The 288,358-nt window shown below is 40.6% G+C and overlaps 2 protein-coding genes across 7 annotated transcripts; one reads left to right on the forward strand and one right to left on the reverse strand.

Annotated features, from left to right (window-relative positions):
• Positions 1-12,234: 12,234 nt before the first annotated feature.
• On the reverse strand, positions 12,235-179,185 carry ASNS (asparagine synthetase (glutamine-hydrolyzing)). Of its 4 annotated transcripts, XM_049893304.1 has the most exons (15): positions 179,014-179,185; positions 178,309-178,375; positions 137,872-137,944; positions 134,362-134,500; positions 28,620-28,891; positions 24,439-24,676; positions 20,010-20,195; positions 19,647-19,748; positions 18,145-18,272; positions 16,533-16,659; positions 15,147-15,253; positions 14,530-14,630; positions 13,242-13,323; positions 12,997-13,152; positions 12,235-12,575 (listed from the first exon to the last, which is right to left on the reverse strand). In XM_049893304.1, exons 5-15 carry the CDS (start codon positions 28,866-28,868, stop codon positions 12,366-12,368), a joined length of 1,686 nt encoding a protein of 561 aa, XP_049749261.1. In that variant the 5' UTR covers positions 28,869-28,891; positions 134,362-134,500; positions 137,872-137,944; positions 178,309-178,375; positions 179,014-179,185; the 3' UTR covers positions 12,235-12,365. The 4 variants fall into 4 exon arrangements, with proteins under 4 accessions (XP_049749261.1, XP_049749262.1, XP_049749263.1 ...); XM_049893305.1 differs by lacking the exons at positions 178,309-178,375; positions 179,014-179,185 and adding an exon at positions 138,094-138,112; XM_049893306.1 differs by lacking the exons at positions 178,309-178,375; positions 179,014-179,185 and having other exon boundaries at positions 137,861-137,876.
• A 295-nt stretch (positions 179,186-179,480) lies between these two features.
• On the forward strand, positions 179,481-210,661 carry C1GALT1 (core 1 synthase, glycoprotein-N-acetylgalactosamine 3-beta-galactosyltransferase 1). 3 transcript variants are annotated; one of them, XM_049893322.1, is made up of 5 exons: positions 179,481-179,732; positions 180,007-180,305; positions 187,251-187,487; positions 190,304-190,971; positions 205,642-210,661. In XM_049893322.1, exons 3-5 carry the CDS (start codon positions 187,268-187,270, stop codon positions 205,831-205,833), a joined length of 1,080 nt encoding a protein of 359 aa, XP_049749279.1. In that variant the 5' UTR covers positions 179,481-179,732; positions 180,007-180,305; positions 187,251-187,267; the 3' UTR covers positions 205,834-210,661. The 3 variants fall into 3 exon arrangements, with proteins under 3 accessions (XP_049749279.1, XP_049749277.1, XP_049749276.1); XM_049893320.1 differs by having other exon boundaries at positions 179,481-180,305; XM_049893319.1 differs by lacking the exon at positions 180,007-180,305.
• The last annotated feature ends 77,697 nt before the right edge of the window (positions 210,662-288,358 follow it).

Genomic DNA, 288,358 nt, shown 5'->3' on the forward strand with positions numbered 1-288,358 from the left:
TATATGTGTATAATTATACATATGTAATTCCAAACCAAAGTCCACTGCTATTGGGTTGATTCCAACTCATAGCAGCCCTATAGGGCAGAGTGGAACTGCCCCATAGGGTTTCTAAGGCTGTCATCTTTCTTCTGCAGACCAACTGCTAGGTTCACGCTGCCAAGCTCTCAGTTCACAGTTGAATGCTTTAACCACTGTGCCAACAGGGCTCGCTCGCTCACGCTCTCTCTCTCTCTATGTATATATACTCCTGGGTGGTACAAACGGTTAAGTACTTAACTACTAACCAAAAGGTTAGTGGTTCAAATCCACCCAGAAGAAGAGCTTTGGAAGAAAGTCCTGGCAGTCTGCTTCCAAAAGGTCAAAGCCTTGAAAACTCTATGGAACAATCCTATTTTTTTTTTTTTAATTATTGTATTTTATATGATGGTTTACAGAACAAACTAGCTTCTCATTAAACAATTAATACACAAACTGTTTTGTGACATTGCTTCCCTGTTACCAGCTTTCCTGTTCCCTCTTGCCTTCCAGTCCTTGCCCCTAGGCTTGCGTGCCCCTTTAGTCTTGTTTTGTTTTACGGGCCTGTCTAATCTATGGAAGAAAGGTGAACCTCAGGAGTGACTTCATTACTGAGCAAAAAAGTGTCCAGGGCCATACTCTCAGGGATTCTCCAGCCTCTGTCAGTCCAGTAAGTCTGGTCTTTTTTTCTGAGGTAGAATTTTGTTCTACATTTTTCTCCAGCTCTGTCCGGGACCCTCTATAGTGATCTCTGTCAGAGCAGACAGTGGTGGTAGCTGGGCACCATCTAGTTGTGCTGGACTCAGTCTGGTAGAGGCCATGGTACTTGTGGTCCATTAGTCCTTTGGACTAATCTTTCCCTTGTATCTTTGGTTTTCTTCATTCTCCCTTGCTCCCGAAGGGGTGAGACCAGTGGAGTATCTTAAATGGCCGCTCACAAGCTTTTAAGACCCCAGACGCTACTCACAAAAGTAGAATGTAGAACATTTTCTTTATAAAATGTGTTATGCCAATTGATGTACATGTTCTCCAAGACCATGATCCCCGCAGCCCTCAGCAAGGTATTTCAGTCCCTCAGAGAGTTTGGATGTGTCTATGAAGCTTTCATGACCTTGCCTTGGACAAGTTGTGCTGGCTTCCCCAGTAACGTGTACTGTCTTACCCTTCACGAAGGTTACCACTTATCTGTTGGTCTATTTAGTGATTTTTCATCCCCAGCCCTCCCCTCCCTTGTAACCATCAAAGATTGTTTCTTTTTGTGTGTAAACATTTTCATGAGTTTTTATAGTAGTGGTCTCATGCAGTATTTGTCCTTTTGTGGTTGACTTTTTTTTTATTTCTCTCAGCATAATGCCCTCCAGATTCATCCATGTTGTGAGATGTTTCTCAGATTCATCATTGCTCTTTATCATTATGTAGTACTCCATTGTATATACCTTAGTTTGTTTAACCATTCATCTGTTGATGGTCATCTAGGTTGTTTCCATCTTTTTGCTACTGTGAACAATGCTGCAATGAACATGGGCGTGCATATGTCTATTCTTATGACTGCTCTTGTTTCTCTAGGATATATTCCCAAGAGTGAGATTGCTGGATCAAATGGTACTTTTATTTCTAGCTTTCTAAGGAAGCGCCGTATCGTTTTCCAGAATGGTTGTATCATTTTATATTCCCATCAGCAATGCATAGGAGTTCTGATCTCCCCTCAGCCTCTCCAACATTAGTTTTTTGGTTTTTTTGATCCATGCCAGTAATGTTGGGGTAAGATGGTATCTCATCATGGTTTTGGTTTGCATTTCTCTAATGGCTAGTGATCGCAAGCATTTCCTCACTTGTCTGCTAGTGGAGTGGCCCTATTTTGCACACATGGGTCCCTATGAGTTGGCATTGACTCAGCGGCAACTAACAGCAACTGTAACAAAACACCACAAAGCAGGTGGCGTTAAAGAACAGAAATTTATTGTCTCAGCATTCTGGAGGCTAGAGATCCAAATCATGGTATTGGCTATCTTGTTTCTTTCTGAGAACTCTGAGAGAGAAGCTGTTCCATGCCTCCCTCCTTTCTTCTGTGGCTCCCAATAATCCTTGGCATTCCTTGGCTTGTAGATGTATCTTCACATGGCATCTTCCCCCTGTGTATCTCTGTGTCTGTTCTCCCTCCCCTATGGGACACCGCCCAGAGGGGGTTAGGACCCACCATATGTTAACCTAACTGATAACATCTCAAATGCTATTTCCAAACAAGGTCACATTCACAGGTACAGGGGTTAGGACCTCAACGTATCTATTTGGGGACACACAATTCATCCATAACTGCTCAACTTTCTGCTGGTTTAGAATAAACTGAGATGAGTCAGGTCTAGGTAAAGAGATCATGAAAAAGAGAAATAAAAATAGATTTGGGGTTGTTTACATCCCTTCTTACCTTCCATAGTATGAGGGACCTCACCTTAATGGTATAAGGCCACACTTCATGCAGGTATGTTTAGAATGGTGGATCAAATGGGGATAGAAGTTTCAGAAAAAGATGTAACTAAGCTTGTACAGGCCTACACAATGGTCGTTTGCTATTAGCAAGTCAAAACTGCTCACAAATTACCCATAGCAAACTATGGAGGTTTCTTTGCAGGTATTTACGCTCATGAAATGAACATGTCAAACTAGGGAAGAATATTCTTATGTTCTCTGAGGAAAGGTAAACAAAAAAGTTTTGACACCTTAGACCCCTTCAATGAAGAGACAGAGATATAAATAAATCAATCAACCAGTGGGGCAGCAGGGGAGGGAGGGGGAGGAACATGTTTTTTCTCCAGGTTAGTTTAAAATAGTTTCTCCCTATTCAGTTTGAAATATGCATAAAATCCCTCAAGAGAAAAAAATGTGTCATGACTGCCACCTTGTGGTTTTATGTATTATATTATTAGCTCTCAGAAATCAACCAAATATTTTATATTGCTACGACCAATGTCTACAACACACTAACAATTTATGAATGTCATGGATTGAATTGTGTCCTCCAAAATATCTGTCAGCTTGGCTAGGCTGTGATTCCCAGTATTGTGCGATTGTCCACCATTTTGTCTTCTGATGTAATTTTCCCGTGTGTTGTAAATTGTCTTTATGATGCTAACGAAATGGGATTATTGGTAGTTTTTTTTTATGTTGATGAGGCAGGACTCAATCTACAAGATTAGGTTGTGTTTTAAGCCAATCTCTTTTGAGATACAAAAGAGATAAGTGAGCAGAGAGACGGGGGGCCTCATACAACCAAGAAAGATGTACTGGGAGCATAACACATCCTTTGGACCCAGGGTCCCTGCACTGAGATGCTCCTAGACCAGGGGAATATTGACGACAAGAACCTTCCCCCAGAACCAACAGAGAGAAAGCCTTCCCCTGTAGCTGGCACCCTGAATTCAGACTTCAGCCTCCTAGACTGTGAGAGGATAACTCCTTTTTGTTAAAGCCATCCACTTGTGGTATTTCTGTTATAGCAGCGCTAGATAACTAAGACAATGAGTATGGCTTTTTTTTTTTTTTTTAGTATTATTAAAAATTTTCCAAGTCACAAAGAGGACTATGAATAAATTTCTTGGCACCTACTTACTGGCTAGGTAGGACCTTAAATCAGGTAGGATTTATATGAGTGATGTGTGTATAACAATGTTAATTACAAATTTAAAAATTGAAGAAAAAAGAAATTATGTTCTGCTTAAATTAGAAGACCTGCTAAATAAATTATGAACTACCCATAAAACGGAAGATATACTCCCATTAAAAATATGGAATTATAGAAAAATTATAAAATATTTTTCCATGTACTTAATTATATTCTCTAAACATATTCAAGGTCTTACTTTGGCTCTCATGGACTTGTTCTAATTTTCTTCAGTTTCTACTTGAACCTGCATATGAGCAATTGATGGTCTGTTCTGCAGTCGGCCTGGGCCTTGTTCCGACTGATGGTATTGAGTTTTTCTATCTCTTTCCACAGATGTAGTTAATTTGATTCCTGTGTATTCTATCTGGTGAGGTCCATGTGTACAGTTGCTCTTTATGCTAGTGAAAAAAGCTGTTTGCAATGAGCAAGTCATAGGTCTTGCAAAATTCTATCATGCGATCTCCAGCATCATTTCTATCACCAAGGCCATATTTTCCAACTACCGATCCTTCTTCTTTGTTTCCAACTTTCAAATTCCAATCACCAGTAATTATCAATTCGTTCCGTTTGATTAATTTCAGACTACAGAAGTTTGTAAAAATCTTCAATTTCTTCATCTTTGGCTTTAGTGTTGGTGCATAAATTTGAATAATAATCATATTAACTGGTCTTACTTGTAGGTGTATAGATACCCTATCACTAACAGTGTTGAACTTCAGGATAGATCTTGAAATGTTATTTTTGACAATGAATGCAATGGCATTCCTCTTCAAGTTGTCATTCTTTGCATAGTAAACCATACAATTGTCTGTTTCAAAATGGCCAATACCAGCCATTTCAGCTCACTAATGCCTGAGATACTGGTGTTTATCCATTCCATCTCATTTTTGATGATTTCCAAGTTTCCTAGATTCATACTTAGTACGTTTCATATTTAGATTATTAATGGATGTTTGCAGCTGTTTCATCTCAGTTTGAGTCATGCCACATCAGCAAATGAAGGTCCTTAAGTCTTGATTCCACCCACATCATTAAGGTCGACTCTACTTTGAGGAGGCAGCTCTCCCCCAGTCGTGTTTTGAGTGCCTTCCAACCTGGAGGGCTCATCTTGGCACTGTATCAGACAATGTTCCACTGCTACTTATAAGGTTTTCACTGGCTAGTTCTTTTCGTAAGTAGACTGCCGGGCCCTTCTTATTCTTCCTTAATCTGGAAGCTCAGCTGAATCTTATCTGCCATGAGTGCCCCTGCTGGCATTTGAATACTGGTGGCATAATTTCCAGCATCACAGCAACACACAAGCCCCACAGTACAACAAACTGACAGACACATGGGGGCTGAAAGCAGAGAATACCAGAAAGATGTTTACCTGTGTTTTATGGACTGTGTAAAGGCATTCAACTGTGTGGGTCATAACAAATTATGGATTACATTGCAAAGAATGGGAATTCCAGAACACTTAATCATGCTTGTAAGAAACCTGTACACAGATCAAGGGGCAGTCATTTGAACAGGACAAGGGGATACTGTGTGGTTTAATGTCAGGAAAGGTGTGCGTTAGGGTTGTACCCTTTCACCATACCAATTCAATCTGTATGCTGAGCAATAATCCGAGAAGCTGGACTCTATGAAGAACGGGGCATCAAGAAAGGAGGAAGATGCATTAAACAACCTGCGTTATGCAGATGACACAACTTTGCTTGCTGAACATCAAGAGGACATGAAGCACTTACTGATGAATATCAAAGACCACACAGCCTTCAGTATGGATTACACCTCAACATAAAGAAAACTAAAATCCTCACAACTGGACTAATAAGCAACAACATGATAAATGGAGAAAAGACTGAAGTTGTCACGGATTTTATTTTACTTGGATCCACAATCAACACCCATGGAAGCAGCAGTCAAGAAATCAAAAGATGCATTGCATTGGACAAATTTGCTGCAAAAGATCTCCTTAAAGTGTTGAAAAGCAAAGATGTCACCTTGAAGACTAAGGTGCACCTGACCCAAGCCATGATGTTTTCAATCCCCTCATATGCATGCAAAAGCTGGATGATGAATAAGGAAGATCAAAGAATTGACACCTTTGAATTGTGGTGTTGGTGAAGAATACTGAATATACTATGGACTGCCAAAAGAATGAACAAATCTGTCTTGGAAGAAGTACAACCAGAATGCTCCTTAGAAGCAAGGATGGTGAGACTACATCTCACATAATTTGGATATGTTATCAGGAGGGATCAGTCCCTGGAGAAGGATGTCACACTTGGTAGAGGGTCAATGAAGAAGAGGAAGGTCCTTAACAAGGTGGACTGACACAGTGGCTGCAACAATGGGCTCAAGCATTAAGGACTGTGAAGATGGAGCAGGACTGGGCAGTGTTTCGTTCTGTTGCACATGGGGGTCGCTCTGAGTCAGAACCAACTCGATAGCACATAGCAATGACAACCATATTCCAAATATATACTCTCCCTTTGAGAAGTAACACAGAGAAGGAGTGTGGGATGAAGAACTCAGTTTGGCCCGTTGACTCTGGTTTCTGATAATAACCTGAGCCATTAAGATGCCTTTGTTTTTCAAAATAGCCAGGTATCTAGGGGCTGGCTACACAGGCCCATACTCAGCAAACTAACCTAAGGAAGGGAGGGGAAGCATGATGCAGTCATGCACATTCATTGGTTAGATGGTCATAACTATGCATTAAGGCCCATGCCGCTTCTTGGAAACCCTATGGGGCAGTTCTACTCTGTCCTATAGGGTTGCTATGAGTCAGAATTGACTACAAAGGGTTTGGTTTTGGTTTTGGTTTTGGTTTTGGTTTTGGTTTTGGTTTTGGTTGGGTGATGCAAACAGTTAACATGCTTGGCTGCTAACCGAAAGGATGGAGGTTTGAGTTCGCCCGGAGGCACCTTGGGAGAAAGCCCTGGAGATCCACTTTGAAAAAATCAGCTATTGAAAATGCCATGGAGCATGGTTCTACTCTAATACACATCAGGTTGCCATGAGTTGGAAAGGAATGGATGGCAACTTTTTTCTTTTTTTAATTAGTTATTAGCTTTGTAACCTTGGGTTATGATCATTAAGTTTGTGCATCAACTTGGCTGGGCCATGATTCCCAGTGGTTTGGCGGCTATGATGTAGTTTGGCAGTCATATAATGATGTAATCACCTCCATAATGAGATTTGATATAATGTAATCACCTCCATGATGGGATTTGCTGTGAGTAGCCGATCAGTTAAAAGAGAGATTCCTTGGGGGTGTGGCCTGCATCCAATATAGGTGGACTTTCTGGCAAGAGTCTCAGACTTTCGCTCACTCTGGATCCTGCAGCTAACTCCTGTTTATCTGACCTCTGGTTCTTAGGACTTGAACTAGCAGCTTACCTGCCAACCTTGGGATTCATCAGCCTCCGGAGCCTATGAGCCAGAGGCCCGTTGTCTGACCTGCCAATCTTGAGTTAGCCAGCCCCTGCAGCTGCATGAGTCAGGAGAAGCCGCCAGCCTGATCCACAGATTTGGGACTTTCTAGCCTCTACAACCATGTGAGCCATTCCTTAATCTCTCTCTCTCTATACATACAGGTAGATAGATATAGATATACAGATAAGAGAGAGACAGAGATGCTTCACTTTAGAAAACCCAGCCTAAGACAGCTATGCAACATAATACCTCTGTGTTTTGGTTTCTTCATTAATAAGGTAATCTCAAGCACACACCTCCCAGGACTGCTGTGAATATTTGATTTTAGCTCTTAGAACAGTCTTTGACACACAGTAAGTGATCAATAAATGTACAATCTTATTCTGTGTAACCAAGATTACTATGGTCTGATTCAACATTAGCTTTATTGCTAGAAATCAACCCTCCCCTTCAAAGTGTTGTTTCTCCCCATGCTCGAACTTTGACTCCCCCGGCCCTTTTTGTTCTTGCCTCCTTCTGCCAGCACAGACGTCTGGGCTGCTACCCTGGAGGAACTATTTTTTTCTGGAGACCCAAGGTGGCCTAACTGGCCAGCAAGATGTCAAAATTGCTATAGACTAGGGTTTGCTGAAAGGAACCCTGATGGCTCAATGGTTAAGCACTTGACTGCTAACTGAAAGGTTGGTGGTTCGAACCCACCCAGGGACTCCACAGGTGAAAAAGACCTGACAATCTGCTCCTGTAAAGGTTACAACCTAGGAAATCCTATGGGGCAGTTATACCCTGTCATATAGGGTTAATTATGAGTTGGAACTGACCCAACAATGCATAAAAACAAAGGGCTTGCTGTCTCCCATTCCAACATTTCCTGAATGGGAGTATGTGTTTTGTTGTTATCATTGCAGTTATTCTATTCCTGTTCTACCAGTTATTCTTCCTGTTATTCGAGGAGCTGATAACACATCAGTTGTTGTTGTTAGTTGTCCTTGATTCCAACTCATGGCCACCCCCATGTGTGCCAGAGTAGAACTGTGCTCCACAGGGTTTTCAATTGCTGATTTTTCAGATCTCCCGGGCGCTTTCTTTTGAGGCCCCTCTGGGTGGACTCAAACTGCCAACCTTTCCATTAGCAGCTGAACATGTTAACCATTTGCACCACCCAGAGACTATTACATCCCCCAGAGACCCTAAACTCTAGGCTTATGGTCATGACAGAATGAAATTCTTGCCAAGTCACAGGAGATTGTTGTTGTTAGGGGCCGTTGACTTGGATCTGACTCATAGCGACCCTATGTTCAACAGAACCAAACACTGCCTGGTCCTGCACCATCCTCACAATCGTTGCTATGCTTAAGCCCATTGTTGCAGCCACTGTGCCAATCCATCCCCAGTTGTATTTTGAGTGCCTTCCAACCTGAGGGGCTCATCTTCCAGCACTGTATCAACAATGTTCCACTGCTATTCATAAGATTTTCACTGGCTAATTCTTTTCAGAAGTAGGCTACTTCTTCCTAGGGTTCTTCTTCCTACTCTTAGTCTGGAAGGAAGCTCAACCGAAACCTGTCTGCCATGGGTGGACCCTGCTGGTATTTCAGTATCGGTGGCATAGCTTCCAGTATCACAGTAACACACAGCCCCCACAGTATGACAAACTGAGACGTGTGGGAGTACCCTTGAGAAGTGGGTAAGTATATTTTTTGTGTAGGAAAGAGAGTAAGTTGAGTATTTGGTGACTGGAGGGTGGGCTTTAGGTGTCCTTAGTCCTGTTCTCCAAATATTTCATTTTACTTTTTGGTATATGCCCCCTGGAAGTTAGGTTTGGACACATGACTTGATTTGGCCAATGAAATGTGAGCAAGTGACATGTCACTTCAGGGTGGAAGCTCAAAGTGGTACATGACTTATCACTTTCTCCATCCCCCACCTTGCTAATCATTAAAGTACATGTTGAGATTGTGCCATCAGCCTGGATCCCAGGGCGGTTATAACTCCCTCAACAATGAGCAGAGCCCACCATAGACCAAGGCAAATTAATAGTTTGAGCAAGAAATAACTTTTCTTGTGCTAAAGCACTGAAATTTTGAGATCGTTTTCTCAACCTAGACTCTTCCATTACAGAAAATGATTAGCTTCACTGTGATTACCTGGTCTCCCTGTTTTTGTCCCAACTCAGGCTGAGAGAGGAGACCCTTCTCCCTTAGTTCTGCAATTCACAGCAGAGGTCACACTGTAATTTCATGTGAAAGAATACAAAGGCTCTAGAGCCCATCTGTCTGGCTATCACATGGTACTCTACCACTTAACCAACCAATTAGCTGAATGACCTAGAGCAAATTACTTTACCTCTGTTTTACTTTCCTCATCTGTAAAATGGGGGAATAATGTTTATCGTTCAAGTTGTTATGCCTGTATAAGACACCACCCCAAAACCTAAAGGCATCAAACAACCATTTACTATGCTCACAGAGTCTGAATCAGGAATTTGGACACAGCATAGCAGGGATGGCTTATCTCTGCACCCCATGACTTAAGACTCAGCTGGAAGACTCAAAGGCTGGGGGTTGGCAGTGAGTTTGGTTTTTTGGTTATCATACTCACACACCTGGTGGTTGATGTTAGCTGTTGACTGAGACTGTCACTCCTAGGCTGTGTGTAAGGCAGTCTGGGCTGCCTTATAACATGTGTCAGAGAGAGAGAGAAAGCAGAAGTACTGTCACCTCATATGACCTAACCTCAGAAGCCATGCAGCCTTGCTTACACTGCATCTGCTAGTCCAGGCAGTCAAACGCCTGAGCACCTAAACAGAGGAGTAGCAAGAATCTAAAGTATGAGACACCAGAAATACTGGTACAGAAAGTATAATTTGTCATACCACCTCACAGTGGTGTTAAGAACTTACAGAGTTAACACAAAAAAGTACTCAGAACAGTGTTCTCAGACATGTGCTTGGCATTAGTAATTTACCCACTGCAGGGGTTTAGAAGCCTACTTCCTCATGACCAGTTTCATTCCACAGGGACCCACAGGCTCTGGCTTAGTTCCTTTTTAGGTTTTCCTCATTAAGGGTTAAGGAGGCCTTACATTAACCAAGATAGTCTACTTATATATCTACAATTGTGTCTTTACAGCAAGAGAGCTACAAGAAAAATCTTAGGAAAAAAAAACAAAGTTCAAAGGCAGTGGTAGGGTTTTAAGTGATTTTTATTTTCAGTTTTTCAATGGAAGTGTATCATCTTGTTAAAAACTAAGTACCTTCTTTAGAGTAAATATTGAGGCAATAAACCTCTAGAGGGTAGGTCATCTACTAGGGTGCTCAGAGGAGGCTGAGAAAGCAGAAGAGATCAGCTAATAATCTCCTAGTTTATAGCTAAAGAACCTGGACTGCCTGTTGTTAGTGGTGCTATTTGGATTAGATACCAAAAGCCTCCTTGCACTGAACTACCAACATCAGAATGATTAAGGAAAACAGGCTTGTGCAATATGTAAACTGTCGAGTAATGCGTACATGACCCAGTGGATAGCATTTCTTCAAGCCTTTTACTATTTCAATTACAAAAGAGAAAGGGAACAAACCTTACACTGTGTGCCAGGGACCCGATGTCAGATTCTGTGTATAGCTTAAATTTGGCAAGTTGCTTCAGTTATGATTCACCTGCAGAGTTTGCCGCTATAAAATGAGTTTAACTAAGTACAGGTTTCCCCCACTATCTGAAAGTAGAGCATTCCCATGAAACATTTCGTATGCCAAAATGGCATAAATCGAAGCAGCAATTACCATTAATTTATAAGGGAAAATTTTTTGAGCATCCCCAGGCTCCAAAAATAATCTACCAAATCATACCAAATAACACATAAAACCCTTATGAGCTCTCTTAGGCTTTTCACATACCTTAAGACACATCTTGCTAACAGATGCACAAATTAATCGAGATAAAGCACAGATAACCCAGACACAGTTCAAAGCTATGGCAGCTAGATGCTGAGAGTAGTTCTCAGGGCAGGAGCTTGGTGACGCCACTGCTCGGGGTGTTTGCTGCCTCTTTAACAGATTAGTGCAAAACAAATGCTGAACGCTCCTTCAGCTTTCTGCCTTTTTTCGTAAGAACAAAAATCCTCTTCAGATTTCTTTCAGTTAGTGAAAACAGGTACTAATGTAGGTCTTTCGTAAAAGCAAAGCGGCGTAAGGCGAACTTTGGAAAGCAAGGCATACTTGTATCTCTACTATAAAACATCTGGGTGATCCCACAGTCACTAAAGTTAAAAACCTGGGGACAACCTTAAAAACTGGTATTTTGTGGTTTACACTATACCTTAAATTTTGTAATGCACTCTGTGTAACCATTATCAACCAAAGTTTTCCAAGTTTCCAAAGCATTCTTGGTGCTACTTAGCTTGGGTGGGTGAGGCTCTAACATCAACAGATAAGAAGCCTAGAACCAAATGGTGCTAGGTTTAAGTTTAGTACCTACAGACACAAGATTATCATTGAGTCATCTAATATTAATGACTTTCTCAGCTTCCTTGAAGACATTAAATTGTAGATGAAGGTCTATAGCTCAAAAAACCCCATCTTCCAACTTACCAGCTCAATTCCCATCTACTCATGCTTCTCATCAGGCTGTCTTAGATTTACCTGTATACCAACCAGCAGCTCCTCTTCAAAATTCCCAATAGCTACGCTCACCTTTAAATGTATCCCAAATTGTTGTCCCTAAACAACCAGTGAGCATTCAAATGAAAATCTTCTGTTAGTTAAATGTTTCCTTGTTAAGCTTCCTCTTTCCCTAACTAGGTTCAGAATGCTTTTTCCTTTTATCAGAAATGCTTGGTATTGGTTGTTCCTCTAGAACAGGGGTCAGAAATCTATGGCCAAATTCCACAGTCATGAGTGACCACACTGAGATAAGAGTGGAAAGAGGCCACATCTGCATGAGGCCCAAATGTCTTCTAAAGCAGCCCTGCCAGTAGCATCCTGGTGAATTCTTGCAAACATCACACTGCTTTCCCCTTTCCAAGTTCACCTTCCACCTTATTATAATACAGCAAAAGCTGCTCAGTTTCTAGCCACCACTCATGACAAGACTATGAGAATATAAATGACTACAGCAATGTTTTAGATTTAAGTTAAGACTTTTATTTATTTTTTACCCCCAAGTAAACCAGGGTGACTGACCCTCATTGCTCCCTGTACGCAGCACCAGTCACCCTACCCCTAAGAAGAAGAAGAAATATTTTCTTTAACTCTACCGCTGAAGAGTGCCTAAGCTTTGGCAGCTGACTTGTAATGGGTCAGCGTGCGAGCAGAAGGGTCAGTGGCGTTGATCCACTTGGGCATCCAGTAATGGGTCAGCCAGTTAGCCCGGCCTGGGTAGTGGCGTTCAAAGATTTGGCGGTAGTAATAACCTTCTTTAGTTTTAGGAGTATTGAAGGGAAACTTCTCTGAGGCAGTTGCCATCATTGTATCATCAACCTGGAAGAGTAAGAGGGTAAGAACAATATACTACTTGCAAGAGACTCTTTGAATCACACATCACTTAGAAAATGTCAAAATACCCATAATTTACATTAGCTGTAGTGACTTTTTAAGAAACACTGACATGCATATTACTAATACTGGTGGCTCTGATCAGCTGGTACCTACCTACTAGGTACCCAAATGTGTTAAATGAAGGTCAGTGATGATTGGTAAGTCTCCTTTCTTTCTCTCTTTCAGTTCTAGGTGCTACTTTATAATCTTTCATGCTACGTAATTCATATAGAAGTAGTACTGCTTGCAGGGACTGCAAACCTCTTCTACTGACAAACTTTCAAACCCAATTCAAAATGAAGAGTGATTACAACTCTCCATCCAAATCTTCCTATGCCTGAACATATTTTAAAAGGTGATATACCTGATGTTCAACATAGTCCTGTAAAATCCTAAACCAGGAATTCTTCACTGAGGTTATTCCATCACTGAAGGCTTCTTTCGGTCGCCAGAGAATCTCTTTAGGTATCAGGTTAGAGTCCTCAAATGTCTCTCTCAGGAGATGCTTTTCTATCCCATGCTGATGTGAAAACAAAAGGCACATCAATAGAGGTTACAAATAAAACCTTAGACCAACCAGCAGTTTTCATCTGGAATTACTTTACCTACCTTTGGAATCCTCATTTCTGGTGGCAGAGACAAGTAATAGGAAGAAAATCGATGATCCAGGAACGGGACTCTCAGTTCAAGACTTAAAGCAGAAAGAAGAAAATCTAAATCAAAATGGGTATGTAGTGACTGTCAGTTTATATTTTGATTGAGTTTCCTCAAAATTCAACCAGATTTAAGTAAAGATTATAACGTCATCATTTTTACAACCCTCCTAACTTGTCACCCCCCTACGCTAGGGTTGAACGAACGTAAAATCTTCATTCAGAAGAGCAATACCAACACGCTGAGGGAAGGAGGAGTTTTAGTCTATTACTTTTACCTTCCCTTCAATGAACAGCTAAACAAGTATCTTCCAAAGCAGAAATCATCAAGAACCGTGAGCAACCTGATCATTAACAATGTACCTTGCCTGGACTTTTCTGACTCAAAGTTTTTTCCCAGGTGAGGCCCACTCTTGTCCTATGGATAACTGTAAGGACAATCAGTGTTCGTCATTACTAACTCATGAATAATTTACAGACAACATGCACTGTAAACCAACATCCTACAGTGTTTCACCAAACGCAGCACCACCCGTCTCCTGAATTCTGGTTCAGTCCCTAACCTCATATTTGATGACTTCCTAATCCACCATATTTTATTACGCAAATAACACACGCCTTCTATGTTTGTTTGCCAACAGCAACATGTAAAAAATTGGCATAGCAGTTTTTAAATGGTTGGCAAACAAACACAGAATGTGTGCATTATTTGCATAAAATACAGTTAAGTCTGACACAGCAGAAACAACTAAGATATTTAACTTTGGTTGTTTATCATCCACTGTGATAGCTTTAGCCAATGAGAAATGACATCGAAGAAACATGGCTTCAAATAATCTAATCAAATATCTTGCATCTTCACTGCCCTGTCCCCGCAGTCACCACAGCATCATATAGGCATGACAGGTACTCAATACTTGTTCCGTGGAAACACAGAATCTTTACTTCTCTTTAAAAGACTTTAAAAAAATGACTGAAACTGCCTTCCCTGTTAGTTGTTCAGATGTGGGCACTGTATTATCCTTTGAAGATGGAAACTCTGTCTAAACAACCTATAAGAAAATACCTCACCCGCACCATGACAGCACTTTGAATTTAGCCTAATTCTTTTGGAGCAAAGTTAAGAGAAGAGCTCCTTTTTTTCCTGTAAAAGTCAGGTCATATTTTGCCACATACGAAAGCAGAAAAAAAAATCAGCCCTTGAGATTTTTCTGTTACAATCACTTCTCAAAATATTGAGTTACCCATGGGCAGCAGTAGTGCGATCAGCACGGAGAACATCAAATAAATAGAGTTCCTTCAGGAGTCTCTCACTCTCTTCCTCAGCTTTTTCAGCAGAAGGAGCCTATTTTACAAAGAAATAGCTGAAGTTCCAAATACACACAGTTTTGCCTTTGGCACGCAAGACATTTTTTATTTCTCAGTTACACACATTCCAACTCTAAAAGTGGGTAAGGAAAAAAAGCTAAACAAAACAGGAAAGGGAAGAAGGCACTGAATATAGGCAAGCAATGCTTTATAAACATGCCTTCTCTTGCACCAAAACTATTTTAGAACAAATAGGATCAACACACTGTGCAATAGCCATAATTCAAGAGGAGATTACGAAATATCAGAAAGGTAATTCTGATGTTTAACTCATTTTAAAGAATGAAAATTACTGCACACTTAATAAGACTTCTTTCTCCCCAAAAGAAATATAAAGCAGAGACTATCAGATTTCTCCATATATTTCACAAAAGACTCAAAAGAGACTGTTGGACTTAAAGGAAAATCAAAAAATACAATAAAATATAGTTGAATAATTCATACTTTTCTTAATCTAGCAGCAATATCATTCTATTTCAGAATATTTATTTACCTTGTGAAAATATATGTAGCCCTGTGTAAGTTCATCTGAACCTTCTCCAGAGAAGATCACCACACTGTCTGTGTTCTTCCGAATATACTTGGAAATTAAATACATACCTAAAAAAAGGAAGAAATGATTGTTAATGTTAACCCTCCGTCAAAAAATGCCTTTTATTTGGCTTTTGGGGACAACTGCAAGCTTTGCTATTAAATTAGATTTTATATTAATATAGATCCCAAAATAATCTCATACTTACAAACCATTTATACGTATTTAGTCCAAAAGTTGTACTATTGCAATAAAATAACCCAGAACCATTCTATAATTTTATAAGCAGGTTTCAAAATCCAAATGTCTCCAGACCAAGAAGATCACTACTTGAAATTCTGCTAAACTGAACAATCACTCAAATATCTAAGAATCATACCTTTTACACTGGTATTACTACACAAAAATAATAAAAGTTGTAATTTTGGTATTTCAGTCTTTTTTCTGCCACTCCCCATCCACCAAACTCCACATAAAATTGATACAAGTAACTAGGACATGCCTGCTTGGGTTCCTGCAATAAATACATCCCTTTAAACTAGTGTTTCTTCTCAATTACTTTTCATTATTGTCCTGGCTTAAGGAGCCTTTGAGACCCTTCCCTCCCCAGCCATGATATATTAATACTACTGATATATTCTACGTCCGTTTATGTACTGAGGCCCTGTGGAGAGTCACAAACCATTATACGAAGATCTTCTTGCCCTCCAAGAAACAATTTTGGCTCCTTTGGGAGCAATATTACGCTTGTTGAGAATACATGCAATGGGTCCTATCACATTCTGCTTCTCTTAAAAACAGGCATATCTAAGCCAATAGCATGTAAGAGGCTCAACAACATGGTTCAGCCTGATTTGGGGTGTATCTACAATCTCGGTAAGCATCCATGGGGTAAAATTACTACTGTTTGCTGGACAATAAGAGCCACTGATTGATGAGTCCTGTGATGGAATAGCTACCAAAACACATGTAAATGAGTATTCCTAATGGAAAATGCATTATAACATAGAACTATTTTCTCATCTTACTCAGACTATAGCTCATGAAACTTTATAAAGAGAAATTGGGGGAAGGGAGAAGAAATTATCCACTCTTTGAGGTAATATAGTTAGTGAAACCATAAATGTGGAAGTTTAACTATGTACTTACTGGTATTTATTTTTCCCCTCATCCCAAAAGAGATTTGGGGAATTCTTAAATGGTGTTAAACAGTTGGCAACATAGGAATTCACTTGCATTAATTCTTGAAGAGTGTTTTTTAAATTGTTGTTTGAAATAATAATTTCTAAACCCTTATTTTTCTTCCTATTTAAAAAAAAATCTTTTTACTATCATAAAACACCTTACCTACTGAAGCACGAACTGTTGTAATGTCATAAGTTTCCAAGGAAAATATGACTTCATCCAGGGCCTGAATTCCTTCCTCAGAATTAAAGAGGACCTCATGATGTTCACTCCCAATATGATTTGCTACCTGATTATATACGAAACATCCATATACTTGTTATTTAAAGAACCACCCTTTAAATAAAACATGACAGTAGCTCACAAAATCATATAAATTAATAATAAACCAGTTGCCATCAAGTCAGTTCTGACTCATGTCAATCCCACATGTGTCAGAGTACAACTATGCTCCACAGGGTTTTCAACGGCTGATTTTTCAGAGTAGATACCCGGCTCTTCTCCAGAGGCACCTGAGTGGAATCGAACTGTAAACCTTTTGGTTAGCAGTTGAGCACATTAACCATTTGCACCAATCGGGAACTCCCAAATTAAAACAAAAAAGGCAAAATAAGTGGGATTGATTCTCTAGGTCACCACTTATAAGCCCCACCTACCTAGCCAGCTTCCCTTACCTCCTCTAGTCCCTGAACGCCCTCCATTCAGCCACTGACAGTTGGATCTCTCCCATCATATCTTTCCATTCCAAAGGCCTAACAGTCAAGCGGTTCCCAACTAGCTGCCACCCCCACCTAGTTTACCAAACCTACCTCATCTCTTTCTAGTCCAACATGGTCCACCTCTAAAGTTGTTTACTTTCGCATATCCTGAAACACCTGATTTTATAGCCAGGATGTTATTTCCTATATAGAATGGCCCCTCCCCTCATTCTACTTTCTTGACTATTTTGGGTTTTCTCAGCATTGATCAATTTGCTTTGGAACTTGTCTCTAGCTCTTCTTACTCACCCATTCTATGTAAATTCTTCCAGGACAGGAATGAGGTCTTCTTCACAATGAATATGTACAAGGTCCCCTTTGCCTACAGTCTTAAGCATAAAACCCAAAAAACTCATTGCCAGCACTTTGGACTCATGGCACCCCTACAGAACAGAGTAGAACTGCCCTATACGGTTTCCAAGGCTGTAATTTTTATGGAAGCAGACTGCCACAGAGCGGCTGGTGGTTTTGAACTGCCAACCTTTTGGTTAGCAGCCAAATGCTTAACCACTGTGCCACCAGGGCTCCTTACAGCCCTAAGCATAGTGCTTTATAAAAACATAAAAAATAAAAACAGCTGACATTCACTAAGTACTTAATACATGCTAGGCTCTATCCTAAGCACTTTGTATGAATTATATCATTTCCTCCTCAAAACCATCCCATAGTAGATACTATTACACCCATTACGTAAGTGAGGAACCGTGTGGTAGTCAGGATTTGAAACCAGCACTCATACTCCAAAGCCTGCAACCTTAAGGACACTATACGCTTCCTTTCAAAATTACTGTCACAGAGATTTTGTGAGGAACGTATTAGTCATGGTACATAAAAGTATCTAGAGTACAGTGTATTACAAAGCTAATATTCAATAGGTACTTCATTCTAATATATTTAATTTAAGCAATTACCAAAGTCAACACAGCGGTAGAATTATAGTATCAATTATTATTTTGATTTTCAATTCCAATAACAAAACCATGTTAACTACATAAAAGGCAGAGATGGTTTCTTACTTTTCTAGCAGCCTGTAAATCAGGGCTATCTTCCATGCCGATAGCAAATGTCTGGAGAGGGTACTGAACCTGGGCCTCTTTTAGCTGCTTAAGCAGGGTGGCAGCAACCAGGCTGGAATCCAAACCCCCTATGAGCAAAACAACAATTGCATGGTTATAAGATAGGGACAAATAGGATTTACATTCCTGTCAAGCACTGAGATTGTATTTACCATTTCAAATCCCCAAAACTTTAGTAAACTGAAAATAAATTAGAAAGAGAAAAATATAACATATAACTATATCAACCATTTGAATTATTTAAAAATCACTACAGAGAATTCTAAAGAATGCCTATTGGCTCACCGTTACAACAATACTACAGCTACAGTGCAACTCTAATTTCCCAACCAGATGCTTTCAAGTCAGTTCCGACTCATGGCAACCATACATGTGTCAGGGTAGAGATGTGCTTCACAGGACTTTCAAAGGCTGATTTTTCAGGAGTAGATAACCAGGCCTCTCTTCTGAGGTGCCTCGAGGTGGACTCAAACTTCCAACTGTTCGGTTAGTAGCTGGGGGTGTTAACCATTCACACCACCAGGAACTCCAGTGTGCTGTATTACTGTTAACATATTACTATATTAAACACAGAAAATGACCACCACTCATCTGTCAGTTTGTCCCACTGCAGTGGCCTGTGTGTTGCTGTGATGCTGGAAGCTGTGCCACCAGCATTTCAAATACCAGCAGGGTCACCATGGTGCAGAGGTTTCAGCAGAGCTTCCAGACTAAGAAAGACTAGAAAGAAGGGCCTGGTAATCTATTCTGAAAAAACTGGCCAGTGAAAACCCTATGGATAGTAGTGGAGTAACAGCTGATATGGTACCGGAAGATAAGCCCCTCAGGCCGGATGTCACTTTGAGGACTAAGACACACCTGGCCCAAGCCATGGTATTTTCAGTGGCCTCATATGCATGTGAAAGCTGGACAATGAATAAGGAAGACCGAAGAATCAATGCTTTTGAATTACATTACTGGTGAAGAGTATCGAATGGGCTGCCAGAAGAAGAAACAAATCTGTCTTAGAAGAAGTACAGCCAGAATGCTCCTTGGAAGTGAGGATGGTGAGACTTTGTCTCATGTACTTTGGACATCTTATCAGAAGGCACTAGTCCCTAGAGAAGGACATCATGCTTGGTAAAGTAGAGGTTCAGCGAAAAAGAGGAAGTCCCTCAACGAGATGGACTGACACAGTGGACGCAACAATGGGCTCAAACAATTGTGAAGATAGCACAGGACCAGGCAGTGTTTCGTTCTGTTGTACACAGGGTGACTATCAGTCGGAATCAACTCAAGGGCACCTAACAACAACAACAGAAAACAAGTTTTTTCATCCTATAATGAAGCAAAGATTAAATCTTGTAAGAAATATTTTAGTCAAAACCTCAGGGGCAGTCACAAACCATTTAAGTTAAACAAACACACACTAAATATAATTAGGTTTTAAATTTTGACTTCACCTGATAAAAGGCAGCCAATCCTTCTGTCTGTCATCAAACGTTTCTTAATAGCATTGTTAAAAAGGATCCGGAGGTTGCTCTTGACAGTTTCTATCTCAAAACCTACAAACACATAAAGTAAAAGAGACAGATCGAGACAAACCTAGGCTCAATTATTTATTGAAATGAGGTACACAATCTTCTATATCTATCATGAGGGTATCTGCTCAACAGTGGAGCTCACTCAGCAGTGAATGGCCAATTCCCAATCTGTCATCTCCAAGTTAAACAGGAAATAGGTCTTCAAACTTAAATTGTTCAGATGTGGAAAAAAATATTTACTCACTGGGGGTGGGTGAGAGGAATGGGTGTCTGTTGTGTTACCTGGGAATAGTTTCTCCACATTGTCATAGAGGGCATGCAGAGGTTCATCTCTACAGTGATGATATTTGACCATTTCCACGGACGCAACTTTGCCATTGGGCTTTAAATCCAAAACTTCATAGTGTCCCGGAAGAAAAGGCTCCACTTTTAAAAATGAAGTCCCAGAGTGCTTCAAGTTAACAAGACCTACAAATCACATAAATATATTGTTGTTAGTTGCTGTCAAGTCTATTCAATCATAAAGACAACTTTATTCAAATTAGGATAACACTTCACAGTAATGTTCAGCACTAGTTAATGTCCTCCAAATTCCTATTTTCTATTTTAATATAAATACATGTCCATTATATAAGCAAAATAGGAAAAAAATTTAAACACCTCAAACCCTATCATCTACTTACTAGCAGCATCGATACAGTAAAATTACACTGATTTCTAGTAATTCAAAGCAATGTGAAATTCTCCAATATTCAATTTCTTCTCCCTACCTAGAATTTCTGATCAAGAAAATTTATTTTCTATAATATGCAAATGCATATAAGAGAGTTAATGCTAAGATACATTTATGAAGCAAATAGACAGACTTAATGTCATGAAGCCCTGGCAGCCATGTCTTGGTCATCACTGAAGAATTAGCCAGGGGGAAAAATGCAGGTCAGAATTTCAAATTCTCAAGGAATCCAGACTTCTGGAGCCACTGAGGCTGGATGACCGCCTGAAACTTTGGCCTTGAGACAATCTTTATACCTTAAACCTTAAGTCAAAATTATGCCCTGAAGTCTTCTTTAAACCAAATACTTTAGCTTAATTAGTAAAAAATGTCTGCCTTGAGCATTGTGCTCTTTTAAAGAATATATGGGATCAAACTGATAACAGAAACTCCAAAGGTTAGGTAGGATGCTTGGGGGACAGTTAGTTTATGTTAATGGGGAGGAACAATTTGGAAATGGAGGGTGAGAATGGTTACACAACTTGAAGAATGTAATCAATGTTACTAAATTACAGATGTAGAAATTACTGAACTGGCATCTGTTTTGCTGTGTACATTTTTTCAACAATTAAAAAAAAGAGAAACAGCCATGATTACCAGTTCTTTAACAAGCAAAACAATCTACCGCTAGGTACTTTAAAATCAGATATGAAGAAGCCAGACATCAATCCCTTAACTACTTTTTATACACTGTATCTGAGTAAAACATAATTTAAAATTTCTGAATAAATCCTCCCATGGAAAAAGGTGTAACCAAGCTGACGTCACCCTGATCGTTAGTACAAAATCAATGTTTTATTATAAATAGTAAAAACCTATGTACACAGAATACTCATCACAATTTACAATCTACGATTACCTGTTAACCAAGTAATCTACTGTACAGCACTGAATTCAAAGACTAGACAAGGGAGCCAGATCATCGCTAGCTAGTGGACCTCACGTGAGCTCTCAACCCTATTAGGAAGGAGATGGGGAGTCATTAAAAGCCTCTGAGCAGGGAGGACCATGGTCAGATGAGGTTTTATTTTTTTTATATACATTTTTTTTTATTGTACTTTAGATGAAGGTTTACAGAACAAACTAGTTTCTCATTAAACAATACACTTTGCTTTATGACATTGATTAATAACCCCACGACACGTCAACACTCTCCCATCTCAACCTTGGGTTCCCTATTAACAAACTCTCCTGTCCCCTCCTGCCTTCTAATCTTGCCCCTGGGCTTGTGTGCCCCTTTAGTCTTGTTTTGTTTTATGGGCCTGTCCAATCTTTGGCTGAAGGGTGAACCTCAGGAGCGATTTCATTACTGAGCTGAAAGAGTGTCTGAGGGCCATACTCTCAGGGTTTCTCCAGTCTCTGTCAAGGCCAGCAAGTCTGGTCTGTTTTTCTGTCCACTCCAACTTTGTGGAGTGATTTCATCATTCTGTGGAATTCCAGTGGTTCCATCCAACTCTATATAAATCTCTAGTCTCGAAACCACGTCTTCCATGGTCAACTAGAAGGACTATGTGGATTGAAGCAATGTATGACCTCATTCTGCCTTCTTCAAATTATCAGCTGAGCTCACCCCTGGATAATTTCCTAGTTTACTTTTTTTTTTTTAATAATTTTTATTGAGCTTTAAGTGAACGTTTACAAATCAAGTCAGTCTGTCACATATAAGCTTATATACACCCTACTCCATACTCCCACTTACTCTCCCCCTAATGAGTCAGCCCTCCCAGTCTCTCCTTTCGTGACAATTTTGCCAGTTTCTAACCCTCTCTACCCTCCTATCTCCCCTCCAGACAGGAGATGCCAACACAGTCTCAAGTGTCCACCTGATACAAGTAGCTCACTCTTCATCAGCATATTTCTCCTACCTATTGTCCAGTCCCTTTCATGTCTGATGAATTGTCTTTGGGAATGGTTCCTGTGCTGGGCCAACAGAAAGTTTGGGGACCATGATCGCTGGGATTCTTCTAGTCTCAGTCAGACCATTAAGTCTGGTCTTTTTATGAGAATTTGGAGTCTGCATCCCACTGATCTCCTGCTCCCTCAGGGGTCCTCTGTTGTGTACTCCCTGTCAGGGCAGTCATCGGTTGTGGCCGGGCACCATCTAGTTCTTCTGGTCTCAGGATGATGTAAGCCTCTGGTTCATGTGGCCCTTTCTGTCCCTTAGGCTCATAGTTATCGTGTGACCTTGGTGTTCAGATGAGGTTTTGATAGGTTATTCTAAAGCTAGGAGGAACGGAAATTGTTGCAGTACTCTAGATGAGATCATTCGGTCTGGGAAAAGCCAGTATTAAGAAGGACACAGAAACCAAAACAGAGTCAAAAAATTTCAGAGGGTATCTTGGATGTGAGACTGTAACTCCACATGGAGTTATCATCAGGCCCAAAGGGGACACAGGAAGAGTCTGCTTTTCCCTTGTGTTCTTTGCTGGACTTCTCTAACAGTATTTCAGGTAATTGATGTACATTCTTGTTCTCTGTCATCTGCTCACACTAGAAATGCTAAAAATGGTCCAATTCACCTACTAACACCCACACTGTGACTAGTGTCATGAGGACCCTTTTGTGGACCTCATTATCCTTGCTTTCGACAACATCAAGTCTGAAAACTGAGTGAGAAAAGACTTAAGGTAGATTTTAGATATTATTACTGTTTAGGTAAGAGGTAAAAAAAAAATCTCTTTAAAAAAAAAAGAAAGAAAAATATCTCTTTCAAGTTTACTGTTAAAAAAATGCTAAATAAATACTGTTGAAAAAACCTGTTGCCATCGAGTGGATTCCAACTCATAGTGGCATAGTGGTTAAGAGTTACAGCTGCTAACCAAAAGGTCGGCAGTTCGAATCCACCAGATGCTCCTTGGAAACTGTGTATGGGGCAGTTCTACTCTGTCCTATAGGGTCACTATGAGTTGGATAATGAAACAAATACTAGCTTATGTTATAACTGTGGCACAGTCCTACAGCGCAGTTATTGCAGGGCCAACCCTACTATTACAATATGCCAAAGGAAAACTTGAAAATACACATGGGACCAAACCAGATGCAAAGCACATCAACACAACAAAAAGTAAATGACATTAGTATAGATTCATCCTTCATGGATTACAGAATTTATATACTAAAATAAGGAAAATCCAACTCCTTTCTTTTATAATAGCAAAGCTCAGCAATTCCACTACTGGGTATATACCCAAAAGAACTGAAGGCAGGAATACAAACAGATATTTGTACACCAGTATTTACTGTAGCTTTATCCGCAATAGCTAAAAGGAAGCAACAACCCAAATGTCCATCATGGATAAATGGGTAAACAAAATGTGGCATATACATACAACGGATTGTTCGGCCATAAAGAGAAATGAACTTGATACATGCTACGACATGGATGAACCTTGAAAACATACTGAGCGAAGTAAGTCTGACACAAACGGACCAATACTGTAGGATTTCATTTACATTAAATATCTAGAATAGACAAATGCATAGAGACAGTAGGTTAGTGGTTACCACGGGCTAGGAGAAAAGGAAATGGGGAGTTATTACTCAATGGGTACACAGTTTCTGTTTGAGGTGATGAAAATGTTTTGAACGCTAATAGTGGTGATGGTTATATAACATTCTGAGTGATTAATGCTGCTAGAGTGTACACTAGAAAATGGTTAAAATGGGAAATTGCATGTTGTGTATATTTTACCATGGTAGAAAATTGCTGGAAAACAATTTGGCAGATGTATTTGGAACTAAGAATTAATACAAATAATAAAAATTACCTAAACATCTAAAAAAATAAATAAATAAAATAAAGCTCAGAGGATCCAAGACTCATCCAAAGTCACTTGTAAAATTTTGGACTGCCCCCTAAGGGATTTGCAAGTATGATTTAGAAGAAAACACTAAACCAGGACAATAATGACAAAATCTACAGAAAAAGTCTATGATTACCTTTAGCTTCTGAACACACAGCCAGAAATCCATCTTCCGTCATGGCTTTAAACAAAGGTCTGACTCCATAGGTATCTCTGCCCAGGAACACTTTCTTACTGGCAGTATCCAGTAAAATAAAAGCAAACACCCCATCCAGCATACAGACTGTTTGCTCAATTCCGCCTTTGTCATAGAGATGAAGGATTATCTCACCATCCACTCTGGTCTGGTAGCTAAATCCAAACTGGCGTTGCATCTTACAGAAACAGCAGCAAAATAAAATATTAGAATCCTTGTGCATTCACTAATAATTGTTAACTACAAAGTTGCTTCAATACTCCTATGCTCTATAGTCATTTCATACACTTTAGTAATTTAGAAGAACCATGGCATTATCAAAATACAGCCTGTCTGAACTCACTTAGAATTCTGCAAATTCTTTACAACATAAAGCTAAATCTGTGACATTTTTAGTTGCATTCTGATAAACAGATGAAGATACAATGTACCAGAATAAAGTAGAGGGATAGACATGCATATTATACACACACTATTTTAATGTGTATAAATGTATGGAATACATATGTATTTACACGTGTGTACATGTATGTGTGTGTGTGTGTGTTAAGAAAACAGGTTGCCCAGTTTTTTTTTTTTTAGTTGCCATGAGACTAAAAATTATCTTCCCCAACTGTCTAATTTTCAGTTTGGGGATACCGTCAGTTCTGGCTGAGGTTCTACCAGTTCAGCTTCAAAGACCTACCTATGAAGCAAAAGGACAAACATATCTGCCACCCTTCCCTGACTGTCTTTAGTTATCTAGTGCTGCTGTAACAGAAATACCAAAAGTGGATGGTTTTAACAAAGAAATGTATTCTCTCACAGTCTAGTAGGCTACAAGTCCAAACTCAGGGCGTCAGCTTCAGGGTAGGCTTTCTCTCTCTGTTGCCTCTCATTAATCTTCCCTTGGACTAGGAGCTTTCCTACTCAGGGAGTCCGGGTCCAAAGGACACGCTCTGCTCCCAGCATTGCTTTCTTGGTGGTATGAGGCCCCCCTGTCTGGCTGCTTGCTTCTCTCCTTTATATCTCAAAAGAGATTGGCTTAAGACACTATGTAATACTGTAGATCTCATCAATATAACTGCCACCAATCTATCTCGTTACATCATAGTGACAGGATTTCCAACACATAGGAAAATCACAACAGATGACAAAATGGTAGACAATCACATAATACTGGGAATCATGACCCAGCCAAGTTGACAGATATTTTGGGCAGAACACAATTCAATCCATGACATTGACAAATAAATGATTCCATCACAATGATAAGGGACATATGTCCAAAATGCAGCTGCTGGTCCCTAGGCGTTGGCAACAACATCCAGTTCTTCTATGCCAGCAGTGGCATTAAACGTAGTTTGCACTGAGAGACAAACTGACAGTAGTTCTTTCATTAGTCCACCTGTCCCAAAGGAACAGCAAAGAGGCCATCACTGTCACTGCATGCAGAGAGAGGGTATAACTTAAGTTACACCTGAACTCTGTGGCTTGCCATCACCACTGGCAAACTGCGCGGGGTGGAAATCCTTGGTGTGTTCCTTTCTTTGTATTTGTACTCATATTTTTGGCTAACCAGGGAGAGAGAAGACATTAGCATAAACAAATTACAGCGAAAGTCTTAGATACACTTACATATTTAAAACATTTTTTAAAATTTCAAAAGGGCCTTTATGTATATGGATGGCATGTGAACATGCTTCATAATCTAGCTCACTGCACATAATTAGCCTAAAAGCACTCTCAGAACTGTCCGGAAATGGACTCTGGCTGCCTCCAGTGAATACAAAGCCACCTTCTGGTCACATGCTCTGACATAATATCAAGGATGACCCTGTCATGAGCAGGTGGGGTCTGGAAACAGTCTTCTGCTGCCCCATCTTGGCTGAAGTACCTGGAGGGTAAATGACCTAAAGCACTTTGTGTATTAGCAAGCAACAGCTTCCTATTTCTACTCCTATCCCCCCATGCTTCACCACCTCTCTTTGGCCTAGACCTTGCAGATAATTTATGCAAGAGAGGAAAGTGATTAATGATTTCTGTGCATCACGCCCTGCTCTCCCAAAGCCACACCTCAATGCTGCCCTTGGATAAAAAAACCTGCCTTGATGAAGCCTGGAAATCACATTGGCATTAGACTTGTCTGTTGCAGGCAGAAGCCCTCTCTTGGAGGCAGGCTTTATGCAGATTCCTCCTCTCCTTGATCCAACTGCCTCCACTCTCAGCACACCTCTGGCTGTATTTAATTATCAATATTTTACTTTCATTAAAAAAAAGGGGGGGGCTCAGGCATTTCTGTTCCAGAATATTTCACTTAAACCTAAAATACACATTCTACTTTCTAGGTAGATTTCCAGCTGCTCAAACTGCAAAAGCTTAGATGCTTAGTAGAAGCAAAAAATTCCTTTGCTTTTAAAAAATATGACATCTTTTGTCTATTTAGAATAGAAATGTATTGAAGGTATTTAACCTTTTACAGTTTTTAACAAAATCACCAAAAGCAATACAGGCAGCCCCTGGGTTACAAACGTCCATACATACAGCCCAAACCAAACCCCTTAAAGCCTATTATATTAAAAATTCGAGGTACGTACAATGGTTCGTAATAACAAATGGGTGCTACTTTGCTAACATGCATCAAAACATTACTACTACTGCATTATCATGTTAAAGACGTTTTAGTGTATCTGGAAGTGTTTCTTTAATGTTTTTTATGCATAGAAAGGTACACTATATACTATGTGCTAAGACAAACATATGACTAACTGATGTTTGATACAAACTGTACCTAACTGTTCCGATTTACATACAAATTCGACTTAAACACAGACTTAACAGGACTCGTTTGTAATCTGGAGACTGCCTGTAATCTCATTCAAGTCAAAAGTTACTTCCTGTCTGAAAACCAGGCTAACGGTGCCATAATACAATTCAACACTCTCATGTACAGGCTGCCTATATATTCACAGATTCTTACCAAACTCAGTTTCCTAGGGTCAGAAATTCTATCCCTTCCTCCAGTCTTATTCTAAGAGTAAACTCTGACCAGATTAGAAAGCTGTTCCAATTTTAATGTGCTACAAGTCCTTACTTCTTGTACTCCACTGCTGTGGACCACCTTTCTGCCCTTTGGCTATGATTAAGGGAAGCATGCAATAATAATAAATATCTCAGTGGCAGCATTATACAAAAACTACAAATATGATAATCTCCAAGCTATTGAATTCTATCTATACCTGCCTTAAAATCCTCAATAACCCACTGCTCTCAGGATAGTCCAACAGCTTACGCTGGCTTCTAAATCCTGGTTAATCTGATCCTGCCTACTTTTCCAAAGCCTCTCCCTCCTACCTCTCTGTGGCTCATTACCCTAACAACCCCTGGGCTCCTTCCCACCCTGGGGCTTCTTTACATGCTATTCCCTGCCCTGCTAGGAAGTGCTCTTCCCAGGCCTGACAGCTGATCCATGCCCATTAGGTCTCAGTTCAAGTGTCACTTCCTCAAGATGCCCCCTCCGACCACCCTTCCTGAAAGTGGACCTCCCATTTTCATCAGACCCATATTCATTCTTTCAGAACACCTATTTTAAATACCTGCTCCCCTAATAGAATAAGTGGAAACCCTCGTGGCACAGTGGTTAAGCGCTATGGCTGCTAACCAAGAGGTCGGCGGTTCAAATCCGCCAGGCGCTCCCTGGAAACTCTATCAGGCAGTTCTACTCTGTCCTATAGGGTCACTATGAGTCGGAATCAACTCGACAGCAGTGGGTTTGGCAATAGAATAAGCTTCACTGGAGTGCACACCTGCCTGTCTTATTTACCACTGTATCCTCAGCACCTAACACAGCCTTAGCACACAGCCTCTAACTAGTATGTAAATTAATAACACACACGCAGACACAGAACTCTATTAGGAGTCAAAGAACTGGAATCCTAGTTCCCATTTTTATCACCTTTTTTTTTTTTTTAATGTCTAAGACATTTCACCCCTTGGTGCATCAGTGTTCTATCTGTACAATTGGAGCTAAGGAATATATAAAGTGCTCTGAAAAGTAAAAAACATTATAAAAATACATAATATTATAACCAACCAGTTCAAGGTTTAATCACATTCAGGTGTCTTCTGGTCTCATTGTTTACCTCCTTGTGGTTGTAGATTTCACCATTGTAACAGAGCCACAAATAAGGGTATCTCTTCAGTCGAATTGGTTGCATTCCAAACAGCGGATCAACCACCGCTAACCGATGAAATCCAAAGCAGCAGTTGGTGTACCCGTTGACATTTTCAAAACGAAATGCATCTGGTCCCCTGTGTGCAATTTTCATAGCACTCAGACACTGAACAGAGAGGCATTCATCACTGCCAAAGAGGGCCCAAATGCCACACATGGCGGACTGGAGCGATGGGTTCTCTAAGGAGAAAAACAGACCAACCAAATATTCAATATCGATTCCAAGTCTACATTAAATCTGAGTCCAGAAACTTGTGTAAACCACTTAAAATATTGAAATATAACCCGTTTTACTTACAATGAAGAATGGAATTCCAGAACACTTAATGGTGCTCATGCAGCACCTGTACACAGACCAAGAGGCAGTCATTCAAACAGAACAAGGGGATACTGCACAGTTTAACATCAGGAAAGGTGTGCAACAGGGCTGAATCCTTTCAAGATACTTATTCAATCTGTATGTTGAGAATAATTCAAGAAACGACTATATGAAGAACACAGCATCAGGACTGGACGAAGACTCATTAACAGCCTGCATTACGCACAGGAGACAACCTTGCACTGCTCAAAGTGAAGAGAACTTGAAGTACTTACTGACGAAGATCAAAGACCACAGCCTTCAGTATGGATTACACCTCAATATAAAGAAAACAAAAATCCTCACAACTGGACTAAAAAGCAACATCATGATAAACAGAGAAAAGATTGAAGTTGTCAAGGATTTCATTTTACTTAGATCCACAATCAACACCCATGGAAGCAGCTATCAAGAAATCAAACGATATACTTGCATTGGGCAAATGTGCTGCCACAAGGCTTCTTTAAAATGTTCAAACGCTAAGATGTCACTTTGAGGACTAAGGTGCATCCGATCCGAGCAGTGATATTTTCAATCACCTCACACTCATGCAAAAGCTGGACAATGAATAAGGAAAACGAAGGATTTGATGCCTTTGAATTATGGTGGTGGCAAAAAATACTGAATATACCATGGACTGCCAGCAAAACAGAAGCCTTGTGACGCAGTAGTTAAGACTTTGGCACCAACCAAAAGGTCAGCAGTTTGAATCCACCAGCTGCTCCTTGGAAACTCTATGGAGCAGGTCCACTCTGTCCTATAGGGTCACTGTGAGTTGACATCAACTTGGCACCAACAGGTTTGGTTTGGTCTTTGGCCAGAGAACACACAAATCCATCTTGAAGAAGTACAGCCAGAATCCTCTTAGAAGCAAGGATGGTGAGACTTTGTTTTACATACTTTGGACATGTTATCAGGAAGGACCAGTCTCTGGAGAAGGACATCATGGTTGGTAAAGTAGAGGATCATCAAAAAAGAAGACCTTCAATGAGATGGACTGACACAGTGGCTACAACAATGGCCTCAAACATTGCAAACATTGTGAGGATGGTGCAACACTGGGCAATGTTTCATTCTGTTCCACACAGCATCACTATGAGTGGGGAGACAACTTGACAGCACCTAACAACAACTTACAGCAATTTTCCATTAAATTGCAGACACACAGGATTAGATAATCATTTACTTTACTTACAGGCATTCAAAAAAATAGATGACCTTTACATCTAGCCAGTTACAACAGCTTAGCCCCCAGCTAAAGCCTGCATCCCTCCCACCTTAGGATTTAATAGTTGGCTAGACCTGGAAGCACCCAGGTCCCATTCTGTCCCTATATTCTAGGTTTGCTCCCAAGATACAGATACACAAGCAGACTGGCCCCAACCTAGGCATATCAAAGCCCCATTCTCTCCAGCCCCCAGTCTCAAAGGCCCTCAAAGACCCTCCAGATTAATGCAGGCTCCCCTTGAGTCTCTTAACAATTAAATGCCCTCTTTACCTATACTAACTGCAGGTAGAATATAATGGATAGATTATACGTATCGCTAAAAAGTGTAATATTAAGACATACAGCTCCTAAAAGCATTTCACGACTTCTAGCTTACCTCTAAGTGATTTATTTAAATGTGATCCAAGAAATTCTAAAAAGAAAATGCAATTCAAACGATAGCAGATATCCTGGCTTTACAGCAAATCGAACATTTTAGGTTGACAGAAGATACAAAATGTTCGTCATCAAAATGTCCTATATTTTAAGTACTACAACCTCCACCAGACTGAGTCCAGTACTAGGTGGTACCCAGTTATCGCCACTGACTGCTCTGACAGCAATCACAGTAGAGGGTCCCTCTAAGAGCTAGAGAAAAACATAGAACAAAATTCTAACTCCAAAAAAAAAAAAGACCAGACTTACTGGTCTGACAGTGACTGGACAAACCCTGAGAATATGGCCTCTGGACACCCTTTTAGCTCAGTAATGAAGTCACTCCTGAAGTTCACCCTTCAGCCAAAGACTAGATGGGCATACCAGGACGAGACGGCAGTAGGGAATAGGAAAGCTGGTGACAGGGAACCCAAGGTCAAGAAGGGGAAAGTGCTGACATGTTGTGGGGTTGGCAACCAAAGTCACAAAGCAGTATGTATACTAACTGTTTAACGAGAAGCAAGTTTGTTCTGTAAACCTTCATCTAAAGTACAATAAAAAAAAATTTGTTGAATTAAAAAAAAAAAAGTCCTGTGTTTTAGCTGCCATTGAGTCAACTTTCAACTTGTAACAATCCCACATGACAGAGCAGGACTGCCCATACAGTTTTCTAGGTCGTACTCTTCTATGACCAGATCACCAGGTCTTTCTCCCCCGGAGCCAGTGCGTGAGTTTGACCTGCCAACCTTTTGGTTAGCAGCTAAGCACTTAACCACTGCACGACCAGGCTCCTCGAAATGCCCTAGATGAAAAAACGTTTCCAAATATGTCTGTCTCAAAGCTTCCTTGGCCAAAGTTAAAAAAAAAAAAAAAAAAACCCAAACCCATCGCCATCGAGTCAGTCCTGACTCATATGGACATACAAAGCAACAACATCCCTGAAAAACAGCTTGGCTCATCCCTGTAGGCCAGAGAACAAAAGCTAATTACTCCCAAGCTTCAAATTCTCAGCTATGAAATAAATGGCTCTTTTATTTGGATGCTCATAAAGCTATTTTTCCAAAATGTCTGTAACCTGGAAAATAATTATTTTTATATTTAAAAAATGATAATTTGCAGCAAATGCCCAAACTTGGGACAAGAACTCTAAAGAAAAAACATATATTCAAGTTACATTAACCACTTTGAGCAAGCTTGAGCAACCATTCTGAGTGCTTTGACTGTATTATTCATTTGTATCTATATGAATCAACACTTTGCTTAGCCTTTAAATAAGGCCAGATCAAACTAATGGAAAATGGTGTTAACTCAAGCAACTCGGCAATGAACAATCACATGTCCTATGCAGTCCCTTCCATGCACTGGCCAAATAACCTATGATGAAATACTTACTTTGACATTCAGTGGTTAAATTTATCAAGAACTTAAGTGAGATAACTACTAATAAATTATCTAATATTGATTCTATACCAAGTAAAAGTGAGTTGGGAAAGTGCTTTGAAGATTATGTGAGGTCATCGGTGAATCACTTACCCGTTGTTGTTAGGTGCCGTCGGGTCAGCTACAACTCACAGTGACCCTATGTACAAATGATTGCTATGTTTGAGCTTACTGTTGCATTCACTGTGTCAATGCATCTCGTTAAGAGGTCTTCCTCTTTTTCGCTGACCCTCTACTTTACCAACATGATGTACTTCTTCAGGGACTGCTCCCTCCTGATAACATGTCCAAAGTACCTAAGATGAAGTCTCACATTCTTCCTTCTAAGGAGCATTCTGGCTGTACTTCTTCCAAGACAGATCTGTTCATTCTTCCAGCAGTCCATGGTATATACCATATTCTTCGCCGACACCATTATTCAAAGGCATCAATTCTTCAGTCTTCCTTATTCACTGTCCAGCTTTCACATGCACATGAGGTGACTGAAAATACCATGGCTTGGGTCAGGGGCACCTCAGTCCTCAAGGTGACATCTTTGCTTTTTAACACTTTAAAGAGGTCTTTTGCAGCAGATTTGCCTAATGCAATACATTGTTTGATTTCTTGACTGCTGCTTCCATGGGCGTTGATTGTGGAGCCAAGTAAAATGAAATCTTGAACAACTTCAATCTCTTCTCTGTTTATCACAATGTTGCTTATTGGTCCAGTTGTGAGGATTTTTGTTTTCTTTACGTTGAGGTGTAATCCATACTGAAGGCTGTAGTTTTTGATCTTTCTCAGTAAGTACTTCAAATGCTTTTCACTTTCTGCAGATTGTTAATGAGTCTCCCTCCAATCCTGAGGTAGTATTCTTCTTCGCAGAGTCCAGCTTCACAGATTATTTGCTCAGCATACAAACTGAATAAATGTGGTGAAAAGGTACAACCGTGACGCACACCTTTCCCATATGCTGCTTAGTGAGTCCAGTATTAAGCCTGGTTTAGGAACACACACACTAACTGCTATAACTGGAGGAACAAGAGAGGTTGTGACGCACACTTAATTCTTCAGCATGGAAAAGCAACTTATAGCTATAATCTATGAGTTTTATTGGAATCAGTCCTATTGGAGGGCAAAGGTTCTACTTGCAATGCTCTTTTCTACTGCTGTTGTTACCTGTTCCCAGCAATTTTCCATATTTCCTCATAAATTTTTAGAGTTGTGCTGTTTAATAAAAATGTGAGCCACATGTAATTTTAAATATTTTAGTAGCCCTATTAAAATAAGCAAATACAATTAATTTTAAATATATTTTATTTAACACACTATATTCAAAATAGTATCAGCTCAACATGGAATCAATATAAAAAATTATTAACAAAATATTTTACATTGCTTTTCCCTCCTAAATCTTCAAATCCGGGGTGTGTTACATTACAGCACATTTCAGTTCAGACTAGGCTCATTTCAAGTCCTCAACAATCCCATGTGGCTGGAGGCTACCATATTGGACAGCTCTGCTTTAGTACATTTATTTCTATTCAATTTACCAACTATTTGAACTTCACCACGTAACCTTATTTTTACATTAAGATCTCAGTAACCAACTTCCAGAAGGTTTAAGACTTACTTTACTACCAATCATTCTTAGAGATATCAATCAAAAAAGAATTACCAGCGCTTTTACATTATTAATCAAACACTTAGGGCAAGAGACAACAAAGAAATTATGCAGATTGACAGGCCAAAAAAACCCCAAACTTTTCTTTATTCAAAATAGTTGCATCAATATGAGCTAGCCCCCTAGAACTGCTACCCTGTGAGAACTTTTGCCTTTTTCTGCACCCTTCTTGCAGGGTTTGCTCTCGTTGAGTCTTGCAGTCTACAAAGGCGCGCGGCAGGTATGGAGAGGGGCGAGTACAGACACGCGGCACTGACTGACGTCGGAGACCCTCCCTCCTCCAAAAACCAGGACAACCTGACTAGGAAGCCTCGCGATGCTCCAGCGCGCTCTGACCACGTGCGTCCTCGATCTCTCCGTGGCAGGTGGGCCGGACTGCGGAAATTTCCACAGGCTACGACGCAATACCGTAAAAAATAATACTTATAGGGGCCAACCTAGGTCGCACAGCCTCCTCCTCCCCGGAGCGACCCCGCCTCTCGCCGCCTCGGTAACACCCCCGGGAGCGTGGGCTGCCTGCCCTCTCTGCGGGCCTCCCCGCCGCTGATCACTGGTTTCTCGATCCCAGGGGACCACGACTAGGACCTGTCCTCGCCAGCTTGCTCCAGGTGCGCAACAATCGGGAGGCGCCCGCCCCGCCCTCTCCACCCGCCCGGAGCCGCAGCATCCACAAGACACCCCGGGCCGCCCCTGCCCACCCCCGCTGCAGACGCCCGCTGCAGGCCGCAGCACAGTCTCCAAGCCCCCTCTCCGTCCTGCCCCCGGGGCAGCCCGGGACACGCTGGGAGACCTCGCCGTGAGGTGGGAGTCCGACTTACCTGGGCGAGCCGGACCGGATGCGGGTTGCGGACAGAGCACCTGTCCTCCTCCCACTTTATATCCGCCTCCCTCTCGTAAGGCGTGCGGGAAGTTTCATCATGTCTGCCAGTACCAACCAGCGCGCAGCGTCCGGGGCGGAGCGGGGCGGGGCTTGGGCAGGGACTGGATGGTCCCGGGGCGGGGACCGAGGGGGGCGGAGGATAGGAGACCTGGAGGAATTGCTCCTTCTCCAGCCCCCGAAGGGTAAGTATGCCTACTTAAGGATCGCGTCAGAGGTCTGACAGGTGCCCCTTTGCATTTGGGTTACCCTGTCTGCTGTTCTGACAATTAAGGTATTCTGCGCTTGCTTCGTTCATATGAAGTCATCACCAATTTTGTTTGCAGCACCCACTGTGCAGCTGATCTCCCCCATACCCTTAATTGAAAAGGCTTTGGGGCTACACCAGGTCCCCCAAAGGAGCCCTGGTTGCTCAATGGCTAAGCGCTCAGCTACTAACCGAAAGGTCGGTGATTGGAACCCACCAGTCGCTCTGCGGGATAATGACGTTGCAGTCTGCTTTTTTAAAGATTACAGCCTTGGAAACCCTCTGGGGCAGTTCTGCTCTGTACCCCATATGCCGAAGAATACCTGATATGTAGAGGTGGATACACAAATATTTGCTAAATTAATTAATGGTGAGGCAAATGGGGATGGCTTGAAGAGTGGGGTCCCTTTATGAAATACAAGGTAGATTTCATTATGTGCTCTTTCCACCTGCAGGCAGAGCTCAATTTTTCCTTCCTCTGTATTTATACAGTTCAGTGATTTGTATTATATGATGAATCTCCCTCAGAATTCTGGTGTGTTCACTTTCCGCCCAGATTGCGACCTTCTTCGATTGTGTTGACTTCCTCACTCTTTGAATTCCAGGCTTAGCTAATAGAATATCACTAGGTAGTCCATTCAGTTTGATTCTGCCTTACACTTGGTTGTTGACAAATTTCATTTTCAGGGAAGACCTGAGTTGCAGTCCGAATTTTACCACTAACTAGTTATATGACCATAGACAAGTGCTATAATTTCTCCGGGTTTCTATCTAGATGGAGTCCTTCCAGCCCTGAAATTCTAAGTACCAAAGTGACAGGATTTCTTTAGGACCCGGGCAGTCAGGGAGGAGAATTATTATTCCCTGCCCCCCCCACCCCCCCTTCTCTACAATATCAATTTATCTCTTTGTGACTCACAATAACCTTGTGATATGGATATTTTTGCATTAAGCTCAGAAGTGAATTATCCATATTCATACACCTGATATTTGTGGATCCAAGCTGGAAAACCAGATTTGCCTGAATCTGGAAGACATTCTCTTTTCATCACAATCTTCTACCTGTGGAGGGGACTGACAGTAAGAGCTGGGTTGACCTGGAGACACTGGAAGAGCAAGGCCTTGAGTAAAAATATTTTTACTAAACATGAGTAGTTCCCATTTAGGGTTAAATATATTTTATTTCCCAAATTTCGTCCCCATCCCCATATTGGAGCATTATCCTAAAATATTTTTTTCCCTCTTATCTCCATTCAGCCACCGAGAATTTGAAAGGGGTGGGAGGCTGTTGAACTACCAGCACTGCCCTCAAATTTATTATGTAGTTCAGGGAAAGTCTTATCTTCAGAAACAGATGTTTAAGGCCTGATCTTTCTTTATACAATCTAAAGCAAGTTGATACGTGAAGACAAAATGGATCAAAAGCCCCTAAACCTTTGAAGTACAAAGACTACTTTTAGAATCTCAAAAGAGTTCATTTGCTGGATCCACAAATTGACAGCGTTTTTTAGTATCCCTTTGATATAGAAAATATACCACGGTAATTAAAAAAAAAAAAAAAAGATACCATGACTTCATAACACTCTTAAATAAATTTGTGCTTTATTAAGGACACCAGCACCAACATAAGCAGAGAAATAATAAAATAATATGTGCAACACATGCTAAACTCAGACTATAGTCGGTGCTTGGAGAACATACAGGGTTGATATCCCAGTACAAGAGATTCCCAACTAGTTCAGAAATTTCTGAGAATATAAAATATACCAAGAATATTAAGAACAGAGTATGTAGTGGACACTTAGTAGTTAACAGGTACGAGCAAAGATGACAGTTCTGAGGTTCCTTCTTGTCCTAAAGTTTTCAGCATCAAACAGACTTTTATATAGTAAAACCTGTGAGAGCTGAAACTTGATGGGACTGCCTCGATTTTTGGGGTCTTACAAGTTTTCCGCCTTTGACAGGATGCTTACCACTTTTCTGTTGCTCTCTGTTAAGAATCCTATCTTGTCAACAGCCAGTGAGTTCTCCTTCCTTGACAGGTTTTGGCTTTACACAGGTTCTGGCTTTCACAGGTTTTACTGTATATTCTTTCTAATCTTCACAACATTGAAAGAATGTCATTTAACTTCAGAGCAACCTGGAAAGTAGGTCTTCTAGCCACACTTTACAAATGAAAAAATAAGACTCAGAAGTTGAGGGATTTACTCAAACACATGCAGCTTTATAACATTACAAAATTGAATTATAATCTGTATAAAACCAGAGCCCATTTCCCTTACCGTCCTGCCTATGTAGTAGAAGACTGATACTTGATATTTTATTTAACGTAGTTGGTTATGCTGAATATCTTCCATTTGTCCACCCTCCAGAGCCACTCTTCTCTTTCTCCACCTTTGTGCCCTGGCCCCCTTGCCCTCCTCTTCCAGTGAAAGTGTCCAAATGGGAGAGAATTCCAGGATATCCAGGGGATGGGAGGGATTAGTCTCTGAGTAAATATTGATTCCCCTAACCCCTTGGTATTAAGTTCCTCTCCTGAAGGCCATAGCTCCTATCAGCTGACCCCCTCCACACATCCTTCTCTCCAGGTTCCTGTCCCTCCTCCTGCCCTTCAGGCCTAGCCATAGAGTACTGAATCAGCTCCTGTTAAACCCAAATGAAACCTCATTGTTGTGAAGCCTATTCCGACTCATAGTGACCCTAAAGGACAGAGCAGAACTGCCCCATAGCGTTTCCAAGGCTGTAAATCTTTACAGAAGCAGACTTCCACATCTTTCTCCCGCAGAGTGGCTAGTGGGTTTGAACTGCCGACCTTTTGGTTAGCAACCTAGTGCTTAACCACTGCAGCATCAGGGATCCTCAGCCCCTGGTACTTATCTTAAACTCTTCCCACATTTTATAATTGCTGCCCATTAGAGTATGCCATCTGTATTCTGTCAGAACCTACCTGATACATTGGTTTAAGATATAATTGAGGATTCGGTGGATTTAACGAGAATGGAAAATAATTCATTTCCTCTCTTAATTATTAGACACAAACGAAACTAAATTATGTGGATCTATTTTCCCAAATTTCATCCAACCTTTATATTGAAACTTCACCCTAAAATCACCCCAGGAGCATTTAAAATTCTTTGGCCTGACTCTCTGAGGAATCAGAATAAATCCTCCTCCATCAAATAAATCCTTTAAGCTAGTCCTCCATTCCAAAAATGTAATCAACAACACAAGATTGCACTTGTATTAGTTCAGACCTGAGAGCGTTAACTGTGTTGACTTCCTCACTTTTTGAGTTCCAGGCTTAGCTAATGGAATATCACGAGGTAGTCCATTCAGTTTGATTCTGCATTACACTTGGTTGTTGATAAATTTCATTTTCAGGAAAGACCTGAGTGGCAGTCCGAGTTATACCACTAACTAGTTATCTGACCATAGATAAGTGCTATAATTTCTCCAGGTGAATTTCCAGGAGAAATTATAGCACTTATCTATGGTCATATAACCATAGAGTAACCATTTCTTAATTAAAATAAAGCCTTTAAAGTTTTTTTAAACATACCAACTATATTAGCTCTTCTCAATAGTTTTTTTTTTTAATAGGTGGATCCATTTTCCAAAATTAAAAGTAATTAAACAGACAACTACATTGTGGTAGTTATCCTTTGTTATTCATTGTCAAAATTATATACATAATAATAAAAAGCTTCATTGATTTAAAAACACCTTAAAATTTGTATTTTATTCAACTCAATATACATGTGTGAGATTAGTATTTATTGATGAGTAAGACATAAAGACATATAGAAATACTGTAAGGGCATTCAGATTTGCAAACTCTTGCAATAACTCCAAAGCTACCCAGGAGCCTGTGACCCACATGCTAGATAATGCTGAATTAGAGTACCAACTAGTTTACAAGCCCACCCTTTCCCCCACCCAAAAAAGAAAATGCTTCTAGAGTAGGGTTCGTGGTCAACACGTTCCTAAACAGTAGGTGGTTTATCAGCAGCAGTGCCAGCTTTGGATCCCAGAGCCCTTACCCTGAGCCCTAAACTTTACACCTTCCTCTAGCCATGAATGTGCCCATTCAGTGAGGATTTCAGGATGCTGCCTGCATAGGCGGGCCCTCAAGGTGCAGGATAGAGCCAGAGTGGGAAGAAAGCAGCTGGTGTCTCCATTTGAACTCTTGCCCCATTCTACAAATGTTAGATGCAGGCCTTCTCAGCAGCCTTTGACTGTTAGGTCTGTTTCTCCACTATTCGATCTCGTATTTATGATCCTTTTTTATTAGTTATTGAAATGCAGCTTGAAATAGAACTTCTGATCTTCTATACCCCCCTACCTCTCTTCCAATTTCATAAAAATTCTCCCTGATGTCTACATTTAAATCAGCAGGTTAAACAACAGTATGGAAAATTCAAAAGTTCCAAATTCAAGAAATATTAAAAATTGATCATGATGCTACTTCCTTTGTCATCCTGGGATCTGTTACTTAACCTTGCTAAGACAAAAAGGAAAATGTTCACATGGATTGTGTTAACATGGACTCATTTTGTAGAGCCACAGATTTCATAGAACTGGGAACAACTTACTCTTCCAACAAAACATACATTTAGTCCCTAGTATCAAAAGACCAGCAAATTAGCCTGTAGATTAAAAAAAGAAAGAAAGAAAGAAAATCAGTGAAGCTGAAAAAGATATTTAGAGTCTTTGTTCTAAAAGATTAAAAATTTTGGGGGGAAAAACCAATAATCAGAATAATTGTTGCTTTAATGGAGATAAGAATAAAACACAATGAACACACAGAACAACTAAGAAGGATTCAGAGTAGACCTGACAGAGCAAATGTTATCTAAATTATTATTAGGTGCCATCGAGTCATTTCCGACTAGTAGCAACCCTGTGTACAACAGAACAAAACACAGCCTGGTCCTGTGCCATCCTCACAATCACTTTTGCTATGCTTGAGCCCATCGTTGTAGCCACTGTGTCAATCCATCTTGTTGAGTGTCTTCCTCTCTTTCGGTGACCCTCAACTTTAGCAAGCATGATGTCGTTCTCCAGGGACAGGTCCCTCCTGATAACATGTCCAAAATAGGTGAGGCTTAGTTTTGCCATCCTCGCTTCTAAGGAGCATTCTGGCAGTGCTTCTTCCAAGACAGATTTGTTTGTTCTTTTGGCAGTCCATGGTATATTCAATATTCTTCACCAACACCATAATTAAAGACATGGTATTTAGCATAATATATGAGCTGCTGTTTCCTGAGTACCTCCTAACTCCCATGCCATTTGTTTGTTACTTCTACTCCTGGTGCCAACCATCGAAAGTAATAATTATTATTCCCTTTTGACAGTTAAGGAAATAGTGGTTCAAGAAGGTGAATAAATATCGCCAGCACCAAAGCCAGTATGTGACTGAGCCAAGGCTCCAAACCTAGCACAATGAGCTCCCATATCTCCCCCAGAAGTTGCTCAGCAGGCAGACCAGGTAGAGACAGCCCTTCCAAGAAATGGCAGGGAGACATGAAAGGTCCCAGTATGTCCTTGAGCACAACTGCAGCAAGTACATAGGCCAAGCAGGAAAAGCCAATAAAGAGGAAGAAATTCCTTTTTTAGAAGAATAAATGGAGCAGGGTTGAGAGGGCAGCCATAGGAAATGGACAGAACGCAATGCATTTGGAGAGGAAAAACTACCAGGCAGAGGTGAATGAGGTTTTTAGCTGCTGAAAAGCTGCGTTTGGGCTAGAGACCAGACTAAGCCCCTTTTCTTTTTGTGGAAGTTATGATTGGGGCTGACAGCGTAGAAAAATCAAGGTTTAATTTCCTCATTAAACTAATAATACATATTGATTATCTGCCATGTGCTAGGACACGGAGCCTACATTCATGGTGCAGAGGAAACATAAATAAGATACCTAAGTTAAATATATTGTCGTTAATTAAATATATTAAAAAAAAAAAAAAACAGCCAAACCCATTGCCGTTGAGTAGATTCTGACTCAAAGCGACCCTGTAAGACAGAGTAGAACTGCCCCATAGGGTTTCCAAGGAGCAGCTGGTGGATTCGAACTGCCAACCTTTTGCTTAGCAGCCAAGATCTTAACCACTACTTGACCAGGGCTCCAATTAAATATATAGATGATGATATATAGGTGCTATGGAGAAAAACAGCAAAAGGGGGAGAAAAGAAATGTTGGTGGAGGGAGGTAGGATTTCAAATAGAGTGGACTGAAGAAGGCCTCACTGGGAAGGTGATATTAGAATAATGATCATAAGGAGTTTGGAGAGGAAGGAACATTCCAGGTCTCAATTCTGGCCTATCCTAATGCGGCTCACCTTCGCCTCTCAAAACCAGTGCCCTAACACCATAGGAGAGAGAACAGTTCACTCTAGAAGAATCCAAGTATCAGAGACCTTCACCCACACTTTCATTACATCATTGTCCTAGTAAAGGTTATTAGTAATGAAGGCCAATGTGGAGATCCTGACATACGGGAGCCTAACATATGGTAGAGTTCTGCAATCACACTCTAAAATCACTAAGATTGACCCCCCCAAAAAACTGATGGATTTTATTTAGAGCCTGTTTTATATAAGACATTGGGTTAAGCCACATTTTTCAAGGAGTTTAATTTTATTTCCCACTCCTCTCCACCTCTGATCTGCCCTGCACAGTGCTGATGTCCATTTGTGACAGAACACAAGCTCCTGCATGCAATATGAGCTCTTTGAGAATATAAATCCTATGGAACCCACATCTAGCCATGGACAGGCTACATCAACCTGAGGGGATGCTGGAATAATTCAAACTCCCAGACACCACAGTGACCTTCTCAATTAGCCCTACTTTTACCTTCAGTTCATCCTCAAATGTCTCCTGTACTATTTGCTCACCAGCACCAGGCTCCACTATCCAGTCATTATGGATTTTTTTTTTTTTTTTTTGCCCTCATAGACTACTCAGCTATGCATATTCCAAACTCCTGCTAGTGTTTGTCTTCAGTTTGAAAGGTTAATAGCCTCTGTCTAAAGCCCACTGACAGCCGGACAGGGTAAGCTTGTCAGGTATTTTGTTAAATAAGGCAGATCAAGAGATTTGGCAAAACACTGCCAAAAAGAAGGGTTGCTGAGATAATGCCTGTGCCATGGTCAATTTATTGCCCCCGATGGCACAGTGTTTATGTGCTTAGCTGCTAATCAAAAGGTTGGCAGTTTGAACCCACCAGCCACTCTGGGGAGAAAGATGTGGCAGTCTGCTTCTGTAAAGATCACAGCATTGGAAACCCTATGGGGCAGTTCTACTCTGTCCTATAGGGTTGCTATGAATCAGAATCGACTTAACAGCAACAATGAAAGCGCCAATGATATTTTTCTTTGCCCTGCTTAGTGATACTGGAGCTAGACTCTAAGCATTTCTCCTTTGCCAGTAGCACAATGTTATTGTCAGTTCAGGGCACTGGAGAGGCACTGCGGGAAGAAGGGTCTTCTCTTCCTCATTATGGTGTGCATTCCTCTTCTTACTCCTACAGGAAACCTGGTGGTGCTCACCCCTAGTGAGTTTCAGCAGCACCTTTGCAAGCAAAGAAGGATTCTCCCCTAGAGCCTTCTGAAGGAGCGCGGTCCTGCCGGTACCTTGATGTTGGACTGTGGTTTAGGGTAAATTGTTGTGGCAGCCCTGGGAAACTTATACAATTAGTGACTCTCTTTAGCTTGACCCTATCCTTGCTGCCTACCACCAAGACAAGGAGAAGCCAAGGGAGTACCACCCAAATGCCTCTGCAAATTATCATGGCCTCTGTTTCAGATGTGCTCCCTGCCACATTCAACCAAAGGTGTCTCCCCACACCTCCTCCCACCCCCAGACTGCCCAAGTTGGAGTGAAGTACCACTGCCCTGATCATCAGAGAGATTCTCCATCTTCATGGACTATGCACCCAATTAGCCTGCTATTCTCCATTCCAGTGCATGTCCCCACTTTCCAAGGCACCATTCAAAACTGTCCATAGAATTATCCTCTTTCCCAGTGCCCAAACACAAACAAGGTAAATCAGCAGATACTCTTTTGCTATACTCCCTACAAACACTCAGCCTCCACAGAAATTTCCTATAGCAAATTGTTGTCTTCTCCTACCGAACAGCCATTTCCCTAAAAATTATCATTCCTCCCCCTACCAATTCTCAGATTCCACTTCTCCTGGGTTTACTAACACAGTCCAGAGCCAATAACATATGGCATTCAATAAACACTTGCTGACTGAACACCTGGGACCCAGCGAGCTTAGGAACACCAAAAAGGTCGTTCTAGAAACCCTCTGGTGTGTTGCCATCCAGATGGTCCCAACTCATAGTGACCCTATAGGATAGAGTAGAACTGCCCTGTCTTAGTTATCTAGTGCTGCTGTAACAGAAATACCACAAGTGGATGGCTTTGACAAAGAGAAATTTATTCCCTCACAGTTTAGTAGGCTACAAGTCCAAATTCAGGGTCCCAGCTCCAGGGAATGGTTTTCTGTGTCTGTCGGCTCTGGAGGAACACCCTTGTCATCAATCTTCCCCTAGACTAGGAGTTTCTCTGCACAGGAACCCCAGATCCAAAGGACATGTTCTGCTCCCAGAGCTGCTTTCTTGGTGGTATGAGGTCTCCCTGTCTCTCTGCTTGCTTCTCTCTTTTATATCTCAAAAGAGATTGGCTCAAGATACAATCTAACCTTGTAGATTGAGTCAGGCCTCATTAACATAACTGCCTCTAATCCTGTCTCATTAATATCATAGAGGTAGGATTTACAACACATAGGAAAATCACACCAGATGACAACATGGTGGACAATCACACAATACTGGGAATCATGGCTTAGCCAAATTGATACACATATTTTTGGGGGACAAAATTCAATCTATGACATGCCCCATAGGGTTTCCAAGACTGTAATCTTTACATCTTTCTTCCATGGAGCAGCTAGTGGATTCGAACTGCTGACCTTTTAGTTAGCAGCTGAGTGCTTAACCACCGTGCCACCAGAACTTCTACCTCCTACGTCAAGAGGTTTTCTAATGGCTTTCCCACTGGCAGCAGACACATGGTCACAGAGTAGAAGCTGGTTTTGGCCTCCTCTGAGTGGACACCCTAGACATTAGAGTTTCGTTCCAGCAAGCCCTTCCTGACAAGAGGAGAGGTGTCTATGAGGTGAACAAGCAAAAATTCAAGCATGGATGATACTTTCTAACTATCATCCTGTCTCCTGTTCCCGCATCTTGGATTTCCAGGTTCCATACCTGAGGTTTAGACATTCAGACAACTGGCTTTTACTTAATGTTTGGTCAGTTTCTTCGCCTACTGTTACTCTCACAATCTCACAAGCTATGCTTTTGGAGAGAGAATCTAGGCTATGGAATCATACAGATCAAATATAGAATCCTGGCAACATCACCTTCAAGCCATGTGACCTTGAGCAAGTCCCTTCTGAGCCTAGTTCTAACACCTGCCAAATGAAAAAAGAACTTTGCAGGCTACTTGGGAGGATTAGAGAATTAGCAGAGTAGCTGACATACAGTAAAATTCAAAATATGTCAACCATTGTTACTATGGGCCTTACCTTGCTAATCTGGCCTTCAGATGCTGTAGAAAGGAGGTCTTGCCGAACCCTGGGCAGTCTTGCTTGCCCTTTCAGACCTGTAGAGATGAATAGGACAGCCCCAACTACTCCCAAATGTTTCTACAATTCTTCCTTACAGAACCAGGGGTGGAAATAACAAAGGACACTAAAAAATACTAGTTTGAAAAAAATTATTTTCTAAGCTTTTAATTTTATCTGTTTCAAATGTAACTTTCTCCTTTTATATAATATCAGCAAGTGTAATTCAAATGCAACTGCTGTAGTCTTCAAGATCAGACTCATCTGGAGGTCATTTTAAAATCCTAGATTACTGTGCTCTCCTTCCAGAGATTCTCATTCTGTAGGTCAAGGTGGGACATGGTTGTCTGCATCTCATAAAAACTCCCTTAGTGATTCAGATAAGCCAGAGTTGAGAATTACTGATTTATGATTAAAATGTCTGAAAACTGAACAAAGGATATGACCAGAGTAGAAATTGTATGTTAAAAAAAAAAAAAAAAAAAGACAGCTGTTACTTGGTTAAGATGGCAGGATCAGGGTCATTCTCTTCTCTTTATCATTTATATTATTTTCGTTACAATAAATTTTGTGCAATAGATTTAACCACGTGCATCACATTCTTCTGTGGGCTTTCATTCATTTTGCTTTTAGGAAGAAACATCTGTTTAGAGGCCTGAGAACAAGCAAGGGGTAGGAGCAAACTTGGAAGCCATGAGGGGAATAAGGAAAATTATAGTCTCCATGGCACTTTGCTGGCCTTCCTTCACCCAGTTCCACTCAGCAGGGTCCCAAGGCCCAGCCCAGCATCCAGCTGTATACTGATGGAGGAAGGTGAGCAGTGGGGACATGAACTTTCTGGGATGACTGTATGTTATATATTGAATTGTGCCCCTCAAAATATGTGTTGGAATCCTAACCCCTATACCTGTGGAAAGGAGCCCTGGTGGCTCAATGGTTAAGTGTTCAGCTTCTAACCAAGTGGTCAGTAGTTCTAACCCACTAGTCACTCCACAGAAGAATAGACCTACCAATCTGCTCTCATAAAGATTACAGCCTGTCACAGAGGGTAGCTATGAGTCAAAATTGACTGGACAGCACATGACAAACAACAGCATAACTATGGATGTAATCCTGTTTGGGAACAGGATTTTTTGTTATGTTAATGAGGCCATACTGGTGTAAGATATGTCCTAAACCTAATCACTTCTGGGTTCTGAGCAGCAGCATAGACACAGAAAAGCAAACTCAAAGGGGGTGGGGGGGAGGAAGGCGTGGAAGACAGATGTCATGTGAAGATCACCAAAGAGCTGAGAAAGCTGGGGCTACAGAAGGTAAAAGAGACCTGACAGAGACAGAAAGCTTTCCCCTAGAGTCGGTGCCCTGAATTCGAATTTCTAGCCTTCTAAACTATAAGAAAATAAATCTCTATTATTTAAAGCCACCCACTTTTGGTATTTCTGCTATGGTAGCACTAGGAAACTAAGATTCTGTGGCCCTCCAGTTTACCAGAGTGATGTGATATCTGGAAGAGAGAAGGGTACAGAGGGGCAGCAAGGATGCTGTGGGCAGTGCTCAGCTGTCTCAGCTTCCTCTCACACCCATGCCACCTCAAGTCTGCTTGGCTGGCATGTGAGTGCAGACTGGACATGGCCTCATTTCTGAAAGGGCTTGCTACTGCCAGGAATCACCCACCTTAGAGGAGGGGGAGCAGATATCAGGGAGGAAAGGTAATGGAAGGGAGGTATGAAAGCTACATCTATGAGCCAGATAGTAAGAAAGAAATGATTCTGAATAAAAATGACAGAAAGAGTGCCAATGAGTAAGAATGTGTACTCTGTTAAAAGTAAAAGCAAATAGATTTATTGAAGGTTTAAGGCAGTTTGAACCAGGGACACATCTGATCTCACAAAGTGAAACCAAACACTTGAATATGGTGGTATTACAGAGGCATTTTTATGAGGTAAAATGCAACATTCTGATTGGAAGTTGCAAGATTAGGTAAGCAGGAGGCAGGACAACTCAAAGGAGGGGGGCTTTCCAGTGATTGGTTGGAAACATGAGTGTGGGCTCTTTATAGTGATTGGTTGGAAACACAAACGTGGGTTATTTGAATTCGTTAGTTTAAATACATGACTAAGGGGAGTTTTACAGTGTAGACACCAGGTAATTATCTTAAAACATTTCCTGAGGGCTGCTGAGGGATTCCTCATCAGAGTCTTGTGTCAAGACCCTCTCTTAGGAACATTCTTTGCATAGCTTTAGTTTAACCACAGAGAAGAATGTTTCCTTTGTTATGCACTTAAGTCTATCTAAGGGTTCTATGGTTGCAGGGGAAATAAGCAAAAACTAAGATGGAGTCGGGACTCAGACCTTGGCCCATCATTCTGATATGGGTCAGGCACCTCAATTTTGAAATTCTCACACAAGAGTAAGGATAAGAAGGCAGAGAGGGGTGAAGAATTGAGGCTAATAATTGAATCTGCCACAGCTACCGTCCATTGGAAAGCTAACCAGGCAGCATTACCAGGGCAACTGATTTATATAGGTCGTTCTCCCCATAGAGGCCCTGTGCGATAACAGAGGAGATTGGCCTCTGCATTTGCATACATTTGGAATCAAACCTGAATACACAGTCACCAAACATTACACCTCAGTTTCCTCATCCTCAATATAAGAACAAAATAACTATTTTTCAAGTTCATTGGGAGGTTTAAATAAGATAGAGTTGGTCTTGAGATTAATGAATGTCAATTTCTTTTTCTGTGGTGCCATGGGCCTAAATAGCTCACTTCTGTTTGCTGCTTAAAATTCTAAGGCTAGAAAGAGCCTTGTGATGATTAAGGTTGTGTGTCAATTTGGCAGGGGTTTGGCAATTATGTAATGATGTAGTATGGCAGTTGTGTAATGATGTAATTTGGTAGTTTTGTAAAGATGTAGTCATCCTCCATGATGTGATCTGATGTGATCAGCCAATCAGTTGTAAGGGGAGTTTCCTCAGGGGTGTGACCTGCCTCCAATATATACGGATGTCCGGCAAATCTTGTTTACTTGCTCTGGATCCTACATCTGGCTCATCATCATCCGACCTCCGGTTTTTGGGACACGAGCCAGCTGCCTACCATATTGCCTGCAGATCTCAGGATTCTTCAGCCTCCACAGCCCATAAGCCGTCTGACCTGTGGATCTTGGGTTCTTCAGCTCCTGCAGCTACATGAATCAGGAGAAGCCACCAGCCTGACGTGCCTGATCCACGGACTTAGGACTTGCCAGCCTCTACAATCGCTTGAGCCATTTCTTTGAGATAAATCTCTCTCTCTCTATGTGTGTGTGTATATATATATTACGCAGTGTCAAAATATGGTCCATATGGTCACATCACAAAATTCTTTTATAACTGGGAATAGGTTGAGGAGTCTTCCATCCTAGCATTGCCCATCCCTAATGTTGGAAAATTGGTCTGTAATAAAATGCTAATGAGGTATTGAATGGATTGGATAGAGCAAACAAATGAGAATCTTAGTTCTGGATACGGGGGTGGTGCTGCTGTGTACAACGGTGAATGAAAAACACTTCCTTTATCTGAAATTGCTCCTAGAAATTCTTAACTCTGGCCACACGTTAGAATCATCTGGGAAAATCTTTAAAAAATCCTCCATGCCTGGACTTCACCCAGAGTTTCGAATTTTATTGGTCTGGAGTGCAATCCAGGCACTAGATATCAGCACAACCAAACAAATATTATTTAGGATGTGATGATAGATGAAATGGAAATTTTGACCCCCATTTGGCCTGGGGGTCAAAAAGAAGGCTTTAGGAAACCTGCTGAAGGGTGATTCCAACCTACCTCAAACCAAAAACCAAACTGATTGCGGTCAAGTCGCTTACAACTCATGGTGATCCTATAGTAGGACTGTCCTATAGAGTTTCCAAAGCTGTAACCTTTACAGAAGCAGACTGCCACATCTTTCTCCTGCAGAGCAACTGGTGGGTTTGAACTGCTGACCTTTTGCTTAGCAGCTGAGCACTTAACCACTGCACCACTGGGGCTCCTTCCAACCTACCTTAAAAAAAAACCTTACCCATCATTAATTCAGAAAATACCTGTGGAGCAAAATATCTGTTTCAGGATTGTGTTTGACATCATCTGAGAAAAAGAAGAGAAATGAGTCAAACAGTTCAAAATTAAGAGATGGGGAAATAAGACTTGGAGTTAAATAAGAAGAATTGATAATTGCCCCAAAAGAAATATAGACACATACAGAAACTCCCCTACTTTATATGGCAGCAAACCAGGCAACCTCCAAGGAGCAGGAGAGACAAAACCAAAACAAAAAAACCCAGTGCCATCGAGTCGATTCCGACTAGACAGATCTTTGCAAAAATGCTCCTGGTCAGCCAACTTCTCCATTATTCTGAGTTACTCTGTGCTCTGACAGCTGGGCTCAAAGATACAGCTTAAAGGCTTCTCATTCCTCCCCTTATCTTTCTTTCCAGCTTTTGCCTCCTCTGCCAGCCCGCTTTTCTTCTCAGCCTCTAGTTTACAGTAAAGTTGGCCTGGCAGCTACAACAGAGACCCCACCCCATTTGGAAACCTGGCCTGTCCTTGCAAAAATGTGGCAGTATTCCCAATAGCAATGAAATATCAAGACAAGCAATACATGGGAGGGACAGATGGCAGTCTGAGAATAGCTGAGGGCAGCTGCAGCCCCTCTTTCCACCTCTCCCCTACATTTCACCAAACCAGTTGCCGACTTAGGGCTATTCCATGTATGTCACAGTAGAACTATGGTCTATAGGGTTTTCAATGACTGATTTTTTGGAAGTAGATTGCCAGGCCTATCTGCTGAGGTACCTCTGGGTGGACTTGAACCTTCAACCTTTTGTTAACAGTTGAGTGCTTTAACTGTTTTGTACCACTCAGGAACTCCCTATGCATTTCACAGTAATTTAGTAAATGGGAGACATCAGTTCTTCCTGGAATCATGTTTTCACTGTCTCCCACACCTAAATATAGGCGGATGTTTGGCTGAAGAATATGCGGCTAAACTAGGACACAACTGAAAACCAAGCTGAATATCAATTCAACATTATAACTAGATATTATTGTATTTCTTTGACTTCGTCCCCATTTCCATAATGAAACCTAACATAAGGAATGGATACCTTTAAAAGTTCTTTTTAATGAGCTACTAAGAATAAAAATTAAATTATTCTCAGCTTTGTAAAGGTTTTTGGGCTAGTAACCCCAATACGCACCCAGGTGCACACCCAAAACCCTGTTTTATTAATCAATCCAGGTATGACCTTGGCTACAGGGTCCACAACCTTGGAACAACAATGGTTAGTCACATTTATTAAAATGATTAAACTCTAAAATCCCAGAGACAACTTTTAGGAAATGATGATTACCTAAGTCAGTGGTTTTCAAACTTTTTAACTGTGAGAAATCCTCTGTAATATCAAAAAAATTGAAGCACCCCATATGAAAGTAGTTATACTTTTAATATCCCATTGATTGAGAAATTTACGATGAGAAACTACTCTAAACTTAAAAATACTTTGAAATTAATCTGTATTTTATTTATAATAACAGTATTCACATATATCTGAAAACTAATCATATATGTGTGAGACAAATCTAAACAGGAAATGTATTTTAGGCCAACTGTGAATGGCCTTGGATGAATGCTATGGAGATTAGTAGGCAACAGGACTCAAGTAGCCAAGAGACATTTTTAAGCAAACTGGGAGGATCAGATTGATGAAAAAGCTTCTGGCAGCAGTGTGCAGGACTAAAGACTTGTGGTGAGAACAGTTACGGAGATCAATTAGGAGGCAGCAGATGATGTCAGCAACTTGGGCTTGCCGTGACATCTGTGACCTAAGCGCTGCCGGACTTGGAGACCAATTGACAAGGATGATGAAGAAGAAGGAAGCAAAGATGTTTCTAGATGTAGAAGCTAGATGGAACATAGAATCGTGAAACAAAATAAAGAATACAAAAAGAGGAGGTGTTTTTGCTTATTGTTTCTTTTGGGAGGAAGGGAATTGGTGAGAAAGAATTTTGGAAGGCAGTAGACGACTGTTGTTATGATGACAGTTCAGGACTCACATGGACATGGGTTCAAACCCAGGCTCTGCCACTTACTAACTGCTTGAGCTTGGGCAAAATTTTTACCCTTATTGAGTCTGTTCCCTTGTTTGAAAATAGGAATAGTGATACTACATCACAGCATGGATAACATGATATAATATGTATACAGGAGTTAGAGCTGTGGCTAGCACATAGTAATTGCACAATAAGTGTTAAGTGCAATTATTACAATATAGATTTTCAAACCATGAGAAATGGCCAGGAGATGAAGCCAGGTAAATGAAATTGAGAATTTTTCACCTGAGAGACACAAGGAGGAGTATCAAAGCAGGACTCTATGAATGCGAACATTATGGATGCCGAGACCTGGTAGCTGGGTGAGAGGGAAAAGGCAAGAGAACCAGGAGAGGCTGGTGACTTGAAGCCAATGAAGTAAGAGTTGTAAGGGAAGGGCTCACTATCATAACCAATTTCCCTGAGTACTGGGGACCCAAAAACCAAAACCAAACCCATTGCTATCGAGTCAATTCTGACTCATAGTGACCCTATAGGACAGAGTAGAACTGCCCCCATAGGGTTTCCAAGGCTGTAAATCTTTATGGAAGCAGACTGCCATATCTTTCTCCAGTGGAGCAGCTGGTGGGTTTAAACTGCCGACCTTTCTGTTAGCACCCAAGCACTTAGCCACTGCACAATCAGGGCTCCAGTACTGGGGACAGAGACCAAAAATCAATCATTGGATGCGACAGTGAGTTAGTCATCAATATCCTGAACAACATCAGTGTGAAGACAGTGATGAGAGTAGCACAATACGTAAGGGGTACCTTTACATTTATTTTTGAGCTAAGAGAGAGGTTATAATCTAGATTAAAAACAGGAAGAACCAAATTCAAAGCAAGAAATAACCTGCGTTAAGAAAAAGGTAAGGGTGTGGGAGGGTTATTCCACAACCTTTTCTTTCCGTCCCTGTCAAAATCTACTCCATCAATAAATTATTTTAATTAGTAAAGAAAGTCTGCCTTGAGCATTATGCTCTTTTAAAGAACTACCTATATGGGATCAAACTGACAACAGCAACTCAAAAGAGTAATAGGAAATTTACGGGGCAGGGAGTTTGGTAATGGGGGAAGAACAATTCAGGAAAGGCAGGTGAGAATGGTTGTATAACTGAAAGAATGTAATCAATGTCACTGAATTTGTACATGCAGAAATTACTGGTGTATGTTCTGCTGTGTATATTCTCAACAACAACAAAATAAAATAAACAAGTAATAAAATATTTATAAATAATTTTAGCTATCCCAGCAAAATAAATATCAAGTCCATCCACTTTTCTCATCTGTCTCCACTGCTAACACTGGTTCAAATTACCATCATCTCTCTTCTGGACTATCTGTCACTTAATTGGAGCCCTGGTTGTGCAGTAGTTAGGATATTGGCTGCTAATCAAAAGGTTGACAGTTCAAATCCAGCAGCCACTCCTTGGAAACCTTAGTGGGCAGTTCTACTTTGTCCTATAGGGTCAACTTGATGGCACGTAACAACAACAGTCACTTAATTGGTGACCTCCTGAGAACCAATTCTCACTCCTCCTCAGTGATTTCATCTCACTTCTCCTGAGAATCAATTCTTTGTAGAATTATTCAAGTAATCTTTTAAAAGTGTGAATAAGATCATATTCTCCTGCTTCAAACCTTCAGTTACTTCCCGTTGCACTTAAGACACAATTGACACTCCTTACTCTGGGCTCTGAGGCCCAAATGAGCAGACCCCTGACTACCTCTCTGACCTCAGCTTGTTCTACACTCCTCTCAGGCTACCAAAGAGGAACATTTCCGTTCCTCTTGCAAAGTAAACTCATTCCTGTCATAGGCCATTTGCAGTTGCTCTTCCTCCTCTTTGATCATCTCTTTTCTCATGTCTTCAATCCAGGGTTTTAAAAGACTTTTTTCCTCCAGTATTTGAAATGCAGATTGGAAAAAGCAGAATTTCTAATCTTTAATTCTCTGCCCTGTCAGTTGTCTGTCATGATTCACTTAGTGTACTGCCTATTTCTAAACCATAATCCAACAGGTTAAAAAACAGGATGGAGAAAAAGCAACCGACAGAATGGGAGAAAATATTTCAAAATCATTTATCTTATGTTGTTGTTGTTAGGTGCCATCAAGTCAGTTCCCACTCATAGCGACCCTAAGTGCAACAGAAGGAAACGCCTGCAGTCCTGCACTATCCTCACAGTCATGAGTCCATTGTTGCAGCCATCATGTTATTCCATCTTCCTGAGGGTCTTCCTCTTTTTCGCTGACCCTCTGTTTTACCAAGCACGATGTCCTTCTCCTGGGACCGGTCCCTCCTGATAACATGTCCAGAGTGTGTGAGATGCAGTCTCACAATCCTTGCTTCCAAGGAGCATTCCAGCTGTACTTTTTGTAAGACAGATTTGTTCATTCTTTTGGCAGTCCACAGTATATTCAGTATTCTTTGCCAACACCATAATTCAAATGTGTCAATTCTTCTGTCTTCCTTATTCATTGTCCAGCTTTCACATGCATGTGAAGTGATGAAAATACCATGGCTTGGGTCAGGTACACCTTGGTCCTCAAAGTGACATCTTTGCTTTTTAACACTTTAGAGAGGTCTTTTGCAGCAAATTTGCCCAATGTGATGTGTCATTTGATTTCTTGACTGCTGCTTCCATGGGCATTGGTTGTGGATCCAAGTAGAATGAAGTCCCTGACAACTTCAATATTTTCTCCATTTTTTTTTATGATGTTGCTTATTGGTCCAGTTGTAAGGATTTTTGTTTTCTTTATGTTGAGGTGCAATCCCCAGTGAAGGCTTTGATCTTCCTGGGTAAGTGTTTCAAGTCCTCTTCACTTTCAACAAGAAAGGTTGTGTCCTCTACACAACTCAGGCTGTAAATAAACCTTCCTCTAATCCTGATGCTACATTCTTCTTCCTATAGTTCAGTTTCTCGGATTATTTGAAAGGATACAACCTTGACACACACCTTTCCTGACTTTAAACCACCCAGTATCCCCTTGTTATGTTCAAACAACTGCCTCTTAGTTTATGTTCAGGTTCTGCATGAGCACAGTTAAATGTTCTGGGATTCCCATTCTTCACAATGTTAATCATAATTTGTTATGATCCATGTAGTTGAATGCCTTTGCATAGTCAATAAAACACAGGTAAACATCTTTCCAGCCATGATCCATCTGACATCAGCAATAATATTCCTTGGTCTATGTCCTCTTTCGAATTCAGCTTGAATTTCTGGCAGTTCTCTGTCAATATACTGCTACAACCACTTTTGAATGATTTTCAGCATAATTTTACTTGGGTGTGATACTGATGACATTGTTCAATAATTTCCACATTCTGTTGAATCACTTTTCTTTAGAATCTTATAGGGGCTTACTATTCGGAATATGTAAAGTACTCCTACAATTCAACAACAAAAAGACAAACAACCCAAATAAAAAATAGACAAAGGGCCTGAACAGACATTTCTCCAAAGAAGATATGCAGATGGAGAATGAGCACAGGAAAAGATGCTCAACATCATCAGTCATCAGGGAAATGTAAGTCAAAACCACAGTGAGATATCACTCCACAAAATGGAAAGTAACAAATGTTGGCAATGATATGGAGAAACCGGAATCCTTATCCATTGCTGGTGGGTATCTAAATGGTACAGTCGCTATGGAAAACAGTTTGATGTTTTCTCAAAAAGATAAACATAGAATTACCACATGGCCCAACAATTCCGCTCCTGGGGATATACTGAAAAAAATCAAAAGCAGGAACTCAAACAAAAAATTTTTTTTTTTTTATTGCAGCATTATTCACATAGCTAAAGGTGGAAACAACTCAAGGATTCATCAACAGATGAATAAACAAAATATGGCATATCCATACAATGGAATAATGTTCAACCATAAAGACAAATGAAGTTTTGATACATGCTGTGAAATGGATTAACTTTGAAAGCATTAAGCTGAGTGATCGTTAAGCTTTGCCATCCAGTGAGCCACACAAAAGAACAAATTGTATGATCCACTTATATGAAATACCTAGAATAGGCAAGTGCATAAAAACAAAATCAAACTAGTGGTTACCAGAGGCTGGGGGGTAAAGGGAAATGGGAAGCTATTACTTAAGGGGCTCTGGGTTTCTGCTTGGGGCAATTAAACAATTCAGAAATAAATAGTGGTGATGGTTATACAACATTGTAAATATAATTAAAGTTACTGAACTGTATACTTAAAAATGGTTAAAGTGGCAAAATTTTTTTGTTATATATATTTTACAACAATAAAATTTTTAAAAGATTTTTAAAAATTTAATTACAATTACAAAATGGAAGATTCAATAAGAGAATCCTAATTTCCAGATATAGTAATATATTGCCATGCTCGTTTGCTGCATCATTTTAGTCCAGTTAGTACTGTACCTTGTGGTCTTGTTTGTGTAAATTTATAGAGGACTTGTGAACAGAGTCCACTAACAGATGCATTTTGACCTCAAGAAAAATGTCTCTGGAAGCACTGGAAAGGAGAGGCAGGAGACCAGTGAGGAGGCAAGAGATGATGGAGAGAGAAAGGATGGGATAGCCATGGGGATATCCAGGTATTTCCAGTGCAAACTGCAGAATTGGTGCCCACTGGATCAGAGGGTGAGGGATGGGGGAGCAGACTGGAATGACTCTGGTATGCCAGTTAGCAAGTTATAGCCTCTCAGCTCCAAATTTACCCAACTAACCCATTGTTGCCAATTCCGACTCTTAGCAACCCTATAAAAACCCATAAACCCATTGCCTTTAAGTCAATTCTGACTCATAGCAGTACTACAGGACAGAGTAAAATTGCCCCATAAAGTTTCCAAGGAGTGGCTGGTGGATCCAAACTGCCGACTTTTTGGTTAGCAGCTGAGCTCTTAGCCACTGCACCACCAGGGCTCCAGGTTTACCCAAAGCGTTCACTAATATTTTTCCTTTGGTGGCTGGCACAATGTTAAGCTTCCTCAGTAGAGGGTACAGGAGAGATGTTGCAGGAAACAGTTCTGTTTCCAGGTTCTGGCATGCACAAGTGTGCCTGTCTTTTCTCCAGCACCTGACTCAAAGCTTCCCCAGTGCCAGCCCAGCTCCTGTAGTCCTGGTGGCCAGGAGGTTCCCTATTTCCCGCCTCAGAGGGTTTTGTAGCCGCCTCCAGGGAGATACCACCTTGTGAACAGTTTTCCTTGTTAGGTGCCATCAGTTGATTTTGACTCATAGCAACCCCATGTGACAGAGTAGAACTACCTCACAGGATTTTGGGGGCTGTTTTTGTTTTTTTTTTAATCTTTACGGGAGCAGAGTTCCAGATCTTTTTCCTGCAGAGCTGCTGGGTGGGTTCGAACTGCCAATCTTTTGGTTAGCAACCGAGCAGTTAATAAATGTGCCACCAGGGTTCCTTCTTGGCACCCCAGAAGGCTGATTTCTGTCAAGTTTCAGAGGCCAGATTTCTAGCAAGTTCTGCCAACCTGGCAACAGATCAACTTCTCTGTCACCCAGTAAGCCAGTTGTGCCCTCTCCAACAAGTTCTGGATCTCAGCCCTGGGACAGGTGGGGTTTTCCTTGTGCTTTCTATCTCATCCCGAGGGTAGTGGCTCTTCCTTATATCTGCTATTCCTATAGTCTGTAGAATTCTCTTCACTTCTTCCTAGCCAATTTTTTGTTACCCCAATTTCTTTTTATAGTTGTGTCAAACTTTCCCCTTTCTGTGTGCTTTCTTTCTCCTGACTGGACTCAGACTAATACTTCCAGTTTTTAAATTAGTCACAATGGTGATATGAATAAATCTGAAAAATAGAAGGAGAGGAGGAAGTTTGGAGAGAATAATATTAATTCTGTTTTGTACATGTTAAACCCAAGGTTATAGACAGAATTTTAGGACCAGTGAAAACTCTATGGATCACAGTTCTACTCTGACACATATGGGGTCACCATGAGTTAGAATTGACCCAATGGCAACTGTTTAAGGATCACAATACAACAGTCCAGGATTGGTGGAAACAGCAGGGTAAGGATTTTGAGGCAAGAGATTCAAAGGGTATAATAAATCTGTTGATGAAAAGTTAATAAATCTGTATTAGTTTCCCATTGCTGCTTTAACAAATTACAGCAAACTTAGTAGCTTAAAACAACACTTATTATACCATTCTGTTGGTCAGAAGTCCTAAAATCAAGGTATTGACAAGACTGTGTTCCTTCTGGAGGCTCTAGGGAAGAATCCGTTTCCTTGACTTGTCCAGCTTTTAGAGGCCTCCTGCATTTCTTGGCTTTGGTCCCTTCCTCACACCACTCTAATCTATGCTTTGGCCACCACATCTTTTTCTCTTTGACCCTCCTGCCTCCTTTTTATAAAGACTCTTACGATTACATATTGTTACTGCAAATTGTGGATTCGAGCCACCTGCTGTAAAGCCAATACTGAGACAGGAGGAAGTAAGCAGGAAGAGGGCTTTATTGAACACCGGTGTCCCAAATTCTGTCTAACTCTAACGGGCTAGCTGGAGGGTTTTATAGGGAGAAGTTCAGGGTTTAGAGATTTCCAGGATTGTTGATTCTTCTTTGACATGGACATAATGATGAAGTGACCTATTATTGAAGTTTTGCAAATCTCTTCAGGCCATTTTGGAGTCTTGCAAGTGTCCTCAGACCACCCTTGTTTTGGTCACAGGATGGATCTGTGTTTTGTTCAGTTACCTCGGTCTTGTGTGTTTTGGCCCCCTGGGAGAGGAACATAGTTTAATCAACAATAAAAAATTGATTACCTTATTTTTCTTTAAAGGAACAATCGTGGGACAGATTCCAGAGCAAGCGATTACGTTTCAAAGACTAGCTTATACAGTTATACTAAAACATTAGAAAATATATTCTCTCTACTTCGATACTAAAACACTAAAGAAAATATATTTTCTCTACTTTAATATGACCACCCAGATAAATCAGGATAATCTCTCCATCTCAAAATCCTTCACTTATTAACACTTACATGTTTATTCACAGTGACATGTAAGGCAACATATTCACAGGCTCCAGGGATTAGCATGTGGAGATCTCTGGGGGACCATTATTTTGTCTACCACAGGGGGTTTCAGGAATCTCCTCGTGGTGCAATGAACTACTTAATATGGCCTTCCTAGTTGTAGTCTTTGTGACTCACATATACTGATTCAGTGGGACTATGTAAATAAGGTATCCAAAAACCAAATCAAACCTACTGCCGTCGAGTCAATTCCAACTCATAGTGACCCTACAGGACAGAGTAGAACTGCCCCATAGAGTTTCCAAGGAGTGCCTGGCGGATTCGAACTGCTGACCTTTTGGTTAGCAGCCATAGCACTTAACCACTATGCCACCAGAGTTTCCAAATAAGGTATATGGAACCCTAATTAAGAGATTGGTCAGTTTTGCTTAAACTGAATCATCTAGGAGGTGGGAAAGAGGATCTCACCACCACCAAGAAAGAAGAGCCAGGAGTGGATCACATCTTTTGGACCTGGGATCACTGAGCTGAGTAGCTCCTGGGACCAGGAAACTGAGAGAGAGAATGAGAGAGAGCTGTAGCATCAAAGGCAGTGAGAAGCAGCGGCAGAAAAATGGCAGCAGGAGAACAAGGAGACCAGCAGGAGATGCCCCAGCAAACGGAGTGAGAAAGCTGAGCACCTTCGAGCAGAAGGCTTGCTGGCAGAGCAGGTTGCCTCCGGGCACTTGGTGGAGCTAGATTTGCTGACCCAAGAGCTGAGGCTTACTTGTGGAGTGAGGTGCCTTGGGCACTTATCGCAGAGCTAAAAGTACTTTGTAACTCATGCCTGAGCAGGGCAGAGGCTGAGGTGCAAGAGAGAGGCGTGACTACTGAGAAGAGTCTCTCCAAAGAAGCAACCAAAGAACTTCATCCTGAGCATTCCTGCACCTGAATTGTTACCTGTTACTTACCTAAAAAACCTCATAATCTTGAGTGTTATCTGTGAGTTCTGTGTGGCCATTGCAATGAATTATCGAACTCAGCAGAGAAGTACAGAATGCTATGGGAGTGACGGTTGGAGTCAGAATTGGTAAAGATGGCACACAGAAGAGACATGTCTGACCCCGCCTCATAGAAATCAGCCTTGGACTGTTGATCTTGATTCTTCTTCCTCTTTGTGAACTATGTGGAGGTTAGATGACACCTCCCCCACACCATTTTCACTCCTGTAATGAGCAATCAAACTATTTGCCTGAGACTCCTAGAAAAGTAAAATCATGCTAATGAAGACAGTAGAATAGCAAAGTATTGTTAATGTACTCTTGATGGTGTGGTTATGATTCTCAGAATCAAAGCTGAGTATGAGAGTAGGTGGTTTTTAGAATACCTCATCCTAGAGAAAGAAAGGTGATTCAGCAGAATGCAGAAATTATTGAACAATATTATTAATATCACACACAAGTAAAATTTTGCTGAAGATCATTCAAAAGTGGTTGCACCCAGAAATCCCACTCTTCGGAATATACCCTAGAGACAAGAGCATTCACACAAACAGATATATGCACACCCATGTTTATTGCAGCTCTGTTTACAATAGCAAAAAGCTGGAAGCAACCAAGGTGTCCATCAATGGATGAATGGGTAAATAAACTGTGGTATATTCACACAATGGAATACTACGCATCGATAAAGAACAGTGATGAATCTGTGAAACATTTCATAACATGGAGGAACCTGGAAGGCATTATGCTGAGTGAAATTAGTCAGAGGCAAAAGGACAAATATTGTATAAGACCACTATTATAAGATCTTGAGAAATAGTAAAAACTGAGAACACATACTTTTGTGGTTACGAGGGGGGGAGGGAGGGAGGGAGGGAGAGGGTTTTTTATTGATTAATTAGTAGATAAGAACTGCTTTAGGTGAAGGGAAGGACAACACTCAATACTTGGAAGGTCAGCTCAATTGGACTGGACCAAAAGCAAAGAAGTTTCCGGGATAAAATGAATGCTTCAAAGGTCAGCGGAGCAAGGGCGGGGGTCTGGGGACCATGGTTTGAGGGGACTTCTAAGTCAATTGGCAAAATATCCTATTATGAAAACATTCTGCATCCCACTTTGAAGTGTGGCGTCTGGGGTCTTAAATGCTAACAAGCGGCCATCTAAGATGCATCAATTGGTCTCAACCCACCTGGAGCAAAGGAGAATGAAGAACAGCAAGGTCACACGACAACTAAGAGCCCAAGAGACAGAAAGGGCCACATGAACCAGAGACCTACATCATCCTGAGACCAGAAGAACTAGTTGGTGCCCGGCCACAATCGATGACTGCCCTGACAGGGAGCGCAATGGGGAACTCCTGAGGGAGCGGGAGATCAGTGGGATGCAGACCCCAAATTCTCATAAAAAGACCATACTTAATGGTCTGACTGAGACTAGAGGAATCCCGGCAGCCATGGTCCCCAGACCTTCCGTTGGCACAGGACAGGAACCATCCCTGAAGACAACTCATCAGACATGAAAGGGACTGGACAGTGGGTGGGAGAGAGATGCTGATGAAGAGTGAGCTAATTATATCAGGAGGACACTTGAGATTGTGTTGGCATCTCTTGTCTGGAGGCGGAACGGGAGGATAGAGAGAGAGGGAAGCTGGCAAAATTGTCACGAAAGGAGAGACTGAAAGGGCTGACTCATTAGGGGGAGAGCAAGTGGGAGTATGGAGTAAGATGTATGTAAACTTATATGTGACAGACTGATTGGATTTGTAAACGTTCACTTGAAGCTTAATAAAAGTTAATAATAAAAAAAAAAAAAGTGGTTGCAGCATTATAGACAGGGAACTGCCAGATATTCAAGCCAGATTCAGAAGAGGATGTAGAATGAGGGATATCATTGCTGATGTCGGATGGATCTTGGCTGAGAGCAGAGAAAAACAGAAAGATGTTTACCTGTGTTTTATTGACTATGCAAAGGCATCCAACTGTGTGGATTATAACAAATTATGGAAACATTGTGAAGAATGGGAATCCCAGAACGTTTAATTCTGCTCCTGCAGAACCTGTACATAAACCAAGAGGCAGTTTGAACAGAACAAGGGAATACTGGGTGGTTTAAAGTCAGGAAAGGTGTGTGTCAGGGTTGTATCCTTTCACCATGATTATTCAGTCTGTAAGGTGAGCAAATGTATGCTGAGCAAATAATCTGAGAAGCTGGACTACGTGAAGAAGAATGGGGCATGAGGATTGGAGGAAGGCTCATTAATAACCTGTGTTATGCAAATGACACAACCTCCGCTTGCTGAAAGTGAACAGGACTTGAAGCACTTATTGATGAAGATCAAAGACTACAGCCTTCAGTGTGGATTACACCTCGATATAAAGAAAACAAAAATCCTCACAACTGGACCAATAAGCAACATCATGATAAAGGGAGAAAAGATTAAGGTTGTTAAGGATTTCATTTTATTTGGATCTACAATCAGTGCCCATGGAAGCAGCAGTCAAGAAATGAAATGACGTATTGCATTGGGCAAATCTGCTGCAAAAGACCTCTTTAAAGTGTCCAAAAGCAAAGAACTCACTTTGAGAACTAAAGTGCACTTGACCCAAACCATGTCATTTTCATCACCTCATAATGCATGCGAATGTTGGACAATGAAACAGGAAGACTGAAGAAGAATTAACTCCTTTGAATTATGGTGTCGGCAAAGAATATTGAACAAACCATGGACTGCCAGAAGAAGAACAAATCTGTCTTAGAAGTACAGCCAGAATGCTCCTTAGAAGCAAAGGTGGCAAGACTTTGGCTCACGTACTTTGGATATGTTATCAGGAGGGACCAGTCCCTGATAAGATCATGCTTGGTAAAGTAGAAGGTGAGCAAAAAAGAGGAAGACCCTCAAGGATTGATTTACACAGTGGCTGCAACAACAGGCTCAAGCATAACAATGATTGTGAGGATGGTGCAGGACCAGGCAGTGTTTCATTCTGTTGTATATAGGGTCACTATGAGTTGGAACCAACTTGATGGCACCTAACAACAGCTTAGAGCAACTTAGGCAACTAAGATCCAAATATCAAAAGAGTATGTACGATTTATTGAACCCTGGGTGGTGCAAACAATTAATGCACTTGGCTGCTAATCAAAACGTTGGAGGTTCGAGTTCCTGCAGAGGTGCTTTGGAGGAAAGGTCTGGAAATCTATTTCCAAAAAAGCAGCCATTGAAAGCCCCATAGAGCACAATCCTACTCTGTCACACATGGGGTTTCCATGAGTGGGAACTGACTTGACTTCAACTGGGTTTTATTAAACCCTACCTTCCATTATGTGATCTGATATGAGTAGTACATCAGTTGGAAGAGGAGTTTCCTTGGGATTGTGGCCTACATCCAGTATATGAACAGATGTTCTGGCAAACATCTCTCTCTCTCTTTCTCTCCCCTGCAATATTCTCGCCATCTGACTTTGGGTTCTTGGGACATAAGCCTGCAGAGGCCTCCAGCCTACTACCTGACATGCAAATTTTGGGTTCATCAACCCCTGCAACTACATGGGCCAGCAGAGGTCATCAAGCCGTCATCTCACCCATGGATTTGGGACTTGCCAGCTCCCACAAATGTGTGCGCCATTTTCTCACAATTTCGTGAGCCATTTTCTTGAAGTAAATGTCTCTCTTCACTTCACTGGTTTTGCTCCACTAGAGAACCCAGTCTAAGACAGCCTCTATGTTATCATCCTCCCAACCAGTGTCCAAAGCAGAAACAATCTTATGTTTCAATGGAAAACTATTCATTGTGTAGAAGACATTCCTCCAAGTTATTGGATTCCAGCCCTGTTCATTGTCTTTGAGCTCTATAAATTGTAAGTAACTGATAGACACGCAGATTTTGTCCCATCTGGTAGAAGTTCAATTGTCTTCCCTCTCAGCCTATGAAAAAAAAACCTTTTTGCTGCTGTTGGCACTTTTGTTTCAACATTCCTTTACTCTATGTACATTTGTGCTTTTTTGACCTTTCATTTGAACAGGCTATAACATCTGTCTGGCTCTCTATTGAGTTAAATAAATGTGTTCATTTGGATACTTGTATGAGAACCATGATTTTACCTTCTTTTGAGGTTTATCTTTTAACACTAGCAATAACCAAAGTGGGAGAATCAACCAGATGATCTTTTGCTTTACCTGCTACAAATACTGTGCTTCTGTACCTGACTTACCCTCAAATGAAATCTGTCTATAGCTCAGCACCACCCTCCCCACACAAAACAATTTCTTCCCTCCAGGTTACAGGTCCTCTTCTACCAACTCACAGGTCTCTATTCTTCCTAAGTCCACAAATGCCTTATCATCCAGCCACCTCTGGATCACATCCCTCTCAGCATCTCCTCCACTCTTCCTGGATCCATTGATACCCCTGTACTTGGCTTGAAGCCTGGGTTTTGTAGCACTCTTGTTGAAATATGGGTTGGGTGATCTATAACTTATCACCCAATCCAAGGCTTCTGAGAGGGAAAGCAATTACTATTAAAAATCACAAAACTGGAGGAATAAACCAGGTTTTATGTAGAGTTGTTATGAGTCAGAATTGAATTGACAGCAGTGGTTTGGTTTTTTGGTTTTTCTTTTTTTCGTATCTTGAGGAAGAACCTCAATGAGATGGATTGACGCAGTGGCTGCAACAACGGGCTCAAGCATAACAATGATTATGAGGATGGCGTAAGATGGAGCAGTGTTTCGTTCTGTTGTTCATGGCATCTCCATGAGTTGAAGCCAACTAAACAGCATCAACAACATCTTGGGTAACCCGGAATGTATGAATTGGGGGCAGAATTTGTCCTCAGAATCAGATAACAGCTGAGTGTTAGAATCCTGGGTAAGCCACTTGCAAGCTGTGTGATATTGAGCAAGTTGCTTTACTTTATTGAGCTTGGGTTCTTGCTCCTGTCAACTGGAAGTAGAAAAACAATTTCCAGTGCCAGTTGTGAAAATTAGAGAGAGAGGACTAGATACTTAACATAGTGCCTTGCACAAAAGGGTGCTGAGAAAATGGCATCTATTATTACCAATGTGAGACCTGATCAGTTCTTGCCCTTCAGTTCACACCACAGTTGCAGATTAGAGGCCTTGCTCCTGGTCCTACTGGACCCTCAGATGCTTAATTCACCCCTCCAGACCTGTGGCGAGGCATCACACTCTTCCCACCTACCACCTACAGTTTTCTGCAATTCTAACTCAGTGCTGTGTGTAAAATAAGAAAAAATTCTTAGTCTTTTGGAAATTTTTTTTTTCTTACCCATTTCCATTATTTCAGCATTATTCTACAAAACTGTGAAATTCAACTATGTAGATACTGTCAGCACAGAAAATGGTCTTCTAAATCTAAATGCTGCACAAAACGTACTCTATTCCAGGGGTTCTCAACCTTGCCTGCATATCAGAATCTCCTGTGGAGCTTTTTACAAATACTATACAGATGTGCAGTGGTTAAGAGCTACGGCTGCTAACCAAAAGGTCAGGAGTTCGCATCCGCCAGCCACTCCTTGGAAACTCTGTGAGGCAGTTCTACTCTGTCCTATAGGGTTGCTATGAGTCGGAATTGATTAGACAGCAGTGTATTTGGTTTTTTTATATACAGATGCCAGTGCCTGCACTCCGAAAAGATGGTGCTGTGGGTCTGATGTGGGGCCACATCTTTAAAGCTCCCCCGATGATTCCAAATATCAGCCAGGGTGGAAAACCTTAACTTCCTCTCTAAATACAAATACTCAAAATTGTGCAAACACACTTGTGGGGACGATAGCACACGGAAAATGATGTGGTTAATTTGTTAAGATGGTGGATTCCGAAGGAAAACATCTCCTTTAGCATTTCCATTATTGCTGTTATAATATTATTTGTAAAATAAAGAAAATAATGTCAATTGCATTTATCTGTGGGTTCTGAGTCATTTGCTTCTAGAAAGAAACATACAATTAGAAACCTGTGAATAAGGCAAGGGGAAGTGTAAGAGAAGGTTTTAAATAAGAAGGCGAGAAAAAAAAAAAAATTAGTCACTGATGCTCTCTAGGTTCCCTCCATCTTATCCCACTTGACCCAGCTGCACACCATGGGCAAGCATCTCCTTTGTCTGGCTGTCAGCTAGTGTTATGGATATATACTTGCTGGCAGGCCACAGAGGCTGCAGGCTGTCCTCAGCACTTCTCAACCTTTCTGTGTCTGGAAATGTTAACGCAGTATGGTGATTACATCATTTCTTCAAGGTCCTAAACCAAAAAAGCAAAACAAAACAAAAACCCAGCTGCTGTGGAGTCAATTCCAACTTACAGTGACCCCATGTGTAACAGAGTAAGAACTGTGCTCCATAGGGTTTTCAATGGCTGATTTTTCAGAAATAGATCACTAGGCCTTTTTTTCTGAGGTGCCTCTGGGTAGACTTGAACCACCAACCTTTGAGAACCTGAGTATATTAACTGTTTGCATCACTCGGGACTCCTGCAAGTCTCTACCAGGGCTGAAAAACCATCTGGAAGTCTGTTGCTGCCAGGCAAATTCCACCTTAAACTAGAGACTGAGAGCAAGGAGTGGTGGAAGTATGAGTATTAGAGCTAGTTCTGTGAGCCAGGCTGTCAGGAAATAATTATAACTCCGAGTCATGGAAGAAGCATTGGCTGCTGGTCTCTCACATGCATGGAGAATAAGGAGGGAGTGCCTTTTTCTATTATTTGGTGATTACCAGGTTTACCGCTATGCAAATACCCATATATTTTATGGTTGTTTTTTACGTCTCTTTTGAAGAGATGCGTTCATTCAGCAAATATTTACTGAGCCCTTACTGTGTGTTGTGAACTGTTCTCAGCCCTAGGGATACAGCAAAGAACAAAACAGACAAAAATCCCAGCCCTCCTGGAAGTGACATGCTAATGAGGAAATTATCACCTATGGTGGTAATTATTCACCTTATCTCACTGCTCCCCAAATGGTTTGGTAAACTGTCACATTATTTGCCTTCTTTTCCTCTGATCAAATGGAAAACAGAACTGATGAATGGTGAGACCTAAGGAATGGCTAGAATAGTAAGCTGCTTTCATTTGCCTATAACAGATTTAGTAAAGATTTCCCTTTTGTCTACAGGCAAAATTTATTCCTCACTCCCTCTGCATGCTCAATCTTCTAATTCAGTTGTTATTCTAGTTGAATTGAAGCACGTCTGGTTGAGTTGGGATCTTTGTCATGACTAGATTGTTAGCATCTTTTGATAAATAAACTAGCTTAAGTACTACTGCATTCACCAGCATTAAGAAGACTCTCAAATATTTGCTTAGTTTGATTTAATGTCCACTTTTCATCAGTATTTAATTACTAGCCAATCTCCCTATCCATAAACTACAGCTAGGTACGACTCCAGAGCTCAAGTCCTAGTCATACATCTGACTTATGATGTGACCATAAGTAACTTGAGTGACCTCCTAGGGTTTCCACACCTGCCAATTTAGATGATTTGGATCAAGAATGCCCTGACGTTGTTGTTGTTAGGTGCCTTCAAGTCGGGTCCGGCTCAGGGCTACCCTATGTAAAACAGTACAGAAACACTGCCCAGTCCTTCACCATCCTCACAACTATTGTGCTTCAGCCCATTGTTGCAGCCACTGTGTCAGTGAGACAGACAGTTAACTGTGCTGGCTGTACTGGTGGAACAAAAGAGCTGTTAAAAGATTACCATCTAGAAGTTGGGAAAACAGAAACTACATCCTGTCAGCAGGAGATAAGGTTAAAACAACCTGTGAATTACTATCTCCTTTTTTTTTTTTTTCTTAGTGTTTTTCTTGTCCCTTCCCCCTTTTCTTTCCCCCCTTTACAGGCTCCACTTGTGGAGAACAATGTGCGACTGCTGTTTAACCTTTCTTAGCCTGCAAAGATGGCAATGTAGTGCCAAAGATCACCGTGCCTGTGCTATATCCCATAATAAGCGATGCCAAGGGCGGTCAAGAGGACTCCATCTTGAATATCAGCAAGCTCCATCTTGGGTCCCAGATGCGCACACAATGCGCGATCTAATTAATATGCACTGCCATTCTGAGAAATATAAGCCCCTTAAAAGAAACTCACTAAATATTCATTACTCATTATGCCATTGTCTCCAACGAACCCATGTAAGCCCTAGCCTTGCTTCCCTTTTCCCCTACTGACTCCTTTTACTTGACACAAGTAAAATAAACCTGTTAGAGCTGAGCCCAAAATTGTCTCCTCTGTGTCTTCTTACAAGAGAAAGACAAAGTCCCATTGAGTCCGGAGGGCCTCCGTGCCCTTGGCAGTAACATCAGTCCATCTCATTGAGGGACTTCCTCTTTTTTGCTGACCCTCTACTTTACCAAGCATGTTGTCCTTCTCCAGGGACTGGTCCTTCCTGACAACATGTCCAAAGTACGTGATACGAAGTCTCTTCACCCTAGCCTCTAAGGAGCATTCTGGCTATACTTCTTCCAAGACAGATTTGTTTGTTCTTCTGGCAGTCCATGGTATATTCAATATTCTTCTCCGATGCCATAATTCAAAGGCATCAAGTCTTCTTTTGTCTTCCTTATTCATTGTCCAGCTTTTGTAAGCATATAAGGCAATTGAATTTACCATGGCTTGGGTCAGGCATACCTTAGTCCCTAGAGTGACATCTTTGCTTTTTAACACATTAAAGAGTTCCTTTGCAGCAGATTTGCCCAATGCAATATGTCATTCGATTTCTTGACCGCCGCTTCCAAGGACTTTGATTGTGGATCCAAGTAAAATGAAACCCTTGGAGCTCTAGTGGCACAGTGGATAAGAGATTGGCTGTTAACCAAAAGGTCAGCAGTTCAAGCCCACCAGCTGCTCCTTGGAAACCCTATGGGACAGTTGCTTTCTGTCCTATAGGGTCGCTATGAGTTGGAATCAATTTGACGGCAAAGGGTTTTAAGAATGCTCTAAGATTCTGTAAAAATGGCATGTGGGTGACATCTAATCTCCTCTAACTTCACGAGGAGTAAGGCGTCTTAGGGTAAAACCACCACAAAGCTATAGCAAAGCAAGAAGAAAGATTTTATTCAACATATGTTCCAAGAGGCAAAAGTGGGAAATGGACAAGCATGCAGCAGGAGCTATGTCTATCTGAGTCTGAGTAATGTTACAGAATCATCAGTATACACAGACACTACAAATGGGTAAGATTATTAAAAGCTTCACCTTTTCACAGATTAGCTAGAAACTGCTAAATCACCGTGACTTTACATTTTGAATTGTCTTTCCTAATAATCATTGGTAAAAGTTTCAGTAAAGACAGTCAGTCAGAGGGTCTTCATTGGTCCAACAAATTTTACAATTTACTAAATGCTAACAGAAAAATATAAGAATGGAAAATATGTTGGTCTTTTGTGCTCTAAGTATTTATGTGAAAGTTTTCCTAAAAGATGTTTTCCAAGATTGTCCTAGCTATTGCTATTATATTTCAGGGTCCAGTTGATTCGTCCTCATGAGTTCTCGTTACTCCATCTGGGTCACATTCTTTATACTCAAGAACAGGGAAAAATGCTTCCAATTTTAACTCGTAAGTCAACAGCCCAAAACTGATTGCTATGAGGCAGACGTCAGACACACCTCCTCTCTCAGCCATCTTTACCAATTCTGACACCATCTCTCCCTCCCACGGCATTCTCTACTACTCTGCTGGGTTCAATAATTCATTGCAATGGCCACACAGATCTCACAGACAATACTCACAGTTATGGGATTTATTAGGGAAGTAACAGGTTACACTTCAGGCTCAGGAATGCTCAGGATACAGTTCTTCCATCAGAGCAGCCTCCTCTCAGGCAAACCTCTCCCTGGCCCCTCGGCCTCTGCCCTGCTTGGACAAGCATTATGAAGCTCTTTTAGCTCTGCCGGTAAGTGCCCAGAGATAGCCCATTCCACCAGTAAGACTCAACCTGAAGGCACTCAGCTTTCTCACATTGTGTGCTGGGAAGCCCACCATACTGTCTTCTGCCTCTGCTGCTGCCATTTCGCTGCCTCCACTTCTCACTGTCTTCAGTCTTCTGCTGTCTTCAGTCACTGTCTCACTGTCTCAGTCTTCTGGTTCCAAGAGTTTCTCAATGTAGTGATCCCAGGTCCAAAATACGCACTCCACTCCTGGCTCTTCATCCTTGGTGGTGGTCAGATCCTCTCCTCCCGCCTTTGGGATGGCTCATTTTAAGCCTAGCAGGATAACAAAACTGATCAATCCTTTCATTAGGGTTCCATATACCTTATGTGCACAGTCCCACTAAATCATTGTGTGTGAGTCACAAAGACTATGGCAAGAAGAGGCATACTAAGCAATTCATTGCACCACAGGTTCCTTTTAGCCCTACAATTCTAGCGCCACGCAGATGTGAGCTATTAAAACCTGATATTCTTAAGCAGAGAAATTGATATCTGTATATCTTCCAAGGCCTAGAGGTGCCTTCTTGCTGCCTGTGTGTACACCATTCTCCCTCAGGACTTGGTGTAGCAACCAGTGCCCATCTCATGAGCTTCAGACCTTTCGGGGTGCTCCAGATGACTTCCAACTGCCAGGATCTGCCTCTTGGTGCCTGAGAATCTTTTCCCCGGAAACATAATAGGCCTCTCTCTACTTAAACTCTTGGCAGGCAAAAAGTCCAGGGTAATTAATATTCCTAGAGTACCCCTCGACCAATAACCCTTGAGGGTGGGCATGTAAATACCCTAGTTGCCTTACCCACTAGGCATGTGTTTTGCATCATTTCACATAACATCCTCATGAGTCTTCCACTATCTTAGCTGACTTAATGTTACACGTTTTATTGACAGCATTTCCTCCCCTATTTCAATTCTCCAATTCATACAAGCATTTCCTGAACTTCCCAAATAAGCTGCTTATACTAGACTCCTTGTCTCAGTCTTCTGCTTCTAGGAGAATCCAAACTAAAACACTGGAACAAAAATCAAATCTCTTCTAGACCTTTTATTCTCATCATCTGAGGTGAAGATGTGCTTGGAATAACAAACAAAAGCCCCAGAAGTTTCAACTCTTTCAACAAGGGTCAAGAAGGGAACATACTAGAATTAATCTGTTTTCCTAACAAGAGGACACCACCACCCATTTGTCAGTTTGTTGTACTATGGTTGGTTGTATGTTGCTATGATTCTGGAAGCTGTGCCAAACCAAACAAAAAAAAACCTACTGCCAGCAAGTCCACCTCAACTTACATTGATTCTATATACAGAGTAGAACTGCCCCATAGGGTTTCCAAGGCTATAAATCTTTTCAGAAGCAGACTGCCACATCTTTCTCCCATGGAAAGGCTAGTGAGTTTGAACCGCTGGCCTTCTGGTTAGCAGCCAAGGACTTTAACCACCACAGTCCCAGGGCTCAGAATCTGTGCCACCAGCATTCAAATATAAGCAGGATCACCCATGGTGGACAGGTTTCAGCAGAGCTTCCAGGCTAAGACAGTCTAGGAGGAAAGGCCTGGGAATCTACTTCCAAAACTTAGCCAATGGATAACAACAGAAAATTGCCCTACTCACTTGCTTTGGACATTTCATCAGGAGGGTCCAATTGCTAGAGGAGGACATCATGTTTGGTGAAGTAGGGGGCCAGCAAGGGTGAGGGAGCCCCTCAATGAGATGGTTTGGTACAGTAGCTGCAACAAGGGACTTGAACATGCTGGCGATCATGAGGATGATGCAGTACTAGGCAGCATTTCATTTGTTGTACATAAGGTTGCCATGAGTCGGAGTCCACTTGATGGCAGATAACAACAACAATCTCTTAAAGAGGAGTCAAGAATACACCTTTGCAATAGGAATAAAATCAAGCTTTCCCTAGGCCTCAACCTGTGTCACCAGGGGAAAGATGATTTACTGCTATCTGAAGATCTAGCTCATATTGCCTAAGTTTAAGACTAATATATACAGCTACCTAATTGACATCATCTGGTGGTAGCCCACACTTCAATCTTTACATATCTATACCTATATAACCCATTGCCATAGAGTTGATTCCGACTCATAGCAACCTCTAAAGGAGAGCATAGAACTGCTCCATAGGGTTTCCAAGGAGTTGCTGGTGGATTAGAACTGCCAACATTTTGGTTAGCAGCCATAGCTCACCATGGCTCTTAACCACTGTGCCACCAGGGCTCTATATCTATATAATCTAACTCAGTATTATCTATCTCCTCTCATGGTACTATCCTCCAACACAGTTACCAAATTTAGAACTAAACTTGGCCATACCTTCTCTGGCATGCCCCACATTCAGCTGATCACCAAGTCCTCTGGTACTGGGGTCAGAGGTATCTCTGCATCACTATGGCTCCTGCCATCAGCTTCTATCTGCTAACTGACCTTCTGCTACTGGTATTTCCATATGCCATTTGGCTATCCACACTGCTGCCAAAATTACCTTTTAGAAAAAACAATCAAATTCTGCCACTTCGCTTGAAAACATCTCTCAACTCTGTTTTGCCTACAGAATAAATTTCAGTCTTCTTGGTAAGTCACCCAAGGACCTTGACGATTGGTTCAGCCTCCCTTCTAGTCAGCTATTTCTCACACATACGTGAGTGATTATTTTTCAGATAGATACAGATGTTGTTGAGATGAAGAAAACATAAACTCATATCAAAGCTTTACTGAATTCATACTGCTCTTATTCATGTATTTTTCAATCAATGGAATACAAAAAAGTACAGTATTATGTGGAGTTGTAATTTTAAGATGTTAAAAGGATCCTCACATTTTAAAATTGGAAACCAACTAGACTTATATTCTTTTGAAAAAAGTTCTCTTCCCACTTTCAGCACTTAATTATGCTAAGTAGCTTTTTAAGGCAGGGTCATTCAAATGATGTGGACTTTGAGAGTCAGGGCAAACCTGGGCTGAAAAATAAGTGTGATTTCATGCTGAGTGTAGTAAGCGTGCATGTATGTGGTTTGGGTGAGGGCAGTGGTGGAAAGGATATTTAGTCAGAGCCTGTGTACCCAAGGCAGGAACATTTCCAATTGTTTGATTAAAATAACTCTGACTTCTTTGGTAGCTTCAATTAAGGAACTGTGGAAAGTCACGTCAATTATAATATAGTACAGTTTACACTACACTTTAGGCTTTCATTGTGTTCTGGACTAAAAAAGGAAGATGGAAGCGGCTTTCCACCCTAGCGGAGGCGTGTACCCAGTGACTGACTGAAGTGAGAATAGGAGAGCCCTGATTTTTTTCCTCAAACCAAAAAACCAAAAATTCTGAGGTATAATTTATGCTCCAGAGCTTCCTGCAGAATCAGGCCGAGGCTGGGACTTCCCCTGAAATGGCACCTTTGCCTGGCTTCTTCTCCTTCTGTGTACTCCTCCTCCTCCCCTCACTTACTAGTTTATCCTGGGAATGTGTCCTAAAAAACCTGCAAACGTTTGGCCTGGAGTCTGCTTCTAGGAGAACCTGACCTTAGATAGCTAGTGATTCTCAGTGCTGCTTATATACTTGAGTCAACCGGGAGACTTTTTAAAAAGTATGATACTAGACCCCACCTCAGACCAATTAAATCAGAATCTCAGGCAGTGGGGCCAAACAAGGCATACACATGTTTAAAAGCTCCCCAGGTAATCCTAAAGTTCAGCACTGATTTGGACCATTTGGGGGCCACCTCCTTCAGGCAGCTTAATTTCACCATTTTCTTTATTTCTAGTATTTGAGCTGGCCTAGCAGAAATCCTATCTAGAAATTTCCCAGCCCAAGAAATCCTCCAGTCTGAAAATTGGTACCAGCATGGTCCAGGTCAGGCAGCAGAAGAATGAATGCTTTCTCTTCATAGTGCTGGCATAGATTTCAGACATCTAGGAAACCCTGGTGGTGTAGTAGTTAAGTGCTATGACTGCTAACCAAAAAGGTCAGCGGTTGGAATCCACCAGGCCCTCCTTGGAAATTCTATAGGGCAGTTCTACTCTGTCCTATAGGGTCGCCATGAGTCGGAATGGACTCGACAGCAACAAGTTTTTTTTTCTTTTTAGGGACTGCCTTGGAGACGGGAAGGGCCTAGAAGGCTTTTCTAGGGAGAGTTGTACATAGCTGGTAAGCAAGCAGGTCACTAGTCCACTACGTGAAAAGATGACTACTGTCCATGTGTGCCTCCAAATCCAGCTTTCAGGGATATTTGGTGACACCATATTCATAATGCATCTTACCTCAACAGCACCCCTTGGCCCCTGCCTCTAGGCAGCCTAGTGGTATGTTCCACCACTCCCAGTCCTAAACGCCACTGGAAAACCTGACCATGGCCTTCAGTTTAGCCAAATCCTGTGTCACAATCAACCTAATTTATCCCCAACACTAGCCCTTCATTAAAACCCATTGCCATTGAATTGATTCTGACTCATAGCAGCTATACAGGACTGAGTAGAGCTACCCCATAGGGTTTCCAAGGCTGTACATCTTTATGGAAGCATACTGCCACATCTTTCTCCCATGGAGCAGCTGGTGGATTCAAACTACTGACCATTCAGTTAGCAGCCAAGCGCTTAACCGCTGAGCCACCAGGGCTCCTTAGCCCCTCATTGGTACCAGCTATGCCACTGTAATTTTGAAAGATCTTCCAACTTCATGGACTACCCAGCCCCCTAATGTCTTCACTATTATCTGTCTACCCAGTGCCCAATGGCAGCCAGGTGCTCCTTTGACATACCCTCATTAGACAGGCATCTGACAGCATGGCTCAGCTTCCTGTACAGCCCCATGGAATATGCCTAGAGCCAGTTGCTGCTTGCGTCTACAAAGAACACTCTCTACCCCCAAAATTACAGTTTCCCTCTCTACCATCTCCCAGGTCCCCATTCCTCCTGAACCCACTGGCACAACCCAATGCTTAACAAATTTCCTAGAAAAATATGATGAAGGAAAGGTGATCAGTCAGCAATCTCAGAACCATCAAGAGGACTTCAGAAATCCTCTGGTAGGTCAAAAATATTAGAAAATGTATTACCCTCCACCCACAGTGGTAGTTCATTGGCCCCTTGGTGGAATACTGTAACTGAGTCACCACCCAGTGTATGTTCTAGGGCACAGGTATGGCTCATCCCCAGGCAAACTGTCCCTGCCAAAGGGTTGTTGTTGTTGTTAGCTGCCGCTCAGTTGGCCTCTGACTCATGGCAACCTCATGCACAATGGAATGAAATGCTGCCCAGTCCTGCACCATCCCACTGATTGGTTGTGTATCAAATCATTTTGATCCATAGTGTTTTCACTGGCTGATTTTTGGAAATAGATCACTAGGCATTTCTTCCCAGTCCGTCTTAATCTGGAAGCTCCACCGAAACCTGTTCAGCATCATAGCAACACGTCAGTCCCTGCTGACAGATGGGTGGTTGTTGGTTATGCATGAGGTGCATTGGCTGGGAATCCAACCCATGGCTCGTCATGTAAGATGAGAATTCTACCACTGAACAACTATTGCCCTCCTGAACTATGAAGGTCTTAAATATGAGCAGGTAAAAGGCCCATTACAGCTATGTCTTATCTCATCAATCATCCTCTCTACCTCCTGCTGCCCTGTACCAGCCTCCTGAGTGCGATACCCTGGGTTCATACACTCAAGTATCCTGGCTCTTACCCTGTGTTTGGCCAGTGCTCACCAACCAACTTCACACCTTTGCAGACGCTCATATTGAGAATCTGGGCTTCAGAATCAGATCCATTTTGGAATTCTAGATTTTTCACTTACAAGCTGGGTGAGCTTAAGCAAGTTACCCTTCCAGATCACAATTCCTTCACCTATTAAATGGAAGCAATATAACAACCTTCCAGGGCTGTTGTGAGATTTAGAGATAATCAGAGGATCCGTGAGATCTAGCAGAGCACCTGAAACACAGTAAAAAAAAAAGTAGGTGCTTTAAAAATATCAGCCACTATTATTATCATTATTGGGCATAAGTTAACATTTGACATTCAGATACCACCGCAGTTACAAAAAAGAGATCTTGCACCTGGGCCAGGATACTCTGCTTACCCCTCTAGACTTGAGACACTGAGTAGAACACTTCCCAATTACCCGCAAAAGTTTTCCACAAATTTGATAGGGGAAATATATTTTTAAAAACCATAAGAAATTATTTTGTATTCTGAAATTGCAATTCTCTTAGCTTAACTCTCCCATATGCGCAAGGAGCTGGCTTGTCAGCTTTCTGTAACAGTAGCTCACAAAATTAAATTTTCAATGGGAACTCCCAACCCAATTGAATTAACTCCTGTGATTCTCAGCTCTGCCCACACACTGAAAGAAAAGCCTGTGCAGCTTTATAAAATGTCCTCAGACCTGCTCTCCAACCAAATAGTTCTACTCCTGTGGGTCCTGGACAATTACATCTTCAAAAAGCCCCCTTGAGGATTCTGATGGCCAAGGTTGAGCACCACTGACCTACTCAATAATTACAAACAACTCAAAACTGTCCAGAGCATATGATATGGAAATAAATATAGGCTTGCCCCAAAGCAGCCCTCAGAGGTTCTCAACCTTCTCTCTTCCTGCCCCATCTATGTTCCACTTGTCTATATATGTTAATGGAGACTGGACTTTACCTCATTTATTCAAGGCCCTACCAGGGCTTCAAGGAGCCCTGGTGGTACAATGGTTAACTGCTGGGCAGCTAACCAAAAGCTTAGCGGTTCGAACCACCCAGAGCGCTCCAAGGAAGAAAAGACCTGGCAATCTGCTCCTGTAAAGATTTCAGCCTAGAAAACCCTATGGGACAGTTCTACTCTGTCACATAGGGTTACTACGAGTCGAAAGTTACTTGATGGCACACAACAGCAGTGGGTCTTGCAAGGGGTGGAGCCTCTGCTGCTGCTGGCATATTCAGACTAGAAGCCAAGAGGAAAAAGGGGGGAATGGATAGTAGGGATTGTGTGTAGAGTGGAGGAACGAGCAGGGGAGCAGGGAGAGAACAAGGACTAAAGCTGTTTCTTTGTACCTGGCTGTCAACAAAGAAATGTGTGCTTTAAGTGAAAGTTTGCAAATCAAGTCAGTCTGTCATACAAAGAGTTATACACACTTTGCTCTCCTCCTAATGAGACAGCACATTCCTCCTCTCCACCCTGTACTCCCCGTGTCTATTCAATCAGTTCCTGTCTCCTTCTTTCTTCTCACCTCGCCTCCAGATAGGAGTTACCCACATAGTCTCATGTGTGTCTACTTGAGCCAAGAAGCTCACTCCTCACCAGCATCATTGTCTATCTTATAGTCCAGTCCAATCCCTGCCTGGAGAGTTGGTTTTGGGAATGGTTCCAATCTTGGGCTAACAAAGGGTCTGGGGACCATGACCTCCAGGGTCCCTGTAGTCTCAGTCAGATCATTAAGCCTGGTCTTTTTACAAGAATTTGAGATCTGCATCCCAATGTTCTCCTGCTCCATCAGAGATTTTCTGTTGTGTTCCCTGTCAGAGCAGTGATCAGTGGTAGCTGGGCACCATCTAGCTCTTCCAGTCTCAGGGTGATGGAGTCTCTGGTTTATGTGGTCCTTTCTGACTTGATGGCACTGAGTTTTTTTTTTTTTCTTTTCTATCTCTTGGGCTCATCTTTACCTTATGTCTTTGGTGTTCTTCATTCTCCTTTGTCCAGGTGGGTTGAGACCCATTGATGCATCTTAGATAGCTGCTTGCTAGTATTAAAGACCCCAGTCGCCTCTCACCAAAAGCGGGATGCAGAACATTTTATTAATACATTTTGTTATGCCAATTGACCTAGATGTCCTAAAGGGGCTTTATATATATATATATATATATATATATATATATATATATATATATATATATATAATTTTTATTGTGCTTTAAGTGAAAGTTTACAAATCAAGTCAGTCTCTCAAGCAAAAACTTATATACACCTTGCTACATACTCCCAATTACTCTCTCCCTAATGAGACAACCCACTCCCTCCCTCCACTCTCTCGTTTCGTGTCCATTTCGCCCCTCTACCCTCTCATCTCCCCTCCAGGCAGGAGATGCCAACATAGTCTCAAGTGTCCATCTGATCCAAGAAGCTCACGCCTCACCAGCATCACTCTCCAACCCATTGTCCAGTCCAATCCCTGTCTGAAGAGTTGGCTTTGGGAATGGTTTCTGTCCTGGGCCAACAAAAGGTCTGGGGACTATGACTACCAGGGTCCTTCTAGTCTCAGTCAGACCATTAAGTCTGATCTTTTTATGAGAATTTGGGGCCTGCATCCCACTGCTCTCCTGATCCCTCTGGGGTTCTCTGTTGTGTTCCCTGTCAGGGCAGTCATCGGTTGTAGCTGGGCACCATCTAGTTCTTCTGGTCTCAGAATGACGTAGTAGTCTCTGGTTTATGTGGCCCTTTCTGTCACTTGGGCTTGTAATCACCTTGTGTCCTTGGTGTTCTTCATTCTCCTTTGATCCAGGTGGGTTGAGACCAATTGATGCATCTTAGATGGCCGGTTGCTAGTGTTTAAGTCCCCAGACCCCACTCTTCAAAGTGGGATGCAGAATGTTTTCTTAATAGATTTTATTATGCCAACTGACTTAGATGTCCCCTGAAACCATGGTCCCCAAACCCCCACCCCTGCTACGCTGGCCTTCGAAGCATTCAGTTTATTCAGGAAACTTCTTTGCTTTTGGTTTAGTCCAGTTGTGCTGACCTCCCTAAAGGGGCTTGTTTTATCTACCAGCTCCCGGCACAGCATTGGCATTGAGGAGACTTCAACCCAGTTTTATATCTCAATATTACTTGACTGATGTCTGCTCTCCTTATCACTAGGAATGAAATCAGTGATAGAAAGGAAAAACCATAAGGTAAGGTTCCAGTCATACAACGCCTTTATGATATAACTGCAGATAACCCACAATATGTTTTTGTGTTTCCATATCTGTAAACTAAGTGAACTGCATCAGTTCTGAGGATGCTTCTAGTCAGACAGATTGATGCCTAAACATATACAAGATATTTGGGAACATGGCACTAGAGATAAACAAACAAACCTGTGTAAATGCCCTCTAGATCACCCTTACTCCATCTACACCTCACCATAACTTTGAATGTATAGTTTAGTCCCTTTTGAAGGACAAAAACACAGTCTCAGAACTTTGATTTGTTTAACCGTGGGTAGTTACTGAGAGTCTGCCCAGAATTTGAATCCAAATATGTTTGAAGACACAGCCCATTCTCTCTCACTTTCATGTGCTACTTCCCCAGTGGGAGACTCTCCAATTCAAGATGGTGTCCCAGTGAGGCTGCTTATAAAAGTAGCCTCACTAGGATGGAAAACAGTTTTTATTTTCCATTTTATCACAAGTCCTAAGACAAAGTTGCATAGTATGACACTACTATTAAATAATGTCTTTTTCCTGATTCTGCCTCACTTCCCTTATTGGAGCCTATTACAAGAGCCAGAGGGATATAAAAATTATTTTGTTTGAATTACTGAGAATGAGGAATAAAATCCTTCCCTATTTTACACAGGCTCTGCAGCTAGTATCCCTCACCACCCTACTATACAGCCCCCTCCCTGAAACAGACATACAAAACCATTTTTATCAGTCCTCGTGGACCCTTGAACTTGGACTCCATATACCTGAAATAACTTTGGCTAATTTATTGAAAATAATTAAACTCTGAAAATTGGAAGAAATATTTCGTGAAACTTTGTAATGGATTGAATTGTGTCCCCCAAAATGTGTGTCAACTTGGCTAGCCCATGATTCCCAGTATTGAGTGATTGTCCACCGTTTTGTCATCTGATATGATTTTCCTATGTGTTGTAAATCCCATCTCTGTGATGTTAATGGAAACCCTGGTGGCGTAGTGGTTAAGAGCTACCACTGCTAACCAAAAGGCTGGCAGTTTGAATCTACCAGGCACTCCTTGGAAACTCTATGGGGTAGTTCTACTCTGTCCCATAGGGTGGCTATGGGTTGGCATCGACTCAAAGGCAGCTGGTTTGGTTTTTTTTTTTTTTTTTTTATGATGTTAGTGAGGCAGGATTAGAGGCAGTTATGTTAATGAGGCAGGGCTCAATCTATAAGATTTAGTTGCATCTTGAGTTAATCTCTTGAGAGAAGGAAGCAGAGAGACAGGGGACGTCCCACCACCAAGAACACAGAGCCAGAGGCAGAATGTTTCCTTTGGACCTGGGGTCCCTGCACTGAGAAGCTCCTAGACGAGGAGAAGATTGATGACAAAGACCTTCCCACAGAGGCAGCAGACAGAGAAAGCCTTCCCTTGAAGCTGGTACCCTGAATTCAGACTTCTAGCCTATTAGACTGTGACAGTATAAATTTCTCTTTGTTATAAAGCCATCCACTTGTGGTAATCCTGTTACAGTACCACTAGATAACTAAGACACTGATATACTTGGCTCCCAATGTTTAAATTATGAGAATCTCTTTCCTACCAACATAAAATTGCAACTCCACATGATAATAGTTGTTCTTTTTTAGTATACATTGATTGAGAAAATATATGATTAAAAGTATTCAAAAAAATGAATTCAGTCAAATATTGAAATGAGTTTGTATTTTCTGCATCTCAATAGCATCTATATCTGTGTTAAAAATAATCACTTGTATATGTATAAGAAATAGTTAACTGCAAGTCAGGCTGGGCCAGTTGCCAAGGGCCTTGGGTGGCATACCAAGAAGACTGAAATTTGCTCTGTTGGCAAAATGGAGTTGTTCTTGTTGTTGTCAGGTGCCGTCAAGTCGATTCTGACTCAAAGTGACTCCACAGGATGGAGTAGAACTGCTCCATAGAGTGTCTGAGGAGCAGCTGGTGATTTTGAACTGCCGACTTCTGATTGGCAGCTGAGCTCTTAACTACTATGCCACCAGGGCTCCAAAATGGAGTTAAGAAAGGTTTGAAAACAAAGATGAGGATCAGATTGATTTTTATTTTTAATATAATTTTGGCAGCAGTGTAGAGAGTCAAATGGGGTGTAGAAAGAACAGTGGCAGGAGGTCAAAAAGGGGGGAGGATATGATGCCAAGAGCCGTGGTGATGCAAAGGTACCTCTGACCTCAAAACTGAAGAAATCCGTGAACAACCAGTTATGGGCAGTGCAGGAGATGGAGCACCCATGGATTAAGGTCTTAAATGTGAAAATTAAAATCATAAAATTCTTAGAAGAAAATGCAAGGGCAAGGCCTAGCTTTCAACAATGGATTATCAAAATGGACTAACAAAAGCATGAGCAACAAAAAAGAAAATATATAAATGGGACCTCATAAAAACCAAATATTTTTCTCTATCAAAAGATTTTACCAAGGGAGGGTGGGAGAGGGTTATTTACTGCTTAGTTAGTAGATAAGAACTACTTTAGGTGAAGGGAAGGACAATACTCAATACAGGGAAGGTCAGCTCAACTGGACTGGACCAAAAGCAAAGAAGTTTCTGGGATAAACTGAATGCTTTGAAGGTAAGTGGAGCAAGGGCGGGGGTTTGGGGACTATGGCTTAAGGGGACTTCTAAGTCAATTGGCATAATAAACTCTATTATGATAACATTCTGCATCCCACTTAGAAGTGTGGCGTCTGGGGTCTTAAATGTTAACAAGTGGCCATCTAAGATGCATCAACTGGTCTCAACCCATCTGGATCAAAGGATAATGAAGAACACCAAGGTCACACGATAACTACGAGCCTGAGACAGAAAGGGCCACATGATCTAGAGACCTAACATCATCCTGAGACCAGAAGAACTAGATGGTGCCTGGCCACAACTGATGACTGCCCTGACAGGGAACACAACAGAGAACTCCTGAGGGAGCAGGAGATCAGTGGGATGCAGACCCCAAATTCTCATAAAAAGACCAGACTTAATGGTCTGACTGAGACTAGAAGAATCCCAGTGGTCATGGTCCCAAACCTTCTGTTGGCCCAGGACAGGAACCATTCCCCAAGACTACTCATCAGACATGGAAGGGACTGGACAATGGGTTGGAGAGAGATGCTGATGAAGAGTGAGCTACTTGTATCAGGTGGACACTTGAGACTGTATTGGCATCTCCTGTCTGGAGGGGAGATGGGAGAGTAGAGAGGGTTAGAAACTGGCAAAAGGGTCACGAAAGGAGAGACTGGAAGAAGGGAGCGGGCTGACTCATTAGGGGGAGAGTAAATGGGAGTATGTAGTAAGGTGTATATAAGCTTACATGTGACAGACTGACTTGATTTATAAACTTTCACTTAAAGCACAATAAAAATTATTTAAAAAAAAAAAAAAAGATTTTACCAAACAACTGAGAAGACACACTGTCACTTGGGAGACTATCTTGGAAACCATACATCAAATGTTGTTGTTGTGTGCCACTGAGTTCATTTTGATTCATGGCAACCCTACATAATAGAGCAGAATTGCCCCATAGGGTTTCCTAGGCTGTAATCTTTATGGAAGCACATTGCCAGGTTTTTTCTCCAAAGAGTCACTGGTGGGTTCAAACCACCAACATTTTGGTTAGCAGCTGAGAACTTAACCATTTCACTACCATATAGTTGATAAGAATCTAATAACCAATATACATATAAAACTTCGACAAAAAGACAAATATCACAATCAAAAAATGGGCAAAGGAGGTACAGTACCCAAAGATGTTTCTAGATTTGGAAACTGTTGGAGAATGGTATCTTGAAAAAAATAAGGTATACCTTATTTTGTAGGGTTGTTTATTTTGGTTAGGGTTGGAGGTTGGAATGGTGGAATAGTTGGTGAGACTGATAATACTGAGTATGGATTTATATCTATTTTTTAAATGACAGGGGTATATCCAGGTGATGTCCCTTAGGCATGTCATTGGGCATTCAGGTCTGATAACTGGAGATCTAAGATGGCTCTTTAGTTAGCAGTAAACCATAGTCATACGACAACAGCTTAGAAGTCAGACAGGCCTGGGTTCAAATCCACTTACTAACTGGCTTGAGCAAAATTCAGTTTACAGAGGATTTTTCTCTCACAAAAGATTAGAGGGATTTTTTTTTTTCTTTAATTTTGATTGAGCTTCAAGTGAACGTTTACAAATCAAGTCAATCTGTCACATATAAGTTTATATACATTTACTCCATACTCCCACTTGCTCTCCCCCTAATGAGTCAGCCCTTCCAGTCTCTCCTTTCATGACAATTTTGCCACCTTCCAACCCTCTCTACCCTCCCATCCCCCCTCCAGACAGGAGATGCCAATACAGTCTCAAGTGTCCACCTGATACAAATAGCTCACTCTTCATCAGCATCTCTCTCCTACCCATTGTCCAGTCCCTTCCATGTCTGATGAGTTGTCTTCGGGAATGGTTCCTGTCCTGGGCCAACAGAAGGTTTGAGGACCATGACCGTCCTCTAGTCTCAGTCAGACCATTAAGTATGGTCTTTTTGTGAGAATTTGGGGTCTGCATCCCACTGATCTCCTGCTCCCTCAGGGGTTCTCTGTTGTGCTCCCTGTCAGGGCAGTCGTCGGTTGTGGCCAGGCACCAACTAGTTCTTCTGGTCTCAGGATGATGTAAGCCTCTGGTTCATGTGGCCCTTTCTGTCTCTTGGGCTCATAGTTATTGTGTGACCTTGGTGTTCTTCATTCTCCTTTGATCCAGGTGGGTTGAGACCAATTGGTGCATCTTAGATGGCCGCTTGTTAGCATTTAAGACCCCAGACGCCACATTTCAAAGCGGGATGCAGAATGTTTTCATAATAGAATATTTTGCCAATTGACTTAGAAGTCCCCTTAAACCAAGGTCCCCAAACCCCCGCCCTTGTTCCGCTGACCTTTGAAGCATTCAGTTTATCCTGGAAACATCTTTGCTTTTGGTCCAGTCCAGTTGAGCTGACCTTCCCTGTATTGAGTATTGTCCTTCCCTTCACCTAAAGTAGTTCTTATCTACTAACTAATCAGTAAAAAACCCTCTCCCACCCTCCCTCCCTCCCCTACCTCGTAACCACAAAAGTATGTGTTCTTCTCAGTTTATACTATTTCTCAAGATCTTATAATAGTGGTCTTATACAATATTTGTCCTTTTGCCTCTGACTAATTTCGCTCAGCATAATGCCTTCCAGGTTCCTCCATGTTATGAAATGTTTCACAGATTCGTCACTGTTCTTTGTCGATGCGTAGTATTCCATTGTGTGAATATACCACAATTTATTTAACCATTCATCCGTTGATGGACACCTTGGTTGCTTCCAGCTTTTTGCTATTGTAAACAGAGCTGCAATAAACATGGGTGTGCATATATCTGTTTGTGTGAAGGCTCTTATTTCTCTAGGGTATATTCCGAGGAGTGGGATTTCTGGGTTGTATGGTAGTTCTATTTCTAAGTTTTTAAGAAAACGCCAGATAGATTTCCAAAGTGTTTGCACCATTTTACATTCCCACCAGCAGTGTATGAGAGTTCCAATCTCTCCGCAGCCTCTCCAACATTTATTATTTTGTGTTTTTTGGATTAATGCCAGCCTTGTTGGAGTGAGATGGAATCTCATCGTAGTTTTAATTTGCATTTCTCTAATGGCTAATGTAGAGGGATATTTTTTAAGTTAAAAATTATATATATGTATGTTATAATATATATTATATACATTGGCACATGGTAGTTGCTTAACAACTAGCAGGTGCTATCACTATATAGATTGCAAACTACCAGAGTATTGGCACCATCCCCCAAGATGGTGAAATTTAGCATCCTTGGAGAGAAAAAGAAAAAGTGGGGCATTGGGGATGCCAATACTAGAGAAGCAATGAGAGGAGTGGCAGGAAAAGGGTCTGAGATGGCAGGAAGGGAATCAGGAGAATATAGTGACCTGGTAGTCACCAGTGGAAAGTGTTTCAATGATAGGAGGTGGGTCAACATTATCAAAGATTGAAATGGTTCCTGAGGAAGGAGTCTACACATTAATTTTTGAATTATTAATTTGGCAATAAGGGAGTAACAACACCCTGAAGAGTGATGTAAAGATAATGACAGTATAGAGCAGCAGTATTTATGCACTCCTAGAACTCCAAAAGTTTAATTATCAAAAGGATTACATAATCTCAAGAGAAGAAGTAATCTCGATTAAAAATAAGGTGTATAAGGGGTTTATAATTAACAATATTGACATGGGTAAAAGAAAAAAAATGATTAAAACTAAAAAGGTACAAGTAATCCTCTTTTCCCTACCTACTAAATTCAATCCATCAACAACTGCTGCTGACTCTACTGCCAGAATCAGCCCCAAACCCAGTCGCTTCTATGGTGGTTTTATATTGTGGTAATTTAGCTAAAATGGAACAACGTTTCTCAGAATCCTCTTCTCTGTGTGGTTATGGATTACAGTTGGCCTTCAGAGAAATTTGGGTAAGATTTCAAACATGGAAGTGAAAGCAGCAGCCATTAAGGATTCCAGGCCCTACGCAGCTGCCTGCTCTGCCAGATCACCTTCATGGAGTAGGGTGGCAGCTGGGCCCAAAACACCTACAGCTTCCACCAGGTTGCTCTCAGCCTCTGCATGTCTTGGGCCAGGGGCTGTATAGTTCTGGAGGGAAGGTCACATGCATCATCAAGGTTGGAGGCATTGAGAGACAGACAGACATTGACTCCAGTTTGTCCCCACTCCCAGCTACTTCACATTCAGTTTTTCTTTGCAACTTTTAGACATCTGTAAGACTGTAGCAACTTCAGGCCTAACACCAGGCACAGAGCAGCATGTTTCCATAGACTTCTTCATTGCCTCCCTCAGTTAGTAAGGTATAAACTCTGTAATCAGTCCCTTATATCACTCGTGGTAGCTCTTTCCTTGATTGAACCCTGACTGATAACAGACATTGATACCAGAAACAGAATGTGAAGAATGATTCTCTACATTAGCTCTGGGTTATCTGGAATTGGTTCTCTGATATAGTTACAGAACAAGTAGTAAAGAGGACACTGGTAGTTCATGGCAGGCAAAGGAGTTACTTATCACCTGTAAACACCTGTAATCAAGTGTCTGTAGAAAGGCAAGGATTTGGGTAAACTAACTCCTACCAAGTGTCATTTTAGTGAAAATAAGGAGGTAGTAGGGGGTTGGATGGAGCCCTGGTGGCACGCTGGTTAAGCGTCGGCTGCTAATCAGAAGGCTGGCAGTTCGAATCTACCAGCCACTCCTTGGAAACCCTATGGCACAATTCTACTCTGTCCTATAGGGTCACTATGAGTCAGAATCAACTTGATGGCAATGGTTTTGGTTTTATGGGGTTGCTCCTAAGTGCACTGCAGAACTTGAGGAAAGAAAATTGTGATGTTAAGTTATGATTTAGGCTTGCCTTAAAAGATAAAGATCTCCTGTACCACAGGGCCAAGATTTCTGAAAATCTAACATGTGGTTTAATCCCGTGAGTGGCTGGTTTACAATGCAAATTGAATTTCCAGTTTTTTCTTATGTTAACATTAGGACATAGATTGGGAAAGAAAATCAGAACAGGACATGTGAGTATATTCTAATGAAGCTGGGGACCTTGATCCCCTAAATTCTACTGAGCCTTCTTTGCCAGCAAAAGTAGCCTTTCAACCCCAATCTGAGGAGGTTAGTCACCCCCTACCTGAAGAACTTGTAATGTCTTCCCCTGAGATAGTTGTTTTGTAAGGGACAGCTATCTTGCTCAGGATCTACTCCTACGCCTTTCATTGCTTCTACATCCATAACCAGGTTTAAGTTCTAGCGGGCCCCAGGAGGTAAAGTGTGACTCATAAGGAGGTCAGTACACACCAAAAAAATTAGAAGATTTTGTCAATTTATATTGATAGAAACCTGAGTAATATCTATGCAGATGGATCCTAAGATGTGTTAGATCAGGGAAGAAAAAACAAAATGTTGTTTCTACTAGTATTAATTTAGGTACACTAAGCAAAGAATCTGCAATTAGTGTGTTAGCTCAAGGCACTAGGAATGGTCCTAACAGTTTGATTGGTTGGTTGGTTACTGAAACCTGGACTTAAAGATAGTTTATACAAAATGAAGTTGAAGCTCCAGAACCTTCTTGGCATACTAAGGAAGGAATTTAAAGGTTTAGGGAGATTGGAATGCTTAAGTGGGTTTACTATGTAAGACCTGCTCAGCTATCTTCAATGTCCCCCAGAATGGTTACACTTTTCATCAAGGCTTTGAGAAATACATTGGGGAGAGGGAATCCAAGCATATATGAACTCTGTGGTGTCTGTTCTCTAAAGGCTAGAAATAAGAGGAGAAAATGCTGCCATAAACTGGGGTCTCTGAATTCAAAGGGAACGATGTAATCTCAAGGTGACAGGCGCTGAATAGTGGCATTTAATCATAAAAGACAAAATAGGAATGGTTACCATAATGAGCAGCAGAACAGAAATAGTAATCAGCACAGGTTGACTCACTGAGAACTTTAATAGTCAATAGTTGATAATGGTGTCCCTAGGATTGAAATAGATCAGCACCCTTTTAATGTCTTACTTGATTGGTATAAGTGGTCTGGTGAACAGAAGTCATGCCTGAATCAGGATGATAGAGAATTGTGGCCCCTCAAAGAATCCCCAGGCTTAAGCCAGTTCATGACCCAAAGCCCTTGAAAGAAGGGCAGGCAGGGTCTCCTTAAAGAAGGGTCCTATTAGACAATCAAAAATTTATACTGCCGCTCTTCTTCCCAATCCTATTTAAGCAGTTCTCAAATGAGGGTGATTCTGCTTCCTTGGGGACATTTGACAATGTCTGAAGATATTTTTGGTTGTCACACATTTTTTGGTTGTGCTACCGGCCAGGGATGCTGCCCAATGCACAGGACAGCCATTGGCTACACAGTAGATTCACCTGCAGAGATTAAAAATTATTAACTGTCAGGCCCAACTCAGGAATACTTAGATCAGGCACTGGCTAATGAAAGAAGGTCCCGTGGGTGAGGACATTATACCGAGTGACCTGATTTATGATTTTAATAGATCAGTCTAGCTGCTGTAGTTAATTCTATGAAAAATAATTAACTTTTCCCAAAACGTCAATGGTACTGAAGTTGTGAAACCCTTTCTTCCTCAATACAACAAGCAGAAAGTGGGCCAGCAACATAAGTTGTAGTGATTCGAGAGGATGGAAACTAAACATTAAACTTGGATTTGGCATTAAGAAAGTCAAAACCCAGACTGAAGAGTGATGTGAAGACAACAACAATAAACTGGGGCACTATTCAGGCACCCCTAGAGCTCTGGAAGTTTAGTTATCATAATCATCAAATAATTGGAAGAGAAAACATAATCAGGATTAGAAAACCACAAAAATATAATTAGCCAAATTAACAAACTAAAGCAGAAATGTGTTTAAACTGAAAATATCAAATAATCCTCTTTCTTTCACCTATCAGCCCCATCCATCAACAACTGCTATCCTAAATCAATTCAAATCCAACCCCTCTTTTTTCTTCTACTCTCTTTGGCTATCCCCTTAGCTGAAGCCAACATCATCTGTCCCGGACTACCAGCTGCCTAACGGCCTCTTTACTTTCTCCCTTGTTCCTGGAAAATCTATTTTCCTTACACTGCTGCCCAGTTGTCTTCTTAGAATACAGATTATTCACAACACTCCAGGCATCACAGAGTCCAGGTAAGGATGGGGACCATAAGCGTGTGGGGTGAAATTGGGATTTCTTCTGTACCACGAAGGAAAGCCCAGAAGTATGAATACAGAAAACATGGTTCCAGTTTTGTTCTTCTTGATAAAACATATATGGAAGTTCCCCCTGGTCTCCCTGCTTCCACTCAAGGCTCACATCCCCGCTTCCACACACACTGGCAGATTATACCTCACAGCAGCTAGAGTGATCTATTAAAACCACAAATCAGTATAAAATCCACACTCGCTGGCCTACTTGAGCCAGTCCCTGATCTAAGTTTTTCTGAGTAGGACCTGACAGCTTATAATTTTTAATATTTTCATGTGAATCTAATGTATAACCAAGGCTGAGAACCACTGACCTAGTGCAGAGCTTCTCAAAATGTGCATACGAATCACCTGTGGGTCTTATTAAAATATACTTTCTGACTTGGTAGGCCTGGGGTTAGGCCGGAGGTGTTACATTTCTAACAAACTTCCAGGTGGTATTGATGCTGCCTTCTCAGGACTACACTCTGAGTAGCAGAAGACTAGAAAAGTATATCGTTGTTCTCCTCTACCCAAACCAGCCTTGTTCATAATTACTTGCAATTTCACCTTCTACCCTCCTTCAGTCCTCCAGTTTCCCATCCTCCTGGACCCACTAATAACGCTGCAGTCAGCTCAGGACTGCCCAACAGGACCTGTGGACACACTTTCCCAGACAAAAGAATGATATAAAGATGATGCCCACTAGGGGCTGGCCCAGAATATCTGAGCAAGGAACACTGTATTTCTGGTGGACAGTAAGGCTTTCTTTCACGTAAAATTAAGCACAACTTACCCTGCCATTCCCCACTTGGTCTTCAGGGAATTGGTTAAGATCTAACCACAGTACCCTCCCCTCTCTGATATGCTTGCACAGCAGTGTTTCTCAATCTTTTAATTATTATTACCCCCTAAGGAACCTTTTTGGAAACTCTAGTGGCGTAGTGGTTAAGTGCTACAGCTGCTAACCATAAGGTCAGCAGTCCGAATCAACCAGGGGCTTCTTGGAAACTCTATGGGGGCAGTTCTACCCTGTCCTATAGGGTTGCTATGAGTCAAAATTGACTTGATGGCAACTGGTTTTTTTTTTTTTCATTAAGAAACCTTTATGGATTCATTGGTGGTTGAGTGGTAGAATTCTCACCTTCCGTATGGAAGATCCTGGTTCGATTCACCGCCAATGCACCTTAAGCACAGTTGCTATCCATTTGTGAGTGGAGGCTTGTATGTTGCTATCATACTAAGACAGGCTAGGAAAAAAGCCCTGGTGATCTATTTCCAAAAATCAGCCAATGAAAACCCTATGAATCACAATGGTCTATCTGTAACTGATCATGGGGATGGCACAGCATATCATTCTGTTGCACACAGGATTGCCGTGAGTGATGAGCCGACTCGACGGCAGCTAACGACAACAACCACAAGGAATCTTTTTAGACGTTTTTTTTCCTAATTGCCTCCTCATGGAATTTTAATACCTCTGTATTAAACTAAGGTATATCTGGCCCTTTGTTGGGTCACAAACCAGTGTATTATTTAAGGTTTCTTTTTTGCTCTCTCCCCAAGAACTAATTTTCACTCCCTTGAAGATGATATCACCGCCACTGAGAATTAATGTTCTAGATCTTCTATCCACTCATTCCAACCCCTTAGATCTCAAGCCTGGTGTGTTGGCCACATGCCTGGACATGCTTCTGCCAGCCTGACCTTACCAGGCCATGTAGTCTTGTGTCTTTGGAATCACACAAACCAAGTGAAAACCCACCCTCTGTCACTTACAAGTTGTGGGAGAGCTTAAGCAAGATCTTTACCTCTCTTCCCCTAGGTGTCTTAACTGTTAAACAGAATTAAAATAGTCACACTGAAAAATTGTTTCCTGGTATAGAGGTGAGGTTAAGGGCCTGTAAAGCATAAATTACTGTGTTGGGCACAGGGCAGGTGTTCAATAAATGGTAGTAACTGGCTATGACTTGGTGGGTGCTCTCCACAGCTTAACTCCTCAGTTGAGATTAGATCCTGTTATGGATTGAATTGTGTCCCCCCACCCCCAAATATGTGTTGTCAATCCTAACGTCTATGCCTATTTGGGAATGCATTCTCTTTGTCATGTTAATGAGACAGGATTGTGTAGGGAGTGTTTTGAATCAATCTCTTTTGAGATACAAAAGAGATTAAACAAGTGTCTTAGTCATCTAGTGCTGCTATAACAGAAATACCACAAGTGTATAGCTTTAACAAAGAGAAATTTAATTTCTCACTGTCTATTAGGCTACAAGTCCAAATTCAGGGCCTCAGATCCAGGGGAAGGTTTTCTCTCTCTGTTGGCTCTGGAGGAAGATTCCTTGTCATCAACCTTCCCCTGGTCAAGGAGCTTCTCAGGTTCAGGGACCCTGGTCCAAAGGATGTGCTCTGCTCCCAGTGCTGCTTTCTTGGTGGTATGAGGTTCCCCACTCTCTGCTTGCATCCCTTTCCTTTTTATCTCTTGAGAGATAAAAGGTGGTACAGGCCACACCCCAGGGAAACTCCCTTTACATTGGATCAGGAATATGACCTGAGTGAGAGTGTTACATCCTACCCTAATCCTCTTTAACATAAAATTACAAGCACAAAATGGAGGACAACCACACAATACTGGAAATCATGGCCCAGCCAAAATTGATAAACACAGTTTTTTTGCAAAATAATTCAATCCATGTCAATAAGCAAGTGAGAGATGGGGGAAGATTGATGCCAAGCCACACGGAGATCTCCAAGGAACCAGGAAACAAGCTGAAGAGACAAGGACCTTCCCTCAGAGTGGCTCCTGTCCAGGCATGAACGGTCCATGGACTTTGAGTACCTTTCCCCTCTGCATGGACCTGTGTGGGCCTATTTCAGGAGAATAGGCCCTTGTTGGCAGACTCCAACTGTTTCAGCTGTGTGGCGGAAAGGTGGGTGTTTGATGTTTGACATTGCTTTGCTTATTAAATAGGGTCCTCACCTACCCACATCAGGTGCCTAAGGACTGGTGGCTCCACTCAGGTCACCCAGCCCCAACTGCAACAGTGGTCCCAGGATAACTGGTACCTCCCAGTCCTTATAACGAAAAACACTGGATGCCCATGGTCCATCTGCAGAACCCACCCACCTGTACACTCTAGGGAACAGGGACACGCTTTCCTCAAAGACACTTGGGGGATGATTCTCAGCCCCCTGCCTTGTTCAGAGCGTGACCCCCAGCTGCAACCAGGTACTGGTACCTACACCAATCACTTCTGCCCCCCTGAGACTGTAGGACAGAGCCTGTACAACACCCTTGATGATCAGCTACCTGTATGCCTGAGCTGAATTCATACAAGAAAAAGGGATGGCCTCCTAGACTGATATACCTGATAACAGCTCTATCCATCTGGGGACAGGATGTCAGAGCTCTAAAGGTGAAAATTATCAGGCTAGCTCATTCAAGCAACCCATTTGGGCATATCAAAACAAAACAAAGCAAGAAGCTATGACACAGTAAGCAAACATAAAATAAACTAATACTTACAGATGGCTTGGAGACAACAGCCAATAACAAGTCACATAAAGAAACAGAACATGATCACCTCAACAAGCTCTCAAAACAAAGAATCCAGGGATCTTCTAGATGAAAGTGCCTCCCTGGAATTACCAGAGGCAGAACACAAAAGATAATATACAGAACCCTTCAAGACATCAGGAAGGAAATGAGGCAATACACAGAACAAGCCAAGGAACACACAGATAAAGCAATTGAAGAAATTAAAAAGATTATTCAGGAATATAATGAAAAATTTAATAAGCTCAAAAAATCCATAGACAGCAATCAAAAATTCAGAAGATTAACAATAAAATTACAGAAGTAGACAACTAAATGAAAAGTCAGAGAAGCAGATTTGAGCAAGTGGAAGGCAGAATTTCTTAACTTGAAGATAAAGCACTTGGCAGTAATATATTTGAAGAAAAATCAGATAAAAGAATTTTAAAAAATGAAGAAACCTTAAGAATCGTGTGGGACTCTATTAACAGAAATAACCTACTAGTAATCGGAGTACCAGAACAGGGAGGAATAACAGAAAATACAGAGAGAATTGTTGAAGACTTGTTGGCAGAAAACTTCCCTGATCTTGTGAAAGATGAGAAGATATCTATCCAAGATACTCATCGAACTCCACATAAGGTAGATGTTAAAAGAAAGTCACTAAGACATATTATAATCAAACTTGCCAAAACCAAAGATAAAGAGAGAATTTTAAGAGCAGCTAGGGATAAACGAGAAGTCACCTACAAAGGAGAGCCAATAAAAATAAGCTCAGACTACTTGGCAGAAACCATGCAGGCAAGAAGGCAATGGGATGACTTACATAAAAAATTCAGGGAAAAAATTGCCAGCCAAGAATCATGTATCTAGCAAAACTGTCTCTCAAATATGAAGGTGAAATTAGGACATTTCCAGATAAACAGAAATTTAGGGAATTTGTAAAAACCAAACCCAAACTACAAGAAATACTAAAGGGAGTTCTTTGGTTAGAAAATCAATAATATCAGTAATCAATCCAAGACTAGAACACAGGGCAGAGTGATCAGAAGCCAGCCCAGACAGGGAAATCAAAAAAATAACTCAAGATTAAAAAAACCACTCAAAACAGGGTAACAACGATGTTATTGTGTAAAAGAAGACAACATTAAAACAGTAAAAAGGGACTAAGAAATGTAGTCATAGACCTTCCATATGGAGAGGAAGACATGGCGATACAAAGAAAACAAAGCTAGGTTTAAAATGAGAAAAATAGGGGTAAATAATAAGGTAACCACAAAGGAGATAAACTACCCTACATATCAAAATAAAATACAAGAAAAAAATGGAGACTCAGCAGAAACAAAATCAACAACAACGAATATGAGGAAAGGACCATATATAATCTACTCAGCACATAAAATTAAGTGGGAAAAAGAAACTGTCAACAACATGCAAAAAAAGACATCAAAATGATAGCACTAAATTCATACCTGTCCATAATTATGCTGAATGTAAATGGACTAAATGCACCAATAAAGAGACAGAGAGTGGCAGAATGGATTAAAAAACACGATCTGTCTATATGCTGCCTACAAGAGACACACCTTAGACTGAGAGACACAAACTAAAACTCTAAGGATAGAAAAAAATATATCAAGCAAACAACAACCAAAAAAGAGCAGGAGCAGCAATATTAATTTCTGACAAAATAGACTGTAAAGTTAAATCCATCATAAAGGATAAGGAAGGACACTATATAATGATTAAAGGGACAATATACCTACCAAGAAGATATAACCCTATTAAATATTTATGCACCCAATGACAGGGCTGCAAGATACATAAAACAAACTCATCAGCATTGAAAAGTGAGATAGACAGCTCTGCAATAAATAGTAGGAGACTTCAACACACCACTTTCGGTGAAGGACAGGACATCCAGAAAGAAGCTCAATAAAGACATGGAAGATCTAAATGTCACAATCAACCAACTTGACCTCATAGTCACATACAGAACACTCCACCCAACGGCAGGCAAGTATACTTTCTTTTCTAGTGCACGGGGAACATTCTCTAGATCACATATTAGGTCATAAAGTAAGCCTTAGCAGAATCCAAAACACTGAAATATTACAAAGCATCTTCTCTGACCATAAGGCCATGAAAGTGGAAATCAATAACAGAAAAAGCAGGGAAAAGAAGTCAAACACTTGGAAACTGAACAATACCATGCTCAAAAAAGACTGGAGTATAGAAGACATTAAGGATGGAATAAAGAAATTCAGAGAATCCAATGAGAATGAAAACACTTCCTATCAGAACCTTTGGGACACAGCAGAAGCAGTGCTCAGAGGTCAGTTTATATCAATAAATGCACACATCCAAAAAGAAGAAAGGGCCAAAATCAAAGAATTATCCCTACAACTTGAATTTATAGAAAGCGAGCAACAAAACAAACCCTCAGGCACCAGAAGAAAACAAATAATAAAAATTAGAGCAGAACTAAATGAAATAGAAAACAGAAAAACAATCGAAAGAATTAACAAGACCAAAAGCTGGTTCTTTGAAAAAATCAACAAAGTTGATAAACCATTGGCCAAACTGACAAAAGAAAAACAGGAGAGGAAGCAAGTAACCCAAAGAAGAAATGAGATGGTCAATATTACAACAGACCCAAATGAAATTAAAAGAATCATATCAGATTACTATGAAAAATTGTACTCTAACAAATTTGAAAACCTAGAAGAAATGGATGAATTCCTAGAAATACACAACTTAACTAAACTAACACAAACAGAGGGAGAACAACTAAATAGACCCATAACAAAAGAGATTGAAAAGGTAATTTTAAAACTCCCAACAAAAAGAAAAGCCCTGGCCCTGATGGCTTTACTGCACAGTTCTACCAAACTTTCAGAGAAGAGTTAACACCACTACTACTAAAGGTATTTTAGAGCATAGGAAAGGACGGAATACTCCCAAACTCCTTCTATGAAGCCACCATATCCCTGATACCAAAACCAGGTAAAGAAACCATAAAAAAAGAAAAGTTACAGACCTATATCCCTCATGAACTTAGATGCAAACATCCTCAACAAAACTATAGCCAACAGAATTCAACAACATAGCAAAAAAATAATTTACCATGACCAAGTGGGATTCATACCAGGTATGCAGGGATGGTTCAACATTAGAAAAACAATTAATGTAATTCACCATATAAATAAAACAAAAGACAAGAATCACTGATTTTATCAATTGATACAGAAAAGGCATTTGACAAAGTCCAACACCCATTCATGATAAAAACTCTCAGCAAAATAGGAATAGAAGGAAAATTCCTCAACATAATAAAGGGCATTTATACAAAGCCAACAGCCAACATCATCCTAAATGGAGAGAGCCTGAAAGCATTCCCCTTGAGATCAGGAACCAGAAAAGGATGCCCTTTATCACTGCTCTTATTCATCATTGTGCTGGAGGCCCCAGCCAGAGCAATTGGGCTAGATAAAGAAATAAAGGGCATCCAGGTTGGCAAGGAAGAAGTAAAATTATCTCTTTTTGCAGGTGACACGATCTTATACACAGAAACCCTAAGGAATCCTCAAGAAAACTACTGAAACTAATAGAAGAGCTCAGCAGAGTATTGGGATACAAGATAAACATACAAAAATCAGTTGGATTCCTCTACACCAACAAAAAGAACATCGAGGAGGAAATCATCAAAACAATACCATTTACAGTAGCCCCCAAGAAGATAAAATACTTAGGAATAAATCTTACCAGAGATATAAAAGACTTATAGAACGAAAACTACAAAACACTTATGCAAGAAACCAAGAGACCTACATAAGTGGAAAAACATACCTTTCTCATGGATAGGAAGACTTAACATTATGAAAATGTCTATTCTACCAAAAGCAATCTATAGATTTAATGCAATTCCGATCCAAATTCCAATGACATTTTTTAATGAGATGGAGAAACAAATCACCAGCTTCATATGGAAGGGGAAGAGGCCCCAGATAAGTACAGCATGACTGAAAAAGAACATCAATGCGGGAGGCCTCCCTCTACCTGATTTTAGAAACTATTTTACCGCCACAGTAGTCAAAACAGCCTGGTACTGGTACAACAACAGATACATAGACCGGTGGAACAGAATTGAGAATCCAGACATAAATCCATCTACATATGAGCGGCTGATATTTGACAAAGGCCCCGAAACAGTTAAATGGGGAAAAAACAGTCTCTTTAACAAATGGCGCTGGCATAACTGGATATCCATCTGCAAAAAAATGAAACAAAATCCAGACCTCACTCCATGCACAAAAACGAGCTCAAAATGGATCAAAGACCTACATATAAAATCTAAAATGATAAAGATCATGGAAGAAAAAACAGGGACAACATTAGGAGCCCTAATACATGGCATAAACAGTATATAAAACATTACTAATAACGCAGAAGAAAAACTAGATAACTATGAGCTCCTAAAAATCTAACACTTATGCTCATCCAAAGACTTCATCAAAAGAATAAAAAGATTACCTACAAACAGGGAAAAAGTTTTTAGCTATGACACTTCCCATCAGCACCTGATCTCTAAAATCTACATGATACTGCAAAAACTCAACTACAAAAAGACAAATAACCCAATTAAAAATGAACAAGAGATATGAACAGACACTTCAGTAAAGAAGACATTCAGGGTAGCTAACAGGCACATGAGGAAATGCTCACGATCATTAGCCATTAGAGAAATGCAAATCAAAACTACAATGAGATTTCATCTCATTCCAACAAGGCTGGCATTAATCCAAAAAACACAAAACAATAAATGTCGGAGAGGCTGTGGAGAGATTGGAACACTTATACACTGCTGGTGGGAATGTAAAAGGGTACAACCACTTTAGAAATTGATTTGGTGCTTCCTTAAAAAGCTAGAAATAGAACTACCATACAATCTAGAAATCCCACTCCTTGGAATATATTCTAGAGAAATAAGAGCCTTTACATGAACAGATATATGCACATCCATGCTCATTGCAGCAATGTTTACAACAGCAAAAAGATGGAAGCAACCAAGGTGCCCATCAACGGAGAAATTGTTGTTGTTGTTAGGTGCTGTTGAATCGGTTCTGACTCATAGCGACCCTATGCACAACAGAACGAAACACTGCCCCGTCCCGAGCCATCCTTACAATCGTTATTATGCTTGAGCTCATTGTTGCAGCCACTGCATCAATCCACCTCGTTGAGGGTCTTCCTCTTTTCCGCTGACCCTGTACTCTGCCAAGCATGATGTCCTTCTCTAGGGACTGATCCCTCCTGACAACCAACGGATGAATGGATAAATAAATTATGGTATATTCACACAATGGAATACTATGCATCGACAAAGAACAGTGATGAATCTGTGAAACATTTCATAACATGGAGGAATCTGGAAGGCATTATGCTGAGTGAAATTAGTCAGCTACGAAAGGACAAATATTGTATAAGACTGCTATTATAAGAACTCAAGAAATAGTTTAAACAGAGAAGAAAATATTCTTTGATGGTTACTAGAGGGGGGAGGGAGAGAAGGTGTGAGAGAGGTACTCGTTAATTATATAGTAGATAAGAACTACTTTAGGTGATGGGAAAGACAACACACAATACAGGTGAGGTCAGCACAACTGGAGTAAACCAAAAGGAAAGGAGTTTCCTGAATAAACTGAATGCTTCGAAGGCCAGTGTAGCAGGGGTGGGGGTTTGGGGACCATGGTTTCAGGGGACATCTAAGTCAATTGGCATAATAAAGTCTATTAAGAAAACATTCTGCATCCCACTTTGGAGAGTGGGACCTGGGGTCTTAAGCACCAGTAGGTGGCCATCTAAGATGCATCAATTGGTCTCAACTCACCTGGAACAAAGGAGAATGAAGAACACGAAGGACGCAAGGTGATTATGACCCCAAGAGACAGACAGGGCCACATGAACCAGAGACTACTACATCATCCTGAGACCAGAAGAACTAGATGGTGCCCAGCTACAACCAATGACTGCCCTGACAGGGAACACAACAGAGAACCCCTGAGGGATCAGGAGAGCAGTGGGATGCAGGCCCCAAGTTCTCATAAAAAGACCAGGCTTAATGGTCTGACTGAGACTAGAAGGACCCTGGTGGTCATGGCCCCCAGGCCTTCTGATGGCCCAGGACAGAAACCATTCCCAAAGCCAACTCTTCAGACAGGGATTGGACTGGACAATGGGTTGGAAAGTGATGCTGGTGAGGCGTGAGCTTCTTGGATCAGATGGACACTTGAGACTATGTTGGCATCTCCTGCCTGGAGGGGAGATGAGAGGGTAGAGGGGCGAAATGGACACGAAAAGAGAGAGTGGAGGGAGAGAGTGGGCTGTCTCATTATGGGGAGAGTAATTGGGAGTGTGTAGCAAGGTGTATATGGGTTTTTGTGTGAGAGACTGACTTGATTTGTAAACTTTCAGTTAAAGCACAATAAAAATTAAAAAAGAAACAATTACGAAAGCAAAATTAATCCATGATGTTAGAAGTTAGGATGCTGGCAACTTTTGGGGGATTGTAGTAACTAAAAGGGGGTATGGTGGTGCTGGTGATAATGTTTCTTCATCTGGGTGCTGGTTACCCAAGTTTGCTCAGTTTGTAAAAAGTCGTCTTGCTTTATAGTTAATAAATGTTTACTTTAATAAAAAATTAACAAAAATAAAGTATCTATGCCTGAGCCACATCTTGGAGGACCTGGCTGTCCATGTTTACTAGTAAGTCAGAACACTGATCACAAGTATCTAAAAACTATGCAAATATAAGGACAAGGACTAGAAACCTCATTTCTCCAAATATGTGTTATTGTTAGGTGCTGTCAAGTCGATTCCAACTCATAGCAACCCTATGTACAATAGAACGAAACACTGTCCAGTCCTGCGCCATCCTCACAATCTTTGCTACGTTTGAGCCCATTGTTGCAGCCACTGTTATCTGATAAAATGGTGGAATTATGGACTATTATTGCCATTAGTATTGCTACAACGTCACTTTATATAATTATTAAAATCCTGTGAATTACACTTCTCTGTGCTCTCATTCTCTCTCTCTCTCTTTTTTTTTCCATTTTCTGGAAAGAACATTTGTAGGTCTAGGAGTGTGGCCACTAGGGGGAGAGGGACACAAGCTATTAAAAAAAAAAAGCTATTAGGCAGTCAGAAAATAAACGTGATCCCCATCATGCCCTCTGACTTCCCTCCATCTTGTGCTATTATGCTTAGTTGCAACCCACAGTCAGGCAGCCTCCTCTGACCAGGTGTCAAGGACAATAGTCATAAGCATTTGCCAAGAGGGCAGGGTCCATAGATTACAAGGCTTTGGCAATTACTGGGACAGAGTGAGGTCCTGAAGAACAGGAGAGACAGAGACATTGGAAGCTGCCAGCTGCACGCTGCTCTCCTTAGCTTTCCCTCTGCCATCTCACGCCCTGTTTGTTGGGCAATTTGAATGCAGACTAGACTTTTCATCATTTTTTGCAAGCACCTACGAAAAGGGGTGTAAACTGTGATGCTGCCGGGCAGATTCTAGTTTAGGCTAGGGCTTGAGGGGTGGGAAAGGAGACAGAAGAGAGAAGGATAAAGTAAGTGTTAATGCTGTATTTGTGAGCCAGGAAAGAAATGTGACTTTGGGTAATGAAGGTATTGGCTAATATGGCCTCTTGACAGAGAGACAAGGAGCCCTCATTCCATTTGGGGTTGCCTGTTTTTTTTTTTTTTTTCCTACCGTAAATTAAGGGACTTACATATTTGTTTATATCTCTTTTAGGGAAAATATCAATATTGCCATTATTATTCCCTTCTGCTTCTTTCCTCTCACTCCCTTAATTTTCATCCTTGTCTTGTTTTCAGATGCAAAATCCTACATTGTCTAAAATTATTACTCCACAAATTGAATTTACTAAATTAATGTATGGTGAGGCAAAGTGAAAGAGCCAGATAGTAGAACACTGTTATCACATATATAGCAGATTTCCTGAAGCCTTCCTTTTTATCCCCAGGCAAGATCACTCCTTCCTTCCTCTGTGCTTCTGCTGCCCTTGGCACTTCTGTATAACTGCCATCCCAACTAAACGGTACTATGCTTAGTGGTATTGAGATCCTTCACTCACTCTAGACCACTGGTTCTCAAATTGTGGTCCCTGGAGCAGCAGCTTCACCTCGGGATATATTGTTGTTGTTGTTAGGTGCTATTGAGTCGGTTGTGAGTCATAACAACCCCATGCACAACAGAACAAAACCCTGCCTGGTCCTGCACCATCCCCACAATTGTTATGCTTAAGCCCATTGTCGTGGCCACTGTGTCAATTCATGTGTTAGACATGCACATTCTCGGGCCTCGGCCCTGGCCTATTGAATCAGAAATTCTGGAGGCGGGGCCCAGCGACCTGAGTTTTAACAAGGCCTCCAGGTGATCCATGGCCTGTCAGAAGAATGAAGAAATCTGTCTTAGAAGGAGTACAGCCAGAATGCTCCTTAGAAGGGAGGGTGGCAAGACTTTGTCTCACATATTTTGGACATGTTATTGGGAAAGACCAGTCCTTGGAGAATGACCTCATGCTTGGTAAAGTAGGCAGTCAGCAAAAAAGAGGAAGACCCTCTGTGGGGTGGATTGACACAGTGGCTACAACAATGGGCTCATGCATAACAATTGTGAGGATGGTACAGGACCGAGCAGTGTTTTTTCTGTTGTACATAGGGTCGTTATGAGTCAGAACTGACTCGATGGCACCTAACAACAACCAGGTGATCCTGATGCAGGATGGAGTAGCTCTTAAACTCTAAGAGTGTAAGTTCCTTTATGTAAACGACATGTCTGAGGTACACACTGCAGGACTCAGAAACCAACTGAATGTGGGAAGGTAGAGAAGTAAAAGACAAGGATGTTTCCAGCGTTGAAGACTGAGTTGGTTGTTGTACCATAAAACCAAATAAGGAATACAGGGAGAGGGGGTGCTTTGGTTCTGTTATTGTTTGTTTTTCTGTGGGGTTCACAGAAGGTAAAGAAAGAAACAGTCGCTGTTGAGTCGATTCAATTCCTGGTGACCCCATGTGTGTCAGAGTAGAACTGTACTACATAGGGTTTTCAATGGCTGATTTTTTGGAAGTAGATTGCCAGGTCTTTCTTCTGAGTCACCCTGGGTAGATTCAAACCCCCAACCTTTCAGTTAGCAACCCAGCGCCTTAACCAAAGGAGTAGGTATTAATAAGTTTGGTCTAATGCCCATTAAGTTTCAAATAACTGCTATACATGCAAGTGTTGTCCACTAGGCAGCTCAAAGATCTACAAATGTGGAGATCTGAGGTGGGGCTACAGACAAAAGTAAACACAGTGGTTGTGACAACTTGGGCCTGACTTTAAATCCAAACTCTACCACTTTTAATTCTTTGAGCTGGGGCAAGGTCTTGCATGTTACTGAGCCTTAGCTTCTTCATTTGAAAAGTAGGTTAGTCATAGCTACTTTACAGAGTTTGGGCAAAGATCAAATTAGATAATACACATAAACCAATTAGCAAAGTTTCTGGCTCATTATTTTATAGATTTGTGAATCTGCAAAATATAGATGGGAGATGTAGACAATGGAGAGGATCTACCTGAGGTCACGAATTTTTACAGATTATATCTGTTCTCTGATTACAAATTCTCTCATTACAAGTTGTACATAAATAAGGTCAGAAAGGCAAATGGGAACTTACAGCAGTTGATTCATGGTAGTGGGTGCCTGGGCAATTTTTTTCTTTGTTTTCATGAACTTCGTGGAATTAAAAAAAATACACAGACACGGGGGTGGTGGTAGTTTAGTGCTAGAATTCTCACCTTCCATGCGGGAGACCTGGGTTCAATTCTAGCCAACGCACCTCATGTGTAGCCAACACCCGTCTGTCAGTGGAGACTTGTGTGTTGTTATGATTTGTTACTGAACAGGTTTCAGTGGAGCTTCCAGCCTAAGATGGACTAGGAAGAAGAGGATAGCCATCTACTTCTGAAAATCAGCCAACGATCAAAAGCAAAACAAACAAAAAATAACAAACTCTATGAATCACAACAGTCTGATCCATAACTCTTCATGATGATGGCACAGGAGAGGATCAGGCAATGTTTTGTTCTGTTACGCACGGGGTCACCATGAGTCACCATGGTCTACTAGGCAGCAACTAACAACACACACATATATTAAAATTTTATGTAAGTTCTTATTGATTTTTGTCTCTTGATAATGCCTATCTTAGAAGGAAGCTATGGGAGCAAACAAATGGGGAGTGAAAGGGGGGAGCTATAGAAGCACAGAGGCTTGGTCCCTTCTGACCTCTCTACCTTCTTTCACTCTGCACATCCAAACCCACATCCAGGTAGCATTCTGCATAAGGATGCATCTCGGGAAAACAAGCTTCTCCTGGGATTGTGCAGATCCCAAATGACCTTTCTACAGGAAGAAGCTACTCAGGGCTCTATCTTCAGATCTTCCCTCTACTTTCTTTGCTACAGAGTGGAATCTGCTGAGTGTCACAGTCCACTACAAATACCAGCCTAGATATGGGGGAAGAGGACCAAGAGAGGGCAGGGGTGGGTTTGCAGGAAGGATTGTGTGCTGTGGCCTGAAGCAATTTCTGGAAGTTGGAGGGAAAGGGGACAGGAGTGACACTGAAATGTGAGGTATTGCCTCACTGAGCAGTCCTAGGGAACTTGCACCAGATTAGAAAGATTTGCAAGTTGTCTGCCTCTCTTTAATCAAAGCTGAGATCCTGCCTCTGACTGAAAAGCCATGTTTGTTTTCTCAGCTCCTGCCTAGACGGTTATGGGAGAGATGTCCCTGGGAAACCATCAGTGGTAGAGCAGCCTGGGAGAGAATTACACATCACCAAGTGTCTTAGTCATCTAGTGCTGCTGTAACAGAAATACCACAAGTGGGTGGCTTTAACAAAGAGAAATTTATTCTCTCACAGACTAGTAGGCTACAAGTCCAAATTCAGGGCATGAGCTCCAAGGGAAGGTTTTCTCTCTCTCAGCTCTTCACGAAGGTCCTTCTCATCAATCTTCCCCCGGTCAAGAAGCTTCTCAGGCACGGGGACCCTGGGTCCAAAGGATGTGCTCTGTTCCTGGTGCTGCTTTCTTGGTGGTATGAAGTCTCCCTGTCTCTCTGCATGATTTTCTCTTTTATATCTCAAAAGACATTGGCTTAAGACACTATTTCATCTTGTAGAGTTCATCAATATAACTGCCAGTAATTCATCTCATTAGTGATAGGATTCACAACACATAGGAAAATCACATCAGATGACAAAATGGTAGACAATCATACAATTCTGGGAATTATGACCTAGCCAAGTTGACAGATATTTTGGGGGGACACAATTCATTCCATGACATTCCACCCTTTGGCCCCCCCAAATTCATGTCCTTGCTACATGTAGAACATATGCATCCCATCGTATTCATCCCATCATATCATAGCAAAAGTCTTAAACCAACTCCAAGTCCAAAATCCAAAAATTCCTCTTCATCTGTGAAATCTAGAGTACAAGTTATCTGCTTCCAAAGTACAATGGCAGAACGAGCACAAGCTAGACATTTCCATTACAAATGGGAGAAACTGGAGGGAAAGAAGGCATAACAGGCACCAAGCAAGCCAGCAGAACATATTACATTAGCCCTCAAGGCTTTGCAAATAATCCTCTATTCTCTGAGGGAATTTACATAATGACCCTGTCCTCCAGATTCTAGGTATTGGTCATACTCTTCAGATTCTGAGCGGAGGCCCCTGACCCTGGACTTCAACTCCACCTTCCAGGCCCACTAGGACAGCAACTCTGCTCTCTCGGCTTTAGGCACACTGTTCTCCTAAAAAAAAAAAAAAAAAAAAACTGTTCTCCTAGACCATCTGAATGGTGCCTCCACCCTTAGAAACGTCAGAGGCCATGGTTCCACCCTTTGAAATGCCAGAGGGGGAGGCCATACCTTTTGAGACTGAGGCACCTCGGCTTCCTGTGTTCCTTGTCTCTTCAGCTTCTGCTTCCTGGTTCCTTGGCTTCTCGGCCCTCACGCCCACGTCATCCCTGGTAGGGCAAGTGTTCCAAAGCTCTGTAGCTCCACTGTTAAGTTCCTGGAGGCACCCCACTCTGCCAGTAAATCTCGGCTGGAAGGCACTCAGCTCTCTCGATCCATGGATTGGCAGGCCCAGCTCCACCGATAAGTGCTCAGAGGCACCCATTCTGCCAGGAAGCCTTCTGCGCACAGACACTTAGCTCTCTCACTCTGTGGGTTGGCTCCAAAGCCATCTCATGCTGGTCTCCTGGTTCTGCTACTATTGGTTCTTTGCCATTGCCAGTCCTCTGCTGCTGTTTCTTGCTGTATGTGTCATCTCCAACAGAACACTCTCCTCATTTCCTTCTGAGTCCTCTATCCATTCACAGTTTCAAAACTGCTTCCACATTTTAGGTATCTGTTAGAGAAGCATCCCACTCTCGACACCAAATTCTGTCTTAGTTATCTAGTGCTGCTGTAATAGAAATACCACAAGCGGATGGCTTTCACAGTCCAGTAGGCTACAAGTCCAAATTCAAGGTATCAGCTCCAAGGGAAGGTTTTCTCTCTCTGTCAGTTCTGGAGGAAGATCCTCAACAATGTTCTCTTGGTCAAGGAACTTCTCAGGCACAGGGACCCCAGGTCCAAAGGATGTGCTCTTCTCCTGGTGCTGATTTCTTAGGGGTATAAGGTCCCCCTGTCTCTCTACTCACTTCTCTCTTTTATATCTCAAAAGACATTGGCTTAAGACACTATCTAATCTTGTAGATCTCACCAATATAACTGCCAGTAATTCATCTCATTATATCATAGTGATGAGATTTACAACACATAGGGAAATCATATCAGATGACAAAATGGTAGACAATCCTACAATACTGGGATCATGACCTAGCCAACCTGACAGGCATTTTGGGGAGACACAATTCAATCCATGACACCAAGGAGGAACCAGGACCAAGGCTTCAGCCCTTTACTTTTTTGAGTCAAAAAGAATTAAGCGTCATAATTAGTTTCATCCTGACTCCACCCTTAGGAGACCTGGGGGAAATAGCCATTGCAGTTTATTTATTCCAAATACAAATGCTGCGCAAAAGCAGCTCAGCTTACTCAGTGTCTTATGTTTGATAATCTGGCCTCTGGCTCCCTGGGCCTGTCAATGTAACTGCTTATCCAGTCTGCCACTCCATTAACCCTTAAATCAACCCGGTAAATATCACTGACCTACCAGACGATATTGTCTGTCATGCTGATTTTGAGCATCTATATCCTTTTATCTTTTAGCAGCTTCATGCTTCTACCCAGACCATTCCCTTCTCATCAGCCTGGTGCAATTCTTTCTTTCTTTCTTTTTTTTTTCTCTTTGCTTTGGTCTTGCTAGATGATGATAAAAGTAGTATAGTTATAATTTCTTGTATAAAGTACACTTCTAATAAAAAAAATTTTTTTTTTTTTTAAGCACTGTTAAATTCAGCTCAGAGTTCTTGCCATCAGTGGCTAAGGAAGCCCTGCCAAGAAGCTGTGCACTGATCCGAGAAATAGAGAATTATGTCAGAGACAAGGAGGTGACAGAGAAATGAGAGAAAGGGAAAGGCCAAAGAATTCATATGGAGACTGGAAAATAAATTTATTGAGGGAAGAGACAAAAAGTATTTATAAAATTGTTGTTGTTGTGTGCCTTTGAGTTGTTTTCGACTCATAGAGATTCTATAGAACAGCAGAACTGCCCCCATGGGACTTCCTAGGCTGTAATCTTTGCTGAAGCAGATTGCCAGGTCTTTCTCCATGGCTGGTGTGCTTGAACTGCCAAGCTTTCGGTTAACAGTTGAGCACTTAACCATTGTACCACCAGGGCTCCTTATTTAAAATGTAAGAGGTCATTATTCAAGAAAAAAGAAGGTATGACAAAACCAAAGGTTAAAAATAATTACCAGGACCAGAGATGTGGACAAAAACAAATATTTTCACTCAAATTTTAGGCAGCATCTCTGAAACCTTAAAAAAAAAAAAAAAATTGAAGAAAGAAATTTTGCACAGTATAAATCCGTCTGATATTAACTTCTTTAAAGAATTTCATCCGGTCATCTTAAAACCAAACAATAAAAAAAAAAAACATAGCTTGACTAGTAAAAAAGGTCTGCCTTGTGCATTATACTCTTTTAAGAGCTATCTATATAAGATCAAATTGACAGCAGCAACTTGAAAGACAAGATAGGAACCTTAGGGGGCAGTGAGTTTATGTTAACAAAGACGGAATAACTCAGAAAAGGAGGATGTGAATGGCTGCACAACTTGAAGAATGTAATCAATGTCATTGAATTGTATACTTAGAAACTTAAATTGGTGTATGTTTTGCTGTGTATATTCTCAACAACAACAAAATAAATAAATATAGAAGAAAAAAGAAAAGAATTTTATTTGATATAAATGTATAAGATAATTCCTGCTTAGCACCCCAAACAGCCTAGCCTCCCCTGCTAAGACATCTAACTCTTCACGTCTTTCTTTGCATCATCTATAGTTTCTAGACACCCTGTCCAGCTTCCATTCACACCCTCACCTCAAAATTGTTTGTAATTTAGCTTCTCTTAGATATACCTTATAGAATACATCACAATAGCTCATGTTTTAGGTTGCTACATGCTGAGCGTGACATCAAGCATTTAACAGGGCTTCCCCCATTTAATAATCATAAGGGAATTCTGATCCCTTTTTAATGCAATATTTAAAAGAATTTAAAATTCATAATAAATTCATGAATTGAATGAATGTGGTTGTTTTATTAACAAAGAAATCTCGACTATAAAAATAATTCATTCTAATAATCATCGCCTTACACACTCAAATAATTTGGGGTTCTGTCCACTCTGTTCCTGTCACTTTAAACAGAGCAGACCTACCCAAGTATTCCACCACATCTGGCCTAAGGATCCAGCTGCAGAAAAAATTATTCCAGGAAATCTCCCTGGTGTGCTCCCACTTACACCATTCCTCAGCTCTCTGGACTCAGGGCTTACTATCTCCGACTCTGATTGATGCTTTGGGGTCCTTCAGGTTTAGGGACTGACAGAATTCCTCCTCTGGTTCATTAAAACCTCTGCTTCCCACCTGGCTCTTCTCCCTGCTTGCCCCCAAATGATGCCAATTTTATGGTTGTTGGGTGCCACTGAGCTGATTTCAACTCATAGCAATTCCATGGGACAGAGTAGAACTGCCCCATAGGGTTTTCTAGGCTAATCTTTACGGGAGCAGATTTCCAGGACTTCCTCATGTGGTGTGTTCAAACCACCAACATTTCAGTTAGCACTACAGCCAAGTTCTTAACTTGCACCAGCAGGGCTCCTTCCAATTTTATTAGGGTCCATAAATATCATCACAATAGTCAGATCAGTCCTTGGATTGCTAAATGATGGTGGTAAAGAAGACAGGATGAATTGCATTAATAGAGACATCTGTCATCACTTGAGTAAATGGCACTCTTCAGTGGGTCTCCACCTTGGCTGTTCATGGGGAAATCTAAAAACATTGGTGCCTGGTTCCCACCCCCACAGATTCTGATGGAATTGGTCTTGGGTATGGCCTAAGCATCAGTACTTTTAAAAGTTCCCAGGTGATTCTTATGAAGTCAAGTTTTTAAATCACTGCAGTAGGTTGAAAACCAAACAGGTGCAATTTTTTTCCCCCATATTGCAGAGAATACACGTTACTAAGTGAAAATAGAAATTTTTTTAGCTGTGTTTTCTATTCTTTTGTCTGAGTAGGCCATAACATTTATATTAGTTTTACTAGATGAATATAGGTTGCCTCAGATGACATACTGAAAATTACTCTGAAAGTAAAATGAGATATGTTGGGTGGATAGGTTTGAGACTTGTTAATACAAAAGAAGCCAAAGTGTTAATGCCATAAGGATCAATTCTTGAATCTAAAGTGAGAACCAGGGGTGAAGCGTCCTCCCACTTCCTGTCTTAAGTGCAGGCTGAACACTGGCTGTCCTTGAGGATGTGGGTCAGGATGTGGAAAGGCTGGCATTCTTTGACAGTCCCCTTCTACTTACAGGTCATTTTCCCAGGCATTGGCTATTTTCAGAGATTTCTGTCTGGAGAGAGATAGGGCTTATCACTTAAGCAAGGGGACAAATGCCAGCCCTGGGGTCCGGCTCAGCCTAAGACATGCAGAGAAGCCTGGGAAGTACAGGGTTCCTGCCTCAGCTGTTCCTCTTTAAATAGGTGACCCTTCCAGATGCAATTGCTTAAGAATAAATGCTGACTCAACTTCTGTTTCTAAAGCTCAAGAAATAAAGCCATAGCAAGCCTGGGTTTTGGTGTGTTCAGTCTTAACTCCTGTGTGCTAATTGGTCCTCTCTCTGAACCATAAAGCTCAGCTCATACTTGAAGCCAAAAGCAAAGATTTATGGGTAAAAAAGGGGTTTATTAAATTGAACAGAATGATTAACAATGCTATACAAACTATACTATGTGCAATTTAAATAAACAGCACACAGTATATATTTTTTTCTTTCATCAAACCCATTATGGTTCTCTTTGGGCACTCCTCTGTTCTCCACTTGGATAGTACTGGTCTGAGGCCTTTCTCAGGGCAGAGCTGGGAGAAGAGTGGTCATTAACTGTCCACAACTTGCACAGTCCTTAACATTAAATTCCAAATGTATCTTGCTGTGGCCCAGTTCTTATAGTCCCTCAGGGTATGGCACTTTAATTTAAGCATATGCCTGGCTCTTCTCCATAGACATACCTGGACAGGCACTGTGATCAACTCTCCACTTACTGGTGGAAGAGAGAGGGGACAATGCAGTCCATTATTGGCTGGAGCTAAAACCTGAACAGAATCAGAGATGGGCAAAAAGAAGCAGGCAGCCAATGAGCAGCAGAGAAGGCCAGTGTATTCTCTATAGGCTGGACCATATCTCAGAAAAGCAAGAGAAAGCTCACAGCGAGGCTTGCACGGATTAAGTGAAGGGTTAGCTATAAACAGCAGACTCTTCCTTATCTTTACCAGCAAGCCCTTGCATGCTGTGTATGTAGAGATAGTGATGAACCAGTCTCCTTGGAACAGAGGTATGCTTGCTCGACAGGGCTACAGGCAGACATCAGCAAGCTGAAATTAGTGCTATTGCTCTTGCCCTTTCTTGTCAATTCTCACGCCATCCAGACATACCTCTTCTTCATTGATGTCATCTACTTATCTTCAGGTCACTCTTCCATCTTTCGGTATAATCTTCTTCACCCCAAATCCTGAGAAATTTCAAACTCTATGCAGGTGGTGAAAATTTTTGCTACCTAATTCTTGAATTTCCTTTGCTGCATTTCATTTCAGACCCCTAATCCAAGGTGCCTATTCTGAATCCTAATATCCTGGAAATGCCCCAACTCAGAAACCTTAAACCACCATCATCTATTCTCAGATTACCACCTCCTATCCTTTATGCTCTCTCTACCTACACACTCACTGTATCTATTCTCAAAGACCCCTAATTCCCTATTACAGTTTAACAGGACCCTCTTGGCATCTCTGCTTCCACTTCCCAGCCCAGGCCCCTTTCTCCTAAATAACTCTCTCACCAGAAAAATCAAAACCCAGGATCAATGCTATAATCTACCTTCTCTAATTCTAAACCCTACTTTTGCTGGTGCAATTACACAATGCCACAAACCAACCACATGATCAATCTGTAGTTTCTCACCTCAGCTGAGCCCTGAGCACTGTTTATCAGTCTTTCTACTTGTCTGTGATCAGCTTCTTCACCCCATCTTCTCAGTGGCTTTTAGTTAACTACCTCATCTGCAACTTTAAAATCCACAAAATTGATACCATTGGTGCAACCAATGCCCTACCATACAGACTTGTCTCACTTCTCTGCCCAAGTTTCAGAGGGCAAGGTTTTTCTCCCCCTCTCTCCACCACCGGGGCCCTTACCTGATCTCCTCTGCAACCTCAGAAAGTGGCTTCATTGGTCTTTGATTTGATTTCTTTACCTTCATCCCCTCCCACACCACTGGATTCTTTCCTAGCGTCTAGAGACCTACTCACCTGCCTCTCAACCTAACATTCTAGTCTTTGACTCTATAGCCCATTGGGGTTTGGCAAACTATGGCCTGCAATAAATTTTTATTGGAACACAGCCATGCTCATTTATTTATGTATCGTAAACTAAAAGGGCAAAGTTGAGTAGTTGTGATACAGACCCTATGGGCTGCAAAGCCAAAGATATCTACTATATGGCCCTTTACAGAAAAAGTACTGACCCCTCTGTACTCACCACCCTCTTCCTTCCCTCCAGCCACTTCTCAATCCATGACAACTGCAATTCTCTATGCCTTATCATCCTTCTAGCCTTTCATTACTAAGGTCACTCAGGCCATTGATAATTTCCTAATCCAAAGGCAGGAGAAATTTTCTCATTCCACGTTAGACCTCTCTGCCACATATGACACTTGTTGATCACACTTTGCTTGAAACTGTCAGGGAGAATCCCAAATCCAAATCCCCAAGGAGCCAGCCAGGCTGGACATGTAAATTAATGAAGAGGGCCACACTATATACGAGCACTATCTTAACATGCTGAGTCCCAGCTGGAGAGCTTGTGCCCCAGAGGCACAGGGCAGCCGCTCTGCTGCTGTGAGGGACTGCAGGCCCTATAGAGCCAGATTTCCCAATGTTTCAAGGAAAGCTAGAAATTCAGATTTTATGTGACATCTCTCTCAACTTTTAAGCTTTGGCAACTATTTAAAAACATTGATGCCCAACCCCAGTGACATCAAGTCGATTCTGACTCATAGGGACCCTATAGGACAGAGTAGAACTGCTCCCTCATTTCCAAGGACCGCCTAGCGGACTCAAACTGCCGACCCTTTGGTTAGCAGCAGTAGCACTTAACAACAATGCCACCAGGGTTTCCAAACATTGATGAGCTAAACAAAATGAAACCTTTGGCCAATTTGGCCTAAAGGCGGCCTGTTTGCAGTCTGTGATCCATGAACTCATCTCCTGGATTCTATGACTGAACTTTCCTGGTTCCCTTTGGGAATCTCTGATTTTTGCTGCTAAAGGTTCTTTGTAAGCTATTCTCCTTCTGCCTACGCAGGCGTTCATCTCCAGATTGCTACACAGTTTCTCTGGATGATGTCCAAGATCTCACTCTCCGAGCTATGCCCCTGCTTCAGATTCCTATTTCCAACTTCCTGCTGGACAGCTCCACCTGGAAATCTCACAGACACTTCATAATCCACACCAGCTCACCACTTTCCCCAACCACTGCTTTTGCCAGGCCAACACCTAATGCTAATTTAAGACCTCTTCATCCAACCAAGCCACCCTCCTCTCTTCTATTCCTCTGATATGTTGGTAAGTATGCTTTCTATGGAGTCCCTGGGTGGTGCAGTTAACATGTTTGGCTACTAACCAAAAAGTTTGGAGATTCGAGTCCACCCAAAGGCACCTTGGAAGAAAGGTCTGGTGATTTACTTCTGAAAAATTAGCCATTGAAAACCCTATGGAGCACAATTCTACTCTGACACACATGGGGGTCCCCAAGAGTCAGAATAGATTTAATGGCAACTGGCTATTATGTATTATATCTGTCTTTGTGTCTGTCTTCCCTGGTAGATGTGACCCCTCAGTGGGCAGGGACTCCGTCTTTGTATTCCCAGCTCTACCATAGTGCTAAAAAACCCAGTGCCGTCCAGTCGATTCTGACTCATAGCGACCCTATAGGACAGAGTAGAACTGCCCCCTTACCATATGCTAGCACTATGCTTTCTATGCTTGGAAAGCATAGTGCTAGCATATGGTAAATCCCTAGTAAATGCTTGGTAAATTAATAAATAAATAAATAAGAGAAAGGTGCACTAAAAACAATTAAATTGTCAAATTTTCCATGTCTACAGAATGCTTTTACTAGTGTTATTTTTATTTTATGATTTCTTTTGTGTGTAACTGGTGTTATTGTTAACATTTTAGTATTTTATAAGAAAAAAATATTATCTTCCCTTGATTGTGATAATTAAAAGCATTTACTTGCATGCTAAGTAAAATTTTATTATGTCTTGCAATTATAAAATATGTAATTGAATAATAGAAGTGAATGAAGAAAGTAAGATTAGCTAAATGAATATATTTATTTAGCAAAACAGCAGGAACACATCTGTTCAATTCAGTGTGAGATATATTGGGAGGATTTGCTACCACACAGAAAGGGAAAAGTAGTTTCTAGGCCTTAAAATCTTGTTAGCACCATGGACAAAGAACGTGGAAGTCTCCCTCAAGCAAAAGAAGAAAGCAATGAGTACTGGATTCTGGAGGGATTTGTAATACCCTGTCACCTATTGGAGCCCTGGTGGCTCAGTGGCTAAAACCTACAGCTGCTAATCAAAAAGACTGGCAGTTCGAATCCACCAGCCGCTCCTTGGAAACCCTATGGGGCAGTTCTACTCTGTCCTATACGGTCACTGTGATGGCAACGGGTTTATCATCTATTCGATTTAGTGCCATACTTTTAAGAATTCCATAAGCTATATGTTTGGGGGGCAGTTGTGGAAGAGTGGGTGAGAGTGGTGAATTAACTTCAATTTTATTTTGGCCTGTGGTTAACTGATACTTTCTCGGCAATCCTCATTAACCGCAGATCAAACCCAGAGATAAAGTTCTCTTTTTCTACCAATAGGTGGCACTATTGCTTTGGGACAAAAATCCCGATGGCATTGTACAATGTGTCATTTTTTAAAGACTTCTAGATCTATGTCTTATCTTTATTTCATTCTTAAACTCAGGGTCTCAGAGTGCCCAATACAAATGACAATGAAATATACAAAACATTAATACAACATTTAAGGAGAAAATGGTAAAATAGCAAGAAAATTGAAGAATGTTTATTCATTCATTAACTTTTTTTTGAATGCCTGCTACATGGATTCAGAAGATAGAAGGACAAGATAGAAAGCCCTTGTCCTCAGTGAGCTCACATAATAGGAGAATTTTCAAAGATTGAAAGAATAAGAGCGAGAACTAACTAAAATACCATCATCAAAATCCCTCTGAATATAAATATCTGGAAAAGGAGTAAAAGCCGACCAGTGAGGAAATAGAAGTCTTTATCCTAGGTGAATAAAAGATCTACAGATACTTATGCTTGGTCACAAAATGGGGCAGGTGGGAAATAGGAACCTGGAGTTTTACAATGAAATGTGAGGAAATGGTCTCCACATGTCTGGAAAGGGTGTTCCCCTTTCTCAGGGCACACCTGAAACGCTAATGGTTCTCCATCTTCTTTACCAATAGCCCCAGAAGCCAGCCTATGTTCTCCCCATCTGAGAAACTGCTTCATCACCTCACTTAGGGTCTTCACCCTGCCTCAGCAAGGCAGGCACAAATGTGATCTCACCAGTCTCCCACCTGGTCCTCTTTGATGCTTCAAAGAGAAGCACACAGTGCAAGGATTTTTACTGGAAACCTCTTAGTTATGCTAGTCACATCTCAAAGAGTAAAAGTAAATTCTGGACATGAAACATTACTCGTGAATGGTCATCATCACCCATGGATTCCGGAAAATGGGCAAAACTGTTTGTCACTTTCCGGTTAAGTCACCTCTCAAACATTCAGAGACAATCTCCAGTGGATCTTGTCTTTCTCAGTCTCCCTCTTCTCCTCCAATATGATTCTCAGTATTTTAGTCCTTAGGGTCTGTTCTCTCCATCATCACCTACCACTCTCCAGACTCTCTCCTAGACCCTGGAGGAAGATTTAGGTCCTTTAGATACTCATAGTGAAACATCTATGTGAAAAACAGATCTGACTCTTTGATTACCTCTCAGAGCAGAATTTAGAGCTTTATTTTGCTTATTGGATTATTCACCCCTGAAGATGTCTCCATGTTTTTTGGCGAGAAATTAGAAATTGGATATTGCACCATTTGACTTATTTTTACAGGCTCAAGTTGGCTAAATGCATGAAGAAAATTTATAAGGGCAAAAGAAAACTACCTGGATGTTTTCCAAGGTTTAAAAGGAAACAGGAAAACTCAAGTAATCTAAGCAATATGCATCATTAAGTATTGTTAAAGTACAACCCTCTGCAAAAGTAAATATTGGCCGAGGTGGCACACACACAGGTCAGTGGTTAATGAGAAGGACAAACATTTGTAGTGGAGGCTTCACCCAGCCCTGGTGAAGAGGAAGAATGGAAGCCAGTTAGTGCTTCTTGGAGTGGGTGGGGCAGCAGAGAGCTGGAAGAGTGAGCTGATGAAGAGGCCCAGGGTTCCCAAACGAAGGGGATGGAAGGGAATCCCATAGGCCAAAGGTCTTTGCTGGAAGACGAGTATTTAAAATTTTAAAAATACTGCTGCTTGGCCCCCACCCCCAGATTTAATTGGTATGGGGAGAGGCCCAGGTGTGGGGATTTTTCCAAGCTTTCCAGTTGCTTCTACCATGTAGCAAGGTTTGAGGTCCCCTGAAAAAGGGAGAAGGCAGACGAATTACACCTGTGGAGTGAGTTGAGATTGTAGTATCTCCCTGATGAGAACTCATCCTCTCTCTAGCACCCCACCCCTTCCCTCCTCACACCACCACACTCACTCACCCCACCCCACCCACGCTCACCCTTCAACCACTAGCTTAGTGAAGTGTTAGCTACCAACTCAGGCCTCTGGGAGACTCATCTTTCCTCTCCTAATCTCCAACCCTCAGCCCAGCAAAATTTTCTCACTCAAATCAGTCACGAACTGCTGTCTATTCCGCATCTTAGCAGCTCTCAAATCTGCCTTCTCCATTCCATAGCCATAGTTGCTACCTTATCCTAAGCATTCACTTATTTAACAATCATTAGTGTCTGCTACTCTTTAGGTGCAGGGCGTAGATACTGTATTAGTGAATAAACAGACTTAGTCCCTGCCCTTTGAGACTTACAGTCAACAGGACAGGAAGACCATAAACAAGTAAATGAATACATAAGTTCTTGATTGTAAATTAAGTACAGAGGAGGAAACAAGCAGGGAGCAGTGAGAGAGACTAAGGGGATACAGAGAGGGCCTGGTTAGTTAGGGAGGACAAGAGAGACTTCTAGGATGGTCACATTGTTTTTTTTTCTGAACTCTCAGCATCATAAAAAATCTGTCTTATGTACCTCTAGTTCATCCCCTATGAAACCACCAGGGTTATTTTTGTAAAAGCCCAGATGCCTTAGTGGGGCTTCTAAGCCTCTTCGGCGCTTCAGCTCCAACTGCTTCAGACCACTAGCAGCTGCTGGATGGCCATGATCTTTCAAACCTGCTGTATACACCACAGCACTGCCTGGAACATTCTTTCCCATGTCCTCCATCTGATTTATTCCTATTGGTCCTTCAGAACACATCATATATCACCTGCTCTGAGAAATCTCACTGGACTGTCTCCAGAGTGAGGGAGGCTGCCACTTTTCTGGTGTACTCAAACTCTTCAGGAGTATCTTCAGGGCAGTCTGTACCTTGTTCATCTCTCAGTCTCCCATACTTAGCACAGTGCTTGGCATATTCTTGTTGTTAGTTGCCACTGACTCAGCCCCTAACTCATGGCGACTCATGCACAACAGAATGAAATGCTGCCCAGTCCTGGGCCATTTCCATGATCGGTTGTGGATCTGACTGTTGTGATCCATAGGGTGATTTTCAGAAGTAAATTGCCAGGCTTTCTTCCTAGTCCATCTTAGTTTGGAAGCTCTGCTGAAACCAATGAACCATCAATGTTCCCTGTTGGCACATTAGGGCACAGCAAATTTGAATGGATGCCTGGAAGGTCTTTTTAACGACTTCAACCTCCTAACTGGCCCTGCTAGGTCCTAAAGGCATATAGGGTGACCAACTGTCCCAGTTATCTCATAAGTGCTAAAGCTAGGCTTGAAGCCATCTTCTACCTCCAAAGCCCATGTTTTTTTTCACCCCTACAATAATGTCACATTTTTATTTGGACTGTTTTTGAAGTCATTAACACAATCTAAATTGCACAGCTAATGAATTTATGATGACTTTAGAAAGCTTCAAAAATACAAATGGACCAAAAAATAAATAAAACAACTCAAATCTCTAACTATAATCACTGTTAGCTACATGGTGTACATCCTTCTGAGCAGTTTCCCACGCAAAGCCATTACACACAGGACGTCCAGGGTGTGACCAGGCTTAGAGGAGTATGCGTGGGGGCACTGTTACTTCCTCCGCAGTGTCAGTGTCATGGCTGCAGAGTTGCACAAAAGAACTACTCCCTGCTCAGAGTTCAGAACAAAACATGTTTTTCTTTTCAGCACTGCAACCACTGCTTAAACCAGAACATGCGGCTTTAATTTTGGACTACACAGTCTACACTTTTACTCTACCTTCAAATTTTTCCAAATTCTCCATGATGAACTAGTCCAATCTCATCGAACAATTCCCACTTGTACTCCTCAGCCCTCTTGCTCCAATTTGGGCTGGTTATTCTATCAACCATCCTCGGACTTCACTCCACTGCTCTTCTGGGCTGGATTGACTCCTGGCTTTATCCCACATCTTCCTCCTTCTACATTTATTCATTTTGCTGAAATCCATCCTCAATAACTTATAAAGAAAGAAAGAGTGTTTTGGAGATAAAATTTCTAATCCTTAAATATTTGAAATAATTTTTTTTTTCTTTTCTTCCCTCAAACTCAGTTGATAGATTGAGCAAAGCAATCTGGATTTAAAATTATTTTTCCCCAGAACTTTGAAAACCTTGCTCCATATTTTTCTTAGCATCTCTACTTCTGAAAAATCAGGCAATGAAAACATTACGGACCACAACGATCCCATCCCTTTGTGCATGGGGTCTCCTTGAGTTGAGGGCTGACTCAATGGCAGCTAACAACAACAAAGTGATGCCAGCAAGAAGTCTGATGCAGTGTAATGGTAAATTGTCGTTTATAAGTCTTCTGTCCTTTCTCTCTCTTTCTGTTTTTTGGGAATGTGAATTGTGTTGATGTGAATAATTGCTGGATAAAAGCGAGTGTATATTTTACGGTGGTAGATGTAATAATGGTCTCCCCAAAGATGTCCATGCCCTAATCCTCAGAACCACTGAATTTGTTATCTCACAAGACAAAAGGGACTTTGCAGATGTGATTAGTTTTTGGATTTGAAATGGGGAGATTATTTTGGATTATCCTGGTGGGTCCAATCTAATCACAGGTATCCTTTATAGCAAAGAACTTTCCCCAGCTCGGTCAAAGAGATGAGATGGAAAAAGGGAGAGGAGAGATTTGAAGCATGAAAGAGACTCAACTTGCCTTTGCTGCCTTTGAAGATGGAAAAAGGGGACCATGAGCCATGAAACCCGGACAGCCTCTAAAAGCTGGGAACTGCCCTCAACTGACAGCCTGCAAGAAAATGAGGACCTTGGTCCTACAACCACGAGGAGCTGAATTCTGCAAAACAACTTGAATTTTCCCCTAGAGCCTCCAAAAAGGAATGCAGCCCTGATGCACCCTGATTTTAATCCAGTGGTATCTGTACTAGACTTCTGACCTGTAAAACTGTAAAATAATAAATTTGTAGTGTTTTCTCTAGTGTATTGTTTTATCCCATAAGTTTCTGGTAATTAGCTATAATAGCAATAGAAAATATATTTTATGTTTTGATAAATGCTACAAAAATTTCTTTCAAAAAGGCTGAACATATTTATATTTCTACCAATAGTTCAGGAGAAAACTCACCCACACAGGATATCACCTTCACCAACGTGGGATAGAGATGGTCAAGGTTTTAGTTTTTTCTAAGTTGATACTGAAAATGGTATGTTATTTTTTATGCATTTGCATTTCTCTAATTTTTAACAAGGTTAAGCTTCTTATATATTTATTGAACACCTTTTGTTTTGTTTGGAATTGTACTATCTTTTTTTATCTCTAGATATCTAAATTTTCATATATTATGTCTTTGAATATTTTATAAAATTGTATCGTATTAGGTACTTGTTAGACACTTTCAATTTAGTAATTTGTATCCTCCCTTCTGATCTAGAAATTGTGTTCCAAATTAATGCCTGTGGCAGAGTCTCTGTCTTAGTGCTACTATAACAGACAAACCTCAAGTGGGTGACTTTAAGAACAGAAACTTATTTCCTCACAGTTTTTGAGGCTCAAAGTCCAAATCAAGGTCTCAGCCTTGTCCCTTCCTTCTGCAAGCTTCTCTCCTAGTTTCTGGTGTCTATTGGAGCTCCTTGACGATCATTGGCATCTGTCTTCCTCCTGTGTGTATCTCTGCCTATTTTGCTTTTTTTTATAACTCAGAAATGATTAGCTTTAGGACCCAGCACACATTCGTATGACTTCATTAGTGTAACAAAAGAACCCCTCTTTCCAAACAAGGCCATATTTGCAGGTAAAGGAGTTAGGATTTCAACACACATTTTTGGGGACACAATTCAATCCAAAACAGATCCAATATCAATAGCCCCCTTCTTAGTAAGAGAACCCTGATCTTTAGCTGGTCATATCATTGCCCAGAATAAAGGACTACATTTTCTGACTTCCTTGCAGCTAAGTTTGGCCAACGAAATGTAAGCAGAATTATTGTAAAGCTGCTTAAAGATAGGTGACTCCGCTTAGAAGGCCCTCTTTTTAGTCCTGGCTTTGTTCCTTTTTCTGATCTGGATTCAGACATAATGGTGACGTTCCACCAACCATCTTAGACCATGAGGTGGCATTGAGAAAGGAAACCACTTGCTAGATGGTAGATTGGAAAGATAAGAGCCTAGTGTCCCTAGTGACTTACTGAAATCATCAGTCTGCTCCTGAACTGCCTATTTTATTTGTGTGAGAAACTCTTATCTTGCCAATCTTCAATTATTTTTTTATTTTATATTGTATGCAGTCAAATCTGATCCTAATACAAAATTTCTGCATTGATCTCCTGTCTTTTATCTTTCCTATCTTTTTCTTTTTGTTCTATTTTCTAGAGTTTCTTGACTTCATCTTCAAAGCCTTTTGTTTTTTCAATTGTGCTTTAGATGAAAGTTTACAGAGCAAATTATTTTCTCATTAAACAATTAATACATACATTGTTCTGTGACATTGGTTGACAACCCAGCAACGTGCCAGCACTCTCCCCTTCTCAACCTTGGGTTCCCCATTTCCATTCATCCAGTTTTCCTGTCCCCTCCTGCCTTCTCGTCCTTGCCCCTGGGCTGGTGTGCCCATTTAGTCTCCTATACATGATTCAGCTATGAGTATTATTGTTTGTTTTATGGGCCTATCTAATCTTTGGCTGAAGGGTGAACCTCAGGTGTGACCTCAGTACTGAGTTAAAAGGGTGTCTGTGGGCCATACTCTTGGGGTTTCTCCAGTCTCTGTCAAACCAGTAAGCCTGGTCCTTTTTTTGTGAGTTTGAATTTTGTATATATTTTTCTCCAGCTCTGCCTGGGGCCCTCTATCCTTATCCCTGTCAGAGCAGTTGGTGGTGGTAGCTGGACACCATTTAATTGTGGTGGACTCCGTCTGGTGGAGGCTGTGGTAGTTGTGGTTCGTTAGTCCTTTGGACTAATCTTTCCTGTGTGTCTTTGGTAAAACCTTTTTTTTTTTTTTTTTAACTTCAGCAATTACATTTTTATTTGCCAAGAGCTCTTCCTTATTCTCTGATTATTCATTTTCATAGTATAAATTTTCTTGTTTTATGTATAGAATAGCTTTTCAAATATCAGTAGCTACTGAATTAGAACGTTTTTCCTATTTTGAAGCATACTTTTGTTTCCTGAATTATTTCTTTTCTTTGGTGTCATTTTTTCTTTTCCTATTTGTTTATCTTGGGTTTTCCTTTTCATGTTGGAGACTTTAATCTGATATCTACTGATACTTACTTTATGTTCCCCTTAAGAATGAGAAAACAATGGGGCAAATTGACATCATGTGCCTCCTGAAACAATGCACTGAGTAAAACACAGACTTCTGTGGTATTCCGGCCCAAAATGCATAACCTGAATTTAATCATGAGAAAACAAACCGAAGCTGAGGAACATTCTACAAAGTAACTGACCAGTAATTTTAAATGTCAACACTATGAAACATAAAGGCAGAGGGATTGGTCCCATTTAAAAAGATTAAAGACGAGATATGAACAGACACTTCATCAAAGAAGACATTCAGGCAGCTAACAGACACATGAGGAAATGCTCACAACCATTAGCCATTAGAGAAATACATATCAAAACTACAGTGAGATACCATCTCACCTGATATTACTGGCACAAATAAAAAAAATAAAAATAAATGTTGGAGAGGTTGCAGAGAGATTGGAACTCTTCTGCACTGCTAGTGGGAATGGAAAATGGTACAACCACTATGGAAAATGATATGGTGCCTCCTTAAAAAGCTAGAAATAGAAATACCATATGATCCAGCAATTCCACTCCTAGGAATACATCCTAGAGAAATAAGAGCGTCGCACAAATGGACACATGCACATCCATGTTTGCTGCAGCATTTTTCACGATACCAAAAAGATGGAAACAACCTAAGTGCCCATTGACAGGTGAATGGATAAACAAATTATGGTACATACAGACAATGGAATACTACACAGAGATAAAGAACAATGATGAATCTGAGAAACATCTCACAACATGGATGAATCCGGAGGGCATTATGCTGAGTGAAATCAGTCAATCACAGAAGGAAAACTATTGTGTGAGACCATTATTATAAAAACCAAAAAAAAAAAAAAAAAAGGTTTACACATAGAAAAAACCATATTTGGTGGTTACAAGGGAGGGGAGGGGTGGAAAAGGAAAGTCACTAACTAGATAGTTGTTGTTAGGTGCTGTGTTGTTAGGTGCCGTCCAGTCGGTTCCGACTCATAGCAACCCTATGCACAACAAAATGAAACACTGCCCAGTCCTGAGCCATCCTTACAATCGTTGTTATGTCTGAGCTTATTGTTGCAGCCACTGTGTCAATCCACCTCGTTGAGGGCCTTCCTCTTTTCCACTGACCCTGTACTTTGCCAACCATGATGTTCTTCACCAGGGACTGATCCTTCCTGACAACATGTCCAAAGTATGTACGATGCAGTCTCGCCATCCTTCCTTCTAAGGAGCATTCTGGTTGTACTTCTAAGACAGATTTGTTCATTCTTTTGGCGGTCCATGGTATATTCAATATTCTTCACCAGAATAGTCTTCCTTATTCATTGTCCAGCTTTCACATGCATATGACACGATTAAAAATATCATGGCTTGGGTCAGGTGCACCTTAGTCTTCAGGGTGACATCTTTGCTCTTCAACACTTTAAAGAGGTCCTTTGCAGCAGATTCACCCAATGCAATGCATCTTTTGATCTCTTGACTGCTGCTTCCATGGCTGTTGATTGTGGATCCAAATAAAATTAAATCCTTAACAACTTCAGTCTTTTCTCCATTTATCATGATGTTGCTCACTGGTCCAGTTGTGAGGATTTTTGTTTTCTTTATGTTGAGGTGCAATCCATACTGCAGGCTGTGGTCTTTGATCTTCATTAGTAAGTGCTTCAAGTCTCTTCACTTTCAGCAAGCAAGGTTGTGTCATCTGCATAACGCAGGTTGTTAATGAGTCTTCCTCCAATCCTGATGCCCTGTTCTTCTTCATATAGTCCAGCTTCTCGTATTATTTGCTCAGCATACAGATAGAATATGTATGGTGAGAAAATACAACCCTGATGCACACCTTTCCTGATTTTAAATCAATCAGTATACCCTTGTTCTGTCTGAACGACTGCCTCTTGATCTATGTAAAGTTTCTTCATAAGCACAATTAAGTGTTCTGGAATTCCCATTCTTCGCAATGTTATCCATAATTTGTTATGATCCACACAGTCGAATGCCTTTGCATAGTCAATAAAACACAGGTAAACATCCTTCTGGTATTCTCTGCTTTCAGCCAGAATCCATCTGACATCAGCAATGATATCCCTGGTTCCACATCCTCTTCTGAAACTGACCTGAATTTCTGGCAGTTTCCTGTCCATATGCTGCTGGAGCTGTTTTTGAATGATGTTCAGCAAAATTTTGCTTGCGTGTGATATTAATGATATTGTTCTACAATTTCCACCTTCAGTTGCATCACCTTTCTTAGGAATAGGCATAAATATGCTTTTCAGAAGTAGACTGCCGCCAGGTCCTTCTTCCTAGTCTGTCTTAGTCTGGAAGCTCTGCTGAAACCTGTCCTCCATGGGTGACCCTGCTGGTATCTGAATATCGGTGGCATAGCTTTCAGCATCACAGCAACATGCAAGGCTCCACAGTACGACAAACTGACAGACATGTGGGGGAACTAGATAGTAGGCAAGTGTTAACTTTTGTGAAAGGAAAACAACCTGCAATAAAGGGAAAGTCAGCATAACTCAACAAAGGCAAAGTCATAGAAGCTTCCTAGACACATCCAAATACCTTGAGGGGCTGAATTACCAGGGCTGAGGGCTAGGGATCATGGTTTCGGGGGACATCTGGGTCGATTGGCATAACATAGTTCATACAGGAAATGCTCTACATTCTACTTTGCTGAGTAGTGCCTGGGGTCTTAAAAACTTGCCAGGGGCCATCTAAGATACATCTATTGCTGTCATCCCATCCAGAGCAAAGGAGAATGAAGAAAATCAAAGACACAAGGAAAATATTAGTCCAAAGGACTAATGGACTAGATGAACTACAGCCTCCACCAATCTGAGCCTAGAACCAGATGGTGCCTGGCTACCACCACAGGCCACTCTGACAGGGATCACAGTAGAGGGTCCTGGAGAGAGCAGGAGAAAAATGTAGAACAAAAATCAAATGCACACAAAAAAGACCAGACTTACTGGTCTGACAGAGACTGGAGAATCCCCTGAGACTGTGGCACCCAGACACCCTGCCAACTCAGAACTGTGGCCACTCCCGAAGTCCACCTTTCAGCCAAAGATTAGACAGGCCAAAAAAAAAAAAACAATAACACATAAGACAAATGTGCTTCTTAGTCCAATCAAGTATATGAGACCAAATGGACACCACCTGCCCCAAAGCAAAGACGAGAAGGCAGGAAGGGACAGGAAAACTGGACAAATGGACACGGTGAACCCAGGGTATAAAGGGAAAGGGAAAGAGTGCTGACATATTGCAGGGATTGCAACCCACGTCTCAAAACAATTTGTGTATAAACTTTTCAATGAGAAACTAATTTGCACTGTAAGCTTTCACCTAAAGCACAGTAAAATTAAAAAAAAAAAAAGATTAAAGAGGCATGACAACTGAAAGCAATATGATCTTGATTTTTTTTTCACTAAAAAGACTTTTTTTGAATAACTGGCAAAACCTAAGACCTATAACTAAATAATAATATTGTATCAATGCAAATTTCATGATTTTTATAATTTTTCAGTAATTACATAAGAGCATGTTTTAAAGAAATACACATTGGATTATCTAAGCATAAAGGAGTATCATGTCTACAACTGACTTGCAAATGGTTCAGATAAAAATATTAGTATCTGAGAAACCTAGGTATAGTATATATCAGAATTTTTTGTACTATTCTTCCAACTTTTCCGTAAATCTGAAATTATGTCAAAATAACAAGTTTTTTTTTTTTTTAAAGATGGCAATAGAAAGACTATCTGAGAGTTGTGTGGACATATTCAAGACTGATTAATGGCAGGCTTTAATAGAGTATATATAGGCATGAAACCAACTGTAAATCTGGGCACCCTTAAATGCCAGAATTAGGAAGTTTTTACTTTGGGAGTATTTTCTCTAGAGAGCTGCCCGGGTTTTTTCTGGGCAGTTACGTAAGATTATTTTTGGCATGGGATAAACAGCTCTCTACAGTCCTTTCAGTCTAATTTATCAGTTCCATCCCCCCATGTATCTGCTATGTCAAGGTCTAGAGGCTCTCTGGGGGTCTGGCAGGCAGGTCAGCTCCATGGTATGTGCTTGGCTATGACTTCCTCTATTCTGCTTGACCAATCAATGCTCATCCATTCATTTTGTATCTTCTAGACATTTGTTGAAATCTCTTGTCTATCAATGAACCCTCCCATTCCTTTGGTTGTGTTATTTTTGGTTTTATTCTTTATATGTATTTATTACTGAGCATATGCTTACTTAGTCTTCTTGAAGCGGATTCGTCATACAATTTAATATTAATTTTAATCTGTAGCTAATCACTTATGGTACTGTACCATATCTGTTGCCATTGAATCAATTCTGACTCATGGTGAGCCCATGTGTTACAGAGTAGCACTGCTCCAAGGGATTTTCTCAGGCGTAATTTTTATATCCTTATGGAAGCAGATTGCCAGGCCTTTCTTTTATGGTGTCTCTGAGTGGGTTTGAACTGTCAACCTTTAGGTTAGTAGTCAAGCATAAACCATTAGTAGCATGTCCTTTGGGTAAATTTCTTTTTTTGCATATATGACAATCCTTCAATTTTCAACTTTCCATATCCTCATACCTTTCCTAGATTACAAACGATAATATTGGACCTCTTGAAGTTTTTTTTGTCATGCTATTAATTTGATGACTTAGTTGAGTTACATTATTTAATTCTTCCATAGCTTCACCTTTAGTTTTGGGTTTGCTAAGGCCAGCATCAATGACACTGTTAATTCCTTCCTTTATATGTTGTCTGAGGTTAGGTTATGCCTAGAAGAGTAGAACGGCCCAGTACACGTTGTGCCTTCTCTCCTTTCCTCAGCTACTGCTAATGGGACCAGATATCTGCTCCAAATGGGCAGCCAAAGCATTGGTTGTTCAAAGACCTTTGATTGATAAAGCTTGACTAGAACAGATGATTTGCCTCAATCAGATTCTTCTATTATTAATTCAAAATATAAATTACAGAAATTGTTAGTACTTAGGTATGGACATTGGAATGGCAAAGTCATATCAACTCAGCGGTCGAGGTAGCCATTTGCAAGATGATGAGTAAGCAATTAAAAGTGGTCCTCAGAGAGAGGAAAATGGTATAGATGTCTAGGAAAAAAAGCTGAGATTAAGAGAGAAAAGACAGAATTTACCTTGGTTCTGAACAGCTTTCTAGTCTGTGTAAGGCCCAATTGCACAAAATTCTGTGAAATATCTCTAATAATGAAATAAACCTTCCCTCCCAACTAAGTTTCCTTTCTAACTAAGCTTCCAGACTAGCTAGTTTGAGGAAGGTCTCTTTCTTGCAACTAGAAAGGAAGCCTTAGCTTCATCTTTTAATTTCCTGTTTTTTTTTATTTTTAAGGAAAAACTCTTTATCACAAAGTTCTGCATAAAAATTAACTTCTATACCAATCAGTACACAAATGAAAATGACAGAGAATTAGAAGGGTTTTTTGTTTTTTTTTTTAAAATAATCCTCTGATAGAATGTGGAATCTGCCTCACTAATCCTTGACTGTTACTAGTCAATTTAATCCAATCCCACCAGATCAAGAATCAGGCATTAATTTTCATTCCAAGCTCTCCCATACAAGCTCCTGCTAACAACTGATTACGCAAACATAAAGCTCCCTCTGGTCCCTTCATTTGTCTTGCTTCTTCAACATTACCCAGGAGCAGTAGAAGAAAGACCCAATACCTTCAGTGTGTTTCCATATTTATGACTATAAAATTGTCTTACTGCAATGTTGTTCTCTAGATGCATCTTGAACTTCCATACTAGAGTCTTTTGTTGTTTTTATATCAAATGGATCAGATATATCATGAGTTTTGAAAAGAATGTTTAGAGTTATAAAACTATGCAACCAGAATAATATTATATAAACACACTAAAACAAATCCTAATAAGATTTTGAAAGAGAGTTATAAAATAATTTTACAATAGTCCTGCAAAGTAGGCTCCCAAATGCAGGGGTCATGTCTTTTAATTTCTAGCAGAACTTCTCCTATCTTCCCTCCAAAAAAGAAAAAAAAAAAAAAAAGATTCAGGGCTATGTAACATTCAGCTGTCCAATAAATATAGTTGAGTAGAATCATTTCAATTACCAAAAGAAACTTTTATCAAACTTTTGTGCTAAATTTCAATTTGAAAATACTTTTAAAGCAAAGTCAGGAAGTGATGTTACAGTTTTTGAGTTGTAAATGTCATCGATTAAAAGTAATGTTCCAAAATAAGCACAGCCCAGCTCCTGGGAACAGACGGTTTATTTTGGCAAACGCAGAAGTTTGTCCTGGTGGATTTATGCTGATCCCATGCTGGAGCTGTTCTTTTCCAGACCAGCTAAAGATTGATTTTTTATTCAGCTATGTAACTGATTGTTAAAGCTAAAGCAAATATGTTTTAATGTCATCTTCAAACAATTTTAATTGCAATTTTTTCCACTTGAAAATAAGTTATGCTTGTAAAAATTTTTTTGAAAAACATGACAAAGTTGGAAAAAGACATTATCCATCAGCCAAACAAATCAACTTGAAATATATTTTCCTAATTATTTTTTGTCGTAAGCCAAAATATATGTTCATTTCCGTTTGCCTGGGATAATAAGCTAATATGCATGAAATGTTGAATAATTATTATAAAAATTACAATGTACCACTTGTCCATGAACGATTTCCACTCCCAGGCTTACTTTCAAGCTTTAGGTCAAAGTCCCTGGGCTGTGGCTCCAATCATAGCATGTTTGGGTACATGTATGTTAAGGGAGGAAGGAGGGGGCATCCAAAAACAGTGCTTCTAGAACTGTGCATAGAAATCATCTGTCCATCTTGTTACAAAGCAGAGTCTGAATTTCTCATAAGCTCTCAAGTGATTCTGAAGCTGCTAGTCCATGGACACATTTTGAGTAGCAAGATCCTAACAAAACCTCGATTATAAGAGAAGTGATGAAAGAAATTTTTTCCTCCACGTATCTATCTACCATTAAGACATTGCTACAATCCTGACACATTTCTGGGAAGACATGGAATTACTTCTCATACTTGGAAAGTTTCCCACAGGATGAGAGTGGTGCAAGAACTTATTTACAAGTAAAAATGTTGAGCAACCGTGGTGAGTGCCACCTCTGCACGGTCTGAGTTCAAGTATCTGCTCATCTTTTCTCCCCAAGTAGTAATACTGGGGATTCTTATCTGGACACAAGCCTTCCTAAACAAAGGCTACATTTACCAACCTCCCTTGCAGTTGAATGTGACCATGTTACCAAAGTCCAGTCAATGGGATCCATGCAGAAGTAGTGTGAATCTAAAAATGTCTTATAAAGAGGACACCAGCCTTTCTCTACTTCTTCTTTCCTACTGACTGGGCTACAGATATCATAGCTGACACAAAGTAGCTACTTGCACCATGAAGTACAAGCAATGAATGGGAATTAAGTGAAATTATTTTATTTTTCCTAGTTAGGTTAAGTTTATTTGTCCTAGTTAGGTATTTTATTTATCCTAGTTAGCTACAACCCAGAGCCCTGGTGGTGCAGTGGTTAAGAGCACAGCTATTAACCAAAAGGCCGAGGGTTCGAATACACCAGCCACTCCCTGGAAACCATAACGGGCAGTTCTACTTTGTCCTATAGAGTCCCTGTGAATTGAAATCTACTCCATGGCAACATTTTTTTTTTTGCGGGGGAGGGGTGGGGTTAGCTACAACCCAGGTGCAGTAAGCTAAAATTTTAATTAAAAGTGCACACTCCAGAGATGGTTGTTGTTGTTGTGTGCTGTCGAGTAAATCCCGGTGCAGAGTGACCCCACAGGACAGAGCAGAACTGCCCGACAGGGTTTCCTAGGCTATAATCTTTATGGGAGCAGATCTCCAGGTCTTTTCTCCTGTGGAGCAGCTGGTGGGTTCTAACCACTGACCTTTTGGGTAGCAGCCACGCATTCAACCACTGTGTCATCAGGGCTCCTCGCTCCAGAGGTAGTAGCTAATATTCCCATCAGAAAGCCCATATTCTAGAAATGACTTGTTTCTGTCAACCACAACTATATCAACACCAGATTCTTTGATAATGATCTCAGTGAATTGCAGAAATAGGTTGTTAAGAGTAAAATTATCAACACACAAACAAGCATAATGAATGCTAGAAAGGAGCTTACATTGATTAAATTTCAAGTATTTAAGATAAGGTAGGAGCCCTGGTGGCGCAGTGGTTAAGAGCTCGGCTGCTAACCAAAAGGTCGGCAGTTCGGATCCACCAAGCGCTCCTTGGAAACCCTACAGGGCAGTTCTACTCTGTCCTACAGGGTCCCTATGAGTTGGAATCGACTCCATGGCAACAGGTGTTTGGTTTAAGATAAGGTTATTGTCTGTTGCTGTCAGAGTCAATGGGACCCCGATTGCACAGAATAGGAACGCTCCATAGGGTTTTCGAGGCTGTATCTCTAAGTGGGTTCCAAACTTTCAGTTAGCTTAACCCTTTGTGCCAACTGAGGAACCGAAGGTAACTACCCCCTCCCCCCCCCCCCAAAAAAACCTATTGCCATCTAGTTGATTCCACTCCTCACCTTTGTCTGAATGGAGTAAAATCATCCAGTGAGCCATGCAGCCTGGGCCTTTAGTAATGGTGCCTGAGGCTTACTCCCTAAGTGCCTATGTCTAGCCTTTGGTCTCCATGTGTTTGTTTAACTGCCCCATGCTGACTATACAGAAAAGAATTCCTGGTTCTGGAATGTTGCCATGCCTGACTCAATTGAATTTTTCATGCCAGGTATGACTGGAGCACTTGAAAGGTGAGACAGCTGGAATTTCATTTAATTTAGGGAACAAATTATATGAATTGTTTTTAAGCTTGCTTAGCTGCAAACCAAAGGGTTGGCAGTTCGAATCCGCCAGGTGCTCCTTGGAAACTCTATGGGGCAGTTCTACTCTGTCCTATGGGGTCGCTATGAGTCGGAATCGATTCGACAGCACTGGGTTTGGTTTTCGGTATAAACAAGTGTTTACCTAGTAAGTATTTGCTTTTGCAACAGAATTTGTTCTGAGACCTGCTTTCCACATGGCTTGGTAGCAAGGCTTAGGAAAGTAGCTAATCCTTTCATTTCAAACCTACTGTTATCTACCAAAAAGACCCTAAGAACTGCGTGCCACTGAATTGGCTTGGGTGAGTTCGCGGTATGCACAGAGGAACAGGATAAGAAGAGTTGAAACTCCTGAAGCCCATGGAGCCATATAAGCTCTGAACTGTTCTCCTCTAGAAGTGTTCTAATGTCAGTGAAAAATAAATTTCTAACTTGTGTCATCCACTATTATGTTAGGTTTTTGGTTACTTGCAGAACTTCTCCTAACAGTCCTATTAGTCCTATAAGCCCCAGTCACCTGCCCAGGGAAAACTGTCCAATGGACAGCTTTTATGATTTAACTTCCTCCTTCCTCACGCTTGTCCTCTTCCTGCCTCTACTTTCAGATACTCTGTACTCCCCTTCAATCCCTTCCACTCAGAAATATCTACTCTCTTAAGGAAAGGTCTTCCATGACTTTGTAGCCTTGGTGATGATGTAATCATTCACCTTTATTATTTCAAGGAAAAACAATGCAATCTCGACAGATACATCAGAAGTCAGTCATTTTACCCCCTAACTCAATGTCTTTGCAATATGATTTTACAAATGAAAACAATACTATTTCAGGGTTCAGGATAACCCAAAGCTCATGTAACATGGTAGAGGATTCTTGCCATTTTTCAGTTATTTATCTCACTTATTTGTGTTCATTTTACAGATAAAAACAGCAGTTTTTCAAGATTACCAATGCTCAAGATTACATAAAATTCAAGAATACAGAACACAGCCTTGTAAATTAGAATGCCTTTGAGGCCTATGACTGTTCTTTGCCCTTCTCTTCATTCTCCCTCCCTACTTCTCCAATTGAAAAGGAAAAGGAGCTAAATAAAGGGCCACACACTCCTAACATCCTAACTCTTTGCACAGCTCTGTAGTGTAACTAGATTTTTTAGGGATTTCCTCTTCCTTCAAAGTCCAGCCCAGGATGAAAGAAAGAAATAGAGTATAGTGAGTTACCACATGTTCTAGAGTCAGTCTAAGTTCAAATCCTGGTGCTATCTATATGCCCTGAGGGAAATAATGTCCCCACTCTGTGCTTCAGTTTCCTCATTTTTTTTTCTAAAACATAAGAATAAGAACAATGCCAAGCTCACAAGTTTGCTGTAAAAATTACGTAAGATAATGAATTTTCAATAACTTAGTATAGTGCTTTTAGTAACATTCATTTATTCAACATATAATTACTATAGGGTTGCAATGAGCCAGAATTGACTCAATGGCAATGGTTTTATGGGTGCCCTGGTGGTGCAGCAGTTAAGAGCTACAGCTGCTAATCAAAAAGTTGGTAGTTTGAATCCACCAGCCGCTCCTTGGAAGCCCTATAGGGAAGTTCTACTCTGTCCTATAGGGCCACTATGAGTCAGGATTGACTTGATGGCAACGGGTTTGTTTTTTGATTTGGGGTTTTTTTTTTTTTTTTTGTAAGCTAAGTATTTCTAAACACTGTAGGGAACTGAAACTAATGCAGACTAGGCTCCTGTCCTCACTAAACTTGTAGCCTAGTGCGAGAGATAAGACATGCAAAGTAAATAACTATAATAGAAATGAATACGTGTTACAATACACAGGTAAATTATTTAAGATGGCTACCAATTCTTTGCTATTCCTGCTATTGAGAGTTGGAGTCTAGCCCTCCTTACCTTGAATCTGGGTTGGCCTTAGGGAGTTGTTTAACTAATAGAATGTGACAGGTGATGTTCTAGGACTTCCACCCAAGTCTCTTAGAATGCTTGCTCTGGGAGAAACACCACCACGTAAGAAGTCAAGAATCTGAGACCACCATCCTGTGAGGAAAACCCAAAGTAGCTATGTGGTGAGTCTACATAGATAGAGCTCTAGGCCCAGCCATTCTAGCCGTCCATGCCCAGGCACCAAACATGTGAGTGAAGAAGCCATCTTGACAGCATCTTAGCAGCCCCAGCAGATGCAATGTTGAGAAGAACTGAGGAACCAAATTAACAGCCAGAACCAACTCCCCAGACATATGGTCCCAGTCCAGATAGCCTAGCCATCTAACTAAATATAACTTTAGACAAGCCATTCAACTTCTCTGTGCTACTGATTACTTATCAGTTCAATGGGTTAATAGTAGCTGCTCTTTGTATGCCTCTATGCATGATGGAATGAAGAAAATAGTGTATGCACAAGAGTTAACATAGCAGACCTGAGACTGCTATCCTCATAAAATGCCTGCTCGCAAGATTGGCCCTTGGCTGGCATCTGGGAGCTTGGTGGGTAAAGACTTCTTGACACTGATGTAAAACTTTCGTTAAATAACAAAGGTGGCTGATTATGGCTATATTGTTTATGCAAACAATATGAGCTATGTTGAACACTTGCTTTTCTTATGGGAGTCTGGAATTTGGCACATGGTAGGCAGAGGTGCCTATGTGACCAACCCCCAATAACAATCTTGGCTACTGTGTCACTAATGAGCTGCCTTGGTAGACAACACTTTGCATGTGTTGCACAACTCATTGCTGGAGGAATTAAAACTACTGTTAGAGGACCTTTAGAGCTTGTGCCTGATTTTCTCCCAAATTTGCCCCATGCGCCTTTTTCTTATTTTGATTTGTATCTTTTCATGGTAATAAATCGTAGCCATAAGTACAAATACATGCTGAGTTCTGTGAATTCTTCTAGAAAATCACTGAATCTGAGGGTGGTCTTGGTGACCCCCACAACACCATGGTTTAAAAATCGTGAGAAAGGGGGCTGCTGTTCAACTTTCTTTACATAAAAGGAAGTATCCTTCCTTGCTTTCTCATGTTCCTCCTCTCTTCTTCCTCCCTCTCCGGAATATGCATACTGTACCTCCTCATTCATTCCCCACTGAAGTCCAAAGTGGCATGTGTATATAGATATAACTGTCAGAGATAACATTTCTATATCAGTTCCTCAGGCCTCGACAAGCTGTCCAACTAGTATCTTGCATATAAATGCAACAGTGGTTTGCTGGCCTTCTACTTTTTATCCAGTTGTGTTTGCATTGTGTGGCAGTGTACAGGCTTTTATTTTACTGGGCAGAAGATATCACTGAAATTTCTTTTTAAAGTATTTACCCAAAGATGAGCTGGTGATAAAAGTATTTTCTTTGCAATTATATAGCAGGACTTCATGAATTTATAGATAGTTATTAAAAGAACTGGCACTACAATATCAACAGAAACTTACGTACGCCATATAAAATCTGTGCAGCATATCCTGCTACGAAAAGACAGAAGAACCTGTCTCACATCGTGTAATAGACATGACTTACTTTCAGATAATTTTCCTGATAAGCTTTGCGATTATGTTTTGACAGGTCTAAATATCATTTCTTTAATCCTCCTGGAGAATGACAAGAGCTTAGGCACTGTGACTAGCAAAGTTCTTGGATTTAGTTCTAGAAATAAATTGTTCATTGTACATTTTAAGAAAACACACAATAAGCCAGGAACTACTAAGTAGTATGTGTAGGGACTCTGCTAAGCCCTTTGAATCATGTTGTAGAGGTGTGACTGAGATTTAGGAGATCAAGTTCTAATCTGGTCTATGTTCTAAAGATATGGCCTTGGAAAAATAATTTATCCTCCTGAACCTCTATTATGTTACTTCTTTTAGCTGCCTTGGAGTTAGACCCTGACTCATGGGGACCCCATGTACAATGAAACAAAATGCTGCCCGGTCTTTTGCCATCCCCATGATTGGCTGTAGTTCAGACTTGTACGGTCCACTGGGTTTTCACAGGCTTATTTTTATAAGTACATTATCAGGTCTTTCTTCCTAGGCCATCTCAGTCTGGAAGCTCCGCTGAAACTTGTTCAGCATCCTAACAACACACAAGTCTCCAATGACAGATGGGTGGTAGCTGCACATGAGGGTCCACTGACGGGAATCAAGCCTGCACAGAAGTCAAAAATTCTACTACTGAGCCACCACTGCCCCTGGGCCTCTATTGTACCAGCTATAAAATTAAAATTAGAAGGATCATTCAAAAGCAGTTACAGCAGTACATTGACAGGGAACTGCTAGAAATTCAAGCAGGATTCAGACGAGGATGTGGAATAAAGGATATCATTGCTGATGTCAGATGGATGCTGAATGAAAGCAGAGAATACCAGAAAGATGTTTACCTGTGTTTTATTGACTATGCAAAGGCATTCGAATGTGAGGATCACAACAAATTATGGATAACATTGCAAAGAATGGGCCAGAACTCTTAATTGTGATCATGAGGAACCTGTACATAGACCATGAAGCAGTCGTTCAAACAGAACGAGGGGATACTGCGTGGTTTCAAGTCTGGAAACTTGTGCATCAGGCTTGTTTCCTTTTACCATACTTATTCAATCTGTATGCTGAGGAACTAGTCCAAGAAGCTGGACTATATGAAGAAGAGTGAGGCATCAGGTTTGGAGGGAGACTCATTAACAAACTGTGATATGCAGATGACACAACCTTGCTTGCTGAAAGTGAAGAGGACTTGAAGCACTTACTAATGAAGATCAAAGACCACAGCCTTCGGTATGGATCGCACCTCAACGTAAAGAAAACAAAAATCCTCACAACTGGGCCAATAAGCAACACCATGATAAATGGAGAAAAGACTGACATTGTTAAGAATTGCATTTTACTTGGCTCCACAATCAATGGCTATGGAAGCAGCAGTCAAGAAATCAAAAGACACATTGCATTGGGCAAATCTGCTGCAAAAGGTCTCTTTAAAAGGTTAAAAAGCAAAGATATCACTTAAGGACTAAGATGCACCTGACCTAAGCCATGGTGTTTTCAAATGTCTCACGTGCATGCGAAAGCTGGACAATGAATAAGGAAGACCGAAGAATTGATGCCTTTGAATTACAGTGTTGGCGAATAATACTGAATACACCATGGAAGAAGTACAGCCAGGATGCTCCTTAGAAGCAAGGATGGCAAGACTTCATCTCACATACTTTGTACATGTTATCAGGATGGACCAGTCCCTGGAAAAAGACATCATGCTAAAAAAAAAAAAAAAAGTAGAGGGTCAGCAAAAAAGAGGAAGACCCTCAACGAGATGGATTGACACAGTGGCTGCAACAATGGGCTCAAACATAGCAATGGTTGTGAGGATGGCACAGGGCCAGGCAGTGTTTTGGTTTGTTGTACATAGGGTCACTATGAGTTGGAACCAACTCAAGGGCACCTAACAACAACATAAAATTAAAGGGTTCCAGTGAACTACCTCTTCTCTCAAACATTCTGTGATTAATGATAATATCAAGTATGGGATAAGTGCTAAATAAGAGGTATGGACACATTTTTTTTTAGGAGGGAGAGGTCCCTAGATGCTAAAGTAGAAAAATTTGATTGGCCAGAAAAGAGGGAGACACTCCTCTTGGAAGAAGTAGCTTGGGTGAAGGCATAGAGACAGAATCCACTCTGAGAGGTCTTAAGAAATTTTCAAGATGAAATAATAATGATACTAATAACAGCTGTCCTTTATTGTGTTTACTAAGGTCAACATGTATTATCCCATTTAATTCTCACAACAACCCTAGGTATTATGCACATTTTACAGAAGAGGAAACTGAGGCACAGAAAGATTCAGAATCTGTGCAAAGTCACGCAGCAAGTAGTAGAACTCAGATGTGAACTTAAGCAATCTGGTATTCCAGAAAACAGCTTCTAACCACTATCAAGGCAGTCACATGTGAAAATCAGGAATAAAATTCTCCACAGAAGAATTATAGTTCAGGTGCAATGGGCTGGAAATTTTGCATAAACAGAAAATGATTGGTCATCAGCAAGAAGACTAACGATAGTTACCTTTCATAGGGTGCCAACTGTCTGCTTTTCATACAATAGCTCTAATCTTTACAGACTTTTTTGTTTTATTTTAAGTTACCATTTTACAGATAAAAAATCTGGAGCTCAGCAAGTTCAACTTGCCAAAGGTCAGAAACTGTTAGATAGAAAACCTGGGGTTCAAGCCTAAGTTTGTCTGACTTCAAAAACCCTACTGCAGTGTAATGGATTGCTTTTGTGTGGCCTTTCTCACCATGATCTTTTAATTCCCACCCAGGTGATTAGGCCGGGGACTGTGCAGATATGGCATTTGTGGCCCACCACTGGGATTGGTCAGTTTTGCCATCCCACTGGGTTTGAAATGAGTGACCCCAGATGCAGGAAAGAAAAGAGCCCACCACCACCAAGGAAGGAGAGACCCATAGGAGAGACCAGCAGGAGACAGCGCAGTGGGCCTCCCAGCCCATGTAGTGAGAAAGCTGAGTGCCTTTGGGCAGAGACTGAGGGCCAGGGAGAAGCATGCCTATGACCAGGGCTGAGAGGAGGCTGTCCTGATGGAAGAACTGTATTCTAAGTGTTCCTGAGCCTGAATTGTAACTATTACTTCCCTAATAAACCCCACAGTCATGAGTATGGTCTGGGGGCTCTGTGCGGCCATTGCAATGAATTACTGAACGCAGTAGAGAATGCTGTGGGGGGAACATTCGTTGTCAGAGTTGATAAAGATGGCAGAGAAAAGAGGCATGTCTGAACCTTACCTCACAGGAATCAGCCTTGGGTTGTTGCTCTTGAATCTCCTTCCACCTCATGAAGTTAGGGGTGGTCAGACGCTGGTCCCAAACTGTTTTCACACCTACTTATTCCACTATGCCATGCTGGACTCTTCACAAGGAAAAGCTATTAGAAATATTAAAAACAGCTGTTTCCTATTGCATCCTTTTCATTTATATGACATTCTGGTACAGAAAAAAACTAATCTGTAGCAACAGAAAGCATATCAGTGGTTGCTTGGGGTAGGAAGGATAAAGGGGTTGACTGCAAAGGGGCACAAAGGAACTTTTTGGAATAATAAAAAGATTTTATATCTTGAATATGATGGTAATTAAATTTACACCGTATTTGTCAAAACTCATTGGACAGTATAATTAAAATGGGTACACTTTATTGTATATTAATTATGCCTCAATAAAGTTGTCAGGAGGGACAGTCCCTGGAAAAGGGCATCATGCTTGGTAAAGTAGAGGATCATCGAAAAAGAAGAAGGCCCTCAATGAGATGGATTGACACAGTGGCTGCAACTGTGGGCTTAAGCATAGCAATGATTGTGAGGATGACGCAGGACCGAACAGTGTTTAGTTCTGTTGTACACAGGGTCGCTATGAGTCAGAATTGACTCGATAGCACCTAACTACAACAACTAGACAGAGGCTGGGTATATTGGTATAATGTGTCTCTTCATTTGCATGGGATCTCTGTGGTGGAGGAAACCCTGGTGGCGTAGTGGTTAAGTGCTATGGCTGCTAACCAAAGGGTCGGCAGTTCAAATCCGCCAGGCACTCCTTGGAAATGCTATGGGGCAGTTCTACACTGTCCTATAGGATCGCTATGAGTTGGAATCCACTCGACGGCACTGGGTTTTTTTTTTTTTTTTTTCCTCTGTGGTGGATATGAAACACTGGCTGTTGGCATCCATTCTAACCTCCTGTGGTACCTTCCTGTACTACAGAGGCTGAAAGCTCAAAATCACCTCTCTCTGACTCCGTCATCACTAATGTTCTGGTTATGAGTTTAGCTGTTGTTGTTGTTGGGTGCCTTCGGGTTAGTTCTGAGTCATAGTGATCCTGTGTACGACAGAATGAAATACTGCCTGGTCTTGTGCTATCCTCATAATCGTTGCTATGTTTGAGCCCATTGATGCAGCCACTGTGTCAACCCATCTCATCAAGGGTCTTCTTTTTTGCTGACCTTCTGCTTTACCAAAAAGGATGGCCTTCTTCAGGGACTGGTCCCTCCTGATAACATGTCTAAAGTACATGAAATGAAGTCTTACCATCCTTGCTTCTAATGAGTATTCTGGCTGTACTTCCTCCAAGCCAGGTTTGTTCATTCTGGCAGTCCATGGTATATTCAGTATTCTTCACCAACACGATAATTCAAGGGCATCTATTCTTCGGTCTTCCTTATTTATTGTCCAGCTTTCACATACATATGAGGTGATTAAAAATATCTTGGCTTGGGCCAGGTGCACCTTAGTCCTCATTTGCGTTTTAACACTTTAAAGTGATCTTTTGCAGCAGATTTGCCTAATGCAATAAGTCGTTTGGTACTCTCAGACTGATGCTTCCGTGGGCACTGATTGTGGATCCCTGTAAAATGAAATCCTTGACAAGGTCAATCTTTTCTCCATTTATCATGATGTTGCTTATTGGTCCAGTTCTGAAGATTTTTGTTTTCTTTATGTTGAGGTGTAATCCATACTGAAGGCTGTAGTCTTTGATATTCATCAGTAAGTTTTTCAAGTCCTCTTCACTTTCAGCAAGCAAGGTTGTGTCATCTGCATATCACGGGCTGTTAATAAGTCTTCCACCAATTCAGATGCCAATTCTTTTCCATATAGTCCAGCTTCTTGGATTATTTCCTCAGCATACAGATTGAATATGTATGGTGAAATGATACAATCCTGACACACGCCTTTCCTGATTTTAAACAATGTAGTATCCTGTTGCTCTGTTTGAACAATTGCCTCTTGGTCTATATACAGGTTCCTCATGAGCACAATTAAGTGTTCTGGAATTCCCATTCTTTGCAATGTTATCTATAATTTGTTGTGATCCACACAATCGAATGCCTTGCATAGTCAATAAAACACAGGCAAACAACTTTCTGGTTTCAGCCAGGATCCATCTGACATCAGCAATGATATCCCTTGTTCCACGTCCTCTTCTGAATCTGACTTGAAATCTGGCAGTTCCCTATCGATGCACTGCTGCAACCACTTCTGAATGATCTTCAGCAAAATTTTACTTGCGTGAGATATTGTTTGATAATTTGTGTATTCTGTTGGATCACCCTTCTTTGGAATGGGCAAAAATATAGATCTCTTCCAGTCAGTTGGCCAGATAGCTGTCTTCCAAATTTCTTGGCATAAACAAGTGAGCACCTAACATATGTTATTTAACCATACTAAAAAAAAAAAAAAAACCTCACTGCCATCTAGTTAATTCCGACTCATAGTGACCCTATAGGACAGAGTAGAACTGCCCCATAGGGTTTCAAGGCTGTAATCTTTATGGAAGCAGACTGCCACATCTTTCTCCTGCAGAGCAGCTGATGAGTTCAAGCTGCCTACCTTTGGTTGGCTGCCAAGCACTTAGCCATTGTGCCACCAGGGCTCCTTCATTTAGTTATAAGACAGTGATTATTGCCCCCATTTTAGAGTTAAAGAAACTGAGATTCACATGGTATAAAATGAGACTCCTGTACAAATGAGTTTGACTCTAAGGCTTATGCTATTAAACATTATGCTTATATATTTGTACTACAAACATGGAGAATCACATAACAGCCATAGAAATATGACTGAAATTTTGGTCCAAATAAGCACTGTGTGAAAAAAATACCCGAATTACTGAGAGGAGAAAAGATAAGCAGCCAGAGTGGGGTCTGGTATTTGTCCTTGTTAGATAACAGAAAATTGCGTTGGTTACTAGGAACCTTTGTTCAGGCTGTTAAGTAGAAAGTTTCCAACTTAATACCACTTCCCTTATAGCAGATGAAGATTACTAAGTTTACCTTGAAAGATTTAAAGAAAACAAGCTATAATTTTGCATAATTGTTTCTGGGAAGACCTAAAGAAATATAGAATTGGCCCAAATAGGAAGTGTACTTATATCTGAACGTACAGAACTAGGAGTAAATGAAAAGGCACCGAAGTACAGGCTTATATTTAATATTTAATGTTTCGGTTGGTTTTGAGAATAGGAGTGCTAAGATAGCAGAATACTTTTATTGGAATTCACTTGTACATCCATGTGACCTCTAAACATATAAACAATTATAAAGATTTTCAAATCACAACTCATCCAGAACTTGGAGACACATTTGCAGACATACACACACACACGTTATCTTTTGTTTTTAGAGATTTTAGATTTGTTCAATTTCCAAAAAGATTGGCTCAAATAGCACAGACATGCCATTAAATACTAATGTTAGTATCTCAAAAGTATCAATGGTTTATCAAAATAAAATGTTTACTTTTCACTCACAGTCCACGTGGGACAGCTGGCTCTCCCGCAGTTTGTAGTTATGACATCTGTACCTTGGCCTCCAATGTCACCGCTGCAGGAGAAGAGAGAGACAAAAAATGCAGGAAAAAAAAAAAAAAAAACATTGCAGTCAAGTCGATTCCAACCCATGGCAACCCCATGTGTTACAGAGTAGAACTGCTCCTTAAGGTCTTCTTGGCTGTAACCTTTATGGAAGCAGACCTGCGGGCCTTTCTTTTGCCACACCACTGGGTGGGTATGGACCATCAACGTTTAAGTTAGTAGACAAGGGCACACTGTTTGCACCACCCAGGGACTTTTAAAGAGGGCACACTGGCTCTTAATTGTCTCAGTCCAGAAAAGACACACACTACTTCTATTCATAGCTCATTGGCCAGAACAACTACAAGTGAGGTTGCATAATGTAGAAGAATACCTGGAATATTTGGTGAACATTGTGTCTCAGGCTGGGTTCTCTAATGAGGCAAAACCAATACAGTGTGTGTCATGGATTGAATCATGTCACCCAAAAAATGTGCGTTATCAACTTGGTTAGGCCATGATTCCCAGTATTCTGTGGTGGTCTTCCATTTTGTGATTGTAATTTTATGTTAAAGAGGATTAGGGTGGGATTGTAACACCACCCTTACCCAGGTCACATACCTGATCCAATGTAAAGGGAGTTTCCCTGGGGTGTGGCCTGCATCACCTTTTATCTCTCAAGACATAAAAAGGAAAGGGAAACGAGCAGAGCACGTCCTTTGGACCTTGGGACCCTGTGCCTGAGAAGCTCCTTGACAGGAAAATTAAGGACATTCCTCTAGAGCTGACAGAGAGAGAAAGCCTTCCCCTGGAGCTAACGTTTTGAGTTTGGACTTTAAGCCTACTTTGCTGTGAGGAAAAAATTTCTCTTTGTTAAAGCCACCCACTTGTGGTACTTCTGTTATAGCAGCACTAGATGACCAAGACAGTGTGTAAATATATGTATATATAGAGATTTATATTAAGGAAATGGCTCACGCAGTTATAGAGGCTGGAATGTCCCAAGTCTATGGGTCAGGATAGAGGCTTCTCCTGATTCACATAGCCCCAGGGGCTGGTGAACCCAAGATCATCAGGTCAGAGAGCAGGGCTCTTACTCACAAGCTTCAAAGATTGATGAATCCCAAGGTCGGCCGGCGAGCTTCTAGCTCAAGTCCCAAGAACTGGAAGTCAGACAAACAAGAGCCTGCTGCAGGATCCAGCTCAAGCAAAAAGCCCTTGAGCCTTGCCAGAATGTCCACTTATATTTGATGCAGGCCACACACCCAAGGAACCCCCCTTCAACTGATTGGCTACTCACAGCAGAGCCCATCATGGGGTGATCACATATCAAATCTCAGTAGGGAAGTGATCACAACATTATATGACTGCCAAAACACTGAGAATCATGGCAAAACCGAGTTGACAAACAATCAACCATCACACCTTGTCTGCCACAAAAACTGTACAGGGAATAAGTGCATAAAATACACTAACCTAAAAGGTTAAATTTTTGTTAGATGATAAATCAGGAGTCCAATTTCATTGATCCTAATGAGGGGGCCCCTGATGCCTTCCTATCTAAATGCAAATTATTATAACATGACTTGATTGCAAAAATTTTGTGCTGATCAAGAGTCCCCCATTACTTCTGGGAGTTCTCAATGAGTGCCTCACATGTGGTTCTCCAGGGCTAAATTGCTCCATTTATTAAACAAAAAGGGATTGGGGATTTTCAGGGGCAACCTGGGATGAGTTAAGTAGAAGTCCCAGGACTTGAAAGGAGAGTAAAAAATGGAAGAGAGGTCTCAACAGAGGGAGAGGGGGCCTGGTCAGATGGCAACTGGTAGAGGCCTTGAGAAGAAAGGTGACCAATGAGACACCCCCCATGTCAGAATAGTGATATTCTAATATTCAATTTTAAATAATTCTCCATTTTCTTTCCTGGTCAGTGTAGTTCTGTCTGTCAGCCTAAACAATGGTAAAAGTCTGCTACTCCAACAGAAAGGGTTAGGAAGGGATGGAGCTCAAGAGACCACATTTTCCAGAGAAGACCAATTATCTAGTTCCATAATTTTACCAAAATTTACTTGTACTTCCCAGACTTCGTGTCCCAATTTTTTTTCCCTAAAAAATATCATCACTGTAGAAATCATTCCTGTGGGAAGGTAGAAAAGAAAGGCCCCACAGAGAGCAGACAGCACAGATTTGAAAGTGGACCCAGACAGCATATTTTCATGGCTTTTGCCAGCAATATTCAACAACAGCAAAAAATTTTTTTAATTCTATATTTTCATTTAATTATATTTGCATAAATAAATCCTGGAGGGATACCAAAGAAGCTAATAAAATAACTACTTAGGGTGAGAAAATGGAGGGAATAGGGCAGATGAGGAGAGGGGTGGGAGTGAGATTTTTCACTATACACCTTTTAATATTGTTTGAGTTTTGTACCATGTGAATATATCATCAAAATGACGTTTGATACCAATTGCCCACAGTTAGGCCAAACCTCACAGGTTAAAGGCACAGTCCTCCACAAGACTGTCTTTGCCTTAGATACTAGCTACAAGTTCAGGGGTTCCGAGGACCACCCTCCCTTCTGACCATCCGGCTACAAATTCGGAGGTTCCCCTATCCCTCAGGTTTGATAATTCTCTAGAACACACAGCCTATGTTCAATCTGCTCTAGGAGAACAAAAGAATAGGGACAGAGTCCACCAACAGTGAAACAGTGTAGTAAGTGGAAAATAGCCACAGGAAGAATGGCAATTGTCAGCACAAGCAGAAAACAGGAGCAAGTGGTGACCAAGAGAACTATGTACCTGACTCAACTTTCCCCTCCTGAAGCTCCAGAGTTACTTGGTGGGGAGGGACTGAGTAAGGTAGCATTTGGCTTTCCGTAGAATGTAGCATGGGAGCTGGAGACTTAGAATTTATTTTTTTAGAGAAAGGCTGGAAGGCTGGGGGATTTGGGGACATTCAGGTGGCAGAGCCTTGGATTATACCAGCTTGGTATTCAAGACCCTTGGCAATTTTATCTGACTCTTCCTGAGCCTCACTTCTCTCCTTTCTTGCAGCACTTCTCTCATTAAGGACCAGCTCAGGCTAAGTGCTGAGGACACAGGATAAATCAAAGATAAAAAAGCTCACACACTGATTGATGAAAATTGACTTACAAACAACGAAGTGTTATTGGGATTGTGTATTAGTGTGCAGTATACAGCTGTGCCTGAAGGAGACCAGGAAATGCAGCTTAATAGACAAGGTAAAGTTTTAGCTACGTCTTGAAAGATGAGTGGATGTGCTATGGGGTGGAGGAGGTAAGTGCATTCCTGTCTAAGGAATCTGTGCATAGGCATGGAGGGATGGCACAAGATGGAGTTTAGGGTACTGCAAGTGACTCCACATGGTTCAAAGATACATAAAGGAGGTTGTAGCTGGAGAAATATGGCTGGAAAAAGAAGAGGGAAAGCCATGGACTCCACCCTACGGACCAAAACCAAAAAACCAAACCCAGTGCCATCAAGTCGATTCCGACTCATAGCAACCCTATAGGACAGAGTAGAACTACCCCCACAGAATTTCCAAGGAGCGCCTGGTGTATTTGAACTGCCGTCCCTTTGGTTAGCAGCCGTAGCACTTAACCACTACACCACCAGGGTTTCCATCCTACAGACAGTGGGGTTTTATTAAAGAGTATTAAGTAGGTGAGTCAAAGGATTCCATAAATGCTTTTTAACACTGGCTACAGTAGTGAGGATGAAGGGGGCAAGACTGGAAGTGCTGAGACAAGTCAGAAGACCGTGGCTTTAGAGAAGAAAGTTGGAGAAAGCCTGGGATGAGAAATTAATATTACACCTTACCATTCTGCTATGACCCTTATTACCTATGAGGCCTTCAGCAGGTGACTTAACATCTCTGAAGCTTAGCTTTCTCATCTGCCAAATTACCTACTTTACAGGGTTGTGAGGATTAAACAAAACAACGTATGGAAAGACCCAAGTACATAGAGAGCTCTTGATTAGTGGTGAAAACTACTATTCTCCAAACACACTATAAACCAAGGACCTCAATAGTCTTCACTTCTTCTGGGAATCAATGGTGCATCATGGTTGCTTCAGGTATCTATTGCTGCATAACAAATTACCCCAGAATGTACTGGCTTAAAACAACAACTAAGAATCTGTGAGTTGTCTGGGCAGTTCTTCTGCTGGTCTTGCCTGGGCTCCCTCATATGGCTACATTCTGGGCTATTAGGTTGGGCTAGAACGGTTAAAGTGACTTCACCCCCATATCTAGGGCCTTGGCAGGGATGGTTGGAAGGCTGAGGTCTCATTCTCTCCATGTGGCCTCTCATCATTCCATAATCTAGTCTGAGCTTTTTACAAGGCTAATAAGAGACTGAAAATGAAAGCTGCAAGACCTCTTATGTTCCAAGTATCTGTAGCTGTGAAACAAAACACCCCAAAACTTAATGGCTTAAAATAATTTAACCATTTATTTGCTCGTGACTCTCTAATTTGCACAGGACGTGGAAGAAGCCACCTCTCTCTCCTCCACATGAACAGCTCGATAAAGGTTGCAGGATGGGTCTATGTGCCTGGCACCCAGCTGGGTTTCTGTCTTCCCACTTAGTCTCTCATTCAGTAATTTAGCTTCAGCTTCTTCATGCATAGGCTGGATTCCAAGAGGCTGATAAAGGAATTTGTGTGCCCTCTTTAGACCTAGGCCTGCAAGTCACACTGTGTCATTTTCACCACATTCTATTGGTCAATGCAAGTCACAGGCCCATCCCAGATTAAAGACACAGGAAATAGACTCCACTTCTTGATACAAGGAGTATGTGATAGTTAAGGTTGTGTGTCAACTTGGCTAGGCCATGATTCTCTGTACTTTGGCAGTTATGATGTAGTTTGGCAATTGTATAATGATGTAATCACTTCCATGATTAGATCTGATATAATATGAGCATCTCCATGACGGGATCTGCTGTGAGGAGCCAATCAGTTGAAAGGGCATTTCCTTGGGGGTGTGGCCTGCATCAAATATAGGTGGACTTTCTGGCAAGGCTTGCCAGGTTTTGCTCACTCTGAATCCTGCAGCTGACTCCTGTTCATCTGATCTCCAGTTCTTGGGACCTGAGCTAACAGCTTACCTGTTGATCTTGATATTCATCAGCATCCTCAGTCTGAGAGCTAGAGGCCTGCCAGCTTACTTGCCAATCTTGGGATCTGTCAGCCTCTGCAGCCTATGAACCAGAGGCCTGTTTTTTGACCTGCTGATCTTGAATTCACCAGCCCCTGCAGCTACATGAGTCAGGAGAAGCCTTTCCAGCCTGACCCACGGACTTGGGACTTTCCAGCCTCTACAACCACGTGAGCCATTTCCTTGATATAAATTTCTCTCTCTCTCTCTGTATATATATATGTATACAGAAACTTCACTGGCTTCTCTTCTCTAGAGAACCCAGATGTCTTAGTTATCTAGTGCTACTATAACAGAAATACCACAAGTGGATGGCTTCAACAAAGATAAATTTATTCTCTCACAGTTTAGAAGGCTAGAAGTCCAAATTGAGGGTGTCAGCTCTAGGGGAAGATTTTCTCTCTCTGTAGGTTCTGGGAGAACGTCCTTGTCCTTAATCTTCCCTTGGTCTAGGAGCTTCCCAACACAGGAACCTCAGGTCCAAAGAACAAACTCTGCTCCTAGCACTGCTTTCTTGGTGGTATGACGTCTTCTGTCTCTCTGGATGTTTTTCTCTTTTATACCTCAAAAGAGATAGATTTAAGACAAAACCTAATCTTGTAGATTGAGTCCTATCTCATTAACATAACTGCCTCCTTAACATCATAGAGGTAGGATTTACAACACATAGAAAAATTACATCAGATCACAAAATGGTGAAAAATAACACAATATTGGGAATCATGGCCTAGCCAAATTAACACACATTTCTGGGGGATGCGATTCAATCCATAACACTGGCATAAGGCACAGTCGAAAAGCCATATTGCAAAAAAGCTAGTGGAATGGGAAGGATTATTGTGGCCATCTTTGGATATGATTTACTCCAGTGGGGAAGCACTAGCTTGGCTACAGAGTCTTGCTCCACCATTCATTAAAGATTTTCTCTTTAAATGTAGTTAACTTAGGTTGACTGCTCAATATCTGAATGACCTTTCTAAGTATGTGGTATCGCCTCTTATGAGCACTACCTTTTATTATCCACCAATAGATTTGAATACCTTAAGGGAAAGACTCTCAGTAATCCCCCTAAATCCAGAATTTAGCACAATGCCTGACACTTAGTAACAGAGTATAGCGCTCATTAACTATGTGTTTTTAATAAATAACCAACCAAATAAATAATATTAGCTACTTATTGGATACTTCCCATACATCAGGGATGATTTTAAGCAGTTTATATGCATCAAAACACAACATAGGCACTATTATTTCCCACTTTCAGATGAGGAATCTATGATACAAAAGGTTAAACAGTTTGCTCAAGATTACACATTGAGCATGTGGTAGCCTGGGATTTGGATCTAGTTGGCCTGGCTCCAGGGCCTGTGCCCGGAACCACCAGGCATTGCTGCATGAGCAAAAGTATAAATAACTGATGATAGGATTGAAAACTGAAGAAATAATGAACTTGGAAAGGGATAATTATCCAAGGCATGAATCATATAGAAGCATGATAGTATACTGGTTAACAGCATAGACTCTCGAGTGACACAGACATTGGTTTGAATTTCAGTTCTGCCATGTACTACTCTATTACCTTGGGTGTGAGCCTCTCCAAGTATTAATTTTCTCATCTGAAAAATAAGTATAAGAAAAGTACCTGTCTCATAAACCAAAAAAACAAATACCCATTGCCATGGAGTCGATTCTGACTTACAGTGAAACTGTAGGATACAGTAGAACTGCCTCATAGAGTTTCCAAGGAGTGGCTGGTAAATTCGAGCTGCCAACCTTTTAGTTAGCAGCCGAGCTCTTAACCGCTATGCCACCAGAGTTTCAATAGGGCTGTAAAAAAAACCCATTGCCATCGAGTCGATTCCAACTCTTAGTGAACCTATAGGATGGAGCAGAACTCCCCCTTAGGGTTTCCAAGGAACAGTTCCCATAGAGCTGCAGTGAGCCAAAAATGAGATATAGGCAGTGCAGCGAATACAATGCTTAGCTCAGTGGCTCATGTATAATAAACACTGAGTGAATATTCACCTTACGCAGGTGAAAAAAAATCCCAAACCCGTTGCTGTCTAGTTGATTCTGACTCAGAGTGACCCTACAGGACAGAGTAGAACTGTCCCATAGAGTTTCCAAGGAGTGCCTGGTGGATTTGAATTGCTGAACTTTTGGTTAGCAGCCGTAGCACTTGCAACCAGGGTTTCCTTATGCAGGTAAAGGGTAGAAAAATGAAACGTTCAGGCAATGCTTAAAATATAAAATTGGGGTCAGATGAAAGTATATTTACACTATACATAATAAAATTCCCCCTCCCAAATTTATTTATTTATTTTTAATACAGAGAAACCTGAGAAGTTGGAAAAGGAAGAACAGTTAAAATGTAATTGGAAAGTCAAGAGGAATTTGAGCATTAAAAATGTCACTTGATCAAGTTTCTTTTTTTATCAAGAATGCTGCATTAACCTTTTTAGGACAGGTAGGGTGTATCAGAAAATTTTTGAAGGGCTACTGCAGGAAGTAAAAAAAAAAAAAAAGGCTAAGTAAAATACTAAAACATTCTAAATCTGAGGAGTCAAAAGGACCACCGAATGAGCAAAAAGCAGAAAATGATCTGTGTAAGAAAGAAAACTCTAGCACACTAAAAAGCTAATGCCAGTTTTCAAATTAAGGTTGAAGAACACTACAAAGAAATCAGTATGTAAACACCAAGTGACAAAAGGTTTAAAATCTATTGACACAAGTTTTATTAAAGGAAGATGGAATAAGGCTGTGATTGGTATGCAATGAAAGAAGTCAGAGACCTGGTCTGTCACTAGGGTTGTCTAAATAATGACTTTTTTTTTTTTTTATATCAATGAAGGCTTTATTTGAAAATTAGCAGATAACTGCTGTAGAAATAGAACAAGACATGTCTTAAATTTCACTGGCAAAAATAACAGTTGAGAGAATCCTCCTGTTATCTTTTCTCACCCTACTGTGCCTTGCCCTTTACATTTGCCCTTCCCTTCTCTCCCTCAGGCAAGTGAGGGGAGGAGGAAGGAGAGGAACCTGAGTGACAGCAATGGTGGTGGGGTAGGAGCTCCTAAGGCTACTGCTTTCTTGTTCATACCAGACATAACATCAAGCAAAAAAGCTTTGGTTCCCCATGTAGAAATTGGCCCTCCCTTTTTTTTTTTTTTTTTCTTCTTCTCCTTCTATGAAATGAAGTAAAAAATTACAACAAAAATATTTAGACCTTGCAGAAGCTGAACTTTCATAAAAGAATTGGCTCTGTAAGGCTCTGACTAACGACTGCAAGGTTTACAGTGTTCCTTTTTTACTTCACATGTTCATTACGCAGTGCTGGAGAATATAAATGATGCAACACCTTCAGAAAAGAGGCCATAAAAGAAGTAAGTGAAAGGCGATATTTAAGCTTAACAAGCATGAGAGTATTTTAGAAGGGCAAGATAAAATAATATGCAAGGCTAGCTTGACTTTTATTGACTAAAACAATGAAATTTTGCCTCAGTTACCTAGTGTTGCTGTAATAGAAATACCACGAGTGGGTGGCTTTAAGGAACAAAAATTTATTTTCTCCAAGCTTCTAGATGCTAAAAATCCTAATTAGGGTCTAGGTTGTGTGGCTTTCCTCCTTGTTGGTAGCGCTTGGTGTTCCTTGGTTCTTTGGAGTTCCTTGGCTTATAGATGACTCCCCCCTAGCATCCATCTTCCTGTGTGTATGTGCATCTAGTCTGTTCTTTTTATAACTCAAAAGTCATTAGTTTAGGACACAGTCCTACACTGGTATGACCTCATTAATGTAACAAAAGAAAAATCCTATTTCCAGACAGGATTACAACCACTGGTACAAGGGCCAGGAATTTAGAACATGTTGGGGAGGGGCACAATCCAATCCACAACAGATTCATTTATTCAGCAAATATTTGTGAAATACAGAATATGTGCCAGTCACTGTTCTAGACACTAGGGAGTCAGCAATAAACAAGACAAAGTCTCCCCTGTCCTGGGCCTTGCATTCTAAGGAGGGAAGCAGACAATAAACAAACAGACATATGAAAAGTGACTGGGCGCTATGACGAAAGGTAATTTAGGGTAAAGAAACAAGGGAGCAGGTTATGAATCTCCTTAGGTAGGGTGTTCAGGGAACGCCCCCTGATGAAGTGCCATTTACGCAGACACCTGATTAAAGTGAGGGAGCCCTGCATGTGTCTCAGGTGAGAGAATCCAGACAGAAAAACCCCAAATAGAAAGGTCAGGAGGTAGGCCTGCTTCGTGGACACACAGCCTGTGCATACAGCCTCAAAAGGCACTGTGCCATAAATTCTCTGCAGTCACTGTCTTGAAATTCTTACTAATTTTTGAGCAAGGGACTCCACATTTTAATTTGCACTGGGCTTCCAAAATTATGTTGCCAGTCCTACCGTGAGGTAGGAGTTAGCTTGGCATGTTTGAAGAATAGCAAAGCAGCAGCATGGACGGAGATGAGTAAGCATATGAAGAGTACGGGTATGGAGAATAAAATGAGAGAGATTAAGGGAGAGGAGTAGGAGACTGGAATGATACTGGTAACTAATAATCTAACAACATTTAGGATGGTTATCTTGGTGCTTGATAAGATACTCATAAGATACAGTGCTGATAAATAGATAACTTATACCAGATCTATAAATTCCTTGGCTTCCATTGTAAATCTCAATGCTATTGGTACAAGACTGTATTTGGGATAAAATATTTGAAGTCCAAGGCTAAAGCCCTTCTTCGTTTCTAGGAAACAACTTATTTGGTAGCTATTTCCACAGAAACTGCTAAAGCAGTTTACTGGCAGCAACGAGCAAAGGATGCCCTTAGTGCTGATGTCCAATGCTTGGCTCTCTGTTTTGTTAACACTCATCAACAGGCTAATTGTTTTATGTTGTAAAGGTTTGTCACTTTGCATTTTGTGATCATAAGGATGCTACCATTTCCATAGCTGCTCTACCTGCGTGACTGGCATGCTTGATGGTACTCATTTTTCAACCAGTTACAAAGATGCAAATTTTTGTTTTTCTTTATCCAAAGTCTTCCTTTTTTCTTCTGTATCTGACTCTGTTGTCACTTGCTTTAGGGAACTGCAAGATGTGGAATCACCTGGCAGAAAACAATTTGGCCTTTGTTTTTTGTTCCTACCAACACCTGAGGCTAATGAGTGGGGCTGACCAGACCAAGAGGGACCACCTAGGGGCCTCAAGAGGCATGAATTAATCTACCATGGCCACATGGTAAAGTCAGTAACAGCGCTGAGACCTAAGACTCAGATGGGACTTCCTGGTTGGTGACCATGTATAGGTAACATCCCTCTTTGGGACATGGAAGCTTCACGCTGTGACCTCTCTGAGACCTCGCCCTATATCATCCCTTTGTTTGTATCCTTTTTAATTGTAATAAATCTGTAGTTAAGTATGATATACTCTGTGAGATCTTTGAGTCGTTCCAGTGAATTAACAAACCCACAGCGGCAATGAGAGACAGCAGGGGTTGACATCTGCCTGTTTTGCACTCCGAAAGAAGGTATCCTAACGTGTAAGCTCTGACCTAGCTCTGGGTGGTTGGGGCTGAAAGAGTGCTGCGTGAGTGGCTGGTGATGAGGATGGAGAAGAGGGAAGATGAGGACTGAATCCATTTCTACACTTCGGGAATTGGATTCATGCTGATTCTTAGCATCCAGTTAACAATGAAGATGAGAATTGCCCACTATGCCCCTTGTTTAGTGCAGAAATGTTTCAGCCACATCTGCTAAAGCCACCGGTGGATCTGAACCCAAGCTGTATTATCATTACCCCCCAAAAGTCATTTGCTTAAAAAGATCATTTGCTTTCAAAATCTCATGTGGCTTCATAATATAAACCTAAATAGCCTTAATAAAATTACAACTGTTCTCCCACTAAGGCAAGTAGCACCATTCATTCATTGACTTTTTCCATTGTGCCTGGTTGTATCTAATTTATAAGTTTAAAATGATCTTTTTAAGACCAACTCAAAGGTTGACCAGGCACTCAAGTGTACAGTACTCTACAATTATGAACATCTTCCTTAGCCGTAAGGTCAAATTTAAAGCAATCTTATTTCTGACCTCAGTGAGAACCAATTGGAAAGATCCTGTCAAGACACATCATGCTGGCTTTCGGCAGTGATAAGAGGTTGGGTTGGCCTCGTATATCACAGACCACAAATTCCCCTCTTCTTTGGTCCTAGAAATGGGCTGTTGCAATAGGTACCATGAGCACTGCTCCTCATAGGTGTTATGTCCCATACAATGGCTATTCTGGGCAGCAGTACACACTTTCATTCTGGTTCAGCTGAGACCCATAGAACCTTCCAGATTCCCTGCCACCTCTGTGCTGAGATTCTGTACAAGCTGCTAACTAATACTTACAAAGAGTTTCTCTCCTCTTCCATAAGCGTGTTCAGCACTATTTTGTTTAGCCCCTTGGGCATTTGGATCAGCCTTGATGAAAACTGAGATTCTAATGAGTTGCATACTTATCAAAGTTTCTCATAGGAAGTATTTGAACCTTATTAAGATGGGTGGATTTTATTAAAGCAGCTTTGATGTCAAGCAGTGCCTTAACCATGATATCTCAGTCTGATGTATACAATGTACCCTACTCTGCCCCAAAGTCCTACTAAATGTCAGGCCCATGAGAGCAAGAACTTCGTCAGTTCACATGGCTTTAAATACTATCAATACACTTTTAACTTCCCAATTGATGTTTCTAGTACAGGTTTCTCCCTGAACCTCAGACTTACAAATTCGGCTACCCACTTGGCATCTTCAACTGCTTATCTAATAGACACCTCAACATGCCCTAAGAACAAACAGGCTCCTCCCTCAGTTTCCCATCCCAGTAATAAAATCTCATCACTCCAGTTGTTAGGTCAAAAATTTTGGAAACATTGTTCATGCCTCCTGTTCTCATACACCCCACATCCAATCTATCAGCAAACCCTGATCATTCTGCCTTCAAAATGTATTTAGAATTCAACGACTTCTCATCGTATCTTCTGGAATCATTTTGGTCCAAGTTTCCTTACCTCTTGCAACAGCCCCCTAACTGATCTCCCTGTTTCTGTTCTTGCTCCCCTACAAACAGGGTCAGATGATGTCACTCCTCTGCCCAAAACACTCCAAAGGCTCCCTTCCTACTCAGAGCAAAGTCAAAAGTCCTTTCACAGGTATATACAAGGCCTCTCATGATTCTCAGGCTACTCATCTCCTCCTAGGCTGTTCTGCCCTCACTCAGCTTCACTTATCTTGCTGTTCCCCAAAAGCACTGGGTATTCTCTGTCCACAAGGCCTTTGTACTTGCTGTTCCTTCTCCAAGAATTCTCTTCCCTTAAATAATCACTTTTTTGCTCTGTGACCTCCCTTAGGTCTTTGCTCAAATGTTCCCGTCTCAGTGACCACCTATTTAACATCACAACTCCCAATCCCGGAACTCCACCCCTTTCTCTGCTTTGTTTTTCTCCGTGGTATTCATCACTATCTGACATCCTAAACATTTTGTCTGTTTATCATGTGACTTCCCTCCACTAAAATTTAAGCTTTATGAAGAAAGGACTTTTGTCCTCCTCTGCCAAAGTTCTATCTCCAGAACCTAAAACCTGGCATTCAATTAATCTTTGTTAAATGACTCCCAGAGCTGTCAGTGGTCCTGGGATGCATGAGTCTCTGTGGTGTTTACTGGGAAGCACACTAGGATGTGACATTTCCAGGTACCAGTGGAACCACAGAAGAACCTAAGAGGGAAACAAAACTTCTGAGAATCCTCCCCATGTGTTACCTGGGAGGTTAGGAAGACAAGAACGGCAGCCTGCCTGGTGAAGTCGCCCCTTCCCCCCACCCCCCACCTCAGCCTTGGTGGCTAGAACAGGGCTCGGTGGACCTCCTGGTCCAGCCACCACACAGGGCATGCAGCAATGCTCAGTCACAGGAGTTCTTTTCATTATGCATGGATCCTGATACTTTCTGGGCCTCACACTAATCCCTAGGTCCCACACCCTCTCCTTTAGGCCCCTGGGCACAAAAACAGAAAGGCTCCTTTTGTTTCTCTGAAAACAGAATTTCAGGGTCGCTAAGAGTCAGAACTGACTTGATGGCACTGGGGTATTTTTTTTGTTTGTTTTGTTTTTGAGAAAGAGCCTGGGACTTAGAAAAGCCGGTTTATCCGCCCTAGGGAGTGGGGGTAGGGGTAGAAGAGCCCAAAACTTAGAAACTTTGAAGCACAAAGACCTTTCATCCTCGTTCAATACCAAGTGTGTGTGAGTCTCTGTGTGTGTGTGTGTGTGTGTGTGTGTGTACCTACCATTCCTCTCCTGGGAGACACCTGCCCTTCCCCTTTTCAGCAGGTCACCACCTTGTTAATTAAAGTGGCGCTAGAAGTCAAAATTATATAAGCTGAATTAGGCTCTTCCATAAAAGCAATGAGAAGATTTTGATTTTGACCAATGGCCTAAGGGATGATCAGAAAGACCATGTTTAATCAATTATAAATTACATAGCTATACCACAGGAGTGTATCTACTTAGAGGAAGGCTTGTAGCAACAAACCTGGTATGTTGCCTTCTTGAACTTTTGTGTTAGTTGAATGTGGCAAGAAATACGGGCTTTTTACTAATCAAAGAATCAGTAATTTCTGTTTTCAGAAATGGATACAATTATTAAAATACTGCACTAAAACATATTTTCAATTGGCATTTTCTCTGACAGATGTACCATGTTTATTTACAAAGGTCCAAATGAATTGACTTAATTGTCACAATTAGCAAAGGTGGAACTCAGCAGAACAGAAACAAGGGCATCTCTGTGTTTAGGCACCAATACAACTTTATTACAGGTAATCAAACAAGCTAATGGTTATGTTAAGAAATAAAGTCAAAAAGTAAGCCAAGGTGAAGTACATAAAAACAAATGGCTTCAAGAAAATCAATTGCCTAAGGAGGGGCAAGAAATGAGATAACAGGGACTCACCTATGTAATAATGATATATTATTAGCTAGAAAATGATCATCTCAGATATTCAAATATGGCAGTAAAACAAATTTGAAATCACTGTTCTGCATATATTTGTTGGAACCTTGAAACTGCAATAGTAAAAGATAAAGAGAGAAGGAAAGGTGCAAATCTAAACCCATGCAAATTTAAATATACAAAACATAGGTGGAAACCAAAATTTGGGGGTATCTACTTTACGCCAGGCATATACATTACCCTATTTCATCCTCCTCAAAACCTACTGAAATGGGCAATAGCATATCCATTTCACAGAGCGAGGTCTTATAACGGACACAAGATCACAAAACCAGCAAATAATGGTACTAGAATCTGAATCGAGATCTGCCTAATTGCAAAACCCTGTTTTATTCCACTCCATGACCCAGTCTCCTTTCTGATCCCAATTAAACAGGCCCTGGTAAGTGAGATTCAGGCAAGGCTCTGGGAGCCTGGATGTGGGGTAGAATAGGTTTGAGCTTTGGGCAGCAGAGACAAGAGCCAAAAAATATAAAATAATAGCAACAACTACTACGATAATGATAGTAATATATTAGACACCAAGCTAGAATAAAGAGTCAAGAAGACAGTCTAAAAATCTAAAAATCAAAAGAATGCTAGCCAGTGTCCCAAGAGAAGCCCTCATAGGATGCACCTTCTTTCAAAAACCCCTGAAACAAAGAGTACGTTCTTTAACACCTAGAGGTGTAGAGTGGTGTACAAGGAAAATCTACTGTCGCCTGTAAGTGGGTGAGACGAGACAGTGGTAAAATCCACTATAAAATTACACACAGGAAGTAATCATCACAACAACAGCAGTAGCAGCAGCAGCAGCCAATATTTATTGAGGCCTATTAAGAACTACTAATTCTAACCCTCAACGAGGTGGATTGACACAGTGGCTTCAACAATGAGCTCAGGCATAACAACGATTGTAAGGATGGCGCAGGACCCGGCGTGTTTCCTTCTGTTGTGCATAGGGTCACTATGAGTTGGAACTGACTCGACAGCACCTAAAAACAACAACATCAAGAACTATGTTAAATGCTTTGCATGCATTACATAATTTGATGAATTGATATTCAAATATCCCTCCAAGATGGGTACTTCTCCGAGTCTCATTTTACAAATAAGAAAACTAAAGCTTGTGGAGTAATTTGGCTCCAGAGCTCTTAACCACTATTTTATGGATTCTTATTTCCTATAGAAATACCCTATTGTCAGTAGAGAAATTCCTACTTTGAACATAACTTTTACTCTATTTCTTGATAAACAATACCCTCATTTTATTATGCTAAGAGGTCCTTACCACCTTCTTGCCAAGAATTACATCACCAAGTGTCTTACACTGATTTAATAATAAAGAGCATCAGGCCCAAATAATTTCTCCTTAGTCACTAGGAAGTTGAGGAGAAGAGTCTTAGTTCACTCAAACTGGATTTGCTTAAGATCTCAGGAGATTATATGAGCACAGAATTTCACAGTGAAACTATGTACGATAAAACAAAACACTGGTTCTACACCATCCTCATAATCGTTGTTATACTTTTTTAGCCCATTGTTGCAGACACTGTGTCAGCCCATCTCCTTGAGGGTCTTCCTCTTTTTCACTGACTCTCTACCAAGCATGATGTCCTCCTCTAGGGACTGGTCCCTCCCAATAACATGTCCAAAGTAGATGAGACAATCTCTCGCCATCCTCGCTTCTAAAGAGCATTCTGGCTGTACTTCTTCCAAGACAGATTTGTTCCTTCTTTTGGTAGTCCACTATATGTATTCTTCACCGACACCATAATTGAAGAGCATCAGTTCCTTTTTGGTCTTCATTGTTCAACTTTTGCATGCATATGAGGCAACTGAAAATACCATGGCTTGGGTCAGGCACACTTGGGTCCTTAAAGTAACATCTTTGCTTTTTAAAACTTTAAAAAAGGTCTTTTGAAGCAGATTTGCCCAAAGTAACACATCATTTGATTTCTTAATGCTGCTTCCATGGGCATTGATTGTAGATCCCAGTAAAACAAAATCCTTGATAACTTCAATCTTTTCTTTGTTTATTATGATATTGCTTACTGGTCCAGTTGTGAGGATTTTTGCTTTATGTTGAAGTGTAATCCATACTGAAGGTTGTGGTCTTTGATCTTTATCAGTAAGTGATTCAAGTCCACTTCACTTTCGGTAAGCAAGGTTGTGCCATCTGCATATCATAGGTTGTTAATGAGTCTTCCCCAATCCTGATGTCTCATTCTTCATATAGTTCAGCTTCTCTGGTTATTTGCTCAGCATGCAGATTAAATAAGTATGGTCAAAGTATTCAACCCTGACACACACCCTTCTAACTTTAAACCACACAGTATCCCCTTGTTCTATTCAAACAAATGCCTCTTGTTCTACCTACAGGTTCCTCATGAGTACAATTAAGTGCTCTGGAATTCCTATTCTTTGCAATGTTATCCACAGTTTGTTATGATCCAGACAGTCGAATGCCTTTGCATAGTCAGTAAAGCACAGGAAAACATCTTTCTGGTACTCTCTGCTTTCCGCCATGATCCATCTGACCTCAGCAATGATTTCCCTCATTCCACATCCTCTTCAGAATCCAGCCTGAATTTCTGGCAGTCCCTATTGATGTACTGCTGCAGCTATTTTTGAATGATCTTAAGGAAAATTTTACTTGCATGTGATATTAATGATATTGCTCAATAATGTCCGCATTCTGCTTGATCATCTTTCTTTGGAATAGGCAGAAATATTCATCTTTTTCAGTCAGTTGGCCAGGTAGCTGTCTTCCAAATTTCTTGGTATAGATGAGTGAGCACTCTTCTGGAGCCTATTTTTTGCCAATGTCTTCAGTGCTGCTTGCACTTCCTCCTTTATTGGTTCTTAATCATATGCTGCCTCCTGAAATGACTGAACGTTGACCAATTCTTCTTGGTATAGTGACTCTTTGTTTTCCTTCCATCTTCTTTTGAAGCTTCCCGTGTCGTTTAGAATTTTCCAGATTAGAATCCTTCAATATTGCGACTCAAGGCTTGAAATTTTTCTTCAGTTCTTTTAGCTTGAGAAATGCCGAGTGTGTTCTTCCCTTTTGGTTTTCTAACTCCAGTTTTTTACACACATCATTATAATACTTTGTCTTATTGAGTCACCCTTTGAAATCCTTTGTTCAACTCTTTTACTTCATCATTTCTTCCTTTTTTTTTTTTAACTACTCTATGTTCAAGAGCAAGTTTCAGAGCCTCTTCTGACATCCACTTTGGTCTATTCTTTCTTTCCTGTATTTTTAATGACCTCTTTCTTTCTTCATGTATGATGTCCTCAATGTTATTCCACAACTTGTCTGGTCTTCAGTCATTAGTGTTCCATGCGTCAAATCTATTCTTTAGATGGTCTGTAAATTCAGGTGGGATATACTCAAGGTTATACTATGGTTCTCATGGACTTGTTTTAATTTCCTTCAACTTCAACTTGCATATGAGCAACTGATGGTCTGTTTCACACTATGGCAAAGTGACAGATGTGTGGGGATATATACACACACATACACACATGCTTCACTGGTTTTGCTTCTTTAGCAAACCTAGCCTAAGACACATGCCCTTGTATAATCCTCTCCCTTTGAGTGTGGGTTGACCTAGTGACTGGCTTTTAAAGAATAGAATGCAGCAGAAGTGATGGGATATGACTTCCAAGATTAGGGTACAAAAAGACTGTAGCTTCCATTTTGGGCATTCTCTGGCTCTCTCTCTTGGACCACCAGCTGTCATGCTGTGAAGACACTCAGATAGTCAGTGCAGAGACCCATGTTGCAAAGAGCCAGGCCATGCCAATGCCAGCAACCACATGAATGAGCTTGGATGCAGATTTTCTGAAGCCTGCCAACAGGCACATGAATAAGCTTGGAATGGATTCCCTCTCCAAATCCCACCCCCTCCACATGACTCAGTCAAACATTCAGATGAGACTGCAGCCATCATTGACACCTTGGTTGTAGCCTTGTGAGAGACCCTGAGCCAGAGGGGCCAAGACAGGCTGTGCCCAAATTCCTGATACACTGAAACTGTGAGATAATGAGTACTTCTTGTTTTAAGTTGCTAAGTTTTCAGTTAATTTGTTATGCAGCAATAGACAGCTAATACAAACATCTACTTAACACCATTGTCATGAGGAGTTGAAAAGATATAAAACACTTAATGATGTCCAGCACAATGTAACACTCAATAAGGATAAGCTATTATTCTATCTCTTGTACTTCATCTTTTAGTCTGTCTTAGGTTTCTTTATATAATCATTTCTCTTTCAACGCACATTATTACAATTTACGCTTTGTGACAGCTGGAAAGAGCTTCCTCTTCAGGATTTCATAATTGTAATATTCACAAGCTTAAATCTATTATGTAAGCCAAAATATACTCAAACTTTATTTTCTCCCCACGGGTAAAATACAATTCAGAAATTAAGAGATAAATCACAGAATGACCACGAAAACACTAAAGGATCTGTAGGTAGAGAAAACCTACAGCCACACTAAACCAATAAGCAATATAAAAGATAACTTCAAGAAGATCAATAGAGGATACAAGCTATTTGAATAAAAAGCAAAAAAGAAACCAAAAAGTCAGGGCTGTGGTGAAGACCTATCCCCCATTTCTACACCCCCCACCCAGTCTATGAACACCCACACACACACACACACTCAGTGCCAGAGCTATGGCACAGAACCATGCAAGATATACAATTACAGTTTAGGTCAGGGATTGGCAAGCTTTTTCTGTCAAGGGCCAGAGAGTTGATATTTGAGACTCTGTGAGCCATATGGTCTCTGTCACAACTACTCAACTTTGCTATTGTAGATCAAGGAAGCGTGGCTGTGTTCCCATAAAACTTTATTTATGCGCACTGAAATTTGAATTTTACCTAATTTTCATGTGTCATAAGTTATTATTTTTCTTTGGATTTTTTCCAACTATTTAAAAATGTAAAAACCATTCTTAACTTGTGGGTCATACAAAAAAAAAAGTGCTGGGTATATTTGGACCATGGGCCATAGCTTGCCAAGTCCTGGTTTAGAGCAAAGATCATGACTCTAATCAGAAGTCATGCATACCATATTCAGTGTGTCTGCCTGTCTGTCTGTTTGTGGCGGAGGGGGAGAGATCCTGTCTAGCACAAAAACATTCCTTTTGGCATGGCTATATTAAAAACTAGTCAGATTTTTGCAATGGTACTCACCACTTTTATAATCATTAGAACTGATACTACTAGTATAATAAAAGCTAACATTTATAAAGAGATTAATATATGGCAAATTCTGTACTAAAGTGCTTTTTATGCATTATCCCGTAATGTCTTCACAATAATCCTATGGGATTGGTAGCATTATTATTTCTATTGTTTCAGGTGAGCAATTTGAGGATTAGCAAGTTGAAATAATTTTCTTAAATCACTCGAGTCCAAATGGTAGAGTTTAGGATTAAATCCAAGCAGTCTGCCACCATAATCTTATTACTACTGGTAAAATTTTAAGTTAATTCTATAAACTTTCTAAGGATAATCCACTTTCACTAATTCAACAACAGGACATAAAAAATGTATTAAATTAAATATCTTAAAATGATATACTTAATATTCAAACTAAGTAACTCTGGTCCCTATTGTGCAGTGGTTAAAGCGATCGACTGCTAACTGAGAGGTTAGTGGTTTGAAACCACCAGCAGCTCCGTAGGAGAAAGATGAGGCAGTCTGCTTCTCTAGAGATTTACAGCCTTGGAAACCCTGTGGGGTTGCTATGAGTCGGAATTGACTTGACAGCAGCAGTTTGGGTGGGGATCTCTCTATTACAAAAACAAGAATGTTTTTGTTTCCTCCTCAAGTTTTCTAATTCATGATAAGTCCCAGAATCTAGGGGTTTACTCATGATTGGGAGTCCATTTGACATAGGAAAAAAAAACCTTGAAAATCTGCTCTGTCAGCAGAAGCCCTTTTAGCTGTGATTTTCTTCGCTTTTGCACCACATATGGTATTGCCATTGTCCAATAGGTTCAGGGGTCTCTGTCCACAGCAATGTCTGACACATGGTGAGAGAAGGCACTATGTAGTAGAGGGAAATGTATGGATTGAATGGTGTCCCATAAAAAGATATGTCGATGTCCTAACCCCTGGTACCTTGTTTAGAAATAGGGCTTTCAAAGATGTTATATTACATTAAAATGAGGTCATTCTGGAGTAGGGTGGGATCTAATCCAATCTGAGTGCTGCCTTTATAGAAGAGAAGAGACACAGACAGACTGAGAAAAGAAGTCTCCTATGAAGACGCATCTACACACTAAGGAAGACCAGAGCTATCAGAAGCCAGGAGAGACAAGAAAGGATCTTCCCCCTAGAGCCTTCAGAGAGAACACGGCCCTGCTAACACTCTGAATTCTCACAACTAGCCTCCAGAACTGTGAGACAATATATTTCTGTTCTTAGAAGCCACCCAATTTGGGGTACTTTGTTACAGTAGCCCTAGGAAACTAATATGGTGAGGGGACCCAGATGTTGGAATCAGAACCTTCCTATCCATTGCATTGGGCACAGAGCCCAGCCCTACAAGCACTTCAAGGCCCTGTAAAATGGTTTGATGCCTGGGGGAAAAAAAAAAAAATTGAAGCATTTGGCCCAAAATTTTTTTTAATTAAAAATTGAAATAAATATCCAATTAAATGTTCATAAAAAAATAATATTAAATCAAGTGGTCAGTTGTAGCTAAACTTTCATTTCGTTATGTGATATTATATTTTCTGAGAGAGATGCTTGCCTTTTAATATGTTTGATATTAGGTGGGGTGGTTGAAAACTGTGAAATTCTCAGGAAAAATAAAACACAAGATAACATTAAAATTTACGATATATGATCTATTTTAATGGTGGCGTAGTGGTTAAAAGCTTGGCTGCTAACAAAAGGTCTGCAGTTTGACTGCACCAGCCGCTCCTTGGAAACTCCATGGGGCAGCTCTACTGTGTCTAATAGGGTTGCTATGAGTCGGAATTGACTCAACAACAATGGTTTTTTTTTTTAATTATTATTCTGTTTTAAAGTTTGTTGTGTAATTTAGTTCCATATTTATTGATAGTGAAGGATGGTCATGACCTGTTTAGTGAAAAAGACTACAAAACAATATGACCATATGATTCTCTAAATGGTGAAGACAAAAAGTGTTTATAACTGGTAATAGTTTTCTCTCAGTGATGGAATTATAAGCCAGTTTTTTTCCTAATTTTTTTTCTAACAAACATAAATTATTCTTATAAAATTTAAAAGTTAATGAGGACAAAAAAAAAGTCATGACCCACTCCTCAAGAAACAACATTTTACTATGCAATACACATGGGGTCGCCATGAGTTGGAATCGACTCGACAGAAACCAGTTTTGTTTTGTTTTTACAGGCAACAGAATTAATTTATATTGGGGGAAAAATGAGTAATGTATTTAAGGGTAATACTTTCTCAGTGAACAAGTTTTCAAAGAGCATATCATACTAAGCACCAGAAAACTCTGGATCCAATCCCTAGCTTACCCATGGGCCATCTGCACATCTTGAACAAAATCCCTCTGAGTGCTTATTCATTCTTAAAAAATAAGGGTATGAAAGTACTTGATCTAAACATTTTTTTTTCTCCCCCAGGACAAATGTTCTTTGACTTTACATACCTAGCTCTGTAGTAACTAGTAGTATGGATGGCTCTTTGCTTTTCTCTCCCAGGTATATCCTGAAATTCATTAATTTATTCCTCCACCCATGTATCTATCCATCTATCCATTTGTTCAACTAATATTTATCTGCAAGCTATTATGCACCTGGAGCTTAGCTGAAGCTTCTCCTATGATTTCTTGATTGTCTGAAGACTGATTTCTAGTAGATTTCTCAGGGAACAATATTCCACAAGTTCTTGTATGTTCACAGGTATTTTGCTTTTCTGTAGCTTTTATGGAAACCCTGGTGGCGTAGTTGTTAAGTGCTACAGCTGCTAAGCAGAAGGTCAGCAGTTCGAATCCGCCAGGCGCTCCTTGGAAACTCTACGGGGCGGTTCTACTCTGTCCTATAGGGTCGCTATGAGTCGGAATCGACTCGACGGTCGACTCGACGGCAGTGGGTTTGGTTTTGGGTTTTTTTTTTTTTTTTTGTAGCTTTTTATACTTAAAAACAAGTTTGGTGTGTATAAAATCATCTTTTCAAATTTTCTTTCCTGGAGTATCATAAATATTTTGCTCCATCGTCTTATGCTGTGGAGAAGTCTGATGTAAATATGATTTTATTTTTCCTTTATAAGGGACTTAGTCTTCATACCTGAATGTCCAAACATTTCTCCTTTTTATTGTCCATTTTTATTGGAATATGTCTTGGCATTATCCATTCTGGGTTCATTTTTCCAAGGTAACCCTTTCAATACAGATGTTCAAATATTTTTCTTATTCTCAAGAAAATATTCTTGCATGATGGGTTTGTGTTTGCTTTGTTCCATTGCTTTGATTTTCCTCTTGCAACATAAATTACACTTAGGTTCAATCTTTTTTTCCTGTCTTCTATATTTATCATTTTTCTCTTGAATCCTTTTTATTTCCATGTATTTATTTATTTTCCTCCTTTCTAAACTTCATTTCTCAAGTTCTATTTCTGATAATGGTGAACAAGGTTGCTTCAGAACAATTTGAAGGTATCAGAGAGCAGCAAGGATTTGTGGGGCTATGATCCAGAAGGAAAGGTAATCCCAGAGTGCTAAGCCTGGCATGTGGCATTGCTTTTAGCCTTGAGGCATTTACCCATTTGAGAATAGCAGCTGGAAGGATGAGAATTTGAGCAGATTTTTGATAAGATTCATGAAGCTGAGGAAAAAATTAGAATATAAAGCCATTCAGGGAGAAGAGGGTCTAGAAAACAACCCAGGCTTTCAACTGGGGCCAGTAAGGGTGAACTGGAAATAGACTTCCTCAAAGTAACTTAAGCTCAGTTCTGAAGCATATCAATCCCCGATGGATATCTAGCCATCTCATTTCTGAGTTTTCAAGTTCTTACACAGGTTGTTCTTTTAGGGGGTCTATTGTTTTCTTAATTTCTTTTAGAACATTTTGTGACATTACTTAGTTTTCATTTACTTTTTGATTATATATTTTCTAGTATGCATTTAGAAATTGTTTCATTGATGTCTTGGTTATCAAGCACTGCTATAACAGAAATACCACAAGTGGGTGGCATTAACAAACAGCAATTTATTTTCTCACAACTTAGGACGCTAGAAGTCTGAATTCAGGGTGCTGGCTCTAGGGGAAGGCTTTCTTCCTCTGGTGGCTGTGAGGGAAGGTCCTTGTCTCTTTTCAGCCTCTGTTTCTTGGCGATCATGGTGATCTCCATGTGGCATAGCATCTGTCTTCCACTGTTTCTGCTTTCTTAATCTGTTCTTTTGTATCTCAAAAGAAACTGACTGAAGACATATCCCACACTAATACCGCCTCATTAACATAACAAAGAAAACCCATTCCCAAATGAGATTATAACCACAGGTGTAAGAGTTAGGATTTACAACATGTATTTTATGGGACACCATTCATAACCTTTGTTATAGGGGTTAGGATTTACAACACATATTTTGGAACTCAATAGAGAGGAAACTTAGAGGGCAGTGAGTTCATATTCATGGGGGAAGAACAATTTAGAAAAGGAGGGCGAGAATGGTCGCACAACTTGAAGAATGTAATCAGCGTCACTGAATTGTACAAGTGGAATTTGTTGAATTGGTGTATGTTTGGGATGTATACTTTAAAAATGTTTTAAGACACTCCTATCTCAAATTGTGTGACATCCGTGAAATGTATTGCAACAGCTAGCAGGGTTTGTAAACTGAAGTTATAAATTTCTAAAGGGTTCAGGGAGTTTTTGAGTCCTCTGAAATTACAAACCTGGTATATTTGTGAGTTAGGCTTTTTTTGTTGTTATTGTTGGGGGGGCAATTCATTGCTGTTTTAGGATTTTTGATGGGACTAGAAAACACCAACAACAAAAGTCAAGAATCATGAGGGTGTTATAAAATTATAGCTGGGACTCATAATAGGTTGCATATTTTCGGAGGTTAGAAATTGTCTATGTAATTTTCCTTTTACAATGCTTGGTACAGAGTGAGAAAGAGTTAAGAATTTAAACTTTTTTTATGACAGTAATTATGACATTCTTTTTTCTTATAGGAGTGGCAGATATAAAAACCAGAAGTGAAAAATAAAAAGGGAAAGATTGGAAGGAAGAAGGCCAAATATTGAGAGCAGCAAAAGGCAAAGAAGCAAATGAAAAAAAAAAAAAAGAGGAGAGGAAAGAAGAAATGAATGAATTAAAAGAGAAATAGAAATACAAAGAAGAAGAGAGAGGCAATAAAAGAAAGTGGGCCGTGGTGGCTTGCCCTCCTCTCCAAATAATCCCTCCAAAGCAAAAGCTCCTTAGAAGTCCAGTAGAGAAAAAGGTTTCATAAACTTAATTAAGGTGCATGAAATTTGAATTTTAGCTTAATCTGACTGTATTGCCTCTGGCAAAGTCACTGTTTTTCCTCCTAAATTTTCTTTATCCGCATCTTCTAGATAGCCAATTTTAGTAAAGCAGGAAAAAGTCCCTGTTACCATATATGCTGCATTCCAAAAATTCATTTTACGGTAATCCAACTAGAAGTAAAAATGAGTTTCATATAAAAACAATGTTATAAACAGTATCACAATGGTTTGTAAAAAATATATTCAACATGTAATGAACAAAAAGGAGACTGGACTCTCAGCCATCATATAGGAGCCTGGTAGACTAAAGCACAGCAGCTCAGCTTGTTTCCTTTATCACACCCTAGGGAACTTTGTACCCACCAGTGTTTATAAACTGGGAGATGTGTCTGTACTTCAAATATAAAAGTAGCAACACCGTAAATGACCACTTATACATGAGGAGCAAAACTAAATTCCTTTATCCTTATTCCCTCCCTCAACTCTTTTCTGCCCCACATGTGTGTCCTTCTTGCCCCTAGTGCCTCTTCACGTTTTACTTCGGGTATAAATGTGTGTCCTTCTTGCCCCTAGTACCTCTTCACATTTTACTTCGGGTATAAATTCCAGTCTCCCTCAGGGAACTGGAGCTCTGATCCTTCTCAACTCTGGAAGTTTCTTTCTATTCTGTTTCTGCAATACCACCTTTGCCTTCCACTAAGATCTTTTGAGCTTCAACTATAAGTTACCTTCTGGCTCAATCTCCACCTCGAACACCCAGCCCCCAAAGCAAAATCAAACCCATTGCCATCTAGTCAATTCCCACTCATGGTGACCCTACAGGACACAGTAGAACTGCCTGATAGGATTTCCAAGGCTATAATCTTTATGGAAGCAAACTGCCACATATTTCTCCCATGGAGCAGCTGGTGGGTTTGAACCACCAACCTTTCTGTTAGCAGCCAAGTGCTTAACCCACTGTGCCACCAGGGCTCCTTCTCCCAGTTTCTCAAACCCCAAAACCTACTGCACTTGATTTGATTCCAACTCATAACGACCCTATAGGACAGAGCAAAACTGCCCCATAGGGTTTTAAGGCTGTAAATCTTTACAGAAGCAGACTGCCACATCTTTCTCCTAGGGAGCCACTTGTAGGTTCAAACCACCGACCTTTTGGTTAGCAGCTGAGCATTTAACCATTGTGCCACCAGGGCTAGCACCTGCCATTTTCCTAACCAGTAATATCCTTGACAAAAGTCTGATTTTTAGGACGGGTAATGTTATTCTAATTTACAGTGCACTCCATATATAAAATGTTGTACTCTATAATTAAATGGTTGAAGTAGAGCAGGGAGAAAGACAAAATGCCACCCCTTTTCTTATAAGAAAGGAGGCCAGACTCCTCTTCTTAGGCAGGAAGTAGGAAGACAGATGTAGTAGAGACAGACATTTAGAAGGTGAGGAAAATAAAGATGGCCCCATATGTCTGATAGCTGGATCCATTTAGTAAAAGAGAAGGCAAGTCAGCTCAAAGCAAAGGTAAGGCTTGACTTTAAATTGGTTCTAAAGACAGACATATACATGCACTTCATTCCTAGGTACAAAAGATGAAATGGGCAGCATGCGTACAGGGACGTTTCCAAAAGTGTAAAGTGGTTGTTGAACTTGTATCAGAGAAACCAGTCCTGGGACTAACAGATGATAGAGAAACCGAAGAACTCTCCCCTTCTGTGTGGGTAGAAGTACCTCCATATAAAAAGATAGGACTAATCAGCAGGGGTAATTAGTATTGAGAGAAAAGTAAAGAACCATTACACACAAAAAATTTAAATAGAGTTTTACGTAACTGTAAGCCTAGGGTAAAATAATGACAAGTAACTTCTCCTTTTACAATAACTTAATAGTTACTGACTACTTCTGTACTGACAGGTACTTCAAACAATACTGTAACAGACTGAGAGTCTGAATTAGACTATCATTGGACAGGTAGACTACCTGTCAAGAGGACTTAGAACTAACAACAGCCCTCATCAGAAAGAGATTCAAATTCCCAGAAACAGTAGTTTCTGTTTTTGGAGGGTCATCTTAATTCATAGATTTATGAGGCTGTATAAATTTTTTTTCTTTTTATCAGAGAAATGGAAACCCGGGTGGCGTAGTGGTGTTACGGCTGCTAACCAAGAGGTCGGCAGTTTGAATCTGCCAGGCACTCCTTGGAAACTCTATGGGGCAGTTCTATTCTGTCCTATAGGGTCGCTATGAGTTGGAATCTACTCAACGGCCGTGAGTTTGGTTTTTTTGTCTTTTATCAGAGAAATGAATCTTAGAAATCACTCAGTCCAGTTCCTTTATTTTAATAATTGCCCTTGGACGAAAATCACTTACATACATTTCAGTATAAACATCTTTACAGTGAATATGTTTATGTTTGCTAATCAACACTTGCTGATTGCTGCTGGGTGCCACCCAGGCAGTTTTCAGCCCATGGCTACCTCGTGTGACAGAGTAAAACCGCCACATGAGGTCCTTTTGGCCGTAATCTTTACAGAAGCAGCTCACCAGGCCTTTCTGCTGACGAGCTGCTGGATGGGTTCCAACTGCCACCCTTTTGGTTAGCAGCTGCGCACTTAATTTTATGCCACCAGGGCTCCTTAATATTTGTTAGTATGGGACTAAAAAAGATGTGTTAGTGAATGTTGAAATATTTGTTTACAAGATATTTCCTTTTAAAAGTTTTGATCAATCTACTTGTTATCATAATTATATTTGTTGATAAAAATAGCTACCATTTACTTAGTACTTGTAATGCGTTAGTAAAATTATCCTCTTGGAAAGTATCCTCTCATTCAAACAAAATATCCACATCTAAGAAATGGGTGTCATCATCTGCCCTTTACAGTTGAGGACCACAAGGCTCAGAAAACAGCTAGTAAATAACAGAGCTAGGATTAGAACATGTCTTGTCTAGCACTCAGTACTCTATCTACTTGTATCACAATGGAGACATTAAAAAAAAAGACATCGAAAAAACAGGAAAACACGAATAACTTCCTTGCTTTCTTAGGCTGGGCTCTCTACAGAAGCAAAACCAGTGAAGCATATATGTATACAGAGAGAGACAGAGAGCGATTTGTATCAAGGAAACAGCTCACATGGTTGTAGAGGCCGGAAAGTCCCAAGTCTGTGGGTCAGGTGTCAGGTTGGAGGCCTTTCCTGACTCACATAGCTGCAGGGGCTAACAAACCCCAGATTGGCAGGTCAGATGGCAAGCTGCTGATTCAAGTTCCAAGAACCAGAGTTTAGACGATGACAAGCTGAATGCAGGATCCAGAGCAGAGAAAAAGCCGTGGCTTTGCTAGAAAGTCCACATATATTGGATGTAGGCCACAACCCCAAGAAAACTCCCTTTCAACTGATTGGCTACTCACAGCAGATTCCATCATGGAGGTGATCACATTATATCGGATCTCATCATGGAGGTGATTATATCATCACATAACTACCAAACTACATCATAAATGCCAAACAACTAAGCATCATGGCCCAGCTAAGATGACACACAATCTTAACCATCACACTTTCTATAGTATGTACTGTTTCAAGTATCCTTAAAATATGTGCGCAAGTACAGATTCTAGTCATCTTGGTTACAGTAATGAGGTATACCTAAGGCAAAGATGGTCACACAGAGGGCTGGCATACTAAAAGTAGTTCAAGATTCTACCTCAGATTCAGATGAAAACGTGAAAATGTTGAAAGCTTCAGTAATTGCCCAAATTGCTATTGATCAGAACAGAAATGTTAATGGGCTCATTTGTGGACAGATAAGAAGGCTGATAGGTTACACTAGACCTATCTCTCTTCACTTCTCATGTGGAGCACTGACATTAATGGGTTTACTGTTTGTGAAGAGCTAACTCTAGGTAGGCCAAACCCATTGCCATCAAGTTGATTCTGACTCATAGCAACCCTATAGGACAGATGAGAACTCCCATAGGGTTTCCAAGGAGCGACTGGTGAATTCAAACTGCCGACCTTTTGGTTAGCAACCACGCTCTTCATCACTGCACCACTGGGTAGGAAGAAGTTATTAAAAATTACATCACCAATTATCCTCTGTTATTTAAAAAGGAGCTTGGATTTCAAGGAGGTTGAAAAAATAGCTCTCCTCTTGCTTTAGGTTTTGTCATAGGCTGGGTTCTTCAGGGAACAGACTCTGAAAGGAAGTATTTAAAAAAAAAAAAAAAAAGGTTGTCATCGAGTTGATTCCAACTCACAGCGACCCTATAGGACACAGTAGAGCTGCCCCATAGGGTTTCGAAGGAGCACCTGGTGGATTCGAGTTGCTGACCTCTTGGTTAGCAGCCATAAGTTCTTAATCACTACTATACAGAAACTTTATTAGGGAGTGTTCTTGAAATCAACAGTTGGAGAAGGGAAGAGAAGGAAGCAGGTTTGGACAGAGGGAGAAGTTGGGCTGTGACGTTGTCTTAACAAAGGCTTCAGCCAGCCCCCATGAGGAGCTCTCAGGTTGGAAGGCACTAGAAAGTATTACACACTGGGATAAGGGGGCTGGGTCTTTATACCCCTGTATTGATCAGCCATTGGATGTGGGTGCCCTGAGGTGGCTGCCTGCACTTGAGACAATTCCCTGAGAGGGCTGGCAGCTGAGGGTTGTCTGCTGGTAGCACTCCCAAAAGACAGCGAATGCAGGATACCCTTTCAAGAAATTTGGTGATAAAGAAAAGTAAGAGGTCAGCAGTTTCATAGGAAGGTAAAGGGAGGTAGGAAGCAGAGGAGTGAGAGAAACTGGGGATATAGAAAAGATGCAGGTTAATGGATGAGGCCAGGTCCTAAAGAAGGAGGGAAGGGCTGGTCTCCACAGCAGAGCAGGGCTGGAAGGCCAGCCTAGAGGAGAAGCAACACTCCGGAAAGCCGCCGTTGTAGGAAGTCTGCAGTAGAAGAGAGGAGAGTTAAGGTACATCATACTTCCAAATACCATCTGGAAAAAATAGGTAAGGAGTATAGGTATTAATTCAAGTAACTTCCATGGGAAATAAGACAAGGAACCAGTTGGAAAAGTAAAAGGAAAGCCCTCAGGCCCCAGCTGAAACTGGAAACCCTGTCAACACGCGGCACAGGTCGGCGATTTCTTCCAGCAATGCTCCCCTGTTCACTTTGTCCTGCTTTAACTACTCTTTGTAGTTATCATTTTCAGGGCTATACAATATTTCATCAAGTTGATGTATAATAATTTATCCATTTTAATCAATTTTTTAAATAAAATTTAATAAATTTTGGTATTTTTTTTTAAAAACAGGCAAACTTTAATCACCTATAAGAACATACCATAGTCTAACTGTAAATAAAAAAAAATAAAGTCCCTGAAAAAAGAAACCAAACAATAAACATATCTGCCTTTCCTGGCAATTGGAGCCCTGGCAGCATAGTGGTTAAGAGCTTGGCTGCTAACTAAAAGGTCAGCAGTTCAAATCCACCAGCCACTCCTTGGAAACCCTATGGGGCAGTTCTACTCTGTCCTATAGGATTGCTATGAGTTGGAATCAACTTGACGGCAATGGGTTTGGTTTTTGGCTTTCCTGGCCATTATTCCTTTCTTTAACAAAAGATTGTAATTTTTGCATGCTTTTCATAATTCTTATGTTATTCCTATAGGTCAAAGCTTTGAAAACGCTTCTTCTTATAAATGAACTACTTAAACCAAAAAAACCTTTTGCCGTCCAGTTGATTCCGACTCATAGCAACCAAGGAGCACCTGATGGATTTGAACTACTAACCTGGTTAGCAGTTATAGCACTTAACCACTATGCCACCAGGGTTTATGAACTACTTAGATCTCTTTTAAATGAAGTGATAAAATTATTTTAAAGAATGAAAAAATTATCCATTCAAACTTAACCAAAAAAAAAAAAAAGAAAATCAGTGCAATTTAATATAAGAAGACAGGGTGGAAATTCATGGAATTCAAGAGCAGTGAGGCCATTTGAGGGATGGGGGCCATGGAAAACCTCTCTTTCTCTCTCTTACGGAGTATCACAGCTCAGAGTTACTACTCTTCTCAGCCCACCTGCTTCATTTCTCTCTCTCCCTGCAGAGTGGCTTCCCTTTATCTTGAGTTTACATGTTTGGGATACAAATCCATGTTTAGGTTACAAACCCATGTTTGGGTTACAGCTTCAGTGCTCACCAGAGGGTAACTAAGACACTCCCAATTCCAAATTGCCAGGAGAGAGAGTCTGATGGACTCAGTTCACTTCAAGGATCTGCCCTGTCCCATCAGCTATGGCCAGAAAGGGAGAAGGACCCTCTTAAACAAACATGGCTATGAGGACCCAATCTGTGGATGGGAATTGGGGAGAGGACATAAGGACAAAGCGTTTTTCAATAGAGGATGGACAGAAACTCAAAATGGTACCTATCACAGTCAATCTTTTGGGATTTAGAAATACAACTTAAAAAAGAAGAAATATACCACATTAAAAAAAATTATGCAGCTAAAAATTATGCCATTAGTTCTCTACAATAACAGTGGTAACATACAGATTGATAAATAATTTACTGCTTAAGAGATTTTAAACCAGAGCAAGGTTCACCAATTCCATTTACAATAGATGTTTTCTGCTTTTGTTGAGTCAACAGGGAAAACAATTAAGGAGTATTCTGATTCATATTCCAGGGAACTGGAGGGAACACAGAATAGCCCCAGGGAGCCCAACCCCATAAATTGAGAATATTTCTCTAGATGACACAGCTCCTCAGCGCACACGTGACAGTCTCTGCTTTTAAGCTAACATATTGAATCATGTTGAGTCCTTCTCCCTTGAGGTTAAAAGTATTTCCTAGACTTTCTTTTTTTTTTTTCTCTCTTTCCTTCTGCTTTGTTTTCTACCTTTACCCCTTCATGTGTCAGTCAATTTGGAAAACAATACCAGCCTTTCCAATAGTCTCAAAATCTTGGTAGATTTTGTGAAGACATAGTTAGAAGAAATAAAAACTATTTGGAAAAATATTTTAGTTTCCATAGGGCAAAAATACTTTATCCTGGCAGGTATTTTTAATGTGACATGAGAAGCTTTTTTGAAATATACACTGTCACCAGAAGGATTTCCCCCATCACAGCTTCCTGGCATCTGTTTTTATTTACTTTTTAATTTGATAATGAGAAAAGCTCCGTCCTTTGCTTCTAGGATTTTTCTGATTCGTACTCAGGTTAATAAAGAGGGTGAGTAGCAAGGGTCATCTACAACTACAAATAATCAAGTTAAGCCAGTAGTTTCAAACTGATTTTGGGTCAGGGCTGAATAGCAGAAGGCAAGAAACAATATAACAACAGAAACTAGGGAACTTGGATAATCCATCCACTGTATAATCAGGACTTCAATCTTAAACCAAGGCCCTATTTTACTCATTCACCCATATTTACCTCTGGGGTCAGTCATGCCACCAAATTGTGCATAAGAATTGCATAATGTCTACCTCTGACAATCTACTATATAACACCTTCCTCTGTGTACTCCAAGTCCTGCTCTCTGATAAAACACTTGTGTTCTACCATTTTGTTTATTTTTTAAATAATATTTTACACCTACTCCTCACTTATCGACATAGTTAGGTTCCAAAGACCAGGCCATTACACAAAAATCAGTGTTATTCAAAAATGGAGGATGACCACATCAGATCACAAAATGGAGGATAACTGCATCATTACATAACCGCCAAACCACTGAGAATCATGACTCAGCCAAGTTGACACATAACCTTAATCATCACAGCCAGTGCTACTCTCACCTCACACCTCGGCATTCATTACTGCCAGATGTACATCATTAATGCACAAAATAGTCAAAAACAGGTTTTTGACTATGGTCATAAATGCAAAATGTCAGATAACAAGATAGTCAATAAGGGAGGAGTGGGTTTTCAGTGAAAGTTTACACAGCAGATTAGGTTGCCATTGAACAGTTTCTATATAAATTGTTTAGTGACATTGGTTACACTCTTCACAATGCGTGAACATTCTCATTTCTGTTCTGGTTGTTCAATTTCCAGTTGCAGTGCAGCGAATTGCTTTAATATGACCCTTGTAGCCATGATCATGTAACTCCCACAAAATGATTGGGTAGGACTATACAATAAGGTGCTTGTGGCTCACCAACAGGATTGGACAATTTTACTAATGCAACCAAGGTGTATGGAACCCTTGCAAAGGTGGGACCATGCAAATAAAATGCATGGAACTCTTGCGGGGGATTGATCTGTTTTGCCATCCCACTACACTTAAAGGGAGCCAGTCCCAGAGGTTGGAGGGAAACCTCACTACCATCAAGAAGAAAAGCCAGTAGCAGAGTGCATCCTTTGGAGCCAGGGTCCCTGTGCTGAGAACCTCCTAGACCCAGGAAACAGGGCTATAAAACTGAAGACAGCAAGAGATGGCAGAGGCACAGGGCCGGCAGATGGCTCCAGTGAGCTTGCTCACTGACAGACCGAGAGAGCTGAGTACCTTCAGACAGGAGGATTGGTGGCAGAATGGGATGTCTCTGGGAACTTGGTGGAGCTGAAGGGGCTTCCTGACCCAGAATGAGAGAGTTGGGAGGCCTTTGGACAGGAGGCTTCCTGGTGGAGTAGGGTACCTCCAAGCACTTATGGGTGGAGCTAAAGAGCTTTGTAACACTTACCCAAACAGGGTAGAGGCCAGACCGAGAGTGAAGGCCAAGATTAAGGGCCAAAGGCCTAGGGCTGAGAGAGAGGCCTGCCTGTGGGCATGGCCAAGAAGCTGTCCTGATTGAAAAACTATGTCCTGAGTTGTTCCTATTACTTTTAAGTTGATCTCAATCCTGAATTGTAGCCTGTTCCTTCCCTAATAAAGCTCATGAGTATGATCTGTGAGTTCTATATGGCCATTGCAATGAATTACTGAACGCAAAAGAGAAGTAGTGCTGTGGGAGGGACAGCTGGTGTCAGAATTGGTAAAAAGGTTGGAGAGTGGAAATATGTCTGATCTCTGCCTCACAGGAATCAGCTTTGGACTGATGCTGCTGAACTTGATTCTGTCCCCTCTAAAGTTAAGAGGAGGTCTGACACTGGGACATTTTTACGTCAGTAATCTAGTTTACCTGCCCCCTTACCTTCTCATCTTTGTTTTAAAGTGATTGTTGGCCATTTGGTCTCATATGGATGATTTTTAATCTACCATTTTTTTTTTCTTGCTGTTGGGTGCAATTTTACTCTAGGGTAAACTCTTTGATTCGGACCAAATTACTAGTTCAATGAATGTTTATTACTAAGTATGTTTAACTACCACTGTTACCATAAAGCGGGCAGACACCCAGGCAGAGTTACAAATTAATTCATGAAAAGAAAAAGGAGCTAGTCATAATTACATATTCTTTTAAAGTGCAATGAATTTACAGTGGGATAATAAAATGAGATCTGACAAATAACCTGCTGTCCTGCCATATTCTTGAATCCCAGCTGCTTACCATGAATGATGTCAGTATTTATAAAGGTACACAATAAAATGAGTAAACAAGTTGTCATCTCTTTGAAGAAAAAAGTTTATGGTGTTCCTACCTAAAATACTTAATCCTTAATTGCTTAAATATAAAATAGGACAGACCTCATGATCCTAATGTAATTAAAAGAATGCTAATGGTTCACGATTACACTGTCATGTATAATCTCATTGACTGTCTTTAGAGGCAGGCTGGGATAATTTTTCCCAATTTATGGGTAAGGAAATTGAGATTTAGAAAGGTTAAGTGACTTGCCATAGGTCATTCAGCTACTTGATAATAAAACTAGGAGGAGAATTCAAGTCTAAGGGATTCCATTGCTCTATTCACCATATATTACTCCGGGACTGTTGGTGTTCAAATCTCAGTGAAATTCACAATTGATTTCTCTATGATGATACTACAAAATCCTTATATAAGTGTCAGGGATCAAAGATAATACTAGCATTGTACGTTGCCCTTAAAAGTGAAAAACATACATGCTACTTCATTTGATTTTTAATTCATTCAAACAACAAATAATTGAACACTCGCATATGTGGCAGGTAGTGTGTTAGGCTCTATTATACCCAGCTTTATTAGTAATCTATTGCAGGAAATTACCCCAAAACTCAGTGACTTAAACAAGAAACATTTATTATCTTACAGTTTCTGTGGGTCAGGAATTCGGGAGTGACTTAGCTGAGTGGTTCTGGCTCAGGACCTCTCCTGAGGTTGAGGTTGAGGTGTTGACCAGAGATTCAGTCATCTGAAGACTTCATTAGGGCTGGAAGATATCCTTCCAGGATCACTTGCATAGCTGTTGTCAGGAGGCCTCAGTTCCTTACTGGCTGTTGGTTGGAAGCCTCAGTTCTTTACCATGGGGGTCTCTCCATAAGCTGCCTACATGTACTCTGACATGAGGAGCGAGCTTCCTCCAGCAAGCAATCCCAGAAATAGAACAAGATGAAAGCTGGCATCTTTTATAATCTCCATTCCGAAGCCATACTCTATCATTTCTGCCATATTCTATTTGTGAGAAGTAAGTCACCAAATACAGCCCAAACTCAAGAAGAGGGGAATTAAGCTCCACCTTCCCTGGCGGTGTAATAGTTAAGAGCTACATCTGCTAACCAAAAGGTCAGCAGTTCGAATCCACCAGATGCTCCTTGGAAACTCTATGGGGCAGTTCTACTTTGTCCTATAGGGTCGCTATGATTTGCAATCGACTCAATGGCAAGAGGTTGGATTTTTTTTTTTTTTTTTTTGTGGTTTTGAAGGAAGACACCTCAAAAATTTTGTGGATGTATTTTAAAACTGCCAAACCACCAAACAGTTTAATTTTACAGAATTAAATTCAATTTAGTCATTATAAAAGTGATTTGTTAATGTATTTGTAATACTTGGGTATTCTGAGGAAAACTAAATCTCTTAGAGAAGTGGGTTTTTTGTTGTTGTTTACATTTTGTGTCCCCATCTTTATCTCACGCTCTTACAAAATTCTACAGACAGTACTAAATGAATGGTGACCTGACCTATCTTATTGTATCAGTTAGGAATTCCATTCAATTCTTACCACAGAAAACCCCCAAAACAAAGACTTAAATAAGGAGGGGTTTACTTTCCCTCAAGTAACAACCAATTCAGAAGTGGGCAGTGCAGAGCTGATACTGTGGCTCCACTAAGCAATCATGAACCCAGGCACCTTCTGGCTTCCTACACTATTAATTTTATGTGGCTTTTGTTATTATGGTCAAAATATACCTGCTCTACATCCAGTATCACATCTCTGTTCCAGGTAAGAAAAGGCACATGTGCAGGTCAAATGGATAATGGAACATTTCTTCTACAAAGCTTTCCATGAGCCCCTCCTAGGGACACCTGTTTTCATTTCATTGATAGGTCACATAGACTTACAGGAATCTGGGGAAATGAATTTTTACTGGACACACTGTCACGCTTAAAATAGTAAAAGTTCTGCTAGTAAGGACAAATGGATATTGGTTCAGACAACTGGCAGTGTCTACCACCCTACTCCAGGAGCTTTGACATATATTATTAAAACAATAAATACCAGACAGACAACAATATTGTCCAAAGTTTATCTGTTTCAAATGGGAGGATCTGGTCAGTTTTGAGTACCATATATGAAGTATATTTTTCAAAGTAATCACAACTTTCTTTTTTCTAGTTGAGAGCATTGAAGAGTTGGCTGATATTAATGCCAGGAATTAATTCTAGGAATTTGTCCAAGGAGATAATTGCACATTTGGGCAAGGCATATGCATAAGAAAATTCATCAAAGAGTTGTTTGTAATAGTAAAAATTTGGAAAAAAACTGTCAATCCATAGAATAGTGGTTAGATAAATGATGGTACCTCCATTTAATGGACACTACGCAACTTTTCAAATGTTGCTATTTATGGCATACTTTTGAGTAAATAAAGAAATGTTTGTACACAGCAAGATGCAATTTATAAAATATTGTATTTATGTCCTTATGTGTTCTTTATTCTTAGAAAGGTATCTGAAAGAATGTAATAAAATTTTAACCACAGTTAAGGCTAGATTATGGGATTCCCACAAATTGTAAACATCTTCTGTCTTAGTCATCTAGCACTGCTATAACAGAATACCACAAGGGATGGCTTTAACAAAGAATAATTTATTCTCTCATAGTCTAGTAGGCTACAAATCCAAATTCAGGGCATCAGCTCCATGGGAACTCTATCTTTATCTGTTGGCTCTGGAGGAAGGTTCTTGTCATCAATCTTCCCCTGGTCACGGAGCTTCTCAGGCATAGGGACCCAGGATCCAAAGGATGTGCTCTGCTGCCAGTGCTGCTTTCTTGGTGGAATGTGGTCTCCCTGTCTTTCTACTTGCTTCTCTCTTTTATATCTCAAAAGACATTGGTTTAAGACACTATCTAATCTTGTAGATCTCATCAATGTAACCACCAGTAATTCATCTCATTACATCATAGTGATAGGATTCACAACACATAGGGAAATCACATCAGATGACAAAATGGTAGACATTCATACAATACTGGGAATCATGTCCTAGCCAAGCTGACAGATATTCTTGGGGACACAATTCAATCTATGACATTCCACCCTTTGGCCCCCCAAAATTCATGTCCTTGCCACATATAAAACATATTCATCCCATCGTATCATAGCAGAAGTCTTAAATCAACTCCAAGTCCAAAATCCAAAAACTCTTCTTCATCTGTGAAATCTAGAATACAAGTTATCAGCTTCCAAAGTACAATGGCAGAACAGGCACAAGCTGGACATTTCCATTACAAATGGTAGAAATGGGAGGGAAAGAAGGCATAACAAGCACCAATCAAGTCAGCAGAACACACTACATTAGCCCTCAAGGCTTTGCAAATAATCCTCTGTTCTCTGAGAGAGTTCACACAATGGCCTCGCCCTCCAGACTCTAGGTGTTGGCCACACTCTCTGGATTCTGAGTGGAGGTCCCTGGCCCTGGGCTTCAGTTCCACCTGGAACAGCAACTCTGCTCCCTCACCTTTAGGGACACCATTCTCCTAGTCCATCTGAGTGGTGACTCCATCCTTAGAAACACCAGAGGCCATAGCTCCACCCTTTGAAACCCCATAGGTTGAGGCCACACCTTTTGAGACTGAAGCGGCTTCTGCATCCTGGTTTCTTGGTCTCTTGACCCCTGGGCATCATGCCTGCATCTGCCCTGCTGGGGCAAGTGTTCCAAAGCTCTGCAGCTCCACCAGTAAGTGCCTGGAGGCACCCCACTCTGCCAGGAGCTTTGACCACAAGGCACTCAGCTCTCTTGCTCTGTGGGTCAGCAAGCCTAGCTCCACTAATCAGTGCCCAGAGGCATCCCACTCCACCAGGAAGCCTCCTGTGGAAAGACACTCAGCTCTTGCACTCCGTGGGTCAGTTCCAGCGCCATGTCACACTGTTCTCCTGGTTTTGCTGCTGCCGGTCCTCTGCTGCTGTTTCTCACCATCTGTGCCTTCTCTAGTGTTAACAGTTCTCCTCACTTCCTTCTGAGTCTTCTATCCATTCAGTTTCAAAACCGCTTCCACATTTTAGGTACCTGTTAGAGCAGTATCCCACTCCCGGTACCAAATTCTGTCTTAGTCATCTAGTGCTGCTTTAACAGAAATACCACAAGTGGATGGCTTTAACAAAAAGAAATTTATTTCCTCATAGGAAATGAGGTAAGTCTAAATTCAAAGCATCAGCTCCAGGGGAAGGCTTTCTCTCTCTGTTGGCTCTGGAGGAAGGTCCTTCTCATCAATCTTCCCCTGGACTAGGAACTTCTCTGCACAGGAACCCCGGGTCCAAAGGCCTTGCTCTGTTCCTGGCACTGCTTTCTTGGTGGTATGAGGTCCCCATGTCTCTCTGCTTATTTCTCGCTTTTACATCTCAAAAGAGATTTGCTTAAGACACTATCGAATCTTATAGTTCTTACTAATATAACTGCCACCAATCTATCTCATTACATCATAGTGACAGGATTTACAACATACAGGGAAATCACATCAGATAACAAAATGGTAGACAATTATACAATACTGGGAATCATGTCCTAGCCAAGTTGACAGATATTTTTGAGAGACATGATTTAATCCATGACATCTTCCTTGCATATTTGCATTTTGAATTTGTCTGAATATGTATATACCATTTTTATAAAAACAATGGCTATTTTCAAAAAATAACAACCAAAATAAAGTGGATGATTTGATCCGGTACTGTTCATATCAACATTCTTTCTTACCCGAAATTTTCCTAGGCATAAAACCTTGAAAGGATTTCTTAACTTTTACTAGAAAAATGTTATTCCTTGTTCATTATACCTTTCAATAAAGTTAAAATGTGATAGAGTCCCAGTTTTTTTGTTTTGTTTTGCATTCTGTTTGGAGCACTGTAATCTTTGGGAAGGTATTATTTTTTTTTTTCTTAATTGTGCATTAGGTGAAAGTTCACAGAGCAAATTAGTTTCCCATTCGATAGTTTCCACATAAAGTGTTTCGTGACCTTGATTTCATTCCCCACAATGTGTCAGCACTCTCCCCATTTCCGCCCTGGGTTCCCTATTTTCTTTCATCCTCATTTTCTATCCCCTCCTGCCTTCTAATCTATGTTTTTTGGCAGATGATACCTTTTGATAATGCCTTTATGATTGATTGTCCTAAGGAGTATGTGGAAACCCTGGTGGTGTAGTGGTTAAGAGCTACGGCTGCTAACCAAAAGGCTGGCAGTTCGAATCCACCAGACGCTCCTTGGAAACTCTATGGGGAAGTTCTACTCTGTCCTATAGGGTCACTATGAGTCGGAATCGACTTGACAGCAGTGGGTTTTGGGGTTTAAGGAGTATGTTCCTCTTTTAGGTGTTATCGTTTAACACGTGTGCTTGTCTACTGTTTGGCTGGGAGGTGGTCTTCAGTTCCAGGTCAGAAAGGTATCTTAGGGCCATAGTCCCAGGGGTTCCTCCAGTCTCTGTCTGGTCTTTTTTGTGAATCTGATTTTTTGTTCTACAATTTTCTCCTGCTCTGCCCAGGACTTGTGATCCCAGTCAGAGCAGCTGGTAGTGGTAGCCGGGTACCATCTAGTACTTCTGATCTCAGGGTCATGTACACTGTGGTTCATGTGGTCCGTTGGTCCTCTGGACTAATTGCTCTCTTTAGTTTTTGGTTTTCTTCACTCTCCTTTGCTGTGTATAAGAAGAGACTAATCGTTGTATCTTAGATGGCCGCTCTCAATCTTTTAAGACCCCAGACGCCACTCAACAAAGTAAAATGCAGAACATTGTCTTTATGTACTATGTTGTGCCAATGGACATAACTGTCTCCCAAGTCAGAAAGAGTACTCTTTAATCCCTGGGTGGTACAAACGGTTAACACGTTTGGCTGCTAACCGAAAGGTTGGAGGTTTGAGTCTACCCAGAAGCACCTTGGAAGAAAGGCCTGGAGATCTACTTCTGAAAAATCAGCTATTGAAAACTCTATGAAGCACAGTCCTACTCTGACACATACAGGGTCATCATGAGCAACTGGTTTAACTGTTGAAAGGGAAGGGGTTGAGCCTGAGCAATAACTGTAAACAAGTTGGGGAAGAGAGAAGAGGATGGAGGTAAGGATGTAAGGGGAGAAGTCTCCAGGTGTGGGCTATGGAAAGAGTACTAACCTGGGGAATCAGGCTATCTGCACTTCTATGATGACATCGGTTTAATTCTGGACTTCAGTTTTCTCATCTGAAAAATTAGAGGTTTGGATTAGAATCACTAGACATGCCTTAAGTTTTAAAATTCTTTTGGATCTATTGATGGAGCGTTCTGGCAAACTATAGGAGAGTGGAACCTAGGCATATTAAACGGAAAGTAATAAACTAAAGTAAATTGTTTATTATTTCTCCGAGGCATACTGTTAAGAAACTTGTCAGTTATACAGCTAATGAGGTGGAGGGACCAGGATTCCAGCCCAAGAAGTCTTATTTCAGAGCCCACATTCTCTTAATCCCCATGTTATAGGCCACTAAAGAACTGCCTGAAGAGGGCATGTAAAGGAAGCGGGGTAACTTTCGTATCATCGCTTCGCCTTGCAGATGGTTAATGGCCACAGGGTCTAGACCTTCTTTCACCTTCTGACTTCAGTAGGGTTACCTCAATAGGCTGCAGCTCTATTCCAAAAGCAGCTTCCGGATTCACAGCCCTTTTGGCAGCGAAAAGGGAGATGAGTTTTGCAAAGCCTGAGGAACCTCTTCCTGCCATTGCCTGGAGTGCTGACAGAACCGAAAAACCACGTGTGCCTACAGGGGGTTTGTGGTATCACTACCTGGGTTTTCAACCCTTCCTGGTTCACTCCTGTGGTTACCGTACATCCGTTTGCATACCTTATCTCGGTGTATTTCCTTTCAATACGGCTAGGGAGAGGCTGAGTAATGAGAGGACGGGGAGAGAACACACAAAAAATGGACGGGTTAAAAGCAGGCTAGAGGCCAGGACTCCTGCAGGGTTAGACCCTGTCCCCCAAAGGTCCTTTAGGCATCCCAGCCTCAGTTCCCGTGGCTTCTCTACAATTAAAAAAAAAAAACACCGTTGCTGTCTCCTACAGCGGAATCACAAAGGTGGAGACCGGAAGAGAGAAGCCACAAGAGGGTTGCGTCCAAACCTATTGCTCTTAGAAGACCCCGACTTCCCAGGCCCCTTCGCAGAAAGGCGGAGCGTGAGCTCGGTGGCCAATGCCCGCGTCCGCACGTCGCCGTAGCCCCGCCTCCCCCTGCCCCCACCCGCTCCGCCCTCCCCTAAGGCGAGTGCGGCGGCGGCGACGTCGGCGCTAGGAGACCCTGGGCGGCGGCTGCGCCGTAGGCGGGCCGTGGCCTGGACGCGCTGCCGGGAGGGGCGGATCGAGCGGGCGGGAGCGCGCGCAGGGCCCGTCTCGGCCGCAGCCGCCGTAGCTGCCACTGCCCCGGTATGTTCTGGGCGGCAGCGGGCGGTCTCGGCTAGCGGCCCGAGTACCTCTGCGGCTGCCGAGAGGAGCGACGGTCGCCGGCCCCGTGCCGTCCCTCTCTCCGCCCCAGGAGGGATGAGAGGGAGCCCCCGCTGATGTCAGGTACGGCCGGCGGAGGCGCCCTCAGACTGCGGGTCCAAGGTCTTGGCTCCCCTCGCCCTCCCTCTTTCGAGTGTGTACGTGTATTGAGGGTGCGTGGGGAGCGTGGAAGGTGGAACCAAACCCCTGGCCTCGCCAAACAGGTGTCCCAGGTCGGGGCCGGGGCGAAGGGGCGTCCGGGCTCTTGACCGAGGCGCGGGGCACTTCCTGCTCCCGGCGCCTCAGGGAGCTGCGGTAGGGGCCGCGTGGTCACGAGCCGCTATTTGTTGACATGTAGCCGCCTCCTTGTCGTGGGTCCTGTCTGCCTGCCCTCGTGCGCTGGCGTTGGGTAGCGGCGGTGAGGCGCGGGCTGCGCTGCGGGATCCCGGCTGGACCACTTAGCGGTCCTGCCGCGCCGCGCCCCCACCGCGCTTCCTCCCGGGCCTCCTCCTGACCTGCGGGGCCGGCCGGACTCGGCGCTCCTGCCTGAGGCACCTTCCCGAGAGCCGCGGGGCTGCCGCGCCGCCCGAGCGCCCAGCGAGCGGGAGCCTTCCAGAAGTGCCCGGGGACTTGCTTCGGGCGTGCTTGGATCATCAGGTTTGTCTGGCGCTTTTTTTTTTTTCTTTTTCCCTAAGTTTCTTTTCTGCTGGTAGAGTGAATGAGCCAGGTGTGTCAGGGCACTTGCTGCTTGAAAGAAGGAGTTTTCTTTCGTCACACATCTTTTCTCACCTCCTCCCCCCCACCCCCAAGCAAAATGTGATGGCATTAGTAGGTGCTCACAAGTTGTCCATATAGCTTTGAATTCGGGTAAAGTGTATGCTTTTAGAAGCTAACCATTTAGGAGAGGATTTGTTCTTCCTTCTATGAGTCGGAATCGACAACTGCAACGGCCTTGGTTTGGGTTAGCCCTTGCCCTCCCCCCTTGTTATTTTAGAAAGGCGGGGGGAGGGCGGGGAGCATACATTCGGGAAAAGTTGACCAAATTTATAATCTAGTTCTCTAAATTTATTATAAATATTGCGGTATTTCCTTTGAATACTTTTAAGATTGAAAAGTATTATGCTAACCATCAATTGATTTCATTATGAATTAGTTACAAAGTCAGAACTTTAATGCATTAGAGGAGATAATTAGGCCAGTGTGTAAGACAGAACTATGTTCACTTACTAAAAATTGGGCATAGAACATAAAGAGATCTGTCTGGTGCTAAGAAAAAGTGTTGTGCATAATTTCATGTTGTTTGGTTCTGGTGTAAGCTTAGACAGTTGGAATATCAGTTTTTAGAAATTAGATGACAGCTTTCCACTTCTTTATCAGATAGATGTTAAAGTAAGCCTTATACACCTGATACTGTGAGTACTAAGTATTGTACATAGTAAACTATTCTTGTTTTATTCCTACCAGCTTTAGTATCTTGATGTACAGTGTAAGTGAATATAAAGTTCCAAGTTACCAAACGGTTAACTATTTTCACCGTATGTTAAGTAAAACAGTGATTTAGTAAAGAAAGTATGAGTCATTTAAAATTCTTCATAGGAAAATGGTATGATTTTATAGCACCAGTAGCAAGCTATTAAATGTCTGTCTTAAATTTGCCTGAAATTTGTGTTTTTCTGTATCTTTTTACTTAAGACTCAGCATTTTAAAATATTCTGTGGTTACTACCCATTTAGAGATGGTTGTGCTCTTTTTTTTTTCTCCCAGACTACCAGTCTATATTTTTTAGTAAATTTAATATCCAGAAATTCTTAGAATTTTATCACAGACTTACTCAGGAGTACATATGTGGTGTAATGGTTAAGTGCTAGGGCTGCTAACCAAATGGTTGGCAGTTCGAATCTGCCAGGCCCTCCTTGGAACCTCTATGGGGCAGTTCTACCCTGTCCTATAGGGTCACTATGAGTCGGAAAAATTCGACGGCACTGGGTGTTCGGGTTATAACTAATTTATGTTTACTTAGTCATAGAAATAGAAATATAAAAGTGTGTCACTGAGTATATCTTATCTCCTATTTGTGTATTTGTTTGTGCTCACTAAGGTAAAGATTGCATTTTACAGTTTATAAACTTTATAAATCACAGTAATTTAAAGTAGAGTTTGTGTGGTGAAATCACTGATTGAATTCCTTGTGACAGACCAGCTATAAATAAATACCAAATAGAAAATGGGCAACTCACTACTGAAATACACTTCTGATGCCCTTAAAATTTGAAACTTTCCAATACAGCCGTCTTACTTTTAAAAGATTTGTTGAGATTTGAGTAAAGAGGCTGATATATAACTATAGCAAGGATGAAAGAAAGGTATAGCAAGATTCTTTTTACCCAAAGTTCAGTAGTATCAAGGTCATTCTTTTAAAAGAAGGGGAAAACAGAAGAGTTGTTCCATAAAAAGGGAAGTTAGCATTTTACCTTAAAATCTGGTTTGAGAAGAACCTAATGTGTATTTAAAATACTAATTTTTTACTTTGGAACTAATTCAAATAACTGAGGAAAGAATAGATGCCAAAATCTGTAATGTGTGAAAATAGGAAGTGTCTCTTTGACAAGAAAATATAAAGAAGCTTGTATTTGTGAGTCAGGGAAACCCATAAGAAGCCAAAAAGAAAATCTGAATAAATAACACCTGTAGCATGGGCTGCCTTGTACATTGTTGGAGGACAGGGAGAGTGATTAGTAAATTGCGGAGATTCTGAAACAGGAAATTTGATTAGTGCACAATGAAAGCTGTATATTAAAACACATTTAAACTGATGGAAGCTGAATAATAAACCAAACCCAGCCCAGTGCCATTGAGTCGATTCCAACTCATAGCGACCCTATAGGACAGAGTAGAACTGCCTCATAGAGTTTCCAAGGAGTGCCTGGCAGATTTGAACTGCCTACCCTTTGGTTAGCAGCCGTAGCACTTAACCACTATGCCACCGGGGTTACGGCTGAATAATAGGCAGATTTAAAAATTATATACAATTTGGGGTGGTTATTTGCATACTTAGTCATATAATTTAATTTATCCTATAGCAAACTCATTGCCATCAAGTTGATTCTGACTCATAATGACCCTATAGGACAGAGTAGAACTACCCCATAGGGTTTCCAAGGCTGTAAATCTTTATGGAAGCAGACTGCCACATCTTTGTCATACAGAGCAGCTGGTGGATTCGAACTGCGGACCTTTCGGTTAGTAGCTGAGTGCTTAATCATTGTGTCACCAGGGCTCTTTTTATCTTATAAAAACCCATTGCCCTCGAGTCGATTCGGACTCATCACTACCCTATAGCACAGAGTAGAATGGCCCATAGGGTTTCCAAGGAGCACTTGGTGGGTTCGAACCACCAACCTCTTGGTTAGCAGCCGTAGCTCTTAGCCACTACCTCTCAGCCTCTACGCCACCAGGGTTAGTGTTCAGTAAATGTTTAAGCGTAGGGTATAGTGGGAACAGAGTTGGGTAATTCTAAATTCATTCTTATATATGAGTGCTTATTATGTACCAGGCATTAGTGACATAGCAGTAAACAGAAGGACAGAAATGTCTACATGACATTTACATTCTACAGCACTGGTTCCCAAAATGTGACCTCTGGATCCACACTATCACCATCACCTGGGAACCTGTTAGAAATGCAAATTTTCATGCTCTGGAAACTATTTTAACAGGACTTCGAGGTGATTCTGATACAGACTCAGGCTTGAGAACCACTGATCAAGATGGAGAAGAGAAACAATAAATTAGATGAATGAGTAAAATTTGTGATATATTAAATGTTGATAAGCGCTGTAGAGTAGACCCCCAAGAAGTAGAAACTTGAAGGAGTTAGAGGGTGAGCCTTGTGAGTATCTGGTTGAGATGTATTCCCAATAGAGAACAGCAAGGACTCCAGAGCTAGAACACAGGAAGGAAAGCAGATAGTGTTAGCTTTTATCCTGTAAAAGTGCTGCTATTCATTCATTTTTTACCTACAGAAACACCAAACACTCTACTAGGAGGAGAAATCAGAACAAAAGGGGTGAGGGTAGGACAACAGATTGTGTGAAAGTCATCTCAAGGTTTTAGATTTCTCCTTGAGTGAGATGGGAAGGCACCAAACGGTTTTGAGCAAATGATCTAAGCTTTAAAAGGAAGGATTACTTTAGTTACTTGTCAGAACAGAAGAAGGAAAGTGTTTTTTTCTTCTCACTCTAGTTACCTGAGTCACTCAGTTTCTCTCCGCAAAGGCAACAGGTGTTAAAATTAGTCTTTATGGATTCTTCTATAAATTAATTTCAACAGGTTAAGGGAGTGGTTCTCAGCCAGGTCCATTTAGCCCTCAGGGGACATTTGGCCCTGTGGTGCAACAGTTTAAGTGCTTAGCTGCTAACTGAAAGGTCTAAGGTTCAAACCCACCAGCTGCTCCATGGGAGAAAGATGAGGCAGTCTGCTTCCGTAAAAGTTATTATTGTTGTTGTTAGGTGCCATTGAGTCGGTTTCAACTCATAGCGACCATATGCACAACAGAACAAAACAATGCCAGTCTTGCACCACTCTCAGAGTCATTGCTGTGTTTGAGCCCATTATTGCAGCCACCGTGTCACTGAGGGTCTTCCTCTTTTTCGCTGACCCTCAACCAGGTGTGATGCCCTTCTCCGGTGATTGATCCCTTTTGATAACATGTCCAAAGTACGTGAGATGAAGTCTCCCCAGCCTTGCTTCTAAGGAACATTCTGGCTGTACTTCTTCCAAGACAGATTTGTTCCTTCTGGCAGTCCATGGTATATTCAATATTCTTCACCAACTCCATAATTCAAATGCGTCAATTCTTCTTTGAGTCTTTTTTATTCATTGTCTAGTTTTTACACGCAAATGAGGTGATCAGAAATATCATGGCTTGGGTCAGGTGCACCTTACTCCTCAAGGTGACATCTTTGCTTTTTAACACTTGAAAGAGGTTTTTTGCAGCAGATTTGCCCAGTGCAATACATCATTTGATTTCTTGACTGCTGCCTCCTTGGATGTCGATTGTGGATCCTAGTAATATGAAATCCTTGACAGCTTTGGTATCTTTGCTGTTTATCATGATGTTGCTTATCGGTCCAGTTGTGAGGATTTTTGTTTTCTTTATGTTAAGGTGTAATCCATACTGAAGGCTGTAGTCTTTGATCTTCATCAGTAAGTGCTTCAAGTCCTCTTTACTTTCAGCAAGCAAGGTTGTGTCATCCATATCGCAAGTTGTTAATGTGTCTTCCTCTAATCCTGATCACTCATTCTTCATATAGTCTGACTTCTCACATTGTTTGCTCACCATAGAGATTGAATAAGTGTGGTGAAAAGATACAATCTTGATGCACACCTTTCCTAATTTTTAACCATGCCTTATCCCCTTGTTCTGTTCAAACACCTGCCTCTTGGTCTATGTATGGGTTCCTCATGATTAAATATTCTGGAATTCCCATTCTTGGCAGTGTTATTCATAATTTGTTATGATCTACACACTCGAATGCCTTTGCATAGTCAGTAAAACACAGGTAAATATCTTTATGGTATTCTCTGCTTTCAGCCAAGATCCTTCTGACGTCAGCAATGATATCCCTCATTCCATGTCCTCTTCTGAATCTGGCGTGAATTTCTGGCTGTTCCCTGTCGATGTACTGCTGCAACTGTTTTTGAATTATCTTAAGCAAAATTTTACTTGCATGTGATATGAATGATTTCTGCATTCTGTTGCATCACCTTTCTTTGGAATGACACAGATATGGATTTCTTCCCTTAGGTTGGCCGGGTAGCAGTCTTCCAAATTTCTTGGCATAGACAAGTGAATACTTCAGCATTGTGTCCGTTTGTTGAAACATCTCAGTTGGTATTCCATCAGTTTCTGGAGCCTTGTTTTTTTGCCAATGCCTTCAGTGCAGTTGGACTTCTTCCTTCAGCACCATCAGTTCTTGATCCTGAAATGGTTGAACGACAACCAATTCTTTTTGGGACAGTGATTCTGTATATTACTTCCGTCTTCTTGGTATAAGATAAATTATATGGCTAAGCATGCAATAACCACAATAAATTGTGTGTAACTTCAAATCTGTAATTCGTAGAAATTACAGCCTTGGAATCCCTGTGGGGCGATTCTACTCTGTCCTATACGGTCATTATGGGTCGGAATCGACTCGACAGCAGTGGGTTGTTGGGTAGAGGCCAGGGATGCTGCTAAACATCTAACAATGAATAGGACAGTACCCACAAAAAAGAATTATCCCGCCAAAAATGTCAGTAGTGCCTAGGTTGAAAACTGTAGGTTAATGGGACTTACAAAGGTTGGGGCATAGAGGGCAAAGGGAAGAGGGTGTTGTAGATAAGAGAAGACAATAGGAATAGAGGAGCCAACTGTATTGGAATGTTTAGGGAACTACAGATAGTTCAGTGTTCCCAAAGCATAAATTATTAGGTAGGGAATAGCAAAAGATGAGGCTTGAAACCTGGACTGAGTCCAGTTCAAAGAGAGCATTTATATATCATGTTAATTAAAGATGCTTCATTTTTGTCTTGTAGGTAATGGGGACCCATGGAGGGATTTATAGGGTGACATAGTCAGCTTTTAATTTTAGTTAGGTCATTCTGGTGACAGATGGGAATGAGTTGAGGAGAGACAGCGCTTGAGGCAGGGAGACAGGTTATGTATTGCAGAAGCCTAGGGAAGAGATACGGGTCTGAAGTAGGACAAGTAGTAGAAATGGAGAGGAAAGAATGATTAAACAAATATTTAGGTTATATAATTGGCAAGATTTGGTAATTGGATATTGGATGAGGGTAAGGAGAGAATCAAGGACATTTCTCTAACTTGTAGCTTAGATAATCATATGGCTCCAGTTGGAATGGGAATCCATTGGTGGGTAATTTAGATGATTACCAGTAACTTAGATAAGGTGAACAGGTTTAAGGGTTTAAGATAATGATTCACTTTTGGACACATTGAATTTGAGGTCCCTATGGTTCTCCGTTTTTTTTTTATGGTTCTCCATTGGAGAGAGATGTGGCAGTCTGCTTCCATAAAGATTTACACCCATGGAAACCCTATGGGGCAGTTCGTTCTATCCTGTAGGCTCACTGTGAGTCAGAATAGATTCAGCAGCAACAGATTTGGATTTTTTGGTTTTATGGTCCAGGTGGAAATGTTTAGTAGGCATTTGTATATAAGTCTGAAACTTGGAGTAATGGAAGGAATCAAAAGTTAAGTACTATTAGAAATATTTTCCTATATGGAAGGAATTAGCTACCAGTATAACTGAAAGGTCCCTGGGTAGTGCAAATGGTTAACGTACTCAGCTGTTAAATGAAAGGTTGGAAGTTGGAGTCCACCCAGAGGTACCTCAGAAGAAAGGCCTGTGATCTACTTCCAAAATGTCAGCCATTGAAAACCCTGTGGAGCACAGTTCTACTCTGACACACATGGGGTCACCATGAGTAGGAAAACTCAGCTGCAGCTGGTTATAATTAAAAGTTATTACCTTTTACTCTTGCTATGTATATCGTTTTATTATTTTATATCCTGCTAATTTTTTTTTTTTCTTACAGAAATACAGTTTCGGGAAATGGCCTCTAAATCTTGGCTGAATTTTTTAACATTCCTCTGTGGATCAGCAATAGGATTTTTTTTATGTTCTCAGCTATTTAGTATTTTGTTGGGAGAACAGGGGGACATCCAGCCTAATATTCTTCATAATGATCCCCATGCTAGACATTCAGATGATAACGGACATAATCATCTAGAAGGGCAGATGAACTTCAATGCAGATGCCAGCCAACATACAGGTATCATTTACTTTATTAAGGAGTACATATAAATAGGATTTCAGTCTATGAAAGTATTAGGAGAATTGAGAAATTTTATTTGAATTTTGTGATATAACTGTATTTGTTTAATAGAGAAAACGAGCTCTATTCCAGATAAAACCTAGTGCCGTCGAGTCGATTCCGACTCATAGCAGTAAATTACAATAATTCTTGGTTTGCTTCAGAGGGAGGAAACTGCTAAAACCCAGATTCATTTAGGGAGTAAGACGTTCATTTTAAAATTATTTTTAAGTGGTAACAGTTCAGGAACTGTAATTTGGGGAAAGAAACAACTTTTCAGATTAGATTTGTTTCTGAAAATTGTTCTTTAGGTCTTATTTGTTTTTCATGGTTTATATCTGTGTCTCACTTTTGCTATTGTCTTGTTTTGGCTTAGTCTTGTTTTCTTGGAGACACTCAAGAAGTACATAAATCTCAATTTATATTTTTATCAGTAGCTAATATAATCAGTCTTATCCTTTTGAGAGGCATGAAGAACTAGGGAAGTAGAAAGCTGAGGATGTGTTACAAAGGTTCCATTTTCCCTGGCGTCCTATCTCTAACCAGATTTTCTCAATTGAATCCACTTAGTGCCCCTTAAATGTTGGTTTTCTCTCAAGCTTCTTTGCCTACCAATCAACTCCATTTGTCTCTAAATTCTAACAGTTCTGCTTTACCATTTCAAGTCTTTGTCCTCTCAAGCCACACTGCATTTCCCCTAATTCAGACCTGCAACTACACCCATGTATCTGTACTCAGCCAAACTTCACCATGCCTTTTGTCCTTTCCTCTGGTAAGTGTCTGCTCATTCAAAGACCTACGTTCCCCTTTATCTCTTATTTTTCCTAGCATCCCTTGATGTCTCATTTCTCTTTTCTACCCAAGCCTCCATCCCTCTGTTCTATAGGATTGGTCAGTTACCACTTTCTTTTTCCTCAGTGCATTGAACCAAGGTACATTCCTCTTTTATACAATATCTTCGTATTTGGCAATTATTGGTTTGCACATCAGGCTTCTCCACTAGACTGTGAATTCCTCTGTGGTAGGAAGTATGTCTTATTCTTTCATCTTCAGTGTCAGCGCCTGCTTAGTACAAAGTAAGTGATGATTGAATAATTGAAAGAATGAGAGGGAGTTTTCTCCAGACCCTGGAAGTGAGGTTAAAACTATCTTGCTCTAAGTGAAACAGATTGAGGATTCCTGCATCCACCGTTTTCCATGTCCATCCAGGGGTGTGTATATGTGTATAGCTAGGAGAATGGGTTTCTGAAGTATGTAGGCTGTGAATACTCTCTGACTAAGAACAGGATAATTTGACTTCTTTTGTCCTTTTGTAGTGTGGATTTTTTTGGTGTGGAGTTTTGGTATTCTGAGGGACCTGAAAATATTTTCATGCCCTGCCCAACCTTTCCTTTTTCTCCATCTCAATTAGTTAACTAGAAATTTTGTTGTACTTCACTGAGTGACATTAACTGTAAGGGTGTGGTGCTTCCTCAAGATAACTCCCTAGAGAATTGCTTCTCAAAGTGTGGTCTGCAGACTGTGCTGATCCACACCTGGTTACAGGTCCATGACAAAATAAATGTGGAAATTGAGAGGAAGTATTTAGAAACTTTTGTGTTAATTTGACAGAGTAATTTTGTCTGAATCTATGAATTACTACAGAGTTTTGTATTTCTTTCTTAAACTTTATCCCAGTAATTCTTTTTTATTGTACGCTACGGAAGTATAGGTTTCCAAGAAATAAGTGGTCCTTCAGCACAGATAGTTTGAGAAGCACTGGTCTAGAGTCTCATAGTTGGACTCCTCCTCTTGACCAGTGCTACTCAAAGTGTAGTCCTAGGCCTGACAGCCTGTGAATTGTTACCTATCTGCACCCAGATAAGGAGTTTACACCAAGATGTAAATCAGTTAAGGCTCTAAACTGATGTTTTAGTTAAGTGAATTTTTTCAAATAGTAAGACTTTCTTAAAGCAGTACTGTGTTGTTTCATCTTCTGACATAAGCTTCTTATTTCTTTGCAAACTGGTACTTTGAATAACACTGTTCTAGACAGTCTTGGAAGTGCTACTTCTAACCTATGTTCTCTTTCTGATTGGTGGATTTGTATTTTGAAATCAGGTATGTTACTATCAAAAGTAATCTTAACCTTGCCTTAACTGTTCTTCAAGTTGGGGTAGTTACAAAAACTTTTAAGACCATCTCAGGGTACTTATAGAAAATTCATCAGCTCTTGTGAACTCCAGAATAATGAAATAGATAACAAGTGCCACGTAAGCAACATGTCTTTCCTGTCCTTCAGAAGCTCATTCAGAGCGGTGAGAAGTTCTTGTCGATGTACTGTTGAGAGCCAGCTGAGACTTTCTTTGTAGCGTGGGGTGGAAAGCAGAGGCTATTTAAGGCGATGCTTAAGGTGCGCACAAATCACCGAGGGAACGCGGCTGAATGCAGATTATGCTCCAGTAAGTCTGGAGTGGGCCCGAGAGTCTGCATTTCTGACAAAATCCCAGGTGATACCTGCGCTTTTTGATCAATGAACATAATTCGATTAGTGTGAATTTAAGTTACAGTGACAATTCTTGTTAGCTCCGATGATCTCCTGGGTAGGATTGACATGAAACCAGTAAATCAGAATGTCGGTGCACGTTAGGTTGAGTTTTGCTTTTTTCTAGCTAAATCACTAATGATAGATGGGTGAACAGAAGGGAGAAGTCTTTGAAATTGTCTATGAAAGTGCTTTCTTGTATATAATCTGGATTATATCTGTGTATATAATTTTTTCTTTTGTTTAATAGATGAGAACACAGACATCTCTGAAAAACTCTATCAGAAAGTTAAAATTCTTTGCTGGGTGATGACAGGGCCTCAAAATCTAGAGAAAAAGGCCAAACACGTCAAAGCTACATGGGCCCAGCGTTGTAATAAAGTGTTGTTTATGAGTTCAGAAGAAAATAAAGACTTCCCTACTGTGGGATTAAAAACTAAAGAAGGCAGAGACCAACTGTACTGGAAAACAATTAAAGCTTTTCAGCATGTTCATGACCATTATTTAGAAGATGCTGATTGGTTTATGAAAGCAGATGATGATACATATGTTGTACTAGACAATTTGAGATGGCTACTCTCAAAATATGACCCTGAAAAACCAATTTACTTTGGGAGAAGATTTAAGCCCTATGTAAAGCAGGGCTACATGAGTGGAGGAGCAGGATATGTACTGAGCAAAGAAGCCTTGAAGAGATTTGTTGATGCATTTAAAACGGACAAATGTACACACAGTTCCTCCATTGAAGACTTAGCACTGGGGAGATGTATGGAAATTATAAATGTAGAAGCAGGAGATTCCAGAGATACCACTGGAAAAGAAACTTTTCATCCCTTTGTACCAGAACACCACTTAATCAAAGGTTATCTACCCAAAACCTTTTGGTACTGGAATTATAACTATTATTCTCCTGTAGAGGTAAGTTTAGAAGGTTTATAACTGTGTAAGTACTTAATTTGATTTACTTTTTTTTTTAACCTAAAATGTGTACGTTTCTTTAGTCCCAATGACTAGGAATTTCCCTTAGTTTTTTAATATAGAGTGGCATTATAGCAAAGTAGACGAGACCAAATACCTCAGTGTATGCTGGACACTGAGAATATAGTAGTAAATAAAGCCAAGTTCCAGTTCTTATGAACCTATGTTCTAGTTGAGGAGACATACAATAAACAGACAGACTAGTCAAGGTATAATATGATTTTGGGCAGTGGTAAGTGCCGTGAAGAAAAATAAAGCCAGGGAAGGGGGTGGAAGGTGACCCAGAGTGGGGCGATCTGGTTTGGGTGATTACCAAAGGCGTCTATAAGGGAGTAACTTACAGTAAAAACCTAAATGAGGTTTGAGAGCAAGTTGTATGAAGACCTGGATAAAGAGCCCTTCACTGATCGGAACAACACATGAAAAGTCTTTGAAGTTCAGAAAAACTTAGGTTCAAATCTTGCTCTCCCACTTAAAATTGATTGATCTTGGATGGACAAACTTCTGAGCCTCAGCGTTCTTATTGGTAAAGTGCGAATGCTTTACTGTCTTATTCCGTGTGATTACAGTTTAGTGCAGTGCCTATCACACAGCAATGAGTTGCCATCAAGTTGATTCCAACTCACAGCAGCCCCACGTGTGTCAGAGTACAACTGCTCTGTAGGGTTTCCAGTAGCTGGATTTTCAGTAGATCGCCCGGCCTTCCGAGGTACCTCTGGGTGGACTTGAACCTCCAACCTTCTGGTTAACAGCTCAGTGCGTTAACCATTTGCACCACCCAAAGACTCCCCATCACGCATTAAGCACTTACGAAACCTTAGTTCTCATTTGACACCTCAGTTTACATTCCCAAGACTTTTATTTAAAGTTCATTATTTTATGAAATATTTCAGGTGTACAGACAAACATAGAAGAATAATATACTACCTTGTACCCACCACCCAGCTTTATCAAACATTAATCTTTTTCCACATTTGCTTCAGATTTTCTGAAAGAAAAAGAGTGTTGCAGATATAGTTGAGGCCTGTGTACCTTCCCCCAACCAATTCGCTGACGACCTTCCCCAGAGTTAACCACTGCCATGAATTTAGTATTTTTTATTACCATCCATGTTCTTCTATTTTTTCCTCCATACTTACATATGCATAAACAACACATAGTATTGTTTTGCAGGCTTTTAAACTTCAAGTAAATGGAATTATATCATACATATCCTTCTATAATTTGCCGTTTTTATACATTGAGATTTGTCAGCATTAATATATGTGCTTAACTTCATTAATTTAAACTGCCGTGTAATATCCAGTGTATAACTATATTGTCATTTATCCATTGTCCTGCTGATACACATTTAGTAGATTGTTACTAGTTTTTTACTGTTGAAGCATTGCTGCAGTGAATGATTGAATGAGATCAAAAATTGTGAAACTTTTTAGATTCAGTTCTGTTATTGGTTAATAATGCCTTGAGGCAAGTTGTTAGTTCTCCATGACTTCTTTTCTCTGACCCTAAGATTTAAATAGTACACTTAATGTCTCAGCACTACCATTCTCTTCTTTACTAGCCAGGGCTTTCATGTCATTGCCTAGAACAGTGGTTCTCATCTGGAGGTAGTTTAGCAATGCCTGGAGGCATTTTTGGTTGTCATTCTATTAGTTCTTCAGTTTTGTTTATGTTAACTCTTACCCACCTGAAATATATTGGTATGTAGTGGAGGTAGAGAGCCCTGACTTTTCCAGATTGTTGACTAATGGTTTCAGTACCGTTTATTACTGATGTGAAATGTCTCCTTTATCGTGTTCTGTGACCAGCTGATCAACCAGTTGCTGTGGAGTCAGTTCCACTCATGGTGACTCCATGTGTGTCAGAGTACAGCATGCTCCGTAGGGCTTTCAGTGGCTGATTTTTCAGAAGTTGATCTCCAGGCCTTTCTTCCCAAGCACCTGTGGGTGGACTCGAATTCCAACCTTTCAGTTAGCAGCTGAATGCGTTAACTGTTTGCACCACCCAGGGACTCCTTATTACTAAGAGTAGGAACTAGTGATTTCAATTGTTTCATTGCCATATTTGATTTTGACCCAGCATCATACTGTTTTGAATCTTGTAGCTTTATAATCTTTTAAGTTATTTATCTAAGAGTGTGTGTCCCCTCCCCCCACCTTTCAAAATTGTCTTGGCAATTCTCATGTCTTTATCCTTGTCCATAAACTCATTAATTTAGGGACAATGGACATCTTTGCCCAGGACTTTTTTTTTTAAGTTGTCTTTCTAGTCCCTTAGTAAAGTTTACGGTTTTCTTATATACCTCCCTAGGTGTATAATATTTCAGTTACTGTTCTACTTGAGCTCCTTATAAAAATTAATTACCTTTTTAACTGTAATATGTGAAGGAAACCCTGGTGCCATAGTGGTTAAGTGCTACGGCTGCTGACCAAAAGGCTGGCAGTTCGAATCCACGGGGCGCTTCTTGGAAACTCTATGGGGCAGTTCTACTCTGTCCTGTAGGGTCGCTGTGAGTCAGAATTGACTCGATGGCAATGGTGTTTTTTTTTTTTTATGAAAGCTGGATTTTTTTTGTTTGTTTTTTAAGCATCTTTGATTTGTTACTGGATTCTTTATTTCTGATGATTTTTCACTTGACACTCTTGAATTTTGGGAGTAACCGTAATCACCTGCAAAGAACTGTTTTGTTTTCTTTCTAATAATTGTAGCTCTTTTTTTTTTTATTGCTTATAAAGCTTACTAATAACCCTGGCCATCCAGTAAAAAGAAAACAAAACAGGATAATAAAGTGTAATGTAATTAATGCAGTAATTGTTATTTAAAATGTTATTACAATATGTCAGTTATATAGAAATTGCTTCAAGAGAGGATCAGCTATTTAAGATTAACCGTTCCTGCTCTAGTCCTCTAGTTTAATACATGCTGTCCATTATAGTAGCATTAGTCACATGTGGCTATTGAGCATTTGAAATGTGGCTAGTCCAAATTGAGATGCACTGTATGTATAAAATGCACACCTGATTTCAAAGACAGCACAAATAAAAATGATTAATAATTTTTAAACTAGTCATTGGTACTGAAACAATACAGCCATGCCTTACTTTATTGCACTTCGCAGATATTGCATTTTTTACAAATTGAAGACTTGTGGCAACCCTGCATCAGGCAAGTCTTGGTGCTATTTTTCCAAAAGCATGTGCTCACTTTGTGTCTCTGTGTCACATTTTGGTAATTCTCATAATATTTCAAACCTTTTCATTATTTATTATATCTGTTATGAATCTGTGATCAGTAATCTTTGTTGTTGCTATTGTAGTTGTTTTGGGGCCTCACGAACTGCATCCATATGAGACAGTGAATTAATCGATAAATGTTGTGTGTGTTCTGGCTGCTGTACTGACCAGCCATTCCTCGGTCTCTCAGGCCTCCCTGTTCCCTGAGACTCGTCAATTTTGAAATTAATGCAATTAATAACCCTACAATGGTCTCTTAAGTGTTCAGGTGAAAGGAAGAGTCTCACGTGTCTCACGTGTCTCACTTTAAATCAAAAGCTAGGGATGCTTAAGCTTCGTCAGGAAGGCATGTAAAAAACCAAGATAGGCCAAAAGCCAGGCCTCTTGTGCCAGTTAGCCAAGTTGTGAATGTAAAGGAAAAGATCTTGAAGGAAATTAACAATGCTACTCCAGTGAACACACGGATGATAAGAAAACAAAACAGCATTATTGCTGTTACGGTGAAAGTTTTAGTGGTCTAGATAGATCAAAGCAGCGACAACATTCCCTTAAGCCAAAGCCTAATCCAGAGCAAGATCTTAATTCTATTCAAATCTGTGAAGGCTGAGAGAGGTGAGGAAGCTGCATATGAAAAAAGTTTGAAGCTAACAGAGGTTGGTTCATGAGGTTTAAGGAAAGAAGCTGTCTCCATAACATAAAAGGTAAAGCAGCAAATGCTTGATGTAGAAGCTATAACAAGTTATCCAGAAGCTCTAGCTAAGATAATTGATGAAGGTGGCTACACTAAACACCAGATTTTCAGTGTAGACAAAACAGTCTTATATTTGAAGAAGGTACCATCTAGGACTTTCATAGATAGAGAGGAGAAGCCAATGCCTAGCTTCAAAGGACAGGCTGACTCTCTTGTGAGGGGCTAATGCAGCTGGTGACCTTAAGTTGAAGCCAGTGCTCATTTACCATTCTGAAAATTCTAGGGCCCTTAAGAATTATGCCAAATCTACTCTGCATGTACTCTGTAAGTGGAACAACAAAGCCTGGATGACAGCACATCTGTTTACAACATGATTTACTGAATATTTTAACCCCACTGTTGAGATCTACTGCTCAGAAAAAGATGCCCTTCAAAATACTGCTGCTCGGGGGGCGGAGCCAAGATGGCGGACTAGGCAGACGCTACCTCGGATCCCTCTTACAACAAAGACACGGAAAAAACAAGTGAATCGATCACATACATAACAATCTACGAACCCTGAACAACAAACACAGATTTAGAGACGGAGAACGAACTAATACGGGGAAGCAGCGATTGTTTCCAGAGCCTGGAGCCAGCGTACCAGTCAGGTACGGCACAAGCACAGAGAGCGGCTCCACCCCCCTGAACTTACCCCGGGAGGGGGACCAGCCGGTTCCACGGGCGGCGTGGGACGCAGCCGGTAGGAGAAGTCCCCGGGAGGCAGTGACTGGTCTTGGAGCAGAAAGAGCAGCGTCCGAGCCGGGGAACCGTCCCACAGGGATTTGGACTGGACGCAGGTACGGCATAAACACGGAGAGTTGCTCCACCCCCCTGAACTAACCCCGGGAAGGGGACCAGCCAGGTCGTGCAGGCGGCGTGGAACGCAGCTGGTAGGAGAAGTCCCTGGGAGGCAGCGACTGGTATTGGAGAGGGGAGAACAGCGTCCCAGCCGGAACACTCAGTCACGGCACAAGCACGGGGAGCTGCTCCACCCATCTGAACTAACCCCGGGAGGAGGCCCAACTGGTTCTAGGAGGCGACACGACCACGTGGCTGGAGGGACGAGAAGTCCCCGGGAGGCAGCGACTGATTTTGGAGTCGAGAGTGCACCGTCCCAGTAGGGGAGCCTTGACGCTGGGCGTGGGGCTGGAAGCGGAGGATCTGACCGTGACTCCAGCGGGCCAGACCCCCCCCCGGGGGCAATCTCCACACAGCCAGCACACATAGGCGACACGCCCCGCGGGAGTCTCAGACATAATAGTCATTCCAAGCAAGACAAGCAACTCTGGCTATATTCTGAGGTGCTACTGTCCTATCTCTCTGTTCCCTCCCCCACCCTCCCCAGGCGACTTCATTAACATCTGAATAGCCTGAGCCAGAGGGAGAACTCTGATAGGGATCTGACTGCATTTTTTTTTTTTAGCGGATTTTCTGGAAAAACTAGTTTCCCAGTGATGGCTCGGAGACAACAATCCATATCAAACCACTTAAAGAAGCAGACCATGACAGCTTCTCCAACCCCCCAAACAAAAGAATCAAAATCTTTCCCAAATGAAGATACAATCTTGGAATTATCAGATACAGAATATAAAAAACTAATTTACAGAATGCTTAATGATATCACAAATGAAATTAGGATAACTGCAGAAAAAGCCAAGGAACACACTGATAAAATTGTTGAAGAACTCAAAAAGATTATTCAGGAACATACTGGAAAAATTAATAAGTTGCAAGAATCCATAGAGAGACAACATGTAGAAATCCAAAAGATTAACAATAAAATAACAGAATTAGACAACGCACTAGGAAGTCAGAGGAGCAGACTCGAGCAATTAGAATGCAGACTGGGACATCTGGAGGACCAGGGAATCGACACCAACATAGCTGGAAAAAAATCAGATAAAAGAATTAAAAAAAGTGAAGAAACCCTAAGAATTATATGGGACTCTATCAAGAAGGATAACCTGCGGGTGATTGGAGTCCCAGAACAGGGAGGGGGGACAGAAAACACAGAGAAAATAGTTGAAGAACTCCTGACACAAAACTTCCCTGACATCATGAAAGACGAAAGGATATCTATCCAAGATGCTCATCGAACCCCATTTAAGATTGATCCAAAAAGAAAAACACCAAGACATATTATCATCAAACTCACCAAAACCAAAGATAAACAGAAAATTTTAAAAGCAGCCAGGGAGAAAAGAAAGGTTTCCTTCAAGGGAGAATCAGTAAGAATATGTTCTGACTACTCAGCAGAAACCATGCAGGCAAGAAGGGAATGGGACCACATATACAGAACACTGAAGGAGAAAAACTGCCAGCCAAGGATCATATATCCAGCAAAACTCTCTCTGAAATATGAAGGCGAAATTAAGATGTTTACAGACAAACACAAGTTTAGAGAATTTGCAAAAACCAAACCAAAGCTGCAAGAAATACTAAAGGATATTTTTTCGTCAGAGAACCAATAATATCAGATATCAGCACAACACAAGGTCACAAAACAGAACGTCCTGATATCAACTCAAATAGGGAAATCACAAAAACAAACAAATTAAGATTAATTAAAAAAAAAAAATACACATAACAGGGAATCATGGAAGTCAATAGGTAAAAGATCACAATAATCAAAAAGAGGGACTAAATACAGGAGGCATTGAACTGCCATATGGAGAGTGATAGAAGGCGATATAGAACAATACAAGTTAGGTTTTTACTTAGAAAAATAGGGGTAAATAATAAGGTAACCACAAAAAGGTATAACAACTCTATAACTCAAGATAAAAACCAAGAAAAACGTAACGACTCAACTAACATAAAGTCAAGCACTATGAAAATGAGGATCTCACAATTTACTAAGAAAAACGCCTCAGCACAAAAAAGTATGTGGAAAAATGAAATTGTCAACAACACACATAAAAAGGCATTAAAATGACAGCACTAAAAACTTATTTATCTATAATTACCCTGAATGTAAATGGACTAAATGCACCAATAAAGAGACAGAGAGTCACAGACTGGATAAAGAAACACGATCCATCTATATGCTGCCTACAAGAGACACACCTTAGACTTAGAGACACAAACAAACTAAAACTCAAAGGATGGAAAAAAGTATATCAAGCAAACAATAAGCAAAAAGGAAGAGGAGTAGCAATATTAATTTCTGACAAAATAGACTTTAGACTTAAATCCACCACAAAGGATAAAGAAGGACACTATATAATGATAAAAGGGACAATTGATCAGGAAGACATAACCATATTAAATATTTACGCACCCAATGACAGGGCTGCAAGATACATAAATCAAATTTTAACAGAATTGAAAAGCGAGATAGATACCTCCACAATTATAGTAGGAGACTTCAACACACCACTTTCGGAGAAGGACAGGACATCCAGTAAGAAGCTCAACAGAGACACGGAAGATCTAATTACAACAATCAACCAACTTGACCTCATTGACTTATACAGAACTCTCCACCCAGCTGCTGCAAAGTATACTTTTTTTTCTAGCGCACATGGAACATTCTCTAGAATAGACCACATATTAGGTCATAAAACAAACCTTTGCACAGTCCAAAACATCGAAATATTACAAAGCATCTTCTCAGATCACAAGGCAATAAAACTAGAGATCAATAACAGAAGAACTAGGGAAAAGAAATCAAATACTTGGAAAATGAACAACACCCTTCTGAGAGAAGACATTAAGGAGGGAATAAGGAAATTTATACAAAGCAACGAGAATGAAAATACTTCCTATCAAAACCTCTGGGACACAGCAAAAGCAGTGCTCAGAGGCCAATTTATATCAATAAATGCACACATACAAAAAGAAGAAAGAGCCAAAATCAGAGAACTGCCCCTACAACTTGAACAAATAGAAACTGAGCAACAAAAGAATCCATCAGGCACCAGAAGAAAACAAATAATAAAAATTAGAGCTGAACTAAATGAATTAAAAAAAAAAAAGAACAGAAAAACAATTGAAAGAATTAACAAAGCCAAAAGCTGGTTCTTTGAAAAAATTAACAAAATTGATAAACCATTGGCTAGACTGACTAAAGAAATACAGGAAAGGAAACAAATAACCCGAATAAGAAATGAGAAGGACCACATCACAACAGAACCAAATGAAATTAAAAGAATCATTTCAGATTATTATGAAAAATTGTACTCTAACAAATTTGAAAACCTAGAAGAAATGGATGAATTCCTGGAAAAACACTACCTACCTAAACTAACACATTCAGAAGTAGAACAACTAAATAGACCCATAACAAAAAAAGAGATTGAAACGGTAATCAAAAAACTCCCAACAAAAAAAAGCCCTGGCCCGGACGGCTTCACTGCAGAGTTCTACCAAACTTTCAGAGAAGAGTTGACACCACTACTACTAAAGGTATTCCAAAGCATAGAAAATGACGGAATACTACCTAACTCATTCTATGAAGCCACCATCTCCCTGATACCAAAACCAGGTAAAAACATTACAAAAAAAGAAAATTATAGACCTATATCCCTCATGAACATTGATGCAAAAATCCTCAACAAAATTCTAGCCAATAGAATCCAACAACACATCAAAAAAATAATTCACCCTGATCAAGTGGGATTTATACCAGGTATGCAAGGCTGGTTTAATATCAGAAAAACCATTAATGTAATCCATCACATAAATAAAACAAAAGACAAAAACCACATGATCTTATCAATTGATGCAGAAAAGGCATTTGACAAAGTCCAACACCCATTTATGATAAAAACTCTTACCAAAATAGGAATTGAAGGTAAATTCCTCAACATAATAAAGGGCATCTATGCAAAGCCAACAGCCAATATCACTCTAAATGGAGAGAACCTGAAAGCATTTCCCTTGAGAACGGGAACCAGACAAGGATGCCCTTTATCACCGCTCTTATTCAACATCGTGTTGGAAGTCTTAGCCAGGGCAATTAGGCTAGACAAAGAAATAAAAGGTATCCGGATTGGCAAGGAAGAAGTAAAGTTATCACTATTTGCAGATGACATGATTATATACACAGAAAACCCTAAGGAATCCTCCAGAAAACTACTGAAACTAATAGAAGAGTTTGGCAGAGTCTCAGGTTATAAAATAAACATACAAAAATCACTTGGATTCCTCTACATCAACAAAAAGAACACCGAAGAGGAAATAACCAAATCAATACCATTCACAGTAGCCCCCAAGAAGATAAGATACTTAGGAATAAATCTTACCAAGGATGTAAAAGACCTATACAAAGAAAACTACAAAGCTCTACTACAAGAAATTCAAAAGGACATACTTAAGTGGAAAAACATACCCTGCTCATGGATAGGAAGACTTAACATAGTAAAAATGTCTATTCTACCAAAAGCCATCTATACATTTAACGCACTTCCGATGCAAATTCCAATGTCATTTTAAGGGGATAGAGAAACAAATCACCAATTTCATATGGAAGGGAAAGAAGCCCTGGATAAGCAAAGCACTACTGAAAAAGAAGAAGAAAGTGGGAGGCCTCACCTTACCTGACTTCAGAACCTATTATACAGCCACAGTAGTCAAAACAGCCTGGTATTGGTACAACAACAGACACATAGACCAATGGAACAGAATTGAGAACCCAGACATAGATCCATCCACGTATGAGCAGCTGATATTTGACAAAGGACCAGTGTCAATTAACTGGGGAAAAGAGAGTCTTTTTAACAAATGGTGCTGGCATAACTGGATATCCATTTGCAAAAAAATGAAACAGGACCCATACCTCAAACCATGCACAAAAACTAACTCCAAGTGGATCAAAGACCTAAACATAAAGACTAAAACGATAAAGACCATGGAAGAAAAAATTGGGACAACCCTAGGAGCCCTAATACAAGGTATAAACAGAATACAAAACATTACCAAAAATGATGAAGAGAAACCCGATAACTGGGAGCTCCTAAAAATCAAACACCTATGCTCATCTAAAGACTTCTCCAAAAGAGTAAAAAGACCACCTACAGACTGGGAAATAATTTTCAGCTATGACATCTCCGACCAGTGCCTGATCTCTAAAATCTACATGATTCTGTCAAAACTCAACCACAAAAAGACAAACAACCCAATCAAGAAGTGGGCAAAGGATATGAACATACATTTCACTAAAGAAGATATTCAGGCAGCCAACAGATACATGAGAAAATGCTCTCGATCATTAGCCATTAGAGAAATGCAAATTAAAACTACGATGAGATTCCATCTCACACCAGCAAGGCTGGCATTAATCCAAAAAACACAAAATAATAAATGTTGGAGAGGCTGCGGAGAGATTGGAACTCTCATACACTGCTGGTGGGAATGTAAAATGGTACAACCACTTTGGAAATCTATCTGGCGTTATCTTAAACAGTTAGAAATAGAACTACCATACAACCCAGAAATCCCACTCCTAGGAATATACCCTAGAGATACAAGAGCCTTCATACAAACAGATACATGCACACCCATGTTTATTGCAGCTCTGTTTACAATAGCAAAAAGTTGGAAGCAACCAAGGTGTCCATCAACGGATGAATGGGTAAATAAATTGTGGTATATTCACACAATGGAATACTACGCATCGATAAAGAACAGTGACGAATCTCTGAAACATTTCATAACATGGAGGAACCTGGAAGGCATTATGCTGAGCGAAATGAGTCAGAGGCAAAAGGACAAATATTGTATAAGACCACTATTATAAGATCTTGAGAAATAGTAAACCTGAGAAGAACACATACTTTTGTGGTTACGAGGGGGGGAGGGAGGGAGGGTGGGAGAGGGTTTTTTATTGATTAATCAGTAGATAAGAACTGCTATAGGTGAAGGGAAAGACAACACTCAATACAAGGAAGGTCAGCTCATTTGGACTGGACCAAAAGCAAGGAAGTTTCCGGGATAAAATGAATGCTTCAAAGGTCAGCGGAGCAAGGGCAGGGGTCTGGGGAACATGGTTTGCGGGGACTTCTAAGTCAATTGGCAAAATAATTCTATTATGAAATCATTCTGCATCCCACTTTGAAATGTGGCGTCTGGGGTCTTAAATGCTAACAAGCGGCCATCTAAGATGCAGCAATTGGTCTCAACCCACCTGGAGCAAAGGAAAATGAAGAACACCAAGGTCACACGATAACTAAGAGCCCAAGAGACAGAAAGGGCCACATGAACCAGAGACCTACATCATCCTGAGACCAGAAGAACTAGTTGGTGCCCGGCCACAATCGATGACTCTCCTGACAGGGAGCACAGCAGAGGACCCCTGAGGGAGCAGGAGATCAGTGGGATGCAGACCCCAAATTCTCATAAAAAGACCAAACTTAATGGTCTGACTGAGACTGGAGGAACCCCGGCGGCCATGCTCCCCAGACCTTCAGTTGACACAGGACAGGAAAAATAAAAAGAAAGGAAAAAAAAAAAAAAAATACTGCTGCTCATTGACATTGCACCTGGTCACCCAACAGCTCTGATGGAGATGTACAAGGAGATTGATGTTATTTCCATGCCTGCTAACACAACGTCCATTCTGCAGCCCATGGATCAAGGAGTAATTTCAACTTTCAAGTCTTATTATTTAAGAAATACATTTTGGAAGGCTGTAGCTGCCATAGATAGTAATTCCTCTGATGGATCTGGGCAAAGTAAATAGAAATCCTTCTGGAAAGGATTCACCATTCTAGATACCACTAAGAACATTCGTGATTCATGGGAGGAGGTCAAAATATAAATATTAACAGCAGTCTGGAAGAAGTTGATCGATGACGTTGAGGGGTTCAGGACTTCAGTGGAGGAAGTAACTGCAGATGGGATGGAAATAGCAAGAGAACTGGAATTAGAAGTGGAGCCTGAAGATGTGACTGAATTGCTGCAGTGTCATAACAAAACTTTAACAGATGTGGAGTTGCTTATTATGGATGAGCGAAGAAAGTGGTTTCTTAAGGTGAAATCTACTCCTGGTGAAGATGCTGTGAACAGTATTGAAATGACAACAAAGGATTTAGAATATTATATAAACTTAGTTGAAAAAGCAGCGGCAGAGTTTGAGAGGATCGACTCCAGTTTTGAAATAAGTTCTATCAAAATAAGTGCTATCAAAGAGCATCACATGCTACAGAGAAATCTTCCATGAAAGAAAGTCAGTTCATGCAGCAAATTTCATTGTTGTTTTCCTTTACAAAATTGCCACAGTTACCCCGGCCTTCAGCAACCGTCAACATCAAGGCAAGACTTCCCACCAGCAAAAAGATTATGACTCACTGAAGGCTAACTTAATGGTTAGCATTATTTAGCAGTAAAGTATTTTTTAATTAAAGTATGTATTTTTTTTTAGACATAATGCTGTTGCACACTTAACAGACTATAGTGTAAACTTAAATGCACTGGAAAACCAAAATACTCGTGTGACTTGCTTTATTGCAATATTGGCTTTATCGCAGTGGTCTGGAACCTAACCTGCAGTATTTCCGAGGTATGCCTGTATTACGAATTTATTGGGCTAAATAAATACATTAAAATTAATTTCACCTATTTCTTTTTACTTTTTTCATGTGACTACTAGAATTTTTAAAACTGTTAGATGGCTCAGATAGGTCTTTTGAGCAAAGCTGGTTTGGATAATCACAAGTTGAATAATCTATTTTTCATATTTGTTCCTATCCTGATATTATTCCCTAAAAGTATAAGAACTAGGCGCCAGATGATTTTCTTAAATACTTTTCCAAGGATCCTACATATTCATTGTTTGTTCCAAAGGAAAGATCAGCAAGGAAGGCAAAGAAAGTGCAATGGATAATTCCCTGGTAATTTTTATTGCGTTGTAAGCTACGTACTTCCAAACATGAATTATTAAATGTTCCCTAGGTCAACATGAATCTTCTGTGGGAATTTGCCAGGCTATCTCTCTCCCTCAGTCCTTGGAAAGACATATAGAACCTGAAGTTTTATTGGAGTCACCTGGGTGAGACCTTCTCCAGATACCAGTCCTGAGCCCCAGGTTCACTTTCTGGCCATTTAACTCTGGGACCAATCTAGTTCTTTTTCTGTTTTCTTTCATCTTTTTTTTTTTTTTGCTGTTTTCTTCAGGTCTTTGAACTGGTTCAGTTATGGCCAAGGAAACAACACTGGAACAGACCTGAATTTTTAGAATTTGGGTGAACCGAATGGGTAACCAGAACGGGAAAGATGAGGTGCCCTGCTCAAAAATTAAGTGCCTGCTGCAAGGCTTTACGCATCAGTCACTCTCATAATCTTGGCCGTAATCCAGTCTCACGCATTAGGCTCCTGAAGGGGCTCCCTAAGCCTCTTCCAAGTCTCCCGTTCCAGGACTTCAACCCATAATTTTTTCCATTCCAGTTACTATTCCGGATCACCTGAATTATAAAAATTCTGGTCTATTCTGGTTTCACTTTGTCTGCCATGACTGTACCGCTTCAAAGCCCTGGTTTTATTTTAAACCTGTTCTCACGCCAACCCTCCTAGGAATTTAAGAGAATTATTTAACTGTTGTTCATTGCTGTCCAGTTGGTTGCAACTCATGACGACATCGTGTGTACATAGTAGAATTGCTCCATAGAGTTTTCAAGACCATAACCTTTCAGAGGCAGATCACAGGCCTGTCTTCTGAGGCGCTTCTGAATGGGTTCAAACTGCCAACCGTTTGTCTAGTAGTGTAGCATTTACCGTTTGCGCCACCCAGGGACTCCCTTTTTTTTTTTTTTTTCGTTTCTTTTAATCTGACCTACTTAGCTGAGATCCACCTGAATATGATTATCCTGTCAATAAAAAACAAACAAACAAAAAAACCCATTGCCATTGAGTCAATTCTGACTCATAGCGACCCTATAGAACAGAGTAGAACTGCCCCATAAAGTTTGTAAGAAGCAGCCGGTGGATTTGAACTGCTGACCTTTTGGTTAGCAGCCAAGCTCTTAACCACTGTGCCACCAGGGCTCCCTGTCAATAACGGGTAACATTTATTAAAAAATAAAGCAAGTCCCCAGGCACTTTACATATATAGTCTCTCTTATGTAACCACTTCATGCAGATGGAGAAATTGAAGCTAATAGAGAGTAAGTAACTTGATATCAAGGTGTCATACTCTAGTAGGCAAAATTTGGATTCAAATTCAGAGCTTCCTCTGCTAAACACTATACTGTTTGGTTATCGTATGGGTAGAGTATTAGGTTGCAGACATAATAGGAAAACCGTTACAGTCATTGAAGGCTCCAGAGGTCTCTCTGAGGCTGAGTCAAACAAAAATTATAGTGAGAAAATGAAAAGAGAAAGCAGAGCTTGGAAAAATAGAACCTTATGCTTTGTGTAGCTAGCTGCCCCTGTCATCTGAAGAAGCCTCAAAACTTTTTTCTGCTGAAATATTAGAATGAGAGAATATTATTTTGGTTAGAAGTACTTTGGCAATTTCGTGTTTGATTTCAAATCATCAGGACCTCCAAGAACTCTTGTTTTCTTGCACAAGTCTAATAAATTACGCTCCTCTGCTTTTAATATTTGAATTACTTTAAAATTAGTGTTTTCTTTATTGTTATGTGACTATTGCATGTTAACAATGAATTGTTTATTAATAATGCCTGTTTCCACTGCTTTTTTTAGGGTCCCGGTTGCTGTTCTGATCTTGCAGTTTCTTTTCACTATGTTGACCCTACAACTATGTATGAGTTAGAATACCTCATTTATCATCTTCGTCCATATGGTTATTTATACAGATATCAACCTGCCTTACCTGAGGAAATAAGTGAAGCATACAAAAATGAAGATTCAAAAGTAAAATTAGGAAATCCTTGAAAGAAAAACACGAACAGAGATAAAATAGCTAACGTTGCACTGAAGAAGGACTTCCGCATTTCTCATATAGAACACTGGAATCCCAGTGAACATTGTATATTAGAAATCTTTCATATGAATGACTGTAAACTGAAGCTTTAAATGAGCTGTGAAGTCTGTTAAAATGTGTTTTTGATACAGTAATATATATGTATATGAAGAACTTGTGTTTTTTAAATGGTGGCCAGCTTAGAGAAACTAGAAAAGAGACTTTGTTGCCTGTTTGTGACCACATGTGTTACTGTCACTGAGAAACAAAAACATTTACATTTGCTAAAACTACAACAGCACCATCTTAGTGTAACACACATGATGTTAAACAGATCTGCCTTAAAAGAAAATTTTAGAAGAAAATAGTTTCTCAGTGTTACTTGTAAACTCAAGATAGGAGTTTGTATTTGCAGTATGACATAAATGAACCAGGTCCCCCCTCCCTCAGCACACACTGTTTTAGTCTAATGAAAAGTTTGTTATGGTTATTTATAATTGGCAGTATTTTTCAAAAAAAAAAAAAAAGAAATGGCACTTGTCCTAAAGTGCGTTAATAAAATCACATTTTAAAATTATGGGCCTCGACTATATACTTGGTTCTAATTAGTGATTAATCTTTTGCTAGAATGAGTAGTATTCAGCATTGACTCTTCTCTAAATGTTTAATCATTCTCGAATACCATTCTCCACTGTTAATATTTATTTACTGAAAACATTAATAGCATTCTATAAACATGCATTTGAAAGTGTTTTGTCCCCAGATTTACCCATTGTTAATTATGGGTAAACTAATAGTCAACTTGGAGCCTTGGTGGCATAGTGGTTAAGAGCTCGTCTGCTAACCAAAAGGTCAGAAGTTCGAACCTACCAGCTGCTCCTTGGAAACCCTAGGGGACAGTTCTACTCTGTCCTGTGGAGTTGCTATGAGTCGGAATCGATTGGACGGCACACAATAACAAAAAATAGCACGCTTAATGGTATTTGGGGATGCTTGTGTATCAGTGCCACTCTCAGGAATTACAAGTAACATTTTTAACTGATTATTTGACAGTCTTTCCAACTACATAGTTAGAGTTCCTTTCACTCTCTTCCTTTTGAGAGATGAGAACTTGTTTGTGCCTTTCATAACTTGTTTAAAGCAGTTTTTAAAACCCTTTGCTTTTAGGACCTGAGGTGATTATTAGTTATACTGGCAAAATTTTGACCAGACTTAATTGAAAATATTAGAAAATGGTGAGTGCTTAAACTAAAAGATGTGAGATATTAAAAGAGCATATACTCAATTTATGAATAACAGCCTGAAGTTTGATGTTGACTTTTCCTATTTTGAGACTATTAAGTTTTGCCAGGGGATAATTTTAACAAAATAGAATACCCACCCTAGACTGTCTTCAAAAACACGTTCACAGGTGTTTCATTCTAATTTTAGTGATCCTCTGTTTAAAGAGTTTCTAAAAGAAAATTTTTACTTTTCACTGACTTTAGCAATAGTATGTGGGTGTATCATAACAATATTTTACAGACTTTCTATAGGATTATCTTTAATGTTATAAATAATTTATATTTCTCTTATGCTTATCATTATGCTAATTTTACATGTCTGCCACGCTGTTTACTCTGCTGCTTAACTGAATGATTTATATTTATTGTGCCAGAACATGTCAAAACTATGACCTCTTTGGATGGTATATTTGAGAGGATGTTCATTTTAGTGGCTAATTATTACTGTCTCCACAGAGTGAAAACACTGACCGATGTTTACTTATGAAATTGTTTTTTGTTCCTTTCATACTGGTGTCAACTGCCAAAATATCAAGGGATTCATTTCCATTCTTTGAACAACTGTGTATGCAAATTTATTTGCAGTCTATATATGCTATTATTCTGTACTAAAAGTATAAATGGTTTATGGTAAATCCAAAGACCTTAAAATTTACTCATAGGAAATCAACTTTGTGATGATTTCTAGACTTTAGAGTCAGACTACCTGGGTTTAAATTCTTGCTCCATCACTTACTAGCTTTGTAACCTTGAGCAATTTACTTAATCTCCTTGTGTCTCAGTTTTCTCTTCTGTAAATACAGGATGATAATGCTGCCTACCTCAACAGGATTTTTAAGAGGATTAAACGAGTGAACATATGTAAGGCTCCTAGAACACTGTCTGGCCCAGAGCAGGGAACAGTAAATATGAATTATTATTATTCTATTACCTTAGAGTATAAATATCCCATTTAAGTGAATGAAAAATATCTACTTTGATCAAATCATACTGGAAGAGATATTTCTTATATTTCTTATACGTAATAGCTGGTGTTTATTGCCTCCTGTAGGTACTCTATACATTAGTGTTAATCCTCACAAATTGGATATTATTCCCATATTGCAGGTGAGGAAACTGAGGTTCAGAGAATCTAAGTAACTTTCCCAGTGTCAGAAAGCTAGTAAATAACAGAGCTAGGATTTATACGCAAAGCCTGGTGGGTTATTTGCATCATGCCAGGCTGGGATTAGTCATTTAGCCTTATTTCCATTTCTCTTATATGTAACATGATACGTTGGTCAGTAATAGTCACATTAACCTGCCAAATTGTCGTAGTGGTTCTCAAATTGTGGTTCTTAATACTCTTGCCTGGGAACTGGTTAGAATGTAGATCTGAAGGCCCCGGTTCCAAAAATTGTGAATCTAGCATCGCGCCGAAGAGTATGCATTCTTACCAGTTACTCTAGGACAGTGGTTCTCAAAGTGCGGTCCCAATCAGCAGCAGCAGCATCACTGGCGAACTTTTTGGAACTGCAGCTTCTGGAATCTCTCCCTGTGCCTACTGAATCAGAAATTTAGGGGTGGAGGGCTAGTAACTGGTGTTTAAATGATCCCTCCAGGTGAGTTTATTATGCTAAAGTTTGAGAACTGTTGTCGTAGGGCCTAGGTAATTCTGATGCAGATGGCCTTTGGACACACTGAAGATTACTGCCCAGTAAGGTATTTTTCAAAGATTTAGATAACCCAGATTTAGATAAAGCATGTTTTAAACCAGTGTAGTCCAAGATCACATTATACTAAATGTAAAAGGCCTGACTGATAATTAAAGAGTCAGTGAATCATTCATTTTGGCAAAATTATTTAGCTTCTCCAGAGTGACTAATAACCAGGGCTGTGGTAAAATCTGTAATTCTCCAAGTTTAATAATCTCACATTGGGGCAGGTAGGGTCCTTTAAGTACAAAGTACGTATTAATTTATTAAAAGCATACACAGATGAGTATCATCAAAAAATGCCCACAGTTGTTAAGTAAAAATTTTAAAAGTAGAAGTAGCAAAATGCTGTTTTATAATATGCAGAATGTTTTTTCTGCTAATTCGTACTATCAATTAGAATTTCATTCCTTTCAAAAATCAGTTGACTGACTTGTGTGGCCTAATAAAACAAAACTTCTCCAAGCCTTTGTTAGAGCTCAAAATCAGATTTCATGATGGTAATGATTTATTGACCTTCTTTTAGATTACGATCTTTGAAATTCAGATAAATGATTTTACTGTGGTCTCAAGACATAAGGCAGTCTTACGGTTTCTAGTAACAGTATGCTTTATTTTCTAACGTAAAATTCATAGATTAAAAAACAAGTTTTTGTCCCAGAGATTGTTTTCAAGTATCTTACATTTCAGAGGAGTTTTTGTTACTGTAATAAGATTCAAAAATAAATTAGTGACCAATCTATAATATTTCTTCAAGTATGGTGATTGGATTTGAGCATTATATTTGCTAACTGGTTATTTTCATAATTGTTTCTTGAGTATTAATTTTCACTTCCTTGAGCCTATCAAACTATATTAGTACCAGATTGAGGCACTATTGTACTTGAAAGAATCCCTCACTTAAGTGATTAGATTTTCTCAAATAAATAAAATTTTATTTATTTAAATTTTCAGTTCATTACATTGTTATCGTCTTTGACAGTTTCTGCTGCTTTGTGTTTATTGCCCTTCCTTAATTCCCTTATAGCTAACTTCCGTTTTCTAGCTACCCTCAATGCTCCCTTCGCAAGGTTAATTTGGCTGTGATTAGTGATTAGAATTTGTATCACTTACTGTTAATTTTATACCTAATAACTTTGGGTTTCCCTTTGAGATTGAAAGTAAAAATCTAAAAATCAGCATACTTTCCTAACTTAAAAATCTACAATATTTAACAAATTATAAATCTACAACTATTAAGTAAAGTTATATGGATTACTTCTCCCTGTTGCCTTTTCTCTCAAAAAACAAAAGTAATTTGCCTCACTTCTTCTTTATAGAAGATCTGACAAATATACTTAAGAAATCTGGATGACAACCTGTGGTTTATTGTAGGCAAAATGTAACCTCTATTGATTAAAAAATGACTTACATTGCTAATATCAGAGATGAAATAGAAATTTTAGCACAGCTGGGAATAAGAAATTTTACAAATTCTCTTTAGAGAAACCAACTCTACAACCTTTTACACAGTTGAATTGTGCCCTATTTCAACTCCCTTACCTCTGTAGTAAAAAAAAAAGTAGTAGTCAGTTTATATTAAGTTTAAGTAACTTTGCAGAGCCCTGCAAATAACCCACATGAAGTATATTATTAGAGGGAAACTAATCTTACTGCTAAGCAGTGTGTTGTATTACACAGTGAATGTTTGTGTTTTGGAATTTAATATGTGTCATGAATGGGTTTTAAAAAATGGTGACTTGCTTATTTTAAGTGATCACCGTAAGTCAGAAAAAATGTATTTTTAAATACATTTTTTAAAGTGCCTTTTGAACATTTTTGAACAGTGAATTTAAACAACTGCATACAAATAAATTACCATGTTTAAAGCTGTTTCATCTGTTTTTTTCAACTGATATAAAGTTGTGGGAATAAACTATATTCTATGGGTAGCTTTTGGATTATGTTCCCAAAAATATTAATTTAAGTTTTATCTCCATCAAAGCTCTTCAATTTGAATAAGCTTAAGTGATTTTTACTGCAACATATATTACTTACTTGAAAGCTGCAAAATATTCCACCACTGGTTTAGAATAATATACTTAAAAAAAAAAAGCCTCTATCCCGCAGGGCCAGTGGTGGTTCAGTGGTGGGATTCTCACATTACAGGCGAGAGACCTGGTTTGATTCCCAGCGAATGCACCTCGTGCTCAGCCAGCCGCCATAGTCAGTGGAGGCTGGCTTGTTGGTATGATGCCGAGCAGGTTTCAGCAGAGCTTCCAGACTAACAAGGACTGGGAAGGAAGTCCTGATGATCTACTTCCAAAAATCAGCAAATAAAAATCCTGTGGATCACAAAGGTCTGGTACACAACCAATCACAGGGATGGCGCAGAGCCAGGCAGTGGTTCATTCTGTTGTGTGTGGGCTCACCAGGAGTTGGGGGTCTACCTGATGGCAGCTAACAACAACTCTGAAGTGCGGGTAAATCCACATGTATGCGTGTGAATGGAGAGAGAGCGATTGACTCGGTCTATTTTGTTCTCATGTACACTAAGAGATTCATTTATTCAGTATTGTTAAGCATCTGCTAGAAATACAAGACATATAGGATCCCTGTTCTCATACAGTTTTAATTCTAAAGCTAGAAGATGGACAGTAAACAAAACGGGTGAATGAAGAAGATATTTCAGAAAGTCGTGGTATCAGGAAAATAAAACAGTGATATGATAAAGCAGTTGTCTGGGTGGTAGACCTTCTCTGAGAAGGTAACGCTTGGGCCGAAATATGAATGACAAACATTTTATATACTTCAGAAGTTCTATCTATAGAATTCTTTGTTCCTGCTATGTAAAAAATGTTTCTACCTTTGCTTAATCATACTTTGGGCATACGTGAAGACTGAGTGAGATGCAGCCTATAGGCTAATAAGCTTTGTGTTTGCAGGCACGTTTCATCCAGAACACACATCTATTAGATCTACCTGGGACTTTTAGGATACAAATAAAAATTGATTTAGTAATTGTCTTAGTCATCTAGTGCCGTAACAGAAATGCCACAAGTGGATGGCTTTAACAAAGAGAAACTTATTTCCTCACAGTAAAGTAGGCTAAAGGTCCAAATTCAAGGCGTCAGCTCCAGGGGAAGGCTTTCTCTCTCTGCTGGCTCTGGAGGCGGGTCCTTGTCCTCAATCTTCCCATGGTCAAGGAGCTTCTCAGGCTCAGGGACTCTGGGTCCAAAGAATGTGTGGCTTTCTTGATGGTATTACGTTCCCTGTCTCTCTGTTTGCTTCTATCTTTTATATCTCAAAAGATTGCATCAAGACACAATCCAATCCTGTAGGTTAAGTCCTGCCTCATTAACACAACTGCCGCCCATCCTAGAGGCAAGATTTACAACATATAGGAAAATCACAATACCGGGAATCATGGCCCAGCCCGATTGATAAACACATATTTGGAGGACATAATTCATTCCATGAGAGTAATCTAGCTCTTCCTAGGCAAACCATTGTTTACAAATATTCATAAGACCCTGAGTCTAGCCTAGCTACCTCAGTTTTCAGTAATCTGCTGTGTAGTATGTTCCTTGTATGTGTGTGTCTACATACGTACATATACATGCACACTGCCGTTTGGCAGCTTTAGAAAAGAGGAGGAGGTACATGCTACTTTATATTGCTTTAGTAGCAGAGTTGTATGATTTAACATAGCCCCATGTTTTCCAAATTGCTGTATTTAGTTGTACTGTTAATGGACAAGTCATTAGAGAATAGATTTGTATACCTAAATGTATAAAACTGTACTACCTATTTTAAGTTTTCCAAAGGTGTAACATAATACTGGAAAGGCTACAAGATTATCGCTGAACTTTATCTCCTTGCTAAAGGGAAGAACTCCACCTAAAGCATATTTTGCATTAGACCTAATAATGCTAGCAATGTATATTGCCCAAGAGAAATTCTGTTAACGGTTAATTAGGACTGAATGAACATTTAACAACTAAAATGACTAGGTTCAGCAGTATTAGCATTCTCCACATATATCTGTATTAGTAAAACACAAAAGTGAACTTTGTGTTGCCATGAGTTTGATTTGTTACTAAATTAATGAATTTAGTATTCCTGCCTAGAACCTTAATCACTGTGGTTCTTTTTTTTTTTTTTTTAATTTTGTGCATTAGGTGAAAGTCTACAGAGCAAATTAGTTTCCCACTCAATAGTTTGTAATAAAGTGGTCCATGACATTGGGTGCATTACCTCAATGTGTCAACACTCCCCTCATTTCTGCCCTGGGTTCCCAGTCGCCTTTCATCCAAATTTTCTACCTCTTCTGCCTTCTTATCTTTGCTTTTTTTTTTTTTTTTTCTGCCTTCTTATCTTTGCTTTTAAGCAAACGCTGTCCTTTTGATCTCATATAATTGATTGTTCCAAGGAACACGGTCCTCTCAGGTGTTATTATTTATTTTATGGGCTTGTCTATTATTTGGCTAGAAGGTGGTTTCTCAGAGTGGCCTCAATTTCAGGTCAGAAGGGTGTCTTAGGACCACAACCTCAGAGGTTCCTCCAGCCTCTGTCAGATCAGTAAGTCTGGTCTTTTTTGTGAATTTGATTTTTTGTTTTATGATTTTCTCCTGCTCTGTCCTGGACCCTCTGTTGTGATCCCAGTCAGAGTGGTCAGTAGTGGTAGCTGGGCTCCATCTAGTTCTTCTAGTCTCAGGGTCATGTAGGCTGGTTCATGTGACCTGCTAGTCCTTTGGACTAACTGCTCCCTAGAGTCTTTGGTTTTCTTTACTCTCCTTTGCTCCAGATGGGAAGGGATCAATAGCTGTGTCTTAGATGACCACTCACAAGCTTTTAAGACCCCAGATGATACTCACCGAAGTAGTATGCAGAACGTTGTCTTTATGATTTATGTTGTACCAATTGACGTAAATGTCCCCCAAATCTATGGTCCTTCGTCTTTGTGTCTAGGAACTTCTACCCTTGAAGTTTTGGGTTATGTCTAAGAGGTTTCCCTAACTGTGCCACTTGTGTGCTTTATTGTCTATATTAATATACATGTGCCAGTGCCATCGAGTATGTAGCACCTATAATTATGTATGTAGAAATATCCACAACCAAACCTATATCTGCAGGTTAGTGTGCTCTCATACCTTCTCACACCTCTTTAGCATACCTCTCTACCAATGTATCCATTCGTAGATTATTGTTTGTTGGTACCATTTTGTAGGATTGTCCCTGATATAGTAATTACCGTAAACCAAACCCATTACCATCAAGTCAATTCCGATTCATAGCGACCCTATAGGACAGGATAGAACTGCCCCACAGGGTTTCCAAGGAGTACCTGGTGGATTCAAACTGCCAACCTTTTGGTTAGCAGTCATAGCTCTTAACTACTGTACCACCAGGGTTTCTAGTAATTGTCATTTAATCTTGCATTCCTCGCAGTGTCTTCCTTTGCCTTGGTCATGTTGTGCCGACTTCCTCCATATTGTGTATTGCCTTTCCTTTCACCAATTTTCTTAATCATCTAGTGCTGCTATAAAAGAAATATCACAGGTAAATGGCTTTAACAAAGAGTTGATTTCCTCACAGTAAATTAGGCTAAAATTCCAAATTCAGGGCATCAGCTCCAGGGAAAGGCTTTCTCTCTCTGTTGGCCTTTTCATCAATCTTCCCCCCAGACGAGGAGCTTCTTCGTGCAGGGACCCTGGATCCAAAGGACACGCTCTGATCCCATCACTACTTTCTTTGTGGTATGAGGTTCCCAACTCTCTTCTCTGCTTACTTCCCTTTCTTTTATCTCTTGTAAGATAGAAGGTGGTGCAGGCCACACCCAGGGGAAACTCCCTTTACATTGGATCAGGGATGTGACCTTAGTAAGGGTGTTACAATCCCACCCTAATCCTCTTTAACATAAAAATTACAATCACAGAATGGAGGACAACCACACAGCACTGGAAACCATGGCCCAGCCAAATTGATACACACATTTTGGGGGGGGAACATAATCCAATCCATGACACCAATATTAACACGTGTCTTCTATCTGTTAGTAATTTTTCCTCCCTCCCCCTTCTATCCTAGTAACCATCAAAAGATTTTTTTTGTGTGTGTAAACATTTTCTTTTTTTTTTTATAATAGGGGTCTCATACAATATTTGTCCTTTTCTGATTGACTTATTTCACTCAACATAATATCCTCCAAATTCATCTGTGTTGTGACATGTTTCACAGATTCATCATTATTCTTTATCATTGCGTAGTATTCCATTTTGTGTATGTACCACAGTTTTTTTATCCATTCATCTGTTGATGAGCACATAGGTATCACTGTGGTTCTTAAACCCTGGTGGTGTAGTGGTTAAGTGCTACGGCTGTGAACCAAAGGGCTGGCAATTCAAATCCACCAGACGCTCCTTGGAAACTCTATGGGGCAGTTCTACTCTGTTCTATAGGGTCGTTATGAGTCGGAATCTACTCAACAGCACTGGTTTTTCATTTCTTCTGCAAAAAAACGATCAGTTGTTTGTGCTGACATTTCTCATATCCTATTATTGATATTTCTTTTTTCCAGGTCTGAAAATTTATCAAGGATAGTTTTACTCTTTCTTATGTATTGCCATTGTATAGTGCAGTTGAAATATAGCAGCTTACTTAGCAGTTATGAAATATTCATTCCTTTTTTTAAAAATTACATTCGATACTTCAACTAGTTGGATTTTCTAATTAATGTCTAGTGAAAGATTAATAGGATTTCTCATTTGTAGAACTGCTAGATAGTGTGGTATCAGAACTAGATGGATTTTGACTTTTGTAAGATTCAGATTTTTTTTGTAGAACTCACTCTAAGTTGCACTGTCTCTTCTTCTATACCTGTAACACTAGAATCATACCCCTGGTAGCATATAAGTTGAATTTAACTTTCTTTTAATTATTTTATTGTTTCTTAGATTGTAGAAAGTGATAATAAAGTCCAGAAAGTACTTTGAAAGAGAGGTAGTGATTCCACTTTTCTTTAATTCTGTACAAGGCTATCTGCCTTTTTTTTTTTTTTTACTGTTTGGTCGTGGTGGTGGTGAGAGAGAGACATAGGAATAGGAAAGAATGGTTATTATATTTTAATATTTGGGTTTTTCTTAAGTTAAAATCTTAAAACTGTTGCTTTTTCATGCTGATTAGGTTTGTATAATAAGCAGTTTTGATCAATAAGGTGAAGGTAACTACTTATGTCCTAGGAATAATTAGGAATAGAGATAATTTATGAGTTATAAAAAAGTAATTTTTACAAACCTACTTGCCTGATTGACTATCCCTTTTTTGCTTTTGAATTTTTGGCTGTTTTTTTAGTCCCTCCCCCACCCCTTCTCTCATCCCATCCTTTTTTTTTTTTCATTTTCTTTCCTTTCATCATTGACAACTCTTTAGTCCTTCAAGACTTTTTATTGCTTCCATTTTCTATCTGCAGATGTGTTTTGAGTAATTCTTTTTAATATTAAGCTCCTTTTGTAAACTTTCCTAGGAGTAATTGCAAGAAGGAAGAGAGTACACACTATCAGAATCCTAGAATTTCTTTTTCCCTAAGAAATACGTTTCCTTCTAGAGCCTACCCAACAAAAATATGAGTGCCTAATACTTGAAAACCGGTAAGAATTTACCCTATTTTTTAACCCCATATTGATGTCATCTTGTCTGGCAAAAGTAACACTTGAGGTTTTGAGTTGCACTCATGGCAGAGGGAGCTCTTAGGAACAGAATTACAAGTGTTTTTCCACTTTGAAACAATGAGAAAGAGGATTTTCCTCTGGTTTGCTGGAGATGAAGTTCAAACCACAGTTTATTTTATGGATCAGAGTTATATAGCAAAGAGATTAATTGTCCTGATGGCATCTCTTGTCACTGCCAGCAGCCTTCGGCATCCAGAACTTCAAGTTCTGCTAGGGATGGAAAAAAATTAAAGGAAAGTACAGCTTCTTTAGATAAGTGTGTGGGGTTGGGAAGGAGGGTCGTGCTTGAGAGGCACTGAGCTCCCTGTTCTAGGTATGCAGCGATGAAGTGTTACCTAATCTGATCCCAGATGGACTGAGGTATATAGAAATAAGTCGTGGGGAGAGGGGACCAGGGTTGTTACCTTCAAATATTATAAAAGAGAGATTCAAAACTTCATAGTTTTAGCCTAAAGATCAGTGACCTTAAAGAGAAGTGAATTGATTTAAATGGTTTGGATCCCTCCTTTTTAATTAGACAGCAAATTCTTATCCTTGTTAAATATGAAATCGACAGTGGTTTAAGAAATGACTGGATTCGTAACATTATGGAGCAAGTTAGGTATTTAATCTTTAAGATTCTCAGAACTGAGGAATGATAACCATAAAAAAGGAAAATAAAGAGTATGTTCCAAAGAAAGACAAAAGACAAAAATATTTATATACTCTAATCTACCATAGTTGGGAAAGAAAAAAACTAATCTTTGTAGACAAAAGATTTATTTCAGTGTGCTAAATCAGTCCTCTTCTTTAAAATGTTCGCTACTTCCATTTGATTGAAGTACATATTCCTCAGACTGTGTGACCTTCCACAGTCTGACCCTAACATGTTCCCTTTCAAGTACAGACAAACTTAGCTACTAATCAAACATTTAATACTTGAGTGCCTAATACAAGTAAAGTGCTGAGCTTGATATTAGGGATAAAATGGTGCTACATAAAAAACAAATCTGGATTTAGGTAAGGAGAGACTTTGATAGGAAAGTCTATTACAGTAGGGACTACAGTCTATATCTAACTCTTGAGTAAGCATCTCAAGAGTTAGGTAAAAAATTTTCTTTTACTGACACGAGAGTAAACAAGTCTAGAAAGGACCAGGTAGGGAGAATTGGGATGAAAGGGTGGCATGATCAGATTGTAGATCAGGGAATGTTTTACACTGAGGGCAGCTTATTTTCTGGAGGGGCTCTTTAGTTCTCCCCATCTGCATGGGAGACCTGGGTTTAATTCCATACCAATGTGCCTCATGTGCGTTCTCCACCTGTCTCTGGAGGCTTGCTTGTTGCTATGATGCTGAACAGGTTTCAGCAGAGCTTCCAGACTAAGATGGACTAGGAAGCATAGCCTGGCTATCTGAGAACCTGGACTATATGAAGAAGAACTTGGCATCAAGATTGGTGGAAAACTCATTAACAACATAAAATATGCAGGTGACACAACCTTGCTTCCTAAGAGCAAAGAGGACTTGAAGCACTTATTGATGAAGATCAAAGACTACAACCTTCAGTATGGATTACACCTCAACATAAAGAAAATAAAAGTCCTCACAATTGGACCAATAAGCAGCATCATGATGAACGGAGAAAATATTGAAGTTGTCAAGGATTTCATTTTACTTGGATCCGCAGTCAACACCCGTGGAAGCAACAGTCAGGAAACCAAACAATGTATTGCATTTGGCAAATCTGCTGCAAAAGTCCTCTTTAAAGTGTTAGAAAGAAAAGATGTCACTTTGAGGATTAAGGTGCACCTGATCCAAGCCATGATATTTTCAATCGCCTCATATGCGTAAGAAAGCTACACAATGAATAAGGAAAACCAAACAAGAATTGATGCTTTTGAATTAAGGTGTTGGCAAAGAATATTGAATATATCATGAACTGCCAGAAGAACAAACAAGCCTGTCTTGGAAGAAGTGCAGCCAGAGTACTCCTTGGAAGTGAAGATGGAGAGACTTTTCTTCACATAATTTTGACATGTTATCAGGAGGGACCAGTCCCTGGAGAAGGTCTCTAGCACTGCTATAATAGAAATACCACAAGTGGATAGCTTTGACAAACAGAAGTTTATTCTCTCACAGACTAGTAGGCTAGAAGTCTGAACTCAGGGCGTCAGTTCCAAGGGAAGGCCCTCTCTCTCTGTCGGCTCTGGGAAGAAGTTCCCTGTCATGAGTCTCCTGGTCTGGGAGCTTCTCTGTACAGGAACCATGGGTCCAAAGGATGCGTTCTGCTCTCAGCCCTGCTTTCTTGGTGGTATGAGTTCCCCCCATCTCTCTGCTCACATCTCTCTTTTATATCTCAAAAGAGATTGGTTTAAGACACAACATAATCTTATAGATTGAGTCCTACCTCATTTAAGTAACTGCCACTAATTCCACTTCATCAACATCATAGAGACAGAATTTACAACACACAGGAAAATCACATCCAATGACAAAATGGTGGACAGTTGCATAATACTGGAAATTATGGCCTAGCCAAGTTGACATACATTTTTGAGGGACACAATTCAATTCATGAAAGTTGGTGTCTTAGTTATGCAGTGCTGCTATAAGAGAAATACCACAAGTGGATGGCTTTAACAAAGAGAAATTTCTTCTCTCACAGTGTAGGAGGCTAGAAATTCTAATTCAGTGTGTCAGCTCCTGGGGAAGGATTTCTCTCTCTGTTGGCACTGGAGGGGGTCCTTGTCATCAGTCTTCCCCTTGAGGAGCTTCTCAATGCAGGGATCCCTGGTCCAAAGGACGCGCACTGCTCCTGGCACTACTTTCTTGGTGGTATGAGGTCCCCCTGTCTGTCTGCTCACTTCTTTCTTTTATAGTTCAAAGGAGACTGGCTCAATATGAAACCTAAGCTTGTAGATTGAGTCCTGCCCCATTAACATAACTGCTGCTAATCCCATCTCGTTAACATCATACAGATAGGATTTACAGCACATAGGAAAATCACATCAGGTGACAAAATGGTGGACAGTCACACAATACTGGGAATCATGGCCTAGCCAAGTTGACAGATATTTTTGGGGGACACAATTCAATCCATGACAGTTGGTAAGGTAGAGGGTCAGCAAAAAAGAGGAAGACCCTCTACAAGATGGATTGACACAGTGGGTCAACAATGGGTTCCAGCATAACAAAGATTGTGATGATAGCACAGGACCAGGCAGTGTTGCATTCTGTTGTATGTAGGGTTGCTGTAAGTCCGAACTGACTTGACAGCACTCAACAACAACATCTACTTCCAAGAATCAGCCAGTGAGAACCTTATGGATCATAATGGTCTGACCTGCAACCAGTCATGGGGATGGTGCAGCACCAGGCAGTGTCTTGTTACGTTGTGCATGGGGTCACCATGAGTAGACCCCAGGTTACTAACAACAATAATGACATGCTGGCACAGGCTGGGTGTGGGCTAAAGTTCAGGGATGTGAGAACAGAAACTTAACCAAATATTTAACAGGCATTTTGTTCAATTGAGTAGCAGGGACAAGCAGTTCAGCTGATCATTTATGAGGCATTGTCATAGGTAAACAAAGGGGCATCCATGAGTATTATCTAAGTCATATGGAGAAAGATGGTTCTTTGCAGTCAGCTGTTTTCTGGAACACAAAAGGGTTCAGATAAAATTCAGTTATCAGTAATAAATGATGTTTGTTGCCCTCAAAAAATACAAAAAAAGAAAAGAGGGTAGTTATGTGTAGAATAATTGTACGTTCACTCTGTCAGGCAGTGTGCTAACTGTTTTACATTGTGTTTTCCAATTTAATCCTTACTGCATTTCTGGTGGGTGGACATTACTGCAATCCACATTTACACGTTAGGAAGGTAATTTACCCAAGACCACACAGGTGATAAGGAGCATCTTAGGTCTTTCTGATGCTATACTTTCTGTTCTTAATTACTCTCATACTAGAAGATGTCAAAAACAATGGAAACAAAACCAGAAAAGAGAATGAACGTAACTTTTCACTTAGTAAGTCTTGCTCTGCTAGTGTTTTCCCCCAATTAAGTTCTTCCACACAGAAGGGCTTCTTGTCCTGCTGACCTGTCAGGATCTTACTTGCTAATGAAAGTTTGGCTTAAACATCGCCTCTTCTATAAAGCCATCCTAGGTGACCACAGCTTAGAAGTGATTTCTTCTTCTCTGCTATGCTGTATAATACCATTCACAAAACTGGGGTGCATGAAACATTCCACTGGTGTATGTAAAGATAATGGGCTTTATACCTATTTTTGTATATGTTTTTGATATGTATAATACTGGTACAGTAACACTCACATATAGGGACACATGATCAAAAACATTTTACTAATAAAGATGCACAATCCAGAAAGTCAGGAAACTCCCAGCTCTATGGAGCTTTAGTTGTATCTTAAGTACCACTCATCACAAATTGCCTTAGAGGCTAGCTAGTGTGATGCCTGTTTTGGCCTTTGCTGGGTGGTTTCTTTTACTTATACTTTGCATATCCTGAAGTGACTAGTAATAGCTAAATGCTAAAATAGCTTCCCTTCCAGAGTACCCCAGAATGCAAAAGAGAAATCTTTTTGTGGAAATACAATTACAAATAAGCGAAAACAACCCACGAACTTAAGGAATCTGTAGTAATGTGAAATTTCTGTGTGGTGCATTAGATGTTGAAGCTTCAGAATTCATAATTGGACAAAAGTCAATTGAACATCTTGAAACTATTTTATGAGACAGGTTTCTTCTAAGTGGCAACAGCTTACTTTATTACATGCCTAAGTTGGCGATGGTACTTAGTGAAGAATCCCAAATGTTGTCAGATATCAGAACTGAGTATTTTGTTAACATGAGGCACTATAGTAATAAAGGGGAACTATAATAACCAGATGTCACACAGGAGGAAGAATAGAGTGTGAACCAAGAGAATCTTCTGGACAGTGTCCATCTCTAAAGTACCTCATTCCGATATCCAGCCATAGGTATATAAAAAATTTCCATCCACATCATTCAACCCCTTTTATACTGTAATTTCATATTACCAAACTTCTGGCTTATTCTGATACCAGAAAAATAATGTCAGCTGTTTGACATAAACTACCCCATTAGTCTACCCAATTACATTAATCTTTGTTAATCTACCCTAGTTGTCACAATTGAGGGGAGATGATTAAGAAATTGTATCTACTTTTAAAATCTTTAAAATGTTTTCCCTTTTTTGCATGTTACTTTTTCTTTGAAACATACAGAAAGGTACAGAGGAAAATTCTCCACCATTCTGAGTTAACCAATCCTACGTCTTGGCATATTTACTGCCAATTTTTTTTTTTTTTTGGTGGAACAATGACTAATTTAGTCAGAATGGTGAGATCTATTATAAAAAATTCAAACACTGTGTTAAAGTACAAAGATTAAAGTTTTAAAATCATCCCAAATTTTACCACTCAAAAAAAATATTCCAGATATCTACCTATGCATATATAGGGACCTATATGTACAGATGGAATAGTTAACTAAATGGGTATAGTTTAATAAAGGTAGGATAAATACAAACTAATTTTAACATTGCAACATCATTTAAAAGAAAAAAAAGTTTTTCCTGAACCTTGCCTGAGTTTGCAAATTATTCCAGAAGAGGAAAAATGGCATCTAAGCAGCAACAGAACTAAGTTACTTCTGAGGGAGAGTGGGGAGAGAGGAGGAACAGGCTTCTCCTTAGCAACATTCAATGATAAAGCAGAATGGAGCAAAGTCTAGAAAATTCTAGAGAAAACAAAAGCCAAGCTTGATTTTGAAGATAAAAGCTAGAGAGAAATCAGAGAAGATGACATTGGCAAACTCTTCTTGAAAAACATACTAGATGATGAAACCCATCTAAAGCAAGTAATGAATGGGCAAATATTGGGAAGAGGACTAGTGGTGAGTGGTGAACTATTTAAATATATAATTAAGGATAAATAACAGGGTATGGTTATAGAGGCATATTTAAATGTTATAAATCTTGACAGTGTACGAAAGATGATGATCAAATCAGAAAATAAAAGGTGGAAGGAGAGATAGGAAGTAATACACATGACTTATTTTTATTTTTCAGAGTGGGGAGTTTATGGGTATTTTGTAAAGCTGATACATCAAGAAATAGGGATGTCACGTTCTGAATACAGTTATAAAGGTAATCACTAGAATAGCTAAAAATATTATAAACCTTTAAATTATCAAAATGGAAACAAAAATAGGTCATATAGCAAAAGAAAGGAAAATTTCTAAACAGAAAGTGTAACATAAAATAAGATTACAGAATAAAGACCAAACATATCTATTGTATCTATAAATGTAAAGGAGATTAATTAAACATACAGCCAACAAACATATGGATATACAAAAAACTGTGGGTAGTGATTACCTCTGGGAAGTGGAACTAGAATTGAATGGAGATTCAATATCCAACGTATTCCCTTTTTAACTTTTTTTTAAGATCATGTTCATGTGTTGTTTTCATAATTTAGAAAATTAAAAGGGAAATAAAAAAAGCTATTGACCCTGGGTCACTAAGGTTTTTACTACTTGTGGTCAAGGATGTCCACAGTTTTTTGGGATTTCATTCTTTAGCAATGGAAAGGCAAGAGATCAGCAGGTATACATGTGAGGAGAAAGGATCTCAGAGCTAATACAGGCTCCTTTTTTTTCTTGTCATAAGGAATTACTTTCTTCAATAGCAGATACAAAGACTGCTGAACTAGTTCATAATGAGTGTAAAAAAAAAAAAAATTTTTTTTTTTTTTTTCTGAAGAGTGGGAAATAAAGAGTTGATCAGCAGTTCCCTCTGGACTCATCTTAGCATCCTTAACATCTACTCCAAGGGTAGAGTGCATGCAGAAGTTACCATGTTTATTCTCTAAGCCTTGGCACTGGAAATTATTTTCATCTTTCCTAAATCACATCTGCTCTGATTTAAGTTGTATTCTTTTATCTTTCATGGATGTGGAAGACAATGATGGATCCTTTCTCACGTAAATATATGTAACTACTGATATCTGGAATTTAAGATTATTTAAATCCCTTGTTTTTAAGATCCAGAAACTAAAGTTCCAGAGAGGTTAAGAAAATTTACCAAGATGACACAGTTAATTAGTGACAGACCTGGCAACAGAACTGTTTTCCTGACTCCCAGGTCATTGATCTTTGTACTAAATGGCAAAGAACCCCAAAACAGGTTTTCTACTCAAGAGAATATTGCTTTGGACTTCCAAATATGCCACTAGGCAAAATGCCTTGCATTTATATTAGAAGAAGAATACATGCCAGAAAAGGAGAACAAAGCCCTAGGTGTGGGCAAAAGATTTTAAATTTATTTTGTGTTATGGAGAAAAACTCAGATCCTTTTCTCTACAATGACCTCAGGCATTTGAAAGTAATATCAATTATTACATCTCAGTTTCTTGTTATTAAGTCAACAGACTATGACAATAGAAAGCAAGGCAGGTGGTTCCTAAGATGATTATGAACACTTACTGGTTAGGAGATACAGTATGAAGAAAACAGGATATGAAGATAATCTTTAATTTTTGTGTCAAATCACAGATTTCAATCCTATTAGAAGAGGATACTAAGACTCAAAAAGCAACAACTCTTTTTTCCCTCTAGTCATCATTCTTGGTAAAGTAGGCGGTCAGCGAACAAGAGGAAGACCCTCAATGAGATGGACTGACACAGTGGTTTCAACAATGGGCTCAAGCATAACAATGATTGTGAGGATGGCTCAGGCCCGGACAGTGTTTCATTTCTTGTACATAGGGTCACTATGAGTCAGAACCAACTCAACAGCACCTAAAACATGTCATTAATTCATTGATTGATTCTTTAATTCATTCATTCCACAACAAAATTTTACTGAGCTCATAGGGTCTGCCAAATGTAGAAGAAAAAGTATGACTAAACCTGTGTTTAAGGCCTACCTGAGTGATCTCACATTCTGGCTGACATACCAGTAAACAGATAGCCACACTACAATATGACACATGCTATGATACAGATATTTACAAAGAAGTATAAGAAGACGATTTGTGAAGAAAGTATTTAAGTCACCTTGTTATCAGCCTTGAAACTTAACAGCATGTTACTTTAAAATGTCACTGTCTTAGTCATCTAGTGCTGCTGAAACAGAAATACCACAAGTGGATGGCTTTAACAAAGAGAAATTTAGTTCCTCACAGTCTAGTAGGTTACAAGTCCAGATTCAGGGCACCAGCTACAGGGCAAGGCTCTCTCTCTCTCTCTGTTGGCTCTGGAGAAAGTTCTTGTCATCAATCTCCCCTTGGTCTAGGAGCTTCTCTATGCAGGAACCCCAGGCCCAAAGGACACACTCTGCTCCAAGTGCTTCTTTCTTGGTGGTATGAGGACCCTTCTCTCTGCCACTTCCCTTTTATCTCTTGTAAGAGAAAAGGTAGTGCAGGCCACATCCTATGGAAACTCACTTTACATTGGATCAGGAATGTGACCTGAGTGAGGGTGTTACATTTCACCCTAATCCTCTTTAACATAATCTAATCTTGCCATATTAACCAAAGGGAGAGTTTGGGATTTATAACATGTAGGAAAATTACATTAATCACAAAATGGAGGACAATCACACAGTACTGGAAATCATAGCATAAACAAGTTGACACATATTTTGGGGGGACACAATTCAATCCATAACAGTCACTTATATCATGTTCCTTAAATTGACTACTACAAATCAGCCTTCATCCTCTAAAATAGCAACATCTTGGAAGTGGAAGCAGAAAAAGAGTTGGACAGATAAGTGAAATCAACTGTATTTTAGTAATCATAATTTAGACACACGACCAATTATTTCCCATATCCTTATGTAATTGGTGTTTTTTTTCACCTGAAAGTTTCATAATCTTTACCAGATTAGCCCATTATTCTATGTGTCATTGTACTTAGACTCACTTAGTCTACTTGGGCAAATCCTCATAAAAATTACCAAATGGAAAACTGGCATTCAGAGGTCAAGTGACTCAGAGTGAGAACAAGTCGAAGCAGAACTGAATGGTGAAGTTTAACCTGAGTCTGAAGTTTCAAAACACATCAAGATCCAGTTGCCTTTGCATTTGAATAATAATACTGACTTAGGAGGGTAGAAAGTGATAAAAAACTGCTGTGTGCCCAAATTTTAATTTAGGATCATAAATGACTTCTCTATAGGGCTAATCACCTTATAATATTGTTAATTAGTGGTTTGATATATAATGTTTGCTATTTTTTTTTTATATAGTAAACCAAACTAAAACCAAACCCACTGCTGTCAAGTCAATTCCAACTTGTAGCTACCCTATAGGACAGAGTAGAACAGCCCCGTAGGGTTTCCAAGTCCATAATCTTTTTTTTTTTATTTTTTTTGTTGTACTTTAGATGAAGATTTACAGAGCAAACTAGTTTCTCATTTAACAATTAATACACATATTGTTTTGTGACATTGGTTGCCACCCCCATGACATATCAGTGTTTTCCACTTCTCAACCTTGGGTTCCCCATTATCGGCTTTCCTGTCTGCTCCTGCCTTCTTGCCCTTGCCCCAGGGCTGGTGTGCCCATTTAGTCTCATTTTGTTTTATGGACCTAATTTTTGGCTGAAGGGTGAACCTCAGGAGTGAATTTAGTACTGAGTTAAAAGGGTATCTGGGGCTATACTCTTGGGGTTTCTCCAGTCTGTATCAGACCAGTAAGTCTGGTCTTTTTTGTGAGGTTGAATTTTGTTATATGTTTTTCTCCAGCTTTGTCCAGGACCCGCTATTGTGATCCCTGTCAGAGCAGTCAGTGGTGGTAGCCAGGCACCGTCTAGTTGTACTGGACTCAGTCTGGTGGAGGCCATGGTAGATGTGGTCCATTAGTCCTTTGGACTAATCTTTCCCTATTATCTTCAGTTTTCTTCATTCTTCCTTGCTCCCTAAAGGGTGAGACCAGTGAAGCATCCTAGATGGCCACTCATAGGCTTTTAAGGCCCCAGACACTACTCACCAAAGTAGAATGTAGAACATTTTCTTTATAAATTATGTTATGCCAGTTGAGCTAGATGAGAACATAGCCTCCACATAGCCCTCAGCCCAGTAATTTGGCCCCTCAGGAAGTTTGAATGTGTCTATGGAGCTTCCATGACCATTACCAAGGCTGTAATCTTTATGGAAGCAGACTGACACATTTTTCTCCCGCAGAGCGACTGGTGGGTTCAAACCACTGGCCTTTCGATTGGTAGCCAAGTGCTTAACCACTGTGGTACCAGGACTTCTCTGATAAATACTAGACAGTAAAAATTGGCTTATTTGGCATCTCACTAACTCAGTAGCCTTTATAAATTCTAAACTTGTAGAATATTTGCAAAATTTGCTCTTTGAGAACTGACTGCTGCATAAAATTGTTTGAAACATACTCTTCAAAATGTCTTTTAAGGGGGATTTCTTTTTTCCTTTTTGCATCTAAATCTTTTGATGTAGAATTACCCAAACTTCCTGTAACTACTGAGACTGATATAAGTGAAGCAACAGGAGCTATGAAAATGTGAAATAGTGACTTTACCCAGTAGCACAGTTGTTAGCATCAGTGAGATTAATTAATTTTTAAATGAAATTAAATTAATTATTTTTTTAATGAATTTGATTTCCTTTGTACTGACATAATTTTTCTTCAGACTGTACATTATGTGACAGGGTGGTAGTTATTTCCTCTTTAAAAGAGTGATTGGACTTCTCACACCTAAGAATTAAAAATTAATTTTATCCCATGGCATGTTGTGTTAAAATCAGGAGTTCTCACAGTTACTTCCCTTTATCAACCCCTCCCATAGGCTATTCTTTCCAAGAGTCAACCTAAGCTATTCTATACATACAAGGGCAACAAACATTTGTTTTATTTTGTTAACTTTTTACATAAAACAAAATCACATCCAGGAGGCTGGGGTGTGGTAACACAGGCAACAAATCTCCTAATACCCTAATTCTAAACTAAAGTCAGTCAATGCCCTTTTCTGTTGTGGATAAAAACAACAGGAACAATTTGACAGGTAACAATGAGTCTTCTAGATCCAAGGACTAACCAGCTGCCATTGGCTCAAGGTGATCCCCTGAGTGTCAGAGAGGAACTGTGTTCCACAAGGTTTTCAATGGCAGATTTTTCAAAAGTAGACCACCAGGCCTTTTTCCTGAGGTGGCTCTGGGTGAACTCAAACCACCAACCTTTTGATTAGTAGCTGAGAACTTAGCCGTTTGCACCATGCAGGTACTCCAGAGCCAAGGACTATTGAGGTGAAAGCTTGACTGTTCCCAATAACCTTCAGAGCGGTCATTTAGGAATACTAACTCTCCTCCGTTAAACAAAGCAGCTAAAAATCAAAAAAGGGACAAAACTCATTCTTCATGGACCTCACTGTCCATTTATTTCAAAGGTTGGAGGGGGAGAGAAGTTGTATGTTGAGGGAATACAAATACAGTGGTTTTCCCCCTTATTACATTTTACACAAGAGCTGGCAGCAACTTGATTCACTGCTTTTCTCTGCTTTATATATTTTAGTTTTGGGCTAAAGCAACTGAAGAGTAACTTATTTCAATTGTGTATTGTGATCCCTTCAATTTCCTTCATATTGTATGAAATTTAGCTGTACACTTGAGCTATCTGCTAAACATGTGAATGAGACTGGAGAAAAAGTTAGAGTTACCAAAGAAGCCCTCTGCTCCTCCACCACCAGCTCCATCACCGCCAATCAGGTTGTTGATGGGTAAAATCTTCCACTTTTTATTAGTCTCACAAATAATAAACACAATATCTCTCAGTAACAAGAGAAATACCACACTCCTATCTGTCATCTTGAAGGGAGGACTGGGCCAGGCTGAAAGTGGTGATGAGGAACTCTGGAAAACACAGGCAGAGAGGCAACTGCCTTGAGAGGAAAAAAAAAAAAAAAAGTGTTGCTTAGTTCAAGCCTTGGCCTAGGGTTTGTTCTTTCAAAGTCTTTCTCATTAACCCTTCCTTCACTTTCCCTCTATTCTTCAAGTCCAATTCTTGCATTCATATGAATGACTAATTTTGCCCTCAGGTTCTGTGCTGGCCGTAGAGTTGCAGTGAGGAAAAGATAGAATTCTACTCCTGGAAACTCTGTCTGGAGAAGGTTCCTCCAACCTAACTGTTACAGGGCCAATAACATTGTTTAAATACATCAAACTGAATCAGGCAGTTAAAGCGAAGGACTTAGAGAGCAAAACTCAAAGATGACAAATGCCCATTCGCCTAAGAATAAAGCCCTGCCAGATGAACTGTCTAGGACAAATTAGATTGCCTTTTGTCAACTTTAAGAAGCTAAGCTTTTTCTAAGATTAGACTATGAGGAAGGTAACCTAGTAACTTCTGTAATGAAAAGTTTTTTGATAGTATTTGTTCACTATTAAGCCCGTCTACTGAGTTCTCGGTTTCATTTATCGAACTTTTCGATTCCAGAATATCCATTTGGTTATATTTTTTAGTTTTCAGTTTTTTGCCAATGTTCTCAATCTTATTTTATTTATTTATTTTATTTTCTTAAACATATTAAGGGTAGTTATTTTAGAAGCCATGTCTGATAATCCCATTATCTGAACCTGTTATGGATTTATTCCTATTGTCTGTTATTTTTTTTGGTAGTCAGTTACATTTTTTGTCTTATTATTCTTTTATTGAATCGCTTCTTTGGCAGAAACACCACACTTCTCAGTAGCATTTTGAATAGGATGAATGAACCTTATAGAAACCATAAAATCTGTGCTATCCAAAGAACCCTAGTGCATATGTCAACTGTCAACTCAAGAATCCCACCAACCTTCTGCTGACTTATTTACTAGCGAAGTGAGAAATTTACACAGCTCTGCAAAGAATTTTCCTTTGCAAGCCAGAAAAGGTCCCACCCTGTTTCCTATGATGTGTATAATACTCACAGTGTATTGATTAGTATTTAACTTGATAAAATCCTTTTTAACTGGAGAAGGGAAGCCTATTTCATTTTTGTCAATCAAAGATGAGCAGAACCACATGGTCTTAAGAGAGAGGGTAAACTCATATTTAATCCCTTAGCAGCCACACTTCAGTAAGGAGTTCCATGAACTCAAATTTATAGAGCAAGTGTTGAGAGAAGTATCTTGCATTCCTTCAACATTGTTATATCTTATAAGAAAGCTATACACTCCATCTTTGTGTTGTTCTTACTTGCTATCGAGTTGATTTTGACTCATAATGATCCCGTGTGACAGAGTAGAACTGCCTCATGGAGTTTTCTAGGCTATAATCTTTACAGGAGCAGATCACCAGGTCTTTCACCTACAGAACCGCTGGGTGGGTCAAACCACCGACTTTTCAATTAGCAAATGTACTTTGGACATGTCATTAGGCAGGACCTGTCCCTGGAGAAGGACATCATACTTGGTAAAGTAGGAGTTCATTGAAAAAGAGGAAGATCTTCAGTGAGATGAATTCACACAGTGACTGCAAGAATAGGCTCAAACATAGCAATGATTTTGAAGATGGCATGGGACCGGGCAGTATTGTGTTCTGTTGTACACAGGATGTCTATGAGCCAGAACTGACTTGAGGGCAGCTAACAACAAAAACAACAAACAAGGAAGTGGATGAGAAGCTATGGTAGGCAGAATTTCTAAAATAGCCCCTGAAAGATATTCCATCCTAGCCCCCAGAACCTGTGAATATGATAAGATGTAATTATTTTCATGATTACGTTATGTTATAAGGCACAGTTGACCTTAAAATAAAAAGGTTATCCTGTATTATGCTGGTGGGCCCAGTGTAATCACAGGAACCTTCAAATATGGAGAGTTTTCTCCAACTGGGGGCAAAAGAGGAAAACAGATTTGAAGCATAAGGACTTGACACACCCTTGCTGCTTTGAAGATAGAGGGGCTGTGTAAGAAGGAACGTGGGTGGCCTCTAAGAACAGAAAGAGGCCCCTAGCTGACATCCAGCAAGAATATGGGGACTTCAGTTCTACAACTGCAAGGAACTGAATTCTGCTGACAGCCTTAATGGGCTTATGTGATTATTAAGGTTGTGCGTCAGCTTGGCTGGGCCATGATTCTCAGTGGTTTGGCAGTTATGATGTAGCTTGGCAGTTGTATGATGATGTAATCACTTCTATGATTAGATTTGATGTAATGTGATCACTTCCATGATGGGATCTGCCGTGAGTAGCCAATCAGTTGAAATGGAGTTTCCTTGGGGTGTGGCCTGCATCTGATATTGGTAGACCTCCCGGAAAGGCATCAGAATCCTCTCAGGGCTGGGGCAGACACCAATGTTTGTCTAACAACCTAACAATTTATTACTTCATTTCCACACACCTAGTGTTGTTTACTGCTTGTATAGATGGAGACACTGAGACTCAGAAGCCTGGGGGTTCCTTCACTCCTTGATGGAGAGACCCCAGCCATGTGCATGCTGACCTAGCTGACAGTCTCATTCCCCAGTGACTCCCTGAGGTGTTTCCAGAACATGCTTCACTTTTGGTCTGTTTTCACTGTTTTTGTGCATTCCATATCTTCCTTCCTCATCACCAATTGTCCAAGCCTTCCTTGTTTTTCAAGGCTCAGTTTAATACCTCCAGGGAACTCATACCACTCCTCTTTGTACCAATCAGGTCCCTTGTGTTACAACCATTTAGAATGAAGCTTATATCTCCCAATAGAGTGGCATCTCTTAGAAGTCAATGACTAGGACTTACCTTTGCATTTCCTATAACCATCAGGACAAGGCTTTGAACCTAAGATATGGTTAGTAAATGATGCTTATCTGCCCCAAATCAGTCAGAAAGGCCTTCTTCTTCCAGGAAGTGGCTCCATCCCACATGGCCTCAGGGGAAACAAAATGAACTAGAATTGCAGTGGTATAGGCAAAGGTGTCTTCAGACACCAAACTTACCTAGTCCTGAGAAACTTCCTGACACCCCGACTACCCTCAACCACCCAGGCCATTGTTATTATTTACTAGAGAAAGAAAGAGAGATTTAAGGAACTAGCTCATGTAATTATGGGGGCTGCGAAGCCCAAAATCCATAGGGTAGGCCCACAGGCCAGAAACCCAAGAAGAATTTGATGTTGCAAACTTAAGTCTAAAATTTATAGGGGAGGCCGACAGACTGAAAACTCAGGCAGGATTTCTGTTACAGTCTTCAGACAAACTTCCTTCTCCTGGAAACCTTGATTTTTGCTCTTAAGTTCTTCAACTAATTGGATAAAATTATAAAGGTAATATCTCCAAATTATAAAGGTAATATCCTTTACTTAAAGTCAACTAATTGTAAATGTAAATCACATCTACAAAATACCTTCACGGCATCATCTAGACTAGTGTTTAACCAAACAATGCACCATAGCCTAGTCAAGTTGAAACATATAATTAGCCCCCGCAGTTCACACAAAATCTGTATTAGTATTCCTGGGGTTGTTGTAACAAATGACCACAAACTCTATGACTTAAAACAATAGAAATTTATAGTAAACAAGCATTAACTTTGGCAAAGGAAAAGACAACACACATTATAGGGAAAGTCAGCACAACTTGACCAATGCAAAGTCATAGAACCTTTCTAGATACATCCAAATACCTTTAGGGACTGAGTTACTAGGGCTGAAGGTGGGGACTATAGTCTCAGGGGACATGTGGGTCAATTGGCACAACATAGTTCATAAAGAAAATGTTCTACATCCTACTTTGGTGAATAGTGTCTGGGGTCTTAAAAGCTTGTGAGTGGCCATCTAAGATACATCTATTGATCTCATCCCATCTAGAGCAAAGGAGAATGAAAAAACCAAAGACACAAAGAAAATATTAGTCCAAAGGACTAATAGACTACATAAACTACAGCCTCCACCAGCCTGAGCCCAGAAGACCTAGATGGTGGCAGCTACCACCACCAACCACTCTGACATGGATCACAATAGAGGCTCCAGAGTGGGAGAAAAAAGTACATCGAAATTCAGATTCACTGATCTGACAGAGACTGAAGGAACCCCCAAGACTATGGTCATTGGACACCCTGCTAACTCAGAACTCAAGTCACTCCCGTAGTCCAACTTTGAGCCAAAGATTAGACAAGCCTATAAAACAAACAATAACACATGTGAGGATCATGCTTCTTAGTTCAGTCAAGTATATGAGACCAAATGGACAACACCTACCCAAAAGCAAAGACAAGATGCCAGGAAGGGATAGGAAAACTGGATAAATGGACACAAATAACCCAGGGTTGGAAAGGTGGAGGGTGCTAATACATTGTGGGGATTGCAACCAAAGTCCTAAAACAATTGGTGCATAAATTTTTGAATGAGAAACTAATTTGTGCTGTAAACTTTCACCTAAAGCACAATAAAAAAAAATTTTTTTTTTAAATAGAAATTTATTCTTTAACAGTTCTGGAGGCTAGAAGTTTGAATTCAGGTTGTCAGCAGGGCGTTCTGTGTCTCTTCTCTTTTCATAAGAAACCCAGTCATATTGGATTTGGCCCACCCTAACCCAGTATGACCTCATGTTAAGTAATCATATTCGCAAAGATCCTATTTTCAAATAAGTTCACCTTAACGGGGTTAGGACTTAAATACAATCAACCCATACCAAAACCAAACCAAACCCGTTGTTGTCGTGTCGATTCCAACTCATAAACCCACAGAGCCAGCTTACCTGGATTCCTTGAGATTTTAACAGACAAAGCCTGAGAAATATTGCAAACCTAAAGAGAGACACTGATAGTTTTCCAAATAAGGTTTCCTCGAATGACGTTATTCACTTTTGATAGACAGGTCTGGAAGTTTTGTTTAAATATCAACTCAATCGTGTCTTAATTCTGGAAAAAGAAATGTATCTCTATGACAAATAGCAGTTTTTTTTTTCTCCCAGGTGTGGATGTCAGTTGTTTGGGATTTTTCAGGTGCCTAGCAAATGGAAGAAATGATGAAGAAAAGAGCTGGACAGAAGATTTCAAAGGGTTACTCAAGAAGACAAAAGTAAAGTATTATAACGAAACGTGCAAAGACCTGGAGTTAGAAAATCAAAAGGGAAGAACACGCTTGGCATTTCTCAAGCTGAAAGAATTAAAGAAAAAATTCAAGCCTCAAGTTGCAATATTGAAGAACTCTATGGGGGAAGTATTGAATGATGCAGGAACCATCAAAGAAGATGGAAGGAATATATAGAGTCAATATTCAACCATTTCAGGAGGTAGCATATGATCAAGAACTTATGGTACTGAAGGAAGAAGTCCAAGCTGTACTGAAGAGAATGGCAATAAACAAGACTGTAGGAATTGACTGAAAGCCAAGTGAAATGTTTCAACAAACGATGCAGCGCTGGAGGTACTCACTTGTCTATGTCAAGAAATTTGGAAGACAGCTTCCTGGCTAACCAACTGGATGAAATTCATATTTGTGCCCATTCCAAAGAAAGGTGATCCAACAGAATGCGGAAATTATAGAACAATATCATTAATATCACACACAAGTAAAATTTTGCTGAAGACAATTCAAAAGCAGTTGCAGCAGTACATCAGCAGAGAACTGCCAGAAGTTCAAGCCAGAGTCAGAAGAGGTTGTAGAATGAGGGATATCATCGCTGATGTCAGATTTTGGCCAAAAGCAGAGAATAGCAAAAAGATATTTACCTATGTTTTACTGACTGTGAAATAACATTTGACTGTATAGGTCATGATAAATTATGGATAACAGTGTGAAGAATGGAAATTCCAGAATACTTAATTAATTGTGCTCATGAGGAACCTGTACATAGACCAAGAGGCAATTGTTTGAAGAGAACAAGGGGATATTGTGTGGTTTAAAATCAGGAAAGGTGTGTGTCAGAGTTGTATCCTTTCACCATACTTATTCAGTCTGTATGCTGAGCAAATAATCCAAGAGGCTGGATTCTGTGAAAAAGAGCACGGCATCAGGATCGGAAGAAGACTCATTAACAACCTCCGATATGCAGATGGCACAACTTTGCTTGCTGAAAGTGAAGAGGACTTGAAGCACTTACCAATGAAGACCAGAGATTTCAGCCTTCAGTATGGATTGTACCTCAACATAAAACAAAAACCCTCACAAGTGGACCAGTAAACAACATCAAGATAAATGGAGAAAATATTGAAGCTGTCAAGGATTTCGTTTTACTTAGATCCACAATCAAAGCCCATAGAAGCAACAGTCAATAAATCAAAGGATGTATTGCATTTGGCAAATCTGCTGAAAAAACCTCTTTCAAGTGTTCAAAAGCAAAGATGTCACTTTGAGAACTAAGGCAGGCCTGACCTAAGCCATGGTATTTTCGGTGACCTCATATGCATGCGAAAGCAGGGCAATGCATAAGGAAGACTGAAGAAGAATTGATGCCTTTCTATTATGGTGTTGGAGAAAAATACTGAATATCCCATGAACTGCTAGAACGAACAAATCTATCTTGGAAGAAGTGCAGCCAGAATGCTGTACTTCTTCCAAGAGGATGTGGGAAAGTGAGGATGTGAGGATATGAGGATGATGAGACTTCGTCTCATGTACTTCAGACATGGTTTCAGGAGAGACCAGGCCCTTGATAAGGACGTCATGCTTGGTAAAGTGAGGGTCATCAAAAAAGAGAAAGACCCTCAATGAAATGGATTGGCATAGTGGCTGCAACAATGGAATCAAACATAGCAGCGATTAGGAGAATGGCTTAGGACTGGGCAGTGTTTCTTTCTGTTGTACATAAAAAAACCAAACAAACCAATTGCTGTCGAGTTAATTCTGACTCATAGCAACCCTGCAGGACAGAGTAGAACTGCCCCATAGTGTCCAAGGAGCACCTGGTGAATTCAAACTGACAACCTTTTGGTTAGCAGCCATAGCACTTAACCACTACGCCACCAGGGTCTTCATGTGTCAGAACAAACTCGACAGCACCTAACAACAACTGGTATTTCCAGAGATATTTATGTGTTGGTGATACTCTATTGCACAAATACTTTCTGGATGAATATATTTTTCCCTGAGTACTTGATATGTTAAAACATCAGCCTAACTGCTAAAGAACTTCCAAACAAACGAACAAACCCATTGCCATTGAGTCGATTCTGACTCAGCAGTCCTATAGGACAGAGTAGAACTGCCCCATAGGGCTCCCATAGGAGGCGCTGGTGGATTCGAACTGCTGACCTTTTGGTTAGTAGCTGAGCTCTTAACCCCTGTGCCACCAGGGCTCTGCTAAAGAATTCACCACGCTAAAATACCTATATTTCAATTCAAGGTGGCTGCCGTGCAGTGAATTGCTATTGTATGGCCCTTCTAGCCATGATCTTGTGACTTATACAAAATGATTGAGTGGGACTATGAAAATAAGGTGCTTGTGGCCCACCAAGGGTATTGACAGTTTTGTTAAAGCAAATAAGGTGCATGGAACACTTGATGGGGTGGGACCATACAAATAATGTACATGGAATCCCTGTAGGGGACTGGCCAGTTTTCTCATCCCATTAGTCAATCCCAGAGGTTGTGGGGGGTGGCGGGGGGGGGACTTTACTATCATCAAGAAGAAGAGTCAGGAGTGGAGCAAGTCCTTTGGACCCAGGGTCTCTGCGCTGAGAATCTCCTAGACCCAGGAGACAGACAGAGCTGTGACACTGGAGATTGCACAAGAGGGTGAGAAGTAGTGGCACAGAAATGGTAGCTGCAGAACCAGGAGGCCAGCAAGAGATGGCACAGTGGGCTTCCTGACTCACAGAGTGAGGCGGCCATAGTGGGTGTGCTGATTCGTGGAACGAGAAAGCTGAACACCTTCGGGCAGGAGCCTTCCTGGCAGAGGGAGTGCCTCTGGGCACTTACTGGTGAACCTAAGAAATAGCTATAACACTTGCCCAAGCAGGGTAGAGGCCAGGGCCAAACGAGACCTGTCCCTAGGGAGCCAAGAGGAGCCTGTCATGAGGGGGCCAAGAGAAGCCTGTCCTCAGGGGGCCAAGAGGAGGCCTATTGTCAAGGGGCTGAGAGGAAGTCTGCATTGCTGGGGGTGGGGGGTGGGGGTGTGTGCATGGCAGAGAGAGGTGCCTGCTTACTTGCACAGCCAAGAGGAGCTGAGAAAGCTGTCCTGCACTGAAGGGAAGTATGTGCTGTCCACTTCAGGGGCGCCTTCCAGACTTGGCCTGCTTGCTTCCGGGTCCTGATCCTGAGTTGTAGCCTATTGATCCTGACCCTGAGTTGTATCTATTGTCTCCCTAATAAACCCCATAATCATGAATATGGTCCATGAGTTCTGTGTGGTCATTGCCATGAATTATCAAATCCAACAGAGAAGTAGAGAGTGTCATTGGAGGGATGGCTGGTGTCAGACTTGGTTAAAAGTTTGGAGACTGGCAGTATGTCTGACCTCTACCTCATCAGAATCAGCCTTGGGCTGATGTTGATCTTGATTCTCTCTCCTCCCTCTAAAGTTAGACAGGGCTGACATCATGCCACTTTTTACAATGGCATTTCAGTAATAATGTGACAAAAAAATCACTTCACTGACGAGGTGTGGTGCTTCATCAATGCCTTTCTTAAATGAATTTTATGAATATATTTACTTTTTGAAGAGCTAATACATATGCATGATGAAAAATTTTAAAGAAGAGAATACAGTAAAAAAAATACACTCTTCCTCCCATATCTTGCTTTGATTTTAAAACATGGTGCAAGAGGTACAGAACTATGAACAATAATCTCTGTAGTGGTCTAAAAGGGAATACAACTGAATAGAAGGAAAATATTAAATGAGTTTTAATCCATAGTTATTGCACCTCAACATAAGGAAAACAAAAATTCTCACAACTGGCTCAATAGGATGCATCATGATAAATGGAGAAAAGATCGAAGTTTCAAGGATTTCATTTTACTTGGTTCCACAATCAATGCCCACGGAAGCAGCAGCCAAGAAATCAGATGACATATTGCCTTGAGTAAATCTGCTGCAAAAGCTCTCTTTAAAGTGTTCAAAAGCAAGGATATCAGTTTGAGAGCTAAGGTGTGCCTGACCCAAACCATGGTATTTTCAATCACGTCATACACATGTGAAAGCTGGTGAATGAATAAGGAAGACTGAAGAAAAATTGATGCCTTTGAGTTATGGTGTTGGCAAAGTATACTGACTATCCCATGGACTGCCAGAAGAACAAACAAATCTGTCTTGGAAGAAGTATAGCCAGAATGCTCCTTAGAAGCAAGGAGAGTGTCATGGATTGAATTGTGTCCCTAAAAAATATCTATCAACTTGGCTATGCCACAATTCCCAGTATTGTGTGAATGTCCACCATTTTGTCATCTGATGTGACTTTCCTACGTGTTGTAAATCCTACCTCTATGATGCTAATGAGATGGGATTAGCGGCAGTTAAGTTAATGAAGCAAGACTCAATCTATAAGATTAGGTTTTGTTTTAAACCAATCTCTTTTGAGATATAAAAGAGAAATGAGCAGAGAGGTATGGGGACCTGATGCTACCAAGGAACAAGAGCTAGGAGAATAGTGAGTCCTTTGGACCCTGGGTCCCCATGCTGAGAAGCTCCTCGAATGGGGAAGATTGTTGACAAGGATCTTCCCCCAGAAAGAAAACATTTCCCTGGAGCTGGCACCCTGAATTTGGACTTCTAGCCTCCTAGACTTTGAAAAAATACATTTCTCTTTGTTAAAGCCATCCACTTGTGGTATTTCCACTATAGCAGCGCTAGTAAACTATGACATATAGCAAGACTTCATCTCATGTACTTTTTGTCAAGAGGGAACAGTCCCACACAGTGGCTGCAACAATGGGCTCAAACATAATAACAATTGTGAGGATGGCGCAGAACTGGGCAGTGTTTCTGTTGTACATAGGGACTCTATGAATTGGAACCAACTTAACAGCACCTAAAAACAACAGCAATCCATAGCTAGGAAAAGAAATGGATAGAAGTCATAACTCAGTCTGCAGAGAAGACATTTAGGGAAAACAAAAATTAATAATAGATTCTATGTACTGCTCAATACCTAGCATTGGATGCCAGGTTCTTAGCATATGTTTATGTTGAATCTTCAAAATCGCTTTATGAGTTAAACACAGTTATCCCAATTTACTAATGAGAGTGAGATTAAGTAATTTTCTTTGGCGTGAATCCCAGCTCCACCCCTTACCAGCTGGAAAATCTTAAACAAATTTCTTAAAAGTTTGGAGCCTCACCTTCCTCACTATGAAAGAGGGATAAGCAATGTCATCAGCATGTAGCACAGTGCCTGGGACATGTAAGAACTTAATTATTCTTTTGCTATTATTATCAAGCTGTAGGGTCACTATGAGTCGGAATCAACTTAACAGCCATGGGTTTGGTTTGGTTGGTTTTTTATTAGCAAATTAGAGGAAGGCCAGCTCTAGTTTCATATATATTCTTCCTTAATATCCAACTCTAAGGCATTCCAGCCCTCATACTACATACCTGGGATTTTATTTCTTAGGAATGAAAATGTGGCCTCAGAATCTCATTTGCCAACATAGGTGATCTCTCCTTGTGTCCTTTACATCTTTGTTTAGTCTCCATGAATTGGGGTCAAACTAGAAAAAAAACAGAGACATCCACTTACATAACAACAACAAAAAATACTAACAGTTGCCATCGAGTTGATTCCAACTTATGACCCCATGTGTGTCAGGATGGAACTGCACTCCATAGCGTTTCAATGGCTGATTTTTCAGAAGTAGATCACCATTACTTTTTCCAGGTACTGGGTGGACTCAAACTTCCAACTTTCTGGTCAACAATGAGTGCATTAACTGTTTGCACCACCCAGGGACTCCAAAAAAAAGAACAACACCCTCTATTTTCATTTCTTCTCTATGAGTCCCTGATTCTGTGATTGTGTAAGCCTCACATCATCCCATACCTCCAGTTGTCCCATAGAATATCAGTTATAAGGGTTTGTAGCCTTCTGTAGGGTGGTAGAATACATTTCTTTTCTCGATAAACACTGTTAACACGTGGTCATTCAACTAGAGAAGAAAACTTTTCTAAGAGCCCTGGAGGCACCATGGTTAAGCACTCGGCTGCTAACTGAAAGCTGGTTCGACCCCACCAGCTGCTCCACAGGATATAGATATGGTAGTCCACTTCCATAAAGATTACAGCCTTGGAAACCCTATGGGGCAGTTCTACTCTGTCCTATAGGGTCGCTGTGAACCAGAATCGATGGCAATGGTTTTGGTGGGTTAGATGTTTTCAAGCCACATTACAGAACAGGTCAGCTGGGCCTCTGGCAGATGCACCAGCCTCTAAGGGATGCATCTAGAAATATAATAAGGTTAAGAAAACTGTATTCACCAGAACTGGTCTTAGGGAGAGTACTGTATATGTAGGTCATACATTGATAGACTGCTGAGAATGAGAGCTAAGACATACAATGGACATTCTGGAGTAGCGCCAGGTGTTCACTGAACTATCAAGAGTTCATTCAGTTAACTCAATGCCTGCTATTTTGCTATTGGGTATGAAAGATTGAGGCCTGAGCTGGGCACTGTTACCATCATCCTACCTTCTCCTCTCTTTCTCCCTGCAAAGCTCAACCTCACCTGTAAAGAAGTGTTGAACAATATTTGGAGACACAAATATAAAGGGATACTCGGGTACTCACTAGTCTTTGTTTATAAAATATTTCCAAATATCATCTAGGATTATTACACACATAGAATTTACGATGAATCTTGATCTTGGATGTTACATTTCAATCCTCTACATTAGTGTCTTTTTATTGGAGCTGCAAGATACCCTTTCTAGAAAGGTGAGACATGACTGATTTTACCACCAAGAACACAAATTTAGTGTGTTGGGATTCATTGGCCCCACATCTTGCTAGTGACCAATTCACCAATGTATATAAATGAGTCAAACACAACTCTGCTGCTAATTAAAATGTAAACAGCCAAATGTCAGTAATAATGTGTGTGGTGGTGAGTTGACTTATAGGGCTGTTCTGTTGTAGCGTCACCTGTCTTGCCATGCCGTAGGGTATTTCTTAATCCACAACACGTCTTGGTTATCTAGTGCTGCTCCAACAGAAATACCACAAGTATTTATTCTTTCACAGCCTAGTAAGCTAGAAGTCCAAATTCAGGGTGCTGGCTCCAGGGGAAGTCTTTCTTTCTCTGCTGGCTCTGGAGGAAGGTCCTTGTCATCAGTCTTCCCTTGATCTGGGAGCATCTCAGTGCAGGAAACTCAGGTCTAAAGGACGCATTGTGCTCCTGGTACTGCTTTCTTGGTGGTACGAGGTCCCCACCTCTCTGCTTGCTTCTCTCTTTTATATCTCAAAAGAGATTGGCTTAAGGCATTATGTAATCATGTAGATTTCGTCAATATAACCACCACAAATCCTTCTCATCACATCATAGTGATAGGATTTACAACACATAGGGAAATCACATCAGATGACAAAATGGCAGACAATCATACAATACTGGGAATCATGACCTAGCCAAATTGACAGATATTTTGGGGGAACACAATTCAATCCATGACACATGACAACATAGATACCTTTGTTTGGATACTTGGCATTAACTGTTAATATGTTAGCTACAGTTTACTCTGTAGCAAAATTCCATATCTTTGTTAATTTTTTTGTGCCATGTCATACAGACACAAATAGAACCAGAAGTTTCTTTCAGTTTCAATTGTACATTGGAGAGGGATGACATTCAACAACTGCAATGTGTACTGTGCACCTTGTTATTTTCAAACACTGAAACTGTCTGAACATGAAATTTTAAAATTAAAGCTAGGAGATACACCTTTTTACCATGCATGTACAAGAAAGTGATTTGATCATAGCAAAATTAGGAGGATACCTGGGTTTGTGTGACTTGAGAAGCTTTGGATATAAACAGTCTATTAAGTGGCGAATTCACATGCCAAGGAAAAGAAGTCCCAATAATGGGTAGTGCATTAGAGATGTTTAAAAAAAAAAAAATTGTATTGGAAGCAGATGTGTCAAAAAAGTATCAGCAGGTTCCCTTGTTTAATGATAAGATCTGTTCTAAAATTCATGTGATAAGCCAGGGTATCTTGAAGCAACTTTTTAAGAATGCAGAACTTACCCCTTTTAAGGTGGTTATCCAGCTTGAGGAGTCAAGAGATATTAATGGCTGTAGTCAGGTGTTAGTATTTTTGCAGTATGTAAGCAAAAGGGAGCATAGATGAATTCTCCTTTTGTGTAGTGCTTTGGTTAACTGTGAAAAGAATATATGTGCTCGTTCTCATCAGAAGTTTCTTTTTGAACCATAAACTAACACTTAATGTGTAGGGATCATTTTTTACTGATGTTACTCACTGCTATGCTTGGTAAAATTTCAAGCTTTGTTTTTTATGTAAAGGAAGAAGTACCTTATTTGTATAATGCACTATCATGTGCTTGCTGCAAGGAATTTGTCTGAGAAAATAAAGAGTATTCTGTCTTCTTTATGTGGTAACAAACACTTCACCAGAAGAGAGAATCCAAGTCTGCGTCTTCTGTGATTTTCGTAAAGGAATTGGTATCTGGCACATCGACCATTTCCATACACTAGTAAGGTGACTTCCCACGGCATCATGTAGTTTTGTAACAGGGTAAAATCATGAAAATTAGTAAAGTGCTTTTCTCTTTTGCCTCTCTGAAAGGGTGGTCTTCCTCCCCCAGGTGGCCTGACTGCGCATGTAATTAAAGGTGGAGGGGTGCAGTGGTGGAGACTGGGATTTATAATAAGAAGGAATGCAAAAAGCATTATTTTATATTATACAGATTCTGACATAAAAATAAGATTGTACAGGAGGCAGAAAAAAAAAATACTCCCAAATTATGCTATTACCTTGAGAGAGAATTTTCCAAAAACTGTTACCTCTCCTCTTTATAAGAGTCCCAGACTAGAGAATCCAGCTTATGCAGTTCCCCTGTAGGCTGGAGAAGAAACCTTTTTTACCTATGACAATAAACCTCTGAACTTGCTGCTACATGGTAGAAACTACAACATCAGGAAATAAAAGCCACCACCCCACCCATTTTTCTTCCCAGTGGATGGTGAGAAGAAGAAAGCAGGCTGGAGAAGGGCAACTAGAAAAGCAAAGGACAGAGATGTATGTACCAAGCCCCCTACTGACCCAGTGAGGAAAACTCAGAAGTAGAGGGGTGGGGAGTTTTTGTCCCAACTCTCCACCTGGGACTCTGGAGGGACCACCTCACAGGCTGTCCTGTACCAACCTGGAGAGACTCCACAGTATTGGGTAGTGCAGGAGACCAGGAAGAGATTGTGGTTTCCCAAGTGGCCCTTGATTCTTCTGTGGCGTAGGTAGGATCCTGTAATCACTGAGTTTATGATAGAGAGCTTATGGGAGGAGGTTGCTGTAGTGAGTTTCAGGTGCTGTGTAGACAGGGTTACAGAGCAGGTCATCAGACCAGGGACTTAGAAGTGTCTGTGGCTTCTGAGAAACCAGGATGCGTCTGAATCAGTCAAGGAGAAGCCAGACGGCAGAGTGTGTTATACAAAGTGCCTCTGATGAGCCTGTGTTCTTACTACAGATGAAGACCTAATAGCAGCTCTGCAGGATTGCTTTAATAATTCTTGGCTGTCAGTATTGAAGGAGGGGTCCAAGAGAATATGAAGCAAGTTAAAGCTTGTCTGGGGAATGGAGAGGAGCATGTGGATAATAGCTAACCAGCACCCATAGGGACTATGTGGCCCCTTCACACAGTACAGTAGCCACAAAATTTAGCTGCAGGTATCATCTGGGCAAGTACCAATCAGTTGGATTATGTTCATCACCACAAAAATGACTGTGCCCAAGACCTAGGCTCTTCCTCTCTACACAGGAGTCATGAAAACCACACCTATTCCCCTCCCCCACCCTCCCCCATCCTCAGAAGTCACGTTGGAGTATAGTCAGGAGGACATGAGAGAGAAATCTGGGAGGCTCATTTTTTAAATTTTTTTCCCTCAAAAAGCTAAGTGTTTTCTGAACCAAGACTTATTAGTTTGAACTAAGATTTCAGTCAGCTAGGGCTAAAAGTTAAGAATTCTTTCTCCCACTACTTGGGGTCAAGGGGAAGGCCACAGTATTTATAGTTAAAAATAAAGGATTTATAGCTCAGTTGTAATATAAGTTACACCTGGAACAGGTAGATTTATTTTTGAAAACCATGAGAAATTAGCCTGTTTACAATTAAAACAATACTTCGGTTAACTATGTAAAAAGTAGAAAATTTATCCTTTACCTAGTATACACAGTAGCTGTATTCAAACACAAAATTGAATACAATTAATTTATCTGTCATGGATTGAATTGTGTCCCCCCAAAATATCTGTCAACTTGGCTAGGTCACGTTTATCGGTATTGTATGATTGTCTACCATTTTGTCATCTGATGTGATTTCCCTATGTGTTGTAAATTCTACCACTATGATGTAATGAGATAGATTAGCGGCAGTTATATCGACGAGATCTATAAGATTAGTGTCTTAAGCCAATCTCTTTTGAGATATAAAAGAGAGAAGTAAGCAGAGAGACATGGGGACCTCATACCATCAAGAAAGCCATGCTGGGAGCAGAGGGCACCCTTTGGACCTGAGGTGCCTGTGCTGAGATGCTCCCAGATCAAGGGAAGACTGATGCATCACAAGGGCCTTTCTCCAGAGCCGACAGAGAACGCCTTCCCCTGGAACCAGCGTCCTGAATTCAGACTTCTAGCCTATTGGACTATGTGAGAATAAACTTGTCTTTGTCAAATCCATCCACTTGTATTTCTGTTACGGCAGCACTAGATGACTAGGAAACCATCGAAATAGTGATCAGAAAAGAACATGGTATGACCAGAGAGAAATTATTTGCTTTTATAAAGAAATTCCTAATTAGAGTCAAGCACACTGAAATAACTTTCTTTTTCTTAGAGAAAGTTTTAGAAAATGAAGAAATGACCATCACGACTGATGTGACAAACGTATTTGCAACAATTGAGTATTTTTATGGATATTTTTCACTATAATTTAGCAAAAAGCGAACAAATGGGGGAGGAAAAAAAACCAAGAATACTAGAATCATTTTTTAAAAATCCTTAACTCCATTAGTAATAAAAACAAACAAAAAACAACCAAACCCATTGCCATCAAGTAGATTCCAACTTATAGTGACCTCATGTTTTACAGAGTAGAGCTGTGCTCCATAGGATTTTGTTGTCTGTAATCTTTACAGAAGCCAATCATCAGGACTTGCTTTCACAGCACCCACCAACCTTTCAATTAGTAGTTGACTGTAAACCATTTGCACCACCAAATCTCTTATATAAAAGATTATCTTATCGAATTACAAATCAATGAATATATTTTATCAGAAAAAGCTTGGGAATTTCTGGTGAGTTTGACTAGCATATCCTACAAATGACAAAGACAGCAGGGGAGAGCCTTGTGTCATTTGCAACTACATACTTACGTGATTTTAGGTTTTTCTCGGTTTCCCACATCAAAACAAGGTCCAGAAACTGATGATGACATGAATGTAGTTATTTCCCAGTAAAATGTCCTCATTTCTTGAATATCTTTGCATAAAAGCTACAGAAGAGTATATTGTTTTTATACAGCTGTAATTTTAATGTGTTCTTATTAAACTGAGATTATAACAAACTAATTATATTTTCATTCTCTTGCTGTAATTATCCAAAAACGTATTATCCTTACTCAGAGGTTTGTAATGCATAAGAACATACCTTGAGAACAAAAGGGATGCAAGTTGCCAAGAGGTTAAGGACCAGAGTTCTAAATCCAAAGTGTTAGTACAGCCTACCAAAGATCTGGCATTTATGCTCCAATAGCAGGAGCCCAACTCTAAAGTACACTGCCTTGACCTAAATGTAACTAAAACCTAATGAAGGCAGCCATTTGCCTTTCAGTTTAAATCATGTCTTACAGATTTTCACAGAATATAATTCATGTTAAGACACAACTTGGAAAGCTGGGGCATTACCTAATCACTCTTGTTGATATAAAACAAATGTAGTAACTACGCCTAAATTGTAAAGCACATGTTGAATATAAAATCATTTCAAGTACATATTCTTATCATGACCTATTGGATATTAAAAATTTAACTGGCTCCTGTCAATATATTAGCTCAGCATCATTTCACCTTCCTGTCAGTGTTTTCCCACTTGGCAGCCCCCCTGTACATCCATTAGGTCCATGGGTGGTACGAATGATTTGTACTCAACTACTAACTGAAAGGTTGGTGGTTTGAGCCCACTCAACAGTACCATGGAAGAAAGGCCTGGTGATCTGCTTACATAAAGATTTCTGCCAAGAAAGCACTTTGGAGCTCAGTTCTACTCTGTAACACATAGGGTGGCCATGAGTTGATATCAACTCGACAGCAACACGTTTGGTTTTGGGTTTTGGTATATCCATTTGCCAACAACAGTTCCCTTCCCTTCTTCAGTCGCAATTAATCTTACTTAAAACTGGTCAAGCCTGCGCCCAAATATCTCAGCCTATGTTTCTCCTTACTCTCCCCTTGTTGTCCAGTTATTACGTTTTCTTATATTCCAGTGGGGCGCCAGATCTATTTTCAAGGTTTCTGCCTTGAGAGGATACAGGTAGTATAGAAAATCCTTACAAGTATAGCATTTTATTAAAGGGTACATTGGTTAGGATTGTGCAGTTAGATTGTCTGCATTCAAAGTCAGTTTTGCTGCCAAAAACAGTATGCTTCTCCCAAGAGGAAAGTCTGTCTTAGTCACATCTTCAGGTCCCAAGTTATCCTCCTGGGATGTACAAGATTGCTTCTTGGGAACAAAGACTTTGGGGGTTCTCCCAGCCTGCCCCAATTCCTGTAGGTGGCTATGAAGTCCTTATCTGCTGATTTTCTGTTCTCATTTCTGTCTGTGTCTGAGTTAATCTGGCTGCCCACTTCAGCATCTTAGCAAACTACCCCTTCTCGCCTCTAGCAACTGCTCTAAGTAGATTTGGTATTGGATATGCCCAGTCTCTTTTCACCGTTTCATTACTAAATCAGCAAAGTGTTTTAGCATGTTTAGTAATGCTGCAAAGGCAAATATACAGCCTTTTCCAACCCCACACTGCCTTGTTCCTGCCAGAGTCTCAGAGACTCTACACTTGGATCTTCCTGGTTTCGACGATGACTCTCCCTCTTTGGCCCAGTAACGTATCCTCAGGTCACCTAAGCTCATCCCATTTGATTAATAATCAGTGACTTACTTGCATGCCACCCTCATGGGAGGAACTCCAGCAAGATCACATCAATTTTATGGATAGAAAATTTTACAGATATAAAAATATCTGATTAATGTCAGATATTTAATGAAAGCCTTAGGAGATGATATACATGAATTTACTTCTGGGTATATTTTGGACAAACACAAGAATTTTGGATCAGGATCAGCTCCCGTCAGAGGTACTTAAAGGATAAAAAAAAAGGAACAGAGTAATTAGCATAGAAAAAGGAGGCAGAGAGAATATCAGGGAAGTAATAGAGATTTTTGCAATGAAATTCTGGAAAGATAAAACAAGATAATTGAAAGTGCCCTTGGACCTAAGAACTGAATTTGGCTGGAGAATATGAGTAAAAAGAGGTACTAAAGGGCTGGGAGACAGGAAGGCAGGGGACAGAGTCAACAACCCCATGGTTATAAATTTGGAAAGATACTTGTAGCCGTTATGGAAATCCACTGAATTCCATTTTCTCCTTGTGAGCTACAAAATGCTCATTTGTTTGGGGCAACAATGCCACCAGTTAAAAACATTTCCTTTTTAGACTCCCTTTCAGCTAAGAGTGCCATGTGTTACCAATGAGATGTAGGCAAACATCACTAGAGAAGGCTTTCCTTTCTCAATAAATGACAAAGCTTCAGGAAGAAAAGAATTTTGCTGTTCCTCCTTTGTTCGTTCTCTTTCTTCCTGCCTTGTAAGTGGTCTTGATGTTTGCAGACACAGCAGCCATCTTGCAACCACGAGGAAGAAAATCACATGACTAAGGAGTGATTCCTTTATGAATGCTTTGAGCCACTGCATTTTTTGTCATTGGAAACTGAAAGCATTTCTAACAGAGTATGGTACATTTGGGAAGGGACTCACCCAGAGGATAAAAGATTCTTCTTCCATAGATATTATCTCCAAAAAAATAAAACTCAATTAGACACTTCTTGCTCAAACGGTGAAGGAGGGATAGCCAGGAAAATTTTCAGTGAGCAAGGAATTATACATGGAAATTAGCTGTACGTTACTCATCATTATTCACGTAAAATGAGTAAAATATCTAACTCAAAAAAAAAAAAAGGAAGAACAGACTTGTTAGCCTGACAGAGACTGGAAAAACCCTGAGAGTATGTCCCCCGGAAACCCTTTTCAGTAATGAAGTCACTCCTGAGGTTCACCCTTCATCCAAAGATTGGACAGGCCCATAAAACAAAATGAGACTAAAGGGCACACCAGCCCTGGGACAAGGACTAGAAGGCAGGAGGGGACAGAAAAGCTGGTAATGGGGAACCTAAGGTTGAGAAGGAAACATTGGTGGCATAGTGGTTAAGCGCTATCTGTGGCTAACCAAGAGGTTGGCAGTTCAAATCTACCAGGTACTCCTTGGAAGCTCTTTGGGGCAGTTCTAGAGGGTCACTATGAGTCAGAACCGACTTGATGGCAGTGGGTCTTTTTTTTGTTGTTGTTAAGGTTGAGAAGGGGGAATTTTGACATGTTGTGGGGTTGTTAACCAATGTTATAAAACAATATGCGTACTGTTTACTGAGAAACTAGTTTGTTCTGTAAACCTTCATCTAAAGTACAATAAAATAAATTAAAAAAAAAAGTAATGTGAATATAATTTCTTTTGGGGCTCTGTGTTTGTTGTATTACAGTAAACCTAAAAATATAAAGGCTTTCCTAATTTTACTTACAAATTTAGTCTTCCAAGTCTTCCTATTTTTTCTGTGTAAGGTTTTAAGTTCTTCGATCCCAAAACACTTTCTTAGATGTTTTCAGGAACCTAAGTCTGGCTGGGGAAGAAATACTATTTTATAATCCTCTAGGACTTTAAGCCCAGGGATAAACACATCCCAACAATCATAGGTACCAGTTGGTTCTGCTCTTCTTTCAGCTTTGGGAGCTTGGGTGTGACCACTTAGAAACCAAGTTATTAGCTGGATAAGAAACAAACACCTCCAACAATGCAATTCACCCTGTGGGTTCCTTAATAACTACTTAATTGTCTGAACAAATCCTAAGGGTATACACCGAAGATGAGTTAGAGAAAATTAATTACATACTCTCGAGAATCTAAGAATGGCAAGCAGCCCAGTTGTTCTGATCCTGAATCATGATGTTTCGTACATTCAACCTACCTACCTTAGGTAAATTTGGTATTTATTTTCTATAACTAAATATGTATAAACATGGGACACACACCCAAGTGACATCCTCTGGGAAATTTGGGAAATGCTCGTTAATATTAATATGTAGTAAAAAGAATATGCTTTTTAAAATTTGGATAACAAATTAAAAATTTTCCATTCTTTGAATAAAACTAAATGCATTTAAAGTATGTACATAATGCGCAAGTGGGTAAAAGTAATTTACCAGAAGGAAAATTAATTAATTCAATTTAAACTACTTGTTTCACAATCATATTAGTTTTTTAATTCAGAAATGTACCAACTGAACTTAAGTATTATTTTTTTTATTGCTGCAAACATGTATGTAACAAAACATTTGCCATCTCATCATCCTTCGTGTGTACAGTTCAATGACATCAGTTGTGTTCATTGTGTTGTGCGACCGTCACCATTATCTATTTTCAAATGTATTATTTGTTACACCACAACTACTAAAGCCTTTGTTACACCATTGCAAAGAAAGAACATGAACCAAATGTCAGTTCCACCTTAAGTAAAAAATCATTTCCTTCCATTTTAATAGTTGAAATTTAAGAAAGAAAATGGAGCCAATGAAGTATTATCCTTAGTATATTATCCCACAAGCAGAGAAGGAACATATTCCAAACGGCAGGGTAATTCCAAGGGGTCCTACAGGTTCCCCCTCCCCACCAAGGGCAGGTTCAAAACTTCATTACACAGAGTGTGTGTTTGATGAGGCGAGACCTTCAAATCTGAGCTCCTACTCAATCAGGGGAATGCTAATGACCATCTGACAGCTTGTCAAAGACACTGGGTGTTTTCCTAGCATCCGTGGCCGGTTTTCCTCCTATCTGGCGACTGTGGTTGTGCAGACTGCCAGCAGGCACCACATTCACTAACATGAAAGGATTCTGTTTCCAGCAAGCCTTCTTTTACCGTCACCTCTATATTACATCTCTGTTCCAGGTCTTTCTAGGATTTATATCTCTATTACAAGATTTTAACTTGCAGTTGTTTGTTACGTTGCTCTACCTGACTCCTTTTTCTGCTTCATGAATCCATGTCTGATCTCCCAGTAGATCGATCTGTCTTAATGACAGGTAGCCAAGCCTTTATTTATTGCCCTTTATTGCAGTGTTTTTACCCCAAACTCTCCTGCAGACTAGTAACCTACCTAAATTATTGAGTGGAGAAGAGAAGGAAGGGAGCGGGAACAAGTGAGAATCCAGACTAGTCACAATGCCTGACCCCAAAGAGGAGGAGGGTGGTAGGTGGGAAGCCTTTGCCTCTCTGGTCTTAACATCTCTTAGATGTTTTGGGGGGGTTTTATTTATAAAAAAGATGTAAAGAAAGTGATGGTGAGGCTGAGGATGGCAGTGAAAACGGAAGGAAGGAGGGATTCCCTTCTGAATGACAAGCTATGTTTTGATTGGCAAGAAGGCTCCCTGCTACGTGACTGCCTCTCCTCTACTTTTGTCAACTTTGTGTTGGCTGAGGGTATTCAGAGCAATATGTGAACGGGAAGTTCAGAGATGAATGAGCCAGCAGGAGAAAGGATACTTTAACATGTTGTTCTTTTACTTTTTCAATGAGAAGCTGGTCATTTGGTGCTTTACTTGGTCCCATTCCACTTTTTTTGGAGCTGCAGCCAAGGACTTGCCCCTAATTATGAGACTCTGGCTGTTGAAACTACTGTTTATGCCTGAACAACCACTCAGAATACCACAGTAATTACAAGTCTGTCTTTTTGAGTTCTTCAAAAATAGGAGCACAACTTACATATCTGGAAAAGGTTAAGAAAGTGCTTACTGCTAAAAGAAAAATGGGCTAAAAATTCACTGGTATTTCATTACAGTTCTACATTTTGAGACTATCTTGATTGCAATAGTAATACCTTGAATTTGGAAATTCTTTAATGTTTTAGCCTTTGTCGTATATACCGTCCACTCTCCATGATATGGGCTGGATAGTTATCCTTATACCCAATTTGCAGATAAGAAAATGAAAAAAAAAAGTGGCTTGCCTTGCTCAGTGTCTTCTCTTTGTACCCACAGTCTCTGTGGGATCTCCTCCATCACCATCGATTCCATTACCTCTTACATGTGGGGAGAGGACTGACCAATCATTATCTTCAGCCTAGACTTCTCTTTAGAGCTTAAGTCCCACATATCCTCCTGATCATCATTCATAGATGTCGCACAAGTACCTTGAAATTAGTACTGGAAAACAGGACTTATTCTCTTAACCCGGAACTTGTCCTTCTCTGGCCTGGTAAAGGCCCTGCTACACAGGCAGTCACTCAACCAGAACCTGAGCTTCAGCCCTCCAGCTCTACTCAGTCCCCTGCATGCATTCCCTTTCATATCTTCTTTATGTGTTAACTCCTCCTCCTACTGCCACTGCTTAGTTCAGCTCTGTAAACCCTTTTGTGGACCACTGAGGTTATGTCCTGTGTGTTCTTCCTGCTTCTGGCCCAAACTAGCCCAATGCTTGGCTGCCAGTGTGAGCTCTTTAGTTCTAATTAACACCCTTAAATAGTTTTCCATGGCCTATTGAATAATTTTCTAATGATTTCATATGGCGTATGTGATCTGGCCCTTGCCTACCTCTCCAGCTTTGTAACCTCCAAGTCTCCACATTAACTGTATATTCAATATTTACAGTGCACTGAAACAACATATATGCTTTCATTCTCCTGCAGTCTGGAGCAACAAGAAATGTGTATGATTCCATTATATAACATTCTTGAAATGACAAAATTATGCACATGAAGAGCAGATTAGCTATTGCCAGGGGTTAAGGAGGAAGTAGAGGCAGGAGGGAAGTAGGTGTGGCTACAAAATGACAACACGAGAGATCCTTGTGGTGATGGAAATGTTCTATATCTTGACTGCATCAAAGTGAATATCCTGGTTGTGATATTGTACTATTGTTTTGCAAGATGTTCCCATAGAGAAAACTTGGTAAACTGTGTATTGTATCTCTTTCTAACATTTCTTACATGTGAAACTAGTTATCTCAACTTAAAAAGTATAACTTTAAGAAATAATTGACTCAACTATTATAACGAACATATGCTGGTTTGACCAAAATATTTCCAGAATTATTTAAGATTAAATCCCAGCACCATTATTTACTAGCTATGTAGCTTTAACTTTTTTGAGCTTCATTTTCACTCCTGTGTGCAGTGGGAGACAGTATTTTATAGCAAAGCTTCCAACTGGTGTGCTGAGGCGCCCAAATATCCCACAAATATGTTACAAAAATGTTGAGATATTTTGGCTGGCTGCCTCTGGCAGCCTCTACTGTTTACCCCAGTGGGCTGAGCAACTATTACCATTTTCTGTATGGGTCATGACCTAAAATAGATTCTGCTTTATAGCTTGTTGTGAGGATTAATTTAAATGGCATATGTAAAATGCCCAGCATAGTGTCTGGATTAGAGAAAGCATTAAAAAACACAGTACTGTTTTGCAAATGGGTTCCTTTTTCTCAGAGGAAGATAATACCTCATGTTTATTGAACATTTTCTATGTATTGTTGTTAGGTGTCGTCGAGTCAGTTTCGACTCATAGCGCCTGTGTCATACTCATAATTGTTGTCATGCTTGAGCCCATTGTTGCAGCCACTGTGTCAATCCATCTCATTCAGGATCTCCCTCTTTTTCCCTGACCCTCTACTTTACCAAGTGTGATGTCCTTCTCCAGGGACTGGTCCTTCCTGATAACATGTCCAAAGTACGTGAGACAAAGTCTCGATATCCTCGTTTCTAAGGAGCATTCTAGTTGTACTTCTTTCAGGACAGGTTTGTTCCTTCTTCAGGCAGCCCATGGTATATTCAATATTCTTCACCAACACCATAATTCAAATGCATCAATTCTTCTTCAGCCTTCCATATTCATTGTCCAGCTTTCCCATGAATATGAGGTGACTCAAAATACCATGGCTTGGGTCAGGCGCACCTTAGTCTTCAAAGTGGCATCTTTGCTTTTTAACTCTTGAAAAAGGTCTTTTGCAGCAGATTTGCCCAGTGCAATATGTCATTTGATTTCTTGACTGCTGCTTCCATGGGTATGGATTGTGGGTCCAAGTAAAGTGAAATCCTTGACAACTTCAGTCTTTTCTCCATTTATCATGATGTTGCTTATCGGTCCAGTTGTGAGGATTTTTGTTTTCTTTATGTTGAGGTATAATCCATACGGAAGGCTCTAGTCTTTGATTTTCATCAGAAGATTTTCTGTGTACAAGGTACTTTATATACTGTACCTTATGCCATTTAAACCTCACAATGATTTTATGAGCTAGGGAGTATTATTAGCCACAAAGAAAGGAAATTCAGAGAAGTTCATTAACTTGCCCAATATCTCATACACAGTGAATGGTTAACCCAGAAAATCTGAGATTTTCATGGCAGACCCCAATTCTTAACATGGAGTAATCTCATCTTACTTGAAAGTCTCCACATTCTACAAAGTCTAGCACTGATAGTGGATGAGAAGCCTTGTCTTTATACATATAGGAAAGTCCGAAGGGTCTGAATTACAGCAGGTCAGAGACTGTATTAGTTTCCTAGGGTTGCTGTAACAAAGTACCCCAAAGTCGGCGGTTTTAAACAACAGAAATTTATTGCCTCACAATTTTGGAGGATAGTAGTTTGAATTCAGGATGTCAGCAGGGCCGTGCTCTCTGTCAGTTCTAGGGGAAGATCCTTCCTTATCTCTTTCAGCTTCTGGTAACCCCTTGACTTGTTGATTCATCTTCCCCCTGTGTGTCTCTCTGTGTCTGCTGTTTTTCTAATGACAATACTCAGAAGGGATTAAGACCCACACTGCTCCAATATAACCTCATGTTAACTGATAACATCTTCAAAGATCCTATTTCTAAACAAGGTCACATTCATGGTTACTAGAGATTGGGACTTCAATGTATCCTTTGGTGGTAAACAATTTAATCCAAAACAGAGACTTACAAGGGCTTCATTTCTATTGTCAAATAAGTATAATGCAGGTACTTATTAGAAGCATTACTTTAGATATACCTAGTGAGTTTGGTATGAGATAATTTGTTACAGTCTTTGGTTGAGGAAGAAATTTAAATAATCCTCTGCTCAGGGCCTCTATAAGGAGGGCAGATTGGTGCCTTTTGCAGCTTCACAGCAGACAGAAACAAGCAGAGGGGGAAAACAGATCTCAGAAAGAGGAAGTCTAGTGCTCTAGTGCTACTTCACTATTTTTCCTAGATAGAATGGGGCCAGGGCAATCTGACCACTTTATAAATATTTATTCAAAAGGGGTACCATTTCTTTCAATCCTTCTCAACAATCCTCAGTGCCTGATACAGACTAAATGGCAGCTTTCTAAGAAATGACAGAGAATATTTTGACCAAGTTAGTAAGCAATGTACCAAAAGGGGACGGGGAGCCCTGCACAGTCTTAAAGTGATAACAGCTAAATAAAATATCATCAGCAACTTAATGATGAGGACTTTGTTGAATCATCATGCAGTGTGAGCAATTTCCACATAATTAACTGTTGCTTTGGATACAGAGTAACTACACAGGCCTCTGTAGGTAGAAAACAGCTTGTGGTGGCAGGTGTTTCACTCACTGTCAGTTGCTTGATTTCCAATAGACAGGTTCCTTTCCTTTGCAGTGAACTCAAAGCAATCCATTTTTTTTAATTGTGTTTTATATACATATATATATATAAATATTTTTTACATGTACAACTTACCCATTGCCATTGAGTCGATTCTGACTAACAGCGACCCTATAGGACAGAGTAGAGCTACCCCATAGAGTTTCCTAGCCTGAAATCTTTATGAGAGCAGATCTCCAGGTCTTTTCTCCCTCAGAGTGGCTGGTGGGTTTGAACTGCCAACGTTTTGGTTAGCAGCTGAGGGCTTAACCACTGCATCACCAAGGCTCCTTATGTACAATTTAGTGACTTTAATTACTTTCATCATATTGTGCAACCATCACCACTACCTGTTTTCAAGTTTTTCTATCAGCCTTAACAGAAACACAGTGTCTCCTAAGGAATGATTCCCTCTTGCCCTCTTCCTCTGGCCCCTAAACCAAAACTCGAACCCATTGCCTTCGAGTTGTTTCCAACTCATAGCAAGTCTATAGGACAGAGTAAAACTGCCACATAGAGTTTCCAAGGCTGTAATCTTTCACAGAAGCTGACTGCCACATCTTTCTCCCACGGAGTGAGTACCTGGTGGGTTCTAAACCGATGACCTTTGGCTTAGTAACTGAGTACTTAAACCACTGCACCACCAGGGCTCCTTCTGGCCGTCCGTGGTAACCATTAATAAACTTTGGCCTCTATATTTTTGCCTGTTCTTGTTATTTCATATAAGCGGGATCATACAATATTTTTTCCTTTTGTAGCCTATTTCACTTAGCACAAAGGGTTGATATGAGTTGGAATTGACTCACCGGCAATGTGTTTGGTTTTTTGGAATGTTTTCAAGGTTCATTCATGTCATAGAATGTATCAGGACTTCATTTCTCTTTGTAGCTGAGTAATATTCCATTGTATGAATATACTACATTTTGTTTATCTGTTTATCTGTTGAGGGACAGTTAGGTTGTTTCCACCTTTTGGCTATTGTGAATAGTGCTGCAATGAACACTGATGCATGTATCTATTTGCATTCCTGCTTTCAATTCTTCTGAGTATATACCTAGGAATAGAATTGCTGGGCCACAAACTCTCAACTACTGACTGAAAGGTTGGCGATTCAAACCTACCCAGCAGCTCTGTGGGAAAAAGATCTGGTGATCTGTTCCCATAAAAATTACAGCCTAGAAAACCCTATAGAGTGGTACTACTCTGTCACATGGGGTCGCTATGAGTTGAAATCAGCTCCACAGCACCTCACAACAACAACATGGTAGTTTTATATTTAACTTTTTGAGCAACCAGCGAACTGTTTTCCAGGGAGGCCATTTTACAATTCTACCAGCAATGGATGAGGATTCCAATCTCTCCACATCCTCACTAACATTTACTGTTTTCCACTTATTTTGTCCCACAGCACACCAAATCATTCTTACCCTGCCCAACTATAAAAGTACAGGCCATTCCTAGGCAACCCTCTCTCCTCCTTTTGCTACCAGACAGGGCCAACTTTCACCAAAGCCTCCTGGCTATAGACTTTCACAGGCAGGAGGCAGATGGCTGTTCCAATGACTCTCAAATATCAGGAGACACAAGTTCAAGTTCTCCAAACGTGATTTTCTCTAAGCCCCTTTCATTAGCTTAAGGTGAGGAGGAATTGCCCGTTTCTGCTCCCCTGTTTTGGGGGACACACCAATAACTCTCTTCAAAGGAGGCTCGCCAGCCTCACAATGACTCGTCCCTTCCCTTTTATGGTCTGCAGGAGGGAGGTGGGCAAAACCACTTGACAGTCTCTTCACATGCCCTGCATAGGTGACCCACTTCCTGGCTTTGGAGTGGTGCCTCTGAGGAAGTTTCAAGATAAAATGAAGTTATTATTTTTGAACCTTGTTATAGTATATGTTCTCAATTCTAAGATTTTATAACACCACAAATTTAGTTTTTAAGTAAGGGGGAGAGAGAAACGGCATTATACTAAGTATAAGATAGACAAGGAGGTGTGCCTCCATTTGTGGATATCAGAGTGCAAAGGGGAAAAGTCTGCTTTTTGACAGAGGAAATACATAGTTCTTAAATCTCTCTACCCCTCTCCATCATCACTGCCCCTATTTGGCTTTAGACCTCATTGCCTCTTGCCTGCGTGGAAGGACAACATTTCTCTCTAGTCGTTGTTCTGAGTGTCTGGGTGTTTATCACTTCCTCTGCTCTCACCGAATGGTTTCTAATACACCAGTGTAAGGATTTCAAGATAAAAAGGACTTCAAGATAAATAGGTACAACCAGAACGCTCATTAGAAGCAAGGATGGTAAAACTCCATCTCACATAGTTTGGATATGTTGTCAGGAGGGATCAGTCCCTGGAGGAGGACATCATACTTGGTAAAGCAGAGGGTCAGCAAAAAAGGGGAAGACCCTCAATGAGATGGATTGACACAGTGGCTGCAACAATGGGCTCAAGCATAACGATTGTGAGGATGGCACAGGACTGGGCAATGTTTTGTTCTGTTGTACATAGGGTCCCTATGAGTCGTAACTGACCCAACAGCCTAACAACGATTCCTTCTACAAAGAAAAAGGATGATGCAAATAAAAAGCTCAGAGTGATATTGAACTTTCAGTATTTCCTGTTCAACCCAAAGTTCAAGTACCAGAAAGCTCAACATCTTTGATCTTTTAGTTCTTTTGTTAAACCTGTTTCGTAGGTTGAATCTGAGAATTAAATGAGATAATCTGCCATAAATTCCTATACATTCCTGCAGATGGTCTGCACTCAAGTCGTGCACATTTCCTCCCCTTCTTCATATCCTGTGCATTTAAGACTGACAACCCTGAGTAGCAGATCACAGAGGACAGGTCAGTCCCAGGGGAGTCATAGATCAGTAAATGTACAAACGACCTTCAAAATCTCCTTTTTCCACGTTCTCCATGATTTAGAGCAACAGAGCCAGAAGTAACACCTCTGACTTCCAAACCGGGTTTCTCCTCTCACCTGGTATTTACATTTAAAATAAAATCTCTGAGTTTATCAGTCGTTCAAACATTTATTGTCGAGAGTTTTATAAGGAAGATTTTAATAAATGGCAGTCTGCTTTGGTAAAGATTACAGCCTTGGAAACCCAACAGGGCTGTTCTACTCTGCCCTACATGGTCGCTCTGAGTTGAAATCAACTTGACGGCAATGGGTTTGGTTTTGGGTCTTAATAAACACCTATTGTATTATCCCCGGAATGACAAATTATATTATGTTTACACTGAACTTTTCTCTGGGGGTGGAGAACAGGTGGAGGTGGAGTGTAATATAATCCCAGAATAAGCCTCAGCCCTCCTCTCCCCTTCCCCTCCCTTCCCCTCCCCTTCTCCTCCCCTCTCCTTCCTTTCCCCTCTCTTCTCCTCCCCTCCCCCTTCCAGGGACTCTGATAATTGGGCCAATAATCAAAAAACACCAAACCTGTTGCCGATGAGTCCATTCCAACTCACAGAGACCCTGTAGGACAGAGTAGAACTGCCCCATAGGCTTTCCAAGGAGTTGCCAGCAGATTCAAACTGCTGACCTTTTGGTGAGCAGCTGAATTGTTAACCACTGTGCCAATTGGGCCACTACTGCTAGGAAATTATGGAGTGATCTGTTACGGGCCGGCTGGGGGAAAGACCAGGCCGGGGGACTCCCAGGTTGATAAGTAAAAGGGCAGCTCTCTACCAAGTCATTCTGGGCTATTCCAGGCTGTGTGCCACTTTTCCTGTAGGTGTAAAGTGGCCAAGTAGATTAACAGCAATCAGCATGCCCTAACCTAGCTGCATGTCTGCCTAGGTTTGGACTGGAACCCAGGAATCACACTAGAAAGGCAGCTGTTGTGCTACACTCTTGCTTCCTGGGCAAGCCTGGGCCACCTTAAAAGACAGATGGCATACTTCTGGTGGCCTGTGAGTAACTGACACTTTTTCAGGCAGGTAGAGACCATTTACAACTTCCCTCCAGAATCTAGAGGGTCAGGAGGAAGAAGACCACACTGGGCTCCAGAAGACTGAGCTAGAGTTACTGCAACTATCAGGGCCTCTGTTCCTGCATCTCTGTTTTATCCTAGCTTGTGAAGGTGCAAGGAACAAATCGTTAAACAGTTATTTTAAGAAAAACAAAAACACAACCAAACCAGTTTCCCCTGAGTCAGTTCAAACTCACACGACCCCATGTGTGTCAAAGGGGAACTGTGCCCCACAGGATTTTCAGTGGCTGATTTTTCAGAAGTAGAAAACCAGGCCTTTCTTCTGAGGCACCTTTGGGTAGATTCAAGTCTCCAACCTTTCGGTTAGTAGCCTAGTGCTTAACCATTCGCACCACCAAGGGACTCCTATCTTAATGAGAGGATGTTTAATATAAAGCTACAGGAGAGCAGGAAGGGTTAAAGTCAAGGGAGGGCAAGGTAGCTTCAGGAACCATCCTCACTGTCCTGGGTCTCTGTGGCTCCTCCAATTGCCTCTCCCCTTCCAGCTTCCTGGAATTCCACCCGGCATCCTTTCTGCTCCCAAAGAACTCCTCTTCGCCTGTGGCTTTATGTTCCCATGCCCTGATTCAAACTCATCACATCATTTTACTTTGAACTCCAACGCTAACTGGTTAGTTCTATGTATTTCTTAATTCACATTCCCAAGAGAAAAAGTTTGATTGAACCAGCTTATCTTTTTGTGCCAGGCCGGCCTAAGAATTTGGCAGCCTTGAGTCTGATACTTATTCTTGGCCCAAGCAGCTAAGAAAGAAAGGCAATGTCATCTAATCATGGCCACTTGGGGAGCAAGGTTGCAGGAAGAGCAATTCCTTAAGAAGGAAGGGTGACAGTGGGTAGGTGTTTGGTCATGACCACTCCATTACCCCTAAGGTGGCCTTTAAATGTCCTTTCCTTTCTAAAAACACGTGTTTGCCCAAGATTGCATGCCATATGGAGATGTATTCTATCCCTTGGAATATTCTTCCTATTTTTTTTTCCCCAAAGCAGTGTTTTTAATATAAATCATTTTTCCACCAAATGTGAAACAGAATTTCAATTCCCATAGAATCCAGACTTTCTGGAGACATTGAGACTGGAGGGACACCTGAAACTACTGCCCTTAGATAACCTTTAACCCTGAACACATAAACCAAAAATATCTCCCGAAGCCTTCTATAAACCAAACAATAATATAACTTAACAAGTAAAGAAGGTCTGCTGTGAGTAGGGTGCTCTGTTAAAGAGCTTACTGTTGTTGTTGTTAGGTGCCATAGAGTCGGCTCTGACTCACAGGACCTTACATACAACAGGACAAATTAGTGCCCAAGTCCTGGGCCAACCTCACAACATTGCTGTGTTTGAGCCCATTGTTGCAGCTATTGCATCGTCATCTTGTTGAGGGTCTTCCTCTTTTTCGCTGACGCTCTACTTTACCAAGCATAATGTCCTTCTCCAGGGACCAGTGCCTCCTGATGACATGTCCAAAGAGCGTGAGACAAAGCCTTGCCATCCTCACTTCTAAGAAGTACTCTGGCGGTGTTTCTTCCAAGACAGACTTGCTCAGTCTTCTGGCAGTCCGTGGTATATTCAATATGCTTTGCCAACGCCATAATTCAAAGATATCAATTCTTCTTCAGTCTTCCTTATTCATTGTCCAGCTTTTGCATGCATATGAGGCTATTAAAAATACCATGGCTTAAGTAAGATACACCTTGGTCCTCAAAGTGATAGTTTTGCTTTTTAATACTTTAAAAAGTCATTTGCAGCAGATTTGCCCAGTGCAAAACACTAGTTGACTAATGCTTCCATGGGTGTTGACTGCTAACCCAAATTAAAACGAAATCCTCGACAAATTCAACATTTTTTCCACTTATCACAATGTTGCTTATTGATCTAGTTGTGAGGGTTTTTGTTTTGTTTATGCTGAGGTGTAATCCACACTGAAGGCTGTGGTCTTTGATCTTCTTCAATAAGTGCTTCAAGTCCCCTTTGCCTTCTGCAAGCAAGATTGTGTCATTCACATATCTCAGGTTGTTAATGAGTCTTTCTCCAGTCCTGATGCCTTGTTCTTCATATAGTCCAGTTTATCAAATTATTTGCTCAGCACACAGACTAGATGAGTATGGTGAAAGGATACAACCCTAATGCACTCCTTTCCTGGTTTTAAACCCTGCAGTATCCCTTTGTTCTGTTTGAATGACTACCTCATGGTCTATGTACAGGCTCCTCATAAGCACAATTAAGTGTTCTTGGAATTCCCATTCTTCGAAATATTATCCACAATTTGTTATGACCCACACAGTTAATTTGCCTTTGTATGGTCAGTAAAACATCTTCGTGATGTTCTCTGCTTTCCTCCAAGATCTATCTGATATGCCTTGTTCCACATCCTCTTCTGAATCCGGCTTGAATTTCTGGCAGTTGTCTGTCAATGTACTGCTGCAACTGTTTTTGAATTATCTTCAGCAAAGTTTTACTTGCATGTGATATTAATGATATTGTTCTACAATTTTCACATTCTGTTGGATCACCTTTCTTTGGAATGGGCACAAATACCTATCTCTTCCAGTCGGCTGGCAGGGTAGCTGTCTTCCAAATTTCTTGGCATAGATGAGTGAGTACTTCCAGCGTTGCATCTGTTTGTTGAGACATCTCAATTGGTATTTCATCAATTCCTGGAGACTTGTTTTTTGCCAAAGCCTTCAGTGCAGCTTGGACTTCATCCTGCAGTACCATCGGTTCTTGATCATACACTAAATTTTGAAATGGTTGAACATTAAGCAACTCTTTTTATTGTACTTTAGATGAAGGTTTACACATCAAACTAGCTTCTCATTAAACAGTTAGTACACATATTGTTTTATGACATTGGTTGACAATCCCATGACATGTCAACACTCCCTTCTCCACCTTGCGTTCCCTATTACCAGCTTTCCTGTTCGCTCCTGGTTTCTAGTCCTTGCCCCTGGACTGGTGTGCCCCTTTATGGGCCTCTCTAATCTTTGGATGAAGGGTTAACCTCAGGAATGACTTCATTACTGAGCTAAAAGTGTGTCTGGGGGCCATAGTTTTGGGGTTTCTCCAGTCTCTGTCAGGCCAGTAAGTCTGGTCTTTCTTTTTGAGTTAGAATTTTGTTCTACAATTTTCTCCAGCCCTGTCTGGGACCCTCTCTTGTGATCCCTGTCAGAGCAGTCAGTGGTGGTAGCTGGACACCATTTAGTTGTACTGGACTCAGTCTGGTAGAGGCCATGGTAGTTGTGGTCCATTAGTCCTTTGGACTAATCTTTCTCTTGTATCTTTAGTTTTTCTTCATTCTCCCTTGCTCCCCAAGGTGTGATACCAGTGGAGTATCTCAGATGGCCACTCACAGGCTTTTAAGACCCCAGATGCTACTCACCAAAGAAGAATGTAGAGCATTTTCTTTATGAACTATGTCATGACAATTGAGCTAGATGTTCCCGGAGAACATGGTCCCCACAGCCCTCAGTTCAGTAATTCGGTCCCTCAGGGAGTTTGGAAGTGTCTATGAAGCTTCCATGACCTTGCCTTGGACAAGTAGAGCTGGCTTCCCCAGTACTGTGCACTGTCTTACCCTTCACCAGTTACCACTCATAGATTGTCTCTTCAGTATTTTTCCATCCCCAGCCCTCCCTTCCCTCATAACCATCAAAGTTTGTTTCTTTTTGTGTGTAAACCTTTTCATGAATTTTTACGGTGGTGGTATCATGCAATATTTGCCCTTCTATGATAGACTTATTTCGCTCAGCCTAATGGAAATCTTGGTGGCGTAGTGGTTAAGTGGTATGGCTGCTAACCAAAGGGTCAGCAGTTCGAATCCGCCAGGCGCTCTTTGGAAAATCTATGGGGCAGTTCTACTCTGACCTATAGGGTCAGTATGAGTCGGAATCGACTTGACAGCACTGGGTTTGTTTTGGGTGGGAATGCCTTCCAGATTCATCCATTGTATGAAATGCTTCAAAGATTCATCATTGTTCTTTATCATTGGGTTATTCTCCATTGTGTATATGTACCATAGTTTGTTTATCCCTTCATCTGTTGATGGGCACCCAAGTTGTTTTCATCTTTTTGCTATTGTGAACAATGCTGCTATGAATGTGGGTGAGCATATGTCTATTCTTGTGATGACTCTTATTTCTCTAGGATATATTCCTAGGAGTGGGATTGTAGATCATATGGTATTTCTTTTCTAGCTTTCTAAGGCAGCACCATGTCATTTCCAAAATGGTTGTATCATTTTGCATTTCCACCGACAGTACATTAGAGTTCCAATATCTCCACAGCCTCTCCAACATTTGTTATTTCCTGTATTTTTGATTTGTGCCAGTAATGCCAGGATGAGATGGTATCTTACTGTGGTTTTGATTGCATTTCATGATTTCGAGCATTTCCTCATGTGTCTGTTAGCTGCTTTAATGTCTTCTTTGGTGAAGTGCCTTCATTTCCTTTGCCCATTTTTTAATTGGATTATTTGTTTTTCTTGTAGAGGTGTTGGATTTTCCTGCAGATTTTAGAGATTAGACTTTTGTCGGATTTGTGACAGCCAAAATTTTTTCCCAGTCTGTAGTTTCTCTTTTTACTCTTTTGGTGAAGTCTTTTGATGAGCTTAAGTGTTTAATTTTCAGAAGATCCCAGTTATCTCCTGGAGTTTGTGTGCTGTTGGTTATGGTTTGTATCCTATTAATGCCATGTATTAGGGCTTCTAGTGTTGATCCTATTTTTTTTTTCCTATGAACTTTATAGTTTTGAGCTTGTATTTAGATCTTTGTTCCATTCTTAATTCATTTTTGTGTATGGTGTGAGGTATGGGTCCTGTTTCATTTTTTTGCTGATGAACTTCCAGTTTTGCCCGCACCATTTGTTAAAAAGACTGTCCTTTCCCCATTTGATGGACTTTGGGCCCTTGTCAAAGATCAGGTGGCCATAGGTGTATGGATTTACATCTGGGTTCTCAATTCTGTTCCATTGGTCAATGTATCTATTGTTGTACCAGTAATAGGCTGTTTTGACTACCGTAGCTGTATAGTAGGTTCTGAGGTGAGGTAGTGTGAGTCCTTCTACTTTATTCTTCTTCTTCAATAGTGCTTTACTTATCCAGGGCTTCTTCTCTTTCCATATAAAGTTAATGGTAGTTTTTCTATTTCTTTAAAGAATGTTATTGGTATTTGGATCAGGATTGCATTGTATTTGTAAATTGCTTTGGGTAGAATTGTTATTTTCACAATGTTGAGTCTACCTATCCATGAGCATGGTATGTTTTTCCATTCATGTAGACCTCTTTTGGTTTCTTGCAGTAGTGTTTTGTAGTTTTCTTTTTATAGGTCTTTTACATCCCTGGTTAGATTTATTCCTGAGTGTTTTATTTTTTTAGGGGCTACAGTAAATGGTATTGTTTTCCTTTTCATTATTTTCTTTATTGGTGTGTAGGAATTCAACTGATTTTTGTACGTTTGTCTTATATCTTGCTGCTCTATTGAATCTTTCTATTAGTTCCAGTAATTTTCTCATGGAGTCTTTTGCGTTTTCAATTTGTAGTATCATATCATCTGCAAATAGAGACAGTTTTACTTCTTCATTACCAATTTGGATGCCTTTTATTTCTTTTTCTTGCCTTATTACTCTAGCTAGGATTTCTAGCACAATGTTAAATAGGAGTGGTGATAAAGGGCATCCTTGTCTTGTTCCTGTTCTCAAGGGGTGGCCAATTCTTTTTTACAGTGTCTCTGTGTCTTCCTTCCATCTTCTTTTGATGCTTCCTGCGTCGCTCAATTTTGTGCCCGTAGAATTCTTCAATATCGCAACTCAAGGCTTGAATTTTTTCTTCAGCTCTTTCAGCTTGAAAAATGCCAAACATGTTCTTCCCTTTTAGCTTTCTAACTCCAGGTTTTTGCGCATTTCATTGTAATACTTTGTCTACTCGAACTGTCTTTTGAAATCTCCTGTTCAGCTCTTTTATGTCATCATTTCTTCTCTTCACTTTAGTTCCCTAAATTCAAGAGAGAGTTTCAGAGTCTCTTCTCACACCTATTTTGGTCTTTTCTTTCTTTCCTGTCTTTTTAGTGACTTTTTGCTTTCTTCACGTATGATGTCATTGATTTCATCCCACAGCTTGTCTGGTCTTCAGTCATTAGTGTTTAATGTATCAAATCTATTCTTGAGATGGTCTCTAAATTCAAGGTCTTACTTTGGCTCTCATGGACTTGGTTTAATTTTCTTCAGCTTCAACTTAAACTTCCATATGAGCAATTGATAGTCTGTTCCTCAGTCAGCCCCTGGCCTTATTCTGACTCATGATATTGAGCTTCTCCATCATCTCTTTCCACAGGTATAGTTGATTTGATTCGTGTGTATTCCATCTTGTGAGGTGTACATGTATAGTTGCTGTTTATGTTGTTGACAAAAGGTATTTCCCATGAATAGGTCATTGGTCTTGCAAAACTCTATATCATGCAATTTCTGGTCATTTCTACCACCAAGGCCATATTTTCTAACTACTGATCCTTTGGTATTCTAATTATGATTGATGAATGATTTGGATGGAGTAAATCTTCCGGGACCTACACTTGCTGAGGTGGCAAGACTCAAACTGAGAAGAAACAGTGGCAAACATCCATTAATAATAGGAATGTGGAACATACGAAGCATGAATCTAGGAGAATTGGAAGTTGTCTAAAATGAAATGGAATGCATGAAGATCAATATTCTAGGCCTTAGTGAGCTGAAATGGACCAATATTGGCCATTTTGAATCAATCATATGGTCTGCTAGGTCAGGAATGAGAAATTGGAGATGAATGGCATCACATTCATTGTCAAAAGGAACCTTTAAAGATCTATCCTGTAATACAGTGCTATCATTGATAGTATATTATCCATACACCTACAAGGAAGACCAGTTAAAACAACTATTATTCAAATTTATGCACCAACTACTAATGCCAAAGATGAAGAAATTGAAGATTTTTACCAACTTCTACAATCTAAAATTGATCAATAATGCAGTCAAGATGCATTGATGATTACTGGTGATTGGAATTTGAAAGTTGGAAAGAACTTTCTAGGTGGGATTAATTTGTTAACAGCAACTCAAAAGGTTAGATAGGAAGTTTAGGGGAAATGAGTTTATGTCACTAGGGGAGGAACAAATTGGAAAAGGAGGGTGAGAATGGCTGCACAATTTGAAGAATGCATTCCATGTCACTGTACTGTACATGAAGAAATTGTTGAATTTGGTGTATATTTTCAACAACAATTAAAAAAAATAATAATAATTTCCATCTGTAATTTCCTGGAGACAGTTTCTCCAAACAAAAGGTGTGTTGGTGAGTTCACAGCTGAGCCTAGGGCAGCACCGCCCACACTGGGCAGCACTGAGGCAGGAAAACTCTGGACCAGGCCAACCTTGAAGGCATTTTTACCTGGCATAGCCACAGGCAACAGTTATCTTAAAGTCTTAATGATCTTACCCAGGAAACTGAATAGAGCCAAGATTCAGGTCAAGTGAGGTTTAAAAAAAAAAAAAAAAAGTAAGGTCCATGATCCAAGGGCTTGGAAGCTTAATAGTCCCAGGTGCCAAGAATGAAGAAGAAAGCAGTTTAAAACCTAGACAATGAGTGATGAGTGTGTGCAGGATTTTTCTCTCCTACCTGTCTTAGGCTGGGTTCTCTAGAGAAGCAAAACCAGTGCAGAGTATAAATAGAAAGAGAGAGAGACAGAGAGAGATTTGTGTCAAGGAAATGGCTCACGCAGTTGTAGAGGCTGGAAAGTCCCAAGTCCATGGATGGGGCTGGAGGCTTCTGCTGACTTATGTGACCACAGGTGCTGGTGAATTCAAGATCAGAAGATCAGATAGGAGGCCTCTGGCTCATAGGCTGTGGAGGCCTACAAATCCCCAGATGGGCAGGTAAGGTGCTAGCTCAAGTCCCAAGAACTGGAGGTCAGATGAACAGAAGCCAGCTGCAAGATCCAGAGGGAGAAAAAGCCAGCAAGCCTTGCCGGAAAGACCACCTATATTGAATTCAGGCCACACCCCAAGGAAACTCCCTTTCAACTGATTGGCTGCTCCACAGATCTCATCATGGAGGTGATCACATCATTAAAAAGCTGCCAAGCTACATCATAATTGCCAAAGCACTGAAGATCATGGCCCAGCCAAGTTGACAAGCAACCTTAACTGTCACAGTGCCCAAGTGGTATGTGTTTCCAGGTGCCGTACCTTAGCAGAGAGTAGGGAATTCAGCCTAAGACTCTCAATTCTTAAAAATGCTTTTTTGTGTAGAACTAATTTTTTCTTAATGAATAAGCCATTTTCATATACTAGTACTCTAGAGTTATGACAATAGCCTTGAATATTTGTTCAGTAAACTAATTCTTGACTTAAGAACAGAATCGGAGATGGTAATTCATTGACAAGTTTTGCTGGGGTTTAGCTTTTCACCTTATCTGGACATAATATACTTTTTGGTGTGCTTTAAATAATTTGTTTTTATGAATGTAAAAGTAATACCTATTTGTGTAAAGATTTAGGAGGGAAACTTATTTTAAGGAACATTACCATGAATGTATTATATGAAGTTTTTTGAAACTGTTGCTGGCTTAGAATTGTTTCTTTATATCAGATCTGTTACTGTTAGTACATTTCTTTCCTTTCCCAGCTCCTGCAACTCTACCTAGTTGCCGTCAAGTCAATTCCAACTTAGAATAGAACTGCGCTCCATAGAGTTTTTAATGGCTAATTTTTTGGAAGTAGATCACCAGGCCTTTCTTCTGAGGTGCCCATTGTTGGACACAGACTGATTGCCAACCTTTCAGTTAGCAGCTGAGTGATTAACCACTTGTACTACTACCCAAAGACTCGCCAGCAACTCTAGCTTTGCTACGACCTTAGAACTGTTATCCCTCCCAAGAAGCACTTTGTACTCATTCTAGCTCCTCTATTAAAACAACCTTTTGCAAAATCTGTCAAATGATAGGAATATATTACATTGCCTGTGCATACACTCTTATGGAAAACCCTGGGAAAGATGCCTGTATTGGGCTGAGACTCCTTGACACCCACTTTCAGGAATACTTTCTTTTTCTGGGAAGCAGATGGCAATAACAGACTCTGATTATTGTCTACCATTCTTCAGCAAGCTACAACAAGATCTGTGCACCACCTCCTAGAGATAGCTGGCTATAAAAGGCAGGAGAAGATGTCATGTCTGCAAATTTCCTGTTAAAAGTCCCTCTTTGTTTAGAAATAATCCTTGTTTCTTTTAAATGTTTCTGTCTTTTAAAATGGAGTCCCTGGTTGGTACAAATGGATAACACTCTCAGCTGCTAACACAAAGGTCAGAAGAAAGACCCGCTGATCTGCTTCCGAAAAATCAGCCATCAAAAACCTTCTGGAGCACAGTTGTACCCTGACACACGTGGGGTTGCCATGAGTCTGAATCAACTCCACAGCAACTGGATGATGATTTTAAAAATAGGGAAAAACTGGCCAAATAGTGCCCCATGTCAAAAGGAGCCCCGATGGTGCAGTGGTTAAGCTCTTGGCTGCTAACCAAAAGGTTGGCGATTCCAATCCACCAGCCACTCTGCAAAAGAAAGATGTAGCAGTCTGTTTCCATAAAGATTAAAACTAAGCCCAGTGCTATTAAGTCAATTCAGACTCAGACAACACTATAGGACAGAGTAGAGCTGCCCCATAGGGTTTCCAGGCCTTCTTTTGAGGTGCCCTTGGTTGGACACAGACTGCCACATCTTACAGAGTGACTGGTGGGTTTGAACTGCCATCTTTTTGGTTAGCCAAGTGCTTAGCCACTGCACCATCAGGGCTCCTTCCATGAATATTACAGCCTTGAAAACCCTATGGGATGGTTCTACTCTGTCCTATAGGGTTGCTATGAGTCTGAAATAGACTCAAGGGCAATGGGTTACAGATGAATGATTTGTATTATCATGACCCTGGGAAAAGTTGTAAAAAGGGTCACAGTGTTCTTACCACAAGCCTCACCTCCCATGTAAATGGTCTCTTGGTTATCCCCACCGAAGTTTGGCTGTGGCTGGCGGACAGGTTCGGGACTTAGGCTTGCTCCAAATCCATCACTGACCTTTGGGCTTAAACCATGTATGTGAGCCTTCCTATCCCAGTGTGCCATTGTCTTAGTTCTCTAGTGTTGCTGTAACAGAAATATCACAAGTGAATGGCTTTAACAATGAGAGATTTATTTTCTCACAGTCTAGTAGGTTACAAGTCCAAATTCAGGGTGTCGGCTCCAGGGGAAGGCTTTCTCTCTCTGTCGGCTCTGGAGGAAGGTCCTTCTCCTCAATCTTCCTCTGGTCAAAGAGCTTCTCAGGTGCAGGGACCCTGTGTCCAAAGGATGCGCTCTGCTTCTGGTGCTGCTTTTTTGGTGGTATGAGGTCCCCAACTCTCTGCTTGCTTCCCTTTCCTTTTATCTCCTGAGAGATAAAAGGTGGTGCAGCCCACACCCCAGGGATAAGCCCTTTACATTGGATCAAGGATGTGGCCTGGGCAAGAGTGTTACAATCCCACCCTAATCCTCTTTAACCACAGGCAGAGATTATGATTTATAACACATAGGAAAATCACAAAATGGAGGACAACCACACATGGCCTAACCAAGCTGACACATATTTTGGGGGGACACAATTCAATCCACTACAGCCACCATATCAGTGCACTCTCTTTTCACCATTACACTTATTGAAAAGAATAATTCATCGCTTCTTCACCTACATGCATTACAGTACTTTATTACAATTTGGGTTCTACTCCTGTTACTGTCCCTTATTTTCTTTCTCTCTTTAGACTCTGCTTAAGCTCAACATTTCCACCTGCCCACTGAACAGCTCTTCCCCGATGGCCTCTCGGTTATTCAGCTAAGCAAAACTTAAAACCAAATCTACCACCAGTCTCCATACCTTACTACCCCTTATCTTCCACCCTTACCAAAAATGCCACTATTGCCTTTCCTATTTCAGTGGTGATTATGGATATCTTGGAAGCATTTTTCACTCCTCATCCTCTTGAGTTCCCAAATCCTCCAACACTGAAAAGTCTCCAATACCTGTTTTAGTCCTCATTTCCTCTGGCTTGGAAGAATGTAGTAGGTTTTTAACCAGTATTCTCATCTCTAGTCTCTTTTCTTTTTCTGCCTCCGTTTCTCACCAAGATGACTGGTCAATAATATTGATTATACCTAATAAAGATTTTCTCTTGCTGCATTAAAGATAAATGTACAGAAAATGTTTCCATTGACTTCTGAGATATGTCTCAAGGGAGACTCATTAAAAAAATAAATAAAACTCATATGAATAGAAACCTCTGCAGTTGAAAATTAGCAAAGAAAGTTGGAAGTTCAGGAAAGTGAGGAGGAATAAAAGATAAAGATACATTGAGAAGAAAAAAAGACAAAGAACTAAAAATAGGAGGGAAAATGTGGGAAAATAGGAGAATAAAGGAAAAAAAATAAGAGATTAATCCAGGAGTACAGCAGGTATACCCAACAGGAGTTTCAGAAGAAGCGAGGAAACAAAGGGAGTGATGCTTAAATGAGAAAGTGCAAATGCCTCCCAGGTGGTGACCGTGACCTTGAGACCAGCAGCTCTCCAAGGCTTGGCAGACGTCAACTTCTTTTTAGAGATTATCTGTAGAATCAAGTAGAGCCAGTTCAGGAGCGTTGAGCCCAACCACAGAAACCTCACTACCAGCTGGTAAACTATAATGAAGACAAAACCCAGACTAAAACCTGCTAAGCTTAAAGATATCTATTACCAAGCAGGTACAAACAGTCCTGCAACAACTTGGAATTTGGAATCAGCCTCTCCTCTGCTTTCAAGAGCACTGACTAGCACTGTCGATGAGTAACTCCCTGTGAAGCCAAAGTGACATTACAGGATAATAGGCCTCATAGGTGACTCAGATGAGGGTGGGGCAGCACCTGGGGTGGAATCTTCCATTAAGGGTCCCCGCTAGCATAGATACCATAAACCCTGGTAGCGTAGTGGTTTGGGCTGCTAGACAAATGGTCGGCTGTTCAAATCCACCAGGCGCTCCTTGGAAACTGTATGGGGCAGTTCTGCTCTGTCCTATAGGGTCGCTTTGAGTCAGAATTGACTCCCTGGCATTGAGTTTGGTTTTGGGTGAGCATAGATACCATAAAATTCCTACCAAAAACCAAACCCAGTGCCGTCGAGTCAATTCTGACTCATAGTGACCCTATAGGACAGAGTAGAACTGCCCCATAGAGTTTCCAAGGAGCACCTGGTGGATTTGAACTGCTGACCCTTTGGTTAACAGCCGTAGCACTTAACCACTACACCACTAGGGTTTCCCAAAATTCCTAAGTTTTAGTAAATTCAAATATTTGGGCTGCCATCATCACAATCAAGTTTTAGAACACTTCCATCACCCCAGTTTCCACTTTCTTACTTGCACTCAATCCCCACACCCCTTCTGTTTTCTGTCTCTATCACTTTGCCTTTTCTAGAAATTTCAGGTACCTGGAATCAAATCTTCGGTTAAATTTTTTAAACCCTCAACCTGCTTTTGGCTATATTTTGGGAAGTTAGCAAAGAGAGCACATATGGAGGAAAGTGATTTAAAAAAAAGAACAATAGCAACTTATAGAAGCCAACTATAAGATGTCCAGAGGTGACTTCTGAGCCCTGCACAGTGACAGCTCAGAGTGTGACAGATGGCAGAGGTGACAGCAACTCCCAGGAAGAACCTGTAGACCAGGCAAGTTTTCCTCAATGATTCCCAGAGATTACTCTGGGAAGGTAAATCTGGCAGAAAGATGGATTTCTCTGGGATCTATAGGGTGAAGATTCTGTGTCGTTGAATTATGGGTACTTAAAAAAAAAAAGTGGCTTTCAAATAAATCAGAGACTACATCAGCCTGAGACCAGAAGAACTAGATGTTGCCTGGCTACAACCGATGGCTGCTCTTACAGGGAAAACAACAGAGAAGCCCTGAAGGAGCAGAACAGTGGGATGCAGACCTCAAGTTCTCATAAAAAGACCAGGCTTAATGGTCTGACTGAGACTAGAAGGACCCCAGAGGTCATGATCTCCAGACCTTCTGTTAGCCCAAGACAGGAACCATTCCCAAAGCCATCTCTTCAGACAGGGATTGGACTGGACTATGGGATAGAAAATGATAGCGGTGAGAAGTGGGCTTCTTGGCTCAAGTAGACGCATGACTCTATGTGGGCAGCTCCTGTCTGGAGGGGAGATGAGAAGGCACGGGGGACAGGAGCTGGCTGAATGGACAGGGGGAATACAGGGTGGAGAGGAGGAGTGTGCTGTCTCATTGCGGGGGAGCAACTAGGACTACATGGCAAGGCGTATATAAATTTTTGTATGAGAGACTGACTTGATTTGTGAACTTTCACTTAAAGTAGAATAAAAAAAAGAAAAAAACCGGCTTTATTTGATAGTCATAGGCTTGTCAAAATGGGAGCCACATTAGTTACACAGAGTTTTCTCAGTAATCATTTGTCTTTATTCCCCAGGGCATCAGAGCAGTCAGGCTATTAGTTGCTACTTTGAAATTAAAAGCAATCAGATAAAATCACATCACATGAAAGTCTTCTCTTTCCCAAGGACAATATATGCATTTTTAAAAGGATATATTAGCTATCTCAGAGGCATTGCTTATTACAAAGAGATTAATGGTTAGCTAGGAGAATGTCAGATACCAAGAGCAAATAGAGAAGATTTTTGATTCATTGGGGTGAAACTTTTGAACCTCTTAATATCATACAAAAGGAGCCCTGGTGGCACAATTGTTAAGTGCTCAGCTGCTAACCAAAAGGCCGATGGTTTGAACTCACGAGCCACTCCATGGAAGAAAGACGTGGCAGTCTGCTTCCATAAAGATTACAGCCTCGGAAACGCTATGGGGCAGTTCTACTCCATCCTATAGGGTTGCTACGAGTTGAAATAGACTCAATGGCAATGAGTATATCACACAAATAGGTGACATTATATAAATAAGTCCCACACTATACCAAGAATGACAGCCTGTCAGGCAAGCTGAAAGGAGAACGTAAAAGGAGCATTTAAACCCCATTAACTGTACACTTAGAGAATCTGTTCATGTCCAATTATTTTGCCATTAAATATCTGTGCATCCAACCAAAGAGAAAGCTCCAAGGTAGATAGGCTGTTAGACTTTTAGACTTCAGGAGTAAAGAGTGATTAGCTAAAATGGAATTCCCTTACTTCTTACCACCCTTTTTTGGAGCCTTATTCATATTAAAATTGACTCATATAAGGCAACCTTATATGAAACTGCATGCCAGCAAATAATATCACCTAAGAAACTTTCCTTGGTATCAGGTTGTGAGGGGTACTCTCCCATCAGGACGATTTAAGCTCTGAGAAAACAGACCACAAGCACAAGACTTGGTTGGGAAAAATTTGGGTGTATTCATTGTATGTTTCTTATTCTTTCTGTATTTTTCTCTTTTTCTATCTCCTCTATCCCCCATCCCTGCACATACCAGGCTCTGTGCTCCATTGTCTCAGAGGAGCTTAGAAATTTCCTGAATTTGTTTTCCTAGAAGCATAAGTCAGCTGAGCAGGTTAGGGAATGAGGGAAAGCTGTAATGTCACTGTGGGGAGAAAGAGTGAGAAGTAGTACTCCTTAGTTTGTGGGTCTTCAAACAGCCAGGTTATAGTCTTGCTTCAGATTAGTGTCCAAAGGAGGTGATAAGGCCTCAGGGAAGTATGACTGTGGGATTTCAAGCCACACCACCAAAAAGATTCTTGTACCCTAATAGTGGAATGGAAGTAAAAAGAGAAAGTAGCCATATCCATAGGGACAATGGTTTTTTTTTTTTTTTTTTTTTTTGGACCAAAAATCAATGAACCAGTGTTTATCCAGTCCCCTTCCCACTAATACATCAGCCCTGGAAATTTGACATCATTCACGTAAGGCGACTTGGAGGAATTTACTGCCAGGTCAGCTTCATGGGGATTTGGAATAAAAATTAAATTAATATATTTTTAAAAACAGTGATGAGATTTCTCTATACTTGACTATACTTGAACTGAGGTGTATGATGATGAACTGTTTCCTTCTCAAAATGCAAACTGAAAGCTTGAGGTATTGGGAGTACAGTGGGTTTCTCACTGGAAAATCTTTGTATACAGGCAATGAAAAGAGGCAGATTACAATAAAAGAATTGTTTTTAAGGATACTGTCCAGTCAACTAAAAGATCAGCTTTATCTTCAGGTTTTACTACCTTTGGAGTAGGTAGGGGCCCAGCCACTGTGACTGGAAGGACATATAGGTGGGAAACTTCTCTCCAGAACTTATCCCCACCCCTCCTATCCCAATCCCTCAAAACATTTTTTCCCCTTGCTTTTAAACTTTTAAGATCTAAGTTTCAAAACATTGAAAAGGGTAGGACTTTACAAACCATGGGTAGGGCTTTCCAACCTCCCATCTCACTGAGAGAAAGTTCCCTTGCAACAGAGGAGGAATTTGTCTAGGCAGGAAGCTTCATCAGAAAGGCAAGTGGGGTGGACCTACTTTAACCAATGCTGATGGGGGAGGTGGTAGGTGAGGAAGAGCAATTAATCTGTAGGGGAAACCCTGTGTGATCATTAAGGTTGTGTGTCAACTTTACTGGGCCATTATTCTCAGTGGTTTTGACAGTTATATAGTTTGACAGTCTTATAATAATGTAATCACCTCCATGATGAGATCTGATATTACGTGATCACCTCCATGATGGGCTCTGCTATGAGTAGCCAATCAGTTGAAAGGGAGTTTCCTTGGGGATGTGGCCTGCATCCAGTATATGTGGACATTCTGGCAAAGCTCTCTGGCTTTTGCTCTACTCTGGATTCTGCATTTGGCTAGTCAGCTTCTGACTTCCAGTTCTTGGGACTTGGGCCAGCAGCCGATGTTGGATTGTCAGCCTTCATGGCCATGAGCCAGCAACCTACCGTCTGACCTACGGATCTTGGGTTCATCAGCCCCTGCAGCTAAGTAAGTCAGGAGAAGCCTCCAGCCTAGCACCTGACACCTGACCACGGACTTGGGATTTGCCAGCCTCTACAAATCCATGAGCCATTTCCTTGAGATAATTCTTTCTCTCTGTACATATAATACCCAGTCACATATAATATATACCATATAATATATACCTATAAATGCTTCACTGGTTTTGCTTCTCTAGAGAACCCAGCCTAAGACACCCTGATAGGGGCTTCCTGAGAAACAACAAATGACCCATCCACTGGAGAGCTGACTTTTGGCCACCTTTCCCCATCTGTGGAAACCATGGCCAGCCAGTGTTAGCGAGAAAGGTGGCCAACAACCAAGAGAAGGGGGGACATTTACACCCCAGGAATTCCTCCCTGCCTCCTTACTAGAGGGGTGGTGGCACAGTGGTTAAGAGGTTGTCTGCTAACCAAAAGGCTGGCAGTTCAAATCTACCAGCTGCTCCTTGGAAACCCTATGGGGCAGTTTCTACTCTGTCCTACAGGGTTGCTACAAGTTGGGATCGACTGGACGGCAACGGGCTTGATTTTCGGGTTTTGGTCCTTACTAGAAGTACAGTCACAGAGCAGAACATGGGAAGGGACTTGAGAAAGCAGAGCACTCCTTCCTCCATGCCTGGCTCCTGGGGCCACCACTGTAGCCTGTGCTGGAGCTGGGAAGGGAGGGTTTGAATTTGACATGGAAGTTTTATAAATTAGGGCCTTCACTGAATGGGAGTTTGAAATTTTATAAATGAACATGACTAAAGTATAAGAACTGGAAGGATATGTTTTATGGACTGAAAACTTGTAGCATTAAGTAAGAGATATTGTTAAGTTAATCCCTGACCTGACATATTCCAGTTATGACGAACTGCACTAATGACTGTCTGACCATCTAGGTTTTTTTTTTTTTTTGGTACATCTTGTTATTAGTAATATGTACTACATACAATGTTGCAGCATGTAATTTGCTGATGTTATCTATCATTCTCAGATGTTCAATCTTATGATTTACTGTTCAAAACACTGCCGTACAGCAACTGACAAAATGCCAATGTTGTCCAACTCTTCTTTATCATCAGAGTAAATTTTTATGATTTGTGTGTTTTTTATGTATATATTTATGAATACATTAAAATATATTTATAAGTTTATATGTAATGTTTCAAACACCCAAAGACAAATAAAGATTGGATTTATAAAAATACTGATAATAAAATGCAATAATAATGAAAACTAAAAAAAGAAGTATTTGACTTGCGTCAGAACTGACTTATGAAAAGCCATTGGAGCAGAAGCCCATTGTAAATTGGGGATTACCTATACTTTTTTAAATGAATTTTCTTCCAACAGTATTTTTTATATAACCAAATCTTTATTATTTTCCCTTTTGGGTTCTGGGTTTTGTATCTTGCTGAGAAGCGCCTCTTTACCCTAAAATAATAATAATTAAAAAATGATTGCATGATTTCTTTTAGTACTTTCATGTTGGTACTTGTCATCCTGAGAAATCTGAACTAGGCTTTAGGAGTCAGCAGTTGTTATTGCTTTAACAGTTGATCTTTTGTAGCTAGCACGTTTCCTCTCATACTTAAGTATTTTTCTCATTCTCATTGACTTCCTGCTATGCTATGGATCACTGACATTTACCTGAACCACTGCCATCTGGCTAATTGATCTTATTTCTCACTTCACCATGCCACACAAATGCACTGTATCATACTCTTTACATATACATTACTTACAATTACCCTGAATCTCTGTTCAATAAGCAGCTTGGTCAGATAAGAGTAAAGATGGTTTGATGTTAGGAACCCAAGTCGGTCTCTAAAATTTGAGATCAGCAGCACCCTCAGTGGACCAGACCATAATCTTTTCTCCTGTTTCCTGGACTTAGATTTGGGTTCTATTTTCAACGCCATTTTGAAAACAAAGCAATGCTTTTATATTCTTCTTTCCAGAGTTTCCAACACCTGCTGGAGAAGGGTTATAGTCTTGAAAGTCAGCCATTCTTAGTAGTAGGTGGAAGGAATTAGTATTAACATAACTAAGGCATGTTGTGTCTTTCATCAGAGGATTCCTACTAGGGTATTGCCAGCTTGATCTGTCTGTCTCTTGGAATTCCTATTTAGGCTAAACAGTAATGTTTCTAAATCCCTAATAAGCCTCCCTAAGAAACAATCAAAACCATATCATGATTAATGTCCCCTTAAAAAAAAAAAAGGGTTTGTTTCTTCTCTATTATGAAATCTTCATTGAGCACCTACTATACGCCAGGCACTAGCGATAAAGCATTGAGCAAAACTATATCCCTGCTTTCATGGAATGTATGTTTTCACAGAGAAGACAGACCAAAAAAAAAAAAAGGTAAATAAAATAAAAAATACCATAAGTTGCTACTTTGTGCCAGCCATATAGGGCTGCCCCATAGGGTTTCCTAGGCTGAAATCTGTATGGGAGCAGATGGCTAGGTCTTTTTCTCCTACAAAGCCACAAGTAGGTTTGAATTGCTGACCTTTTGGTTAGCAGCCAAATGTTTAACCGTTGCACCACCAGGGCTCCTCTACCATAAATTAGATAGTGATAAACCAAACCAAATCCAATCTGGCGATCTACTTTTGAAAATCAGCCAGTGAAAACTCTGTGGATAACAACAGCCCGATTCACAATCATTCATGGGGGTGGTACAGGACTAGGCAGCGTTTCTGTTGTTCTTGGGATTGCCATGGAGGGGGTGCAGGGGCAACTCGAAGGTGGCTGACAACAACAATTTAAAGCACTATCTTGCTCAGAAACCCTGGTGGCGTAGTGGTTAAGTGCTACGGCTGCTAACCAAAAGGTCTGCAGTTTGAATCTGCCAAGGCGCTGCTTGGAAATTCTAATGAGCAGTTCTACTCTGTCCTATATGGTCGCTATGAGTTGGAATTGACTCAATGGCAGCGGGTTTGGTGTCTTTTTTGGTCTTGCATTTATTTTCTGTTACATGACAACTGAACTTAATCTTCAGTGATACCCAGTCTTTACCCTGGTTCTTCTCGCAAAAGCAACCTCCCTATCATTCTCCATCACTGAAATACAATGGGGCTGGAGCCAACAGGCCACAGTTCTAGGACCATTTCTGCTAGTCCTGTGTAGTGGTGTACTTTTGGTCAAGTCGCTTTAGCAACCTTCAAACTTCCAACTTCCCTCATCTGTAAAATAAGCGTGTTAGACGAGCTAATCGCTGAGCTTCCTTATGACTTTACACTTTCTCTTCAGAATTTTTTCTTGGTCTTGTCAGTGAGCCGTTCTGGTTATACTGCTTGAAGCAAATGAGAATGCAGTACCTTTCTGGGTGGTAGATGCAATCACGTCTGTGGGGAAGACATCATGGGCTACAATAAAAATAAACTCTTACAAAGCTTGTTCTACAAAAATAGAAAGCTTTGTTCCTTTTAGTGGCCACCACATAAGGCAAGAAAACACAAGAGCAAAAATTTCAGTTGTAAATGAAAACTGGGCTTGACATGAAATCGCCTTTACACATTTCAAAGCCTGGATTTGAATTACAAAGTCAGAAAACTATGTCAGAGGTCTGGGAGATTTGCACATATGTGGGTGTACAAAGACTTAAGCAACAACTGCTGCAGATGCTGGCAGAGCGCACCAGCGCCTCAGACAGTGGGCAGGTTTATGTAGATCAGCCTGAATGGGAACCAAACCCTTGGCTCAGGACTGATGCTTCAGATCTGTGTGGCTAACTTTGGCACCCAGGGAGAGGGAGTGTGTGTGGGGTGTGTGTGTATATGCAGAGGGGGTAGGGATGGGGCAAAAGGAGAAATGAAAAGCCCAGGAGCAGGAGGGGAGAAAAGTATGACCTCTTAAAGAGAGTGACTTTTAAAATGTTGTCTGCAAACATGGATAATTTTATCTCAAATGCGGGTATGGAATGTGCTGATTCCCAGGGTGGTATCCACCCGGGGGTTCAGTAATTTTCCTGAAGGAGACTCTCCAAAGAAATTTGAGAGACAGGTAAAGAAATACCCTTGAGCAGAACTGTTTAAGTCAATGTCAATGCTTATATTTGCATAACCCAGAAGAGATTACAGCCTTTATTTCATTCTGTCCTCAAAAGTACCTGGTGAGACAGGTTGTACAGGTACAGGGATATTATCTGACTCACACCTGTCATTCTTACACTTGTAAGAAAAGGCCTTCTAGAGAAGTTAGGTGAGGCTCAATTCTTAAAGCATGGTGACAGCTTTTGTGGGGCCACTAGTGGTATGGCAGGGGACTAATCAATCTGACCTATAGTTGACCTGGCTCTGGGCTTTGTTGGAGCTTTTGTTGGATTCCACTTGACATTTGCTTCAAATGTTTTGAAGATGGGACCAGGGATTTCCCTTCAGCAGAGCCTAGGATCTGAGCTCCAGCAAGACTCCAGTATTCTCTTCATGCTTGATAGCCAGCCACCAGCTTTTGGATCTCTGGGAGTTCCCTTTGCTCACCAGCCCAACCCAGCCTCCTGTACTTTGGGAGATCTCTTTCCACCCCACTATCAACCCTTGCCTCCCATGAGGCCCTGCTTTGCACTCTGTGAAGGCTCAGCTGGCCTGAGCGAATTTCTCCAGGAAAAGAAGGTCTGATATCCACTGCAGGTTTTTCCTTCCCCTGCTACTCTGGTAGGGACGAAAGCAGTCAAGACGGCCTCTCTCCTAGGAAGGGCTTGTCGCTTTTGGTAATTTAGTTCATGCTGGCTTCTTTGCACCCTCAAGGATCTCATGCTTGTGTGTTTGTTTAAATGATGATTTTTTTTTTGGCCAATCTGGCTTGTTCTTGTTGTTAGGATGAGTAAAAGGGTATCTTAGGACTTTCTACATCTGATAAAGGAGAGCCACCTGGTTATGCTTCTGTCCCAAGCAGGACTGTGCACTTGCTGGGACTGGGCAGCTCAAGGATGTGCTCTGTGCAGATGACAGCAGGGAGGTGATGACAACTTTTCATGCTACCCTACTGGAGCTGTTTACATTTGGAAAGAGGAGGGTCCAGGAGGTAGTATCTGAGCTCAAAGGTATGATGCTAATGGGAGGATTTCACACTGTGGCAAGTAGATGAAATAGTTATTTTAGAGTCAGAGAGGACGTCTTAACCCCTTCATGTCACAGCAACTTGGAGCCTCCTCCATCTACGTTGAAAACCTGTACAAGAAGCTCGGGTAATAGGTAAAAGGACCAGAGCCAACATGAGGGTGGGGAAGGCAGGCCCCAGAGGGAGAAGAATAAGGAGGTGATGGTTAGAAACACTCCAATGGGGCATAAACCTATTGGTCCTACTACTCTTTCTCCCATCCTAGCCCTCACCTTCTAACTGAGAATTTTTTCATTCATCCCTCAACTAATATATGTATATTGGAGCATCTGTTATACACAAGACAGTGTGCAGGGGGCTGCAGATATAGTGATCAAGGCCTATAATAAAAAGTCAACAAGTATTGTGAGGAAACAAACAGGCTGGTGAATGGAATAGAGTCCCTGGGGTTGGGGGAAGCAAATCTAGATACGGTGGTCAAGAAAGACTGCAGCACTTGAGCTGACACCTGAGAAACGAAGATGAAGCAGCAAACCAGTGATGGAAAGAGCTGGGTGAGCAGCAAGTACAAAGCCTCTGAGAGGGGAAAGAGTCTTGCTTGAAGAGGAACGGAAAACATGCTCATGGCTGAAGTTAACTGGGGAGAGGTATGGAAGAGTCATGTAGGCAGGAGCAGGGCCATGCTGGGCTCTGGAGTGTAGGTTTAACAAGAAGCCACTGAATGATTCACTGTAGGGATTGTTAGTTGCCATCGAGTGGGCCCCTGACCATGGCAATCCCAAGCACAACAGGATCAGGCCTTTGTGACCCATAGGGTTTTCGATGGCTGATATTTCAGAAGTAGATCTCCAGGCCTTTCTTGATAGTCCATCTTAGTCTGGCAGCTCCACTGAAAGGTGTTCAGCTTCACAGCAATACAGAAACCTCCATGACAGATGAGTGGTGGCAACACATTAGGTGCACTGGCTGGGAATTGAACCCTGGTCTCACACACAGAAGGCGAACATTCTACCACTGAGCCACCACTACCCTCTCACTGCAGGAGAGTGACTCAATATCATGTACGTGAACAAGGAACACAGTGGTGATCATGGGGTACTGTACTGTGTGTTGGAGCTGGGGATGGAGAGTGATTGTGGGAGACTAAGGAATTCCTCTCAGCCTCATTCGTTAGCCAGGGCCCTAGCAGCTGAGGGGAGAATCAGGGTTTGGAGAAGCAGGCACTGTTTCTACCCCAGTTCCACCCAGATTTCTTTCCCCAGGTTCTGAAAATCTCAGCGGCACTTGATTTTCCCTTGTGATCTCTCTTGGTCATCTAGTGCTGTTATAACAGAAATACCACAAGTGGATGGCTTGAACAAAGAGAAATTTATTCTCTCACAGTCCAGCAGGCTAGAAGTCTAAATTCAGGGCTCCAGCTCCAGGGGAAGTCTTTCTCTGTCAGCTCTGGAGGAAGGTCCTTTTCATCCATCTTCCCCTGGACTAGGTAGGAGCTTCCCTGCACAGGAACCCTGGGTCCACAGGATGCACTCTGCTCCCAGCACTGCTTTCTCGGTGGTATGAGGGCCCCACTCTCTGCTTGCTTTCCTTTCCTTTTACCTCTTTTAAGATAGAAGGTGGTGCAGGCCACACTCCAGGGAAATTCCCTTTACATTGGATCAGGGATATGAACTTAGTAAGGGTGTTACAATCCCACCCTAATCCTCTTTAACAGAAAATTACAATCACAAAATGGAGGACAACCACACGATACTGGGAATCATGGCCTAACCAAGTTGACACATATTTTGGAGGGACACAATTCAACCCATGACTTGGCCATTGTGTCTTTTCTGCTGGGGGCATATCACCACATTCCTGTGATTTTTTGTTGACCACCTAGCAGCGCCTGCTGCCATCTAGATACACATTTCCCCTTCTCACATTGCTGCCACCTGCTATCCAGTCCCTGCAAAGACTCTTCAGGGAAGAGCATGCTGGGGATATTACCTCATTTTCGAGAGAAATTTCACACGGCAAGAATGTCCCAGGACTCAGGCCAGAGGGCACATGAAAGCCAATGCCAACTGCCTCATGGAGCACATCTTTCTTATCCTCCAGTTGGGCAGTCCTGCCTCTAGTTCTTTCAGTGGCTCCACTTTCCTGCTAACAACAAACATCCTAGTGTTACCTCAACTGTTACCATATTCTCCTCTCTTATTCCCATCCTGCTCTCAATCTGATCCAGTGTAATCCTGGATCTGCGACTCCAAATTTTATCCTTGGTAATAACCATTTGCAGATGGTGTTTCGGTGTTTGAGCCTCAGCTTTTCCTCATGACCTCTGATTTGATTAGCCTCTCCCCATGTCTGTCCCTGTGGAACTTATGTCCTGTTCCAACTGCTTAACTGATCCCTAATTCCCTGGGAGAAGTGCTTGGGGACTGCCTTGGATGCAGCTCTGCCCAATTGAGTCACCCCACCCATGGAATCCAACCATCAGATCTGAAGTTGCTTTTGCCATTTCTCCCAGGCGCCTAAGAATGTCTTCATACAAATTGGACTCATAGCTGGCTGTGTTATCCTAGAATTCCCAAAGCAGGCATGAAAATTAAACCTAAACTATGATCTTCATTTCACATATATGTAAAGAATGTGTGAGGACCCGTGAATTCTGAAACCCCAATTCTTCGCAATCACTTTTCAGGTGGCACTAATTGCTTTATGCTTTCAACCTGAACACAAAGCATTACTCAAACAGCCATAGAAAATTAGTAGATAGATAGTTGCACATCTGGATCATCAACATAATAACTTCAATATTTTAAATGACAAAGTCTCTGTTCTCCCTGTGGCCTCTGGATATCCTAGCCTCAGAAGTACTGAGACATGAAGCAGACACTGGGCTGAAAGATGGTTTCCTCAATATCTGCCCTCCCCACGGATGTTGTTGTTAGTTGCCATCAAGTTGACTCCAACTCATGGCGACCCCATGCACAACAGAATGGAAAGCTGCTGGGTCCTGCATCATCTTCATAATCACTGGTATGCTCAAGTCCATTGTTTCAGCCACTGTGTATTTTGAGTGACTTTCAACCTAAGGGGCTCATCTTCCAACACTATGGTGGACAATATTGTGTGTGATCAGTACAGTTTTCATTGACTAATTTTCAGAAGCTGATTTCCAGGCCTCTCTTCCTAGTCTTAGTCTGGAAGCTCTGCTAAAACCTGTCCACCATGGGTGAACCTGCTGGTATTTGAAATACTAGTGACATACCTTCCAATATCATAGCAACACACAGGCCACCACAGTACAACAAACTGACAGATAGTTGGTGAGCTTCTTCTTTGCTACCTGAAAGAGTCTAGCTAAGTATATGACTAAAAAGACCCAGCTCCAGCAGAAGCAAGCGGGACTGTCTTGCTCTTTACAAGGCCAGGAAGCAAGCCACCAAATGGTTAATAGATCACTTCCCTGGATGTGGGTGGGGAAGGAAAATTATAACCCAAAGAAGTTAGTTATTTCCTGTAGGGCGCAAGAGGAAGCAGAGACTTTAGGCTTGCTGTTTTTGTTTTGTTTGTCCTGGATTTTTGTTTGTTTTTTCTGAGAAAGGTTGAAAAAGACTTATTTATGGTTTGATAACTGGAGAGGATTTGGGGAGAATTGGGAATGAAAAGGCACACACATAAAATCAAACAAATCCAAAATCTGTGAGAGAAACACAAATGCTCTTTGCCAAGAGACAGCGGGTGTGGTAAGTATTTCAGAGTATTGCCCATGCATGATGTAGCCACACAGTTTTTTGAATACGCCAGCAGTGACTTATCCTCCTCTCATTCAGGTCACTGAATAACTGCCTATGAATGGCATTGTGGTGCACAAAGGCAGTATGGAAAGGGCACTGGGCTGACAGCAAGGAGACATGGATTGTGTATCGTGTGAGGACAAAAGGCCAGTGTAGGCCTCTGTATAAGGGACCTCTTTAATGGAAGACAAAGAGCTGAAAAGTATCCTTAGAGGTAAATTTCCCAACAGATTCATCCCTAGGACTAACTTGAAGATCAACCCAACTCCAAACAGAGATGAACCCTGGTAATAAGTTTGTGGTATTACAAGGGGATTTAAACATTATCTTGTTCCAGGGTAACTCCCCTCCTCTTCTCTTACAGGCCAAGTCTTCTCAGGGGACATCCGTCCTACCTACACACAAAGCAAGTTTTGGCTCCTCACTCCACAGCCAGGCAGAAGGCTCTAAACACTTAGTGCCCCACCCTTGCCCATTCTCACTAACTATGTTAACACTTACTATGACACTTGGATTCCATTCTGAAATGTATTAGTGCCCCCTTCCCAACATTGGGGCGCTTCCCTCTAATCTAATTCTTAAGAGATCTGGAGTTACTGTTGAATTAAGAGAAACTGAATTGTGAAAATTAACAGTATTTTAAAATTTTATTTTTGTTGTTGAGAATATACAGAGCAGAACACATACCAGTGCAACAATTTCTACATGTACAGTTCAGTAACATTGATTACATTCTTCAAGTTGTGCACTCATTCTCACCCTCCTTTTCTGAATTGTTTCTCCCACATTGACATAAACTCATTGCCTCCCAAGTTTCCTATCTTTCAAGTTGCGGTTGTCAATTTGACCCCTTATAGATAGTTCTTAAAAGAGCACAATGCTCAAGGTAAACCTTCTTTACTAATTCAGCTAAACTCCTGTTTGGTTTAAAGGAGACTTCAGGGGTTATTTATAGTTTAAGTTTTAAAGATTATATCATGGCAATAGTTTCAGGGGATCATCCAAGCTCAACAGCTCCATAAAGTCTGGACTCCACGAAAAATTACAGCATTAATGCAAAGAGGAATTGGTGTTTTACAAATAATAAAATACACACACACACACGCACACACAACCCATTGTCATCAATCAATTCTGACTCGTGGCAACCGCATGTGTTACAGAGTAGAACTTTTCCATAGGTTGTAATCTTAGAGAAGCACATCTCCAGGCCTTTTTTCCACGATGCTGCTGGGTAGGTTAGTAGTGGAGAGCAAACAATTCGCACCACCTAGGAACCCTTTACAAATAATAAACCAAAAACCAAACCCAGTGCCATTGAGTCGATTCCGACTCATAGCACCCTATAGGACAGAGTAGAACTGCCCCATAGAGTTTCCAAGGAGCACCTGGCAAATTCAAACTGCCGACCCTTTGGTTAGCAGCCGTAGCACTTAACCACTAGGCCACCAGGGTTTCCGTCTAATAGTCAATGATAATTACAAAACAATACGTATAGCATCATGCAAGCAAATGCATATAAATCCTAATGAAACTTGATCTGGATCACTCTTAAACCACAATGCCTGGAGGACTGGGAAGGGCTTATTTGGGTCTTGAGGTTGTGGGGAAGGAAGCTAGGAATTTGTTAAAGTGTTTCAAATTCTAAGACACTTGGGTCTAGGTCATTGTTGATGAGTTATACACTGTAGAGAGGCCTTGAATGACTTCACAATTTCAGCTCAACTTAAGAGACACTCCATGGCTAGCCCACAAGCAGCATTGTAAGCAGATGTATATTGCTGTCTATCTTATATTTCTTACATGTCTTGTGCAGGAAAGAAAAGAAGTTGGGTTCCTGTTATGGTAATTAGGCTGTCCTGAGCCAACCAAACCCACAGGTCTGACTCATAGTTGATACACCCTCTGGATAGCTGTAACCCAGGAATGACCCAGAACCAGAAAGATGGGAGATTATTGTTTCACTATCAGACTCCTAGGCCTTATCAAACTACACAATGGACAGCACTCTGAAGCCGAGACCAGCCTTTGGGAGAGTGGGCTCTGTGCGAAGGACTCCTAGCTGGTCATTGGCTTCATTTCCAGACACCCTGAGCCACAACATGGGGCAGTTAAAGCGATAGCAACACATTTTTTGAGTAGTAAGTTTACTACTTAATGGGACTAGCTAGAGCAACTAGCTAAAGTAACCTAGCTAAGTGACTATGAACAAAGTATTTTACTTTCTAGAAACTGAGTTCCAGCATTTGTAAAATGAAGGATTAGGGCTCAGTAAACTAGTGAACAATAAACTTCCATTAAAATTTATGATAAGAAATAATTTGAGCTTTATGTAATTTATGATGTAATTATTCAAAGAAAAGTCTAGTTCTTGTTCATCCAGAACTCCCTAAGATATTTCTCAAATGATTCTATTAAGTCAATCTTGGAATCATAAAGATGCTTAACTGATCTAGCAACGCTTTCAATTTCCTTAATAATTGGTGACATACTCAAACCAAACCCATAGCCATCGAGTTGATTCTGACTCATAGCACGTAGTATTAAAAATCCAGTACTGTTAAAAAAAAAAAAAAAAAGAGCCCTGGTGGCACAGCAGTGGTCAAGCACTCAGTTGCTAACTGAAAGGTCAGTGGTTCAAACCCACCAGCCATTTCTAGGGAGAAAGATTTGGCAGTCTGCTTCCATAAAGATTACAGCCTTGGGAACCCTATGGGGCGGTTTTACTTTGTCCTATAAGGTTGCTATGAGTCAGAATTGGCTCGACAGCAACGGGTTTTTTTGGGTTTGGACTGATTTAAAAAAAATACGATTTCAGCATTGGACTGAACAAGTTTAGATTATAAGAAAATTTCATTTGGGTAGGACCTGACATCCCCTAATAATAATGGTTATATGAAATATTATTTGGGGGGAGGAGAAGTATTAACTGTAATTTCTTGTTTGACAATAACAGGACAAAACCAACCAAACAAACAAAAACTACTGAGGCTCAGATCAGAGATACTAAAGGATTTGCTGGAGGTCACATGTAGCTGTAGGCGAGAACTCACACGCTGTCCCAGGATTCTCTGCAGGACACCATGACCAACACCGTGATCACCTGATAACACCTACTCAGTATGTTTGGGGACTAAGTTATGAAAAGTAAAATCAGAATGGCCTATGTGAAGAAAAAAACATGAATAAATACTGGAGATGATAATGAAGAACCTATCAAAATCTTTGAAATATATATCAAATGAAATGATTATTTGGAACTATATGGGAATGAAAGATAGGAGGAAAATAAAAAATGAAAAAGAGTACTACATTATTGACATGGTATGCAAGCAAATTTTATTTGGAAATTATTTGTGTAAATGATATTAGAGTTCTTAAAGACTATCAATAGGAGCATTAGATGATTGCCATTTTAAACTCTCAGTTATACGAAATATTATTGTAATTGATTTGCTGTCTACATGTGGATATAATCTAATACTAACTCCTTCGGTATGTGGGCTCACTGGGGGAATAATGGTTTTTTACTTCTTTTTCAGTGCCAACAACACCTAATTCAGTATTCTAAATATAGTCAGCATTCAATAAAAATTTAATTATTGACTGAATCTAGGCAGTCAGGGGAAAAAAGGACATTGCTACTTGTTTGGACATGCCTCTCTGATTAAATGCCACTTTTGCCTTACTAGCTAATCAGTCAGGAAACTAAGCTTGGTGCACATTTGATCTTTCCCCTTAAAGAAGGTCAGTAGCTGGAAATGAGACCCAGAGTGATTACGCTAGAAGGATTTTCATGTGCACACCATAAGAGAGATTAAATGTCCTGGTGCTTCCCACATTTTCCCTTAGAACTTGTTCTCATTGTCTCAGTCTTTCAAGATCAGCACCAACACATTCATTGTCAGTTCTCAATCCTGCAATTTCTACATGAGCTAAAAGGATTTTTTTTTTTTAGGTCTTTATAATTTGTGTTCTCATAAATTACTTTTAAATATTAAAGCAGAAAATAGAATTTTGACCATTGCAGTTATCCTCTGAAAAGTCTCAGCATTCTTTCATTATTTAAATATTCTACAAATAATAAGTAGTTCTAATGTTGATGGGTTTTCTAATTTTAGAAACAAAAAAAGGTTTCCAATCTTTCACTTCCTCCTCCTACTGAATCCTTTTTCAAATTTTGTTTATTCCCTCTGTAACTGTCATATCTTGGCGCTCAGGATACACAGAAGAAGCCACGTGGCTTCTGACCCTACTGCCTGGGAGGAGAACAGGCCAACTCTTGTGAGGCTGTGTGGCAGTGCTCAGAGTTGCACTAGGAGAATAGAGGAAGTAAAAGTCAATTGAAGTAAACTAGCATTTTTTTTTTTTTAGCATATTGGCAGTGCTTGCATTCTCAAGTCGTTTTTGTTTTTTCTGTGAGATATACATGTGCTCATGGTATCCAAAACCTGTTGCCATCAAGTCAATTTCAACTCATAGCAACTCTATAGGACAGGGTAGAACTGCCCCTTAGGGTTTCCAAGGCTATAATCTTTACAGACACAGACTATCAGGTCTTTCTCCCTCAGAGCAGCTACAGGTTTTTCAGCCGGACACTTAGCCACTTGGCCATCAGGGCTCCTCGCTCATTGTGTGTACTGGTTAGAAATTTGATTTCCCCTGGAGCTGAGTCTGAGGGCTTGTGACCTAAGAAGGTTTATAAACTTACTGTCATCCCCAAATCATCTCCATAATACTCACTCAGTTAAACACATTATTTAGCCTCTCAATAAAACTTTTTGCATAAGGAGATGAAATTATTTTGATGGTAGTTTCCCTTTACTTCTGCTTGCAAGTTTATACTTCTCCTCCAACTTTGTTAATTAAGCTCATATTTTTAAAAAGAGTCTCTAGCTACATCCAT

Source organism: Elephas maximus, chromosome 8 (genome assembly GCF_024166365.1).
Source record: "Elephas maximus indicus isolate mEleMax1 chromosome 8, mEleMax1 primary haplotype, whole genome shotgun sequence".
In the NCBI taxonomy this organism is placed as follows: domain Eukaryota; kingdom Metazoa; phylum Chordata; class Mammalia; order Proboscidea; family Elephantidae; genus Elephas; species Elephas maximus.

Bases quoted from the DNA above. Each gene is read 5' to 3' on its own strand.
- ASNS (XM_049893304.1), bottom strand. From the start codon at position 28,868: ATGTGTGGCATTTGGGCCCTCTTTGGCAGTGATGAATGCCTCTCTGTT. The intron at 20,196-24,438 runs GTAATCATAGAC...TGTGATTTGTAG, and splicing joins TGTGTGTTCAGAAGCTAAAG to GTCTTGTTAACTTGAAGCAC. The intron at 13,324-14,529 runs GTAACTCAATAT...TTCTGCTTTAAG, and splicing joins CGCACTACTGCTGCCCATGG to TCTTGAACTGAGAGTCCCGT.
- C1GALT1 (XM_049893319.1), top strand. The intron at 187,488-190,303 runs GTATCATTTACT...TTTGTTTAATAG, and splicing joins AGATGCCAGCCAACATACAG to ATGAGAACACAGACATCTCT. The intron at 190,972-205,641 runs GTAAGTTTAGAA...TGCTTTTTTTAG, and splicing joins ACTATTATTCTCCTGTAGAG to GGTCCCGGTTGCTGTTCTGA.